The sequence below is a fragment of the Dendrobates tinctorius genome, unplaced genomic scaffold, assembly GCF_039654945.1.
Source record: "Dendrobates tinctorius isolate UK_male_01 unplaced genomic scaffold, ASM3965494v1 ptg000155l, whole genome shotgun sequence".
NCBI lineage: Eukaryota > Metazoa > Chordata > Amphibia > Anura > Dendrobatidae > Dendrobates > Dendrobates tinctorius.
In genome coordinates this window covers 22,959,568-23,190,349 of record NW_027361822.1, presented here as the reverse complement: position 1 = coordinate 23,190,349, position 230,782 = coordinate 22,959,568, and the positions used below count along the sequence as shown (strand labels likewise).

The window sequence follows — 230,782 nt, the reverse complement described above, 5'->3', positions numbered from 1 at the left end:
GCGGATTTGGTCCTGTGGATCCACAGCAGTTTCCATGTGGTTTGCAGTACCAGGTAAACCTATGAAAAACCAAATCCGCCGTGCACATGCTGCGGAAAATTCCGCGCAGATTTCCTGCGGTTTATTTTCCGCAGCATGTTACTTCTTTTTTGCCGAACCGCAGCTGCAGTGTAGGTTCCGGGACATACAAATCAATCAATCAAGCTCTCATCCGCACTGCCAAACCGCACTAGAACCTGCATCAAATCCACTGTACACATGCTAGGAATCCGCAGGAAAAATGCATGTGTTTTACCCTGCGGTTTCTGCCAAGAGATATGGATTCTCTGCAGAAAAAGCCACAGACTAATCTGCAATGTGTGCACACACCCTAACAGATCACCATACAGTATCATGTTATCAGCAGCACATCTACAGTTTACACCCCATTGTCCTCCATATAATATAATCTGCCCCAAAGTCCTCCATATATTAAAATACACTGCTCAGTCCTCCGTATAGTATAATTCACTCATAGTGCTCCATATAGTATAATGCACCGCCATAGTTACCCATGTAGTACAATTCACTACCCATAGCATAATGCACTCCATAGTTCTTCATATTGTTATGGAAATAAATATGTATTTCATCTAGATCTCACTTGCCTGCTATAGGCTATATACTGCTATATACTCATATATACTGCACACAGATACATATTCACAGTTTGAACCTTATAACTAGTTGGTGGAAATAACCTGCTACCCAGTCATCTCATTGTCTTGTGACTTGAGAAATATCTAGCAGACATAGGAAATGAAGAAGCAAGGCCAGATGGTCCAGCCAATATTGGAGACTTGCTGACGAGTGCAAGACTCCGGACAGTAAATCATGTGGTGTCTAAGTAACCCCAGGTCGGACACCCATATATGTTCATGTATTCAAACTGACCAATTAGATAAGAAGTAAAGCCTTTATGTTAATGAGTAACCACTCCTTTATACGAACTGATAAAAGACCATGAATATGAATAAAGTTTCCAGAGTTTTTTTGGAAGGTATTGCTGCTAACCATGTGTGGCGTCTTTCCTTCTTTGAGCACTCAATAAGACTCTGTCTAATCAGGACAGGCCACAGTACACACAGGGGTAAATTCACCCAACCAAAAAATCCACATCAATTGACGCCCAACTCGAGGCCGTGGACGAAAACGCCCGGGGATCCTGCTGACCGGAGAGGACAGAGGTGCCGGCCAAGGTCTTGGCTCATGGGAACGGAGATTTGCGCAACTCCATAAGTAAGGTAAGAAAATCTAGTTATCTTACCTGAATGTTCCCTGTGCCCAGTCCGGGTCAGCAACTCTAGCCGGTCAGTGTGGTCACCAAACCCAGGTAGTGTAAAAAAAAGTCCACGCTCAAATCCAAACCCTGGGATAAGCTAAGTGTCTACTGTGGTCCTGTGTGTCTAAGATCCGGGTGGGAGAGTTGGTGGGAAAATTTGTGGTTGATGGTAGACCGATAACGGGAGTTTGACCCACTCAGATAGGTCCTCACAAATACACCTGGACATGGGGAGGACAGGAGAAGGCTTGCCCAGGGACAGGTGGTGGGGGCCTTACGGAGTTATCACGAGGCAAATCTCACATCAAGCTATCACAACAAACACCCGTGCACAGGAAGGAACAACAGCGCCCACGCCAGGCCACGCGGTGGTGTTAGCTTAGGGGAGATATTGCGAGCCAAACCACTTGACAGGTTGCCACTAACACACCTGGTCACAGGGAAGGACAGGAGAAGCCGGCCCAGGTATCAGGTGGTGGCAACATAGTGGGAGTTATCACATTACTGATACTGACGAGCCAGCCAGGACGTCCGGTACAGCGTGTTAACATTCCCGGGTCACCAGCGCAGTGCACCCAGTGTGGTTGGCAGTTATCGGTTACCAGCAGCTGTTTCACATACGCGTCACAAGACAAGGGCTTTCGATCTATCTCCCCGGACGTTTATATGTGAATTCATTGCAGGTTTCCACGGAGATCTGAAGCAGAAAGAGTTTTGCCTTTTTTTTTATTGCAAACTTCCTCTTTTGCCTGCAGGGTGTGATTTTGGACTCTGCTTTTCCCTATTTTATGTTTTATTTTGCTTTTTTGGTAGAGGCTTTTGTTACTGTAATGTGAGAATTTTCGGGAAAGCTGGGTCTTTTTGAGCATATCAATGTTTGTTTTTTTTGTTTTTTTTTTCCTCTTCATGTCACTGAAAGACACAGGCAGAAAAAAGGGAAGTGCGTGTATCCTGCATCATTGCTGCAGCATTAACCCTTTTATTGTTGGAAGTTGTACTGACTTTTAGATTCTTATAAATATTTGGAGTGTTTTTTCCAAGGTTTATCAACTTCTTGATTGCGTCTTTTGGTTTTCTTTCTTTTTCCCTCCATTTTCCCTGAATTTATTGTTTTTTCTGAGTGGTGCTTTTTAAAGTTGTATTGTAAGGGTTCCAATGGATTGTGATGAATAAGAAAATGCTCACACAAGAATTGAATTTACTAAATTGATTTACTATATAAAGTGATAAGATCAAATAATAAACAATATAAAACTATAAATACATATGCATTAATCAGAAACAGGCATTATTCATACATTACATTATTCAGATAGTCTCATCTCCGTGTCCTCGTGTCCTCTCTGGTCTGTCACATCTTTTTCTCTGTGTCTCTCTACCTCTCTGCTAATCAGTACCCTCCTTTTATATTTAAAAACTTCTCTAAAGCCTTTGATGTCCCAAAGTAAATGTGAGACTGAAACAGTATCTATCCTTGGATGCCAGTGAGACGACCCCCTGAGGCCAAATAGATGAGATTTCACCAGTTGACAATCCATGGGCAAAGTTAACACACCCAATCTAATTATGGCAACGAAGGTCCTTTGTTGGTAGATAAGTGTAAGCCAGTTATTTGTTCTGCTTGGACAATTTGACCATCTGGTTGAAACAAGTTTCAATGACCTTCTAGGAAGGTTCAAAGAGCTGAATATAGTATAACTGATTGAAACTATATCAATAGTTGGTATTAATTAATTGGAGTGTTGAAACCATTAAAAATAAATCATAGTATACATTCCACCCCTTGGTTTCAATCACTTTAATTAATTAACCTGTCACTAAACTATACCATTTATCATTATGTGCATTGCTCCTTTATATATATATATATATATATATATATATATATATATATATATATATATATATTTATTTGCTACCAATAGAAAACCACTTGGTAAAAAATAACATCCTGGGCTTAAAACGGAACAAAAACAACATTGGACCAACAGGTAATGAAATATCAAATGTCTGTAGAAATCTTCTTTCTTCGGATCTTCTTGACCGCAATTTTTAAATGGGTCTCTGTTGCAGGGAAAGCACGGGGATTTTTATGCCCTCATCACTTTGGGGTGACTTCACTACTTTCCCTGGTTAGCAAAAGAACAGACTCGAAAGAGCAATCTGTCCCTGCCCTTCATGACATTAACCCCTCGTTTCTCCAAAGCAATGGGTGAGGGAAGTGCAGGTGTCCATGGCTGAGCATAAGAGTACCTTTCATCTTCTATTGCTGCAGCTGTTCAGGGCCTCACTTTATATGCCATTTGCATCAGCTGGCAGTCATGAGGATTCACCCTGGTTGACGGTTCAGCATCATCTGGGCTCAGTCTCAGCGCTCAATTGGACATCTTCAGTCTACACACAAGACACAGCCTGCACTGAGGGAAAGTGAAGTTCACAATCATACTTGAAAGTTCCAAAGTCTTGGCAGAGCTAACTCAGTCCAGAGCAACAGTCCAAAATAACTCGGTCCTGGTGGCTTGTTTTCCACCCCTTGATCAAATGAATCAAACAAAATTACCGTAGGTTTGTTGGTCCAAATTGTGCCCAGAATGACCTTTGAAATTTTCTACTGAAGCAAATATTTCTACTCTAGATAATAATACTACATAAAATATATATCATATGTGTATGGACTTATACACTGATCAAACACATCAAATTCATGTCAATCACATTTGCATAAAAACAATGATCATAATTACCAGTACAATTATGTTCATGGAGATCACAAAATAATGTTACTACTAATCAGAATTAGTACAATTACATGTTAAGGAAAAACCGAACCCAAACCAATTTGCTATTAACCCAATTCTAGCAAATTATTATTTTTACATAATATACACATTACATCAACACACACTCTGGCTAAACCTAAATGCATTCATTCAGTAAGCAGAAGAGATTCTCATTTATATATAGACAAACACACACTTTGGGTGCCCACACATTTGCATTGCATGACTCAGGTGTAGGTGAACAAAGCTATATGAAGACATTAACAAACTTGCATTCATTGAAATCATTTAACATATATATTCTTCAAAACCCAATTTGCAAGGGAGCTCCCAAAAAATAAAAAAATGTTAAAACTCAAAAAATAAGTCATAAAATATCATCTTATATTAGGTAGATGGACTCCTTTTTTACTACTGCAGGAATGAACTATTTACTGTGCACTGTATTTACATTTTAATTAAATGGCCAAGGTTTCTTCTTTCACTCCTGCAAACAAACAAAAGTTTAATTACACCCCCCACCCCCCAATCCAACATGTAGTTGACTGAAAAGAGGAAAAACAATTCCTTTAAAAACCAAGAATGCTAAACACAGTACAATTAAAATTCAGAAAATGAGCTCATAAAAAATAAAAATATACCAAATAAAAATAAAAATACCACGTGGATTTTTCTTTGGCTGTGAACCAATTTTAATCAAGGGATATCCATGACAAATACACAAAGCACATACAGTGACAAAGACAAACACAGTACAAATAAGTCATCTATTTATCTTGTCAACCCCCCAGTATATTATCAGTCATCTAACTTTAGGTCAGTCTTAAATTCATTGTCTGTACTGTTACTCCCTCTTTGTCTTGTAAGTTTCTCTCACAATGGCTCCCACATACAGAATCATCTTATATCTGCTGTGGTCTTTTGCCTTTTAAAACATCAAGGTCTATTACAAACCCTTAGGTGAGGAATGCACATTTATGCATCACCAAGACCTAACCCAATTCATCATACATCAGCCAGTGCATACGTCACAGTATGCTCACAGGAGTGTTTCTCTAAGAAACTCTAGAATGAAAACAAACATCATTAGACATCAAAAAATGGCAAAACTGTTCAAACAATAATTTTCATATTGTCATGCTGTTTCATTTGGTCTCTCAAGGCTGATTGCAAGCTAATCCTTTGCTCTATAGCTGTATGCAGCTCTAAACGCAAATTGTCTATCTCCTCCTGTAATCTTTGGGACACTTGCACAAAAATCCATCCAACGGCTGCTGCAGCTTTCTGCTCTTTTGCATCATACCTTGAGAGATCAAATTTTGCAGCCACTTCCTGGGGATTTGATAACCGCTGTCCCTCCATATACTTGTTACATTCCTGTGCCATTTCAGTCCACTTTCCTGGTAACACCCATTCTGGCAAAGATCTGACACTACTCTCAACTGCTTTCCTACTCTTCACAAACTTATTCAATTTTGCAAACATTTTTATTCAAAACAATCCCACTTCTGACACCAATTTGTATTGTAAGGGTTCCAATGGATTGTGATGAATAAGAAAATGCTCACACAAGAATTGAATTTACTAAATTGATTTACTATATAAAGTGAGAAGATCAAATAATAAACAATATAAAACTATAAATACATATGCATTAATCAGAAACAGGCATTATTCATACATTACATTATTCAGATAGTCTCATCTCCGTGTCCTCGTGTCCTCTCTGGTCTGTCACATCTTTTTCTCTGTGTCTCTCTACCTCTCTGCTAATCAGTACCCTCCTTTTATATTTAAAAACTTCTCTAAAGCCTTTGATGTCCCAAAGTAAATGTGAGACTGAAACAGTATCTATCCTTGGATGCCAGTGAGACGACCCCCTGAGGCCAAATAGATGAGATTTCACCAGTTGACAATCCATGGGCAAAGTTAACACACCCAATCTAATTATGGCAACAAAGGTCCTTTGTTGGTAGATAAGGCTGGTTTCACATTAGCGCTTTTTAAGCGCACGCACGGCCGGGGGTAGCTCCGCCCCCGAGCCGGCTCTCTGCCCGGCGTGCCCGCCCCTTGCTTGTAGCGCCGCCTCCTAGCGCACAGCGGCGCCTGCGATCGGCGCACCCTATCTTTAGCATAGGGTGCGCAGATCGTGCGCAGGCCGTGCGCTAGTTGCGCTTTGACCTGCGCTGCGCACTTTTGACGGTGCGCCGAGCACGCCGAAATCCGAAAAGTTTGATTTTGGCGCGCACGGCGCACCGTCAAAAGTGCGCAGCGCAGGTCAAAGCGCAACTAGCGCACGGCCTGCGCACGATCTGCGCACCCTATGCTAAAGATAGGGTGCGCCGAACGCAGGCGCCGCTGTGCGCTAGGAGGCGGCGCTACAAGCAAGGGGCGGGCACGCCGGGCAGAGAGCCGGCTCAGGGGCGGAGCTCCCCTCGGCCGTGCGTGCGCTTAAAAAGCGCTAATGTGAAACCAGCCTAAGTGTAAGCCAGTTATTTGTTCTGCTTGGACAATTTGACCATCTGGTTGAAACAAGTTTCAATGACCTTCTAGGAAGGTTCAAAGAGCTGAATATAGTATAACTGATTGAAACTATATCAATAGTTGGTATTAATTAATTGGAGTGTTGAAACCATTAAAAATAAATCATAGTATACAAAAGTTTATATACTTTTTGATTTTATCAATTTTTTGGGTTTCATCCTTTAAAAATCTTTTTAAGGAAAAAAAAAAAGAAAGAAAATCATTTTTCCCTTTTTATCTCTTTTTAGTTTTCTTCCACTTTTTGTGACATTTTATCAGTTTTTTAGGTTTAGTTTTCACTTCTTTCTTTCAGTTTTGTTAAAAAGAGAATTTTTACCTGCGTTGGGTTATTCACTAAATATTCTTGTTTTGTTCCCTTTTAAGCAGGTTAAAAGTGGTTGCAAAGTTTTTAAAGTTTTAATCGCTTTTCTCCAGTCTTTAGAACATACATAGTATGTGGTTTTGCAAGAACAGTTTTTTTCTTTAAGCTGTAGCATGACATGATGTATTGAAAAGAAAAGGGAAGTAGCTAGTAATTGCCGAAAAAGTGTTTTCAGCGGCATTCTAATTTGTGCCATCTGAGAAGGACCACAGGTCTAAGAATGCCTTCTGTGACGGCAGAGGGGGGGAAGCAGTTTACTCCCCCCACCATCTCCTCTTTACCCACTCTTCCCTCCTCCCATTTCTCTCTCCTCCCTCTATCTCCGCTATTCTCACTCCCACCTCCCATCTCTCATCTATTTCTCCTCCTATACCTCATTCTCCCTCGTCATCTCTCTCTCCCCTCCCTATCTTCTTCATCTCCGCCTATCTCTCCTCCTTCTCTCCCTCTCTCTATCATCTCTCCTCCCTCTCCATCTTCATCACCAATGCCCACCTCTCATCGCTCTCTTCTTCCCTCCTCCTCCTCTTGTCTTCCCCACTCTCCTCCACTATCACTCACTTCTCCTCCTATTCCAAATCTTTCCTCACCCACCTCTCAGTTTATCATCACCCGCTGGCCCAGTGCCAGATCCAGACAATGAGGGGTCCCTATATCCACAGGACACCCTCTCTAGAGAGACAGCTATAACACCGGGAGAAGAAAGTGAATAACTCCCCACACATGACAACACAGGTGCCCTCCCGATACAACAGCTAGCAGAAGGGAGGTGTGTGCCATCAGAGACTGCACCTGCTAAGTCTGATATGAAGCTGCAGTCTCAGAAGGGGGGAGTGCTATTCACACACAAGTCAAACACACAATGGCACAGTTCCTCCTCTGATGAACATGAAGAGGAGATTATGCTGCATAGTACTAGGAGAAACTCACAGACACCAAGTAGACAGGGGCAGATAGAGCCAGAACCCTTACACTATGTGCCTTTCACCCCTAGTCAGGTGTTCAGTATTCTAAGAAATCTGCCAGACCCAGTTATGGACCCCATGCCATTTTACAGAAGAATGCAGCAGAGCCAGCAGACATATGCTGCAACCTGGAGTGATCTCTGGTCCATAATGGAGATTAAAGCAGGTGAAACATTCTGCCAATCATGAAGGAACACTTCAAGCTTCCATCAGAATTAGATGTGCATTCCTGGGAATCAGGATCAAAGCTAATTGAACAGCTTAGAGAGTGGGCCAATGCCAGACAAGCACTCAGCCTGCATAACATGAGCCAAGCTGAGACAGAGTCTGTACTGTAGACGAGTTTCATGGCAGAGTGAGGCAAGTATTCCAAATTTTAGGCTTCACTATTCATGATCAGGTACACGGACAGATGTTGACACAGGCCTTTGTGCATGGACTAAGAGAACCAATCAAGAGACTGCTGATAGTGGCCAGGCCTGAGTACAGGACAATAGCAGTAGATGTCCTGCTTACAGTAGCCAGAAGAATTGAGTCCCTCCCAGGAGTACGGAGGACAGGCCCTCCCGTGATGGCCACTGACGTGGAGGAGCAACTATCACACAGAGTTAGGAGAGCTGGCAGGTGTTTCAACTGTGGCAACTTTGGCCATTTCCGTAACCAGTGCACAGCACCCTGGCAACCCAGGTCATCACGCAGAGGAGTAGGCCAAGAAAGAAACACGGAAGACAATGAAGAACCCTGTCCATAGGACAGAGACAAACCAGGTCCGCCAGACGTCATACCCCTGACATGTGAACCCCATTAGCGGACCCAATACCTCAAAACACTGGGGGCTCACATTTTTCCTTGTGGACACTGATGCAGTCAGAAGTGAAAATCCCCGATCCCACCAGTCTATCAGAGCACTCTGTGTCTTATATGGGGACTGCAGGTCAAGACAGACGTTCCCCAGCTCGCAAGCCCCTGAGCATGTGGACACAGCCAGGATACTCTATCCTGTTCCAGTTTATGGTGCAGACCTGCCCACCACACCTGAAGAGCACAGACCTACTGCAGGAACTGAAGGTGACCAAAGTGTCCCATGAAGATGTGACCTTGACTAAACCTGACCTCTTCTTCACCCCAAACCCAAGAAGAATCAATCATGCCCATGTTGGTGGCCCTTCAAGAGCCTCGCTCGAACAACCGGTGCAAGCCTACCCAAGGAGGTGCTGGACATAGCACCCAGAAGCCTATGGCCCAAGGGAGACTTCAAGTTGCGCCAGTGCGGGTGTCACTCAAGTCTGGAACCCCGGACGCTCAGAAGGCCCAGCATCTGCTGCTCATCACCCAGAGCTAAACCGCCTCTGACCAACTGGAGGTCTAAGTGGAACTGCGGTTCAAGAAACGGCCTAAGAACTTTGGCATGGGCCAGGAAAACTCTCAACCCAGAGGGACCATACCCGCTTCGTGAAATGGCTGCACTGCTTCTGGCTACAGCGCCAGAGGATCATCTTGGACAAGATTCTGAAGGTGCTCCCTGAAGTTAATCCAGGCCCTGGACCAGAAGACAGCCACTCAGCTCCTCAAATTGGTTAACAAGATGCTGATCTGAAATCAAGCTGGGTGAAAGGAACTGCTGCTGGCTGGTAAAGAAGACCCCCTGCGAGGGCAAGAAAGCTCAGCCGGACATCACCTCTGACGAAAAGGACCCCAGCAAACGGCTGGTTTTCCTGCCGGCCCTGTGCCAGAAGATGGGAGTCACTCACGACACTGAAGCGCAAGGCCAGATTGTGCCGCCTCACCCACGGGAATCATCATGCAGTCACATCTCCTCTCGATCAAGAGGAAGACTGTGAAAGGAGAACCAGACCAGATTGAATGGTGCATAACCTGAGGGCTGTGAGCGAAGCAACCGTGTTTGAAATCCCAGTTGTGCCAGATCTGCACACTCTGCTGACAAACGTGCCAGCCACAGCAACGGTGCTCACGGCAATGGATCTGCCCGAAGCTCCCCTCAATGTTCCTCCCTCACCTGGACAACCAGTTCCTGAAAACGCACAAGGGGGGTGCGGAACAAATGGACAGTGAGGCCCAAGAGGGCCCGGAATAGCCTTTCACAGCTCGCCAGAGCATTGTCCTCCATCCTCATCAACTGGATTGCGGATCATGCAGAAGTCATCGACACCGCTACCTGCACAGCGCTTTCCATGTCTCCTCTACTCAGCCTGATGGAGCAGCAATGTAAGTTCTGCAAAACAGAGTCCAGTGGTGTCAAAAGCAAGTTCCTGAAGACACCGTATCGCCCGCTAGACAAAACACTTGACAGATGACCGGAGGACCGTGGAGGAGAAGATGGCTCCCTCAACAACTCAGAAGATGCAGGCCTTCCTTAGTCTAGTCTCATACTGCAGAACTTGGATCCCTGGTGCTCCAGACTTAATGCAGCCTCTGTACAATTGCATCAATGCATTGAAACCTTCATCTCGTACAGGAAACTGAAAGACTTCATAGTCTCTGCGCCAACTCTAGGCCTCCCTGACTACGAGAAGCCATCCCGTCCTGACAAAAACGGAAAAAGAAGGACCAAGATGGAGAAGGTCATGCTACTGGCCAGGCTTAAAACAGACCCATGGAGGAAAACCAGAGGCCTCTAGACTACCTCTCAGCCGGCCTGGATCCAGTTGCAAGGGGGGGCCCTCCTGCATGAAAACAATATCTGCAGCACACGCCCTCCTGACAAGGCTGCTCTCCACCACTCTTCAGTGCTCTCAGCCGTTACCTGTCTCTACTCCCACTCCCAAGGGGGGATGCGGATACAGACCCTCAGATGAAAAGTCTGCAAGATACCGTAGATGGCTCCAGTTTTGCAGATGATGAACGAAGCTTCCTCACGGGATGTGCAGTGACCAGCAATCAAGACATCCTATGGTCCAGAAGGTTGTCAGCCCAAGAGCCCAAGAAGCAGAGCTAATAGAGCTGACGAAAGACCTGCCAGATAGCGAAGAACAAAAACTTCCAGGTACTCGCATGACATGGCACCCGACTTCGGACCCATCTGGGCTGCAAGAAACTTCATCACAGCAAGCGGATCGACTGTGAAGCACCATGGAGCCATCAGAGACCTGCTGGATGCTCTTCAACTACTAAAAGTGGTGGCAGTGTTAAAGGTCAAGGCACACGGAAAACTGAACACAGTAGAGACACGGGGCATCAACATGGCAGACGTGGCAGCCAAAAAAGCAGCCGGAGGAAGACAATATGGAAAATGGGAGAGGTCGTAGGGCCGGACGGCTACTACATGATGACTGAAGACGAAAAAACCTGGCAAACAGAAGTCAATGGGAAAACCGTTGAAGATGCCATCTCTGAATTGGAAAGAAGTGCTGCCTCCTTCTCCACCAGCCAACAAGCTGAATTCCTTCCAGGATGAAGACTCTGACGTGGATATGAATTCTGAGGCAGAAGAATGATGCCCACCTTTACCAGAAAGGACGTATTTGATGGAGAACATTCCAGAAGATTGTCCTCCACCACCCTCTCGTGGGGAAGCTTCTTCTCCAGCACAGTCCTACGATCGGCAGTCCACGGCAACACTCCCCGAGACGAGCTGCATGAGTCCGAAGGCATCCCAAGGCAACAACAGTTTGACCTTCCCCCTCATCCCCAGAGAATATCGGCTGGATCTGTACCAATGCAAAGAGTCCCAAGTCCTCCTCTGACACAGTCTAACCCGAGTCTTCATACAAAGGGAGGCACGGACATAGACGAAACCTCAGCTAAAATCCCACAATCAGCTCAGAGAATGTCAATTACCACAACCTAGTCACTAAACCTGACAAAATGACTTCCTGAAACCTGTACAAGAGTAACAGGATCAGACTCGGAAGGAGGAGAAGGAAAGCTGGATGCTGAAGGCCAAAAGCACTGGGCTCCAAGAAACCGTCTACATCAAAACATCTACCTCAAGACAGACCCAGTCTATCTCAAAGTGTGTACCCTATGGTGGTTCAATGGGCACATGGCCCCCACACAGAATTGAAGACACAGATGAATGACCTGATTGGACTCAACTCACACCTTAACAGCAAAGATTCCCAGCAGCTGTTTGGCCTCCGACAAAATTCAACATCGGACAAGCGGGAAAAGTTCCCCCTAGAGTTGAGCGAAACGGGTCGAAAAATTTCAAAAGTCGCCGACTTTTGGCAAAGTCGGGTTTCATGAAACGAAACCCGACCCTAGGATGAGGTCGGCCACGAGGTCGGCGACTTACGCGCCAAAGTCGCGTTTCAAAAGTTTGTTTTGCGCTCTTTTTCAGCCAATCAGGATCCACGGACACTGTGGGCAACGTGATGACATAGGCAGGGGTCACCACCATCTTTCAGAAGGGCATGCAAGTGATTGGCTTGCTTTGGTGGGCGTCACAGGGGTTATAAAAGGGCGTGCACGCCGACCGCCATCTTACTTCTGCCGATCTTAGCATAGGGAGAGGTTGCTGATTCTGTAGGGAGAGCGTTAGGCAGGGAAGAAGAAAAAAAAACTGCTTCTGCTGCTAGCGATTTTGCCTGTACAACACACCAGTCACTGTGTGTGCAGTGCAAGGGGAGGCTATATTGTGGTGGATCAGCGGTGTTGGTTGTTAGGCTGCCTTCTAAGGCTTCCTGACAGCTGCATTGCTGTTTCCCCACTGCTCTGCAAACTGCTTTTTTAAAAGCAATCCCAATTTTTTTTTGTCCTGCTGAGGTACTAAGCGTGCATTTTTTCACACCATACAGCGGTGTATGCTCCTCACACAGTACCGTGTAACGGCTGTTATCACAGCCACAGTGAAGCTATCTGTGTGTCACTGTGGAAGGATAAGTGGAGGACTTGTTCCGTTCTTACAGACCTACACTCTAGGGAGATTCCTATTCTGCCCAATTCTACATACACCTTGTAGTTTGTGATACACTAGCCAATTTCTGCCTGTGACATAGCGCTCTGATATTCAGTGGGCCTCACACAATCCAAAAGTGTCCAGTGTCCACAAGTGTCTGCAGAAATTCAAAATCTCCCTTATCCTGTAGTCACTTTTTTCACACCTGTGCCATCGAGCCTGTGACATAGCGCTCTGATATTCAGTGGGCCTCACACAATCCAAAAGTGTCCAGTGTCCACAAGTGTCTGCAGAAATTCAAAATCTCCCTTATCCTGTAGTCACTTTTTTCACACCTGTGCCATCGAGCCTGTGACATAGCGCTCTGATATTCAGTGGGCCTCACACAATCCAAAAGTGTCCAGTGTCCACAAGTGTCTGCAGAAATTCAAAATCTCCCTTATCCTGTAGTCACTTTTTTCACACCTGTGCCATCGAGCCTGTGACATAGCGCTCTGATATTCAGTGGGCCTCACACAATCCAAAAGTGTCCAGTGTCCACAAGTGTCTGCAGAAATTCAAAATCTCCCTTATCCTGTAGTCACTTTTTTCACACCTGTGCCATCGAGCCTGTGACATAGCGCTCTGATATTCAGTGGGCCTCACACAATCCAAAAGTGTCCAGTGTCCACAAGTGTCTGCAGAAATTCAAAATCTCCCTTATCCTGTAGTCACTTTTTTCACACCTGTGCCATCGAGCCTGTGACATAGCGCTCTGATATTCAGTGGGCCTCACACAATCCAAAAGTGTCCAGTGTCCACAAGTGTCTGCAGAAATTCAAAATCTCCCTTATCCTGTAGTCACTTTTTTCACACCTGTGCCATCGAGCCTGTGACATAGCGCTCTGATATTCAGTGGGCCTCACACAATCCAGGTGTCCAGTGTCCACAAATGTCTGCAGAAATTCAAAATCTCCCTTATCCTGTAGTCACTTTTTTCACACCTGTGCCATCGAGCCTGTGACATAACGCTCTGATATTCAGTGGGCCTCACACAATCCAAAAGTGTCCAGTGGCATCCATTGGGGGAAGAGGGTGCTGCTTCCAATAGCTCAGATGAGGAGCATCCACAGCAGACATCGACAGCAGAAGGGTACCGTATCCCAGGATAACATGTATGGATAGCGTACACATTCAAAATATATGTCTATACATCAGGAGGCAGGCTCAGACGGTGTCAGGCACAGTATGGATTTGACGGCCCAGACTACACAGCGGAGGAGCAGGGAGAGGTAAAGATTGCAAATGCTGGGGCCCTGCCCAAGCAAGGGGGGCCCACTCGTGGGCGTCGGTACTGGCACTGGGCCCCTCATAGTACGGCGGTGTGTCTGACGGCGGGTGTGCACCACCACCGTCAGAGACACTTGATTGCACTATGAGGGACCCTGTGCCAGTGCCCGCGCCCAAGAGTCGGCCTACCCACCTGTCCAGGGCAACGGCACTCGCGCGGTGTCGTGCGCTAGGTGGTGACCCCGGCCATGGGGGGGGCAGCACAGTTAGGGAGTTTTAGAAAGTGGCATATGTTGATGTTGGACATTCAGCTGGGCCTGACACCGTCTGAGCCTGCCTCCTGATGTATAGACATATCTTTTGAATGTGTACGCTATCCATACATGTTATCCGGGGATACGGTACCCTTTCTCACCTTTGTGCAATCACGTGCAAGCCATACTGGGCCTAACACTGTCTGAGCCTGCCTCCTGATGTATAGACATATCTTTTGAATGTGTACGCTATCCATACATGTTATCCGGGGATACGGTACCCTTTCTCACCTTTGTGCAATCACGTGCAAGCCATACTGGGCCTGACACCGTCTGAGCCTGCCTCCTGATGTATAGACATATCTTTTGAATGTGTACGCTATCCATACATGTTATCCTGGGATACGGTACCCTTTCTCACCTTTGTGCAATCACGTGCAAGCCATACTGGGCCTGACTCCTGATGTATAGACATATCTTTTGAATGTGTACGCTATCCATACATGTTATCCGGGGATACGGTACCCTTTCTCACCTTTGTGCAATCACGTGTAATCCATACTGGGCGTGAGAACGGCTGGCGAGCTGTTAAGCAAGCTACAGCACCTGTGGTTTGCACACGTAAGTTTTTCATTTTTTCAGGAATGACGGTTAGGCCTAATTCCGGAACTGCGGTTGACCTGCACTTACTGGGAAATCATCGTTCACGGGTAATAATTGTAATCAGTGATCCCCATCACTAACGTTGTTCAGCGGGTTATCTGCACCTGTAAGCAACAAACGCTGGCCTTTTCAGTGTAGCGCACATGCAGCCACGGACATGTAAGGGCATGACACGCCAGTTATTGGCCAATCTCATGTGCCAGAGCCTCACGTGTCCCTCTAGTAAGCCGGACTCGGACCGCGGGGCATGACGGAGTCTCGTTCGTTAACGGAATTAAGCTTGCAATGTGTGCATCTGTTCTGTAGCTGGCATGGTTGAGGTTTCCCAGGTGGAGTCGAATTTAAAGGTAGGTTCCACTCCTGGTGGTGCCCTTCTGGACATTCCTTTAAGGTTCAGCTTTGCAACCATACTGCCCACGTAAAACAAACACTTTGCCTTCATGAACGCTGTTTGGAGGGTCATGACTCGTGGGAATAACGCCGCCCAATCAGTTAACCTGCTAGAGAGATCCTTCGTTGCTCCCAAGCATGACATCACACTCCCTAGGAGGAAGGTAATGCCACTGTGGCGACCGTACTCCTGGGGGCGACACAAGTGCACTGATGCCCAGCCACTGCTCGATGAATCTGCTGGTACATTGACCCAGACCACTACATTCCCCTCGCACGCTACACAGCCTGAATCTGACCCTGATGAAACTCAGGTTACCCTTCCCATATACAGTTCCATCTTACACGGTGACAAAGAGGAAGCTGCAGATGAAAGTGCAAGTTCGGCCCACCCGCCATCAGACACACCACCGTACTATCAGGGGCCCTGTGCCAGTGCCGTCGCCAACGAGTGGGCCCCCCCTGCTTGCTCAGGATCACAGCACTTGCAAGGTTGAAATACTGTGCAGTGAGATGGAAGATGGGGACGACGAGGAGTCCAGACTAGTACAGGGATTCCCTAGCGAGGAGACTTATTTGTTTTCAATGTTGGGACAGCAATTTTTGGGGAGCACTATACTCTGGAGAATGATAGATGGGGCCCACCATACACTGGAACATTCCAAAGGTGGACATCAGACACTGGAGCAGCATTTACAGGGCCCATTATACACTAGAGCATTAGAAATGGGGCCCATTATGTTTGGAGCATTATTTGGGCCCATAAGACAGTGGAGCTTCATCCATGGGGACCAACATATACTGTAGCATTATGTGGAGCTCATCATATACTGTTTCAAACATTATATGGGACCAATGATTCTGTATGGAGAAATAGATGGGCCTCGTCATGAGATGTAAAAAGTGAAGTATTTTTCATTGTACTATACCGCTATTTCTCTGCCGTATCGGAGCATGATGAGTTGTGGTATGTGTTAAAGGGGCGCTCTTTCGCCCAGGGCACATGAAAACCTGGAGCCAGCCCTACCCCCCACAACTTTAGCCAAATAACCCCCATTTTTCAGTGCATAACTTGTATTATGAAGTTAATTAAGGTTGACAAGCTTAAGTAAGAAGAATTGATGCTTTTGGCATTCAAATGAGCACTGTAGGTGTTTCCTGTCCTCCTCTCACTGCCGACTTTTATTCCCCATTGACTTACATTGGGTTTCGTGTTTCGGGACGACCCCGACATTTCCCTATAATCGGCCGATTTTGCTCGACCCGACTTTTGGAAAAGTCGGGTTTCACGAAACGAAACTCGACCCTAAAAAAACAAAAGTCGCTCAACTCTAGTTCCCCCACATCGTCTGGCCTGAAGACTTCCCAGTAAGGAACCGGTTGGCGAAGACTACCGCAAAGAAGCTACTCTCAAAAATAGTGTGCAGATATGGGGGTTCCAGAAGCAATAGCAAGTGATCAGGGACCCACATACACAGCAAACCTGACACGAGATCTGATCAGCAGTAAGGTCAGACTTAGGCCTACACACTTCCCATCATCCTGCATCATAGACTAGGTGGGACACTTAAGAGCAGCATGCTAAAAAATTTGCCCAAGAGACAGACAAACCCTGGCATTAGACACTCCCGTAGGCTCAGAAAAAGCTGTCACCGATATGAAACTTTATTTGGGTAAAAAAAACAGTTTTAGTTGTATTCTTTACTTAGCAGTTGAAAATGCAATATGATACTTTGTCTGCATGTGTAATTGAATTTATCAAGAATCTTGCTAATGTCCATTCTCGAGTTTTCTCCCTCATTGCCAGGTCCAGATTCGGTGCCTGGTATGCACGCCCTGAAGTCAGGAGACTGCTGAGTGTTGGTGGGAAAAGTCTGTAAAGAGAAGCACTCAATCCCAGATTCGATGGCCCTTCTCCAAGTGCTGACACCACCGACCTGGAGGGAAAACCCCACCTGGATCCACGCATCGCATTGCAGGAAAAGGCCTTCATACCAGAAGATACACCTGAGCTGGAATGATGTTGTGGATGACCTCCCTGACTGAATAAATTACCTACCTGACGGAGAATACACATGCACTGACTGCATAGACTGCTAAGAGACTTTGATTACATTGCACCACACCCCCTTTAGGGACAGATCTCCTGACCGCCCATTTGCGAAAGTCTGTACAGAGGAGGATGTATGCACTAGGCATATGTCAGTCCACTGGCAGCACAAAAGAGCTGCAGCGCTTTGGGCCAGGAGCAGGATTTTAGGGCAAGTGATATCTAAGGGGGGATTGTTATGGAGATATATATGTATATCATCTAGATCTCACTTGCCTGCTATAGGCTATATACTGCTATATACTCATATATACTGCACACAGATACATATTCACAGTTTGAACATTATAACTAGTTGGTGGAAATAACCTGCTACCCAGTCATCTCATTGTCTTGTGACTTGAGAAATATCTAGGAGACATAGGGAATGAGGAAGCAAGGCCAGATGGTCCAGCCGATATTGGAGACTTGCTGACGAGTGCAAGACTCCGGACAGTAAATCATGTGGTGTCTAAGTAACCCCAGGTCGGACACCCATATATGTTCATGTATTCAAACTGACCAATTAGATAAGAAGTAAAGCCTTTATGTTAATGAGTAACCACTCCTTTATACGAACTGATAAAAGACCATGAATAAAGTTTCCAGAGTTTTTTTTGGAAGGTTTTGCTGCTAACCATGTGTGGCGTCTTTCCTTCTTTGAGCGCTCAATAAGACTCTGTCTAATCAGGACAGGCCACAGTACGCACCGGGGTAAATTCACCCAACCAAAAAATCCACATCAATACATCAATATAATGTATTCCCCATAGTCCTCGATACAGTATAATGCAGCCACCCAATAGAGCATAATGCAGTCACCCCACAGAGTATAATGCAGCCTCGCCATACAATATAATGTAACCTCCATAAAATATAATGCACCCCCCTCTTATAGTATAATGCAGCCACCCCTTAGAGAATAATGCAGCTACCCCAGAGTATAATACAGCCACTCCACAGAATATAATGTAACCCCCCATAGAATATAATGCAGCCCCACCCCCCATATATTATAATGCAGCCCCTCCATAGAATATATGGCAACCCCCTCATAGGATATAATGCAGCCCCTTATATAGTAGCCCCTCCATAGAATACAATGTAGCCCTCCTCATATAGTATAATGCAGCCCCCATCGAATATAATAAATATAATACAGCCCCCCATAGAATATAATGTAGCCCCAAATATAATACAGCCCACCTCCCCATAGAATATAATGCAACCCACCATATTATACAACACAGCCTCCCCTATAGAATATAATGTAAAATGTACCCCCATGGTATATAACACAGCCGCATAGTATATAGCCTAGCACCACATGGTATATACCCCAGAACCACATGGTATACAGCCCATCCCACCATGGTATACAGCCCATCCCACCATGGTATACAGCACAGCATGGTATAATACAGCCCACCATGGTATACAGGCTGTATAATACAGCCCACCATGGTATATAGCCCCCCAGAATGGTATAATACAGCCCAGCATGGTATATAGCCCCCCAGAATGGTATAATACAGTCTAGCATGGTATATAGCCCCCCCAGCATGGTAGAATACATCCCACAATGATATAATACAGCCCAGCATGGTATATAGCCCCCCAGAATGGTGTAATACAGCCCAGCATGGTATAATACAGCCCAGCATGGTATAATACAGCCCAGCATGGTACAGTATACAGCCCCCCCAGAATGGTATAATACAGCCCAGCACGGTATAATACAGCCCAGCATGGTATACAGCCCCCCAGAATGGTATAATACAGCCCAGCATGGTATAATACAGCACAGCATGGTATATAGCCCCCCAGAATGGTATAATACAGCCCAGCATGGTATAATACAGCCCAGCATTGTATATAGCCCCCCCAGAATGGTATAATACAGCCCAGCATGGTATAATACAGCTCAGCATGGTATATAGCCCCCCCAGAATGGTATAATACAGCCCAGCATGGTATAATACAGCTCAGCATGGTATATAGCCCCCCCAGAATGGTATAATACAGCCCAGCATGGTATAATACAGCTCAGCATGGTATATAGCCCCCCCAGAATGGTATAATACAGCCCAGCACGGTATAATACAGCCCAGCATGGTATATAGCCCCCCGAGAATAGTGTAATACAGCCCAGCATGGTATATAGCCCCCCCCAGCATGGTATGATACAGCCGAGCATGGTATAATAGAGCCCAGCATGGTATATAGCCCCCCAGAATGGTGTAATACAGTCCAGCATGGTATATAGCCCCCCAGAATGGTATAATACAGCCCAGCATGGTATATAGCCCCTCCAGCATGGTATGATACAGCCCAGCATGGTATATAGTCCCCCCAGAGTGGCCCCACAGTCCAGTACTCACACTGATTTAAAAGAAGCAACAAAAAAAAAACACTCCTCACCTTCTCCTCGTGCCTGCGCTGCTGGCTGCTCCTGTCTCCTCCTGCTCTGTCTGACACAGTGAGAGCGCGATGACATCATCGTGCCCCCGCTGTGTCAGAGGCAGAGCAGGGAATGATGAGAGAGGGAGCGTCAGCTGACGCTCTCTCCTCCATCACTGCCTCCTTCAATGTGGCGGCGGGAGTTGGCGCTGGGGGAAGGCGGGCCCCCCTGCCTCACAGGGGCCCCATAGCGGCTGTGTGATGTACCGCTGGCTGGGGGCCCCTGGAGGAGTGGGCGCCCTAGGCAGCTGCTTGGTCTGCCTGCCCCTAATGCCAGACCTGCATAGGAGATGCTGGGACTACTGTGTTATACATCACATTGGAGATGCTGAGACAGCTGTATATACATCACATAGGAGACTCTGAGACTACTGTATCTATATCACATAGAGGATGCTGAGACATCTGTATATACACCACATAGGAGATGATGGGACTGCTGTACATACATAACATAGGAAACATTGACACTGCTGTATATGCATCACAAGAGACTGTGGGGTCATATAAATTACAGGAGGGGCTGGGGGCATAGACCTCACAGGAGATGCTGGCACATATTCATCACCGAGGAGGCTGGGGGGGAATAAACATCACTGAGGGGATATATACGGTACATGTCTAGGAAGCACAGACAGCACTGGGGGTATATACATAATTGGTGGGGTCACATACATCACTGGGGGCTATATACAGCACTGGGGTTTATATACATCACAGGTGGGGGGATATACAATACTCGAGGGGATATACAGCACTTCTGGGATAAATGCAGCACTGGGGAATATAGATATCACTTAGGGGCACATACAGCTCTGGGATGGATATACAGCACTGGGGAGGGGGGATATACAGCACTGGAGGGGACAGGCATCGCTGGGGAGGCACATAGATCACCGGGTGGGGCTCATATATCACCGGGGGGAGTGGCACTAAGATCACGGGGAGCACAAAGATCACCAAGGGGTGGCACGAAGATCATAGAGGGGGCACAGAAATCACAGGAGGGCACATAGCTGGGGGCACAGAGATCATTGAGGGGCACATAGCTGGAGGGGACAAAGATAAAAGGGGGCACAGAGATCACATGGGAGCACAAATATCACAGGGGGTACATAGGGGGGCACAGATCACAGGGGGCACAAAGCTGGGAGACCTCGGGTAAGCATCAACAGGTGAAAGCCGCAACCCAAGGAGGTGGCACCAGGTGCTACTCCAGGGCTGACCTACAGAGTCACTAGGGCTAGTACGGCCTGAAGGAGGGATGATAAATGCAGGCAGACACTATAGAGACACTGGAACCACGGGTGCAGATAGGACCAGCTGAGGAACTGAAAAGCACTGGCAGGGTCCGAGCTTGACCGGGTGTTAGACAGATGGGCACTGGCAGGTGCAATCTGGATTGGCTGATGGACCGAAGAGCACAGACAGGTACGAGCAGCCAGGTACAGGGTAGACAAGCAGACGTGCAGACCTGGGAAACCTGACAATTAGCAAGCATGCAAGGCAAACTAGCAACATTGCTCAGGCACCTCCATATTGGAGGAACCTTAAATATAAGGTGTTGCTCTAAGCATAGCACCCAGGCCTAGAACTGAACCTTGAGGGACACCAACACATAGGGGGCAAGATGAGGTGGTGGTGTGAGTGGGAGACACTGAATGTCCTGTCTGTGAGGTACAAGGAGATCCAACAAAGGGCCAAGTCTGTAATGCCAAGAGATCAGAAAGGTTGTAGTAAGAGGGAATGGTCCACTATGTCAAAGGCAGATGCCAGGTCCAGGAGGATGACAAATTAGCGTTGCTTTTAGTGGTTAGTAGATCGTTGGTGACTTTAGGCAGGGCAGTTTCAGTGGAAAGGTGCGGCAGGAAGCCATATTGTAAGCGGTCAAAGAGGAAGCAAAAGGAAAAGTGGGAGGACAGTTCAAAATGGACACGTTGTTCCAGTAGTTTTGAGGCACGGGAGAGAAATTAGTTGGGATGATAGCTAGACAACAAAGGACAGGTCAAGGGAGGGTTTTTTGAGGATGGGTGTGATCAAAGTACAGGTGCAACTCACAAATTTAGAATATCATCAAAAAGTTAATTTATTTCAGTTCTTCAATACAAAAAGTGAAACTCATATTAGATAAAGTCATTACAAACAGAGTGATCTATTTCAAGTGTTTATTTATGTTAATGTTGATGATTATGGCTTATAGCCAATGAAAACTCAAAAGTCATTATCTCAGTAAATTAGAACATTTTATAACATCAACTTGAAAAAATGATTTTAAAAACCGAAATGTTGGCTTACTGAAATGTATATTCAGTAAATGCACTAAATACTTGGTCGGGGTTCCTTTGGCATCAATTACTGCATCAATGTGGTGTGGCATGGAGGCGATCAGCCTGTGGCACTGCTGAGGTGTTCTGGAAGCCCAAGTTGCTTTGATAGCAGCCTTCAGCTCATCTGCATTGTGGGGTCTGGTGTCTCTCATCTTCCTCTTTACAATACTCCATAGATACACTATGGGTTTAAGATCAGGTGAGTTTGCTGGCCAATCAACCACAGTGATACTGTTGTTTTTAAACCAGGTATTGGTACTTTTGACAGGTGCCAAGTCTTGCTGGAGAATGAAATTTCCATCTCCAAAACGCTTGTCAGCAGAGGTAAGCATGAAGTGCTCTAAAATTTCCTGGTAGATGGCTGTGCTGACTTTGGTCTTGATAAAACACAGTGGACCTACACCAGCAGATGACATGGCTCCCCAAGCCATCACTGATTGTGAAAACTTCACACTAGAGTTCAAGCAGCTTGGATTATGTGCCTCGCCACTCTTCCTCCAGACTCTGGGACCTTGATTTCCAAGGTCTAGTGTGAAGTATCCACAAACAATGACTTCATTGACTACATCAATGAAGTTTTGTCAAAGCCAAATAGCAGGAATTATTAAAAATAAAGTAGCTTACTTAAGTAGAGATCACCATTCTTATCCCATCCCTAACCCACCTCTTCAACCTATCACTAACTTCTGGTACCTTCCCTTCTGCTTTCAAACATGCCACAATCACGCCTATCCTTAAAAAGCCAACCCTCGATCCAACAGCCACGTCCAGCTATCGCCCAATATCGCTGCTCCCATTCGCTTCTAAACTCCTGGAGCAGCATGCCCACGCTGAACTTTCCTCCCACCTCTTATCTAACTTGCTCTTTGACAATCTACAATCTGGCTTCCGCCCCCACCATTCCACTGAGACAGCCTTGACCAAAATTACCAACGACCTACATACAGCCAAAGCTAACAGACAATACTCTATACTCCTGCTTCTAGACCTGTCCTCTGATTTCGACACAGTTGACCACTGCCTCCTACTACAGATCCTCTCCTCCTTTGGCATCAAAGACCTCATCCTATCCTGGATCTCCTCATACCTTTCCAACGGCACATTCAGCATCTCCCACTCCCACACTACCTCCTCATCCCACCCTCTCTCTGTTGGAGTCCCCCAAGGCTCTGTTCTAGGACCCCTACTCTTCTCAATCTACACACTTGGCCTGGGGCAACTCAAAGTCCCACGGATTCCAGTACCACCTTTATGCCGATGATACTCAGATCTTCCTCTCTGGCCCAGACATCAACTCTCTGCTCTCCAGAATCCCAGAGTGTCTATCAGCCATATCCTCCTTCTCCTCTCGCTTCCTCAAACTCAATGTGGACAAATCTGAACTGATCATCTTTCCCCCATCTCACAGATCTTCCTTACCCAACCTTTCTATAACAGTTGACAGCATCACGCTTTCCCCATACCAGAGGTCCGCTGCCTCGGAGTAACCCTTGACTCTGCCCTGTCCTTCAAACCGCACATCTAAGCTCTCTCCACCTCCTGTCGTCTCCAGCTCAAAAATATTTCCAGAATCCGTCCCTTCCACAACCCTCAATCTACTAAAATGCTTGTGCATGCCCTCATCATCTCCCGCCTCGACTATTGCAACATTCTTTTATGTGGCCTCCCTGCTAACACCCTTGCACCTCTCCAGTCCATCCTCAACTCTGCCGCCCGACTAATTCATCTCTCTCCTCGCTACTCCTCCGCTTCTACCATCTGCAAATCTCTTCACTGGCTTCCATTCCCTCAGTGTATCCAATTCAAATTACTATTACTGACCTACAAGGCCATCTACAACCCGTCTCCTCCATACATCTCTGAACTAATCTCCCGATACCTTCCCTCACGTAATCTCTGGTCCTCCCAAGACCTCCTTCTCTCTTCCACACTTATTCGCTCCTCACCTAACCGCCTGCAAGACTTCTCCCGGATAGCTCCCATCTTATGGAATTCCCTGCCCCAACACGTCCGGCTATCAACCACACTCGGATCCTTCAGACGGAACCTGAAAACTCATCTCTTCAGGAAAGCCTACAGCCTGCAATGATCCCCGCTGCCTCCTCACTACTACTGGAGCTACCGCCTCACCATCACTGGATCTGCTGCAACCCCCAAATCTACTGTGTCCTTCCCCACCATCCTGTAGAATGTAAATCCGAAAGGGCGGGGTCCTCTCTCCACTCTGTATCAGTCTGTCATTGTTAGTTTGTTTACTGTAAGTGATATCTGTAATTTGTATGTAACCCCTTCTCATGTACAGCACCATGGAACCAATGCTGCTTTATAAATAAATAATAATAGCTTTATGTAAAACATGACATGCCAATGTGGCACCCGTGTGTGTAGCGCCACGAAATGCCTGTATGTATGATATACTTATATAGTTATTGCCAGCTATGGTGACGTCTGATTTCTTTGATGGGAAAACTGCATCCACACATTTTACCCAATCCCTTACTGGAAGATTGTACACTTTTGCCTGAACCAGGAAGTGTGCACAATCCCTCAGGGGTGAGGAGGTGCTTTTGCCAGGTTTCCATGTGCAGAGCAGTGAAAATGTAGAACAAGGTAGGAACATGGAGATCCGCAGGCAGAGGAGAAGAGTACGCTCTCCCTGCCAGGATAAGCTGCACAAGGCAGGGTATCTGTCCCTAGAGCACAGAGACTTCCAGGGTCCATGCTAAACTGAAAGACTGATCAGTTTTCATATAACGAGCAGTAGTGTGCTTTTTCAGCAGCACATAGAATTAGGGACACTGTTGCCAGACAAAGTGTTTTCCACAAGATTTGAGCTGCCTGCTCTCTGGAAGGGATCACAGATCCAGCAACTGCTTACCTTGGACCTCTAGGGGCCCAAGAAATCATTTACCAGAGGTACAATTAGCAGCAGAGAAACTGAACACTCACCATGCAGGCCTGACTAAAACCCTGTATGTGAATTGCATGGAAGCGTCTGGAACCGTTTGCAGAACTTCAGTAAAAGGAACAAACTGATTACCCTAACGCTGATTATTCTCTGCTGCACCATTCCTGTTCCAATTCCCCTGGGAGCCAGCTCTGGTTGGGAAGGGATAATCATCTAGCACTGTCCATCATCACCTAACGCACAGGGACCCTCATCAGTGCCCGGCCATACCAGGTCGAACATCCCAACTGGCATTACAAACATTTTTTGCTAGTATTATTCTTAACCCCACAATTGACAAAGATTGGCGAGCGTACCCCGGTTGGACTGGACCAGCACTCAGAACCGCCATGACCCAGTAACATTACCGCAGTGGCACGGCCAGGGCAGAACACCAGCAAGAGACTAAACATGCAGGGTCAAAAATGAGATAAAAGTGCAATGAAAAAACACTAGTGACTTAATTTACTTAATAGGTGAATAGAGCAGAAAATCTGCAATATCAAAAATTCACCCAAACCTCCTGGTGGGTCTATGCTTTAGCTGTTTCACTGAAGTGGACTTCTTCTTCCTGCCACTGTCCTCCATGAGGGTCCTGGTCACTAGTGAGGAGTGGCGATGGGATAGATACAATGACCAGCACACATTCATCTAAGAGCATGCTTTGGGATATAACAGGAAAGATAGAAAACCACTTAAACTATCAGGTTTCTTTTCATAAATGAATAGTACAAGCAAAGATAAGAGACAATGAATGAACACACGAGGACTTAAATGCGTTTTTGAACTACGCTGGGTCAAAAGCGCTGTTATTCCCTGATCCTGGACATGTACCCTAGCTGGTGAGCTGAACTACTACTTTTTTTCTCTAAAATTAAGTGTTACAAAGATCTAAGAATGATGCAGGATTGGCACTTCCAGATCTGTGACTCCATTATCTTGCAGCACAAAGCCAACATTTGAGAGGGACCAGGAGCAATCACTGATGACCAATGGTCAGAGCTATGTTCCTAAGAAAGGTTTGCAGATTGTCACAATTATATTTTATCCATTGGTAATAAATGACCCCTCTGTTTCTTCACAGGGTCGGCATACGTTCAGAGGCCAAAAGTCTGAAGTGCTTAGCGGAAGCTGCTGATCTTATACACATGCTGCCGGATTAGAATTTCTTATTTAGAGTGAAGTTATTACATTTATATAATAATAATCGTCAGGTTTGGTCAGAGATACCAAGGTTTCTTTTATTAGTGAAAACAAAAAGCAAAAAAACACAAATAACCTAAAATAAAAAAGTAAAAAATAAACGGCAATGCATTATTTGCCGTTTATTTTTTACTTTTTTATTTTAGGTTATTTGTTTTTTGCTTTTTGTTTTCTCTGGTTCATGGTCATGTGTTAATATGCACTTACATTGTGCATACACATTTACTTACTTTCTAAGTTCAGACTCCAGTTTTTTATTTATTTCTTTTATTAGTGTATGTAGAAGAACGGATACTGGACACACGGTAAAACTGCGGTAGGAGGTTTATTGTTTCTTGCACATAAATTGATAACATTTAGATGGAGTCAGATGAACCCTCCTACACAACGTGATTAACAAAGTCATTACTACAGGACTGTATGAGAAAGGGATTTCTTCTACAAGAAACACTACAGCCTAAAATGAGAGAATCCGGGCCCCGTGGCTGGATACTCCAGGCCTCCAGCGTGTTAGTTCTAGATGGGGTCTTTGTCTCCGGAGCTTCTCTACTCGGTATAATGAGACTCACTGATCTTATTCATATAAAGAGCGTGTGAGAAAAATAGAAACTGCCTGAATATGAGACCTTGTCTGATCTACATGACCTTGTACAGAGAACTATGGAGATAGCGCTATTCTTGTATAATATGTGATGTTGCTGTAGCCCTAATACTTATGTCCATGAGGCCTCTATACACATAATCTTACACCAGCATTCTATATAGCAAAAAGGGAAATAGGGCATTTTATTTCTGTAAAAAAAAATTTAAAAAATATATCTGATTGCTTCTTGTTTCTTAGAGGAATGTTACTCTGGTCCCTATCTGTAGTAATATTTCTGGTGATGCGCACACCACTACTAAGATGCACCAAATTCATTACATGGCGTCTCTTAATGAATTTCACACATCTTATTGCTGCACCTTCCTCATTAACCCCTTAACAACTGCTGATATGCCTTTTACCGGCGGCAGTTAAGGGCACTTACTCCACAGCGCCACTTTTTAACGGCGCTGAGAAATAAATGTATAGTGCCCCCAGTGTTGGAATTTCTACGGGATCTCGGCTACCGGAGGTAGTTGAGACCCCAGAGAACATGATTCGGGTCAGTTTTTACTGACTCCAGTGCTGCAATCGCCGTTATTCCCCGAATAACGGCGACCGCAAAAAAAATAAAGTCAGATTTACCATTTAATTTCTCTGTCCGCTGATGTGATCGCACATCAGAGGAGAGAGAAATGTGGTTCCCGGTACCTCCGGTGTCCCTGGACCCTCCTGCATCCCTCGGTGATGTCCCCCGGCTGTCGGCATCTTCTTCCGGCCCACCGAGATCTGTCAGCCGGTACCAGTCAACAATAGGAATTTTTCCTATTGGTCCATTTAGATCACTGTAAAAAAATAGTAAGTCAACCTCCTTCATCACCCTCTTAGTTAGATAAAAATAATAAAATAAAATTTATTTATTTTCATTTTTTCCATTAGGGTTATGGTTGGGCTTATAGTTGGGGTTATAGCTTGGGTTAGGGTTGGAGCCAAGGATAGGGTTATAGTTGGGGTTATAGCTAAGGTTAGGGTTTGCTAGGGTTAGGGCTGGGGCTAGTGATGGGGTTAGGCTTGTGGTTAAGGTTATAGTTGGGATTAGGGCTAGAGTTGTGCGGTTTCCACTGTTTAGGTACATCAAGGGGTCTCCAAACATAACATGGTGCCCGCCATTGATTTCAGCCAATTTTGTGTTCAAAAAGTCAAACGGTGCTCCCTCCCTTCTATGCCCTGCCATGCGTCTAAACAGTGACGTTCCCCCACATACGGTGTATAGGCGTACTCAGGAGAAATTACACAACACATTTTGTGGTCCATTTTCTCCTGATACAATTGTAAAAATAATAAAGTTTGGTTCCAAATAAATTTTGTGTGAAAAAAAGTAAAATGTTAATTTTTTCCTTCCACATTACTTTAGTTCTCGTCAAACACCTGAAGGGTTAATAAACTTCTTAAATGTGGTTTAGCGCACATTGAGGGGTGCAATTGTTAAAATGGTGTCACTTTTGGGTATTTTCTGTCATATTGACCCCCCAAACTCACCTCAAATGTGAGGTGGTCCCTAAAAAATGTTTTCGTAAATTTTTTTGGGAAAAATGAGAAATCACTGGTCAAATTTTAACCCTTATAACGACCTAAGAAAAAAATTATGTTTCCAAAATTTTGCTGATGTAAAGTAGACGTGGGAAATGTTATTTATTAACTATTTTGTATGATATGACGCTCTGATTTAAGGGCATAAAAATTATAAGTTTAAAAATTGCAAAATGTTCTAAATTTTTGCCAAATTTCCATTTTTTCATATATAAATGCAAGTCATATCGAACAAATGTTACCACTAACATGAAGTACAATAAGCCACCAAAAAACAAATCTCAGAATCAGTGGGATACGTTGAAGTGTTCCAGAATTGTAAAAATTAGCTGTGTCATTAAGTACCAAATTGGCTCTGTCACTAAGGGGTTAAGACTGATGTATGAAACTACAGTCTTAATAAATCAGGGCCTAAGATTTCGTTTCACAAAGATTTAGTTAACACCAGAGGTATTGTCAAAGATGCATAACAAAAGTGTGTCCGAAGTTTCAGATTAACACATGTTAAATATACATTTTCCTTGGATATATATATTTTTTTTTATTCATGACTTCATAGCAGATGTGATACTCCAAAGAAAATGTCACGATAATAGGTACGGTAACTGAACATTGAACACAGACTTTGTACTGTACGGTTGTGTTACTGATTGGGTTCGGCAGCCTAATAAAGCTTGTTGAAATGCTGCAGCACAGCCAATCAACAAGCTTCAAGGCTGTGGGCACATCCGGCCCTATCAGAGCCATGTCAAGTAATGGCATAGCTATGACTATGACTGGCCTTCGCAACATGTGACCAGGCCTGACAGTGTAAAATAAATAATTTGTACAAAAGGACATTCTGTCCCCCCTATTTTTATAATCAGCCAAGGGAAAACAGACAGGTGTGAGCTGGTCTTAACTCATTGACCACTGACGTCATTACTGCCCCCAATCAGCGACTATCTGTTGAAGACATTACTGAGACACTAAGGGAAAGTCCCTAGGAGGCTAATATTATTGATATATAACCATATCATTTTGATTTATTGAGGTACGTATATATCAGAAGGTAGCACTGAAAGAATAAACTCAGCTACTGATGTATAAGTGGGTGTGGCCAATGTGTCAAGCTGAAAAAGCGCCAATATCCATGGACATTCCCAGCCTGTTAATATCAGCCCGAAACTTTGCCTTTGCTGGTTATTAAAAAAGGGGGAACTGTAAAAAAAAAAAAAAAATGACGTGGGGTCCCACCCTATTTTTAATAACCAGAGAAGACAAAACAGACAGCTGGGGCTAATATTAGCAGACTGGGAAGGTCCATGATTATTGTCCCTTTCCCAGCAAAATAAGAACAGCTCACAGCTGTTAGCTTTCCCTTGGCTGGTTATTAAAAACAGGGGAACCCCACTGCTCTACTCCTCCACTTGGACCTCTGCCTCCTAGTTCATTATGATTTTTTATTATTCTCTGTTATTTTAAGTCATTTTTCTGTCCACATCTGTTTGCAGGGCAATTATCCTGCTATTACTCTCATTTTGCTTCCTTTGGCAGCCCTCTATCCCTTACTACCACCATTTTACAGAACCAAAATTCGGGTCCCTATTGACTTATATAGGGTTTGGGATCAAGTTTGGGTACCCGAACGGAACTTTAGATTAAAGCGATTACTTTCTCATGCCAATTCGGCAGGAGAAAATCGCAGAACGCGATCAATGGTCAATGGATGGGGTTGCAATACTCTTGTCTATGTAGTAAATATATAACAATCTGAAATATTTAATGCTAGTGTTATATTGCTTTTTAGATAAGAGACATCTATTAGTGATTGCATAGATTTTAATTCTAATCAAAGTTCTAACTTGTTTTTCTTTCTAATTTACTTATTTGCCGTTACTTTGTGATTTCTGTTTAAAACTTTTCCCACATTCTAAACATGAATATGGCTTCTCCCTGTGTGAAGTTTCTTATGTTTAACAAGACTTGCATGAACTGCAAAACATTTCCCACATTCTGAACATGAAAAAGGTTTCTGCCCGGTGTGAATTCTCTGATGAACAACTAAATGTGAATTTTGATTAAAACATTTCCCACATTCTGAACATGAATATGGCTTTTCCCCAGTGTGAGTTCTCTGATGAATAACAAGATTTGATTTTTTTGCAAAACCTTTCCCACATTCTGAACATGAAAAAGGTTTTTGCCCTGTGTGAGTTCTTTGATGGACAACTAAATCTGATTTCTGATTAAAACCTTTCCCACATTCTGAGCATGAAAACGGTTTCTCTCCAGTGTGAGTTCTCTGATGTTTAACAAGATTTGATGTTTGTGCATAACATTTCCCACATTCTGGACATGAATATGGCTTCTCCCCTGTGTGAACTCTCTCATGTCTAACAAGCTCCGATTTGTGGTTAAAATATTTCCCACACTCTGCGCAAGAAAATCTTTTCTCCTTTGCGTGAATTTTTTTATGAGGAATAAAAGACGTTTTGAGGGAAAAACATTTTCTATATTTTACACTTGATAATGGCTTCTTTGCTGTAAGAGCAGTCCAGTTTTTTATACCTCTTTTGTGATTTTTAATCTTCTTAATAGTCTTTGATAAATCAGAAATGTGGACTGGTTTAAAAGGATCAGATGATAGATCTTTGCTGTGAAGGGATGATGGAATATCTGGAATAACTGCATTCACTTCAGTTATATCTTGTGTGATCCCAAGGTCATCGGATTTAAAAAATGCATATGTCACTTGTCCCTGTGATCGCCTGCTACAGTCATCTGCAAAGAATAAAAAATCTTTTTTATTAAAATATCCTTAGAAATGCATTTATATAGCATTTCTAAAATATACAATAAAAATGCAAGTTATGTAGACAAAACCAATTGACAACCAAATATTAGACCTCAGAGCACGAACGTATAGATTAAAAACAGATGTGACATGCACAAAAGTAAACAGGTCGGTTGGACAGTGTTCACACCACCCAAAGACTGAAACACAAAGAAAAACACAGTATGACAAACGTGCAAAAATACTCTGCTGTAAAAAATATATAACAGTAGACAGAAAGTGCTAGTAAAAAAATGATAACAAAAACAGGGTAATTAGTTGATACGTTTTTTGTAAAAAATGTATACTTGTATACTAAGCCACTCCACAAATGTCACGGTATACCCATCTCGGAGCAGTCCTATCTAATGTATTTAAAGCCTGATCATGTAAACAGTATCTATATGAGCAGGATTCAGAAAGGCGCTTTCCTGAAGTGGGAACGCTGTGCAAGACGGCTTTTTATGTGCATGTCACACAAGAGAGGGGCGAGACTCTCCCAAACCTTGCATAAGCAAGAAACTAATAGATTAAAAACACATGTGACATGCACAAAAGTGAACAGGTCGGTTGGACAGTGTTCACACCACCCAAAGACTGAAACACAAAGAAAAACAAAGTATGACAAACATGCAAAAATACTCTGCTGTAGAAAATATATAACAGTAGACAGCAAGTGCTAGTAAAAAAATGATAACAAAAACAGGGTATTTATTTGATAAGTTTTTTGCAAAAAAGGCACCTTTCTGAATCCCCTCTTGTGTGACATGCACATAAAAAACCATCCTGCACAGCGTGACCACATCAGGAAAGCACCTTTCTGAATCCTGCTCATATAGGTACTGTTCACATGATCAGGTTTTAAATACATTAGATAGGACTGCTCCGAGATGGGTATACCATGACGTTGGTGAGGTGGCTTAGTATACATTTTATGCAAAAAACGTATCAACTAAATACCGTTTTTGTTATCATTTTTTTACTAGCACTTGCTGTCTACTGTTATATATTTTTACAGCAGAGTTTTTTTGCACGGTTGTCATACTGTGTTTTTTCTTTGTGTTTCATGAACGTATAGATGTTTGACACCATTTGTTCTTTCTGCCTCCAAAATACTGGAATAATACACTACCAAAAAATGTTATGTAGACAATAAAAACTTATCCGATCAGGAAATAAGTCTCGGAAAATTGTAGCACAAAATGATTTTTTTTTAAATTCAGAATATTTTTTTTCGTCATTTAAAAAGGGCAGATGCCACAATTTTTATTTATGTATTAATAATTATCGATTATAAAAATTATTTTATTTTACAAAATGAAATCCACTGCTTTAACAATTTTAAAGGGGCTGCATTTTCATTTGCTCGTGTGTAAGTGTCTGAGCACGACACTCACCTCAAATACGGCAGCCGCTGTACATAGGAGTCTGCAGTCGCTCTCCGGTATTGTGGCTGCCTCCAACTGTGACCCAGGCACCCCCCTGTGGGAGAAGTTTGATGCCATTTCTTTGGAGCCTGCAGTTGTGCAGCCAGGGTAGACACTAGAATGGAGCTGTGCGGAGAAGGTGGGTTGATGTGAGGCTGTGCGGAGAAGGGGGTGATGATGATGATGAGGAGCTGTGCGGAGAATGGGGTGATGATGATGATGAGAGGCTGGGTGGAAAAGAAGGGGGATGATGATGAGGGTCTGTGCGGAGAATGGGGATGATGAGGAGTGGGTGACCAGAGAAGGGAGGTGATGATGAGGGGTTGTGTGGAGAAGGGTATCTAATGTCATCATGTGTGATACACCCCAGAGAGTGTATATAATGCCATCATGCGTGCTACCCAAAGAGCAGTGTATCTAATGGCCATCACATTGCACCGCTGCGCCCATGTAAGTGAAAAGAGCAGTATCCCACATTACACTGCTACTCCCCTGGAAATAAATAGATTTGTGTCACACATTAATCCACTGCTCCCATAAAAGTGGAAGAAGCGGGGTCACATGTTACACCTCTTCACCCCTGGAAGTGGTCGGAGTGATGTCACACATTACACCACTGCTCTCATAAAAGTGGATGGAGTGAGGTCACTCATTATTCCACCGCTCCCTTAGAAATGTGTGACCCTGCTCTGTCCACTTCAATGGTAGAAGTGGTGTAATATGACCCCGCTCCTTCCAATTCTATGGCAACATAGGTGTAATGTGTGACCCTGCTCAGTCTACATCTATGGGAGTAGTAATGTAGTGGACAAACTAGGGTCACACATTACACCATTGCTCCAATAGAAGTGGACGGAGCAATGTCACACATTACATAAATTAGATACTGTGAATCTAATCCCATCCTTTGTGATATACGCCGCTGAGCTCAATATCTAATCGCATCATCGGATAAACTACACTGAACCCTCTATCTACTTGCAGCACATGATACACTCCACGTATCTAACCCCAGCTTATCATATAGTGAACAGCATCAACTATCAGAATAGGTGCTGCCAGCCTGTCTACTTGCAAGTATCACTGGAAGTCACCCAGCACCTCCTCCCTCCCAACTCATCTCAGCTGAAGACTTTGCCTCATTTTTCAAGCAGAAGATTGATAACATCAGAGACAGTTTTGGTCGACAACCCCCAAAGTCCTTTCTCCTAACTGCTCAGCCCTCCTCCTCCAAAACCAACTTCTCCACCATTACAGACGATCGACTCTCCACTCTACTCTCAAGATCACATCTCACCACCTGTGCACTTGACCCGATCCCATCCCACTTCATCCCAAACCTCAAACAGTCTTCATCTCAACCCTAACCCATCTCTTCAACCTATCACTAACAACTGGTGTTTTCCCCTCAAGCTTTAAACATGCCTCAATCACACCTATCCTCAAAAAGCCATCTCTTGACCCATCCTTTGTAACTAGCTATTGCCCTGTATCACTTCTTCCCTATGCCTCAAAACTACTGGGACAATACGTCCATCTTGAACTGTCCTCCCACCTCTCTTCTTGCTCCCTCTTTGACCACTTACAATCTGGCTTCCAGCCACACAACTCCACTGAAACTGCCAATGAACTATTAACCGCCAAGGCCAAGCGACACTACTCTGTCCTCCTCCTCCTGGACCTGTCCTCTGTCTTTGACACAGTGGACCATTCCCTATTACTACAAACCCTCTCATCTCTTGGTATCACAGACTTGGCCCTAACTTGGATCGCGTCATACCTAACAGATCGGACATTCAGCGTCACCCACTCGCACACCATCTCCTCAGCACCCCCATCCGTTGGAGTCCCGCAAGATTCAGTCCTAGGGCCCCTGTTCTTCTCAATTTACACCTTTGGCCTCGGACAGCTCATAGAATCTCATGGCTTTTAGTATCACCTCTATACTGATGACACACAGATCTACATCTCTGGAGCAAATATCACCTCTCTACTAACCAGAATCCCTCAATGTCTGCTATTTCAGCCTTCTTCGCTAGATTTCTAAAACAACATGGAAAAAATAGAATTTATCATCTTTCCACCATCTCACGCGACCCCCCCCATTAAAGTAAACGGCTGCCCACTCTCTCCAGTCCCACAAGCTCGCTGCCTCGGGGTTATCCTTGTCATTGATCTCTCTTTCAAACCAGATATCTAAGCCCTTTCCACTTCCTGCCGAATTCAACTCAAAAATATTTAACGGATCTTTACATTCCTCAACTAAGAATCTGCGAAAACCTTAGTCCATGCCTTCATCATCTCCCGCCTTGACTACTGCAACCTCCTGCTCTCTGGCCTCCCCTCTAACACTCTCGCACCCCTCCAATCTATTAACTCTGCTGGCTGACCAATCCACCTGTCCCCCCCGCTATTCCCCGGCCTCTCCCCTCTGTCAATCCCTGCACTGGCTCCCCATTACCCAAAGACTCCAGTTCAAAACCATAACTATGACATAAAAAGCCATCCACAACCTGAGTCCTCCATACATCTGTGACCACGTCTCCCGGTACTTACCTGCACGCAACCTCCGATCCTCACGAGATTTCCTTCTCTACTCCACTCATCTCCTCTTCCCACAATCGCATACAAGATTTCTCCCGCACATTCCCCATACTCTCTACCACAACATATCAGACTCTCGCTTACCATGGAAACCTTCAAAAAGAACCTGAAGACCTAATCCTTCCGACAAGCCTACAACCTGCAGTAACCACCGATCCACCAAACCGCTGCACGACCAGATCTACCCTTGCCTACTGTATCCTCACCCAATCCTTGTAGATAGTGTGCCCTTATGGCCAGGGTCCTCTCTCTTCCTGCACCAGTCGTGACTTGTATTGTTTAAGATTACTGTACTTGTATTTATTATGTATACCCCCCTCACATGTAAAGCACCATGGAATAAATGGCGCTATAATAATTAATAATAATAATAATAATAATAATAGTAACAAAACGGCTCCTTACTTTGATCATAAACTTCATTTTTTCTTATCCTTTTGTAAATGCCCAGAAGGGGAGGAGAGGAGTGACATCACACCCATGTGAGCAGACCCCGCCCACATTTACTGCAGTCATAATGTGAGCTAGTTTTACACTAGGTTTTCATGGCAAATTTCAGCAGTTGCTCACCCTAGTGTGTAAAACTGGAAAAATCAATTTTTTTAAAAAATTATTTTACTTTATTATAAACAAATGATTTTTTTCTAAAAAAAAATCCTAACATTAAATACTTCACATTTTTTCGATAGCTGAAACTTCTTTTTTAAACTGGCACCTTTAACAGAAAAAACAGGATTTTTAGTTGCTTACCGTAAATCATTGGGGGACACAGAAACCATGGGTGTATGCTGCTGCCACTAGGAGGCTGACACTATGTAGAAAAAAAGTTAGCTCCTCCTTCGCAGTGTACACCCCACCGACAGGAAGTAGGATGTTCAGTTAGTGAGAAAGCAGTAGGAGAAGCAATCTGTGAATGATATAAAAACCACAAAAAAAAAAAAAAAAAAAAAAAACACAATTCCACACTGTAACAATGTTATACAGTAAACGGAGCTGTTCAACTTGGGAGGGTGCTGTGTCCCCCAATGAAGGCTCAGAGAAACAGATTTTACGGTAAGCAACTAAAAATCCTGGTTTCTCTATCGCCTCATAGGGTGACACAGAAACCATGGGACGTCCCAAAGCAGTCCCCAAGGGGAGGGAACAGCAAATAACTCCATCAGGATGAGGAAGTCACTCTCGTCACCTGCAAGGTCTTTTTTACCCCTATCGGCACTTGCCAAAGCTAGGCATGGGCTTGAAAGTCTTATGGACCTGTGGGGGGCATATCATTGCACTGCAAAGGTGCCCGACGAAGGCCCCGAGAGTACCGTCAGGAGGACACACACTGCCCGGGCAGAGTGCTTCGAACTTAAAAGGAACGCAGTCCTTCCTGATCCGGCAACCCTACTAATGCCGCCCAGTTTCCTCAAACAGAAGTCTAACCTGAAGGCCAGAGGAACCCTACACCTCAAGCCTGAGCTTGAGAAGTACCGTTGCCGTGGCCAAGTAGCCTGATGAGAGGGCGTCACGAAGGAAGAGTCCGAGGCGGATGAAAGAAAGAGAATTTAGAATGACCGAGAGTGGATCCTTGATCCACAGGAAGTGCACCACAGCTGCTACAGACTGTGTAAGACCCCAGGAGTGGTTGAGAGTCTGAAGAGAAAGACACCAACTAAAAGGGAAGATGAGCCCGTTCGTGCAAAAGTAGACAACGCCCAAGCCCTGAAGACTCAGGACCTGGATAAGAGCTGCATTGAACCAGGAAAAAATCCTGTGATTCACAGAAGGTAAATGTTGAACGAAGAAATTTCTTTCCTGAAAAAACCAAGGATGGACTCAATCCTAGATCTCCAAATGTCATGCTGAGGAAGAGGCACTGAAGAAACGAGGAGGCCGAGCTTGAGGAAGGGGAGCTCTTGTCCTTCCGGTGAGCTGCCTAATAATTTGGCCTATCGGAGCTATACGGAAAGTTGGTGAGGGACCTTGATGGGCATAATTCCACTCGGGAACAGAAAGCCAAATGGACCCTTAGATGGGAACTATTAGGCGAAAACCCATGTCTCCCTGCAAGAAAAATTTTTGGACAGTAAGGACGGTCAAATCTTCCGACCGGTCACAAGAGAGAATGCTCTGAGTAAACTAAGCACGCGTCTATAGATCTTCGCAACACAAGAGGGTGCTAAGGCAGAACACGCTATTGCAGCGGGTGCTTTGAAGGTTGATCCTGTTAACTACTGTGTTAATTCGACGTCGGTATCCCTGAGGGCAGAACGTCTGGGCGAGGAAAGGTTGTAGCGGAGAACGTAGAACCGGAGGGTTCGTAGTCGCAGAAGTAGTCTAATATGTGAAGCACTCAGGAGTAAAAGATATACCGAGGTGCTCCATTGTTTGGAAAAGGCTGAAGTCCGTTCCATGAGAATATGACAAGCTCTGAGAGCAGGCCCTGAGAACCTGCTAAAGAGCCGAACACTGAAAAAATACTGAATGGATCTAATCGCTGCAATGTAGGCACAGGTTGGCTTTGAAGAGACAACTGATTGCTCGATTAAGCAGGTAGACTGAAGACTACTGGATGACCTTTAGACTGAGATTAAGAGGAAGATAAACCCCACACACACAGGATGAGGGTGAATCTGGAAAAAAGTTAGTCCAGCTTGACTTATAAAAACGAATAGTCGAGCCAGGAAGGTCCACGGCAAAACATGAAGTATGTCAACTGCAAAGAAAGTTGGCTCTAGGAAGACCAAAAAGACCCCAGAAAGACAACAAGGCTGATGAAAAGAAGGTTAATCCTTATGAAGATGTAGACGGCCAAATCCATCCTGGACCCTGTGGAGCAGGGGGGGGGATTGCAGTGTGTAGATCCGCGTGCCTAGTCTAAGACCACACGTGCCTGAAGAACACACTGAAAAAATTACAATTCTAGCTGAAATAAGGAACCTGTTATCACCATACTCATCCTTAGATCCAAGACTGGAGCAGCTGTCTACCCTGGTCGATACTTGCGCAGAATGAGATCCCACTCATGTCTGAGGTGGGATACTTGTCCCAGTTACGGTCAGAAGTCACATCTGTGATCCGCTGGAGGCTTTATCCGGTGTCTGAAAGAAAGAATAGGTAAGATCTGACAAATAAGGAGCTTAGGTATTGTGGTAGCTCGAAGGTCCTTAGGGCTTACTAGAACCTATAATCTACTATTAGCCAAACCTTAATGATAGGCGTAACCCACCGGGCAGTATGCTAGCCTGCGGACGGTACTGTAAAACTGGACAGAAGGTGGGACAAAACTCTTGTGGAGTAACTCACCTCTAGGGTCCAGTATATGCTACAGGAAACCTCGATCATCCGTACCTGACACAAAAGTGTCTGACCTACCTGAAGGTGGAGTATACAGTTATGTTGCTACTGAGATCCGCCCTGTGGTACAGAGATCCACTCCGTTTGGGCATGGTAGCGTTTTACGTTTAACTGTTAACAAACCACAGATGTTATTGAGTAAGAAATAAGCAGCTGAAAGATTAGACTCACATGAAAGAGGTTTGAAATCGCAGCTGCAGCCCGCTGGAGGTATTAAATGCCGTCACCTCATTCAGAGTGGTGATTATACGGGAGTTAGGCAGACGCTGCAAAGGACCCTGAGGAACGTGAGAGAGGACGCTCCTGACTCATCTGACAATGGAACAATAGAACCGGGCCGGTATAGTCGCTGGACCTCGGATACGGTTAAGTTACCGGAAAGATGGCGTATTGACTAAACCTGTCTGGTAGAGGACCATCCAAATGCTCGACATAGGACGCAATGAACTTGAATACGAGGGCGTACGACTCACCTGAATACGGTACTGAACACCAGTACCACTGAAGCAGTCAACCCCAGAACACGTCTCCACAGTAATACGGCCATTTCAAACACTGTACCTGGTAGGTGTTGCGTGTGAAGCCTGGATAGCGGATATAGTATAGCCCTGTGAACAATTCTGCGTGGCGAGAACCTGGAGAAGGATATAGGAGACGGCCGCTTCTGTGTCGCGGTGCGGTCTAGGCCTGGATACCTGACGACATTAGGCAGAATAACGGTTTCTGTGTTGTGGTCTGGGTCTGGATACCTGATGACATTAGGTAGAATAATGGCTTCACGTGTAGTAAGCCGTACCATGTAGTCTGTATTAAAGAATATTCTGACCAGTCAATTCTTTGACAGTAGAAAAGTAGGCATGGAATCAGAGGGAGACTAAACTCTACTCTCTGTTGTGCAACAGGGTTCCAACTACTGGATCTGCGAGTTGTGATCAGCTTCTTTATAAACTGAGCCACCGCAGAAAATTGCCGGGTCACACGGACTCGGCTTCTCTCCAGCTGGAAATCCGGCCCAAACACTGCAGCAGTGAAGGGACAGAAACAGCTCATCATTCTGCTTAGAGCAGCGTGATGCCGTCGACCGGATTGCTTGCGAGCAGGAGATATGGAAGCATTTGCTATGCCGAGGCTCCCGCCTCATAATGTGAGAAGCAATGGTCGAATCCTGCACCGCCGAGAATCAAGGTACAGATCTGCGATAGCAGAAACCACAACCGCCGTGTGACAAAATCAGATCTTCGAGGCAAAACGTGCGAGTGAAAACTTCTACCCGGCAGATGCCATATGGCAAGTTTTATCCTGTCCAATGTACGTGGGCAGGCGTAGAGTGGATCGTGTCACAGAAGACAGCCGCAAGGGGTAACACATACGCCATCGACTGCATGGCTCGTGTGCTATGACACCGGACGTACTCTTCCACTAGAGACTGAGCGGCAGGATATTACTATTACGCCAGTGAATGTTATGCATGACCCCGGACCTGCGAGCGCAAGGTTGATCTCCCATTCGGGTCTCAGCCCAGACTCAAGCTGCTTAGCGGTTGCCACATGACGAATGCGTTGACGCTCAGCCTAGAATGGCCGTTGACTCTAGACTACGATTGCACTAGGGCTGCACGGCTCTAGAGTACTACCGGCTGTAGGTCACTATTACCCCAGTGACCACACGACGCCCAGGTACTATTACGTTAGTGAATGTACGGCTCTGGAGCACTGTTCTGTCGGTGAACGCACGTTTCCAGAGCACCATAACGCCAGTGACTGCCCGGCTATAATACAACTATTGATAGTACGGCTAGGAGTACTTATTACACTAAAGACTGCACTGCTTATATGAGAGACTGCACCGCTATAGCGCAATTCCCATCAGTTTACCTAGGAAGATGGACTCAATGCCCCATCACTGGCCCTGCAGATAGTGAGGCCATGCTTAATTTTAATATAAGTGGAACATGCTCCGCACCGTACCTGTCTAGGCCGAGTGGAGATGGGCAGGAAAAAGCTGGACCTGCCCGGTGAAAACACTAACCGGGTCCCACTCTGGGATTAAACGAAACCCCCTTAAGCGGTGCCGAGAAGCGCGCGCTTTCACTGAGGGAGGAGGAATGAAGGCCCAAGATGACGCAGCCCGAAGACAATAGGCAGGCTAGGGCGAGTGGGTGGGGCCGTGCGCCACCTCAGGGACGCAGAACCTGGAGGGAGCGAGCGGTGGGCGGGCCCAAAACGGGCGGGAGAGAAGCCCGCCCGAGGATAAAGGCGGGGGGCATGGCCGTGACGCCGAACAAGGCCCAAATTAAAGCCGGGGTCTGGAGTAAATGCGGCGGCCGCCGGGGAAAGCGGGGCGGCGCGGAGCCACCGCTGCGACGACCGCTCCCAAAATGGATCCCTGCATGAAGCCCGGCTGCAGAGATGAATAAGAGCAGCCGGGGGGGGGGGGGGGGAGAAACCCTTAGTAAAAAAAAAGCACGGGGAGAGGTGGGGGAAGCCGGTATGGAGGCCTTACACCTAAAGGGAGGCTGCCACAGGGAGCTGGATACTGAAGGAGCCGTGATTTGTCGCCCTTTATTGAGGAGGAAAAATGGGGAAGGAGAGGTACCTCATTGTCCAGGTGAAGTAAAGACTTCCGTGAATTTTCTTAGGACGTCCGCGTCTCCTCCAAACCGAGAGGCTCTGGTGGGCGAGTGGGTGGGAGACGGGGTTCCAGGACCATTCTGGACTGCCTGACATACATTCGTGTTAGGGGGCTCTTGGTCCTGCTGTGGAGAGCAATGAGGATACGGGGTGGCAGTACACGCCGTACTCATAGTCTCTGTGTGGGACTACAGATGTGACTATTCACTCTGTATCCCTCCAGAAAACCTAAAAGGAAACGACGCACACTAAGGTAGATAAGGGTCTAATGAAAGACCCGTGTCCACCTCCTACTGACACTAAGCTAAACTGAACAATCCTACTTCCTGTCGGTGGGGTGTACACTGCGAAGGAAGAGCTAACTTTTTTCTACATAGTGTCAGCCTCCTAGTGGCAGCAGCATACATCCATGGTTTCTGTGTCCCCCTATGAGGCGATAGAGAAATATAGAACTTTTATTTTCTGGCCTCTCAGACTCAACCAATGATGGTTCCAGTATAAATTCTTATACTAAGGACATTTCCTTGAGGCATTTTTAGGTAAAAATATAAGAAATTTATGTATTAATGTTCTTTTTTTGATCACTACATGTTGCGAGGGATTTATAAAACCTCTTGTGGGTGGGCTGCCCATCCTCCATGTGCCCACTGTGGGATAATACCAATCTCCCTAATTTCTTACAGTGACGAACTTTGGATAAAAAAGGGAAAAATTATTGTTGCAGATATTAATACAGGGATTTGTTATACAAGGAGGATTCAGATTTTTTCCTTATTTGCAGATAAGACATTTTCAGTCTTCACCTCGGCTTTTCGTTTTGGGGGAACATATCCTTTCATGGATTATTAATTGTCAAGTGAAATCGGTAAAGGCAGAATTAGTTCCCTATAAAACATTTGATTAATCGACTGTCAGAAGAGAATAAATTCTGGAATCAGATCTTGGATTTCTCTTACACAATGAGAAATAATTGTAAATTCTGCTAATGTTCTTCTCTACGTCACATGAGAGAATGTTCCAATTTATGGTTATTCACAGGCTGCACGGTCCCCGGCTTTTATGTAGATCGGATATATTAAATATTCTAAATGTCCCAAGTGTAACTCAGAGGCGGCAGATCTATCTCATATGTATTGGGACTGCCGAGAAATTAGGGAATTTTGGGAACCGGTTATCACATTTGTTGCTGAGAGGCTGAATATTGTTTTGTCATTTCATTTTTTTTATAGGAGTCAAGATGGATTGTCCTACTAAGGATCTAATTACTTCACGGTTGTTATCTGCAAGGGGAGTGATTTCTAAGGACTGGATAACTTCTAAAAATATATATTTCTAACAACAGCTTGGGCCAAGTTACACATCCCAATATATTAATTACTGGGATAAGATTGATTGAGGGATTTTCTCTTTTCTCTTTTCTGAATGGGGGGGGGTGACGGAAGCATTTAAATAGAAAAGGAGAAAAAATAATTGTATTATATTTCTTGTGTTTGTGTCTACTGTTTATATTTGAGCATATAAATAAAAAGGACTTGGTCTGATGTCTCATCATAAGCAAGGCCCACCATACGGATTATATTTTTCTTCATGATTTTCTGTGTTGTCAGCACATTCTATGTACACTGTCATCTGGCTTTGCAGTTTAGAGATCTGGGAAGGTAAGGGTCAGCACCTTCTAATTCCAGGTAGTAGGGAGCATTCTCTGGGCTCTAAGCTCTGGCCGGGACAGGTCTCACTCCAACAGAAAGACTTCCAATGCCCAAAGTAATGGGGACAGTTTGGGTTTAGCAGGAGATTGGTGACATGGCCGGACTACACTGAAGATAAGATAGTCACAGCCAGTGACTGAGAAGAATCTGTGACTTCTCTGCATTTAGTGATTACTACTCACCTGGGTAGCCATATGTAGGAATCTCCTCTTTACACCACTCATCTCCCCTCATAAATGTCTCTTTAGTATTAATATGGGTCAGATCTTCACCCTGAAACAAATATTGTAAAAGTCACAGACAGATGTAGAAGTCACATCTATGATCAGCTCTAATCCTGCCATCTCCACCGTTGTCATTACACAAGTATAAAACATATAATACTGGTGGATAAAACAAGACTGAGCAAAAGACCTTCACAGCCATCTACACATCATAGGGGAGATCTCATGACACCTTCTCTCCATCTACCTGATGATCCTGAGGAACATTGGGATTTTCTTGCTTACAGTCCTGTGGAAGAAGATGACAGGAACATCTCTCTGGTGTTGTCCTCTTACTGGAGAGATCTGGAGAAAACAAAAATATGGATTGACTTCATTCTTTACATACAGATAATTATAGGCCGAGTGTATTTAGTCCTGTCTATTACCTGGTGATGTGAAGGGCTGGGGGATCTCTATCATGACGTCCTTGTACAGATCTTTGTGTCCTTCTAAATACTCCCACTCCTCCATGGAGAAATAGACAGCGACATCCTGACTCCTTATCGGAACCTGACACATACAAAGATACCGTCACTCCTAGTTCCCTTCATAACGTTATTGTATAATGTCCCAGCATTCCCAGCAGTGTCACCTCTCCAGTCAACAGCTCAATAATCTTGTAGGTGAGTTCTAGTATCTTCTGGCCATTGATATCCTCAGGTATCAGGGGGAGGGGTGGAGGCCCCGTGATTGGGCTCAGGGGTCTTCCCCATCCCTCAGACACAGGGGCCTGACAGCGCTCACTAGAGGTCTTCTTCACTACTGTGTAATCCTGGTTATGGAGAGACACATTAATAAATCTCACTGCAGACATTTCCAGAGTCCTCACCTCTCCAGTTCTGTCCATCTGTTATTCCCATAGATAAGAATGATGTAATGTGACGTCATCAGAATCTCTCACCTCTCCAGTAAGCCGGAAGAGGATCTCTAGGGTGAGGTGTAATATCCTCTCCACCATCTTGTCCCTGTCCCTATCCATCCTTGAAGTCAGGAAAATTCTCTTATGAAGAAGATCTCCACTGAGAGGATCCGATATTATAGAGACCTGAATGGGGAGAAGATGACAATGTAACATCATAAAGAATCCATTGTAATAATACAATTACTGGAGATAATAAGAGGAAGCATATGAGGAGACAGAACATGTAGATGTTGTATTCTTAGATTGGTGTTTGGACCCAGCAGTGGTTTGGACCCAAGCAGTTTCTCCCTTGGAGTCGGCAGCTGAACATTTGTCACAGACTCATCTTCCATAACGCTAATTCTCCTCTCATTTACCGACACTGGAATCGGCATTAGTAATACTGCAGGAGATATTCATTACACGTGACATGAGAAATAACTACTTCATGATGAGGACGACATCTTCATCTTCTAAAACGGCTCTAGAAACATATCTGGCCAGAGTCCGTCACTGACTACAATACCACTAATTTTCTATCGTCTAGTGATGAGCGAGTATACTCGTTGCTCAGGTGTCCTCCGAGTATTTTCACGTGCTCGGAGATTTAGTTTATATCGACACAGCTGCATGATTTGCGGCTTCTGGACATCCTGAATACATGTGAGGAATGCCTGAGCACCCCAAAATACTTGGAGGACATCTGAGCAACGAGTATACTTGCTCATCACTAATCATGTCAGATCTCATGTCTGATTCACATACAGAACCTCGAGTCATTTTTATTTCCAAAAACACAGAGGACAGGAGTTATTTGTAACCTACAGCAAAAGATGTCATCAAGTCTACAAGGACAGTGTTGTGGCATTTTTTGACATGTTATTTTTTCCTGCCATTTTTCCTTTAGGATTCCCTATATCACAAGCAAATCACCATAAAATAAGCTGGTATCAAAATTTTACAATTAATAAAATTGGTAAAAACCATGGAAAAAGCGTAAGAATGACCAGACCAGGGGTACCTCTCTTTTGCCAGGTCCGGAATTGTCGGGGCTGTCACCTTTGTTGTCCAAGGGAAAGCTTAGAAATGCGGACCGACCTTTGCATTCGAAAACAGGGGTGTGTGGCTAAGTTAAAAAGGCAAGAGCGCACAAAAAAGCAGGGAGACTTGGCGGGAACACACAGTGCGCTGGAGGAGAAGTTTGGTGCACCGTCCTCTGAGCACCGTGACAGCACAGGCACGCGCTATAGCGTACCTGCGGCCATGTACAGAGACTGTGACCAGAGACCTGCCGTGTGCCCGTTGGCTCCCGCAACTGAAGGTGCCAGACGCTCCGAGCCAGTAAGTGCCACTTAAAAAGGTATACATCTGTTGAGCTACATTAAGCTCCGGCAGTGTTGGAGACTGCACTTTGCTCCGCACAACGAATCCTGGACCCAGGACCCCATACAAGATGTCAAGGACTCACCGTCACCGCCAGGAACCGGATCATCAACACTTTCAGGACGACACCGGACTCATCATGCGCTAACTGCGCTGGCGCCACCATTTGAACCTAGGACTCTGCAGTCAGGAAGCCGTCGGACGGATAAGTTAACCTTAATGAACAGTTGCTTTACTTATTAGAATTGTTACCTCACATTGCACACCCTTTGTGTGGATATCATCTGCCATACCCTTTTATCCCTGCGTGGAGTACCCCCCCACTGTTCAAGTACAACAATTAACGTTAACCCTTGCTTTGCCTCCTGTCCGTTACTGCAACCTGCTCAAAAAAGCACAAGACACATGGTGCATCTTTTAGACAAAAAACAACTTTTCGGCACCACAATGTTCAAGTTTATTACATGCGCGGTTTTATGGGCATGGCTACATCGACAATCCCGGGTGCTTAATTATTTGCTTCTGCCAAAAATAACCAAAGCATTTAAGAAGGCTGTCAGAGTTAGAGGACTCCCTCGTTCAGCCCAATGCCTCTGTCACTACTCGATTGTGGAGTGCTGCTGGCTTGTTATGGCTATGGAGGCTTAAAAACGGCCTCTGACCTAAGAAAGTCTATTAGGACCTGCCAGAGGCAGAGTGTAAAAAGAAACCTCTTAGGTCCCATACACAGACTAAAATCAGGTAAAACCGGTGACTTGAGCAGTGTCGGTGTCCCTCAGTGAATGGTGCCCTATCTTTTCACATTGTATACAGCAGATTTTCAGTATAACGCAGGAGGGCTAATGACCCTCGGCTGTGAGAGGGAATCGAGTGTCATGCTATTGTGCTCTGATCCTCTCGCATTAGAGAAAAGGAGCACAGGTGCAGAGGAGACGGAGAAAGACGTAGTTACTTACCGGTAACGGGATTTCTCTGAGCCCATGACAGCACCACGGAGAGAGGGGATCCACCCTTCAAGGCCAGGAAACCTACAGATAAAAAGGGCGGTAACTCTCCCTTGCATCAGTTGGTCTACAGAGCACGAGAGGAACTCCAAGTTGTTACAACAATAAACATTTCAATCATAATACTTATAAGGAAAAACACCCTGTGACCTATACATAAATCACACACAAACAGAAAAGAGCGTGCTCATCCACATGTGACAGGAGGGAATATAAGGGTGCTGTCATAGGCTCTGAGAAATCCCGTTACAGGTTAGTAACTAAGTCTTTCTCCTTCCCTCATCACAGCACCACGGAGAGAATTGCAGAGAATTGTATATTATGGAGGAACCACAGCCTGTAGAACCCTTCTCCCAAAGGTGAGATCATGGGAAGAGGCTAGGTTCAGCAGGTAGTGATTGTAAAAGGTAGAAGGAGATGACCAAATGGTAGCTTTACAGATTTGTTCTATAGAAACCTCTCACTTTTCCGCCCAGGAGGTTGCCACTGCTCTCGTGCAATGAGCTCTCAATCCCTCGGGAACGACATTCCCACTGGATGAGTAGTCCAACGAGATCGCATCCCTTATCCACCTTACCAATGTTCTTTTTGAGGCCTTGAGCCCTTTTTTGGGACCCTGAAAACACAGAGACCTATCCTTCCTACACCTGGGGAATGCAGGTTTGTTAGGGAATTCCCACATGTATTCAGGCTGTCCAGCAGCAACAAATCATGCAGCTGAGACGACGAAAACTAAATCTCCGAGCCCGCCAAAATACTCGGAGATCAACCGAGCAACGAGTATACTCACTCATCAGTAATAGGAATGTGTGAGATTATACCAGCAGAATACTACTGTTACATTGTAATTCATGTCTATGTTCTGCTGCTGTGATAATGTCATATCCCTATCAGATGTATCAGAGGAAGAGGAACAAACGCATTGTCATTAGAAAGAGGCACCAAAATAGTCTCAGCGCTGAACGGGTTACTGCCCCCTGTGCCCAGTAATGGGGAATCTCCAGCACCTACCTCCACCTGCAGAGCCGCACTCCACATATATGGCTGCTCTGTGCGCACAGGACCTGGGATGAGGTCACAGGAGGGGAGGAGTCAGGGGTCACATGATCAGGGGCCTCAGTGTATGCAGGACTCTGCTGTGCTGGTTGTCATGGTGCTGGATGAGGGGAAGTTTCTGTGTGGGGTCAGGAGGGGTTTACAGGGGGGATGTAGCAGAGCCGTGTGTGTACGGGGTGTACGGAGCGGAGCCGCGTGTGTACGGGGTGTACGGAGCGGAGCCGCGTGTGTACGGGGTGTACGGAGCGGAGCCGCGTGTGTACGGGGTGTACGGAGCGGAGCCGCGTGTGTACGAGGTGTACGGAGCGGAGCCGCGTGTGTACGAGGTGTACGGAGCGGAGCCGCATGTGTACGGAGCGGAGCCGTGTGTGTACGAGGTGTACGGAGCGGAGCCGCGTGTGTACGAGGTGTACGGAGCGGAGCAGTGTGTGTACGAGTTGTACGGAGCGGAGCCGCGTGTGTACGGAGCAGAGCCGCGTGTGTACGAGGTGTACGGAGCGGAGCCGCGTGTGTACGAGGTGTACGGAGCGGAGCCGCGTGTGTACGAGGTGTACGGAGCGGAGCCGCGTGTGTACGAGGTGTACGGAGCGGAGCCGCGTGTGTACAAGGTGTACGGAGCGGAGCCGCGTGTGTACGAGGTGTACGGAGCGGAGCCGCGTGTGTACGGAGTGGAGCCGCGTGTGTACGAGGTGTACGGAGCGGAGCCGCGTGTGTACGAGGTGTACGGAGCGGAGCCGCGTGTGTACGAGGTGTACGGAGCGGAGCCGCGTGTGTACGAGGTGTACGGAGCGGAGCCGCGTGTGTACGAGGTGTACGGAGCGGAGCCGCGTGTGTACGGAGCGGAGCCGTGTGTGTACGAGGTGCATGGAAAAAGTAACATTGAAACCCTCAAACCAATACATAGACATTTTTGGAGTCATCATGGCTCCTTACAGTTAGAGGCATTGATCATATATTTACTGGTACCCATGGGGGAAGTACAGCCAAATGTCTGTCGCAGAAGGAATGCAAATGGATCTGTACCACTGACCTGAATGATGTCTAGTTTCATACCATTCCTCTAGTTGATTCCCTGACCTCCATTTATTTATTTGATCTGTCTTTAGTATTTTGTGTTTTAGACCACTTAGGCTATGTGCACATGTATTTTTTGATGCTGCAGATTTGCCCCTGATAGCGGTGGCCGCAGCTTATAGCACCAAAAATAGGTGACAGATTCCTTTTAAGCAAGAAATACTGCTCAAAGCCCTGTCCAATGCTTAAATGTGGCATGGTTTAAGAACCATACTATTAGCAATAAGAATTTATATTGTGAAATGTGGTCTCCAGGCTGGAGCACAATACCAACACAATACCACAATAGGACAGCACAGTGGCTCAGTGGTTAGCACTGAAGCCTTGCAGCGCTGGGGTCCTGGGTTCAAATCCCAGACAACATCTGCAAGGAGCTTGTATGTTCTCGTCAAGTTTGCATGGGGTTACTCTGGGTATTCCGGTTTCCTCCCACAAAAATTGGAAGACAAATTTAGATTTTGAGCTCCATTGGTGATAATGTATGTAAAGCACTGCGGAATAAGATAGCTCTGTATAAGCAAAGCAAAATAAAAAAATACCAGCCCCAAATATTTAAAAGAGAAATGTGGCCTGCTTTGTGTTGCACAGCATTAACAGAAAAAATTAGAACCTAGTGTAATGGGGTCTACCTAGCCTCTCTGCTGCCTGAGGCGAACAGCAAAATAATGACCCCCCCGCAGACAAAGTACATTTTCATATCTATCCTGTAAAACGGAGTACAATAGTGGACATTTTGATTTAGATAAATAGAAAAAAAAAAAAAAGGTGTCCAAGCACAAGGATGTCAGCGCCATCACACGCTCATACAAGAACAACACAGAAGTATCCAGAACAAGGGCCATTAATGGCAATAATAGGCCTGGCACAGGGCCGGACTGGGACAAAAATGCAGCCCTGCCACACAAATCCCACCAGCCCACAAACTATAGCACTCATCACCCCGATCAGTGAATTTTTGCTATACTTTGTCGTCCCCTCATCACTCTCTTATAGGAGTTATTTGAAGAGCCACATGTGAATGGCACCACAGTGCGTATGACTGACCACAGCTCCATTTACATGGTGCTCTTCAAAGCTACGTTTCCCAGGATCATGGGGATCCCAGCGGTCAGATCCACAACAAACAGAAAGTCATCCCCTATCCCCACATAATGCTCCATACAGTATTATGGGCCCCATATATTACTGCATACAGTATAATGGACACCATATATTACTTTATACAGTATAATGGGCAACATATAATGCTCCATACAGTATAATGGTCCCCATATATTACTTCATACAGTATAATGGGCCCCATATAATGCTCCATACAGTATAATGGGCCCCATATATTACTGCATACAGTATAATGGGCCCCATATATTACTTCATACAGTGTAATGGGCTCCATATATTACTTCATACAGTGTAATGGGCTCCATATATTACTTCATACAGTATAATGGGCCCCATATACTACTTCATACAGCATAATGGGCCCCATATATTACTTCATACAGTATAATGGGCCCCATATATTACTTCATACAGTGTAATGGGCTCCATATATTACTTCATACAGTGCAATGGGCTCCATATAATGCTCCATACAGTATAATGGGCACCATGTATCACTTCACACAGCATAATGGGCACCATATATTACTTCATACAGTGTAATGGGCCCCATATAATTCTTCTCCCCATACCCTGCTGATCTGGTCTCCTCAGTGTATTCTGATCCTCCGCACTGCTTGGCACAGGGACATCATTACCTTTACGTATATAATTGTCCACTTGGACTGATAGTAATAGTGATTTGTTTGTACCCTGTTGTCTGGCGCTGGCCCACTTTATGGGGGTGATCAGGGCATATGATTATACACCAGTAAATAGTATGAGAGGCTCAATGTGACCAGTGCCACCTCGTTTCCTACCCCTCTTATTCTTGTCCTATTGTTGTAGTTTGTGGCTATTTATGCCCATACCTTTTTGTATGTAATTGAATAATAAAGACTTTTGTAAATTTTTATACTGACTTTGTCAATTTTATGTGCTATTTTCTTTCTTTTGAACTATGTGATCCTGTTCTCCATTTTGTAGGATGATATGTTCACTGTACATCATGTAGGTCATACTGCTACATCTCTATATATATTACATAGGTGATACTGCACAGTATTTCCTATATATTGTATATACAGGAGTATCACCTATATATTGTATATACAGCATTCAGTACACATTATATAGGCGATACTGCAATTACACAAAGCAGTTGCTGTAATAAAGACTGTTGTGTATAATAGCAGTGTCACCTACATGACATATATACAATAGTCACAGTATCACCTATATAATGTATATACACCAATCTATATACATTATATAGGTGACACTGTTGTATATACGTGATTCTGCGACTACACACCGCAGTTGTAGCATAATCTAAATAACGTACATCCAGTAGTCTCAATGTGATATATATTCAGCACATGGGGCGTTTCCTATCAGATTCAGACTGCTGTGCCCCCAGCACAGCCCCCCAGCACAAGCACAGTGCCCACAGCACAGTGCCCACAGCACAGCATGGTGCCCCCAGCACAGCACGGTGCCCCCAGCACAGCCACCAGCACAGCACAGTGCCCCAGCACAAGCAATGCCCCCAGCACAGCAGCACAGCGCCCCCAGCACAAGCACAGTGCCCCAGCACAGTATAGTGCCCCCAGCACAGCACAGTGTCCCAGCACAGCCCCCCTTCCCCAGCACAGCACAGTGCCCCAGCACAGCGCCCCCAGCACAGCACAGTGCCCCAGCACCCCTACCCCAGCACAGAGCCGCCACTGCACCAGCTTGGGATGGGATTTCCTAGAGGCCACCGCACCAGCCTGGAACACCGAACGACCCCTGTGACCACTCCTCCACCTTTGCCGGATCCCTTTCCTGGTAAGCTGAATTTGGACTGTAAGACGGACCCCCATTTGACACATTATTATTTTTTTCCCTATTTTCCTTCTGAAAATTTTGGGGTGCGTCTTATAGTCTGAAAAATACGGTAATTTTTTGTTCAATAAAGATTTTTTTTTTTTTTTAAATATTTGGCATTTGCTTCCGTATGTTTGTAGGTATATGTATATATGCAAATTTTTGGCCACGCCTCTGACCACACCCATTTCACAACTAGTCAAACCCATGTCCATGCCCCAACCACACCTATTTAGCACTGTTGATTACACTGACTGGTACTGAGGGCACGGTGGCTGGTACTGTGGGCACACTGACTGTTACTGAGGAAAAGAAAAAGAACAGAAAGAGAGAAAAAAAAGAAAACAAAGAGAGAAAGAACAGAGAGAGAAAGAAAGAAAGAAAGAAAGAGGGGAAAGAAAGAAAAGAGAAAGAAAAGAGAAAGAAACTGGAAAGAAAGAAAAACCAGAGAGAAAGAAAGAAAGAAAAAAAACAGAGAGAAAGAAAGAACAGAGAAAGAAAGAAAGAAAGAAAGAGGGGAAAGAAAGAAACAGAGAGAAAAAAAGAAAGAGGGGAAAGAAAGAAACAGAGAGAGAAAGAAAGAGGGGAAAGAAAGAACAGACAGAAAGAGGGGAAAGAAAGAACAGACAGAAAGAAAGAAAGAAAGAAAGAGGGGAAAGAAAGAAAGAAAGAGGGGAAAGAAAGAAAGAACAGAGAGAGAAAAAGAAACAGAAAGAAAGGTGAAAGAAAGAACAGAGATAGAGAGAAATAAAGAAACAGAGAGAGAGAAAGAAAACAGAGAGAGAGAAAGAAAGAGGGGACAGAATAAAATAACAGAGAGAAAAGAGGAGAAAGAAAGAACAGAGAGGGAGAAAGGGGAAAGAAAGAATGAGAGAGAAAGAAAGAGAGAGGAAAGAAAAAGAACAGAGAGAAAAAGAAAGAGGGGAAAGAAAGAAAGAAAGAACAGAGAGATAGAGAGAAAGAAAGATGGGAAAGAAAGAACAGAGAGAGAAAAAGAAAGAGGGGAAAGAAAGAGAACAGAGAAAGAAAGAACATAGAGAAAGAAATGAAGAACAGAGAGAGAAAGAAAGATGGGAAAGAAAGAAAGATGGGAAAGAACAGAGAGAGAAAGAACAGAGAGAAAAAGAACAGAGGGAGAAAAAGAACAGAGAGAACACACACTGATCCGCTCCGCACACCACACACACGGCTCCACTCCATAAACCTCATACACATGCGGCTCTGCTCTGTACACCGTGTAGACATATGCCTCCGCTCCGTAAACCTTGTACATACGCGGCTTTGTTCCATACACCTAGCACACATGCGGCTTTGCTCCGTACACACAGGGCTCCGTTTTGTACGCCCCATACACACGCGCTCCGCTCCGTATACCTTGTACACATCTCCGCACACACGCAGCTCCGCTCTGTACACACACGCGGCTCGTCTCCGCACACCTTGGAACACGCGTGGCTCTGCTCCGTACACCTCGCACACGCGGCTCCGCTCCGTACACCCTTTAACCCCCCCCCGACCCCACACAAACTTCCCTCATTCAGCATGATGACAACCACCAAAGCAGAGTCCTGCAAACACCGTACACCTGTACGCACAGGACCTGTGATGAGGTCACAGGAGGAGAGGAGTCAGGGGTCACATGATCAGGGGGCCCTGACTCCTCTCCTCCCGTGATCTCAATTACAGTTAGCCTCTGCACGCTACCCACAGTACCTACATTTTAGCCTCTGCACGCTACAAGCGTGCAGAGGCTAATTTGTAGGTGCTGTGGGTAGCGTGCAGAGGCTAAATTGTAGGTGCTGCGAGTAGCAGAGCGCATATGCCTCCCCCTCAGCACAGCAGCTGCCTGACGCCTGAGGCAGCAGGCTCAACATGCCTCACTATAGGTGTGCTCCTGTTTGTTACTGTGGACGAGCCTTGGATACAGCAAAATCTGAGTACAAAGGAATTATAACCTCAGATTTGGCATATTTTTGGAGCATAGTAGTAGCAGAAAAAATATATTTTTTAACATGAGTATGGAGAACAATATGTGCACCAAAGAATGAAAAGATGACATGTAGCCTGCTTTTAGTAGCACGATCGTAAGAAAACCAATTTTGATTTTATCATGTGTACCCCTGTATAGAAAACAATATCAGCACCCAAAAATGTAAAACTGACATCTAGCCTGCTATATAATGTTAATGTAATTTTTAAACTGTGGATGAGGCCTGTATACAATCGAATATATGCCCAAAACAATTTCAAACTAAGATCTAGCCTGCTGTTACATAATGTATTTGTAACAGAATTTTATATTTTATTTTATCTGCATAATTTCACCACCACAAAATGACAAGGTGGGATATGGCGTGCTGTATCACATTTGTAACAGTTGTAACAGAAAAAAATTGTTTGGTTTAATCTACATGAGCTCTGTAGACAGCTTATTTTCACCTCCACTAAATGACAAGGTGGGATATGGCATGCTGAATCACGATAGACCAATTTCACAGCCACAGAATTACAATGGGGAATATGGTGGGCTGTATCACATTCAGCAACAAAATTTTTTTTAATGTGCATGATCTCTGCAGACGGCTTAATTTCACCACCAAACAATGACAAGGTGGGATATGGCATGCTGAATCACATTAATAAAAGCTAAAAAAAATAAATTTTTTACTGCGCAACAGCTCTACACACAGAACAATCTCACTGCCACAAAATTACAACGAGGGATATAGCATGCTGAATCACGTTAGCAACAGACAAAAAAAAAATTTTTTTTTACTGTGCAACAGCTCTACACAGAGCAATGTCAACACCACAAAATTACAATGTGGGATATGGCGGGCTGTATCCCAGTTAGCAACAGATTTTTTTATTTTTTTATCTGCCTGAGCTACGCAGCAAGTTATATTTCACCGCCATTAAATGACAAGGTAAGATATGGCGTGCTGAATTATGGTGGCAACTGCCAAAACATTTATTTTTTACTGGCCAACAGCTCAAATTACAGAATAATGTCACCACCACTAAATGACAAGGTGGAATATGGCGTTCTGTATCACATTTAGCAAGTAAAAAAATAAGATTTAGAAAGGTCTACTCATACATGGAACACAATAGAAGCAGTGCACAACACACTTATGAAATGTGCCCTGCTGTCTTTGTCTGTGGACCTCAGTAGTGGCAGAAAAAAAAAATCTGATGGAAGGTCAATTTCACAGTCACACAGGGCACTAGCTAAACTATCTGATGTAGAAACAACCGCCTAGCTAACTAGCTAAAATCTATCAACACCCAGTCTGAGCGTCAGGAGCAGCCTCTCTGCGCTGTTATATTGAGAAAATGGAGCTAAAACAAGAGGGCCGCTCTTTATATAGAGAGGGACACGATTTCAGCAGCCAATGGCACAAGCCTTTGGGTTGGGACATTGTGGATGTTTCCTTTGCTCATGTTGGCGATCGGTTTTCAAACATATTCACTCATCTCTAGTTACCACCTGCAGAACCACTCCTTTATAAGGGATGTCTTGCTAATCATCTCTACCTGTTGTCTGTTCCATTTGCACAACAGTAGAAGAAATTGGTTCACAACTGGACAGGTTGAGTTCACAAAAGTGTGATTGTCTTGGAGTTACAGTGTGTTGTTTGAGTGTTCCCTTTATTTTATGAGCAGTGTATATACTGGAATCTGGATCCTTTACCTTTCTTGCTAATTTCCCTGCCTCAAAAATGCAGCTTCTTACAATTCCAGCAATGTAGATGAGATTTATAGAAATCTCCTGCCTTCTGTGCTTTTATTTTCCTCACCATAAACTGATCCACAACATGGTAATTTCTCTTGCGGATTCACTGCTTTTTATGTAGATTTTCCCACAGATTGTTTTATGATGCAGTAAAAAACACACATGAATTCTTAGTGCATTTCTGTGGTGGAAACACAACAAAAACACATGTAATCTGCACATGCCTACATCAATGAAATTTTGTCAAAGCCAAAAAGCTGGCAGTATTAAAAATAACACAGCTCGTGTGTGTAGCACCACAAAATGCCTGCATGTGTGATATACCTATATAGTTATTGCCAGCTATGGTGACGTCTGATTTCTTTGCTGGTAAAAACTGCATCCACACATTTTACTCAATCCTCTACTGGAAGATTGTGTACTTTTGCCGGAACCAGGAAGTGTGCACAATCCCTCAGGGGTGGTGAGGTGCTTCTGAGAGGTTTCCATCTGCAGAGCAGTGAAGATGCAAAACAAGGTAGAAACATGGAGATCGGCAGGCAGAGGAGAGGAGCATGCTCTCCCTGTCAGTGTGGTCATAGCAGGTACGCAGGATGCAGTGACGAGACGTGAGACGGATTGAACTTTATGTAGTAACTTTTATAGATTGATGCCGGTAAGGCTATCCTAAGCAACCAAACAAAATAACAGAAATTGTCCTCGCAGGGACTCAATACAAGCAAACACTGGTTATGAGAACACGACTACTCCGGCAAAGGCCGGTCACTATAGGGCCGCGGTATGGCCGACTACGGGTCCTAAGTTATATTGTGTCACTTATCCATCTGGACATCCCTCGGCGTCCTGGACGATGTTCCTTCGTCGTCGCAGCCGCTGGGCCTAGCTGCTGAGGATCTGGCGTAGTCTTCGGACGTTCCGACGCCCAGGCGAAGCAGGGGCACAACAGGCCCTAGGAGAGTTCCTTGGCGGAGTGTCCCCCAGCAGAGGCAGCGGAATACCGCCCGGGAGTGGGAGAGTCGAGGCCGCAGCCCCCGAACAGGGGAGGGCAGTGGCGGTGCTGAGTGGCGGTTGGTAGGCCACCGTAGGGAACCCACGGCGGGCGACGGCCCGGCCCTTGCCACGGACGGGAGCGGGGCGGTGGCGGCTACCGGCAGCAATGGACAAGCCACAGCCGCGGTCGGGAGTGGAGCGGTAGCAGCTGTGGGCAGCAGCAGGCAGGCCGCAGCCGAGAGCTGGAGCAAGGCGGCAATGGCCGCGGATGGTGGCGGGCAGGCCGCAGCCGCGAGCTACAGTGAGGCAGCAACGGCCGCGGGTGGCTGTGGGCTGGCCGCAGCCGCGGGCTGGAGTGAGGCGGCAACAGCCGCGGGCTGGAGTGAAGCGGCGATCTTCTGTCGGTCGGCTCAGCGCCGTCTCCCTGCAGTCCACCGTGAGTCTCCCTCCTGTTGCTGTCCTCCTCTCTGGTTACTGCTCGTGGTTCTGGCTCCCTGGCGCTTCCACGGTCTCCTGCTCCTTCTCTCCCGTTCTGCTGACTCACTCTGGCGTCCTCCGCCCCTTTTATATTGGCTCCTCCCCCAACCGTCCGGTCAGTCTCAGCGGTCCATCTCCTAACTCTGCAAGCGGAAACAGATCCCCTAGGAACCTAGATGACGGGCCCCTTGGTTCCAGCCCAGACACTCGGCGGGGGCCCTTCCTCCTACACTCCCCCATCCTGTATGCTCACCAGTCCTCGGGCGAGGGCCTTTGTAGGCTCGGGTTGGCCTTTGGAGACGAAAGTTCTCATTGCCATACAAACTGGTCCTGTTCATAACGTTCGGGGGGTTTGCCAGCTGTTGACCCCTCGGAGTGTCTTAGTTCGGTTGTGGTGGAGCTTTCTGGGATGGTGGGCTGGTCGATTCTGGTGGGCTGACTGGGCCCACGGGGATGTCATTTCTTGGAGGGCCCGCGGGTACTGCTGGGAAGTCTTCTTCATCATCCAGGTCCCACACCTTTGGCAGTGGTTCGGGGACCTGAGGAGTAGACTCAGGTCGCATGGGGTCGGTGGATGTACAGGGCCACACCATATTACGGTGCACAGTGCGAGTGGGAAGTGCCCCGTCTTTTTCAGGTTGTACCTCATACACAGGCCCGTCGGAGCTTATTCGTCGCAATACTCGGTAAGGACTTTCTTCCCACCGAGGTTCTAACTTGTTCTGGGGGCGCTGGTCTAGTACGAGTACTCTATCCCCAGTCCGGAGGTCAGTGGGCGGAGGCAGAGTTCCTCCCGGGTGTTCTAGGTCCTGGAGTTTTGTATGGATGATTCGGTGGAGGGTTTGTAGCCGGTGTTGGTGGTTTCGGACCCACAACGATACCCTGGTCCAGGGTTGTGGTTCCTCTGGGTTCAATTCTACCTCTGTGATCCCTTTGCCTTCTCGCCCTAATAGCAGTGAGTAGGGGGTATAGCCGGTAACCTGGTACACCCGGTTATTATAGACCCACACTAGTTCAGGGACTTACTATGGCCAGCGAGCCTTCCGGTCACTCTCCAGGGTACTCAACATTTGAATGTGTCCGATTGAATCGTTCGTAGGCCCCGTTTCCCTGCGGGTGGTATGGCGTGGTCTGGGATTTATTGACACCATAAAGACTATGTAACTGCTCCATGACTTTCCCCAGGAAGCACGCTCCCTTGTCTGAATGTATCCGTTGAGGGCAGCCATACAATTGGATAAAGTTTTTACAGATTGCATAGGCGGCCGACTCCGCAGTTTGATCCCGGGTGGGGGTTACCACGCCAAATTTGGTGAAATGATCCACCATGACGAGACAATGCTCATACCCTTGGTATGCGGGGTCAATGGTCAATTAGTCCATCAAGAGCTCGAGGGGTGCTGATGTCACTATCGTTTGCACCGGGGCCAGTTGTGTGGGTGGTTTAGCTAGTTCGCATAGGCGACAGACCTGGCTAGTTTCATCCACAGCAGCATGCAAGCGCGGATGGTAAACTATCTGCTGCAACCAATGCAAGGTCTTTTGAGCTCCGAAGTGAGCCTGCTTTTCATGGGCTTCCCAAACAAGTTCACTGAGTTGGGCTCCGGTAACGACTACCTGTCAAGTTGTTGCAGACGTCGCCCGTGATACTGCCACACGATACAATAGTCCTTTTTTGATGACTAGTTTCTCCCATTGGCGTAGCATCAGCAACATATCCTGAGTCAAGATCTGTCTCTGAGAGTTGGTGGGTAGTCTGCCGGTGGTTACCCATCGTCGTAAGAACCCAATTTCTTCATCTTCTTGCTGCTGGTGCATCCATCTGTCACATGATTGTTCCCGCATACCCCTTGGGGGTCCGATATGGGATTCTTCCTGTGTGGCAGCCGTGAGCACAGCGGCAGTGAGGGCGAACGGCGTCTCTTCCCCTTCCAATTCGTCGTCTCGACTTTTCCCTGGGGTTGTATGCCGGATCCTGGAGAGGGCGTTAGCGTGTACAATTTCTGCTCCTCTTTTATAGGTGCTCTTATAGTTGAACTTGGCCATCCGGGCCGCCCATCGCTGCTCCAGAGCCCCTAGTTTAGCATTTTCCAAATGGGCTAGCGGGTTGTTGTCGGTTCGCACCACCACTTCGGAGCCCGCCATGTACTCTGCGAACCGCTCCGTCATGGCCCACACTACCGCAAGGAGCTCGAGCTTAAAGGAGCTATAATTGTCAGGGTTACACTCAGAGTCATGAAGTGATCGGCTCCCATAAGCGATCACTCTCTCCCGGCCGTCTTGAACTTGTGACAATACAGCTCCTAGCCCGTGGAGGCTCCCATCGGTGTGCAGTATGAACGGTTGCGAGAAATCTGCATAAGATAACACTGGGGCACCCGAAAGTGCAGCCTTAAGATCTTGGAAAGCTTCCTCTTGCGGTTGTTGCCACTGGATTTTCCGCCCATTCGCCCCGGCAGGAGCCCCCTTTAGCAGTTCCTGCAGGGCTTGGCGTGCTAAATTCTTTACGAAACAACGGTAGTATCCGGCCAATCCCAGGAAGGCCCGCACGTCTTTTACCGTCTCAGGGGTAGGCCATCCCTGGATGGCAGCAACCTTTTCCAGGGACGGTCTAACGCCCTCGGCCGAGACGATATGCCCCAGATATTCGATCTGAGTGCAAAACAGGTGGCATTTCTGGGGCTTTACCTTCAACCCGTACTGCTGCAGCCGATCGAGCACCTGCCCCAACCGCCGCAGGTGGTCCTCAAACGTGGCAGCATAGATGATGATATCGTCCAGGTAAATCAGCGTGGCTTTGAAGTTGAGATCTCCCAGACACCGCTCCTTCACCCGCTGAAAGGTTCCCAGGGCGTTGGCCAGCCCAAACGGCATCCGATTGAACTTAAACAGTCCCATGGGGAGAAAGAACGCCGTCTTGGCCCTGTCTTCCTCCGACATGTACCTGCCAGTACCCACTGGCCAGATCTAAAGTCAAGAAGGACGTTGCTTTCCCCAAGGCGGACAGGGACTCTTCTATGCGGGGCAGCGGGTACGAGTCTTTGATGGTGCAAGCGTTCAGCTTCCGATAGTCCACACATAACCGCAGGGTGACATCCTTTTTGCAGATCAACACAATGGGAGCCACCCAGGGGCTCTGACTTTCTCGTATGACCCCCTTCCGTCCGCAGCATTTGGCCCAGTAAAGTTTTCATGTCCTGGTATAGCTGTGGAGGGATTTGCCTATATCGTTCCTGGATGGGGGCCGTTCCTGCCGTGGGAATTCCATGCGTGATGGCTGTGGTGCATCCAAAATCATCCTTGTGGCTGGCGAATACCTCGTGGTACTGTCCGAGTAGTGTTTCTACCTGGAGAATTTGGGCTGGAGTCAGGCCGGAGAGTTCGGCCCGCATTCTTTCCAGGATGCTTCAGCCCTTTTGATGGGTCGAGGACTCGGCAGTCTGCAGTGTTCGAATAGTCACTGCCCAAGGGTCCTCGGGTTGCACCTTTAATTGGACCGTAGGGGCTGGCAGCATCTCTTCCAAAGGCCTTACCAGCTTGGCCATTTTGGCCCGGGGCTTTAAGATGATGTTTTGGTCTTCTAGGTTGACGCAGCGCACCAGGACGGTCCCACTCCGCACTATGGTCAGGGAGCGGGTCACCAGTATGCCAGGATGCAGGCGTTCCGAGAAGCATGGCTCCACCTGCATCTCCACACCCTCCAAAGGCATCGGGGCCCGGATAGGCAGGGCCACCACTGTCTGCCCGGGAGGCAGCATGAGCGGGGGAGCCGCTGGCGCGATGATTTTGCCCAGTGCCTTGCCCTCCTGCCAGTCCTGGAGAACTCGCGCCTCCCGCACCAACTGCTGGAAGACCTGCCCTTGGGCCGTGCGGGAACCCCACTGCTTCAGGGACTCTTGCTTGGGGTCGTTGAGGAGTAAATTGCCAAACTCTCGCATTATGTTCATACCCAGGATGACTGGATGCTTGTTATTGGTTTCCCCTTGGGTCAGGATCACTGCCCGGCGGCCGAGGGATTTGCCACACAGCGTCATCTGCATTCAAACCACTACGGTAACAGGGACCTGTAGTTGATTGGTGGCTACCAGTCTTATCATGGACCCCCACTGGGGTCTCGCTGCCTCGGGAAAATGCTGCCGAAAATAAGTTGCAGGCATGGTTGTTACTTGCGACCCCATGTCTACTCGGCACCGTATGACACAGCCCTCGACCACTGCCCATACCACTGGACACTTTGCGACCAGATCTTTGGGACTTCCACCACCCCATGTCGTGGCTTCTGGCTCCGAGTGGCGTCCCCCCAGCCCGGAGCCCTCTAGTTTAATCGCCGCCGGGGTGGACATCTCCCACGCCACGAACACTCTCGTGCGAAGTGGCCCAGCTCCCCGCACTCATAGCACCGGGGCTGCGAGGGTCATCCGCTCCGGGCATTGCGGGGCCCCCAGGGCCCGGGATTGAAACTAGGCCGACCAGTCGTGAACTCTGTCCTTTTCACTTCGGCCAACTCGCCCCTGATGTTCTTCAGCTCTTGTTTCATCTCTTCTATCCATTGGGGCTCCCCGACAGTGCTTACGGAGGTCTCCACACTCCGGACCTTCAATGGACAAGCCGAAGTCGCAGTCGGGAGTGGAGCGGTAGCGACTGAGCGGGCAGCAGCGGGCAGGCTGCAGCCGCAAGCTGGAGTGAGGCAGCAATGGCTGCGGGCAGGCCGCAGTCGTGGGCTGGAGGTGGCAACGGCCGCGGGTGGCTGCGGGCAGGCCGCAGCTGCGAGCTAGAGTGAGGTGGCAACGGCCGCAGGCTGGAGTGAAGCGGCGGACTTCTGACGGTCAGAGCCGTCTCCCTGCAGTCCACCATGAGTCTCCCTCCTGTCGCTGTCCTCCTCTCTGGTTACTGCTAGTGGTTCTGGCTCCCTGGCGCTTCCACGGTCTCCTGCTTCTTCTCTCCCATTCTGCTGACTCACTCTGACTGGCGTCCTCCGCCCCTTTTATATAGGCTCCTCCCCCAACCATCCTGTCAGTCTCAGCGGTCCATCTCCTAACTCTGCTCCCCGGAAACAGACCCCCTAGGAACCTAGATAATGGTCCCCTTGGTTCCGGCCCAGACACTCGGCGGGGGCCCTTCCTCCTACATCAGGACAAGCTGCACAAGGCAGGGTATAAGTCCCTAGAGCACAGAGACTTCCAGGGTCTGTGCTAAACTGAAAGACTGATCAGTTTTCATATAACGAGCAGTAGTGTGCTTTTTCCCAAGCACTCAGCAGCACATAGAATCAGGGACACTGCTGCAAGACAGAGTGTTTTCCACAAGATTCGAGCTGCCTGCTCGCTGGAAGGGATCACAGATCCAGCAACTGCTTACCTTGGACCTCTGGGGGCCCAAGAAATCATTTATCAGAGATATATATTTACCAGCAGAGAAACTGAACTCTCACCATGCAGACCTGACTAAAACCCTGTATGTGAATTGTATGGAAGCTTCTGGAACTGTTTGAAGAACTTCAGTAAAAGGTACAAACTAATTATTACCCTAACGTTGATTATTCTCTGCTGCACCATTCCTGCTCCAATTCCCCTGGGCTCTGATTGGGAAGGGATAATCATCTAGCACTGTCCATCATCACCTAACGCACAGGGACCCTCATCAGTGCCCGGCCATACCAGGTCAAACATCCCAATTGGCATTACAAACATTTTTTTATTAGTATTATTATTAACCCCACAATTGACAAAGATTGGCGAGCGCACCCCGGTTGGACTGGACAGCACTCAGAACCGCCATGACCCAGTACCGTTACCGCAGTGGCATGGCCAGGGCAGAACACCAGCAAGAGACTAAACATGCAGGGTCAAAAACAAGATAAAAGTGCAATGAAGAAACACTAGTGACTTAATAGGTGAAGAAATCTGCAATATCAAAAATTCACCTAAGGCTAAGTTCACACGTACCGGAACTCTCGCGGAAATTACCGCGAGAATTCCGGAATTCCAGTCCGTGGGAAAATCGCATTTTAAATTCCCGCGATTTTCCCGCGGAAAAACTAGCATTTTGCAAGCGTATTTAGCTTGCAAAATGCTAGCGTTTTCCAAGCGATCTGTAGCATCGCTTGGAGAACTGATTGACAGGTTGGTCACACTCGTCAAACATAGTGTTTGACAAGTGTGACCAACTTTTTACTACTGAGGCTGCCTATGCCGCATCAGTAGTAAAAGATAGTATGTAAAAAAAAATAAAAAACGGTGTTATTCTTACCTTCCGACGTCCCGCGCAGCCGTTCCCAGTAGTCCTTTGCGAAAATGCCCGCGATGACATCCGTTCTCGCGGGATCGCGACGTCTCGCGGTAATTCGCGATGACGTCGCGTGAGTGACCGCGAGACTTCGCGATCCCGCGAGAACGGACGCCATCGCGGGCATTTTCGCAAAGGACTACTGGGAACGAAAGCGTGAAGAGAAGCGGGAAGACTGCGCGGGACGTCGGAGGGTGAGAATAACAATATTTTTTATTTTTAAATTCTATTTTTTACAGGGATATGGTACCCAAAGCCTGGAGGACAGTCTCCTCTCCTCCGGACCGTGGGTACCATCCGCAAATGTTCTGCTTACTTTCCGCATGGTGTGCACAGCCACATGCGGGAAGTAAGCGGAACAATGCATTCCTATGGGTGCGGGATCGCCGCGATTCCGCAAATTAATGAGCATGCTGCGGTTTTTACCGCGAAGCGATTCCGCCGCGGTAAAAACCGCAGCATTAGCACAGCATTGCGGAATCCCATAGGAATGCATGGGATGCTTATTTTTCGCGTTTTCGCTGCAAAATCGCGCGGTTAAAACCGCTGCGGAAACGCGAAAAAAACGCCACGTGTGAACTCAGCCTAAAGCTCCTGGTGGGTCTATGCTTTAGCTGTTTCACTGACGTGGAGACTTCTTCTTCCTGCCACTGACCTCCATGAGGGTCCTGGTCACTAATGAGGAGTGGCGATGGGATAGATACAATGACCAGCACATATTCATCTAAGAGCATGCTTTGGGATATACAGTAACAGGAAAGATAGAAAACCACTTAAACTATCAGGTTTCTTTTCATAAATGAATAGTACAAGCAAAGATAAGAGACAAGGAATGAACACTCGCGAACTTAAATGCGTTTTTGAACTACGCTGGGTCAAAAGCGCTGTTATTTCCTGATCCTGGACATGTACCCTAGCTGGTGAGCTGAACTACTACTTTTTTTCTCTAAAATTAAGTGTAACAAAGATCTAAGAATGATGCAGGATTGGCACTTCCAGAGCTGTGGCTCCATTATCTTGCAGCACAAAGCTAACATTTGAGAGGGACCAGGAGCAATCACTGATGACCAATGGACAAGCATACTAATGGTCAGAGCTATATTCCTAAGAAAGGTTTGCAGATTGTCACAATTATATTTTATCCATTGGTAATAAATGACCCCTCTGTTTCTCCACAGGGTCGGCATACGTTCAGAGGCCAAAAGTCTGAAGTGCTTAGCGGAAGCTGCTGATCTTATACACATGCTGCCGGATTAGAATTTCTTATTATATAAATGTAATAACTTCACTCTAAATAATAATCGTCAGGTTTGGTCAGAGATACCAAGGTTTCTTTTATTAGTGTATGTAGAAGAACAGACACTGGACACACACGGTAAAACTGCGGTAGAACGTTTATTGTTTCTTGCACATAAATTGATAACATTTAGATGGAGTCAGATGAACCCTCCTACACAACGTGATTAACAAAGTCATTACTACAGGACTGTATGAGAAAGGGATTTATTCGAAAATAAAAGCTAGAGCCTAAAATGAGAGAATCTGGGCCCCGTGGCCGGATACTCCAGGCCTCCAGCATGTTAGTACCGGACGGTGTCTTTGACCCTGGAGCTTCTCTACTCGGTATAATGACACTCACTGATCTTATTCATATAAAGAGCGTGTGAGAAAAATAGAAACTGCCTGAATATGAGACCTTGTCTGATCTATATGACCTTGTACAGAGAACTATGGAGATAGCAATATTCTTCTGTATAATATGTGATGTTGCTGTAGCCCTAATACTTATGTCCATGAGGCATCTATACACAATCTTACACCAGCATTCTAGATTGCAAAAAGGGAAATAGGGCATTTTATTTTTATTTCTGTAAATATATACTGTATATATATATATATATATATCTGATTGCTTCTTGCTTCTTAGAGGAATGTTACTCTGGTCCCTATCTGTAGTAATATTTCTGGTGATGCGCACACCACTACTAAGATGCACTAAATTCTTTACCTGGTGTCTCTTAATGAATTTCACACATCTTATTGCTGCACCTTCCTCCTCAAACCCTTAACAACCGATACGCCTTTTACCGGCGGCAGTTAAAGGCACTTACTCCATAGCGCCGTTTTAAACGGCGCAGAGAAATAAGTGTATAGCGCCCCCCAGCGTTGGAATTTCTACGGGATCTCGGCATCCGGGGGTAGCTGAGACGCCAGAGAACATGATTCGGGCCTGTTTTTACTAACCCCAGTGCTGCGATCGCCGATATTCACCAAATGGCTGCGACCGCAAAAAAAAAAAAAAAGATTTACCATTTAATTTCTCTGTCCGCTGATGTGATCGCACATCAGAGGAGAGAGAAATGGGATCCCCAGGTACCTCCGGTGTCCCTGGACCTGGTGATGTCCCCCGGCCATCGGCGTCTTCTTCTGGGAAGAAAATGGCGGGCGCATGCGCAGCGCGCCTGCCAACCGGCACCCGTCAACAATAGGAAATTTTTCCTATTGGTCAATTTTGATCACTGTAATAGACCCTGTCACAGTGATCAAAATAAAAAAAATAGTAAATCAACCCCCCTTTATCACCCTCTATAAAAGTAAATTAAAAAAATGTATTTATTTCCATTTTTTCTGTTAGGGTTATGGTTGGGCTTAGGCTGGGTTCACACGTACTGGAACTCTCGCGGAAATTACCGCGAGAATTCCGGAATTCCATTCCGCGGGAAAATCGCATTTTAAATTCCCGCGATTTTCCCGTGGAAAAACTAGCATTTTGCAAGCGTAATTAGCTTGCAGAATTGCTAGTGTTTTCCAAGCGATCTGTAGCATCGCTTGGAGAACTGACTGACAGGTTGGTCACACTCGTCAAACATAGTGTTTGACGAGTGTGACCAACTTTTTACTATTGAGGCCGCCTATGCGGCATCAATAGTAAAAAAGATAGGATGTAAAAAATAATAATAAAAAAAAATATATATATATTGTTATTCTTACCTTCTGACGTCCAGCGCAGCCTTCCCGCCTCTATCCACGCTCCCGGTCCCAGTAATCCTTTGCAACAATTACCGAGATGACGTCCGTTCTCACAGGATCGCGACGTCTCGCGGTCATTTGCAATTATGTTGCGCGAATGACCGCGAGACTTCGCGATCCCGCGAGAACGGACGTCATCGCTCGCAAAGGCTTACTGGGACTGGGAGCGTGGAGAGAGGCGGGAAGGCTGCGCGGGACGTCGGAAGGTGAGAATAACAATATTTTTTATTTTAAATTCTATTTTTTACAGGGATATGGTACCCAAAGCCCGGAGGACAGTCTCCTCTCCTCCGGACCGTGGGTACCATCCACAAATGTTCTGCTTACTTTTCGCATGGTGTGCACAGTCACATGTGGAAAGTAAGCAGAACAATGCACTCCTATGGGTGCGGGATCGCCGCGATTCTGCAAAATTAATGAGCATGCTGCGTTTTTTACCGCAAAGCGATTCCGCCACGGTAAAAACCGCAGCATTAGCACAGCATTGCGGAATCCCATAGGAAGCTTATTTTTCGCGGAAAATACGGCAGCGGAAACGCGAAATAAACGGTACGTGTGAACCCAGCCTTATAGTTGGGGTTATAGCTAGGGTTAGGGTTGGGCTAGGGTTAGTGTTGGGGTTATAGCTAGGGTTAAGGTTGGGCTAGGGTTGTGTTGGGATTAGGGTGGTGTTGGGATTAGGGTTGTAGTTAAGGTTATGGTTGGGATTAGGGTTAGGGTACACTTGGCGACGCACCAGCGATCCCAACAACGATTCGACCTGGTAGGGAACGCTGGTGCGTCACTACGAGGTCGCTCGTGAGATGTCAAACCGTCAGATCTCAAAAGCGAAGCATCAGAGATCCAGAACGATACGACAGTCGTTGGGACGCTGCCTCTCAGACCTGTAGTATTGAAGTCGTTCGTTGTTGTCTCTGTCAAACACAGTGATGCATGCTGGCCAGCGGGAGACCAGCGATCAAAAAATGGCCCAGGACATTCGAGCACGATCAGCGACATCGCAGCAGGGGCCTAATCGCCGCTATGTGTCACACGTAGCGAGATCGCTGTTGTGTCACAAAATCGGTGACGCAACAGCGATCTCGCTAGCGATCTCGCTATGTGAGACGGGGGCTTTAGAATTGTGGGTTTTCCACTGTTTATGTACAAACACGACATGGTGCCTGCCATTGATTCCAGCCAATTTTGGGTTCAAAAAGTAAATGGTGCTCCCTCCCTTCTGTGACAACATGCGGGGTATCAGCGTACTCAGGAGAAATTGCACAACAAATTTTGTGGTCCATTTTCTCCTGATACAATTGTGAAAATAAAAAACTTTGGTTCCAAAGTAAATTTTTTGAGGAAAAAAGTAAAATGTCCAATTTTTCCTTCCACATTGCTTTAGTTCTCGGGAAGCACTAGAAGGGATAATAAACTTGTTAGATGTGGTTTTGCACACCTTGAGGGGTGCATTTTTTAAAATGCTGTCACTTTTGGGTATTTTCTGTCATATTGACCCCCAAACTCACTTCAAATGTGAGGTGGTCCCTAAAGAAAAATGTTTTTATAAATTTTTGGTGGAAAAATGATAAATCGCTGGTCAACTTTTAATCCTTATAACGTCTTAACAAAAAAAAATTATGTTTCCAAAATTTTGCTGATGCAAAGTAGACATGTGGGAAATGTTATTTATTAACTACTTTGTGTGATATGACTCTGATTTAAGGGCATAAAAATTTAAAGTTTGAAAATTGCAAAATTTTCAAAATTTATGCCAAATTTCCTTTTTTTCCATAAATAAACGCAAGTCATATCAAAGAAATGTTACCACTAACATGAAGTACAATATGTCACAAAAAAACAATCTCAGAATCAGTGGAATCTGTTGAAGCATTCCAGAGCTATAACCTCATAAAGTGACAGTGGTCAGAATTGTAAAAATTGGCTTTGTCATTAAGTACCAAATTGGCTCTGTCACTAAGGGGTTAAGACTGATTTATGAAACTACTTAATAAATCAGGGCCTAAGATTTTGTTTTACAAAGATTTAATTAACACCAGAGGTATTGTCAAAGATGCATAACAAAAGTGTGTCCTAAGTTTCAGATTAACACATCTGTTAAATATACATTTACAGTGGATATTTTTTTTTCAGGACTCCTTAGCAGATGTGATACTCCAAAGAAAATGTTACGATAATAGGTACGGTACTGAAGCCTGAACACAGACTTTGTACTGTATGGTCGTGATACTGTTTGGGTTTGGCAGCCTAATAAAGCTTGTTGAGACGCTGCAGCACAGCCAATCAACAAGCTTTAAGGCTGTGGGCACATCCGGCCCTATCAGAGCCATGCAAAGTAATGGCATAGCTATGACTCTATGACTGGCCTTCACAACATGTGACCAGGCCTGACAGTGTATAATAAATAATTTTTACAAAACGACATTTGGTCCCCCCTATTTTTATAATCAGCCAAAGAAAAACAGACAGCTGTGAGCTGGTCTTAACACATTGACCGCTGACGTCATTATTGCCCCCAATTAGTGACTATCTGCTGAAGACATTACTGAGACGCTAAGGGAAAGTCCCTAGGACGCTATTATTGATATATAACCGTATCACTTTGATTTATTGGGATACGTATATATCAGATATATAAGTGGGCAGCAGCCAATTTGTTAAGCTGGGAAGTGTCAATATCCATGGACATTCCCAGCCTGTTAATATCAGCTCGAAACTTTGCCTTTGCTGGTAATTAAAAATGAGGGAACCGTAAAAAAATGACGTGGGGTCCCACCCTATTTTTAATAACCAGATAAGACAAAACAGACAGCTGGGGCTGATATTAGCAGGCTGGGAGGTCCATGGTTATTGTACCTTTCCCAGCAAAATAAGAACAGATCACAGCTGTTTGCTTTCCCTTGGCTGGTTATTAAAAACAGGGGAACCCCACTGCTCTACTCCTCCACTTGGACCTCCGCCTCCTAGTTCAAGATTATTATTATTATTTTTTATTATTCTTTGTTATTTTAAGTCATTTTTATATCCACATTTGTTTGCAGGGCAATTATCCTGCTATGACTCATTGTGATTCCTTTGGCAGCCCTCTATCCCTTACTACCACCATTTTGCAGAACCAAAATTCGGGTCCCTATTGACTTATATAGGGTTTGGGTTTGGGATCAAATTTGGGTACCCGAACCAAACTTTAGATTAAAGTGATTATTTTCTCATGCCAATTCGGCAGGAGAAAATCGCAAAATGCGATCAATGGTCAATGGATGGGGTTGAAATACTCTTGTCTATGAAAGTAAATATATAACAATCTGAAATATTTAATGCTAGTGTTATATTGCTTTTTAGATAAGAGACGTCTATTAGTGATTGCATAGATTTTAATTCTAATCAAAGTTCTAACTTGCTTTTCTTTCTAATTTACTTATTTGCCGTTACTTTGTCTGTCTTTGTTATGTGTTGTCTTTTACAGTTTGTAAAAAATATATGGCCTCTCATTATTCTTTGATGGACAACTGAAGGTGATTTCTGTTTAAAACTTTTCCCACATTCTAAACATGAACATGGCTTCTCCCTGTGTGAGTTCTCTGATGTATAACAAGATTAGATTTTTTTGCAAAACATTTCCCACATTCTGAACATGAAAAAGGTTTCTGCCCGGTGTGAATTCTCTGATGAACAACTAAATGTGAATTTTGATTAAAACATTTCCCACATTCTGAACATGAATATGGCTTTTCCCCTGTGTGAGTTCTCTGATGTATAACAAGATTGGATTTTTTTGCAAAATCTTTCCCACATTCTGAACATGAAAAAGGTTTATGCCCTGTGTGAGTTCTTTGATGGACAACTAAATCTGATTTCTGATTAAAACATTTCCCACATTCTGAACATGAAAAAGGTTTCTCTCCAGTGTGAATTCTCTGGTGTTTAACAAGATTTGATGTTTTTGCATAACATTTCCCACATTCTGGACATGAATATGGCTTCTCCCCTGTGTGAACTCTCTCATGTCTAACAAGCTCGGATTTGTGGTTAAAATATTTCCCACACTCTGCGCAAGAAAATCTTTTCTCCTTTGCATGAATTTTTTTATGAGGAATAAAAGACGTTTTGAGGGAACAACATTTTCGATATTTTACACCTGATAATGGCTTCTTTGCTGTAAGAGCAGTCCAGTTTTTAATACCTCTTTTGTGATTTTTAATCTTCTTAATAGTCTGTGACGAATCAGAAGTGTGGACTGGCTTAAAAGAATCAGATGATAGATCTTTGCTGTGAAGGGATGATGGAATATCTGGAATAACTGCATTCACTTCAGTTATATCTTGTGTGATCGCAAGGACATCGGATTTAAAAAATGCAGATGTCACTTGTCCCTGTGATCGCCTGCTACAGTCATCTGCAAAGAATAAAAAATCTTTTTTATTAAAATATCCTTAAAAATACATTTATATAGCATTTCTAAAATATACAATAAAATTGGAAGTTATGTAGACAAAACCAATTGACAACCAAATATTAGACCTCAGAGCATGAACGAATAGAGCATGATGTTCGACACCATTTGTTCTTTCTGCCTCCAAAATACTGGAATAATACACAACCAAAAATGTTATGGAGACAATAAAAACTTATCCGATCCGGAAAGAAGTCTCGGAAAATTGCAGCACAAAATGATTTTTTTTTAATTCAGAATATTTTTTTTCATCATTTAAAAAAGGGAAGATGCCACAATTTTTATTTATTTGTTAATAATTATTGATTATAAAAATTACTTGATTTTACAAAATAAAATCCACTGCTTTAACAATTTTTGATTTATTAATTTTTTCTTCAGTCACTGGGGGCTGCCATTTCATTTGCTTGTGTGTAAGTGTCTGAGCACGACACTCACCTCAAATACGGCAGCCCCTGTACATAGGAGTCTGCAGTCGCTCTCCGGTATTGTGGCTGCCTCCAGCTGTGACCCAGGCACCCCCCTGTAGGAGAAGTTTGATGCCATTTCTTTGGAGCCTGCAGTTGTGCAGCCAAGGTAGAGGCTAGAATGGAGCTGTGTGGCGAAGGAGGGTTGATGTGAGGCTGTGCGGAGAAGGGGGTGATGATGATGATGAGGGGCTGTGCGGAGAAGGGGATGATGATGATGATGAGGAGCTGTGCGAAGAATGGGGTGATGATGATGAGAGGCTGGGTGGAAAAGGAGGGGGATGATGATGAGGTGCTGTGCGGAGAATGGGGATGATGAGGAGTGAGTGACCAGAGAAGAGGGGTGATGATGATGAGGGGTTGTGTGGAGAAGGGTATCTAATGCCATAATGTGTGATACACCCCGGAGAGTATATATAATGCCATCATGCGTGCTACCCAAAGAGGAGTGTATCTAATTGCCATCACATTATACCGCTGCACCCATCTAAGTGAAAAGAGCAGTATCTCACATTACACTGCTGCTCCCCTGGAAATAAATAGATTTGTGTCACACATTAATCCATTGCTCCCATAAAAGTGGAAGACGCGGGGTCACATGTTACACCGCTTCACCCCTGGAAGTGGACGGAGTGATGTCACACATTACACCACTGCTCTCATAAAAGTGGATGGAGTGAGGTCACACATTATACCAGCAGCTACTGGTAAATTTCAAAAATAAAAATAGATACCAGTAAAAGTAAAATTAATTGAGACATCAGTAGGTTAAATGTTTTTGAATATACATATTGAATCAGGAGCCCCATATAATGCTCCATACAGTTCATGATGGCCCCATAAGATGCTCCATACAAAATACACCCCATATAATGCTCCATAAAGGTTAATAATGGCCCCATAAGGTGCTCCATAGAATATGCCCCATACGATGCTCCATAGAATAGGCCCCATATGCTGCCCCCATAAGATGCTGAATAGATTGTGCCCCCATAAAATGCTCTATAGATTATGTCCCCATAAGATGCTCCTTAGATTATGCCCCCATAAGATGCTCCTTAGATTATGCCCCCATAAAATGCTCCATAGAATATGCCCCAATAAGATGCTCCATAGAATAGGCCCCAATAAGATGCTCCATAGAATAGGCCCCCATAAGATGCTCCATAGAATAGGCCCCCATAAGATGCTCCATAGAATAGGCCCCCATAAGATGCTCCATAGAATAGGCCCCCATAAGATGCCCCATAGAATAGGCCCCCATAAGATGCTCCATAGAATAGGCCCCCATAAGATGCTCCATAGAATAGGCCCCCATAAGATGCTCCATAGAATAGCACCATATGCTGCCCCATAAGATGCTCCATAGATTATGCCCCCATAAAATGCTCCATAGATTATGCCCCCATAAGATGCTCCATAGATTATGCCCCCATAAGATGCTCAATAGAATATGCCCCCATAAGATGCTCCATAGAATAGGTCGCACTCATCGAGATGGAAGTTTCACTGATTTATTGACATATCATGAACATGTCAAGTCGGGGGAGTGACATAAGGAGTGCAAGAAAGGCTGACAACGGCCGTTTCGCGCTGCTCGAGCGCTTCAACGGGTCCCATTGAAGCGCTCGAGCAGCGCGAAACGGCCGTTGTCAGCCTTTCTTGCACTCCTTATGTCACTCCCCCGACTTGACATGTTCATGATATGTCAATAAATCAGTGAAACTTCCATCTCGATGAGTGCGACCTCTTCTCTTTGCATGGATTCCCAGGATTGACTGTTTTCAGGTCTGGCACCCGAGATTCCCAGCTGCTGGGCTTCTGTATGCCGCACATCATTTGAAGTCACACGGTAACAGCGGTGCCGTCCGCTTTTTATCTTGAGTTTTGCTCCATAGAATAGCCCCATATGCTGCCCCATAAGATGCTCCATAGATTATGCCCCCATAAAATGCTCCATAGATTATGCCCCCATAAGGTGCTCCATAGATTATGCCCCCATAAGATGCTCCAAAGATTATGCCCCCATAAGATGCTCCATAGAATATGCCCCCATAAGATGCTCCATAGAATATGCCCCCATAAGCTGCTCCATAGAATAGCCCCATATGCTGCCCCATAAGATGCTCCATAGATTATGCCCCCATAAAATGCTCCATAGAATAGGCCCCCTTAAGATGCTCCATAGAATAGGCCCCCATAAGATGCTCCATTGAATAGGCCCCCATAAGATGCTCCATAGAATATGCCTCCATAAGATGCTCCATAGAATATGCCTCCATAAGATGCTCCATAGAATATGGCCCCATAAGATGCCCCATAGAATAGGCCCCCATAAGATGCTTCATAGAATATGCCCCATAAGATGCTCCATAGAATATGCCCCCATAAGATGCTCCATAGAATAGGCCCCCATAAGATGCCCCATAAGATGCTCCATAGAATAGGCCCCCATAAGATGCTTCATAGAATATGCCCCATAAGATGCTCCATAGAATAGGCCCCCATAAGATGCTCCATAGATTATGCCATCATATGCTGCTCCATAGAATATGCCCCATAAGATGCTCCATAGAAAAGGCCCCATATGCTGCCCCATAATATGCTCCATAGATTATGCCCCTAGAAAATGCTCCATAGAGTATACCTTATAAGATGCTCCATAGATTATGCCCCCATAAGATGCTCCATAGAATATGTCCCCATAAGATGCTCCATAGAATAGGCCCCCATAAGATGCCTCATAGAATATGCCCCCATAAGATGCTCCATAGAATAGGCCCCCATAAAATGCTCCATAGAATATGCCCCATAAGATGCTCCATAGAATAGGCCCCCATAAGATGCTCCATAGATTATGCCATCATATGCTGCTCCATAGAATATGCCCCATAAGATGCTCCATAGAAAAGGCCCCATATGCTGCCCCATAATATGCTCCATAGATTATGCCCCTAGAAAATGCTCCATAGAGTATACCTTATAAGATGCTCCATAGATTATGCCCCCATAAGATGCTCCATAGAATATGTCCCCATAAGATGCTCCATAGAATAGGCCCCCATAAGATGCCTCATAGAATAGGCCCCCATAAGATGCTCCATAGAATAGGCCCCCATAAAATGCTCCATAGAATATGCCCCATAAGATGCTCCATAGAATAGGCCCCCATAAGATGCTCCATAGATTATGCCATCATATGCTGCTCCATAGAATATGCCCCATAAGATGCTCCATAATATGCTCCATAGATTATGCCCCTATAAAATGCTCCATAGAGTATGCCTTATAAGATGCTCCATAGATTATGTCCCCATAAGATGCTCCATAGAATATGCCCCCATAAGATGCTCCGTAGACTAGGCCCCCAAAGATGTTCCATAGAATAGGCCCCAATAAGATGCTCCATAGAATATGCCTCCAAAAGATGCTCCATAGAATATGCCCCCATAAGATACTCCATAGAATAGGCCCCCATAAGATGCTCCATAGAATAGGCCCCCATAAGATGCTCCATAGAATAGGCCCCCATAAGATGCCGCATAGAATATGCCCCCATAAGATGCTCCATAGAATATGCCCCATAAGATGCTCCATAGAATAGGCCCCCATAAGATGCTCCATAGAATAGGCCCCCATAAGATGCTCCATAGAATAGGCCCCCATAAGATGCTCCGTAGAATAGGCCCCTGTTATGATAGGGTCACCGAGGAGGAGAGCAAGCCCAAGCTAAGCCACAGAAAACCAGAGAGGTTGGTAACTAAGCGGATTGCAGACCCCTGATCCTATCCACACAACTAGCTAACAACGTCACCGCGCCCTCTGACCTGAACATCACTGACAGAGGAGGATGCGGCGAGCAGCGTGGGAACGGGGACTGGTTAAAATCATATACTCACTCCTCCCTGGCACGTCTCTGCAGCCCCGTTCTCCCACGGCCCCTGTCTTCAGCGGTCACGTGATACCGCTCATTAAAGACATGAATATGCGCATATTCATGTCTTTAATGAGCGGTACCACGTGACCGCTGAAGGCAGGCCCCTGAGACCGTGTGCTTTGCAGGGGGGCTGCAGGCCGGGTATGATCTGACTCCCCCGCCGACCCCCGATGTATATGACTCGTGTATAAGCCGAGGGGGTGGGACTTTCAGCCCAAAAAAATGGGCTGAAAATCTCGGCTTATACGCGAGTATATAAGGTACAAGTAGGATTAGAGGATTCAGATTTCTTTCCTTATTTGCAGATAAGACATTTTCAGTCTTCATCTCGGGTTTTCGTTTTGGGGGAACGTATCCTTTCATAGTCAAGTGAAGTCTGTTAATGCAGAATTAGTTCCATATAAAACATTTGATTAATCGACTGTCAGAAGAGAATAAATTCTGGGAATCAGATCTTGGATTTCTCTTACACAATGAGAAATAATTGTAAGTTCTGCTAATGTTCTTCTCTACATCACATCAGAGAATGTTCCAATTTATGGTTATTCACAGGCTGCACGGTCCCCGGCTTTTATGTAGAAGATCGGATATATTAAATATTCTAAATGTCCCAAGTGTAACTCAGAGGCGGCAGATCTATCTCATATGTATTGGGACTGCCGAGAAATTAGGGAATTTTGGGAACCAGTTATCACATTTGTTGCTGAGAGGCCGAATATTGTTTTGTCATTTCATTTTTTTTTTATAGGAGTCAAGATGGATTGTCCTACTAAGGATCTAATTACTTCACGGTTGTTATCTGCAAGGGAGTAATTTCTAAGGACTGGATAACTTCTAAAAATATATATTTATAACAACAGCTTGGGCCAAGTTACACATCCCAATATATTAATTACTGGGATAAGATTGATTGAGGGATTTTCTCTTCTTCTCTCTCTTCTGAATGGGGGGGGGTGACGGAAGCATTTAAATAGAAAAGGAGAAAAAATAATTGTATTATATTTCTTGTGTTTGTGTCTACTGTTCATATTCGAGCATATAAATAAAAAGGACTTGGTCTGATGTTTCATCATAAGCAAGGCCCACCATACGGATTATATTTTTCTTCACATGATTTTCTATGTTGTCAGCACATTCTATGTACACTGTCATCTGGCTTTGCGGTTTAGAAATCTGGGAAGGTAAGGGTCAGCATCTTCTAATTCCAGGTAGTAGGGAGCTTTCTCCGGACTGTAAGCTCTGGCCGGGACAGGCCTCACTACAACAGGAGTTCCAATGCCCAAAAGTAATGGGGACAATTTGGTTTAGCAAGAGATTGGTGACTGCTCGATTGTGATATGGCCGGACTACACCGAAGATAAGATAGTCACAGCCAGTGACTGAGAAGAATCTGTGACTTCTCTACATTTAGTGGTTACTACTCACCTGGGTCTTTATCTGTAGGAATCTCCTCTTTACACCGCTCATCTCCCATCACAAATGTGTCTGTAGTATTAATATGGATCTGATCTTTACCCTGAAACAAATATTGTAAAAGACACATAGAGAAGTCACATCTAGATCAGCTCTAATCCTGCCATCTCCACCTTTCTCATTACACAAGTATAAATAAATAATACTAGTGGATAAAACAAGACTGAGCACAAGATCTTCACAGCCGTCTACACATCATAGGGGAGATCTCATGACACCTTCCTTCCATCTACCTGATGATCCTGAGGATCATTGGGATCTTCTTGTTTACAGTCCTGTGGAAGAAGAGGACGGAGACATCTCTCTGGTGTTGTCCTCTTACTGTATACAACTGGAGGAAACATATACAGGGACTGAATTCATTCTTTATATACAGATAATTATAGGCCGAGTGTATTTAGTCCTGTCTGTTACCTGGTGATGTGAGGGGCTGGGGAACTTCCATCATGACATCCTTGTACAGATCTTTGTGTCCTTCTAAATACTCTGACTCCTCCATGGAGAAATAGACAGCGACATCCTGGCACCTTATAGGAACCTGACACATACAATGATACAGTCATCCCCCGATACCTTCATAGCCTTACTGTACAATGTCCCAGCATTCCCAGCAGTGTCACCTCTCCAGTCAACAACTCAATAATCTTGTAGGTGAGTTCTAGGATCTTCTGGTCATTGATGTCCTCAGGTATCAGGGGGTTGGATGGAGGCCACGTGATTTGGCTCAGGGGTCTTCCCCATCCCTCAGACACAGGGGCCTGACAGCGCTCACTAGAGGTCTTCTTCACTACTGTGCAATCCTGGTTATGGAGAGACACATGAATAAATCTCACTACAGACATTTCCAGAGTCCTCACCTCTCCAGTTCTGTCCATCGGTTATTCCCATAGATAAGAATGATGTAATGTGACGTCATCAGAATCTCTCACCTCTCCAGTAAGCCGGAAGAGGATCTCTAGGGTGAGGTGTAATATCCTCTCTGCCATCTTGTCCCTATCCATCCTTGAAGAGTCAGTCAGGAAAATTCTCTTATGTAGAAGATCTGCGGTGAGAGGATACGATATTAAAGGGACCTGAATGGGGAGAAGATGACGATGCAACATCATAAAGAATCCAGTGTAATAATACAATTACTGGAGATAATAAGAGGAAACAAAATAGCTGTATAGAAAATATATATATATATATATATATATATATATATATATATATATATAGTCATGGCCAAAAGTTTTGAGAATGACACAAATATTTATTTTTACAAAGTATACTGCTTCATTTTTTCTAATGGCAATTTGCATATACTCCAGAATGTTATATAGGGTGATCAGCATAAGAAGAATTACTTGCAAAGTGAATATTTGCCAAGAAAATTAACTTTATCCCCCAAAACACATTTCAACATCATTGCAGCCCTGCTTTAAAAGGACCAGCTAACATCGTTTCAGTGATTGCTCCATTAACACAGGTGTGGGTGTTGATGAGGACAGGGCTGGAGATCAATCTGTCTTGATTAAGTAAGAATGACACCACTGGACACTTTAAAAGGAGGCTGGAGCTTGGCATCATTGTTTCTCTTCTGTTAACCATGGTTATCTCTAAAGAAACACGTGCAGTCATCATTGCACTGCACAAAAATGGCCTAACAGGGAAGAGTATCGCAGCTAGAAAGATTGCACCTCAGTCAACAATCTATCGCATCATCAAGAACTTCAAGGAGAGAGGTTCCCTTGTTGCCAAAAAGGCTCCAGGACGCCCAAGAAAGACCAGCAAGCGCCAGGACCGTCTCTTAAAAGTGTTTCCGCTGCGGATCGGGCTACCAGCAGTGCAGAGCTTGCTCAGGAATGGCAGCAGGCAGGTGTGAGTGCATCTGCACGCACTGTGAGGCGGAGACTCTTGGAGCAAGGCCTGGTCTCAAGGAGGGCAGCAAAGAAGCCACTTCTCTCCAGAAAAAACATCATGGACAGACTGATATTCTGCAAGAGGTACAGGGAGTGGCTGCTGAGGACTGGGGTAAAGTCATTTTCTCTGATGAATCCCCTTTTTGATTGTTTGGGACATCTGGAAAACGGCTTATTGGGAGAAGACCAGGTGAGCGCTACCACCAGTCTTGTCTCATGCCAACTGTCAAGCATCCTGAAACCATTCATGTGTGGGGTGGCTTCTCAGCCAAGGGAATGGGCTCTCTCTCAGTCTTGCCTAAAAATACAGCCATGAATAAAGAATGGTACCAGAATGTCCTCCAAGAGCAACTTCTCCCAACCGTCCAAGAGCAGTTTGGCGATCAACAATGCCTTTTTCAACATGATGGAGCACCTTGCCATAAAGCAAAGGTGAAAACTAAATGGCTCAGGGAACAAAACATAGAGATTTTGGGACCATGGCCTGGAAACTCCCCAGATCTTAATCCCATTGAGAACTTGTGGTCAATCATCAAGAGACGGGTGGACAAACAAAAACCTTCAAATTCAGACAAAATAAAAGCATTGATTTTGCAAGAATGGACTGCTATCAGTCAGGATTTGATCCAGAAGTTGATTGCGAGCATGCCAGGGAGAATTGCTGAGGTCCTGAAGAAGAAGGGTCAACACTGCAAATATTGACTTGCTGCATTAACTCATTCTGTCAATATAACCTTTTGTTACTCATAATATGATTGCAATTATATTTCTGTATGTGATAAAAACATCTGACAAACACACATAAAAACCAGAGGCCAGCAGATCATGTGAAAATATAATATTTGTGTCATTCTCAAAACTTTTGGCCATGACTGTATATATATATATATATATATATATATATATATATATATATATATATATATATATACACACACACACACATACATACATACATACATACATACATACACACTAATAAATCCTATATATTTTAGACCACACACACAACAAGCAGTTTCTTCCTCGGAGTCGGCAGCTGAACAAGTTTCTCACAGACATCTTCCATAACGCTAATTCTCGTCTCATTTACCGACACTGGAATCGGCATTAGCAATACTGCAGGAGATATTCATTACGTGACAGGAGAAATAACTACTTCATGATGAGGACGACATCTTCATCTTCTACTACAGCTCTATAAACATCTGGCCAGAGTCCGTCACTGACTTCAACACCACTAATTTTCTATCATGTCAAGTGATGAGCAAATATACTTGTTGCTCGAGTTTTCCCGAGAATGCTCGAGTGTCCTTCAAGTATTTTGGCGTGCTCGGAGATTTAGTTTGTATCGACGCAGCTGCATGATTTGCGGCTGCTGGACAGCCTGAATACATGTGAGGAATGCCTGAGCACGACAAAATACTCGAAGGACACTCGAGCATTCTCGGGAAAAATACACCCGAGTATACTCGGGAAAACCCGAGCAACGAGTATACTTGCTCATCACTAATCATGTCAGATCTCATGTCTGATTCACACACAGAACCTTGAGGCATTTTTATTTCCAAAAACACAGAGGACAGGAGTTAATTGTAACCTACAGCAAAAACTGTCATCAAGTCTACAAGGACAGTGTTGTGGCATTTTTTTAAATGTTATTTTTTTCCTGGCATTTTTCCTTTAGGATTCCCTATATCACAAGAAAATCGACATAAAATAAGCTGGTATCAAAATTTTACAAAATAAAATTGGTAAAAACCATGGAAAAAGTGTAAGAAGGACCGGACAGGGGATACCTCTCTTTTGGTGGGTCCGGAACGGTCGGGGCTGTCACCTTTGATGTCCTGGGGAAAGCTTAGCAACCCGGACTGACCCTTGCACTCGACAGCAGGGGGTGTGGCCAAGCTAAAAAGGCAAGAGCGCGCAAAAAAGAAGGGAGACTTGGCGGGAAAACGCAGTGCGCAGCAGGGGATGTTTGGTGCATTGTCCTCTGAGCACCGTTACAGTACAGGCCTGTGCTATAGTCCCTGCGGTCACGTACAGAGACTGTGACTAGAGACCTGCCGTGTGCCCGTTGGTTCCCGCAACTGAAGGTGCCAGACGCTCCGGGCCAGTAAGTGCCGTGCAAGTGCCCCTTAAGAAAGACCGGGTGACTCACTGTGCCCTTTCTCACCTGTCGAGCTACGTTAAGCTCTTGCAGTGTTGAAGACTGCACTTTGCTCCGTACAACAAATCCTGGACCCAGGACCCCGCACAAGATGTCAAGGACTCACCGTCACCGCCAGGAACTGGATCATCAACACTTTCAGGACAACACCGAACTCATCATGCGCTAACTAGGAAGCCATCGTATGGATGTTAACCCTTAATGAACAGTTGCTTTACTTATTACAATTTTTACCTCACCCTCCACAAACTTTGTGCTAATATCATCTGCCATGCCCGTTTATCCCTGTACAATTAAAGTTAACCCTTGCTTTGCCTCCTGTCAGTTACTGCATCTGACAACCTGCTCACAAAAACACAAGACACATTGGTGCATCTTTTAGATACAAAGAAAACTTTTTGGCACCACAATGTTTATGTTTATTACATGCACGGTATGGGCACGGCTGCATCGATAATGCTAGGTGTTTAATTAAATGCTTTTGCCAAAAATAACCAAAGCATTTAAGAAGGCTGTCAGAGTTAGAAGACTCCCTCGCTCAGCCCAATACCCCTTGTGGTGTAGTGTCCACTGTGTCCGCTAGGGGGCGCTGTGTGGGTGTCGCAGGACGGGCGTATAGCCATATCCAGGGTGGTAATAGGAGCAGGATCCTAAATGACCGTTATGTATCCCAAGGTGGGTGGCCTTGGGATGAAGGCTTGATTATGTGTTGATCAGCAGGGCAACTGCTGATGTTCTGTTCCAATGTGTTAGGGAAGCCTTTAGGTGGTTGGTGAGACGGGTGGGACCAACCACCTACAAATCAACCCAGGGGCGTGTGTCTAAAACGCCTATAGTGAACAGTATGTGTGTGAATGGTTGTAGGACCTGCGATGAGGTCATAGCCATGTGATCCGGTGGGCATGGCTACAGACCATATAAGGTGACCAGGGTAGGTCACATGAGTGAATGCCTGGACCCGGTTGGTCCGTATGAAAGGTCACATCTGGCTGATGTGCTGGAAGATGTGGCTGCCTTCCTGAGTGCACGTGTGGACGCTGTGAGTAATGGCGACGTGTGTCTGACAGTTCCCTGGAGGGAATGGATGTCTGCAGTGTGGAGCAGCTAAGAGGTAACCCGGACACGGGAGTGTAACTGAGAGACTGGATAGCCTATTGGCTGGATGAAGCCCAGCCTCTGTGACCAGAGGGCTAAGGGAAGCAGAGCTCCACTGTGAAGATACCCTGTTGTCTGCTGTAAGATTGTTGCTTGCTGCTTTGGTTTATGATGATGAATAAACCTCATGAACTATGTTGATATTTTAAGAAAAACCCGTGCCGGACCTGGTTATTTGGCTGCACAGCGAGTATCCCCAACCCGAATAACAAGCTCTACCTTACACCCTGTCACTAGTCGATTGTGGAGTGCTGCTGGCTTGTTATGGTACCTGGAGGCTTAAAAATGCGCTCTGGGCCTGCAACATATGAAAGTCTATTAGGCCCTGCCAGAGGCAGAGTGTAAGAAGAAACCTCTTAGGCCCCATACACATTTGGCTAAAATCAGGTAAAACCGGTGATTTCAGCAGGATACGCTGCCTAATGTATATAGGGGCCTTCTGAAAGATGATAGGTGAGTGGACCATCAGTTATGTTAAATATCTGAGGCCAACTTTTTGTTCCCCATAGATATTATGCTCTTCCAACCGTACCAGTTCCCAAAAGTTCTTTACCAGCATCCCTAAATGACTATTGTCTTGCAGCCTTAGGCTGGAGTCACACTGCGTTTAGGCAGTCCGTTAACGCTGCCATTGAACCCCATTGTCGGGCGCATCGCGACGCATACCGTAAAGCGGCACGCGTTCGCGATGTGCCGTCATTCATCTGCGCTAGCGGGTATAGCATAACGTGATCGCGTTATACGTGATACGGTACGATACACTTTATTGATCCCGAGGGAAATTATGGTATCACAGCAGCGTTACAACAGCATTACAAACAAAACATTACGAACAGCATTAATACATTACAAATAGCATTACATAGAGTAATTACTAACACAGATCCTGAGCATGACTAACCACAATATGTAAGAAAGAAAGGTACACAAGTCTCTGATTCTTTACATTAGTGCGCCGGCTCTAGGTCATAGCCATCTTTCACCCTTAGTGAATTGTTATACATCCCCATAGCAGTAGGCACAAACGATTTCCTGAATTTCTCCTTCTTGCACCTTAGTAGGATTAGACGGCTGCTGAATGTGCTCTTCTGGTTCAAGAACATCCCGTATAGTGGGTGCGTATTATTGTTCATTATAGCCCTGCACTTTTTTGAATCCTATCTTCCTCTACCTCCTCAAAAGAGTCAAGATGGAGGCCAACAGCCGTGCTTGCCTTCTTGATAAGTTTGTTGAGCTTATTGGCGTCAGCTACTCGCACACTACTGCCCCAGCAAATGATAGCAAAAAAGATGGTGATTGCTACAACGGACTGGTAGAACATTTCCAGCATTTTACTGCACACATTGAACGACCTGAGCTTCCGCAGAAAGTACAGTCTGCTCATTCCCTTCTTGTGAATCTTCTCTGTATGACACCTCCAATCAAGTTTGCTGTCAAGATGAAACCTCAAATATTTGTAGGTCTCAACCATCTCCACCTCCTAGCCAGCAATAGTGATTGCTAAGTAGTCATCTTTTTTCCTTCTATAACTCACCACCATCTCCTTGGTTTTCTATACATTTAGTTAGAGAGAATTAGTCTGGCACCAATCCACAAAGTCAGAAACCACCCTTCTATATTCCTCCTCACCCTGGTCCCCCACAATGCCCCCTACAATCACTGACTCATCTGAGAATTTTTGGAGGTGACAGAAATCGGATTTATACTGAAAGTCAGCTGTATACAATGTGAAGAGGAAGGGCGACAGCACTGTACCCTGAAGGGCTCCCACACTGCTCCGTACACTGCCAGATGCCACCTCCCCCATCCTTACAAACTGCGGCCTGTCCGTCAGGTAGTCGCTTATCCAGTTCACCATCCCCTCATCCACTGTCATATCAGTCAACTTATTTCGTAATAAGAGCGGCTGTAAGGGTCCCGTCACACATAGCGACTCACCAGCGATCTCAACAACAATATCAACGCGTCAGGATCGCTGGTGAGTCGCTACCAGATCGCTGGTGAGCTGTCAAACAGACAGCTTCACCAGCGATCAGCACCAGCGACGCCGAGCGAGCGGCGTCGCTGTGTACTTTAGTTACCAGCGTGCTGATGCAGGGAGCTGGTAACTAAGGTACACATCGGGTTTCTAAGGGACGTGCGTCACTTAGAAACCCGATGTGTACCTTGGTTACCAGCTCCCTGCATCAGCGCGCTGGTAACTAAGGTACACATCGGGTTTCTAGGCGCTGTGCGCCCCTTAGAAACCCTGCATTTACCCTAGTTACCAGCTCCTGCTCGCTGGTCTCCCGCTTGTCACACGCAGCTTTGCGTGCTGGCCAGCGGGAGACCAGCGACCCCAAAAATGTCCAGAGGTTTCCACAGCGATAAGTGATACCCGGCAGGGGGGCCGGTCGCTGATAGGTGTCACACACAGCGATCTCGCTGGAGAGATCGCTGCTGCGTCACAAAACTTGTGACTCAGCAGCGATCTCGCTAGCGAGATCGCTATGTGTGACGGGGGGCTTAAGGTATTGAAAGCACTAGAGAAGTCAAAGAACATGGCGCGTACTGCAGTTCCATCATTGTCCAAGAATTAATGTATTGTATGTAGCAGAGACACTACAGCATCATCCACCTCCAATCTCTGTTGGTACGCAAACTGCAGGGGGTCAGTGTAGGCCCTCACCCTCGGGCGCAAGTAGGTAAGTACTATTCTCTCCAACGACTTCATAGCATGGGATGTTAAGGCCACTGGACGATTGTCATATAGGGAAGTTGGAAAGGTGATCTTGGGAACCAGCACGAGGCAGGTGGTCTTCCACAGCACTGGTATTCTCTGAGATTGTAGGCTCCTGTTAAACAGGAGCTGAAAGACATTACTTAGTTGGTTTGCACACACTTTTAGGACACGCGGACTGAGGCCATCAGGCCCAGCTGCTTTGCCAATGACTAGTTTATGAAACTGTTTCCTCACATCACTTGGGGAGATAGTGAAAGCAGACAGTTTATCACCCAAAGTCAATGCTGCCGATCGTTCCTCAGCTCTGTCCCTCATTCCTGATGACGCAGCACGTGTTGGTAAATCTGTTGAAGAACTCGTTCATTTCATTAGCCATGGGCAAATCCACTTCCCCATGCTCCAGCCTAGCCTTAAACCCAGTTAACTGTTTCATGCTTGACCACACCTCCTTGGAATTATTGCGTGACAGTTTATTTTCTAATTTAATTCGGAACGCCTTACGGGCATTCTTAATTTTCCCCTTTAAGTCCCTTTGTATCAATTTCAGTTTCTTAGTATCCTTCATTTTAAATGCCAGTTTTTTTCTCATTTAGAAAATATTTCAATTCTCTTGTAATCCAAGGCTTGTTATTTGCATAACATTGAATCTTTTTACCTGGTACTAGAGTATCAGTACAAAGATTTATGTAATCAGTTAATCTCCCGACAATTCAGAAAGAGAATTGGAGGGATCCAATGGCTGAATATCCATAAAGACAAAAATGTCCAGGAAGGATGGGAAATCTTGAAAAATGAAATTCTCAAAGCACAATTGTTAACAATTCCGAAAAGAGGGAAGAATAGGAAGCATTTAAGGAAACCAGGATGGATGAACACAGAACTTAAGCACATGCTAAAAAGGAAGAAAAAAAGTTTATAAAATGGAAAGAGGGAGGCATATCTAAAGAAGAATATAATGCTGTCTGCAGAACCTGCCGGGCACAAATCAGATTATCTAAAGCTGACAATGAATTGAGGCTTGCAAGAGATGTCAAAAGCAATAATAAAGGATTTTGGGGATATGTCAAAAGTAAAAGAAAAGTCAAAGATGCTGTAGGATTTTTACAGGATGAAAATGATGAAATGGTAAGACAGGATGTTGAGAAGGCTGAACTTTTAAATTCCTATTTTGCATCTGTTTTCTCTCAGAAAGGAAATGTAACATCAACTGTTCTTCACTGTCCTATTAAGGGAAAAGAAGAATCCAGGATATCTATAAACAGAAAGATAGTGAGGAAACACTTAGCTAACCTAAATTAATTCAAGTCTCCAGGTCCAGATGAATTACACCCCTGAGTACTGAAGGAGATAGCAGAAGAAATTTTTGAACCCCTCTCCATAATCTTTGAAAATTCTTGGAGAACAGGAGAAGTGCCAGAAGACTGGAGGAGAGCAAATGTTGTTCCTATCTTCAAAAAAGGGAAGAAGGTGGACCCAGGCAACTATAGGCCGGCGAGTCTGACTTCTATACCAGGAAAGATCTTTGAACAAATTATTAAACAACATGTATGTCAATACCTGGATAAGAATGAAGTGATTAAACAGAGTCAGCATGGGTTTGTAACTAATAAGTCATGTCAGACTAACTTAATTTCCTTCTATGACGGAATCACTGATTGGGTGGATCAAGGAAATGATGTAGATATAGTATAGCTTGACTTCAGCAAAGCATTTGACAAAGTATCTCATACAATCCTTATTGAAAAAATGACTAAGTATGGAATGGACAAGGCAACTGTTAGGTGGATTCATAACTGGCTTAGTGATCGGACCCAAAGAGTGGTCGTAAATGGCTGCACATCCAGATGGAAGATTGTCTCAAGTGGGGTACCACAGGGCTCTGTCCTGGGCCCTGTATTGTTCAACATCTTTATCAACTATTTAGATGAAGGAATTGAGGGTAAACTGATTAAATTTGCTGATGACACAAAGCTAGGAGGGATAGCTAATACTAGAGAAGAGAGAGAGAGGTTTCAAAAAGATATAAATAAACTGTTGTGAGCTCATCTGTTCATTCATCTTTTGTGTCCGAGGATCTCCCTCTTCTGGTGAAGGAAGGTAGTGAGGCTGATTACCAAACACCTGATCAGGTGGATGGAGACTGGGTAACGGGAACTTCTGACTGGATATAAGGCAGCCGACGCCCTTCTGAGTCGCTGGTGATTTCTCTGCTGGATTCTTGGAGACCAGTCTGATTCCTGCTTCCCAAAGATAAGTTTTTGCTTTGCTACTGAACTTATTAGTTTTGGTTTTGTTTACCTTGTTTTTTGGAGTTCAGCCATCCCCGGCCGGGGGAGTGCTGGATTCTTTTTCCTTGATCAGTGTTCTCTTTTGCTCTGCTTCCAGAATATTCTGAGTGCTGATATAGGGGTTGAAGTCTAGTGACTTCAGGGTCCTTTTTGCTTATCAGTTGTGTTGGTAATATTTTGTAGCAGGGTTTTCTCGGATTGCAGACAGCAGCTTTTCTATCCTGCCCTTTTTAGTTAGCTTGGGCCCCATCGTTTGCTCAACCTATCTTTCTATCTGTGTTAGTGTTTTCATCTTGCTTCACCGTCATTATATGTTGGTGGCTGCCTATTGCTTTGGGGTCTGCACTGGGGCAGTCAGTTTTTCCCTTTTCTCTCTTTAGGCTTATGTAGATCTCCGGCTGTGACAAGGTGTCTAGGATCACCATAGGAACACTCCACGGCTACTGCTAGTTGTGTGATAGGATTAGGGGTCTGCAATCCGCTAGTTTCCAACCTCTCTGTTTTTCTGGGCTGAGCTTGTGATTTGTTTTTTCCTCCTCGGTGACTCAATCATAACATAAACTGGAGAAGTGGGCAGCAACTAACAGAATGGTTTTTAACAGGGAAAAATGCAAAGTATTACATCTGGTCAATAAAAATACAGAATGGGAGGAATAGGGCTAAGCAACAGCACATGTGAAAAAGACTTGGGTGTACTAATAGATCACAGACTGAATATGAGTCAACAGTGTGATGCAGCAGCAAAAAAGGCAAATGCAATTCTAGGATGTATTAACAGAAGCATACAGTCTAGATCACGTGAAGTCATTATTTCCCTCTACTCCTCTTTGGTCAGACCTCATCTGGAATATTGTGTCCAGTTTTGGACACCACATTTTAAAAAAGACATCAACAAACTGGAGCAAGTTCAGAAAAGAGCGACCAGAATGGTGACCGGTCTGCAAACCCTGTCTTATGAGGAAAGGTTGCAGGATTTGGGAATGTTTAGTTTGCAAAAGAGAAGACTGAGAGGAGATTTAATAGCTGTCTACAAATATCTAAAGGGCTGTCACATTGTAGAAGGATCAACTTTATTCTCATTTGCACAAGGAAAGATGAAACTGAATGGGAGGAGACACAGATTAGATATTACAAAAAACTTTTTGACAGTTAGAGTGATCAATGAGTGGAACAAGCTGCCACGAGAAGTGGTGAGTTCTCCTTCAATGGAAGTCTTCAAACAGAGGCTGGACAGACATCTGACTGGGATGATTTAGTGAATCCTGCTTTGAGCAGGGGGTTGGACCAGATGGCTCAGGAGGTCCCTTCCAACTCTACGATTCTATGATTAATAACATTTACATCATCATGCTCTCCTTTGTCCCATATCACCTCCCAGTGTGTAAGGTCAAAGCAGTCTTGCAGGGCCTCGTCAGCTGCAGGAGACCACTTCCTGATTAGTTTTATTGTCGCTGGTTGTCTGCTGACAACAGGTTGATAAGATGGAGACAATAGTATGAGGTTGTGGTCAGATTTCCCCGGGGGGGGAGTAATGCAGATGATGAATAGGCATCTTTAACATTTGCATAGAGGAGATCCAATATACTGCTGTCCCTTGTTGCACATTTAACATATTGATAGAACTTTGGAAGAGCCTTTGAGATCATGACTCTGTTAAAATACCCAGAGATTAATGTTAACGAGTTTGGGTGCTTTGTCTGAAGGCGAGCCAACACCCCCAACAGCACTTCCCTAGCTGCCTCTTGGCTAGAAGATGGAGGTACATACATGACTATTGCAATGCAAATGGAGAATTCTCTTGGTAGATAGTAAGGCATAAGGCAAACTGCTATGAGTTCAATGTTTTGACAGCAGCGACTTTCTTAACAGTTATGTGCCGCTAATTACACCATCTGTTAATGTATAGTATAACCCCCCCCCACCCTTCTTCTTACCACATTTGGCTAAGTGTCTATCAGCCCGAACCATTTGAAACCCTGGAATTGAAACACTTGAATCAGGAATGTCCCCATGTAACCAGGTTTCTGTAAAGCACATAAGACTGCATTTCTTGAACTCCGTCTGGGTTTTACACAGAGCTTGCAGTTCATCCGTCTTATTTCCAAGCGAGCGCACATTGCCCATGATGATTGATGGTGCTGATGGTTTAAACCTTCTTCTCCTGAACTTCAACTTTTTTCCTGCTCTGCAGCCTCTAAAAGGTCTCCACACTTCACGAGGAACATGTGGTATGGACACAGCTGGAGAAGGCTTCAATCTGCTCAGCTCAAGAAGTCCATCTCTTGAATACACAACACGTTTAGTGACGGGTAGAGATGAGCGACTTTTTTTAGGGTCGAGTCGGGTTTCATGAAACCCGACATTCACAAAAGTCGGGTCGAACGAAATCAGCCGACTATAGGGACAAGTCGGAGGCCAACTGAAACATGAAACCCTATGCAAGTCAATTGGAAGCAAAGTCGGCAGGGAGTGGAGGACAGTAAACACACCTACAGTGCCCATTTCAATGCCAAAAACATAAATTCTTATTACTGAAGCTTGTCAACCTTAATTTGCTTCATAATAATAGTTACGCATTGAAAACTGGGGGTTATTTGGCTAAAGTTGTGGGGGGGGGTAGGGCTGGCTCCAGGTTTTCGTGTGTCCTGGGGCAAAGAGTGTCAGTGCGCCCCTTTAACACATACCACAACTCATGATGCTCCGATACGGCACAGAAATATAGGTATAGTAAAATGACAAATACTTCACTGCTTACATGACATGACTGATCTATTTTAAATTGGACAATATCTCAAAGAAAAGACAGTATATTACTCCATATAGTATTATGGCCACCACATTGTGCGCCATACAGAATAATGAGCCCCATATATTTCTCCATACAGAATAATTGGTCGCATATAATGTTCCATACTGTATATGATGAGCTCCACATAATGCTACAGTATATGATGGTCCCTATGGACGATGCTCCAGTGTGTTATGGGTCCAAATAATGCTCCATATATAATGGGCCCCATTTCTAATGCTCCAGTGTATAATGTGCCCCATAGATGCTGCTCCAGTGTCTCATCTGCCCCATTTAGAATGCTCCAGTATACGATGGGCCCCATGGATGATGCTCCAGTGTATGATGGGCCCAAATAATGCTCCATATATAATGGGCCTAATTTCTAATACTCCAGTGTATAATGAGCCCCGTAAATGCTGCTCCAGTGTCTGATGTCCCCCATTTGGAATGCTCCAGTATATGATGGGTCTCATGGATGATGCTCCAGTGTATGATGGGCCTAAATAATGCTCCATATATAATTGGCCCCATTTCTAATGCTCCAGTGTATAGTGTGCCCCATAGATGCGGCTCCAGTGTCTGATATGCCCTAATCTGGAATTCTCCAGTATATGATAGGCCTCATGGATGATGCTCCAGTGTATAATGGGCCCTAATAATGCTCCATATATAATGGGCTCCATTTCTAATGCTCCAGTGTATAATGGGCCCCGTAAATGCTGCTCCAGTGTCTAATGTCCCCAATCTGGAATGCTCCAGTATATGATGGGCCTCATGGATGATGCTCCAGTGTATGATGGGCCCAAATAATGCTCCATACATAATGGGCTCCATTTCTAATGCTCCAGTGTATAATGGGCCCCATAAATGCTGCTTGAGTGTCTGATGTCCCCAATCTGGAATGCTCCAGTATATGATGGGCCTCATGGATGATGCTCCAGTGTATGATGGGCCCAAATAATGCTTCATATATAATGAGCCCCATTTCTAATGCTCCAGTGTATAATGTGCCCCATAGATGCTGCTCCAGTGTCTGATCTGCCCCATTTATCATGCTCCAGTATATGATGGGACTCATGGATGATGCGCCCTAATAATGCTCCATATATAATGGGCCCCATTTTTAATGCTCCATTGTATAATGTGCCCCGTAAATGCTGCTCCAGTGTCTGATGTCCCCAATCTGGAATGCTCCAGTACATGATGGGCCTCATGGATGATGCTCCAGTGTATCATGGGCCCTAATAATGCTCCATATATAATGGGCCCCATTTTTAATGCTCCATTGTATAATGTGCCCCGTAAATGCTGCTCCAGTGTCTGATGTCCCCAATCTGGATTGCTCCAGTATATGATGGGCCTCATGGATGATTCTGCAGTGTATGATGGGCCCAAATAATGCTCCATATATAATGGGCCCCATTTCTAATGCTCCAGTGTATAATGCGCCCCGTAAATGCTGCTCCAGTGTCTGATGTCCCCCATTTGGAATGCTCCAGTATATGATGGCCCCATTTTTAATTAACCCAGGCATGGTATGTGAAAAGAGCTCCATGGAGTAATCTGAAGTGTGTGCTTTTGGTGTGGGTCAAGGACACAAGGAAAGGCGTTGCTCCTGACCAGAAGCCTGCACTGGCGACTCAGTGCATGCATTTTTTTAAACTTCAGAAGAGGAGGCGATAGAGCTGGAGGCTGTTTCAGCAATGTAAGCCTAAAACAGTTCCTGATGTTCCGGCTTTAAAAGCAGTCTACATACTCCCAGAAAAGGGAGCCTTACAGGCCTTCCAGAGCTACACCATGACACAGGCTCAACACCTCCAGCCTTAGCCGCTATTGTGTTTTTGGCACTACCAGCAGATGCACCACTACCACCATCAGTACCAGGTGACCCCCCACGCCCACTTCCACCATACTTCCTCATGTTTTGGAAAATGGACCCAAAATACCAGCAGATATATGGTACTGTATCAGAAGCATACAGTTCTATACAGTCTAGGGATAACAGTAAATCTCCATATATATTTTATGAGTCATACACAGACACTCACAGGCTCAGTATGGATTACACAATAAAATAAAAAGGTGAAAAAGGGTACAGTATCACCAGATACAAGGTATATATAGTGTAAACATTATGAATATGTATATATTTCAGGAGGCAGACACAAACGCTCTCAGGCCCAGTATGGATTACACAAGAATATGAAAAGCTGTAAATGGGTAATGTAACAAGCGTACAGCTGTATACAATGTTGGGGTAATCTTAAAGCTCCAAATATATTTCCGGAGTAACAGACATACGCTCTCAGGCCCAGTATGGATTACACAAGAATATGAAAAGCTGTAAATGGGTAATGTAACAAGCGTACAGCTGTATACAGTGTTGGGGTAATCTTAAAGCTCCAAATATATTTCCGGAGTAACAGACATACGCTCACAGGCTCATTATGGATTACACCAGAATCTAAATAGCAAAAAAGGTTACTGTATCAGAAGCATACAGCTGTATACAGTGTTGGCCAAATTTGAAATCTCGGTATATATTTCCAGAGTCACCCTCAGACGCTCACTCAGTCTGGGTTTGACCATAATAAAAAATGTTGTAAAAAAGGTACTGGATAACAAGATAGCAAGTATATATATTATAGAGTACAATTGAAATCTCCGTATACATAGTCCCGTAGTCACTCTCAGACGCTTACTCAGTATGGATTTGACCGTAATACTAAATGTCGAACAAAGGTACTGTAAAACAAGATACAAGCTGTATCAAGAAGAGGGTAAAAATTGGTATCTCCGATTCACCGTATATATAGAAGGCGTAAACCACACACGCTTACTCACTATGGATGATACCGTAATAAAAAATTTTGAACAAAGGTACTGTATCAGCACATACCAGGTGTATCCAGTCTAGGGGTAATTGTAAATTTCCGTCTATACTTCCGGAGTCAGACACAGACACTCAAAGGCTCACAATGTATTACACCAGAATTTAAAAAGTAGAAAAAGGGAAAGGTATTCGAAGCGTACAACAGTATACAGTGTTTTGGTACTTTTAAATCTTCGTATATATTTCAATCTCAGTAAAGCAGTCCAGACTCTCCGCTACTGGAAACTACATGGATACAGGTACAGACGGAAAGTCGAGTGTTAGCAGAAATTTGGGAATTACTCATCGCGGGAAAACCTCCCGGTAGATGTTGCAGAGGCGATGCAGACCCTCAATTACGGTGTCTGTGGAGACAGCGAAAACGGTTCTTTGTGAAGAAAGGATTGCTTTATCGCAGTACCGTGGATCACATCACTGTTACTCGTCTCCATCAAATTGTGATCACAGGGAGAGATGTAGACATGGTCCTCACTGCCTATCATGATGTGTCTGGTCATTTTGGAGTGCAAAAGACAGAAGCCACAGGCCGTAGGCGATTCTATTGGATTGGCATGAGAGGAGACATTGAAAAATGGTGGAAGGAATGTCACACGTCTATGACTATCACAACTGTGAAAGGTGATCATAAAGCACCACTGCATCCGCTTGTAAGTTGACGTCCATTAGAAATGGTAGCCATTGATCATCTGAAGGTAGAGGCCAGCAGGACAGGCCATAGCTACAACTTAACCATCATCGATCAATACACCAAATTTTTAGTGGCCGTCCCTGTGAAAGATTTAACTGGCCAGACTACACAGCGGTGGAGCAGGGAGAGGTAAGTATTGCAACTTGCAAGTGCTGTGGCCATGACCAAGCAGGGGGGCACACTCGTGGGCGACGGTACTGGCACAGGGCCCCTCATAGTACGCTGGTGTGTCTGATGGCGAGTGGGCCCCCCCACCATCAGAGACACTGTATTGTACTGTGAGGGGCCCTGTGCCCGTGCCGTCGGCCATCAGTGGGCACATCCACCTGTTCAGAGCAATGGCACTTGCCCGGGTGCGCCAGGTGTTGACCCCAGCCCTTGGGGGGAGGGTGGGCAGCCCAGCTAGGGAGGTTTAAAAAATGGCATATGTTGATGTGTAGGCTGGACATTCAGCTGCTGCAAATGGCGGAATTGGGCAAGTCCGAGGAAGAGGACAAAAGCAAGCCAGTTTTCTGGCAAGCTATGTGTCATCAGGGGAAGGCAGGACAAAATCCTTTGAAACCCATGTATGGTTCATTTTAATGAAGGTTAGATCATCAACATTTTGGGTCGACAGACGGGTCTTTTTTCTGTCAGGATTGATCCAGCAGCACTGAAGACTCTTTCAGATAACACACTAGCAGCAGGGCAAGCGAGCTCCTGTAAGGCATAGTGTGCCAATTGAGGCCAGGTGTCCAGTTTAGAGGTCCAATAGTCAAAGGGGAATGACCTGTGAAGGAGAACATCGATATGGGAGTAGTTTGTAACCATAGTTAACAACTGCTGTCTCCTGTCACTTGTAATCGATGCAGTATTAGCAGTCGTGTGAGCGGTACTTGAGAAATCATTCCACAACATGGTCATTAAACCCGTCTCCAATGCCACTTCGGCTGTGTGCACCACGAACACCTCTTCCATTGTGCCCACTACGGCTCGTGGAAGAACCAGCACCGCTTCTGTGTGCTGGGAAAGCCTCAAACAAACGGTTTACCAGAGTTGCTTGTTTGTCAGCCAATATTATCTCTAGGTTCTCCTGTGGCATGATGTTGTGTAATTTGCCTTTGTAGCGTGGATCGAGGATGCTGACCAGCCAGTAGTCATCATCCTTCATCATTTTGGCAATGTGGAGGTCCCTTTTTAGGATCCGCAAGGCATAATCGCACATGTGGGCCAATGTTCCAGATGTCAATGCACTGCCACTGCTGGGTGGAGGAGCACTTTCTGGCAAATCCACATCCTTACAGTCACGCACAAACACTGTACCTGACCTTGGAACGCCAACATTTTCTCTTGCCCCCTGAGAAACATCCTCCTGCCCAAAATAATCATCCCCCTCATCCTCCTTCTCCACCTCGTCCAGGACAGTTCCCTGACCAGACAATGGCTGTCAGCAAGGCTTCCCTCCTCCTCCTCCACTGCAGACGCCAGATTCTTAGTGTGCGTCAAACTTTACATGAGCAGACGCATAAGTGGGAAGTTCATGCTTATGATGGCGTCGTCTGCGCTTACCAGCCGTGTGCATTCCTCAAAACACTGAAGGACTTTACAGAGGTCTTTCAGCTTTGACCACTGCACACCCGACAATTCCATGTCTTCCCTCAAACTGCCTGCCTGTGTATCCTCCCACAAATGCATTACAGCCTGCCTCTGTTCGCACAGCCTCTCAACCATGTGCAGGGTGGAGTTCACCTTGTTGCAAAATCTAAGATTAGGCGGTGCTTGGGGAGGTGGAGCAATCGCTGCAGCTTCTGCATACGAGTGGAGTGGACGTTTGAGCGACAGATGTGCGAGAACAGTCTTCGCACCTTATGGAGCAGGGATGTTAACTCTGGATAATTAGTAAGGAAGCACTGCACCACCAGATTCAAAGTGTGAGCCAGGCAAGGTATGTGTGTGAGTTTTGCACAGGCTATGGCTGCCACAAAATTACGTCCGTTATCACTGACTACCTTGCCTGGCTCAAGATGTAGAGTGCCCAGCCATGACTCAGTTTGTCGCTGCAAGTAGTCGGCCAGTACCTCCGTGGTGTGTCTGTTGTCGCCCAAAGACATCATCTTTAACACAGCCTACTGACGCTTACCACTAGCTGTTCGATAGTGGGACACCTCATGTGCAACACTGCCAACTGCGGATGGAGTGCTCGTGCGACTGCGCTCTGTGGACGAGCTTTTGCTTATGGAGGAGGAGGGTCGAAAGCTTACAGCCAACTGTTTCCTATACCCTGGGCTAGGCAGCACTGTTTCACCGCCGCTGTCCCTTGTGGAGCCTGCATCCACCACATTAAACCAGTGCACAGTGATGGACACGTAATGTACCTGGCCATGCATCTGTTGTGAGGTGCACCTTTCCACTCACTGATTGCTTGAGTGCATGGACAATGCATTCTTTCACATGCAGGTGGAGGGCTGGGATGGCTTTTCGAGAAAAGAAGTGCCGACTGGGTAGGTCATAGCATGGGACTGCACAGGCCATGAGCTCGCCGAAAGCTTCGCTTTCAACCAAACGGTAGGACATCATCTCTAATGAGATTAGCTTGGCAATGTAGGCGTTCAAACACAGTGTACGCGGATGAGAGGATGAGTACTTTCTTGTCCTACTCAGAGTGTCTGGTAGGGTGAGCTGGACTGGAGAGCTGCATATGGGGGAAGTAGCGGTGGACCGGACGGAGTGAGAGGGGGTTGGTGATGGTATTGGAGGTGATGGCCTAGATTCAGTGTTGTGTTGCAAAACCATTGTGATTCCCTGAGTGCTTTGGCCTTGCGACGACACCTCAACATTTAGTGCTGGTGGTGTGCTTAACGGTGGCAGTGGTCTTACAGTGGGGGAAGCGATGGAGCATTGCTGGCTACCTTCAGTCGAAGCAGGTGCACATGTGCTACCTGAGGTTTTGTAGTCCGTCCACGCTTGCAAGTGCATGTTGATTAAATGTCTAAGCATGCAACTGGTATTCAAATTTCTGAGTTGCTTACCTCGGCTAAAGGTCCTTCCACACTTCTTACAGGTAACCTTTGCCTCATCAGTAGGATTTTGGACAAAGAAGTGCCACACTGCACTCTTCCTACTATGGCATACATTTTCTGGCCTTGCACGCTGTGCTAAGTTGACCGTCTGGCCAAGCTGTCCTGCAACTCTCTTAGTTTTTGGTTCACGTTTTTGGACAGCTACGGGCCTGCCAGATAACCGCTGCTGCGATGTCAATGCCTGCTGCGGATCCTTCTCCTTATCTGAACTATTGCCAGCGCGGGTGGCTGTGGTTCTAAACTGTATCGCTTATGGGTAAGCACTTTGTGCCTTTTACTAATTAAATCTACTTTGACCAGTTCCAACTTTGGTAAATTTTTACTTTATACTGGCATGTATTTATAGTACTAATTCCCATGGCGTTAAGTTTCATTGTGAATGGCACTTGGGCATTTTATATGTATATTTAACTGATCATTACCTGATCCTGTTTGTTATACATTTAATGTTGTTTGTGGCATATGTGTTTAATAAAATCTATATATCTTTATACAATTTGGACTGTATACTCCTTATGGTTCTCATGTTTATCAAGTCTTAGTGTGGAGTGTCCTTTTGGGAGCCCTTTTATGACCTAACATGGTTGTAATTCGGACGGGTGTCCCCATTAATATTGTGCCTTGGTTGGTTTGCTATTTTTTAATGCAGCTATCAGGTAGCCTTAAAAGGCAGGCTAATCACCACCAGCGCTGCTGCACACAACAAAAATCCTCCCCTTTCACTGCACACTAACTGTACAGTGAAAAGCGCTATCAGCAGAAGCAATTTTTTTTCTTCTTCCCTGCCTAACGCTCTCCCTTATTCAGAATCAGCAGCAGCACCTCTCCCTATTCTAAGATCGTCAGAAGTAAGATGGCGGTCGCGGCCTTTTATAGCCACTGTGACGCCACACAAAGCCAGCCAATCACTTCAATGCCCTTCTCTAAGATGGTGGTGGCCGCTGTCCATGTCATCGCATTGCCCACAGTGTGCGTCTTCCATCACTGGCTGAGAAAAGGCGCTGGAAGCATTATTTGAAACGCGACTTAGGCACTCGGCTTGGCGACCTCATGGCCGACCTCACGCTATGGCCGGGTTTCGATCGGCGAAACCCGACTTTAGCTAAAGTCGGCGATTTTTGAATTTGACCGACCCGTTTCGCTCAACTCTATTGATGGGCTTAGGGACTGCCAGCAGATCAGTGACCCTGTCCTTCGCTCCAGTCCTCACCGTGACTGATTATGTCCAGTGTCCACCTCTGTACACAGATGGCTGCTTCAGTAACCACCAAGGTAGAAGCTGTGTGTATTGCGGAACTATAGCTGACAGAGACTGTATTAGATTCTTGTCCAAGGGTACTAATAACTGCGCATCACTTGTATCCATTTAGGAGTCGCATGTACCTGTGGGTGATGTATGTAGTAGTGGCAGATCCGGGTGCCGATCCAGAGCTGCATGTCCAAGGGCACCTTCCCACAATGGTCCGTCATGTAGGAACAGTGCGATCCGCAGAGTGTAAAATGTCCGCAGTGTGATCAACTGGGTGTAAAACATCTATAAATCCAAGGTTTAAGTTAGGGGTCCATCAAAGTTCCTAGGGTCCAAAATATCCACAGTGCGATCAACAGGGTGTAAAACATCCATCAATCCAAGGTTAAAGTTAGGGGTCCATCAAAGTTCCCAAGGTCCAAAGAAAGTCCAAAAGAAAGTCCAACAGAAACAAACAATCCGAGTAGCTGCTGCTGCAATGGGCTGCCAGTAACACAGCGCCAGTATTATCTCCTCTTTCTCTCCGTCTTGCAGATAGCAGACAGGCACGTCCACTCTCTCCGGAGTCTAGAGGAGAAAATGCTATACCGTTAACGCTATGCGTTGAACAGGCTGCTTAACGTAATGTGAACTTAGCCTTAACATTGCATGCTATGTCATCCTTGGAAAGATTAGTGATTGTTTACTTGAGTCGAAGGTGAGGGATTTTGCATATATTGGTGGGTGGACAATCCTGTTAGGTCTCTGGTAAATACTGTACAATCAGGGCTGTGGAGTCGGTAAGCCACAGTTGCGACTCCGACTCCTGGATTTTATCAGGCTCCGACTCCGACTCCTTCATAAATGGCCAATTCATAACAACAAATTTACTGTTGTAAAATATTAAACATCGTGCTTATTCAGTTTCTCACCATCATATAAGTAATCAGACCACTTAGAGCAAAAACTACATTTATTAGAATACAATTAGAATATAGCAAATAACTTTTATAAACTTTTTTAAACTGTAAGTAACTATGCAATAAACACTTTTATGCAGTTAATAAGAAGAAATCTATAAATTTGTCCTCAGAAAAAGTATTACCTCTGTCAGATCCTCCTTCATGGATGCCCTCAAATCTGATCTAATTATTTTGAGAGCAGAGAACAACCTCTCTACACTAACTTGTGTTGGTGGCAAAGCAGTAACCACTCGGGCAACATCTCTGACAATGTCAGGATAGAGAGGAATCGCTTGTTGCACTGTTATTTTGGATGAACGGTCAAATTTCTCAATTTCTTTTAGTGCACATGAAAAATTCTGCTGAAATGTACTGGCTGTGTTCCTTGATGGGGATGACTCTTCTTCTATGCGGGAACGCTTTGCACGGTCCTTGTGATCCAAATATTTTTCGAAATTAAATTCTTCATCAGTTGATGATGAGGGTGAAGATGTGGCAGGACGACCAAATTCTTCTTGTTCCTCCTGACTGTTCTGCAACCCTTTCATCCTTACTGCTATTTCAAACAGAGCTTCTTTTCCTTTACTTAGCTGTTGATCATCTAGAAGAATCCGATGCATTGGGTCTACATAAACAGCTGCCAACAGAATGTTATTTTGTAATAGTAGCTCCTCTCTCCATTTCATTGATGTAGCAATGCCACTTGCAATTAACCCTCCTCTTTGGGACAGGCGAAACATCAGGTTCTTCCACTCCTTTAAGAAAATACCTGGAGTTAAGTCCTCTGCTTGTAATTTTTTAGTCACTGTAAATGGGTGCTCTAGCAATTTTTCCAGCTCAGTCACCTGATTCCACTGACTTTCATTTAGCGTCAGTTGAGGGTTAGCCATGTCTACAAGAAAGGTTTTCAGTTCAACCAAGCGCTGAATCATTAAGTAAGTACTGCCCCATCGTGTGGCTTGATCAATAATTGCCCCTTTTCCAGCACGTCTCTTCAAAATTGAGTCAACTTTAGGGGTTCTGGCAACAGTAGCCAATTTTCTCACCTTGCCAATCAGTGCAGCAGCATGTCCTTCTTGCAGACTGTCTCTTATAGCCAGCTGTAGCGTATGCACAACACAGCGCATGTGATGAATGAAAGAACATATTGACACAGTTTCAACAAGATCATCTAAACTATCATGTTGCTGTTCATCTGAAGCAACTTCAGTTTGCTCCTCAGTTACAATACTGTGTTCCTCTATTTCAAACATTTCTGTGTCTGTGGACCCAGAATGTTCTTCTAGCTGCTGGTCACCATCATTACTCTCATTCATTAGCTTAATAGTATTTATCATATTTGAAGCATTGTCAGTTACGACAGAAAGAACTTGCTCTTTTTTAAGTTCATAGTCTTGCAGAACCTTTTCCACCAAGACCTAGAGAAACTCACTGGTGTGATGAGCTTTGGTGTCTTTTACTGCCAATGTCTTGGTAACTATTTCATTTTTGTCACAAACAAATCGGACATTGATGGCAAAATAGTTCACTCTGTGACGTGTGCAGGCATCCATTTTAAGAAACAGAAAGCGTCCCTTGAGATTTTTTTTAAGTTCTTCCTTTTGTTTAAAAGCTTCTTCGATTACTAAATTTCTAATACTCTCTCTCTCCAGAGAAACACCAAGCTTGCGGGCCATTTCCCCATTCAGACACATAAAAGCTGGTCGTGAAAATAATGAAATAGGCACACTATCCTTTACAACAAGCTCTATGATCTGTTTTTTAAATCTATCTACTGTCATTGTCACAGTAACTTTGTCACTGACAAAATATCTTGCAACTGATGGCTGCAAAGTTCTCTGCTCCTTTGTTTGGCTGGAAGAGCTGGGCACTGGTTCATTGGTTTGGATGCAGTCTTTCTCATCCACTGCTTTCAGTACTTCTGGATGAAAGCGCTGTAAATGTCTCTTTAGATTAGAAGCTCTGGTAGGAGCATTTTTATCTTTGCCTGAATATGCACTCATCTTGGCTTCACAGCATTTGTTTGCGTCTGGATCATTTGTCATACACTGACAGACATAATGTTTTCTATCTTGAGTGATGGTGAAATGTTCAAATACAGCTGATTTAATGTGATGCTTCTTTGACATTTTCAGGTTTTTAATTCTGCATTCAAAATCCAAATGACAATTGTTTTTCCTAAAAACAATTGTACAAAATTATTGCCAGGTCGTACAACTGATATAGTGGTCAGTAATACTGTTATTATTCCTCATGTACTCACAGTTAATTGATGCAAAGTTTGTTGAAAGGATAATACTTCTTACAGTCTTCCTCTTCTGAGTAGCAGGCAGCTGTGAGATGCTTGGAAGACGCACACCTAGTATGATCTAGTCTAGAGGAGGAGCTTTACTACTAAGAATTTGCAACACATTTTCACTTTCAGTTTCATACATTGTAAGTAGGGGGGTTGGGGCAGCATGAGGTTAACCAAGTATAAGATTAGATAAGGGCAGTGGAGAACAGTGACACACAAGAAGTAAGAAATGTCTCTATCTCCAGCAGAACTGCTTATCACTGTTGTTCATAGTTTGATAGAACATATATATTTGAGTAACATTTATAAAATTCATATGAAAGTTCAATTATGAAATATTAATACATTTTTTTTTAAAGCTGGAGTCGGAGTCGGTACATTTCTACCGACTCCGACTCCAACCAAAACTAACTCCGACTCCATGACTCCGACTCCACAGCCCTGTGTACAATACATTCACTTTTGGACAATTATGGAACCACTTTACGCGCAATGTTCTTTGACTTCTCTAGTGCGTTCAATACCTTACAGTCACTCTTACTATGCAAAAAGATAACTGATATGAAGGTGGAGGAGGGGATGAGAAATTGGAAAACTGAGTACCTGTCAGACAGGCCACAGTTTGTACAGATGAAAGTGATTGTATCTGGCAGACTATTGAGCAGTGTCGGTGTCCCTCAGAGAATGGTGCCCTATCTTTTCACATTGTATACAGCAGATTTTCAGTATAAAGCTGGAGGGCTAATGACCCTCGGCTGCTACTCTGCTGCGAGTGGGAATCGAGTGTCATGCTTTTGTGCTCTGATCCTCTCGCATTAAAGAATAGGAGCACAGGTTCAGAGTTGACGGAGAAAGACGTAGTTACTAACCGGTAACGGAATTTCTCAGAGCTCATGACAGCACCATGGAGAGAGGGGATCCACCCTTCAAGGACAGGAAACCTACAGATAAAAAGGGCGGTAACTCTCCCTTGCATCAGTTGGTCTACAGAGCACGAGAGGAACTCCAAGTTGTTACAACAATAAACATTTCAATCATAATACTTATAAGGAAAAACACCCTGTGACCTATACATAAATCACACACAAACAGAAAAGAGCTTGCTCATCCACATGTGACAGGAGGGAAAATAAGGGTGCTGTCATAGGCTCTGAGAAATCCTGTTACTGGTTAGTAACTAAGTCTTTCTCCTTCCCTCATCACAGCACCACGGAGAGAATTGCAGAGAATTGTATATTATGGAGGAACCAAAGGTGAGATCATGGGAAGAGGCTAGGTTCAGCAGGTAGTGATTGTAAAAGGTAGAAGAGATGACCAAATGGTAGCTTTACAGATTTGTTCTATAGAAACCTCACTTTTCAGCCCAGGAGGTTGCCACTGCTCTCTTGAATGAGCTCTCAATCCCTCGGGGACAACATTCCTACTGGATGAGTAGTCCAACGAGATCGCATCCCTTATCCACCTTACCAATGTTCTTTTTGAGGCCTTGAGCCCTTTTCTGGGACCCTGAAAACACAAAGAAACCTATCCTTCCTACACCCCTGGGTGACCGCTAGGTATTGAACTGAACACTTTCTTACGTTTAACGTATGGACACTGTCCTCTTTTGCGTTCTTGGGGTTGGAGCAAAAGGATGGGAGAACTACATCTTAGGACCCATGGAAGCGAGACGCTGTAATACTGGTAGATAAAACAACACTAAACACAAGACCTTCACAGCAATTTACACATCATAGGGTAGATCTCATGACACCTTCTCTACATCTACCTGATGATCCCGAGAAACATTAGGATTATCTTGTTTCCAGACCTGTGGAAGATGATGGGGACATCTCTCTGGTGTTGTCCTCATACTGGATAGAACTGGAGGAAACACATACACGGACTCAATTCATTCTTTACATACAGATAATTATAGGTCGTGTGTATTTAGTCCTGTCTATTACCTGGTGATGTGAGGGGCTGGGGAACCTCCATCATAATGTTCTTGTACAGATCTTTGTGTCCTTCTAAATTCTCCCACTCCTCCATGGAAAAATAGACGGTGATATCCTGACACCTTATGGGAATCTGACACATACAAATATACCGTCATCCCTCAATCCCTTCATAGTGTTACTGTATAATGTCCCAGGATTCCCATCAGTGTCACCTCTCCAGTCAGCAGCTCAATCATCTTGTAGGTGAGTTGTAGGATCTTCTGGTCATTGATGTCCTCATGTATCAGGAGGCAAGGTGGAGGAACATTGGTGGGGATGACCTATGGAAGAGAGACGCTACCTTAGGTAAGTAGGTGGGATCAAGTTTCAGAATGACCCTATCCTCTAAAATTTGAGTGAAGGGGGGGCCTTCAGACAGGGCCTGAATTTCGCTCATTCTGCGGGCTGATGTCAATGCCACTAGAACAGTCTTAAGAGATAGAATCTTAAGGGAAGAAGAATTCAAGGGCTCAAAGGATGAACTGGTTAAGGCTGATAGTACTAAATTCAGGTCCAAGGGGTGGTAATCTCTGGCTAGAAATGGGCCTAAATATAGCGGAGGTTCTAATGAATCTAGGTACCCAAGGTCTACCCGCCACATCACGATTACACAAGGCTGCAAATGCAGCCACCTGAACCTTTAAAGGTTCTAGTAGCAAGGCCCTGCTCTGATCCTTTTTGTAAATATTCTAGGATGGCCGTGATTGGAGCCCCATCCTAGACTCTGACCCCTGAGGTGGACATAAGTTTTTTCCAAGTTTTCCAATAGGCTCTAGTAATGACAGTTGATATTTCCTTTTGAGGGACAGAACAGGGACAGAACAGAGGAGTTCTTTCTTTCAGGTCTATTCCATTCTCTCTTAATCAGAGATTGTATGTTCTCATTAACAGGGAATGACCTATGTTTTTTTTCTGTCCAAGCCCACCAAACATTACATCCTGCACTGACTTTTCAGGGAGAGGGTCTATCACTCCCATCGTGGAACTTACAGCCTTAACCAGACTCTGTTTCAGAGTCTGGCCACTGGAAAAACATGGCGCCCTCCTATATCTTCCTCTGACGATGAAGAAGAGTCCGATAAACCAGTACCTATCGGTTCTTCATGTGAACTACTGGTCCCGGTTTCAGAGCACCTCCTCTTGGATTTTTGTTTCTTGACACTATCCCCCTGAGAGAGGAATTTAAAAGTTACTTTCGACCTCCGTGCTGATTACAGATCTTAACTCAGAGGCGAAATTTGGGGGCTCCTCACATAGCATCTGCTCGATGCACGATTGGCAGAGTCTTTTCCGCCAGGTGACGGACAAATCTTCATTACAGATTGGGCAATTCCTGTCTTAGCTAAGAATTTTCCTCCCTAAATAAATGAGAAGAAAAAGGGGAAACCCAATTACAAAGTGAACTTTCACGAAGATCACTTACCAGTCAGACGCAGCCACGGTTACCGGTTTAGGAGGAGAGATCAAATCCAATGGCCGAGATTCATCCACCACGTCGGAGCTCCTGCTCTGCTGGGTAGATCTGCTGCTGGAACGTCCACTGCGTCGCACCTCTTTCTGTCTTTGCCTCCCTGGTTGTTGCTACTTCTGCTGTGGTGGCTCTCCCCCCAGGACCTCCATACCTACAGGGGATTGCCTAAGCTGCTGGGAGCATTACTTAATGTGCTTCACTGCCTTTTAAAGGCAATCAGCCTCGGCGCATCTCTCTGTACGCCTTCCGGCTTCATCTATGTAAGTCACTTCCGGTCATGTGACCCTTTTGGCAGCGTCATCAGAGAGCAACTCCGTCGTGTCTGCGCATGTGCAGAGCTGGACGCCCGGATGCCGGTACCAGAGGCATAGTGCGATGGCAGCGCTCACCCAGCCCCAGTGGTAGTGGCTTCAGGACACCGCATCAGCGAGGCAGGGACACCCCTGCTGCTTGTAGTGGTCTGGCCAGACCTGGACAACTTTCATCTTCTTGCTTTATATCTTCTTTCTTCAGGTACACCAAAACTGAAGGTTCCTCGTCAAGGACAGGAAAGTAACTGTTGCGCGGGATGAGTACCGCCCTTTTTTATCTGTAGGTTTCCTGTCCTTGAAGGGCGGATCCCCTCTCTCTGGTGCTGTCATGGGGGAAGGAGAAATTAATTGATCTGATCGGAATGGAAAATAAAAATACGCACATGAGCACACAATCATAGAATAAGATTGGTCAGAATACAATCCAATTTTTATCGGATTGGTTTCCTCCAATAGTGGGCGAGCCCTTAATCTGATTTTTACCACCTACAAAAGTTCTTGGATGACTCTGTTATAGTCAGATGCATTAGGTGGCCCGGGTTGAGGAGTTATGGATTGATCCCAGGCTAACTACAACTAAACAAAGAAAACTAAGGATCTGGTGGTGAACTATGGCAGGAGAAAGACAGAAGGTTCACCTGTCACTATTGATGGTCAGGAAGTGGACAAGGTAGAGAGTTACAAATATTTGGGGGTCCACTTGGGACAGTAAACTGGACTGGAGGTGCTATATGGAGAAGATTTACAAGGGGATGAGCGAACTACACTTCTGGAAATGTAAGTTGTTTTTAAGGGAATCTGTCACCCCATTTTTGGCCTATGAGATGCGGTCACAGCCATCAGGGGCTTATCTACAGAATTCTGTAATGCTGCAGATAAGCCCCCGATGTAACCTGAAAGATAAGAAAAACAAGTAAGATTATACTCACCCGGGGTCCGGTCCGATGGGTGTTGCGGTCCAGTCGGCGCCTTCCATCTTCTAGCGATGACGTCCTCCTTCTTACTTCTGCAGCGGCTCCTGCGCAGGTGTACTATATCTGCCCTATTGAGGGCAGAGTAAAGTACTGCAGTGCGCAGGCGCTGGGAAAGGTCAGAGAGGTCCGGCGCCTGCACACTGCAGTACTTTACTCTGCCCTCAGCAGGGCAGATAAAGTACGCCTGCTCAGGAGCCGCGGCAGAAGTAAAGCCCCGCAGGGCAGATAAAGTACGCCTGCTCAGGAGCCGCGGCAGAAGTAAAGCCCCCTTCTCACATAGCAATATCACTAAAGCGTCACCGATTTTGTGACGTAACAGCGATATCGCTAGCGATCTCGCTACATGTGACAATTACCTGTGACCGGCCCCCCCGCTGGATATCGCTGATCGCGCTCGAATGTCCTGGGCCATTAATGCCTCGTTGGCATCCTGCTGGCGCCAAAAAGCGATGCAGGCGGAAGTCATCATCATCGCTGCGGTGTGACAGTTAAGAACGACCACCAACGGGCTGCTGTGTCGCTGGTGAGATCTGCCTGTTTGGCAGCTCACTAGCGACCATTTAGCGATGCACCAGCGATCCTGACCAGGTCGTATCGTTGTCGGGATTGCTGGTGCATCGCTAAATGTAACGGGACCCTAAGGAGGAGGACGTCATCGCTAGAAGATGGGAGGCGCCGGACCGGACTGCGACACCCATTGGACCGGACCGTGCCCCCCGGTGAGTATAATCTAACCTGTTTTTCTTATCTTTCAGGTTACATCGGGGGCTTATCTACAGCATTACAGAATGCTGTAGATAAGCCCCTGATGGCGGTGGCCGCATCTCATAGGCCAAAAATGAGGTGACAGATTCCCTTTAATGTGCGCAGCAAAACGTGAAAAATGTTCTACCAGTCCGTAGTGGAAAGCGCCATCTTTTTCGCAATCATATGCTGGGGATGTAGCGTGCGGGTGTCTGATGCTAAGAAGCTTATCAACAAGGCAGGCTCGGCTGTTGGCCGCCATTTTGCCACTTTTGAGGCGGTAGTGAAGCAAAGAATTCAGAAGTGTTTGGCGATAATGAGCAATAACAGACACAGACCTGTGATACGAGCGGTTTATGAGGCAGAGGAGCAGCTTCAGTAACCGTCTGCTCCTACCAAGGTGTAAGAAGGAAAGATACAGGAAACCGATCCTGCAGACTACTGCGGGAATGTACAACCACGACCCAAGAGTCTAATTCTCCAAGTGACCGATGTATTATTTGCATCCCAATGGTATATGGTACTGAGCGGCCATGAATAGGAATGTGTGAGATCATACCTGCAGAATACTACTGTTACACTGTAATTCATGTCTATGTTCTGCTGCTGTGATACTGTCAGTTCCCCCGGGATCAATAAAGCGTCCTATGGTATCAAGAGGAAGAGGAACAAACGCATTGTAGAGAGGGGCAACAACAACAAAAACAACAAAATAGTCTCAGCGCTGAAGGGGTTACTGCCCCCTGCACCCAGTAATGGGGAATCTCCAGCACCTACCTCCACCTGCAGAGCCGCACTCCACATATATGGCTGCTCTGTGCGCACAGGACCTGGGATGAGGTCACAGGAGGGGAGGAGTCAGGGGTCACATGATCAGGGGTCACAGTGTATGCAGGACTCTGCTGTGCTGGTTGTCATGGTGCTGGATGAGGGGAAGTTTCTGTGTGGGGTCAGGAGGGGTTTACAGGGTGGATGTAGCAGAGCCGTGTGTGTACGAGGTGTACGGAGCGGAGCCGCGTCTGTACGAGGTGTACGGAGCGGAGCCGCGTGTGTACGAGGCGTACGGAGCGGAGCCGTGTGTGGGTACGAGGTGTACGGAGCGGAGCCGCGTGTGTACGAGGTGTACGGAGCGGAGCCGTGTGTGTACGAGGTGTACGGAGCGGAGCCGTGTGTGTACGAGGTGTACGGAGCGGAGCCGTGTGTGTACGAGGTGTACGGAGCGGAGCCGCGTGTGTACGAGGTGTACGGAGCGGAGCCGTGTGTGTACGAGGTGTACGGAGCGGAGCCGTGTGTGTACGAGGTGTACGGAGCGGAGCCGTGTGTGTACGAGGTGTACGGAGCGGAGCCGTGTGTGTACGAGGTGTACGGAGCGGAGCCGCGTGTGTACGAGGTGTACGGAGCGGAGCCGCGTGTGTACGAGGTGTACGGAGCAGAGCCGTGTGTGTACGGGGTGTACGGAGCGGAGCCGTGTGTGTACGAGGTGTACGGAGCGGAGCCGTGTGTGTACGAGGTGTACGGAGCGGAGCCGTGTGTGTACGAGGTGTACGGAGCGGAGCCGCGTGTGTACGAGGTGTACGGAGCGGAGCCGCGCGTGTACGAGGTGTACGGAGCGGAGCCGCGCGTGTACGAGGTGTACGGAGTGGAGCTGCGTGTACGAGGTGTACGGAGCGGAGCCGCGTGTGTACGAGGTGTACGGAGCGGAGCCGCGTGTGTGTACGAGCTGTACGGAGCGGAGCCGTGTGTGTGCGAGGTGTACGGAGCGGAGCCGTGTGTGTACATTATATGTATATTGTAAATCCTGGTGATCTTGTACCATTTGCTTGTCATTCACACCTTATGCCTGGGTTCTAGTGTTCTCTGCTATCAGCCTGACATTCCCTGCCTGTTTGCTGTGTTGACTACATCCCCCCATGTCCTCTGCTCCTTGGCTGATTGGCTTCTCTCATTCAGAAGCAGACAGTGAGCCGAGCTCACACTGTCAGGGGCTCTGCCTCTCAATGTCTTGGCTGCTGCAACAGCTGAGTTGTACTGGAAGAAACTTTAAAGAAGAGTGAGGGATTGGGTGGGTGAACTCCCCTCTCCTCCACAGACGGCAGAAGAGCTGTCACATGTCTCCTTGACTGCACTCTTATCGGAGGTCTGTTCTCCCCTCTTCCCTGCTTGCTCCCTATGATCGCGTTTGTACTGTGCATGTTAGGTAGTTTCACATTTGCGTTAGGAGGCGCAACTGACTCTTGCCGTGAAGCTCCGCCCCCTCCCGCGCCTCCTCCGGTCAGCTCCGCCTATGGACGCATGTAGCTGCATGCGACCTGCGTACCCTATCTTTAGCATTGGGTACGCAGACCGTGCGCAGGTATGCTTTTGCCACTGCATGTGTCCTTTTGACGGTGCGGCCACCTGCGCCAAACGCAACGTGTTTGGTGCTCCACGGGGAGCGTCTGCTGCACCTCCTAACGCAAATGTGAAACCAGCCTTACACCTATTTCATTATAGGAATCCGCAGGTGTAAAAACGCAGACGAAATCCGCAGTTGAAACGCAGGCATTTTGACCTGCGGATTCTCAAAAAGAACAAACAAAAATTGGTAATTTAAGGAATCAAATCAAAATCTGTGAACATATATTCCTTTAACCCCTTTCTGCCATATGACGTACTATCCCGTCCATGTGACCTGGGACTTAATTCCCAGTGACGGGATAGTATGTCATAGCAATCAGCGGCGCCCACGTGGTGAGCGCCGCTGATCGCGGCCGGGTGTCAGCTGATTATCACAGCTGACACCCTGCACTATGTGTCAGGGGTGGTCACGGACCGCCCCGACACGTTAACCCCTGGCACACTGCGATCAAACATGATCGCAGTGTACCGGGGGGTTTAGAGAAGTATCGGCAGGGAGGGGCTCCCTCCGTGCTTCCCTGAGACAACCACAGCAGCGCAATGTGTAGCGCTGCTGCGGGGGTCTCCTTCGCTGCGGGGGTCTCCTTCGCTGCAGGTCCCCGAATCCAAAATGGCGGCAGGGACCTTCGAGGGCCTGCAGGGAGCCGGCTTCCTCAGTGCCTGCAAAGCGCAGGCACGAGGAAGCCTTCTGTCACATGACAGTTATGTCCCCCCGGGACATTGTAATAAAGTTAAAAAAAAAGTTAACAATAATTTATAAAAAAATCGCTAAATTAAAAAAATGTTTTGGGAAATAAAAAAAAAAAACAATAAAAGTACACATATTTGGTATCACTGCGTCTGTAACGACCCGCCCTATAAAACTGTCCCATTAGTTAACCCCTTTAGCGAACCCCTTAAAAAATAAAAATAAAAAAGAAACCAAAAAATAAAGCTTTATCATCATACCGCCGAACAAAAAGTGCAATAACGCGCGATCAAAAAGACGCATATAAATATCCATGGTACCGCTGAAAATGTCATCTTGTCACGCAATAAACTAGCCACCACACAGCATCATCAGTGAAAAAATAAAAAAGTTATAGCTCGCAGAATAAAGCGATGCAAAAATAATTATTTTTTACATAAAATTGTTTTCATTGCATAAAAGCTCCAAAACATAAAAAAGACATAAATGAGGTATCGCTGTAACCGTACTGACCCGAAGAATAAAACCACGTTATCAATTTTACCGCACGTGGAACGGTGTAAACGCACACCCCCAAAAGAAATTCATGAAATGCTGGTTTTTGTTCATTCTGCGTCGCAAAAATCAGAATAAAAAGCGATCAAAAAATGTCACGTGCCCGAAAATGGTACCAATAAAAACATCAACTCATCCCGCAAAAAAACAAGATCTCACATGACTCGGTGGGTCAAAATATGGAAAAATTATAGCTCTCAAAATGTGGTGATGGCAAAAACTATTTTTACAATAAAAAGCGTCTTTTAGCGTGCGACAGCTGCCAAAAATAAAAACCACCATAAATAGTAAATCAAACCCCCTTAGTTAGGGAAAAATAGTAAAATTAAAAAAAAATGTATTTATTTCCATTTTCCCATTAGGGCTAGGGCTGGGATTAGGGTTAGGGGTGTGTTGGGGTTAGGGCTGGAGTTAAAATTGGGGGGTTTCCACTCTTTGGGAACATCAGGTGCTCTCCAAACGCAACATGGCGTCTGATCTCAATTCCAGCCAATTCTGTGTTGAAAAAGTCAAACAGCGCTCCTTCCCTTCCAAGCTCTGTTATGCGCCCAAACAGTGTTTTACCCCCACATATGGGGTATCAGCCTACTCAGGACAAATTGAAAAACAACTTTTGGGGTCCAATTTCTCCTGTTACCTTTGGGAAAATAAAAAAAATTGGGGACTAAAAGATCATGTTTGTGGAAAAAATATATTTTTATTTTCACTCCCGGGCATTATAAACGTCTGTGAAGCACTGGGGGGTTCAAAGTGCTCACCACACATCTAGTTAAGTTCCTTAGGGGGTCTAGTTTCCAAAATGGGGTCACTTGTGGGGGGGTTTCCACTGTTTAGGTACATCAGGGGCTCTCCAAAGGCAACATGACACCCACAGACCATTCCATCAAAGTCTGCATTCCAAAACGTCACTACTTCCCTTCCGAGCCCTGACGTGTGCCCATACAGTAGTTTTCTCCCACATATGGGGTATCAGCGTACTCAGGACAAATTGGACAACAACTTTTGGGGTCTAATTTCTCCTGTTACCATTGGGAAAATAAAAAAATTGGGGACTAAAAGATCATGTTTGTGGAAAAAATATGATTTTTTTTATTTTCACGCCCGGGCGTTATAAACTTCTGTGAAGCCCTTGGGGGTTCAAAATTCTCACCACACATCTAGATAAGTTCCTTGGGGGGGTCTAGTTTCCAAAATGGTGTCATTTGTGGGGGGTTTCCACTGTTTTGGTACATCAGGGACTTTCCAAACGCGACATGGTGTCCAATCTCAATTCCAGCCAAAAAAGTCAAATGGCGCTGCTTCCCTTCCGAGCTCTGCCATGCGCCCAAATAGTCGTTTACACCCACATATGGGGTATCAGCGTACTCAGGACAAATTGCACAATAACTTTTAGGGTCCTGTTACCCTTGGGAAAACAAAAATTGGGGGTGAAAAGATCGTTTTTGTGGAAAAAATATGATTTTTTAATTGTACGGCTGTACGTTATAAACGTCTGTGAAGCCCTTGAGGGTTCAAAGTTCTCACCACATATCTAGATAAGTTCCTTGGGGGGTCTAGTTTCCAAAATGGGGTTACTTGTGGGGGGTTTCCACTGTTTAGGTATGTCAGGGCTCGTCAAACGTGACATGGCGTCCAATCTGAATTCCAGCCAATTTTCCATTGAAAAAGTCAAACGGCGCTCCTTCCCTTCTGAGCTCTGCCATGCGTCGAAACAGTGGTTCCCCCCACATATCAGGTATCAGCGTACTCAGGACAAATTGCACAATAACTTTTGCAGTCTAATTTCTACTGTTACCCTTGGAAAAATAAAAAAATTGAACCTGAAGTAATTTTTTTGTGAAACTACTAACACAGGAAAAGAAATATGATGTCATTGGAATCACTGAAACTTGGTGGGACAATACACATGATTGGAATACAAGACTGGAAGGATACAACTTATTTGCAAGAAACAGACTTGATAAACGAGGAGGAGGTGTTGCATTGTACGTTAGAAACGCGTATATCTGCACAGAGATTGAAGCTTCAGAGACTGGTAGTTCTGTGGAAACTGTTTGGGTAATAATACAAGGACAGAACAATGGAAAGGACACCATTGTAGGCATTTACTACAGGCCGCCTGTGCAAGCTGAAGATATGGATGAACTCTTTATGCATCAAATGGCCAAGTTCTCCAAAAAATATGACATAGTTGTCATGGGAGATTTCAACTATCCAGACATTTGTTAGGAATCTCTCTCAGGCAAAACTAACAGGTCAAGGAAATTCTTATCCTCTCTTGCTGAAAACTTTATCTTCCAAAAGGTAGGGGAGAAAACAAGGGGAACTGCTACCTTGGATCTAATCCTCATAAACAGGGAGGAAATGGTTGAGGAGGTAAAAGTGCCTGGGACCCTAGGAGGTAGCGACCATGCTATTTTAGAATTTTGAATAACTAGAGGAGGAAGACCTGTGAAGACTCAGACGTCAAGGTTAGATTTCAGAAAGGCAGATTTTAAGGGATTCAGAAAGAGAATTGGAGGGATCCAATGGCTGGATATCCTTAAAGACAAAAATGTCCAGGAAGGATAGGAAATCTTGAAAAATGAAATTCTCAAAGCACAGTTGTTAACAATTCCGAGAAGAGGGAAGAATAGGAAGCATTTAAGGAAACCAGGATGGATGAACACAGAACTTAAGCACATGCTAAAAAGGAAGAAAAAAATGTTTATAAAATGGAAAGAGGGAGGCATATCTAAAGAAGAATATAATGCTGTTGGCAGAACCTGCAGGGCACAAATCAGATTATCTAAAGCTGAAAAAGAATTGAGGCTTGCAAGAGATGTCAAAAGCAATAATAAAGGATTTTGGGGATATGTCAAAAGTAAAAGAAAAGTCAAAGATGCTATAGGATTTTTACAGGATGAAAATGATGAAATGGCAAGACAGGATGTTGAGAAGGCTGAACTTTTAAATTCCTATTTTGCATCTGTTTTCTCTCAGAAAGGAAATGTAACATCAACTGTTCTTCACTGTCCTATTAAGGGAATAGAAGAATCCAGGATATCTATAAACAGAAAGATAGTGAGGAAACACTTAGCTAACCTAAATGAATTCAAGTCTCCAGGTCCAGATGAATTACACCCCAGAGTACTGAAGGAGATAGCAGAAGAAATTTTTGAACCCCTCTCCATAATCTTTGAAAATTCTTGGAGAACAGGAGAAGTGCCAGAAGACTGGAGAAGAGCAAATGTTGTTCCTATCTTCAAAAAGGGGAAGAAGGTGGACCCAAGCAACTATAGGCCGGTGAGTCTGACTTCTATACCAGGAAAGATCTTTGAACAAATAATTAAACAACATGTATGTCAGTACCTGGATAAGAATGAAGTGATTAAACAGAGTCAGCATGGGTTTGTAACTAATAAGTCATGTAAGACTAACTTAATTTCCTTCTATGACGGAATCACTGATTGGGTGGATCAAGGAAATGCTGTAGATATAGTATATCTTGACTTCAGCAAAGCATTTGACAAAGTCTCTCATACAATCCTTATTGAAAAAATGACTAAGTATGGAATGGACAAGGCAACTGTTAGGTGGATTCATAACTGGCTTAGTGTTCGGACCCAAAGAGTGGTCGTAAATGGCTGCACATCCAGTTGGAAGAATGTCTCAAGTGGGGTACCACAGGGCTCTGTCCTGGGCCCTGTATTGTTCAACATCTTTATCAATGATTTAGATGAAGGAATTGAGGGTAAACTGATTAAATTTGCTGATGACACAAAGCTAGGAGGGATAGCTAATACTAGAGAAGATAGAGAGAGGATTCAAAAAGATAGAAATAAACTGGAGAAGTGGGCAGCAACTAACAGAATGGTTTTTAACAGGGAGAAATGCAAAGTACTACATCTGGGCAATAAAAATGAAAAAAGCATATACAGAATGGGAGGAATAGGGATAAGCAACAGCACATATAAAAAAGACTTGGGTATACTAATAGATCACAGACTGAATATGAGTCAACAGTGTGATGCAGCAGCAAAAAAGGCAAATACAATTCTAGGATGTATTAACAGAATTAAATTAACAGACTAGATCACGTGAAGTCATTATTTCCCTCTACTCCTCTTTGGTCAGACCTCATCTGGAATTTTGTGTCCAGTTTTGGGCACCACATTTTAAAAAAGACATCAACAAACTGGAGCAAGTTCAGAAAAGAGTGACCACAATGGTGACTGGTCTGCAAACCCTGTCTTATGAGGAAAGGTTGCAGGATTTGGGAATGTTTAGTTTGCAAAAGAGAAGACTGAGAGGAGACTTAATAGCTGTCTACAAATATCTAAAGGGCTGTCACATTGTAGAAGGATCAACTTTATTCTCATTTGCACAAGGAAAGACTAGAAGCAATGGGATGAAACTGAATGGGAGGAGACACAGATTAGATATTAGAAAAAACTTTTTGACAGTTAGAGTGAACAATGAGTGGAACAGGCTGCCACGAGAAGTGGTGAGTTCTCCTTCAATGGAAGTCTTCAAACAGAGGCTGGACAGACATCTGACTGGGAGGATTTAGCGAATCCTGCTTTGAGCAGGGGGTTGGACCAGATGGCCCAGGAGGTTCCTTCCAACTCTACGATTCTATGATTCTATGTTCATTTTTTTTAAACATTCAAAAAATTCCTGTGAAGCACCTGAAGGGTTAATAAACTTCTTGAATGTGGTATTGAGCACCTTGAGGGGTGCAGTTTTTAGAATGGTGTCACTTTTGGGTATTTTCTATCATATAGACCCCTCAAAGGGACTTCAAATGTGATGTGGTCCCTAAAAATAAAATGTTGTTGCAAAAATGAGAAATCGCTGGTCAACTTTTAACCCTTATAACTTCCTAACAAAAAAAATTTTGGTTCCAAAATTGTGCTGATGTAACGTAAACATATGTGAAATGTTATTTATTAAGTTTTTTGTGTGCCGTATCTCTGTGATTTAAGGGCATAAAAATTCAAAGTTGGAAAATTGTGACATTTTCACCAAATTTCCATTTTTTTCCCAAATAAACGCAAGTTATTTGAATGAAATTTTACCACTAACATGAAGTACAATATGTCATGAGAAAACAATGTCAGAATCACTGGGATCCATGGAAGCGTTTCAGAGTTATGACCTCATAAAGGGACAGTGGTGAGAATTGTAAAAATTGGCCCGGTCATGAACATGCAAACCACCCTTGGGGGTTAAGAACACTTTTAATATACTTAATTTAAAAACACACCTACCCAGTGAAAGTGGGCCATTGCCCCAATGAAGAAAAAAAGACCAGAAAAAGACTAGGCACCCCTAAAATAGGCCTATCTGTGATCCTGCCTTACTGTGGAGGTTGGCACCCTAAGAGAATACGAAATTTGGCGCCCCCACTCTATGAAGGCTCTCCCTCTTTCCCCTAGCTCACCCTAACTAAAAAGGTGAGAAAACAATGTCAAAATAGGATAGAGGTGAAGGAAGCAGAAAAAAACTGGTCATAAAAAATACCAAAATATACTGTATACAAATATCAAGGCCAAAGGGTTTAGATGATAATCAGTGCACCTAGATCCTAAATAACATATTGAGGCATTACCCATACAAAATAATACAACAATATAAACGAGCTGCACCCAAGTCACTAGCACAATACTGATTGCCCCACAATAAAGTCACAGAATTATATGGGGTTAATTAACGCCATAGGTAAAATCATAGTGACTTAACACTTGCAGGGTATGCCCCAATAGACTGATATGCTGCATAGCACACAGTATAATTGTAATTCGTCCCACAGACGTCACCAAATGATACCAAATTTAATAAATTCAGCTGTTTTGCCCAATATTAAATATACACAGTCATGTTGGGGACTTATCGTTTGCAGGACGTGCCCCAACGCATTTCCCCATGCTGTTAGTTCATCAGGGGGCCATAATAGCAGCAAAGATGCCTTCGTTGAGTGGGGTGCCAAATTTCGCATTCTCTTAGGGTGCTAACCTCCACAGCAAGGCAGGATCACAGATAGACAAACCACAGAGAAAAATTGCACTGCATAAAGTCCAGAAACAATAATGTTATAGCAAAAAGGGAAAATCTTTATTAGAAAACCAGATAGGTAACAAATGGGCTAAAAAGTGACACCTAATGTCTGCAAAAACAGCAGTAGGACAATGAACAGTGACTCCCTCATTAATACCATCACAATTATAAGCATAGCTAATATCAGATATATAAGATGTTATAAGGCTGACATGAAACAATGGCAGACAGTCAGCCTGTAAAAATGTAATCAGGTGAACAAACACCACATTGTATAAATGAATGGTGTAATACCGGGCTGCCATCCATCAGTGGCACTCACAAATTTTATGGCCACATAAGCGGGTAACAAATAGAGAAACACATACCAGGATTATAGAGGGAGACGCCACACTATCCACCGCCGACCCCAACGCGCGTTTCGGAAAATTCCTTCCTCAGGGGGCGTATAGTATTGCTGTTATTAAGGCTACTTATAGGTGCCTGTGTAAAATTGCTGTCAATCAAAGGTGGTGCCATGGTTGCGCCCCCTGTCCCCTTACCGTCACAGAAGCTGACGCTGACACAAACACAGGGCCCCGTGAGTTCAGACGCCAGACCACGGGCGGAAGTGAGGAGGGCGGAAGCAGGGCAAACCCACACATGCGCAGTAACAGATCGGTATACGGCGGCCATCTTGAAAAAGGGCAAAAGTGTGGGGATGCATAAAATTGAATACTAATGTATAAAAACCGCAGAAAAAAAAAGGCACACCATATTTATAGAGAGAAACATATATTGCATATAATGATGATATGTTAATGTAATTTTTATAATTTTTCAATAGCCAAGAAGAAAAGGATGGGAGCGGGGGTAAGAGAAAAAGGGGATGGAACAATTGAATCAAAAAAAGGCTCATTTGGACCCTACATACATCTGTGGGAGGACATACTGACAATTTATACATTATAATGGCCCATAAGATTATCCAAACGTATGTGTACATACAATATATAAGCGCACCCCTAAAATGCCTAAGTATACAGAAATATATCAATAATAACAATAATAGATACTATATGATGTAAAAATAGCCAACAGGGTGCATAATAGTATATAGACAAATGTCAAAAATATCCATATAGGACCACCAAATTAGCATAGTCCATGTATACAGATGGAAACACTCCATCATAGCCGAAATAAAACATTCGACTGAATCCGTCCTTTTTTTTATAAGAATGGTAGCGCCAGACATTTATCAGAATCCACAAATATTTAACAGATCCATCATGGCTGAAAACGAGGATAAGACTTGATCCGTCCTCTTCAAGATAGAACAGGTATCTTCCCAAAATCCCAAATATACGACAACACAGCGAGAAGCAAGAAGCAAGAGATAACGTCACTAAAAATAAAATAACAAGATTAAAATGCAGAAAAAAAAACACGCAGAGTCAGTATCACTGAACGAAAATGCAGCAAACGAGTGACTACAAGAAAGGAGCAAATGATAAATATTCGTTTAGGCCAAGTGGTTGCATGGTCTTAAGTTGCCAAATCCACCTAGTCTCGAGTCTACCTAGCTTCTTGGATAGTCCACCACCCCTGATATCTATCTTGAGGGCATAAATACCCGTACTTTCAGAAGGGTGGCATCACTATTATGGCAATTTTTAAAATGGCGTGGTAGTTTTAAGGCTGGAAGCGTCCGTATGGCCTAGCGCCGCCTGGATCCCCAAAACGTGTTCCCTTACTCGGACTTTCAGCTGATGTGTTGTTAAACCAACATAAATTAAGCCGCAAGGGCAAGTGGCATAATAGACCATGTATCTCGTTGTACACTTTATACGTTGTCTGATCGTAAATGTCTTGCTACCATCCGAATTGGAAAAGGTAACACAGATAGGCCTATTTTAGGGGTGCCTAGTCTTTTTCTGGTCTTTTTTCTTCATTGGGGCAATGGCCCACTTTCACTGGGTAGGTGTGTGTTTTTAAATTAAGTATATTAAAAGTGTTCTTCAAGGAATGCATGACCTGCGGATTCTGCAGATTCCACGCGGAAAAATCCGCACACAAATCTGCAACGTGTGCACATACCCTTAGCGCTGTTTCCCTGCTCCGGGCACGGAAGACTGCTCTCATCGTTCTCCCCTGCTCGTTCTGCGATCAGCATGAGCAGGGAGGAATGTTGGGAGTTATATTCAACTGATAACAGCGAGAGCAGGTGGTGGCTGATGGGAGTATTCATTAGCCACCTGTGCTAAAATTAAAAAAAAACGGCATGAGTTCCCCTGTATTTTTGATAGCCTTCCAGGCAAAACTGATAGCTGCGGGCTGCAACCCTCAGCTGTCAGCATCAACAAGGCTCCATTTTTGAGAACCAGCCTTGCTAAAGCAGACAGCTGGGAGATGGTATTCTCAGGCTGGTAAGGGCCATGAATATTAACCCCCTCCCCCACCTAAACATAGTCCACAGCCGCCCAGAAAAAGCTCATCTATTAGATGCGCCGATTCTGGTGCTTTGCCCTGCTCTTCCCACTTGCCTTATGGTGTTGGCAAGTGGGGTAATATTTGAGGGATTGATGTCACCTTTGTATTGTCTGTTGACATCAAGTCTATAAGACACCTATTCATTACTAATCTTATAGTATGGTAAATAAACACATAGGAGTATAAAGTCCTTTATTTGAAATAAAAACAAAACATTTTTAAATAAAAATGAAAAAGTAACAGACACAGTTATACTCACCTATGCCCCTTCCATTGAAGCCAACGTCTCCTGTAATAAAACAAAAAAAAAAATAAAAAATCCCACACCGTAATCCATATCTGAGGATAAATAGTTTTCAACCTAGACCAGAGGTCTCAAACTGTATTCCTCAAGGGCCGCAAACAGATCATGTTTTCAGGGTTTGCTTGTATTGCACAGGTGATAATTTAATCACCTGAACAGATAATGATTCTAGCACCTTGTGCAATACAAGGAAATCCTGAAAACATGACCTGTTTGTGGCCCTTGAGGAATGCAGTTTGAGACCTCTGATCTAGACGGTACCAAGATGAGACCGTCCAGGCTGAGAACCACTGATGAATGAGCTGCTGCGAGAGCAGCATCAGTGACTAGCGATGACGTCATAGAGGTTACCACGGGTCACTGAGGCTGCATTCCCAGCTGGGTTAAGCTCCGAGTCACTGAGTTCACCGCAGATCACCGTCAGAAGTCTGCGGTAAACTCAGTGACTTTTTTCACAATGCTGAGGTCACCACAGTTTCAGCCCAGCTGGGACTGCAGCCTCAGTGCCCCGTTAGTCACTGATGCTGTGGTCGCAACAGCTCATTTATCAGTGGTTCTCAGCCTGGACTGTCGCATCTTGGCACCATCCAGGTTGAAAACTATTTATCCCCAGACATAGACTACGGCGTGGGACAGAATGTCGGACAAGTGTTGTTTTTTTTATTTTTATTTTATTACAGGAGACGTTGGCTTCAGTAGAATGGGCATTAGGTGAGTATAACAGTTTCTTATTTTTAAATAAAAATGGAAGTGTGTTTTGTGTTTATTTCAAGTAAAAGACTTTATACTTACTGTGTGTTTATTTACTATACAACTATAGGATTAGTAATGGATGTGTCTTATAGACGCCTCTCCATTACTAAGCCGTGGGCTTGATGTCACCAGACAATATAAAGGTGACATCAACCCCACATGCCACCATCACAGGGCAGGTGGGAAAAGTCTGGCACAGTACCAGAATTGGCGCATCTAATAGATTTGCCTTTTCTGGGCAGTTGCAGGCTGCTATTTTTAGGCTAGGGGACAATATCCATGACCCCTTACCAGCCTGAAAATACCAGCCCCCAGCTGTCTGCTGTAGCAAGGCTGGTTGTCAAAAATGGGGGACCCCTCAAGAGACAACCAGTCTTGCTGAAGCTGACAGCTGAGGGTTTGCAGCCAATAACATTTAGTTTTTCCTGGCTGGTTATCAAAAATACTGGGAACCCAAACCGTTTTTTTATATTTATTTATAGTGCAGGTGGTGGGTGATGAATACTCCCATCAGCCACCACCTGCTCTCACTGTTATTAGCGGCAGCAGGTATAGGCTGATGTGAGTAGTCCCATCAGCCACCGCCTGCCTGTTATCAGTTGAATACAACTCTTATTCTCCCCTACTCGTGCTGATCACAGAGCTAGCAGGGGAGAATGATGCAAGCAGTCTTCAGCACCCGGCGCTGGGGAATAGCGCTAAGTGTACTACTGCTTCCCTGGCGCTGGTACATGTCACACTGATGACACACAGATATCATAATTTGTGGAATGTTTTGTGGCCTTTGCTGTTGTTGAACATCAGCATATTTTGCCAACAGACACATGGTCCGTGGAAACACACTGACATGTGCACAGACCCATTCACTTGAATGTGTCTACAGGTGTGTCTCTGGTACTTGTGAAAACTGGCATCACACGTACCAGACACACTGACGTGTGAAAGATGCCTAAGTCGGCAGATGAGAATCCAGTCGGCCAAGGCCATTTCGTGTAAATACAGTACACGCTTTCTCAGGGCGTTAGATGAGGGCTTGAGAAAGTGAGTATTTATGGAAAACAGCGTTATCCGCTGGGTTTTCATCTTCTCGGTTTAGTAATTTCTTGCTTCAATAAAAGGTTGGTACTTTATTTGGTACTAGCTGAAGAGCTCGGCGCTGCCCTGGCATAGTAACTAACTGTGGTTAGTTATAGCAAATTATAATTATCCTCCATCCCATAGTCCCATGCCCATATACCCATCATACATATCCACGATCCCATAGGCCCGTGCCCATATACCAATCATTCATATCCTCCATCCCATAGTCGAGTGCCCATATACCCATCACACATCCTCCATCCCATAGTCCCATGCCCATATACCCATCACACATCCTCCATCCCATAGTCCCATACCCATATACCCATCGCACATATTCGCCATACCAAAGTCGAGTGCCCATATACCCACACATCCTTCATCTCATAGTCCCATGCCCATATACCCATCATACATATCCTCCATCCCATAGTCCCGTTCCCATATACCCATCATACATATCCGCCATCCCATAGTCCTGTGCCCATATACCCATCATACATATCCTCCATCCCATAGTCCAGTGCCCATATACCCATCACACATCCTCCATCCCATAGTCCCGTGCCCATATACCCGTCATACATATCCTCCATCCCATAGTCCCGTGCCCATATACCCATCACACATCCTCCATCCCATAGTCAACCATTATGACATCATAATGAGCGGCAGGGCTTGCAACCTATGATGATATCGGCGCCCCCATGGCAACCATTATGACATCATAATGAGGGGCGGGGCTTGATACACACACTTTTCCCTCATTATGTAGATAGGCGCAAATTTTTTTGGTGAATTGGAGCGCACGGGGTTAAAATTTCACCTCACAACATAGCTTAGGACGCTCTAGGGGTCCAGACGTGTGACTGTGCCAAATTTTGTGGCTGTAGCTGCGACAGTGCGGATGCCAATCCCGGACATACACACACACACACATGCATATACATACATACATACATAAACACACTTGAGCTTTATATATTAGATTGAGTGCCGCTATTTTCTTACCTGGAATACAACTTAGTTCTCACTATGAGCTGAGCAACACTACTTGTGCCTCCTTTTCTACCTGAGTTGGGGACTGTTATAAGATCAGTGGTTGGATGTTTCCCTCACCGTCCTACTAAGTAGCTGTTATCTGGAGCTTGCAGTACCGGTGAGCATTACTCTGTTTTTACCCTTCGCCACAACAGCACCCTCTGGAGAGAGGGATCCGCCCATAGGAACAGAAAACCTACAGAAATGAAAGGGGCGGTCCGCCTCTCCTCAGTTGGTTTCCTGCACCTATGGGAACCGCAGGAAGAATCCCTACAAGAGACTGTTGCCACAAATCATCAGGGAGATGGCTAGGATAATCTTAATAGCACCATTTTGGCTGAAGAGGTCATGGTCCTCATTGCTACAGACCATGTCAGTGTCTGACCCTTGGGCCCTCCCCTCAACCCCCAATCTGCTCCCTCAGGGGCCATTCCTCCATGCTCAAGGGGACAGCCTCCACTTGACGGCTTGGAACTTGAGAGGCAGATACTAAGATCAAGGGGGTTTTTGGATGGGTTAGTCAACACGCTCCTACAAAGCAGAAAGCAATCTACCACCAAGATATGGAAGAAATTCCTAGAGCTCCATACAAACCCTGACTCTAGAGAAGTTCCGATTGCACCCATCCAAGAATTCCTTCAAAAGGGAAGGGATTTAGGGCTATGTTAATACATTAAAAGTCCAGGTATCTGCTCTAGGAGCCCTTTAAGGCTATAACGTCACAGGTAACAGATGGATATCCACATTCATCATGGCCTGTGAACGGATTAACCCTGTCCACATACCTAGAGTTCCCTGCTGGGATTTAAGCCTGGTCCTGGATGCCCTAACAGGACCCCCCTTTGAACCATTAGATTCAGTGTCACCAAAATACCCATCACTAAAAACGGCCCTTTTAGTGGCACTGACGTCGGCAAGGAGAGTCAGCGACATCCAAGCGCTATCCATAGATCCACCCTTCCTATTGACATTCCAGGATAGGTTGATATTAAAGCCAGACCCCTCGTATCTTCCAAAAGTAGCAGGAAGATTTCACAGATCACAAGAAATCCTTGTCCCCTCCTTCCTCAGTGACCCCTCCACTCCAGAAGAAGAAAAATTCCACACCGTAGACGTGAGAAGAGTAGTGTTAAAATACATTGAGAGGTCTAGTAGCTGGAGGCAATGTAGGGCTGTTTATACCCTTCAAGGGCTGAAAGAGGGGGTATGGAGTCACAAGGGGTACCCTGTCCCTATGGATAAGGGACGCGATCTGTCTGGCATACTCCGCAAGAAATGAAAATCCTCCGGAGGGTATCAGGGCACATTCTGCTAGAGCTATGGCATCCTCCTGGGCAGAAAGGGGAGACGTCCCAATCAAGTCTATATGTAAGGCTGCAACTTGGTTGGTTCCATCCACCTTTTATAACCACTACAGGCTCAATCTTTCATCCTCTTCTGACCTAGCTTTAGGTAGAGCTGTCCTCAACATGGTGGTCCCTCCCAGGTGAAGGTCTCTGAAAGTCTCTCCAGTGGGTGCTGTCATGGCGAAGGGTAAAAAGCCGAATTACTTACCGGTAATGCTCTTTTAATGAGTCCACGACAACACCCACTCACTTCCCTCCCTGATATTTATAGAGCACGTACTAATAGAGTACATTTACTTAGATACAGAGTGAATAAGTTAAAACATATCACTGAATCACTAAAACAATATCACTGAAGGAGAGCTTACTCATCTCCTTTCCAAATCACACCTCACCACCTGTGCACTTGACCCCATCCCTTGCCACCTGCTCCCCAACCTCACTAACATGATCATTCCAGCCCTAACCCATCTCTTCAACCTATCCCTATTTCTGGTGCCTTCAAACATGCCACCATAACACCCATCCTCAAAAAATCAAACCTTGATCCAACTGTTATGCCCAGCTATCGCCCCATATCACTGCTCCAGTTTGCTTCCAAACTCCTTGAACAGCATGTCCATACTCAACTTTCCTCCCACCTCTCATCTAACTCTCTCCTTAACATCCTCCAATCTGGATTCCGCCCCCACCACTCCACTGAAACTGCCCTGACCAAAATTACTAATAACTTACAGCCAAAGCTAACATACAGTTCTCCATCTTCCTCCTTCTCGACCTTTCCTCTGCCTTCGACACAGTCGACCACTGTCTACTGCTACAGATTCTTTCTTCCCTTGGCATCAAAGACCTTGCCCTGTCCTGGATTGCCTCATACATTTCTGACCGCACATTCAGCATTTGCCATTCCCACACTACCTCCTCATCCCGCCCTCTTTCTGTTGGAGTCGCCCAAGGCTCTGTCCTGGGGCCCCTACTTTTTTTCCCATTTATACTCTTGGTCTAGGACAACTCAATGTCCCATGGCTTCCAGTACCACCTGTATGCGGACGACACTCAGATCTACCTCTCTGCTGTCCAGAATCCCGGAGTGTCTTCTCAGCCATATCTGTTGTGAGTTCATTTTTCCCTTCACCATTGAGGTCTGATGAACTCCCTCCTCTGGTGAAGGAAGGTAGTGAGGCTGATTACCAAACACATGGGCAGCTAGATGATGACTGGGTGGCTGGAATTGAGGACTGGATATAAGTCTGCCAACGCCCTTCTTCCTGGCTGGTGATTTTCCTGCTGGATTCTTGGAGACCAGTCTGATTCCTGCATCTGTAAGCTAAGTTTTTCTGCTCTGCTTTGTACTCTTCAGTTTTGTTTTTGTTTTGCCTTGTTTTTTGGGAGTTCTGCCATCCCCGGCCAGGGGTGAGCTGAATTCCATTTTTGTCTCAGATCTGTTGATCTTTTGCTCTGTCTACAGAATATACCTGAGTGCTGATATAGTCTTTTGAAGCCTAGCGTCTTCAGGGCCTGTTTTTCCTATCAGTCGGTTGGCTCATTTTGATAGGGGTTTTGCGGATGGCAGACAGCAGCTTTCCTATCCTGTCCTATGTAGTTAGCTTGGGCCCCATCATTTGCTCAACCTATCTATCTGTGTTAGTGTTTTCATCTTGCTTCACCGTCATTATATGTTGGGGGCTGCCTATTGCTTTGGGGTCTGCTCTGGGGCAGTTTAGTTTTTCCCCTTTCTGTCTTTAGGCTATTTAGTTCTCCGGCTGTGATCGAGGGGTCTAGGGCACCGTAGGAACCCCCCACGGCTACTGCTAGTTGTTGTGGATAGGTTCAGGGGTCTGCAATCCGATAGCTGCCAACCTCCCTGGTTTTTCTGGACTTAGCTGGTATTTTGTTTTTTCCTCCTTCGGTGACTCATCATAACACATATCCTCCTTTTTCACCTCTCGCTTCCTAAAACTCAATGTAGACAAAACTGAACTAATTGTCTTTCCTCCATCTCACGTATCTTCCCTACCCGATCTATCTATTATGGTAAACGGCATCACGCTCTCTCATGCACCTGAAATCCGCTGCCTCGGATTAACTCTCGACTCTGCCCTGTCCTTCAAACCACACGTCCAAACTCTTGCCACCTCCTGTCGCCTCAAACTCAAAAATATTTCCAGAATCCGTCCCTTCCTCAGCCCTCAATCTACTAAAACTCTTGTACATGCCCTCATTTTCTCCCACCTTGACTACTGCAACACTCTCCTTTGTGGCCTCCCTGCTAACTCTCTTTCACCACTCCTGTCTGTCCTCAACTCTGCTGCCCGACTAATCCACCTCTCTCCTCGCTACTCCCCTGTCTCTCCCCTCTGCAAATCCCTCCACTGGATCCCAATTCACCAGCGAATCCAGTTCAAACTACTAACACTGACCTACAAAGCCATCCACAACCTGTCCCCTCCCTATATCTCTGAACTAATCTCCCAATATCTTCCCTCACTTAATCTTTGATCCTCTCAAGACATCCTACTCTCCTCCACACTTATTCGTTCCTCACACAAACGCCTCCAAGATTTCTCCCGAATATCCCCTATCCTCTGGAATTCCATGCCTCAACACGTCCGATTATCCACCACCCTCGGATCCTTCAAACGGAACCTGAAAACACATCTTTTCAGGAAAGCTTACAGCCTGCAATAACCATTCTGCCGCCTCACCACCATCCGCGCTGCCGCCTCATACCACCAGAGCTGCTGCACCCCCGACCTTCTGTCTCTTCCCCACTAACCCATAGAATGTAAGTCCGCAAGGACAGGGTTCTCTCCCCTCTGTACCAGTCTGTCATTGTAAATTTGTTTACTGTTAATGATATTTATAACTTTGTATGTAGCCCCTTTCTCATGTACAGCACCATGGAATTAATGGCGCTATATGAATAAATAATAATAACATAAAAGGATAGTGTTTGCCTAATATTTGGCGATCCTCCTGGTACTCTGAAATCCAACTGAGGAGGAGAGGCGGACAGCCTCTTTTATTTCTGTAGGCTTCCTGTTCCTATGGGCGGATCCCTCTCTCCAGTGGGTGCTGTTGTGGACTCATTAAAAGAGCATTACCGGTAAGTAATCCGGCTTATTCACTCTGTAAAGATAATCTTACCCAGCATTTTGGATTGGGAAAAGAGGAGAGAGGCAGACATTTTGTTGTTATATCTCTTAGGGTAAGTTCACACTAGGTGTTTTTTCAGCATTTTTTTCTGCAGCAAAATCTGATCGCTTGGCAGCAAAGAAACTGCAGAAAAAAGCAGGTTTTGCTTGGTTTTTCTTACGTTTTTAGCATGCTAGATTTGTCTCTTGTGCATGATATAGTGCAAAAAAAAAAAAAAAAAAACAAGAGTCCTATTCTACAGAAACAGGTTTTAGCACAAAAAAAGTTGCAAAACCTGTGTTTTCGGTGCGGATTTTCAGTGTTTTTTCACCACCCATTCATGTCAAGGGGTGAAAAACACTAAAACGCTGGAAAAAAAAACATGTAAGAAGTGAATGCTCCATTGTGCAAAAACAATGCAAAGCACAAAATACTGATGACAAAAAAAACAAGCCGTGTGCATCACTTTTATGAAATCTCAGACATAGCTGGTACTGTAAAATGCAGCTGAACATATGCATAAAAAAGTAAAAAAAAAAAAAAAAAAAAGCCGAAAAATCGCCTAGGGTGAATAAAAACTGTAATAAAATATATCAGATTGCGTTTTGTTTCTTACACCACGAATGTTACTCTGATGCCTATCTGGAGTACTATTTTCTAGTGAGGCGCATGACACTAATAAGATGCCCCAAATTAATTAAGTGGCATCTTGATGAATTTCACACATCTTATTGCTGCCCCTTCTTCATTAAGAATGGTGTATGAATCACCAGTCTTAGGCCGGTTTCACATTTGCGCTTTATAGCGCAGCGACGGCCTGTGCACGGCCGCCGCTAAGCCCCGCCCCCTGCCGGCTCCCTGCCCACCCCATCCGGTCATCGCCACCTACTAGCGCACATGGGCGATTGCGATCTGCACACCCCATCTTTAGCATAGGGTGCGCAGATCGTGCGCTGGCCGTGCGCTAGCAGGATTTTGCCGTGTGCTGCGCACTTTTGAAGGTGCGCCCATGTGCGCCGAACGCAGCATGTTGCATTTCGGCTCGCACGGCGCACCTTCAAAAGTGCGCAGCGCACGGCAAAATCCTGCTAGTGCACGGCCAGCGCATGATCTGCGCACCCTATGCTAAAGATAGGGTGCGCAGATCGCAAGCGCCCATGTGCGCTAGTAGGTGGCGATGACCGGATGGGGCGGGCAGGGAGCCGGTAGGGGGCGGGGCTTAGCGGATTGTGCGCAGGCCGTCGCTGCGCTATAAAGCGCAAATGTGAAACCGGCCTTAATGAATCGGGGTCTAACACTTTGTTTTACAAAAATACAAAGGGTAAAATTTTGTAATTGTTCATTGTACATAATATTTAACACTAGAGGTTTTGTCAAAGATGAATAACAATAGGGACCCCGAGTGTCCCAAGTGTCAGATTAACCCATCGTATGTTATCGTTATGCTATAAAGTGTACATTTTGGGGGGGGGGGGGTCAGGTTATTGAGACAAATCAAATCCTATTAAACCTAATAATATGTGCATTGGGGTATCTAAAAAGGGAATTCGATCCTAATGATGGTGAAAAACTGCTATACTTAGCACGGAAAGTGCTTTTATAAATGTGGATCCCATCAGATGTTCATACAAAGAAGGAATGGCTCATAGATATAAATAGTAACTTGCAACATGAAGATGTTTATTACTGTAATATACATAAACTAAAGACATTTGTTCAGACATGGAGATTGTTGATTTACAGAAACTGTGATGAATGGCAGATCACTAAGATTGGGCATTAAGAAAAAAAGAGGAAGAAATGTTGGGTGTTTTTTTTGGGAGAGGAGTATGGGGAAGGGGGGGTCACAATGCTCTTGTCCATATAGTGAATATATAAACACAGGGTGGGTCATTTATATAGATACACCTGGGTAGTTGCTATCACCAACCATTCCCATTTTATTTAGGTGTATCCATATAAATGGCCCACCCTGTGTATAACAATATGAAATATGTAATGCTAATGTTATATTGCTCTTTAGATAAGTGGTGTGTATTATTAATACTGTATGTATTTTAATTCTTAACTGCTTTTCATTCTCATTTGCTTATTTATAGTTACTTTGATTGTCTTTCTTAATGTGTTGTCTTGTGTTATGTATACTGTTTGTCAAAATATATGGTTTCTCCCCTGTGAATTCTCCGGTGTTTAACAAGATGTGATTGAGCTGCAAAATTTTTCCCACATTCTGAACAAGAAAAAGGTTTCTCTCCTGTGTGTGTTCTCTGATGTCTAACAAGATGTGATTTATCTACAAAATATTTCCCACATTGTGAACAAGAAAAAGGTTTCTCCCCTGTGTGAGCTCTCTGATGGACAACTAAATCTGATTTCTGATTGAAACACTTTCCACATTGTGAACATGAAAAAGGTTTCTCCCCTGTGTGAGTTCTCTGATGAACAACTAAATTTGATTTCCTTATAAAACATTTCCCACATTCTGAACATGAAAAAGGTTTCTCCCCTGTGTGAGTTCTCTGGTGTTTAGCAAAAGTTGATCTATCTGCAAAACATTTTCCACATTCTGAACATAAAAAAGGTTTCTCCCCTGTGTGAGTTCTCTGATGAACAACTAAATTTGATTTCCCTACAAAACATTTCCCACATTCTGAACAGGAATATGGCTTCTCCCCTGTGTGAAGTTTCTTATGGATAACTAAAGCTGATTTTAGATTAAAACATTTTCCACATTCTAAACACGAAAAGGCCTTATCTCCTGTGTGTGATTTTTGGTGTATAACAAGATATGATTTATCTGTATAACATTTCCCACATTCTGAACATGAATATGGCTTCTCCCCTGTGTGAACTCTCTCATGTCTAACAAGTTCTGATTTGCGGTTAAAATATTTCCCACACTCTGCACAAGTAAATCTTTTCTCCTTTGTGGGAATTTTTTTCTGAGTACCAAAAGACACTTTGAGGGAAAAACATTTTCTATATTTTGTACTTGAAAATGTCTTCTTTGCTTTAAGAGCAGTTCGATTTTCAATGCCTCTTTTGTGACTTTCATTTTTCTTAATAGTCTGTGATGAATCAGAAGTTAGGACCTGTCTATAAGGATGAGATGATAGCTCTTTGCTGTGAAGGGATGATGGAATATCAGAAGTAATGGCATTCACTTCAGTAATATCTTGTGTGGTATAAAGGCCATCAGATTTAAAAAATGCAGATGTCACTTGTCCTTCTGATCTCCTGGAACAGTCATCTGCCAATAATAAAATTATTTTTTTAATAAAATATCCTTAAAAATATATTTGAATAACATTTCGAAAATACATATAGAAATTACACGTTATGTAGAAAAATTCAACTATTTACTAAGACAAAAGCATTTGACAATCAAACATGAACAAGTAGAGCATGTTTGTTTGTTCTGCCCCCCAGACTGGAATAATACACCAGAAAAAAATATTACGTGGGCCAAAGTGTTACCAATAAAAACTTATCTGATCAGTAAATGGGTCTTGGAAAATGCCAACACTAAGGGAAAAATGTAGTTTTTGCAATAGTAAGACTTTTTTTTATCACTTAATCCCTTAACGACCACCGATACGCCTTTTAAAGGCAGCAGTTAAGGGTACTTAAACCACAGCGCCGCTTATTAACGGCGCTGAGGTTTAAGGTTATAGCGCCCCCCAGTGTCAGAATTTCTCCGGGGTCTAGGCTACCAGACCTCAGAGAACATAATTCGGGTCAGCTTTTACCAACCTTTGTGTTGCGATCGCCGTTATTAACGGTATAAAGGTGACCGCGAAATAAAAAGTCAGATTTTCCATTTAATTTCTCTCTTCTCTGATGTGATCGCACATCAGAGGTGAGAGAAATAGGGTCCCCCGATCACCCCCCGGTACCTCTGGTGTTTGTGCATGCCCCCCTGAAGTCCCTCGGGCCGCCGGCGTCTTCTTCCGGGAGAAAATGGCGGGCGCAGGCGCAGTGCGCCTGCTGAGATCTGCCGGCCAGCACTCCGCAACAGTAGATTTCTCTTATTGATTAATTTTGATCACTGTGATAGGGTTTATCACAGTGATCAAAATAATTAAAATGTTAAATCAAACCCCCCTTTATCACCCCCTTAGGTAAAAATAATAAAATTAAAAAAAGTATTTATTTCCATTTTGCCATTAGGGTTAGAGTTGGGCTAAAGTGAGTTGGGCTAAAGTTAGGGATAGGGTTGGGGCTAAAGTTAGGCTTGGGATTAGGGTTAGGTTTGTGGTTAGGGTTATGATTAGGGGTGTGTTGGGGTTAGGGTTGGAGTTAGAATAGGGGGGGGGGTTCACTGTTTAGGCACATCAGGGGCTCTCCAAACGTGACATGGCGCCGGATATCAATTCCATCCAATTCAGCTTTGGAAAAGTCAAACGGCGCTCCTTCCCTTCCAAGCCCTGCCGTGTGCCCAAACAGTGGTTTACCCCCACCTATGGGGTTTTCTCTTTTTACACTTGTGAAAATAAAAAATATTGGTTTTGAAGTAAAATGTTTGTAAACAAAAGTTAAATGTTAATTTTTTCCTTCCACAATGCTTCAGTTCCTGTGAAGCATGTAAAGGGTTAATAAACTTGTTGAATGTGGTTTTGAGCACCTTGAAGGGTGCAGTTTTTAGAATGGTGTCACTTTTGGGTATTTTCTGTCATATAGACCCCTCAAAGTCACTTCAAACGTGATGTAGTCTGTACAAAAAATGGTTTTGTAAATTCTGTTGTAAAAATGAGAAATCGCTGGTCAACTTTTAATCCTTATAACTTCCTAACGAAAAAAAATTTTGTTTCCAAAACTGTGCTGATGTAAAGTAGACATGTGGGAAATGTTATTTATTACCTATTTTGTGTGACATATCCCTCTCTGATTTAAGGGCATAAAAATAAAAAGTTTGAAAATTGCAAAATTTTCACCATATTTCTATTTTTTCATAAATAAACGCAAGTCATATCGAATAAATTTTACCACTAACATAAAGTACAATATGTCATGACAAATAGTCTTAGAATCAGCGGGATCCGTTGAAGCGTTCCAGAGTTATTAAAACCACATAAATTGAAAGTGATCAGAATTGTAAAAATTGGCTTGGTCATTAAGTAGCAAACTGGCTCTGTCACTAAGGGTTTAAAAAAAAAATTAAAAATGGCAGAATTGCATTTTTTCACAATTTCTTCCCAATTGTTATTTTTTCCACCGTTATTCAGAACATTCTATAGTAAACTGAATGCTGCCATTTAAAACTACAACTTGTCCCACAAAAACACAAGCGCTAAGGCTAGTTTCACACTAGCGTTTATTCCACGCAGCGCACGGCGCCGCTAAGCCCCGCCCCATCCGGTTATCGCCGCCTACTATCGCACATGGACGCTTGCGATCTGCGCACCCTATCTTTAGCATAGTGTGCGCAGATCGTGCGCTGGCCGTGCGCTAGCAGGATTTTGGCATGCGCTGCGTACTTTTGAAGGTGCGCCGTGTGCGCCGAAATGCAACATGCTGCGTTTGGCACACACGGGCGCACCTTCAAAAGTGCGCAGCGCATGCCAAAATCCTACTAGCACACGGCCAGCGCACGGTCTACGCACCCTATGCTAAAGATGCTGACGACACTTTGTTGTTCTTGGCAGAGGCTTCTAATGCTTTGCCAGTGACGACGGAAGTTGTCGAAAGATTTGGGAAATATTTGGGATAAATGGTCAATGGAACAATCTGTCTTACTCCCATTAGATAATAATGATAACCTACCTTCATATTCAGTATTGAGTATTAACATAACGGCACAAACAAAAGACTAAGACAGACAAAACCTCACCCCAATTCTCTTGCAATTTAAGCAAAAAAAGGAAACTTGGTCTAAATTATCACTGTAAGTTTTGGGACGCCCAAACCTAATTACAATGACATGGATGCCTCAGCTATTATACACACTTCTTAATTCTGCTATTTGGAATCCCCAAAGATATTTTTTTCAAACTAGACCTTTGTTAAGGAAATTAATTTTGGGTAGGCAAGCCTCTAGGATTAAACTGGAAACACTCCAAAGAGATAACAGTAATGGAGGATTGGCAGTCCCTAATCTTTGGGTTTATTTTATAGCAGCACAGTTACTGCACACACAAGATTGGGTCGATCCTGGGGGTGGGGGAGCGTCACGCTGAATATTACAATACCATTTTAACTTCATAAGTCAGCTATATGTGACCATCAAATCATATCCACATAAATCTCTAACAATCTAAGTATATACAGTGGCATGTAAAAGTTTGGACACCCATGTTTGAAGATGAAATGATCTCTAAAGGGCCTAAAGTTAAAGATGACAGATTTACTTTGTGTTGTAGGCACAAAAATATATATTGTAATTTCTTACATTTTAAAAATGATAGAAAGGAAAATCAGCTGATGCAAAAGTATGTGCACTCCCTTTTGCAAGTATCACAGCTTGTAAACACTTTTTGTAGCCAGCCAAGAGTTTTTCAATTCTTTTTTTGAGTGATTTTCATCCATTCTGTTAGATTTCTGGGTCGACTTTCATGCACTGCTGTTTTGAGGTCTAGCCACAGATTTTCAATGATGTTCAGATCAGGGGACTGTGGGGGCCATTCCAAAACCTTCAGCTTGTGCCATTTGAGGAAGTCTATCGTGGATTTTGACATGTGTTTAGGATCATTATCCATTTGTAGACGTCATCTTCTTTTCAACTTCAGCTTTTTACAAATGGTGTTATGTTTGCATCAAGAATTTTTTGTTGAAATTTCACTGAATCCATTCTCCCCTTTACATGTGAAATGTTCCCTGTGCCATTTGCTGCAACACAACTCCAAAGCATGATTGATCCATCCCCAAGCTTAATGGTTGACGAAATGTTCTCTTTCTGAAATTCTGTGCCCTTTTTTCTCCACACATACCATTGATTATTGTGGCCAAAGATTTCTATTTTAATCTCATCGGTCCACAGGTTTTGTTTCCAAAATGCATGAAGCTTGTTCAGATATTCTTTTGCATACTTCTGATGCTAAATTTTATGGTGAAGATGCAGGAGAGGTTTTCTTCTAATGACTCTTCCATGAAGGCCATATTTGTGCAGGTGTCTCTGAACAGTAGAACGATGTATGACAATTCCAGAGTCCGCTATATCTTTCTGAAGGTCTTTTGCAGTCACGCAGGAGTTCCTATTTGGCACTCTAGAAATCCTACAAGCAGCTCTCACTGAAATTTTGCTTGGTCTTCCAGACCTTGCCTTGACCACCACTGTTTCTGTTAACTGCCATTTCTTAACTACATTTTGAACTGAGGAAAGAGCAACTAGAAAATGCTTTGCTACCTTCTTATAGCCTTGTCCTGCTTTGTGTGCCTCCACCATTTTTAATTTAAGAGTGCTAGGCAGCTGCTTAGAAGAACCCATGGTTGAAGTTTTTTGGCACAAGGTTAGAGAAGGCTGAGTTTTTATAAAGCTGGGAAATTTGCATTACCTGGCATTTCCTAACAGTGATGGTGAACAAGCCATAACCCTAGGGCCATGTTCACACATTGCGTTTTTTTAAAGAACATTTTGAGCTGTGTTTTACAGTACCAGCAAAGTCTGAGATTTCAAGAATCTCATGCACACAGCTTGTTTTTTTTTGTCCTCAGTATTTCCTGCAATAACTTGGTTTTTGAAAAATGTAGCATGTCACTTCTTTCTGCATTTTTTCTGCATTCTTCACCTATAGAAAGTAACGGATAAGTGCAAAAAACAGCAAACACCGCATGTATCAGGTTTTGCTGTGTTTTTAGTGAAAAAAGCAGGAACAGCAATATTTGAAACCCATTTATTTATTTTGGCTTACAAATACTGAGGTAAAACACTGACCAAATACTGAACGTCTGCAAGTGGCCTTATGGTTTCACATATGTCTTGCATTGGAAGCAAAGCTGAACTTTATAAAAAAAAAACTGAACTTTATCCTACAAAAACTAAGCAAAAACCCAAAGTGTGAACATAGAGTAACAGGCTAATAAAGGTCTGAAACCTTCATCAAAGATATCAGAGCACACAAATCTCCAAGGGTCCCAAACATTTGCATCAGCCCATTTTCTTTTTTAAAAAATTTGGGAATTTTGGGAACCAGTTATCGCATTTGTTGCGGAGAGGCTGAATATTGTTTTGTCATTTAATTTTTGTTACAGGAGTCTAGATGGATTGTCCTACTAAGGATCTAATTACTTCATGATCAATATCTACAAGGGGAATTGTTGTGAGTTCATTTTCCCCTTCACTACTGAGGCCCGAGGAACTCCCTCTTCTGGTGAAGAAAGGTAGTGAGCCTGATTGTCAAACACCTGGGGCTGATGATGATGACTGGCTGAGTGGAGTTAATGACTGGATATAAGGCTGCCGACGCCCTTCTGGCCTGCGGGTGATTTCTCTGTGGACTTCTAGGAAACCAGTCTGATTCCTGCTCATCTAAAGCTAAGATTTCTGCTTTGCCTTTTTGCATTTGTGTTTTATTTTCCTTGCTTTTCTGGATTCTGCCATTCCCTGCTGGGGTGAGCTGAATCTCCTTTTGCCTGTTGCTCTGTCTTCAGAATATTCCTGAGTACTGACATAGCCTTTTTTGAAGCCTAGCGTCTTCAAGGCCTTTTTTACTGTCAGTTTGTTGGCTCTTATTTTCATAGGGTTTTTCACGGATTGCAGACAGCAGCCTTCCTGTCCTTTCCTATCTAAGCAAGCTTGGGCCCCATCTTTGCTCAGTCTATCTTTCTGTCTGTGTTTTGTTCTTTCTTCTTGCTTCACCGTCATTATATGTGGGGGGCTGCCTTTTGCTTTGGGGTCTGCTCTGGGGCAGTTTAGATTTCCCTTTCTGTCTTTAGGCTATGTAGTCCTCCGGCTGTGATCGAGGGGCCTAGGGCATCATAGGAGCCCCCCACGGCTACTGCTAGTTGTGTTGATAGGTTCAGGGGTCTGCAATCCGATAGCTGCCAACTTCTCTGGTTTTCTGGACTTAGCTAGCATTTCTATTTTTGCCTCCTACGGTGACTCAATCATAACAGAATCACCCGCCATACCGCAGGTCCTAGGGTACTCAATTGCAGGAAAGAATTGTATAAAAAAAAAAAAAAAAAGAGGTGTGTATATTTTTTCCTCTATATCTCTGAGGCCGTAGGGGGAATTTTTTGTTCTCCCAATGGAGATAAAGCAATTATCTGATCGTGTGGAGCAGCTCGCTGCGGAAGTGCGGGGAATTTCCGCCTACCTTGCTCATTCACATGCTGCTGAACCAAAGATTCCTACACCTGATGTATTTTTTGGGGATCGGTCTAAATTTTTGAATTTCAAAAATTGTAAATTATTTTTTGCCTTGAAGCCTAACTAGTCAGGGAGCTCCGCGCAGCAGGTTAAAATTGTCATCTCTTTGCTGCGTGGCGATCCCCAGGATTGGGCGTTTTCTTTGAAACCAGATGATCCTATTTTGACTAATGTGAACACATTTTTTCAGGCCTTGGGGTTGTTGTATGACGAACCTAATGCCATTGATCAGGCTGAAAAGACCCTGCTGGCATTGAACCAGGGTCGTGATTCTGCAGAATTGTACTGTCAAAAATTCCGAAAGTGGGCAGTACTTACTACCTGGAATGATAATGCCTTGGCTGCTCTCTTTCGGAAGGGGTTGTCAGAAGTCGTAAAAGATTCTATGGTGGGATTTCCTGTTCCCTCTGGTCTTGACGATTCTATGTCTTTAGCCATTCAGGTTGATCGGCGTTTGAGCGAACGCAGAGCTGCACGAGAGGTGTTGCCACCTGTTGAACAGATGTCTGAACCTATGCAATGTGATAGTTTTTTCCAGAGAGCAGCGTCAGGAGTTCAGAAGGCGTAATAAGTTGTGTTTTTTCTGTGGAGATGCCTCGCATATTATTTCTGTCTGTCCTAAACGCGAGAAACGCCTTGCACACACGTTTTCTGTTGGTGGTGTTAAACCTAAGTTTCTTCTGGCAATTACTCTGATCTGCTCCCTGTCCACATTTTCCGCCAAGGCTTTTGTGGATTCGGGAGCAGCTCTAAACCTAATGGACTTGGATTTTGCTAAACGTTGTGGATTTCCGATGACACCTCTGCAGACGCCTATCCCTTTGAGGGGGATTGATGCTACTCCTTTGGCTAAAAATAAACCTCAGTTTTGGACCCAGGTGGTAATGCGGGTCGCCCCAGACCATCAAGAAAATTGCAGGTTTTTGGTGGTACATAATCTGCATGATACTATTGTTCTGGGGTTTCCCTGGTTACAAATTCATAATCCAGTTTTGGATTGGAAATCTGTGTCTGTGGTGAGTTGGGGTTGTCGGTGTGCCTTTAGTGAGGCTCCGGTGTTTTCCACCTCTCCTCAGTCGCATGATGTTCCTGATTATTTGGCGGACTTTTATGATGTATTTAGTGAGAATGAGTCTGCGTCTCCGCCTCCTCATAGGAGTTATGACTGTGCAATTGAACTGAGCCCGGGGTGTAAATGTCCCAAGGGTCGGCTCTTCAATTTTTCTGTACCCGAGCACGAGGCTATGCGATCCTATATTAAGGAGGCGTTGGAGAAGGGTCATATTAGACCATCCTCGTCACCCTTAGGTGCCGGGTTTTTTTTTGTAGCCAAAAAGGATGGATCATTAAGACCTTGTATTGATTATCGTGCTCTTAACAAAATTACTGTTAAATATCAGTATCCGTTACCCCTGATTTCAGATCTATTCTCTAGAGTTAAAGGTGCTTGCTGGTTTACCAAGCTTGACCTCAGGGGGGCGTATAATCTTATTTGCATTAAGCATGGGGATGAATGGAAGACGGCGTTTAATACTCCGGAGGGACATTTTGAGTACCTGGTGATGCCATTTGGGCTCACTAATGCCCCTTCTGTCTTCCAGTGCTTCATGAACGATATTTTCCGAGATTTTGTCGATAAATTTTTGATTATCTATCTGGATGATATTTTGATCTTCTCCAAGGATTGGGATTCTCATGTGGAACATATTCGGACTGTGTTCCGGATCTTGAGGGAGAATTCCCTGTATGTCAAAGGATCTAAATGCCTTTTTGGAGTACAGATGATTTCTTTTTTGGGATTTATTTTGTCCCGGTCAACTATTGAAATGGACCCGGCCAAGGTACAGGCCATTTACGATTGGGTTCAGCCCACTTCTTTGAAGGCCCTCCAGAAGTTTTTGGGTTTTGCTAATTTTTATCGGAAATTTATAGCAAAATTTTCTAGTATTGCCAAGCCATTGACTGATTTGACTAAGAAGGGTGCTGATGTGTTAAATTGGTCTCTGGAGGCTGTTTCTTCCTTTCAGGAGCTGAAGCGAAGATTCACCTCCGCCCCGGTTTTGCGGCAACCTGATGTCTCACTTCCGTTCCAGGTAGAGGTGGATGCTTCTGAGATTGGTGCAGGAGCTGTTTTGTCCCAAAAGGATCCTGTAACATCTAAAATGAATCCCTGTGCTTTCTTTTCCCGAAAGTTCTCTCCATCTGAACGTAACTATGATGTGGGGAATCGGGAACTGTTAGCCATGAAATGGGCATTTGAGGAGTGGAGACATTGGTTGGAGGGAGCTAAGCATCAAGTCGTGGTCCTCACTGACCACAAGAATTTGATTTACCTAGAGTCGGCTAAGCGCTTGAACCCTAGACAGGCTAGGTGGGCCTTGTTTTTTACACATTTTGATTTTGTGGTTTCTTTTCTTCCTGGAACTAAGAATGTCATGGCTGATGCCCTCTCTAGGAGCTTCTTTGCTGATTCTCCTGTGGTGACCAAGCCTGCTACCATCTTAGGCGAAGGGGTAGTTCTTTCTGCCATCTCGCCCGATTTGAGACGTGCTCTGGAAGAGTTCCAGGAGGACAAACCTGAGCGTTGTCCCAGTGGAAAGTTGTATGTTCCTGACCAGAGAGTGATGTCTGAAGTTCATTGCTCTGCTTTGGCTGGTCATCCAGGTATTTTTGGTACTATAGATCTGGTGAGTCGGTCTTTTTGGTAGCCCTCCTTGTTTCGTGATGTCAGGAATTTTGTGCAGTCCTGTGGGACGTGCTCCCGGTCTAAATCGTGTTCTCGCTCTAGTGGGTTGTTGATGCCTTTGCCTGTCCCCAAGAGGCCATGGACCCATATTTCAATGGATTTCATCTCTGATATGCCAGTCTCTCAAAGGATGACTGTTATTTGGGTGATTTGTGATAGGTTCTCTAAGATGGTTCATCTTGTACCACTCCCTAAGTTGCCGTCTTCCTCTGAATTGGTGCCCCTGTTTTTACAACAGGTGGTTCGCTTGCACGGGATTCCTGAGAACATTGTATCTGACAGAGGAGTCCAGTTTGTGTCTAGATTTTGGAGAACTTTCTGTTCCAAGCTGGGAATTCAGTTGTCCTTCTCCTCTGCTTTTCACCCTCAGACCAATGGGCAGACAGAGAGAACAAACCAGACCTTGGAGTCATATTTGAGATGTTTTATTTCTGCTGATCAGGATGATTGGGTTTCATTTTTGCCCTTGGCCGAATTTGCTTTAAATAATAGAGCTAGTTCTGCCACTTTGATGTCACCTTTTTTTTGTAACTTTGGGTTTCATCCTCGATTTTCTTCAGGGCAGGTGGAGCCCTCTGCCTGCCCGGGTGTTGACACTGTGGTGGAGAGAATGCACCAGATCTGGGACCAAGTGGTGGATAAGTTATCTCTCTCCCAGGAAAAGGCCCAGCGGTTTTCCAACCGACATAGGACCATTGGTCCCCAGTTTAAGGTTGGTGATATGGTGTGGTTATCATCAAAAAATATTGCTATGAAGGTGGCTTCTCCTAAGTTTAAGCCTAGATTTATTGGACCTTACAAGATTTTGGAGATTATTAATCCGGTCTCTTTTCGTTTGGCTCTTCCTGTCACATTTAAAATCCATAATGTGTTCCATAAATCTTTGTTGAAGAGGTTTGTTGAACTTGTTGTTCCAGGGGTTGCACCTCCAGACCCTGTATTGGTTGAAGGTGACATGGAATATGAGGTAGAGAAAGTACTGGATTCCCGTCTAGCTAGACGGAGACTCCAGTATTTGGTTAAGTGGAAGGGTTATGGTCAGGAGGATAATTCCTGGGTCTCTGCCTCTGATATTCATGCCAAAAGATTGGTGCGTGCCTTTCATCGGGCTCACCCTGATCGCCCTGGTGGCGTGGTTGAGGGTTCGGTGACCCCTCCTCAAGGGGGAGGTACTGTTGGGAGTTCATTTTCCCCTTCACTACTGAGACCCGAGGAACTCCCTCTTCTGGTGAAGAAAGGTAGTGAGCCTGATTGTCAAACACCTGGGGCTGATGATGATGACTGGCTGAGTGGAGTTAATGACTGGATATAAGGCTGCCGACGCCCTTCTGGCCTGCGGGTGATTTATATGTGGACTACTAGGAAACCAGTCTGATTCCTGCTCATCTAAAGCTAAGATTTCTGCTTTGCCTTTTTGCATTTGTGTTTTGTTTTCCTTGCTTTTCTGGATTCTGCCATTCCCTGCTGGGGTGAGCTGAATCTCCTTTTGCCTGTTGCTCTGTCTTCAGAATATTCCTGAGTACTGACATAGCCTTTTTTGAAGCCTAGCGTCTTCAGGGCCTTTTTTACTGTCAGCTTGTTGGCTCTTATTTTCATAGGGTTTTTCACGGATTGCAGACAGCAGCCTTCCTGTCCTTTCCTATCTAAGCAAGCTTGGGCCCCATCTTTGCTCAGTCTATCTTTCTGTCTGTGTTTTGTTCTTTCTTCTTGCTTCACCGTCATTATATGTGGGGGGCTGCCTTTTGTTTTGGGGTCTGCTCTGGGGCAGTTTAGATTTCCCTTTCTGTCTTTAGGCTATGTAGTCCTCCGGCTGTGATCGAGGGGCCTAGGGCATCGTAGGAGCCCCCCACGGCTACTGCTAGTTGTGTTGATAGGTTCAGGGGTCTGCAATCCGATAGCTGCCAACTTCTCTGGTTTTCTGGACTTAGCTAGCATTTCTATTTTTGCCTCCTACGGTGACTCAATCATAACAGGGAATTATTTTTAAGGACTGGATAACCTCTAAAATTATATTTATCCAAAAACAGCTTAGGCCAACCTACACGTCCCAATAAATTAATTGCTCGGATAAGTAGAAGTAAATAATTTTGGAAATATGGGCAAGAATTATTGATTGAAGGGTTTTCTCTTCTTTTCTCCCTTCTGAATGAAGGAGGAGGAGGGGCGGGGAAGCATTTAGATCGATAAATAAAGGAGAAAAATAAAGATAATTGTATTATATTTCTTGTGTTTGTGTCTACTGTTTGTATTTGAGCATATAAATAAAAAGGACTTGGTCTGATGTCTCATAATAAAAGCAAGGCCCACCATATGGATTATATTTTTCTTCACATGATTTTCTATGTTATCAGCACATTCTACGTAAGCTGTCATTTGGTTTTGCAGTTTAGAGATCTGGGAAGGTAAGGGTCAGCACCTTCTAATTCCAGGTAGTAGGGAGCTTTCTCCGGGCTGTAAGCTCTGGCCGGGACAGGCCTCACTACAACAGAAGAACTTCCAATATCCAAAGTATTCGGGACAGTTTGGGTTCAGCAGGAGATTGGTGACTGCTTGATTGTGATATTGCCAGATTACACCGAAAATACAGCCGCATCCAGTGACTGAGAAGAATCTGTGACTTCTCTGCATTTAGCGATTACTACTCACCTGGGTAGTCACATGTAGGAATCTCCTCTTTACACCACTCATCATCCCTCACATATGTCTCTGTAGTATTAATATGGGTCAGATCTTCACCCTGGAACAAATATTGTAAAAGTCACAGACAGATGGAGGAGTCACATCTATGATCAGCTCTAATCCTGCCATCTCCACCGTTCTCATTACACAAGTATAAAACATATAATACTGGTGGATAAAACAAGACTGAGCACAAGATCTTCACAGCCGTCTACACATCATAGGGGAGATCTCATGACACCTTCTCTCCATCTACCTGATGATCCTGAGGAACATTGGGATTTTCTTGTTTACAGTCTGGTTCTTGTTTACAGTCTGGTGTTGTCCTCTTACTGGATAGATCTGGAAGAAACACATACAGGGACTGAATTCATTCTTTACATACAGATAATTATAGGCCATGTGTATTTATTTATTTCTACTACCTGGTGGTGTGAAGGGTTGGGAACTCTCCATCATGACGTCCTTGTACAGATCTTTGTGTCCTTCTAAATACTCCCACTCCTCCATGGAGAAATAAACTGTGACATCCTGACACCTTATAGGAACCTGACACATACAATGATAACGTCATACCCCTGATCCCTTCATAGCGCTACTGTATAATGTCCCAGCATTCCCAGCAGCGTCACCTCTCCAGTCAGCAGCTCAATCATCTTGTAGGTGAGTTCTAGGATCTTCTGGTCTTTTATGTCCTCATGTATCAGGGGGTGAAGTGGAGGTCCTGTGATTGGGCTTAGGGGTCTTCCCCATCCCTCAGACACAGAGGCCTCACAGCGCTCACTAGAGGTCTTCTTCACTACTGTGTAATCCTGGTTATGGAGAGACACATTAATAAATCTCTCTACAGACATTTCCAGAGTCCTCACCTCTCCAGTTCTGTCCATCTGTTATTCCCATAGATAAGAATGATGTAATGTGACGTCATCAGAATCTCTCACCTCTCCAGTAAGCCGGAAGAGGATCTCTAGGGTGAGGTGTAATATCCTCTCGGCTCTATTGTCTCTGTCCTCATCCATCCGAGATGGGTAAATCAGGGAAATTCTCTTATATAGAAGATCTCCACTGAGAGGATGCGATATTGTAGGGACCTGAGTGGGGAGAGGATGCAGCCGATGTAACATCAGAAAGATCCCGTGTAATAATACACACACTGGAGACAATAAGGGAACATATGAGGAGATAGAAAGTGTAGCTGTTGTATTGTTAGTTCATATACACTGGAACATTAGTTGAATTGGAGACAGTCAACTAGTTCTATTCATTAGTTATTTTGGTCACTGTTTCAGCCGCTGATTGGATTTAGAGATCCCATGTGACCAGGAAATACAGAGACTGGTGGGGGACCCAGCAGTGGTGGTACATGGGTTGTGGGGGATCATTAATGTGACTAATAATATTTTTACTTTTTTCCAGTCTTCACTTTTTTCTTCTTTACATCTGCTAATAAATCCTATATATTTGAGGTCACAAACATCCAGCAGTTTCTTCCTCGGAGTCGGCAGCTGAATACGTTCCTCATAGACTCATCTTCCATAACGCTAATTCTCGTCTCATTTACCGACACTGGAATCGGCAGTAGCAATACTGCAGGAGATATTCATTACACGTGACATGAGGAATAACTACTTCATGATGAGGACGACATCTTCATCTTCTACTACGGCTCTAGAAACATATCTGGCCAGAGAGTCCGTCACTGACTCCATCCCCACCGGCCGCCTGTATGAATGTTTCCCGTCTTCCCCGGGCTGCAATCTTCTATCACGTTAGATGTCATTCACACACAGAAGCTCAAAACATCTTCCAAAAACATCAGACAGCAATAACTGCTATAAAGTCTACATGGACAGTTTTGTGGCATTTTTTAAATGTTTTTATTTTTCCTCTGGGTATATTTTTCCAGGCTTTTCCCCTCTATTACAGAAAAAACTGGTGTTCAAATTTTTCAAAATAAAATTGTCAGGAACAATTTTTATAAAAACCACAGAAAGAGTACAGGACGCATGATGCTCCTTTTTATCAAATATTAAATATTAGATTAAAAAATTATTTTTTTTTTTCGGCACTACAACGCTCATGTTTGTCACATGCACGGTATGGGCACGGTGGCATAGATAATTCCGGTTATTTAATTAATTGCCTTTGCTGAAAACATCCATAGCATTTAAGAAGATTGTCAGAGTTAGAGGAGTCTCTTGTTCAGACTGATGTCCCCCATCACTACTTGATTGTGGTCGGATGCTGAGTTGCTATGGTACCAGGAGGCTTAAAAATGGCCTCTGGGCCTGCAACATATGAACGTCTATTAGGCCCTGCCAAAGACAAAGTGTAATAAGAAACCTCTTGAGCCCCGTACACAGACTAAAATCAGGTAAAATCGCTGATCCGAGCAGGATCGTCTGCTGCCTAATGTATATGGAGGCCTCCTGACAGATGACAGGCGAGTGACGGATCAGTTATCATAAATTACAGGGGAAGATCCCTTTGTTCTCTCTGGAGATAATCCTCTGCCACAGGAATCTGCCAGCGGCTCTCTCATACAGATCACAGAAAGGGTCGGGCACCCAGAGTGTTCCTGTGTATGGGGGAGTCAGGAGAGATCGCGGTGAGCAGCATGATCGGCTGTCCGACAGCTATCTACTGTGTATGGGGCCATTAGTATCACACGGACAGGCAGGGATAATACCCCGCACTACAGTAGTACAGGGCATCACCGGAGCAATCAGAGGCTTCTATGTTGTGTGATCGCACTAATGAGGGTTGTGGAGAAAAGATTAAAAATAGGTTGTAAGTGAATAAAATACACAAATATCAGAGATTTATCAATAAGAAAAATACATCACTATGGGGAAAACAATCTCCTGCACAATGTTGGGGAAATCCCGGCCACAACGACTTTATTACACTCTATTATCCTATACAACTATCGTGTGGTGATTATCTCATATGTCCCGGGATCAACAGTACAGACGTTAAGAATGAGGCTAAGGGAGTAATTATTAGCTAGTGAGGTGGGGGGTATCAGACTGTGGTGGAACACCATGTACTATCATACTGTGTGTGGGGGGATGGCGGTACTGTGGGAACATTATACTGTGTGTGGGGGGATGGTGGTACTGTGGGAACATTATACTGTGGGGGGATGGCGGTACTGTGGGAACATTATACTGTGTGTGGGGGATGGCGGTACTGTGGGAACATTATACTGTGTGGGGGGGATGGCGGTACTGTGGGAACATTATACTGTGTGTGGGGGATGGCAGTATGGTGGGAACATTATACTGTGGGGGGATGGCGGTACTGTGGGAACATTATACTGTGTGGGGGGATGGCGGTACTGTGGGAACATTATACTGTGTGGGGGGGATGGCGGTACTGGGGGAACATTATACTGTGTGTGAGGGGGATGCCGGTACTGGGGGGAACATTATACTGTGTGTGAGGGGATGGTGGTACTGTGGGAACATTATACTGTGGGGGGATGGCGGTACTGGGGGAACATTATACTGTGTGTGAGGGGATGGCGGTACTGTGGGAACATTATACTGTGTGGGGGGAATGGCGGTACTGGGGGAACATTATACTGTGTGTGAGGGGATGGCGGTACTGGGGGAACATTATACTGTGTGTGAGGGGATGGCAGTACTGGGGGAACATTATACTGTGTGTGAGGGGATGGCAGTACTGGGGGAACATTATAATGTGTGTGGGGGGATGGTGGTACTGTGGGAACATTATACTGTGGGGGGGATGGCGGTACTGGGGGAACATTATACTGTGTGTGAGGGGATGGCGGTACTGGGGGAACATTATACTGTGTGTGGGGGGATGGCGGTACTGTGGGGACATTATACTGTGTGTGAGGGGATGGCGGTACTGGGGGAACATTATACTGTGTGTGGGGGGATGGCGGTACTGTGGGGACATTATACTGTGTGTGGGGGGATGGCGGTACTGTGGGAACATTATACTGTGTGAGGGGGGATGGCGGGACTGTGGGGACATTATACTGTGTGAGGGGATGGCGGTACTGTGTCTGTATGGGGATGGCGGTACTGTGGGAACATTATACTGTGAGGGGGGATGGCGATACTGTGGGAACATTATACAGTGTGAGGGGATGGCGGTACTGGGGGAACATTATACTGTGTGAGCAAAATGTGTTTCCATTTTTCATAGATGGTTCGTATGTATCTATCAGAGGAAATGGAACAAAAACATCATGACAACAGAAAAGCAGTGAAATAGTCTGAAGGGAGTAATTTCTCTGCAGCCAATTATGAGAAATCTCCAGCACCTACCTCCACCTGCAGAGCCGCACTCCACATATATGGCTGCTCTGTGCGCACAGGACCTGGGATGAGGTCACAGGAGGGGAGGAGTCAGGGGTCACATGATCAGGGGCCTCAGTGTATGCAGGACTCTGCTGTGCTGGTTGACATGGTGCTGGATGAGGGGAAGTTTCTGTGTGGGGTCAGGAGGGGTTTACAGGGTGGATGTAGCAGAGCCGCGTGTGTACGAGGTGTACGGAGCGGAGCCGCGTGTGTACGAGGTGTACGGAGCGGAGCCGCGTGTGTACGAGGTGTACGGAGCGGAGCCGCGTGTGTACGAGGTGTACGGAGCGGAGCCGTGTGTGTACGAGGTGTACGGAGCGGAGCCGTGTGTGTACGAGGTGTACGGAGCGGAGCGTGTGTGTACGAGGTGTACGGAGCGGAGCCGTGTGTGTACGAGGTGTACGGAGCGGAGCCGCGTGTGTACGAGGTGTACGGAGCGGAGCCGTGTGTGTACGAGGTGTCTGGAGCAGAGCCGCGTGTGTACGAGGTGTACAGTCATGGCCAAAAGTTTAGAGAATGACACAAATATTATATTTTCACATGATCTGCTGTGTGTTTGTGTGTGTTTGTCAGATGTTTTTAACACATACAGAAATATAATTGCAATCATATTATGAGTAACAAAAGGTTATATTGACAGAATGAGTTAATGCAGCAAGTCAATATTTGCAGTGTTGACCCTTCTTCTTCAGGACCTCAGCAATTCTCCCTGGCATGCTCTCAATCAACTTCTGGATCAAATCCTGACTGATAGCAGTCCATTCTTGCAAAATCAATGCTTTTATTTTGTCTGAATTTGAAGGTTTTTGTTTGTCCACCCGTCTCTTGATGATTGACCACAAGTTCTCAATGGGATTAAGATCTGGGGAGTTTCCAGGCCATGGTCCCAAAATCTCTATGTTTTGTTCCCTGAGTCATTTAGTTATCACCTTTGCTTTATGACAAGGTGCTCCATCATGTTGAAAAAGGCATTGTTGATCGCCAAACTGCTCTTGGACGGTTGGGAGAAGTTGCTCTTGGAGGACATTCTGGTACCATTCTTTATTCATGGCTGTGTTTTTAGGCAAGACTGAGAGAGAGCCCATTCCCTTGGCTGAGAAGCCACCCCACACATGAATGGTTTCAGGATGCTTGACAGTTGGCATGAGACAAGACTGGTGGTAGCGCTCACCTGGTCTTCTCCGAATAAGCCGTTTTCCAGATGTCCCAAACAATCGAAAAGGAGATTCATCAGAGAAAATGACTTTACCCCAGTCCTCAGCAGTCCACTCCCTGTACCTCTTGCAGAATATCAGTCTGTCCATGATGTTTTTTCTGGAGAGAAGTGGCTTCTTTGCTGCCCTCCTTGACACCAGGCCTTGCTCCAAGAGTCTCCACCTCACAGTGCGTGCAGATGCACTCACACCTGCCTGCTGCCATTCCTGAGCAAGCTCTGCACTGCTGGTAGCCCGATCCCGCAGCTGAAACACTTTTAAGAGACGGTCCTGGCTGTAATGTATAATAATTAGATCTGTCTCTTTAAGCAAGCCAGACTTATGGGACTTGGGGGGTGGAGACAAGAGGGATGAGAAGGGAAGTTTCAGTTTCACTTCTGTATAGCATGGTAATGCAACTGTTATGCTGTGTGCTGGAGGACGAAGAATAAAACATATCTAAAGCTTAATACCTTGAATTCTTCATAACGTGTGGATATTACACTGGCACTTGCTGGTCTTTCTTGGGCGCCCTGGAGCCTTTTTGGCAACAAGGGAACCTCTCTCCTTGAAGTTCTTGATGATGCGATAGATTGTTGACTGAGGTGCAATCTTTCTAGCTGCGATACTCTTCCCTGTTAGGCCATTTTTGTGCAGTGCAATGATGACTGCACGTGTTTCTTTAGAGATAACCATAGTTAACAGAAGAGAAACAATGATGCCAAGCACCAGCCTCCTTTTAAAGTGTCCAGTGGTGTCATTCTTACTTAATCATGACAGATTGATCTCCAGCCCTGTCCTCATCAACACCCACACCTGTGTTAATGGAGCAATCACTGAAATGATGTTAGCTGGTCCTTTTAAGGCAGGGCTGCAATGATGTTGAAATGTGTTTTGGGGGATAAAGTTAATTTTCTAGGCAAATATTGACTTTGCAAGTAATTGCTGTTAAGCTGATCACTCTTTATAACATTCTGGAGTATATGCAAATTGTCATTAGAAAAAATGTAGCAGTAGACTTTGTAAAAATTAATATTTGTGTCATTCTCAAAACTTTTTGCCATGACTGTACGGTGCAGAGCCGTGTGTGTACGAGGCGTACAGAGCTTTACCATGTGTGTACGAGGTATATGGAGCGGAGCCGTGTGTGTACGGGGTGTACGGAGAGGAGCCGCGTGTGCACGAGGTGTACGGAGCGGAGCCACGTGTGTACGAGGTGTACGGTGCGGAGCCACGTGTGTACGAGGTGTACGGTGCGGAGCCGTGTGTGTACGAGGTGTACGGAGCTTTACCATGTGTGTACGAGGTATATGGAGCGGAGCCGCTTGTGTACGAGGTGTACGGAGCGGAGCCATGTGTGTACGAGGTGTACGGAGCGGAGCCAGGTGTGTACGAGGTGTACGGAGCGGAGCCACGTGTGTACGAGGTGTACGGAGCGAAGCCGTGTGTGTACATTACAGTGTACCCCCTTGGCACACTCAGTTTCCCTCTTACACATGTCTCTGCCCTAAGCTCAGTCCCAGGGGTCCGACTCTTTCTCAGTTACAGAGTTGGGGTATCTTGGTGGAAGTCTCTCCCAGTCTCTTACTTAGGCCGGGATCACATTACCGTGTGTGATGAGAAAAACTCACACGAATCTCTCCCATCAACAACCAGCGCTGCCGCCAGCACTCAGGACCAGAGCTGCAGCTGCATGAATTTCTATACAGCCGCAGCTCCAGTCCAGAGTGCCGGCGGCAGCACCCGATGTTGATGCGAGAGACTCGTGCAACTTTCTCTCATCACACACGGTAGTGTGATCCTGGCCTTACACAGACTCTCAGTCCCGTTTCCAGCATTATTAGCCCTCCCTATGGCACAATTACCCTGCACCCCTTTTCTACACAGTTTGATGCGTGGGATGTAATGTGTGATTTCTCTGCTTGAAGACAAATAAACCCCACAACTGAGGCCATTGCCATGAGTGACCGGACGTCTACTATATGGCGGCATTACATTGCTGATTGTCCTGATATTTCTTTTTTGGAGACCAACTCAGTTCTGAGGTAAAGTTGAGCCCAAAATGTCTCCTATTTTCTCTACTTCACCTGTGAAAGTTTCCATTCTCTCCATCAGGAAGAATGTTAATGGTGCAGAGCTGAGCTGTTCCTATAATGTCACCTGCACAATCGACCGGTATCATGCACACGTCATATACTAATGTAGGAGAGACGGTGACCACACCTCCTGATGGTGCACAGCTCGGCCGGTATTATGCACACGTCATATAGTAATGTGTGAGAGACGGTGACAACACCTCCTGATGGTGCACAGCCTCGGCTAGTGTCATGAACACGTCATATTCTAAAGTAGGAGAGACGGTGACGACACCTCCTGATGGTGCACAGCCTTGGCCGGTATCATGCACGTCATATTCTAATGTAGGAGAGATGGTGACGACACCTCCTGAGGGTGCACAGCCTTGGCCGGTATCATGCACGTCATATTCTAATGTAGGAGAGACGGTGACGACAACTCCTGATGGTGCACAGCCTCGGCCGGTATCATGCACGTCATATTCTAATGTAGGAGAGACGGTGACGACAACTCCTGATGGTGCACAGCCTCGGCCGGTATCATGCACGTCATATTCTAATGTAGGAGAGACGGTGACAACACCTCCTGATGGTGCACAGCCTCGGCTAGTGTCATGAACACGTCATATTCTAAAGTAGGAGAGACGGTGACGACACCTCCTGATGGTGCACAGCCTCGGCTAGTGTCATGAACACGTCATATTCTAAAGTAGGAGAGACGGTGACAACACCTCCTGATGGTGCACAGCCTCGGCTAGTGTCATGAACACGTCATATTCTAAAGTAGGAGAGACGGTGACGACACCTCCTGATGGTGCACAGCCTTGGCCGGTATCATGCACGTCATATTCTAATGTAGGAGAGACGGTGACAACACCTCCTGATGGTGCACAGCCTCGGCTAGTGTCATGAACACGTCATATTCTAAAGTAGGAGAGACGGTGACGACACCTCCTGATGGTGCACAGCCTTGGCCGGTATCATGCACGTCATATTCTAATGTAGGAGAGACGGTGACGACACCTCCTGATGGTGCACAGTAGTGTAATGACAAAAAAAAATTTTTTATGAAACCATGTGCAATGGAGGAACTTTTATGGGTTATTTAAGAATAAGTATTGCTTTTTTTTGTTTTTTAAAAAAAGTTCCCCCTTTCATTCAAATGAAATAAGGCAAAAATTGTTTTTTCCCCCAAAAAAGGACGATAATAGTAATAACTAAGCAACTTTTATTATTCGTTTTTTAACAAATACGGTATAAAACAGTTAATTATAAGCACAATATGTACAAAAGAAATGTTTAAAAATTATTTTTTCCTATGAATTTTAGATTCAAAAATTCAATTTGTTTCGATTTCGCATATAGTTCCTCCATCAGTTTTACAGCACGTTCAGCATTTTGGTTAGATCTGGGAATGTCAATTAATGACTCCTCGACCAACCAGTGCGCCTTCAAACACTTAATTGCCTTCTTCTTCTGCCTTCGCCGTTTCTCGCTGTTGAACAGAAAACTGAAGTTTCCAAGAATTTGGCAGTTCGTTGGCATCCGCGTGAGATTGGAGAGCTTTTCAACATATGGAATACTTGGATCCCTTTTATGTTGAGAATAGGAGGGCAGATTCCTCGTCCAGATAGACCTGTTTGCCTTTACACTGTTGTTGGAATTTCTAGAAGACATTTTCTGAATGACCTGTCCAGCACTTCTTGATCGTAAAACTTGAAGCTTTGCACTGAAAATGAAAAGATAATACTAAATTACAAAATATTTTAAAATATTCCAGAATGTTCTAGATGTGAATAAAATACCACTTTTTGTTACAACTTAGAAAGATATTTTCTTTATAGATTTAAATTAAAACACGAAAAATCTTTTTTTTGAAAATTTTGAAATGAAAAAGAAGGTGAACTTTTTTGAATATTTTACAAATTTGATGATACTAATGTCATTTGTATGGAATTGTTTCACCAATGTAAGGGGTTTCATTTTTGTTTTGCAAAATTTTTAAAATAGTCATCACCCTAGTGCACAGCCTCGGCCGGTATCATGCACACGTCATATTCTAATGTAGGAGAGACGGTGACAACACCTCCTGATGGTGCACAGCCTCGGCTAGTGTCATGAACACGTCATATTCTAAAGTAGGAGAGACGGTGACGACACCTCCTGATGGTGCACAGCCTCGGCCGGTATCATACACACGTCATATTTTAATATAGGAGAGATGGTGACAACACCTCCTGATGGTGCACAGCCTTGGCCGGTACCATGCACGTCATATTCTAATGTAGGAGAGACGGTGACGACACCTCCTGATGGTGCACAGCCTCGGCTAATGTCATGAACACGTCATATTCTAAAGTAGGAGAGACGGTGATGACACCTCCTGATGGTGTACAGCCTCGACCGGTATCATACACACGTCATATTTTAATGTAGGAGAGATGGTGACAACACCTCCTAATGGTGCACAGCCTTGGCCGGTATCATGCACGTCATATTCTAATGTAGGAGAGACGGTGGCGACACCTCCTGATGGTGCACAGCCTCGGCCGGTATCATGCACACGTCATATTCTAATGTAGGAGAGATGGTGATGACACCTCCTGATGGTGCACAGCCTTGGCTAGTGTCATGAACACGTCATATTCTAAAGTAGGAGAGACGGTGACGACACCTCCTGATGGTGTACAGCCTCGTCCGATATCATACACACGTCATATTTTAATGTAGGAGAGATGGTGACAACACCTCCTGATGGTGCACAGCCTTGGCCGGTATCATGCACGTCATATTCTAATGTAGGAGAGACGGTGACGACACCTCCTGATGGTGCACAGCCTCGGCCGGTATCATGCACACGTCATATTCTAATGTAGGAGAGACTGTGACGACACCTCCTGATGGTGCACATGCACAGCCTCGGCTAGTGTCATGAACACGTCATATTCTAAAGTAGGAGAGATGGTGACGACACCTCCTGATGGTGTACAGCCTCGGCCGGTATCATACACACGTCATATTTTAATGTAGGAGAGATGGTGACAACACCTCCTGATGGTGCACAGCCTTGGCCGTTATCATGCACGTCATATTCTAATGGAGGAGAGATGGTGACGACACCTCCTGATGGTGCACAGCCTCGGCCGGTATCATGCATACGTCATATTCTAATGTAGGAGAGATGGTGACGACACCTCCTGATGGTGCACAGCCTCGGCCGGTATCATACACACATCATATACTAATGTAGGAGAGACGGTGACAACACCTCCTGATGGTGCACACCCTCGGCCGGTATCATGCACACGTCATATAGTAATGTGTGAGAGATGGTTATGACACCTCCTGATGGTGCACAGCCTCAGCCTGTATCATGTACACATCATATTCTAATGTGAGAGAGATGGTAGTGACACCTCTTGATGGTGCACACCCTCGGCCGGTGTCATCCACACGTCATATTCTAATGTAGGAGAGACTGTGACGACACCTCCTGATGGTGCATAGCCTCGGCTAGTGTCAGGAACATGTCATATTCTAATGTAGGAGAGACAGTGATGACACCTCCTGATGGTGCACAGCCTCGGCCGGTATCATGCACGTCATATTCTAATGTAGGAGAGACGGTGACGACACCTCCTGATGGTGCACAGTCTCGGCTGGTATCATGCACGTCATATTCTAATGTAGGAGAGAGGGTGACGACACCTCCTGATGGTGCACAGCCTCGGCCTCTATTATGCACACGTCATATCCTAATGTAGGAGAGACGGTAACGACACCTCCTGATGGTGTACAGCCTCGGCTGGTATCATACACATGTCATATTTTAATGTAGGAGAGAGGGTGACGACACCTCCTGATGGTGCACAGCCTCGGCCGGTATCATGCACGTCAGATTCTAATGTAGGAGAGACGGTGATGACACCTACTAATGGTGCACAGCCTCGGCCTCTATTATGCACACATCATATTCTAATTTAGTTGAGACGGTAACGACACCTCCTGATGGTGCACAGCCTCGGCTGGTATCATACACACGTCATATTTTAATGTAGGAGAGAGGGTGACGACACCTCCTGATGGTGCACAGCCTCGGCCGGTATCATGTACGTCAGATTCTAATGTAGGAGAGACGGTGATGACACCTACTAATGGTGCACAGCCTCGGCCTCTATTATGCACACATCATATTCTAATTTAGGAGAGACGGTAACGACACCTCCTGATGGTGCACAGCCTCGGCTGGTATCATACACACGTCTTTTTTTAATGTAGGAGAGAGGGTGACGACACCTCCTGATGGTGCACAGCCTTGGCCGGTATCATGCACACGCCATATACTAATGTAGGAGAGACGGTGACGACACCTCCTGATGGTATACAGCCTCGGCCAGTATCATGATAATATTTCCTTTGAAATAAATTATAACATGTAGATATTGTACAGTCCATAAACTGTACTCTTTATTGCAAAGTCCATATTTTAATCAAAGTCCATAAATTAAATGTAGCTTTTGACATCTGTGCGGTGTCAATTTGCAAACTGGACATACATTGGATTGCCTAGAATACTTATGGAATTCCTCCACACCAGCCTCATGTGCCCCTTTTTCGAACAGATGTGACATCTTTGGTCAGAAAAGCAAGAGTTTACCTTAACTCTTATAATACTGAAAGAGGCTAAATATAATGTAGCTTTGCGCTAAGGTCTAAATATAGATATTTCAAGACTGACCTGGAGAGTTGTATCAAACTGGTCCTGCTCCGCTCTGAAGATAAGATGTATTTCTGTGTAGAAAAATTCTTGAGTACATTGGTAGTAGATAGTAATCATTAGTCCATAATGAATGTCCCGGAACGTATGCTCACAGAAGTCCGCTCGCCTTTCAGTGTGTAATGTCTTCAGGTAGGGGAGTTTGATAAATTGCTGTAGTTATTATCCCACTGAGTTCAAAGTCCAGTTCCGATCTAGAGATGAGACGACCCTTTGTATGAGATTGTGTTAAAGCTGATAAATAAAATTAGAGCTGTAGTTTCCACCTCGGTATCTGTAATAGAAGCAAAAAAAACTTCAAACTTGCGGTGCCAGAATCCACCAGCGTGCCGGTCGATCAAGCTGATTCAGGCTACCCACAAAGCAAACACTGCCCTATTCTGTAGTGACGTCACCAGTTAGGAAGCTTTAAAACTAATATTATATGTGTTGGTGACAGATGCAGAGTATCTATGTTCTCGGCAACACATAACCATAATGTTCAGATAATCCCTTCAAAAAATCATAGTAATTCAAATTTACACACAGATATTTATGATCAATACCTCTCTCTAAATAGAAGAGACAACACACTGTGGTGTTTCTGCGGCCTGTTCCACACTTCCGCTTTTGACCATCAGTCAAAATCCGCCAGTTTTTGAAAAAAACGGATCAGCCATTTTTTTTGGCGGATCCGTTTTTTTCCCCATTGAGTTGCATTATCGGCGGATCTTGACGGATGGCCATCCGTTGGATCCGTTTTTTTGCGGATCCGCCAAAATGTTTGCGTCCGCCGGCATGCCTGGACGGACCCTGCAACGTTTTTTGGCTGTAGGATCCGCATTTTACAGTGCGCATGCCCGGAGAAAGGAAGTCAGCCGGGGATTTAACCCTGAAATCGTTTCTGGCGGTGGAAAAAAAATTCTCTCTCTCTCTTTCTCTCTCCTCTTCCCGGACTGCGGTTCCTTTAAAATTTTACATTCAACGGATCCGTCAAAAAAACGGTCCGGTGGCATGCGTTTGCATCAGTTACAAACAGATCCACTTTCCACCATTTTTGCGGATTTTAACTGACAAGAAAAAACGGAAGTGTGAAAGAGGTCTAACACTGCGAATCAAATCTAGCGTTTGGGCTATAGATCTTAGATATAGATTATAATATAGAATCTCTTTCTATTAAAAAGTGTCAGTTTATAAAACAAATAGTTGCCACGGAAGACCTAGCATTTCAGCTAACAATCATGCATGTGAAACATAAAAAGGAGCAACAATTAGAAGACCTGCAGGACCTGATATAGTGTCCTTGTACAGTTCACTGGTGGATAAGGGACATCCTTGTACTCCTGGTGTCTGCTGTAGGGATCCTGCATCCAGAAGCAATTAGAAATGAGCGTGGTACAGCAAGATGTTGAGAGTCAGTTTGCTGATATAGCGTCCTTGTTAGGGTACGTGCACACGCTGCGGATTCCGCTGCGTTTCCGCAGCGGTTTTGGCCGCTGCGGACACGCAGCAGTTTTAGCTGCGGTGTACAGTACCATTCTAATGAATGGGAAATAAAAACCGCTGTGCCGACGCTGCGGAAAAATCCGCGCGGATTTGCTGCGGTTTTGAATCCGCAGAAAGAATTGCATGTCAATTCTTTCTGCGGAAACCGCTGCGGGTTCCTATCTCTACCATTGTGGAGATAGTGAATCCGCAGGACCAAACCGCAGGCAAAACCGCAGATAATCCGCAGGTCTTTGGACCTGCGGATTATCTGCGGTTTTTGCAAAATCCGTGCGGATTAATCCGCAGCGGAATCCGCAGCGTGTGCACGTACCCTTATAGTTCACCAATCTCTTTCTATTAAAAAGTGGCAGTTTAGAATGTTACAAATAGTTGTCCCTGCAGACCTAGCATTTCAGCTAGCAATCAGGCATGTGAAACACAAGAAGTAACAAGAAGACCTGCCTGATATAGCCTCCTTGGAGTAGTTCACTGGAGGTTGGGAGTTATCCCTGTACCTCTGAATGCTAATGCGTGTACTGGTGTCCAGTGTAAGGATCTTATTTCCAGAAGCAATTAGAAATTGACGTGTTGCTGCAAGACGCTGTAAGTCCTCTGGTAAGGCGAAATGCACTCGGCCAAATGTTAAGCTATGTGGCATGCGAAAACCATTACAGCATGCTGCAATTGCATCCATTAATCGAATTACACACACCCATATACTGTAAGTCTATAGGTGCATGTGAGACATTGCACTGCACTTGGATATCACCCAAGTGCAGTGCGATTCCCACAGATGCTGGTAACAGAGGATCAGATAACAGAGCACTGTTACTCGGCTCATGGTTGCAGCATAGCTTTAGCCGAGTGTCATTAGCAAATCAGATCCGATGCCTAGCCAGTGATATTATTCACAGGAGCTCTGTATATAGTGTCAGGGTATAGGTAATACAGTGATCACCAGTGATATTATACACATTCGCTCTGTATATAGTGTCAGTGTAAAGGTAATACAGTGATCATCGGTGACATTATACACAGGACCTCTGTATATAGCATATAGTGTACAGGTAAAACAGTTATCAGTGACATTATATACAAGAGTTCTGTAAACAGTATAGAGTGTGCGTGTACATGTAATACACTGACTCACCAGTGACGTTTGTAGTTGAAGTCCTTCAACTTCGCTTTTCTTCTTCAACCAGCACAGACCGCCATCACTTCTTCCAGCCAGGGCTCGTCTCTGCAAAAAATAACACACAGTCATCAATATCTGATCGCTTCCAGAGCACTTCCCCACTTTTTCCCTAACTTCTACACTACGTCAGATGAAGAAGAAAAGCGACATAGTGCTGCCCTGCACAGTAACAGGACCTCCCTTTTGTTTCCTAAAAAGTAAATTATATTACGGTAGTAATAATGTCCCTAATTGAACCCTAAAGAAATTATGTTCCCCACTTGTCACCCTAAACTAGTATAGCATGTTTCTCATTCTGGCCCTCGAACAGTATTTAAGTCCCTCATCCAGCCTGGCCCCCTATATTTTATAATATGCCTCAGCCTGGCCCCCTATGTCCTTTGTACAGCTTGGCCCCCAGATATCCATCAAAGCTCCCAGCTATACATACTGGCCCTCATATGTCCCTTGTCCTGCCCCACCATATATCTCTCCTGGACCCCATATATCCTTCCTGGTCCCTTGTCATGGCTCCCCCATATATCCATCCTGCCACCCTATTGTGCCCCCCATATATCCATCCTGGCCCCCTCCCCATATATCCATCCTGCCCCCCATATATGCATCCTGGCTCCCAATATATCTATCCTGGTCCCTTGTCCTGCCACCTTTATATATCCATCCTGGCCCCCCATATGTATCCATCCTGGTCCTTGTCCTGTCCCCCACACATATCCATCCTGGTCCCCATAAGTATCCATCTGGCCCCTTGTCCTGCCCCCCATATCTCCATCCTGGCCCCCATATGTATCCATCTGGTCTCTTGTCCTGCCCCCCCATAGCTCCATACTGGCCCCCCATATGTATCCATTTGGCCCATTGTCCTGCCTGCCCACCCCATATCTCCATCCTGGCCCCCCATATGTATCCAATGTATCCATCCGGTCCCTTGTCCTGCCCCCCCATATCTCCATCCTGGCCCCCCCCATATGTGTATCCATCCTGGCCCCTTGTCCTGCCCTTGGCCCCCATGTGTATCCATCCGGGCCTCTTGTCCTGCCACTGGTCCCCTCGTATGTGTATCCATCCTGGCCCCTCGTATGTGTAACTGGCCCCTTGTCCTGCCCTTGGCCCCCATGTGTATCCATCCGGGCCTCGTCTTGTCCCTGGTCCCCTCGTATGTGTATCCATCCTGTGTGCGCCCGTCGCATGCGGCGTATGATACTGACGTCAAATGTCAGTCACGACGGGAGCACACTAGCCAATATCCATCTGGACGCGCGCCGCAGTGGTTCAGGTAATGAACATTGCGTGCACTTGCACCTGCACATACGAAGCCTACACTTTTAAAGGGCCCATGCCCCAAAAAATGCAGACTTTGTTTTTCTTTTTCTCCTCCTCTCCTTCCCACAGCCAAGGTCCCACCTGGGATTTCCCCGATACCCCACCAGGCCAGTCTGACCCTGACTCACAGCATCTTGCTGCAGTGCACCCATTTCTAAATACTTCTGGATACAAGATCCCTACAGCAGACACAGTACACAGAGGTACACAGACAACCCCCATCCTCCAGTGAACTATAACAAGGACACTACCAGGAAACTTAAGATCTTCTTTTTGCTACTCCTCTTACACATGCATGTTACATGTAACACTTGCATGATTGTTAGCTGAAATGCTTGGTCTGCGGTGTTAACTATTTTTAGCACTGCAAACTGACTTTTTTTTAACAGAGATTAACCCCTTCACGACCTTTGACGCCACGTAGACGTCATGAAAAGTCATGCCAGAACGACCCATGACGCCTATGTGGCGTCATGACTTTAAAGCCCCCCTGCGGGTCGGGTGACCTAGGTAACTGAAAGGTCACCCGACCCGCAGATACAGGGGGCTTTGCTCTTCACCACAGGGGCGTGGCTTTGCCCCCACGTGGCTACGATCGCTCTGATTGGCTGTTAAAAGTGAAACAGCCAATCAGAGCAATAGTAATATTTCATCAATGAAAATTGATGAAATATTACAATCCAGCCATGGCCGATGCTGCAGTAGCATCGGACATGGCTGGAGACCGTGATCCGACCCCCCCCACGGTTCACGGGGCCGATCGGCCCCCGATACCGACTGACGGCGGCAATGTGCCGCCGCCGTCATCATCGGCTCCCCTCCCCCTTCTCTGTGCTCCCCCCACCTTCTGACCCCCCCGGTAGCTCCGATGTCCCCCTCCACCTCCCGGTGTCCCACGGTACCGGACCATGGGCGCCGCCATCTTGAAAATGGCGGGCGCATGCGCAGTCCGCCCGCCGGCTGCAATTTCCCTTCATTCTATTATGATTACTGTGATAAACTCTCACAGTGATCAAAATAGAATGAAAAGAAAATAAACCCCCCGTTTATCACCCCCATAGGCAGGATCAACTAATAAAATAAAGAAATTATTTTTATTTTTATTTTTCCATTAGGGTTAGGGTTAGGGTTGGAAAGAGGGTTAGGGTTGGAAAGAGGGTTAGGGTTAGGGTTGGAAAGAGGGTTAGGGTTGGAAAGAGGGTTAGGGTTAGGGTTGGAAATAAGGTTAGGGTTGGAAAGAGGGTTAGGGTTGGAAATAGGGTTAGGGTTGGAATTAGGGTTAGGGTTGGAATTAGGGTTAGGGATGGAATTAGGGTTAGAGTGGAATTAGGGTTAGGGTTAGAACTAGGGTTAGGGTTGGAATTAGGGTTACGGATAGGGTTAGGGGTGTGTTGGGGTTAGGGTTATGGTTAGGGTTGGGATTAGGGTTAGGGATGTGTTGGGGTTAGGGTTGTGGTTAGGGGTGTGTTGGGGTTAGGGTTGGAGTTAGAATTATGGGGTTTCCACTGTTTAGGCACATCAGGGGGTCTCTAAACGCGATATGGTGCAACCATAGATACCAGCCAATTTTGCCTTCAAAAAGTCAAACGGTGCTCCCTCCTTTCCAAGCCCCGACGTGTGCCCAAACAGTGGTTTACCCCAACATATGGGGTATCAGCGTACTCAGGAAAAATTGCACAACAACTTTGTTGGTCTAATTTCTCCTGTTACCCTTGGGAAAATAAAAAATTGAGGGCTTTATTTTCACGTCTCTGCGTTATAAATGTCTGTGAAGCACATGGGGGTTCCAAGTGCTCACCAGACATCTAGATAAGTTCCCTGGAAGGTCTAGTTTCCAAAATGGGGTCACTTGTGGGGTTTCTACTGTTTAGGCACATCAGGGGCTCTGCAAATGTAACGACGACTGCAGACCTTTCCATCAAAGTCTGCATTTCAAAATGACACTACTTCCATTCTCAGCCCTTACGTGCGCCCAAACAACGATTTCTCCCCACGTATGGGGTATCAGCGTACTCAGGACAAACTGGACAACAACTTTTGGGGTCCAGTTTCTCCTATTACCCTTGGGAAAATAAAAATTTGCGAGCTAAAAAATGATTTTTTGAGGAAAAAAAATGATTTTTTATTTTCACGGCTCTGCGTTATAAACTTCTGTGAAGCACTTGAGGGTTCAAGGTCCTCGCCATACATCTATATAAGTTCCTTGGGGGGGTCTAGTTTCCAAAATGGGGTCACTTGTGGGGGTTTCCACAGTTTGGGTACATCAGGGGCTCTGCAAATGTAACATGACCCCCGCAGACCATTCCATCAAAGTCAGCATTTCATAATGCCACTACTTCCCTTCCGAGCCACGACGTGTGCCCAAACAGTGGTCCCCACCCACATATGGGGTATCAGCGTACTCAGGACAAACTGGACAACAACTTTTGGGGTCCAGTTTCTCCTATTACCCTTGGGAAAATAAAAATTTGCGAGCTAAAAAATGATTTTTTGAGGAAAAAAAATGATTTTTTATTTTCACGGCTCTGCGTTATAAACTTCTGTGAAGCACTTGAGGGTTCAAGGTCCTCGCCATACATCTATATAAGTTCCTTGGGGGGTCTAGTTTCCAAAATGGGGTCACTTGTGGGGGTTTCCACAGTTTGGGTACATCAGGGGCTCTGCAAATGTAACATGACCCCCGCAGACCATTCCATCAAAGTCAGCATTTCATAATGCCACTACTTCCCTTCCGAGCCACGACGTGTGCCCAAACAGTGGTCCCCACCCACATATGGGGTATCAGCGTACTCAGGACAAACTGGACAACAACTTTTGGGGTCCAGTTTCTCCTATTACCCTTGGGAAAATAAAAATTTGTGAGCTAAAAAATGATTTTTTGAGGAAAAAAAATGATTTTTTATTTTCACGGCTCTGCGTTATAAACTTCTGTGAAGCACTTGAGGGTTCAAGGTCCTCGCCATACATCTATATAAGTTCCTTGGGGGGGTCTAGTTTCCAAAATGGGGTCACTTGTGGGGGTTTCCACAGTTTGGGTACATCAGGGGCTCTGCAAATGTAACATGACCCCCGCAGACCATTCCATCAAAGTCAGCATTTCATAATGCCACTACTTCCCTTCCGAGCCACAACGTGTGCCCAAACAGTGGTCCCCACCCACATATGGGGTATCAGCGTACTCAGGACAAACTGGACAACAACTTTTGGGGTCCAATTTATCCTGATACCCTTGTGGGAAAAAAATTGCTGGCTAAAAATCTTTTTTTTAGCAAAAAAATGATTTTTTTGTTTTCACAGCTCTGCGTTTTAAACTTCTGTGAAGCATTTGGGGGTTCAAAGTGCTCACCACACATCTAGATAAGTTCCTTGGGGGGTCTAGATTCCAAAATGGGGTCATTTGTGGGGAGTTTCCACAGTTTAGGTACATCAGGGGCTCTGCAAATGTAACATGATGCCTGCAGACCATTCCATCAAAGTCTGCATTCCAAAACGTCACTACTTCCCTTCCGAGCCCCGACGTGTGCCCAAACAGTGGCCCCCACCCACATATGGGGTACCAGCGTACTCAGGACAAACTGGACAACAACTTTTGGGGTCCAGTTTCTCCTGGTACCCTTGTGAAAATAAAAAATTGTGCACTAAAAAATAATTTTTTGAGTTAAAAAAAATATTTTTTATTTTCACGGCACTGCGTTATAATCTTTTGTGAAGCACTTGGGAGTTCTAAGTGCTCACTATGCATCTAGAAAAGTTCCTTAGCGGGTCTAGTTTCCAAAATGGGGTTATTTGTGGGGGAGCTCCAATGTTTAGGCACACAGGGGCTCTCCAAACACGACATGGTGTCCGCTAACGATTAGAGGTAATTTTAATTTCAAAAAGTCAAATGGCGCTCCTTCCCTTCTGAACCCTGCCGTGCACCCAAACAGTGGTTTCCCCCCACATATGGGGTATCGGTGTACTCAGAACACATTGCACAACAACTTTTGTGGTCCAATTTCTCCTGTTACCCTTGCAAAAATAAAAAATAGCGTGCTAAAAAATCATTTTTGAGGAAAAAAAATAATTTTTTATTTTCACTGCTCTGCGTTATAAACTTCTGTGAAGCACCTGGAGGTTCAAAGTGCTCACTACACATCTAGGTAAGATCCATAAGGGGTCTAGTTTCCAAAATGGGGTCACTTGTGGGGGTTTTCACTGTTTAGGCACACAGGGGCTCTCCAAACGCGACATGGTGTCCGATAACGATTGGAGCCAATTTTCCATTCAAAAAGCCAAATAGCGCTCCTTCACTTACGGACCCTGTCATGCGCCCAAACAGTGGTTTATGATGACATATGAGGTATCGATGCATTCAGGAGAAATGGCCCAACAAATTTTAGAATCCAATTTATCCTGTTACCCATGTGAAAATGAAAAAACTGAGGCTAAAAGAAAATTTTTGTGAAAAAAAGTACTTTTTTTTTTACCGATCAATTTGTGAAGCACCTGGGGGTTCAAAGTGATCACTATGCATGTAGATAAGTTCCTTGGGGGGTCTAGTTTCCAAAATGGGGTCACTTGTGGGGGAGCTCCAATGTTTGGGCACACAGGGGCTCTCCAAACGCGACATGGTGTCCGCTAAATATTCCAACATGTTTTCCATTCAAAAGTCAAATGGCGCTCCTTCCCTTCTGAGCCCTGCCATGCGCCCAAACAGTGGTTTATGACCACATATGAGGTATCGGTGTACTCAGGAGAAATTGCCCAACAAATTTTATGATCCATTTTATCCTGTTGCCCATGTGAAAATGAAAAAATTGATGCTAAAAGAAAATTTTTGTTGTAAAAATTAAAATGTCCATTTTTTCTTTCCACGTTGCTTTAGTTCTTGCGAAGCACCTGAACGGTTAATAATCTTCTAGAATGTAGTTTTGAGTAGCTTGAGGGGTGCAGTTTTTAGAATGGTGTCACTTTTGGGTATTTTCTGCCATATAGACCCCTCAAAGTGACTTCAAATGTGAGGTGGTCCCTAAAAAAATGGTTTTATAAATTTTGTTGTAAAAATGAGAAATCGCTGGCCAACTTTTAACCCTTAGAACTTCCTAACAAAAAAAATTTGTTTCCAAAATTGTGCTGATGTAAAGTAGACATGTGGGAAATGTTATTTAGTAACCACTTTGTGTCACATATCTCTCTGGTTTAACAGAATAAAAATTCAAAATGTGAAAATTGCGAAATTTTCTAAATTTTTACCAAATTTCTGATTTTTTCACAAATAAACGCAAAAATTATCGACCTAAATTTGCCACTATCATGAAGCCCAATATGTCACGAAAAAACAATCTCAGAATCGCTAGGATCCGTTAAAGTGTTCCTGAGTTATTACCTCATAAAGGGACACTGGTCAGAATTGCAAAAAATGGCCAGGTCATTAAGGTCAAAATAGGCTGGGTCATGAAGGGGTTAATAAAGTATTTATCCTCTATATGTAAGATTTATAGCCCAAACTCTAGATTTGCAGTGTTAGCAGAAACACCACAAATTGTTGAATCTTCTATTTATAGGTAATGATCATAAATACCTGTGTGTAGTCTTTTTTTCTCCACTCCATGTCCGTCCACTAGCTGTTTAGCGCTATAGTATTCAAGTCCACGCTCACTGTCTCAAAACAAACTTACAGTGCTTCTCATCTCTCATATCCTCCCTGTCTCACAACCCTAAACAGCTTTTCAATACTTTCAATTCTCTTCTCCGTCCCCCAGCACCTCCTCCCTCTCCTCTCATTTCTGCTGACGACTTTGCCTCTTTCTTTAAGCAGAAGATCAATAACATCAGAGAAAGCTTTGGCCCGCAGCCCCCAAATGCCCCTCCTCTTTACTGCTCAGCCCTGTTCTTCCAAAACCAGCTTCTCCACCATGACACATCAGCTCTCCACCCTTCTGTCAAGATTACATCTCACCACTTGCACGCTTGACCCACTCCCATCCCACCTCATCCCTAACCTCGCCACAGTCTTCATCAAAACCCTGACACATCTCTATAACCTTTCACTTACAAATGGGGTTTTCCCCTCTTCCTTCAAACATGCCTCAAACACACCCATCCTAAAAAAAAAGCCCTCCCTCGACCCATCCTGTGTCTAGATATCACCCGATATCACTTCTCCCTTATGCCTCAAAACTACTGGAACAGCATGTCCATCTTGAACTGTCCTCACACCTCTCCTCCTTCTCCCTCTTTGACCGGTTACAATCTGGCTTCCAACCGCATTACTCAACTGAAACTGCCCTTACTAAAGTCACCCTATGACCTACTAACCTCCAAGAGCAAGTGAAACTACTCTGTCCTCCTTCTTCTGGATCTGTCTTCTGCCTTTGACACTGTGGACCATTCCCTTTTGTTACAGATTCTCTCATTTCTTGGCATCACAGATTTGGCCCTATCATGGATCTTGTCATATCTAACAGACTGTACATTCAGTGTCTCCCTCTCCCAAATCACCTCCTCACCTCGCCCCCTGTCTGTCGGTGTTCCCCAGCGCTCAGTTGTAGGACCCCTACTCTTCTCCATCTATACCTTCAGCCTGGGACAGCTCATAGAATCACATGGTTTGCAGTATCATCTCTACGACATGCAGATCTGCCTATCTGGACCTGACATCACCTCCTTACTGACCAAAATCCCTCAATGTCTGTCCGCCATTTCATTTTTTTCTGCTCGCTTTCTAAAACTGAACATGAACAAAACAGAATTCATCATCTTTCCCCATCTCATTCTATCCCTCCACCAGACCTATCCATCAATGTCAATAGCTTCTCACTTTCCCCAGTCCCGCATACTTGGTGCCTCGGGGTGATCCACGACTCTGCCCTCTCTTTCAAGCCACATATCCAAGCCCTTGCCTCCTCCTGCCGACTCCAACTCAAAAATATCTCCCGGATCCCTACATTCCTTGACCAAGAAACTGAAAAAACGCTTGTGCACGCCCTTATCATCTCCCATCTCGACTATAGCAACCTCCAACTCTCCGGCCTCCCCGCTAACACTCTTGCACCACTCCAATCTATCCTAAGCTCTGCTGCCCGACTAATCCACCTGTCTCCCCGTTATTCCCCAGCCTCTCCTCTCTGCCCAGCCCTTCACTGGCTTCCTATTGTTCAGAAGCTCCAGTCCAAAATCCTAACTATGACATACAAAGCCATCCACAACCAGTCTCCTCCATACATCTGTGACATGGTCTCCCGGTACTTACCTACACGCAACCTTCGATCCTCTAAAGATTTCCATCTCTACTCTCCTCTTATCTCTTCTTCCCACAACTGCATACAAGACTTCTCCCGTGCTTCCCCCATACTCTGGAACTCTCTACCCCCACACATTAGACTTGCGCCTACCACGGAAACCTTCAAAAGGAACCTGAAGACCCACCTCTTCCGACAAGCCTACAACCTGCAGTGATCCTCAGTCTACTGAACCGCCGCACGACCAGCTCTACTCTCTCCTACTGTATCCTCACCCATCCTCTGTAGACTGTGAGCCCTCACAGGCAGAGTCCTCTCTCCTTCTGAACTTGTGTGTGCCTTGTATTGCTCATGTTTATTGTACTTGTCTATGTATGCTCCTTTTCCACATGTAAAGTGCCATGGAATAAATGGCGCTATAAAAAATGAAATAATAATAAAATAGTATTCAGTTTGTATTTGAACACCTTATTATTTCTAGGGGATTTCATATCTGTCTTACCCTCGTATTACCCTTGTATTACCAAAATAAAAAGTTACACAATTTTGCATGTAATCCTCTCCTTTAGTGTAAAGAATGACTCCTTATTATAATACCTCAGGTTATTATACCCGATAGTCAGACCATTGTAGCCGATTAATATTTCTTCTTTACCAAAATGTGTGAAGAATATATACTGATCAAATGTGATGATGTACATCAGGATCGAAAACACATTTTCCACTTAATACCATGAAATCTAACCCTTTTTTCCATGAGGCCTCTCACTCAGTCACACGATACACACAACATTATGTTATCCTGTATTCTCTCTTAGCAGCTGCTCGTACGTTATCTGTCACATATTCATTCTCACATGGTCACCAATTTTATGCTTACACCATATATCCCCCAAAAGAAGGTGTACATATATTACCCCAAAGTATTCAACCTTGGAAATTTATCAATGAGATCCTTGAATGTATGACTTTCCCACTCACACAGAAAACAGCAGTACTTTGTGTATTCACCCTGGAGACCAAGCAAGAGGGCAACCACCTTTAAGTCACCACAGAGGAGCCACAAAGTTGTTCATAGTTCAGGCACCTTAAGAGCTGTTTCATGTTGTCATAGAATTATTTCATGTGGACTGCATAACCAACTGGAATTGAATGTAGCACATTACCATTATGCAGCAAGATGGCTTTTAGGCTTCTTTTGGACGAATTGAATAAGAGCCTCCATTCCTCTGGATTATTATCTTCAGAGCTTCCATTAAACTGTTGATGTTGTTGCATGCCACAAGATTGCTCTCCATGAAGAAGTATTGGACAAGATCTTTATCATGGCTGCAGAACAAAGAAATCCAAATATCGCCCGCTAGGAGATTCCACTATTGTGAGCTCAGCCTTACTTTTGGGCAGTTCCAAATCTCTAACAAGATCATTCAGTTCACTTTGTGTCATAAAGTGTGGTTCAGTTGAGGTTACCGACAGAAAGTGGATCATGAGAGGAAGACGCTTCATGACATCAAGCGCCCTCTTCTTCCTCGCTGGACTCGGCTGAAAAGGTTTCTGGTGCTTTTGGGACTGGAAGTTCTTCTGTATGTGGCACTGGGCTTATTGCAGATGGAGTGTTTGAATACTCTAAAGTCCACTTCTTCCTTCAAACTTCTTTTCTAGTGGAGAGCACCATGCAGAAATAGCAATTGGTAGTGTGATCGGTTGGCTCTTTCCAGATCATTTGGACTACAAAAGGCACAGATTTTCTCTTGCCATGCAACCAATGGAGAAGATGTGATGCACATCTATTGCAGCATAGGTGTGGAGCCTAACTCTTGTCCTGATCTCATAAACTGCAGCCAAAATACAGGTTATGGGCTTTCTTTATCATTGTATTCAAGTTTCTTTAATGCAAGAACAAGGCATATCTGAAAAACATTCAGTAACTGTATACCTTACACGGAGGCAGGAGAAATTTACTGAACACCCTTATTTCACGTGATGCTAAACTTTTATTTCCAGTAAAAAGAGACATGTGCAAAATATCATAAGGTGCTGGGATGTTTGCTACAATGATACATGGACATTTCAATCCCTCCAGGATCTTTATCACTATGCCTCTGGAAAGGAAAAAGAGAGGGTATGAGCACTATGTATTGCAAAAAAAATTCATATTGCACATTCAATGCCCCAAATGATATAAGCAAAATACATTTAGATATATATTTGATACACTGTCGATTTTGCAAGTTTTCCCACCAACAAGGAATGGAGAAGTTGTACATTTTTATCATACACATTGGAAGTTTTTTACATAATTACTTTGCATTTTATTGCATGAAATAAGTATTTGATACAATAGAAAAACAGAGCTTAATATTTGGTACAGAAACCTTTCTTTGCAACAACAGTGGTCAGATGTTTCCTGTAGTTATTGACCAAGTTTGCACACACTGCAACAGGGATTGTGGCCCACTCCTCCATACAGATCTTCTTCAGATCATTCGGATTTCAGGGAAACATTATCAGCTTGCTCCAAAGGTTTCCTATTGGGTTCAGGTCTGGAGACTGGCTAGGCCACTACAGGACCTTGAATTGCATCTTAAAGAGCCAATCCTTATAGTTGCCCTAGCAGTGTGTTTCATAATCATGCTGGAAGACCCAACCATGACCCATCTTCAATGCTCTTCAAACAAGTATGATATTTCCCCACCAAGCTTCATGATTGGGATGGTGTTCTGAGGGTTGTAAATTGTCCTTCTTTCTTCAAACACGGCGGGCCTGGATATGTGCTCGCATGAGGAGGACTTTGTGTGCCCTGCAAGATTTTAATCCATTACGGGGTAGTGTGTTACTAACGGTAATGTTTGAGACTGTTGTTCCAGCTCTCTTCAGGTCTTGACAAGGTCCTCCCGTGTAGTTCTGGTCTGATTCCTGACCTTTCTCAGAATCATCCTTATATCACAAGGCAAGATCTTGCATGGAGCCCCAGACCCAGGAAGATTAACAGTCCTCTTGTGTTTCTTTTATTTTCTAAGAATTATGCCAACAGCCTTCTTACCAAGCTGCTTGCCTAATGTCCTGCAGCCCATCCAAGCCTTGTGCAGGTCTACAATTGTGTCCCTGGTGTCCTTAGACAGCTCTTTGGTCTTGTTTGAGAGGTTGGAGTGTGATTATGCGGCCAGGTGTCTTTAATACAGGTAACGAGTTCAAACAGGTGCAATTAATACAGGTAATGAGTGCAGAGTAGGAGGCATTTTTAAAGAAAAACTAACAGTTTTGTGAGAGCCAGAATTCTTGCTGGTTGGTAGGTGATCAAATACTTATTTCATGTAATAAAATGCAATTTAATTATTTTAAAATCAAACAATGTGATTTTCTGTGTTTTTTTATTTTTAGATTCTGCCTCACAATTGACGTATACCTATGATAAAAATGACAGACCTCTCCATTCTTTGCAGGTGGGAAAACTTACAAAATCAGCAGTGTATCAAATACTTATTTTCCTTCCTGTACATACAGGTCCAAAGATTATATGGACTTATAGGTATAGGTGCACAAAGTGCCAACCTAAGAGGAAACAGAAGGACATCAATTGATCTGTATGGTAAGGTAGCGGCGTTTCCGGGAGTGAATTTACCGAGACAGTGACCAGGCAAGTTAAGTAACCGACCTTTATTGTCCAAATGCTTCACATATGCAATCATTAAACACAATAAAGTCCAGTGCCGCTGGCACTAGCACCCCCATAAGGTTCTTGGGTGCTATCATGTTTGTCCACATTGCTGGCTCTGGTCTGTGTTAGCTTCACACTGCCAGGCATAAAACCACAGCACCTTCAGCTCTGCTGCATGTGAAAGCCAAACACAAGACTGACACACCCAAACCTTAACTAAACGTTTTTAAGAAAACTTTGATCATGGGCAACTTTTGGAATCCAGACTCCACTACAATCCTACAGATCTCTCCAAAAATAAGGTTTTCCTAAACTGGTTTGGTCAAATAACTCGACCCAATCCACACTTATATTTTGCATGGTAACCACAGCCGTGGCTGAGATTACAATGCACTCCAGCAGTTCAGTATGCTTCTAGGCACATTCTGGGGGATACATAATGGCTTTCGAATACTATTCTCCTCACTTTCTCATAATATGTACATATAGTAGCAAGAGGCAAAGTAGGAGGACAACTCTATAGGCATTCTCCTCATTTGGACAGCAGGGGGATGAAAAAGGTAAGAGTCATTGTGTGTATGGTAGCATCATCTTACGTATTGTTAGGGTGTGACATAAGTACAGGTGCATCTCACAAAATTATAATATCATCAAAAAGTTAATTTATTTCAGTTCTTCAATACAAAAAGTGAAACTCATATATTAGATAGAGTCATTCCAAATAGAGTGATCTATTTCAAGTGTTTATTTCACAGTGGACCTACACCAGCAGATGACATGGCTCCCAAAATCATCACTGATTGTGGATACTTCACACTAGACCTTGGAAAGCAAGGTCCCAGAGTCTGGAGGAAGAGTGGAGAGATAGTCAATCCAAGCTGCTTGAGGTCTAGTGTGAAGTTTCCACAATCAGTGATGGTTTGGGGAGCCATGTCATCTGCTGGTGTAGGTCCACTGTGTTTTATCAAGACCAAAGTCAGCGCAGCCGTCTACCAGGAAATTTTAGAGCACTTCATGCTTCCCTCTGCCGACAAGCTTTCTGGAGATGAAAATTTCGTTCTCCAGCAGGACTTGGCACCTGTTCACACTTCCAAAAGTACCAATACCTGGTTTAAAAACAACAGTATCACAGTGCTTGATTGGCCAACAAACTCGCCTGACCTTAACCCCATAGAGAATCTATGGGGTATTGTCAAGAGGAAGATGAGAGACATCAGATCCAACAATACAGACGGGCTGAAGGCTTCTATCAAAGCAACCTGGGCTTCCATAACACCTCAGCAGTGCCACAGGCTGATCGCCTCCATGCCATGCTGCATTGATGCAGTAATTGATGCCAAAGGAGCACCAGCCAAGTATTGAGTGCAGTAACTGAACACACATTTCAGTAGGCCAACATTTCGGATTTTAAAATCATTTTTTCAAGCTGGTGTTATAAAGTATTCTAATTTACTGAGATAATGACTTTTGGATTTTCATTTGCTGTAAGCCATAATCATCAACATTAACAGAAATAAACTAATAAATTAACTTTTTGATGATATTCTAATTTTGTGAGATGCCTCTGTATGTGTTGCTCAGGTTCAGAAATAAGTAGTACTTATGCTGTTAGAAAGGTATGTGGGTAGGTTTGCCGGCAATGAGATCAACATGTTTGGCTAGATCTGTTCACAAAATGGCAAAAAGGGAGGAATTAAACATACCTAGAGAATTTGCAGTTCAGGAGGAGGGATCCACAGTAAATCCAACCCATGTCCCATGACTAAACCCGACTTTGCTACCTCCAGATGCAGTGCTGAGTGGTGACATCAGTTATGTGACCACTCAGCACAGCAACCGCATCACAATTACAGTAGCAAGGGAATCTGGTTGCTGTGACGAGCGCTGATGTTAGTAAGGTTACCACAGTTCACAGCCGATGAATAGTGGTAATCTTACTGACATCACCTATTGCAGTGTGAGACATTTCTCAGCGCGAGTGCCGGACTAATGAGTGCTGAATTCCCGCTCGCTCATTAGTCCGGCACTCGTGCTGCCTTTGTGAGAACCGGCCACTATGAACTGGTGTGACCTTACTGACGTCACTGCTTGCAGTGTGAGAAATTTTTGGGCGTTCCTCTTTAAGACTAGCGTGTGAAACACCAGTCTTAATGAATCGGGGCATAAGACTTTGTTTTACAAAAATCCAAAGGGTAAAATTTTGCAATTGTTCAATGTACTGTACATAAGATATATTTCACATCAGAGGTATTGTCAAAGACGTGTAATAAGAGGGACCTTGATTGTTCTAAGTGTCAGATTAACCCATGATATGCTATCGTTATGCTATTAAGTGTATATTTAGGGCGGTCAGGTTATTAGAACAACTGAGGAAGACTTATCAAATCCTCTTATACCCAATAATGTGTATTGGGATATAGAAAAGGGAATCACTTTCTAATAATGGTGAAAAACTACAATATTTAGCTTGGAAAGTGCTTTTAAAAAATGGATTCCTTCAGATGTTCCTACAATGAAGGAATTGTTCAAAGATAGGGATGGGAAGATCCGTGGATGCTCGGGTCCATCAGGTTTAGCTGAACTTTATAAAAAAGTTCGGTTCAGGTACAAAAATGGTACCCAAACTCTATCCCCATTCAAATGTATGGGGGGGCCGAACATCCGGCAGTTCCCACGGTGTCATCTGTGTGACAGTGCTGGAAACACCAGCTCTGATGGGCAGTAACCTTACGAATGTTACTGCCGGGCACAGGGCTGCGGTTCCCATGTTGCCACACAAAGAACAGCGTGTGCAGCTGTGACCAGTTCACAGCTGTGCTGCTCTCGCGAGGACCTTCCACCTCGTGATAACATTAGTTACCTCAGCGCTCGCAGTGATAAATTTCTCACGCTGCGAGTGGTGACCTCAATAAGGTTATCTCAGTTCATATCCGCACTACCCTACCCTCGTGAAACCTTTCACTGTGAGCTGAGGTAACTTTCCTGAAGTTATGTCAATGCACAGTAGACAGGCCTCATGTAGCGCAGAGGGACACTTGGCAGTTGCTGCTGGTCCAGTGTATGGAGCAGCATTACTTTGAACAGAGCTCCGAATGGAGCGCCCCACCAGGGCCTAGCGGGGTACTCGGTACCGGTCCCGTTGATCTCAATGGGAGTTGTCACGGAAGCTGTGACCCGGTCCGTGGCAAAAAGGGGGTTGAATGAACAATGAAATAAAGTTTATGAATAGTTCGTGACGCCACCTGTGGTGTTCGGCAAGTGAGGTGTTAGGCCGACGCTGCATGCAGATCCTCTGGGACTGGTGGTGGGTTGCAGCCAAGATGGTGAAGCTCCCCACAGGTGGAGTTGTAGTCCCAGGGCAGTGTAGATCTAGCAATGGAGGAGAGGCACAGGCGGTGTAGAGGCCGGTGCCCAGATGTAGTAGTGCGGGGTGCAGTGATGCAGGAATAAGTGGAGGACACCAGGGCATGTAGTTCCAAAGCTTTACTCACAGTCTGCAGTTCACACAGATGCCTGCCTCCATGCTGTGTCCTCCGAGTCCTGGGCTCAGTCAACCTTGAGGCAAGATAGGATGCTCCCTTCCAACACTCCGCCAACATGTACCTTTCTGAACGTCTCCTCTATAGCGCCTTTAAGTGAAGTACTCCTAGTACTGAGTTACACTGGAGTGCCTCCTGACAGATGTTCCCAAGAACTCCACTTGTACGGCAGACAGCTGTAGCCTGCTTCGGGGACTCCTTACTCCTGAGTCCTGGCTCACTATCCAAGTTGCTGTTGTACCCCCAAGTCTTAGATGGGAGTAGTGCATTTACAGCCCACTACTCCACCGGTGTCTGCTGCAGGACCTTCAGTATCCATACAACCTCGGGGACCGGGCCCCGGCCTTGCGCTTAGAACTTCTAGGCAGGGTTCTTCCTCTAACCCAAGGCCTCTCTGTTCCCTTTTACTCCTTCGTTCCATACTAATCCCTCTCTCTCATAGAAAGTCAGGTTTCAGTCCAATGTCTTTCTCCTTCTTTCCTTTCCTGTGCCAGCTGGCTCAGATCACTGAGGCAGCTGCAGCACTCCTTCCTCCATCCCTCTTCCAGGGATCCTCACTCCTCTCCGTGACTCTCTCTCTCTCTCCCTGACTGACTGAACCTTCCCATTCTTTATGTATTCTAAAGTCCACCCGCCTCCCAGCACGTTTCGTGTTCCAAGCAGGGAACCACTAAAGGTGCTCTGCTACTCTCTAAGCAAGGAGACGCAATATGGCTTTGCTACACTACTTTGTGGTGAGGGGTGCAGGTGTTGGAGCGTGGTTAGGAGTTCCCACCTTACCTGGATGGTGGGGCACCACACCTCAGGAGGAGGTGCAGTACCTCTGTGGCAACTGAAGCCTCAGGGGCGCCACACATACAGTCATGGCCAAAAGTATTGACACCCCTGCAATTCTGTCAGATAATACTCAGTTTCTTCCTGAATATGATTGCAAACACAAATTCTTAGGTATTATTATCTTCATTTAATTTGTCTTAAATGAAAAAACACAAAAAGAATTGTCCTAAAGCCAAATTGGATATAATTCTACACCAAACATAAAAAAGAGGGTGGACAAAAGTATTGGCACTGTTCGAAAAATCATGTGATGCTTCTCTAATTTGTGTAATTAACAGCACCTATAACTTACCTGTGGCACCTAACAGGTGTTGGCAATAACTAAATCACACTTGCAGCCAGTTGACATGGATTAAAGTTGACTCAACCTCTGTCCTGTGTCCTTGTGTGTACCACATTGAGCACGGAGAAAAGAAAGAAGACCAAAGAACTGGGTGAGGACTTGAGAAACCAAATTGTGAGGAAGCATGAGCAATCTCAAGGCTACAAGTCCATCTCCAAAGATCTGAATGTTCCTGTGTCTACCGTGCGCAGTGTCATCAAGAAGTTTAAAGCCCATGGCACTGTGGCTAACCTCCCTAGATGTGGCCGGAAAAGAAAAATTGACAAGAGATTTCAACACAAGATTGTGCGGATGTTGGATAAAGAACCTCGACTAACATCCAAACAAGTTCAAGCTGCCCTGCAGTCCGAGGGTACAACAGTGTCAACCTGTACTATCCGTCGGCATCTGAATGAAAAGGGACTGTATGGTAGGAGACCCAGGAAGACTCCACTTCTTACCCCGAGACATAAAAAAGCCAGGCTGGAGTTTGCCAAAACTTACCTGAAAAAGCCTAAAACATTTTGGAAGAATGTTCTCTGGTCAGATGAGACAAAAGTAGAGCTTTTAGGGCAAAAGCATCAACATAGAGTTTACAGGAGAAAAAAGAGGCATTCAAAGAAAAGTACACGGTCCCTACAGTCAAACATGGCGGAGGTTCCCTGATGTTTTGGGGTTGCTTTGCTGCCTCTGGCACTGGACTGCTTGACCGTGTGCATGGCATTATGAAGTCAGAAGACTACCAACAAATTTTGCAGCATAATTAAGGGCCCAGTGTGAGAAAGCTGGGTCTACCTCAGAGGTCATGGGTCTTCCAGCAGGACAATAACCCAAAACACACTTCAAAAAGCACTAGAAAATGGTTTGAGAGAAAGCACTGGAGACTTCTAAGGTGGCTAGCAATGAGTCCAGACCTGAATCCCATAGAACACCTGTGGAGAGATCTAAAAATGGCAGTTTGGAGAAGGCACCCTTCTAATATCAGGGACCTGGAGTAGTTTGCCAAAGAAGAATGGTCTAAAATTCCAGCAGAGCATTGTAAGAAACTCATTGATGGTTACCGGAAGTGGTTGGTCGCAGTTATTTTGGCTAAAGGTTGTGCAACCAAGTATTAGGCTGAGGGTGCCAATACTTTTGTCCGGCCCATTTTTGGAGTTTTGTGTGAAATGATCAATGTTTTGATTTTTGCTTCATTCTCTTTTGTGTTTTTTCATTTAAGACAAATTAAATGAAGATAATAATACCAAAGAATTTGTGTTTGCAATCATTTTCAGGAAGAAACTGAATATTATCTGACAGAATTGCAGGGGTGTCAATACTTTTGGCCATGACTGTACACTGCATGTAGCCGAGTTGGGAATAGTCGTGGGACCTTACTAGGTGAGGAATACTTTTATTTTTTATTGTATCAAACAAATGAGGGGATTTGTCGGTGACTGTTTTGTTCAATTAAAGGACTTTTCTCTGTGTGTCTTTGCTACTTTTGAGTACGGGTTTAGTAATGGGGGTGTAATTGGGGTGTCTGATAGACACCTCTCCATTACTAACCCTTGGGCTTGATGTCAGCTGTCACTACAAAGCGGACATCAACCCCAAGATATTACTCTGCTTTCCAAACCACATGGGCAAGTGGGAAAAGCAAGGCAAAGCACCAGAATTGGTGCATCTAATGGATGCTCCTTTCCTGGGGTGGCTGCGGTCTATTTTTAGCCTGGTGAGGACCAAATATCTATGAGACTTCCCAGCCTGAGAATACTAGCCCCAGCTGTCTGATTTAGTTTGGGTTGTTATAGAAAATGGGGGAAACTCATGCCTTTTTTAAAAAAATATTTATTTAAATAATTTAAAAAAAACGTATGGAGACCCCTCAATTTTTGATAATCAGCCAAGATAAAGCTGACAGCTGAGGGCTGCTGTCAGTTTTAGCTGCGCTTGTTATCAAAGATTTTTACAATGTGCGCTGCCCAATCACAGCCATGCCAATACTTGACATGGCTGTGATGGGGCTTGAAGTGCCCATGCAGGAAAAGTCTGTTGACTGGCAGTGCTGAAGCCTTTCAACAAACATCATTCGGACTGCAGAACCCGAACAGTAACACAGACTTCCGGGAGAAGCAGGGGCGGACACTGACAGCTTGGGGCCCCTGTGCAAGAAATGTGTCTGGGCCCCCTTCCTTTTATGGTGACAAAGCTACATAAATACAGTACATGTATATATTACATATTCTCCTTTATTATTTATATTGCTGTCCCTTTAACAGTGCCCTCTCTTGTTATGTACTGTACCGTCCCTTACATATTGGACTATATAGAGCACTGTTTTTATTACATACCATCTTGTTAGCTGTATAATGCAATGATCGCTGATGGAGCATGGGAAAGCTTCCTTTCTAATGGAGGAGCTGATGGAGTGATAGTCTGGTCACCGGTTCCTCGATCAACAGTCATTTTATATCTAAAAAGAGAGGGGACTATGTAATAAAAGAGGGTGCTGTGAATAACAAAATTAACATTACACTATGTAAGAGACAGCACTATCCAGAACAGCAGAGGAAGCTATATAAAAAGGGAAGGCACCATAAATAACTAGAGAGGATGGTATGTAATAAGGGAGGTGTTATTCATAATGAAAGGAAACTATGTAACTAAGGATGGTGTTATACAGAATTAGTGAGTACACTATATGCTAAGGGACCTTGTTATACATAAGTACGTATACTATATGCTAAAGGACTGTGTTATACATAAGTGCGTACGCTATATGCTAAGGGACTATGTTATACATAATAAGTGCGTACACTATATACTAAGGGACTGTGTTAGACACAGTGAGTACACTATATGGTAAGGGACTGTGTTAGACATAATAAGCAATAATGTCTTCCTCCACCTCCTCCTGTTCCTAAGGACATTAAAAGTCCCCCTTCCTCCCATCCCAATTCTCCACACCCCTCATTGTCCTCCTTCCCCACATCCCATTATTGCCCTCTCCCCCACCCCATCATTGCCCTCTTCACCACTTCGATCATTGCCTTCTCCCCACCACTAGCTTTGCTTTCTCCCCACCACTCCCATCATTGCCCATTCCACCACCTCCATCATTTCCTCCTCCCCCACCATCCCCATTATTGCCCTTTCCACCACCATCATTGCATTCTCCCCCACCACCCCATTTCTTTTTTCCCCACCACCCTATCATTGCCTACTCCCCTACCACCTCATCATTGCCCTCTCCATCACCCCATCATTGACTTCTCCCCATCACTCCATCATTCCCTTGTCCATCACCCCATCATTGCCTTCTCCATCATCCCCATAATTGCTTTCTTCCCATCACCCCCATCATTACCTTTTCCCTATCACCCCAACATTGCCTTCTCCCCATCACCCCATCATTGCCTTCTCCCCATCATTGCCTTCTCCCCATCACTCACATCATTGCCTTCTCCCCATCACTCATATCATTACCTTCTCCCCATCACTCACCTCATTGCCTTCTCCATCACCCTTATCATTGCCTTCTCCCCATCACTCCCGTCATTGCCTTCTCATCACCCGCATCATTGCCTTCTCCCCATCACCCGCATCATTGCCTTCTCCCCATCACCCCCATCATTGCCTTCTCCCCATCACCCCCATCATTGCCTTCTTCCCATCACCCCCATCATTGCCTTCTCCCCATCATCCCATCATTGCCTTCTCCCCATCACTCCCATCATTACCTTCTCCCCATTCACTCCCATCATTACCTTCTCCCCATTCACTCCCATCATTGCCTTTTCCATCACCCTTATCATTGCCTTCTCCCCATCACGCCAATCATTACCTTCTCCCTATCACTCCAATCAGTGCCTTTTCCCCATCACCCCATGATTGCCTTCTCCCCATCACTCCAATCGTTGCCTTCTCCCCATCACCCCCATCGGGTTGACAGATTACTGGGAGGGGCTGGTGAGGATCCAGCGGTCATGGTGCACATTGGCACAAATGACAAAGTTAGAGGTAGGTGGCAGGTCCTTAAAGATGATTTCAGGGAATTAGGCTGTTTGCTTAAAGCAAGAAACCTCCAAGGTGGTATTTTCGGAAATACTTCCTGTACCACGCCAGAGTGGCAACGGGAGATTTGGGAGGTTAATAAGTGGCTCAGGAATTGGTGTAGGAAGGTGGGGTTTGGGTTCCTGCAGAACTGGGCCGACTTCTCAGTTGGCTACAGGTTCTACGCTAGGGACGGGCTGCACCTCAATGGGGAGGGTGCAGCTGTGCTGGGGGAGAAAATGGCTAGAAGGTTGGAGGAGTGTTTAAACTAGGGACAGGGGGGAGGGTATGCCTTTTATAGGAGGGGAAGACAGTGCAGATAGAGACCTGGGCACAAATAATGAAATTGGGGGTGGGGTTAGAACAGTTAATAATTTAAGAAAGAATAGAGGTACAGAGAGATACATAAAGTGCATGTACACTAATGCCAGAAGCCTCGCCAACAAAATGGAGGAATTGGAGTTAATGTTGTTGGAACATAATTATGACATGGTGGGGATATCTGAGACATGGCTGGACGAGAGCCATGACTGGGCGGTTAACTTACAGGGCTATAGTCTGTTCAGAAATGACCGAACAAATAAGCGAGGGGGAGGCGTGTGTTCATATGTAAAATCATCCTTAAAACCCTTCCTTCGTGATAATATATATGAATCTAATGAAAATGTAGAGTCCCTGTGGGTAGAGATAAGGGGAGGGGGGAAAAATAATAAATTACTGATAGGGGTTTGTTATGTCTCCAAAAATAATGGAAGCAACAGAGAATATCCTCATAAAGCAAATAGATGAAGTTGCGACTCAAGGAGAAGTCATTATTATGGGGGACTTCAACTACCCTGAAATACACTGGGGAACCGAAATCTGCAGTTCCAGCAAAGGTAATAGGTTTTTGACAACTATGAGAGACAATTACCTTTCACAACTGGTTCAGGACCCAACAAGAGGGGGGGGGGGCACTGCTAGACCTAATATTATCCAACAGGCCAGACCACATATCCAATGTAAGGGTTGAGGGTCACTTGGGTAATAGTGATAACAAATTAATAAGTTTTCATGTATCCTTTAATAAGATGTGTAGTAGAGGGGTTACAAGGACACTAAACTTCAGGAAGGCAAATTTCCAATGGATGAGAGATGATCTTGGTGCAATTAACTGGGACGATATCCTGAGACATAAAAATACACAAAGAAAATGGGAGACGTTTATTAGCATCCTGAATAGGACCTGTGCGCAATATATACCGTATGGGAATAAACATGCGAGAAATAGGAGGAAACCACTATGGCTAAATAGAGCTGTAAGGGGCGCAATAAGAGATAAAAATAAAGCATTTAGAGAATTAAAGCAAGTAGGTAGTGATGAGGCATTAACTAAATACAGAAGCTTAAATAAATTCTGTAAAAAGCAAATCAAGACAGCAAAGATTGAGAGAGAGACCTAGGGAACAGTGACCACAATATAATACAATTCCACTTGTCCTTCAGTAAGGTGCCCTGGAAGGGGGTTACGAAAACGCTGAATTTCAGGAAAGCAAAGTTTGATCAGCTTAGAGAGGACCTTCGCTGAATTGATTGGGACAATGTCCTCAAAAATAGGAGCACAGAAAATAAATGGGAAATATTTAAATCAGTTTTACACACCCACTGCGAGCTAGCCATACCGTACAGAAATAAAAGGGCTAGAAACAGGAGAACACCAATGTGGCTAAATAAGGATGTAAGAAGGGCAATAAATAACAAGAACAAGGCATTTAGGAAGCTAAAACAAGAAGGCAATGAAGAAGCATTAAAAAGTTATAGAGAAAAAAATAAAATGTGTAAAAAACAATACATTTAGCAAAAGTGGAAACTGAGAGACTCATTGCTAAGGAAAGTAAAACAAACCCCAAACTATTCTTTAATTATATAAACAGTAAAAAGATTAAAATTGAAGGTGTCGGCCCTTTAAAGAACAATGAGGGTGAAATCAAATGTTTTAAATACTTTTTTCTCAACAGTGTTCACACAGGAAAAGGATTTGCCAGGGGAAATGCAGAGTGATAATGTAAACTCCCCATTAAGTATTACCTGCCTAACTCAGGAAGAAGTGCAGAACCGCCTAAGGCTACTTTCACACATCGGATCCGGCAAATATTTCATAAAACCGGATGTGACGGATCCGTTTTTCTGCCGGATCCGTCTTGTTCTTGACAGACAAAACTGGATCCGTCTCATCCGGTTCATCCGTTTTTCGATCCGTTTTTCGACGGATTACGCCGGATCCGGTTTTTAAAAACACCCCTTGTGGCCTTCCGAACGGGATTGGCTACTGGAAAACTATATATAGCGTGTTCCTACAGCCCTTCTTTGACAGGTTGTAGAGGAGAAAGTGCAGGTTGGAGAGAAGAGCAAGTTACTGGCGAAGATGGATGTTGTCATTGGAAATATTTTGAAGAATTTGGCGGATTTTACAGCGGAGGCGAATCGTTTGAGGGTGATTGTTCTGGAGAAGGAGAGAGCGAGACAGCAGCGCATCAGGCATCGTAGACGACGTTTGTGGATCCACCCCATCACAGCCAAGAGAATGACGCGTGGGGTCTATTCTACACTCTGCATGGACCTTCGACGAAACCCGGATAAATTTTTTGGATATGTTCGGATGAAAATGGAGAATTTTGATTACTTGGTGGAGCGCATTGCACACCTCATAAGAAAAGCGGACACCTATTGCCGCTTCTCTGTTTCACCCGCAGAGCGTCTGATGGTGACTTTAAGGTAAGCCACATTTATTGGATATGCTCGCATCAGAGCACACTTTCACTGCAATCTTGTTGGTGGTAGTTTGCATCTCCAAGTGTTATAGCTGAGTTTTGGTATGTAATGCTGTGATTTTAAACTAATTGATTGTTTTTTAATTTCCCACAGATTTCTTGCAACTGGAGAATCCCTTTCGTCACTGCATTTCCAGTACAGACTCGGGATTTCCACCATATCTGGAATAGTGAAGTACACATGCCGTGCACTGTGGGACTCCTTAGCTGAAGAGTTTTTACCAGAGCCCACAACAGAGAGGTGGATTGAAATTTCAGAAAAGTTTCAACAGATATGTCAGTTTCCCAACTGCTTGGGCGCTGTGGACGGGAAACATATCCGCATTGTAAAGCCAGCCGGATCGGGATATTTCAATTACAAGAAATATTTTTCAATTGTCCTCATGGCCATCGCTGACGCGGAATACAAATTTATTGCTGTGGATATTGGGGCCTATGGCCGCTCCAATGACTCTCAAGTTTTCAAACTGTCTGCCATGGGGCGTAAACTGTATGGAAACACCTTCCAGTTCCCACCCCCTAGACCGCTGCCGCAAACATCTGGTCCACCTATGCCATTTGTCTGTGTAGGGGATGAAGCCTTCCAGCTGTCAGAACACCTTTTGAAACCGTACGGTAGCAGAGGATTGTCAAGAACAAAACGCATTTTTAATTACCGCCTCACAAGAGCAAGAAGAATGGTTGAATGTACCTTTGGTATTCTGACAGCCAAATGGCGGGTCCTATTGACTGCGATCAACCTCAAGACAGAAACTGTGGACGAGGTGATCAAAGCTTGCGTGGTACTCCACAATTTTGTTATCTGCAAGGAACCCATTTCCATTGAGGACACCTCTGAAGAAACCACCTTGCAAGATTACCATGACATTACCACTAGAAGTTCTGTGACGGTTTCAGTAATGAGGGACAATTTTTGACTATACTTTATGTCACCTCAAGGCAGAGTACACTGGCAGGATGACAGAGTGTGAAAGATTTGTGCCCTTAACCAAAATTGTGTACCTTCTGTACCAACAGTATATACCTTTGCCAACCAAAGTTGGCTATCTTGTCATGGTCTTAATATTTTTACCTTTAGGCCACAGGTGTGTACCTGGTTGTGTTTTATGCAAAGTATTTCACCTTTTAACAAAAGTTGTGTACATTGTTAGGAAATCACCAACAATAAACACAACTTTTTAGGTGAAATACTTTGCTTCAAACACAACCAGGAACACAACTGTGGCAAAAAGCTAAAATTTACACACAGTTATATACCTAGTTTTGAATACCATTTTACCTTTTAAATACCCTGTATTTAACCTTTTTGGCCGCAGAAAGAAATGACAGACAACCAGTGTAAAATAATTTAACTTTTATTGAAAAATGTTTTTTTTAGTAAACTGTTTTTAAATTTTAATAAACTTTTTTAATAAAGCTTTGAAACCATAAAACTGGTCATTTTTATTAAAATACACACATATTATAAATCTGTGTAGTGTGGGGTGGAAATACTGCTGGAGGGGCTGCGGGACACTTCGACACTGGGAGTGTGGAGAGAGGACTGGGATCGTGGTGGGGAAGGAACAGTTAGAGGTGAAGGTGTGGAAAAAGCTACAGAATGGGTGGACATGTGGGAGGCAGAAGAGGTGGTGGGCGGTGGAGTGGAGGGTTGGGCAGGGACTGTAGGAGCAGATGATGGTGATGGCAAGTTGTATGGGGAAGGAGTTTGGTATGGGGCAGGAGTTTGGTACGGGGCAGGTTGCTGGAAGTGGGGAGATGTCTGGTACTGGGAAGGTTGCTGGTACTGGGGAGGTTGCTGGTACTGGGGAGGTGGATGGTATGTAATAGGAGGGGGAGGATGGAAAGTGGCTGGAGGGGGTGCAGGTGGAGGAACTACTGGGGTGGGAAGAGGAGGTTGGGAGGTAACGTGCTGGAGAGCACCGTGGAATGAATGCATTACATGCATCTGCTGGGTAGGAGATAGCGTTTCCATGCGCTCCACAACAGACCTGAAAAAGGTGTGGTTTGGCGAAGATCTTGCTTTTGAATGCATGGTTTGCAGAAGTGTCTTCACCTCCAGAATGCTGCAGTTGATCTGCTGAAAGCCTGCGGAGATTTGCTCTGACAAGACTTTTAGACAGTTCTGGAAAGATGCATTCAGATGCAAGAACTCTGGCGCATAAGTCTTTTCCTGACCCCTCTGCCGCTGCCGCCCAGTACCCGCAGGTGTACTAGAGGTGGCAGGGGCAGAAGGGTGGGGTAAAGGGAAAGCGATCTCCTCACCAGCAGCTTCATGTAATGTAGGCGGCCACGATGCTCCTGTGCTGGTGGATGGGACAGAGGGGTCGAATGTGTGGGAAGGCTGTGAAGGTGCAGATGTACCGGGGTGGTCGAAGTGTCCCTCGGTGCCGGACTCCTCAGGGATCGCCTCAGAAGGGTCCAACCGTGCAGGCTCCCGAGTGCTGCTCACCGTGCTGTGGAATAAAGAGAAAAAAAAAAACAATTAAAAAAGTGACATGGCATGGCCCTGGCTGAAAAAAAATTGTTACATCTAAACATTTTTTTTTCACATGTGGTGTGTAATATTTACCTTCTGGTGACCATTGTATCCCGGAGGAACGACAGGGCTTGTGCGTACTTGTACTTGCTCCTGCGTCCTCCAGATCCACTCGGGGCCCGCATCTCTTTATTGAACTCCTTCTTGAAACGATCCCTCACAGACCGCCACCGCTTCACAATTCTGTCCCCTGAAACGAGAAAGGAGTGGTTAGTATACAACATCAGTGTTTCCCAAACTCCAGTCCTCATGGTCCCCAGGGGTCATGTTTTCAGGATTTCCATAGTAAATAGAAATCCTGAACACATGATCCGTGGGGACCACGAGGACTGTTGTTCGGGAAACACTGGTTTACATCAAGCAACCAGTACTGTATATACTTACGCTCTTTAATCTGGGCCCGAGCATCGAGGTCCTCCCAGCGGTCCACAAGGAGCGAACAGATTTCCTCCCAGAGTCGTCGGGTAATGATCAGGTCAGCGTGGCGGCGGTCAGCCATATTCCAGAGCGGCTCCCTTTCTCTGACGAGATCGATGAGGTGGTCCACATCGATTCCTCCATCCTCACCGTCAGAGTCGGGAGCACGCTGTGAAGGCTGTTAAGGAAAAAGACAAAAATAACATAATTAGCCTCCACAAAAGAAATGAAATAAAAAGTGCAAAAAAACAAAGCAAAAATATTTATACTTACACGCTGGTGACCGCCGCGTTGCTGTCGCCGACGACCCTGGGAGGCACTGCGAGGACCTCTTGGCCGAGCACCAGATTGGGAAGACTAGAGAAGAAAACAAAAAATGTTATGTCTTTGGATGTAGGCATTTGTTTGCTGTGTGTGGTCTGCAGAACATTGTTTTCTATGTGTTGTGTGTAGTGTGATGTTGTGTTTCTGCGTTTGATGCCAAAAACTTACCAATTGTGAGCCCACTCCAGGTGTCTGTCCACCCCTTCCTTCTTCTTCTGGGAGCTCCTCTTCATCTTGTGATTCCTGTTTTGAAATAAAAGGCAATGAATAGACATATATTACAGAGATGATGGATTTTGGAAATAAAAACTTACCGTCAAACGCTGACGATGCGAGGGAGGGCTCCCAGAAGATGTGCTGTCCTCTTGCTGGCCAGACTCCATGCCTGTGGGTGGTGTTACAGCTGCTGCCAGTGCTGCTGCTGCTGCATCTCTTGGGCGGCTGTTGAATAAAGAGAAACAAAGGGCCAATGAATATCTTGATATTCCATGGCCCTAGTTTGGAGGAATGGGGGATTTGATAATTACCGTCTCTCATCTGCTGCTGGACTCCCATCCTCAGCATGTTCCATTTGCTGCTCCATTTGGCGTGGTGGTGGTGCTGATGGTGCTGCAGTGGTCTCCTGCCTTCTCCTGCGCCTGGTTGCTGTCTTGGGTGGCATGTTGGGCGTGGCTGAGGGTCCCACTGTCTTGCTTTTATAAATGTGTCTTGTGGGCAGAGCTACTGAGCATGCTCAGACCAAAAAAACCAGATCCGGCTATCGCCGGATCCGGCGCATTGCGGCGCTCATAGGCTTTCATTGTGTGAAAAAGCCGGACGCACCGGAACCGGCGTGTCCGGCTTTTTCGCCGGAGACAAAAAACGTTACAGTAGCCGTATTTTTCAGACGCCGGATTGAGACACATTGCCGGATCCGACGAAAACCGGATGAAACGCATGGCCATCCGGCGCGATCCGGCGCAAATGCAAGTCAATGGGGGGGAAACCGGATCCAGCATTGCATTTCGCCGGATCCGGTTTTTGTCAAAAGCGCCGGATCGCGCCTGACGGCGAAAACCTGATGTGTGAAAGAGGCCTTAGTAAGATTAAAATTGACAAATCACCAGGCCCTGATGGCATTCACCCTCGGGTATTAAGGGAGTTAAGTAATGTGATAGACAGGCCTCTATTCCTTATATTTAAAGACTCTATAGAAACAGGGTCTGTTCCTTTTGATTGGCGGCAAGCAAATGTGGTACCAATATTCAAAAAGGGGTGTAAAAGGGAACCTGGAAACTATAGGCCGGTAAGCTTAACATCTGTTGTGGGTAAAATTTTTGAAGGGATACCATTATGGAATATCTCAATGTTAATATATGTTTAACTCCATATCAACATGGATTTATGAAGGATCGCTCCTGTCAAACTAACCTGATCAGCTTCTATGAGGATGTAAGCTCTCAAATGGACCAAGGAGAATCATTGGATGTCATTTATCTCGACTTCGCTAAAGCATTTGACACTGTCCCACATAAAAGATTGTTAAGTAAGATGAGAAAGATTGGGCTAGGGGAAAATGTGTGTAGATGGGTAGGTAGCTGGCTTAGTGATAGAAAACAAAGAGTGGTTATTAATGGTGCATACTCAGATTGGGCCAGGGTTACTAGTGGGGTACCACAGGGTTCTGTATTGGGCCCCCTATTTAATATATTTATTAATGATCTAGTGGATGGCTTACACAGTAAAATATCAGTATTTGCAGATGATACAAAACTATGTAAGGTAGTTAACACAAAGGAGGACAGTTTGCAACTACAGACAGATTTGAGTAAATTAGAGAATTGGGCTGAAAAATGGCAAATGAGGTTTAAACACAGATAAGTCTAAGGTTATGCACATGGGAAGGAGAAACAGATTTACTTACTAAATGGGAAACTGCTGGGGAAATCAGACATGGAAAAAGACTTGGGCATCTTAGTCAATAAGAAGCTAAATTGGAGTGCCCAGTGTCAGGCAGCTGTCATCAAAGCAAATAGGGTCATGGGATGCATTAGAAGAGGTCTGGGGACATGAGATGAAAACATAATTCTCCCTCTGTACAAATCACTCGTCAGACCACACTTGGAGTATTGTGTGCAATTTTGGACGCCGGTGCTCAAGAAAGACATTACTGAACTTGAAAGGGTTCAAAGGCGGGCTACTAAAATGATAAATGGAGTTGGTTCACTACAATACCCAGAAAGGTTATCAAAATTAGGTCTATTTACTCTAGAAAAGAGAAGACTTAGGGGAGACTTAATATATGTACAAGTATATCAGAGGGCAATACAGAGATCTCTCCAATGAACTGTTTGTACCAAGGACTGTGACAAGAACAAGGGGGCATTCTCTTCGTTTGGAGGAAAGACAATTTCTGCACCAGCATAGAAGAGGGTTCTTCACGGTAAGAGCAGTGAGGCTCTGGAATTCTCTTCCTGAGGAAGTGGTGGTGGCCAACTCACTGAATGAATTTAAGAAAGGAATGGATGCTTTTCTTGTGAGTAACAGTATAGAAGGTTACGAATAACAGAATATTATAGGTAGATGGTTGACGCAGCTTAGGGGAAGGAATTTTTTTCCCTATGGAGAAAATTGGCTTCTACTCTGTGGGTTTTTTGCCTTCCCCAGGATCAACAATGCAGAACAGCTGCACTAAAAATAGGCTGAACTAGATGGACACAAGGTCTTCCTTCAGCCTTCAAAACTATGTTACTATGTATGTTATGCCAGAGAAAGTAAAAATAATTCCAAAATATTCTTTAACTACATAAATAGTAAGAAGCTAAAAAATGATAGTGTTGGCCCCCTTAAAAATAGTCTGGGTGAAATGGTGGATGAGGATGAGGAAAAAGCCAATATGCTAAATGACTTTTTTCAACAGTATTTACACATGAAAATCCCATAACATGATCAGGGATAAAAATTCTCCATTAAATATCACCTGCTTAACCCAGCAGGAAGTACTGCAGCGTCTAAAAATCACTAAAATTGACAAATCCTCGGGCCTGGATGGGATACACCCCCGAGTACTGCAGAAATTAAGTACAGTCATAGATAGACCATTATTTTTAATCTTTAAAGATTCCATAATAACAGGGTCTGTACCACAGGACTGGCATATAGCAAATGTGGTGCCAATATTCAAAAACGGGACAAAAACTGAACTTGGAAATTATAGGCCAGTAAGTTTAACCTCAACTGTGGGTAAAATACTGGAGGGTTTTCTAAGAGATACTATGCTGGAGTATCTGGAGAAGAATAACCTCATGACCCAATATCAACATGGGTTTACAAGGGACCGTTACTGTCAGACTAATCTGATAAGCTTTTATGAAGAGGTAAGTTCCGGACTGGACCAAGAGAATGCAGTGAACATGGTGCACATGGACTTCTCAAAAGCTTTTGATACGGTGCCACACAAAAGGTTGATACATAAAATGAGAACAATGGGGATAGGGTAAAATATGTGTAGGTGGGTTAAGAGCTGGCTCAGGGATAGGAAACAAAGGGTGGTTATTAATGGAGCACACTCGGACTGGGTCACGGTTAGCAGCGGGGTACCACAGGGGTCAGTTTTGGGCCCGCTTCTTTTTAACATATTTATTAATGACCTTGTAGGGGGCATAGAGAGTAGAATTTCAATATTTGCAGATGACACTAAACTCTGCAGGGTAATCAATACAGAGGACAATTTTATATTACAGGAGGATTTATGTAAAATAGAAGCTTGGGCTGATAAATGGCAAATGAGCTTTAGTGGGGATAAATGTAAGGTCATGCACTTGGGTAGAACGAACAAGACGTATAATTATGAGCTTAATTGTAAAACACTGGGCAAAACTGTCACTGATAAAGACCTGGGTGTATGGGTGGACGACAAACTCACATTTAGTGGCCAGTGTCAGGCAGCTGCTGCAAAGGCAAATAAAATAATGGGATGCATTAAAAGAGGCATAGATGCTCATGAGAACATAATTTTACCTCTATACAAGTCACAAGTGCAACCACACTTAGAATACTGTGTACAGTTCTGGTCTCCGGTGTATAAGAAAGACATAGCTGAACTGGAGCGGGTGCAGAGAAGAGCGACCAAGGTTATTAGGGAACTAGGGGGTCTGCAATACCAAGACAGGTTATTACACTTGGGGTTATTTAGTTTGGAAAATCAAAAGCTTAGGGGTGATCTTATTACAATGTATAAATATATGCGGGGACAATACAAAGACCTTTCTAATGATCTTTTTACTCTTAGACCTGTGATGGGGACAAGGGGGCATCCTCTAAGTCTGGAGGAAAGGATTAAGCATACTCACAGACGCGGATTCTTTACTGTAAGAGCAGCGAGACTATGGAACTCTCTGCCATATGATGTTGTAATGAGTGATTCCCTATTAAAATTTAAGAAGGGACTGGATGCCTTTCTTGAAAAGTATAATATTACAGGGTATATACACTAGTTTCCTTAATATTGCGTTGATCCAGGGAGCTAGTCTGATTGCCGTATGTGGAGTCGGGAAGGAACTTTTTTCCCCAATGTGAAGCTATTTGCCACATGGGTTTTTTTTGCCTTCCTCTGGATCAACATGTTAGGGCAAGTTAGGATAGGATATGGGTTGAACTAGATGGAGTTAAAGTCTTCCTTCAACCTTAATAGCTATGTTACTACCCTCTTCTCCACCTACACACACACACAGCATCATTGACTTCTCTGTATATTCCCCTGCAGCGCTACGCATGCAAGCACACACACACACACACACACTAACACTCATCTCTACACACACACATACAAAACACACACAGCATCTCTCACCTGTCCGCATCACCTGCGCCTCCTCGCTCTGGCACAGCCGGCCACTGAATGATGTCTTCCAGCGGCGCTGCTCTCTGTGTCAGAAACAGGAAGCGCGGGTGCCGGGCAGGAAGCAGGACGGATCCTTGCAGCTCCGCTCCTGCTATTTTCTCTTGCAGGCAGCGGAGCTACTGGGATCGCTCCCTGCCCGCCGCACATGAGGGCAATCTGGCCAGGGGCCCCCCGGAGCCTCGGGCCCGGAGAAACGGCCAGATTGCCCTCATTATTAGCCACCCTGCAGGGGCCCCCAGGAGCCTCTGGGCCCCGATGCAGCCGTACCAGTTGAACCGGCGGTATGTCCGCCCATGGGGAGAAGTCCGTGTTCGGGGTCCATGCAATGGCATTAGTTGTCCAGTGCGGACCCTGAACTTTACCGTTCAGGTTCTCCCATCTCTAATCATAGATATAAATAATAACTTGCAACCTGGTCATGTTTATTATTGTAATATACATAAACTAAAAGCATTTGCTCAGACATGAGATTGTGAATTTAAAGAAACTGTAATAAATGGCAGATCTCTAAAATTGGGCATTAGGAAAAAAAGAGGAAGAAATGTTGGGTATTTTTTGGGAGGTGTTGGGGGAAGGGCTTGCAATACTCTTTGTCCATGTAGTGAATATCTAAATATATACCAATGTGAAATAGTCAATGCTAATGTTATATTGCTTTTTAGATAAGGGATGTCTATTAAGAACTACATATTTTAATTCTAATGTAAGTTTAAAATAGCCTTTCCTTTCTCAGTTACTTATTTGTTGTTTCTTTGACTGTCTCTGTTATGTGTTGTCTTGTAACCTTTGTAAAAATACATGGTTTCTCCCAGTGTGAGTTCTCTGGTGTTTAACAAGACTTGATTTCTCTGCAAAACATTTCATACATTCTGAACATGAATATGGCTTCTCCCCTGTGTGAATTCTCTGGTGTTTAACAAGACTTGATTTCTCGGAAAAACATTTCCCACATTCTGAACATAAAAATGGTTTCTCCCCTGTGTGAGTTCTCTGATGTATAACAAAAGATGATTTATCTACAAAACATTTTCCACATTCTGAACATAAAAATGGTTTCTCCCCTGTGTGAGTTCTTTGGTGTCTAACAAGACCTGATTTCTCTGGAAAGCTTTTCCCACATTCTGAACATGAATTAGGCTTCTCCCCTGTGTGAGTTCTCTTGTGTATAAGAAGATGTGATTTATCTGCAAAACATTTGCCACATTCTATACATGAATATGGCTTCTCCCCGGTGTGAGTTCTCTGGTGTACAATAAGACTTAATTTCATTGCAAAACATTTTCCACATTCTAAACATGAAAAAGGTTTCTCCCCTGTGTGAGTTCTCTGATGGGCAACTAAATGTGATTTCTGTTTAAAACATTTCCCACACTCTGAACATGAAAAGGGCTTCTCCCCGGTGTGAGTTCTTTGGTGTAAAACAAGGCTTGATTTCTCTGTAAAACATTTCCCACATTCTAAACATGAAAAAGGTTTCTCCCCTGTGTGAGATCTCTGATGGGCAACTAAATGTGATTTCTGTTTAAAACATTTCCCACACTCTGAACATGAAAAGGGCTTCTCCCCGGTGTGAGTTCTTTGGTGTAAAACAAGGCTTGATTTCTCTGTAAAACATTTCCTACATTCTAAACATGAAAAAGGTTTCTCCCCTGTGTGAGTTCTCTGATGTCCAACTAAATCTGATTTCCGATGAAAACACTTTCCACATTCTAAACATGAAAAGGGCTTCTCACCTTTGCGAGTTCTTTGGTGTAAAACAAGACTTGATTTCTCTGTAAAACATTTTCCACATTCTGAACATGAATATGGCTTCTCCCCTGTGTGAACCCTCTCATGTCTAATAAGTTCTGATTTCTTATTAAAATTTTACCCACACTGTGAACAAGAAAATCTCTCCTTTGTGTGAACTTTTTTAAGAGTAACTAAAGCCATTTTGAGAGAAAAACTATTTCTATTTTCTTCAGTTGATAATGGCTTCTTTGCTTGAAGAACAGTTTTATTTTTAATGCCTCTTTTGTGACTTTTATTTTTCTGAATAACCTGTAATGAATCAGAAGTTTGGATCTGTTTAAAGGGATCAGATGATAGATCTCTGCTGTCAAGGGATGATGTTATATCTGGAGTAATGGCATTCACTTCACTTATGTCTTGTGTTACAGCAAGGTCATCTGATTTAAAAATTCTAGATGTCACTTGTCCCTGTGATCTCCTGGTACAGTCATCTGCAAAGAATAAAAGGATTATTTTTTAATAAAATATCCTCAAAACATATATTTGTATATCACAATTTCTAAAATATAAACTGCAACTGACGTAGACAAAACCAGCTGACAATCAAACATTAGACCTCAGAGCACGAAAGAATAGAGCACGATTGTTTGTTCTGCCTCTCAAACACTGGAATAATACACCAGCAGAAATTATTATGTAGGTCAAAGTGATACCAACAAAAACTTACCCAATAAATGGGTTTCGGAAAATGACAACACTAAGGGAAAATTTGTATTTTTTTTTTGTTGCAATATTCAGAATTTCTTTTCATGACTTTTCACAAACTATTAATGTTTGGTGTCGCTGTAATCAGACTGATATTGTACAACTAGGTCTCCAGCCATTTTTACGACAAAATTAACGCTGTAATAGCAAAACCCAAAAAAACAATGTCAGTATTGCATTTTTTCAACATTTCGACATACTTAGAATATTTTCCCCCTATTTTTCAGCACATGATATGGTAAAAGGAATGGTGTCAAAACTACAACTTGTCGGGGGGCGTCTGGAAGCTGAAGAGAGCACACACATGGAGGTGAGCTCTCCTACAATCCACCGTATATCTGCTCCAACCAGCCTTCTAAGAAGACCTGCAGACATCTGTTAGATACAGTAAACCCTCTGACTGGCGTGGGAGCCCCGGGAGCCGCTCCCGATCGTGTGGAGCCTACCACCAGTGAGAGGCCTGGAAGCACCCCTGCAGACTACGACCCTGCCAGGCTCATAGAGCGGCTCAGGTGCTGCACTTCGGAGGGCCCGCATCAGCACATATACCGGGTGCCCACGTGAGGACCGTGAGGAGAAGGAGCCATCAAGGGATGCCTCTTTCAGAAACCGGACAAACTGTGGGTGAGTGCAGCGGTGGAGGAGCAATGGCCATCTTACCAGTGCCTAAGCTCCTCACTGACATTGCCTGATCCCTAATCAGCCCCTGTACCTGCAGAGGCTAGGCCCGCACACTAAGATAAGCCATAACAGAAGACATCAGCATTTGGGACAATTGAAACTGCTGTCTGAGCAGGGCACACCGGAGGTCCCTTCACCACCTCAATCCCCCTCCTCCCCCTCTCTTCTCCTGTATGTGATTGCACTCACAGCATGGGGCATGCATCCACAGAAAGCCTCTGCGATCACTCCAACTCTCTAGAGGCCCCGTTAACATAACGATGTCCCAGCGATCCCACCAACGATCCGACATGGATGGGATCAAAGGGACATCGTTAGGCTGATCATTGGTGAGCTGTCACATAGACAGCCCCTCCAGCGATCAGGACCAGCGAGCAAGCTGGTTTCCAATTAAAACAACGGGTATCTAAGAGCCGCGCGGCTCTTAGATACCCGCTGTTTACCCTGGAAACCAGCGTGCACGGTTTCCAAGGTAAACAGTGGGTAACCAAGAGCCGCGCAACTCTTAGATACTCGCTGTTTACATTGGAGACCAGCGTCCAGGGTCGCTGATCGCTGGACTCTCGCTGCCACACGCAGCGAAGCGCACTGGCCAGCGGGAGACCAACGATCAAAAAACAGCCCAGGATGTGTGAGCGCGATCAGCGATATCCTGCAGCGGGGCCGGTCACTGATCCATGTCACACAGCGATATTGCTGGCGATATTGCTGGCGAGATCGCTGTGGCGTCACAAAATCAGCGATCTCGCTGGCGATATCGCTGTGTGTGACTGGGCCTTAGCTTTTGCACAGCCTTGTTGTGCTTAGCACCTGCATTAACCCTTTGTAAACTTCTGAATGCATTATAAACTGCAGACAAGAGAATTTTTTTTGCCAGTGTATGTGCTTAGTGCATAACTCTTATTCTTCTGTGTTACACCATTCACACTAGTTTTGGCACACTTGAAGCAAGATTGCCACCTACTGAACACGCTATATGTTCAATTTAGCAACACCCTATATCTGCTGGTTTCTTGAATATAACTCTTAAAGGGTGGGTGCCCCTCCGATCCTGTACTTGATAATGTGACCTAGAAATGCCTTAATCACAGCCACACAGACCCAAATAAGCAGCTAGAAGCAACTCTTATCTGTAACCAGATTGACCCTGCATAACATACCAGTGACCATGACAAGGGGCAGACCACGAAAAACGACCTCCCCTACTAAACTCACAAATTTTTTCCCTTGGTAATCAACACGCACTTCCTCAGCAAGAAGTGAGGCCCCATCCTGTTCCTCAGTGGCTTCCGGAGGGACATCTCGAGGGGACTCTCCTGTAGGAAACGACCATCAGCTAGCAGAAGCCTCTTTAACCAGAAACATGATGGAAGACCTCCTAAGCAGTTTGTGTTCATCCCTAAAAGCAGATATGAAACAGATGGTGGGGGACCTAAGAAAAGAAGTGAGGCCTGTAGCAATATGTTGTATGATGATGTGGTCTCTAGGGGTCTCACTACGTTGATGTGTGTACTATAGAGTTTAAGAACTTGTTGGTTAGCTGTTGTTAACAGACATCTTGTAATGGAGGAATGCTTCGCAAGTCTCATGTAATAAAAAGCTTGGAGATATCCAAGGAGTGTGATCCATGACAGGCAACAAATAACAGAACAAGGCCTTGGGGAGTGCACTACCCATTTAGAAGGGAAAATGGCTGAATTTGCAGCATCTCACAATGCCTTTCAAGAACAAAAAGAGTTGTTGGAACAACTCAGAAGTAAACTTCAGGATCAAGAGGATAGATCCCGCAGAAATAATGTGGGCCTGCGTGGAATCCCGGAATCTGTTAAAAACTCTGACCTTGGGAAATTTTTCCATGAAATGCTCCAAATCATTCTCCCAGATGCGGCGGATTCAAGTTTATTGGTGGACTGCATACACAAGGTTCCTAAGCCCAGGTTTATAGACCAATCAGTTCCAAGGGACACTCTAGCGCGCATCCACTTTTTTACAATGAAGGAGCAATCTCTCCGCTGCATTAGAGGACAACCGAAGCTCCCTGCACCATATCAGGGGATCTCTGTCTTTCAGGACTTATCTGCGGTGACATTGACAAGACGTTTGGAGTTTGCACCATACACAAAGATCCTGAGAGATGTTGGGATCCTCTACAAATGGGTGTTCCCTGTTAAATTATTGGCCTGCAAAGATGGAGAAATCGGGGTGTACCACACTCCCCAACAGGTCGAGAACCAGTTTTGTAGATAGACCATTATGCCGAAGGATTTTGTCTCTCCCCTAGCCCACACCAAAGGTCACAAGAAAATCCTAGTCAAATGGGAAAAGGTGAAATGAGAAACTTGCCCTTGTTTACCTCTTTTTGGGGGTTTGTCATGTTAAGTGATTTTTCCTTGTAATGTCTTAATTGGGAGAACTCCAATTCTCTACAGATATTATACAGGGTACAGATATTGTGCCAGACACCCCCCTGGGCAGCGCGACTCTTCACAGACCGCTACCAGTGTGCGTTGCACAAATCGCACACAGTTACAAGTTTTGTATATGCTTGTTTATGTTTTTATACAGTTGTTTAAAGCTTGTTAACTCTTACACCTCACAGGTCATTGGTCAAACAAATATACATGCATGTGGTGTCTACGTATAGCAGGCGTGGGGAACCTTTTTCGAGCCCGGGCTATTTGGAAATTTCTACCATCATTCGGGTGTCACACAAAAATGATCACCTTGAAAATTACTAATTAATGTGACAGTTGGAGCTGCTTCTCTTTGGTGCAGCTGTGATGTAAGGTGATACTGATCATGTTGCTTCTCACAGCTGCTTTTATAGGTTTGTCGGCCAGGAGAGCAGTCAACTTTTTGTCATAAGTTTTGTAAATCATATACATCACATAGGACACGCTGGGACTACTGTCTATACATCACATAGGAGACACTAGGACTGCTGTATATACATCACATAGGAGACGATGGGACTGCTATCTAAGCATCACATTGGAGACACTGAGACAGCTATATATACACCACATAGGAGATGATGGCACTGCTATATATGCATTACATAGGAGACACTGTGACTACTGTCTATACATCACACAGGAGAAGCTCGGACTGCTGTATAAACATCACATAAGAGACACAGGGACTGCTGTATATACATAACATAGGAAACTCTTAAGGGTGCCTCTTGTGCACCAGAAACGCGTCAGGTGTTCTTTACATTTTAATATGGCATAATAGCCGAATAAAGTTTTCTATTTTTATGGTCAGTGTGCCAAATAATTTTCTCTTCTTTGTGGATTTCTGCTGTGCTCACCAGCGAAATGTGCACCCACCTGTGCAAGATTGGAACCAGCCCTGATCAACTTTCCATTTGGACTTAAAGCCGCAATGCTCCTCTGGGAAATATGCTAGTTATGCAAATTGCCTCTTCAGAGCGGAAGAGGACTAGAACAAGATCACAGGGGGAAACATAGCTGGGGAGAGATCACATGGGGGCATATAGTTGGGGGGGCACATAGCTGGGGCCACAAAGATCACAGAGGGGGCACAGAGATCACATGGGGGCATATAGTTGGGAGGGCACAGACATCAAATTAGGGCACATAGCTGGGGGGAACAGAGATCACAGGGTGGGCACAATGCTGAGGGACACAGATCACCAGCAGAAAGGCACAGAGCTGCGGGAACAGAAAACACCAGCAGACAGACAGGCACAGAGTTGCCGGCACAGAGATCGCTCTGGACTTTAGTGTGCCAGCAGCTCCTCTTCTGGGACAGGATGACAGGAGCGCATTGAGCTCTATGACAGGAGAGCATTGGGCTCTAACCAAGCCCACCAGGATGCTAACCATGCCCACCCGGATGATATCATTAATGTGCAGGCAGCGTTCCGTAATGGACGCTAGGTACCATGCAGTTGATAGTTAAAGGGCCGGCAGCTGGCAGGATACGGCTGCCGCCCAAGGATTGCAGACTCCAGGGACCTGCCCGCAGGCCGCATGAAAAGTCACTGCGGGCCGCATGCAGCCTGCGGGCCGAAGGTTCCCCACTCCTGACGTATGGAAAGGTAGCGTGGAAACACGTCCAGCCGAAATTGAAGAGGTACACATCTTACCGTCATGAGTCTTAAGATTGTCCCTCTGAATGTCAGCGGTTTAACCTCCCCCTTTTAAGAGGTCATTACTGTGGAAGGAGGAGTCTTCCTCAAAATGTGATATGTCTACAGAAGACCCACTTAGCTCCAAAAGATGCCCATAAGCTAGCCATTCGGGACTACCCATTAGTGTTCCAAGCAAATGCACAGACAAATCCGCAGGGGTGATCATTCTAGTTGGACACAATGTGGTATTCGCAGTGGACTCGAAATTCGCAGACCCAAAAAGTAGATTTCTAATTCTCTATTGCTCAATATTTGGCACAAAATAAAGTCTTGCCACGTTATAAAGTCCCAACACTTCCCCCAAGAGATTCTTTAGCAAAGAACTGAAAAGGATCCAACCGATGGTAATGGGTCCTTTAAGCATTTGCGGGGATTTTAACATCCCAATATTGGCAACTCTAGATACTGACTCAGATCGTACATCGCATAGAGAAGAATTGAAATCCCTTATAGCTGAGGAAGGGTTACACAATATATGGCGATACCACCATGTCAGCGAGAGAGACTACTCCTATTTCTTCTCTAGACATTCATCCCTTTCGAGAATTGACTACTTTTTTTTTTTGAACCAAAGATTTTTTATTATATTCAAATGCCGTTTACATTACATGCAGGCAAAAGCCTATGCAAAATCCAGAACATATACAAAAAAAAAAATATACGACATTCGAGTTACCCCCCTCATAAGAAAGCCCCCCCTCCTCCCTCCTCCCTCGCCCCCCCAGCTTAATTGCCATAAGACATTCTCAATAAGGTTGACTCTACTGCAACCACTTAGACCAAAGTTTTTCAAAATGCACCTCTTTGTGTCGTCGTCTATAAACTCTTTCTTCTAACCGAACTACATTGTTCACTCGTACAATAAATTCCCCAACCGTCGGGGGCTCGGCATCGATCCATTTTTGTGCGATCAGTTTACGGGCAACATATAAAAGTTTTGCTATAATTGGCCAATATGCATTTCCCACAGACACTTCCTCCACATACCCCAACACACACGTTATGGGGTCCCTTCCCACTCCACATTGGTATATCTTCTCAATTTGTTCAATAACCTCCCCCCAATATGAGGAGAGTCTTGGGCAGGACCAGAGCATGTGTAACATTCCCGCGGGCTCAACTCTACATCTTGGACATTCCGCATTGTCCCTCAGGCCCATTTTTTCCATAAGTTCCGGGGTTTTATACGTTCTATGTATGATGTACAGCTGCGATATCCTACCCGGTTCACTCAATGAAAGTTTGGGTATATATTCTAATATAGTGTCCCATATTTCATCTTCTATCTGTCCCACTTCCCTCTCCCATTTAGCTTTTGCCTTTAGGGGAAACCTAATCATGTGGGAGTACAATAGGTCCCGGTAAATGGTGGAAATAACTCCCCTCGTACCCCCAGACGCGCACACATAATCCAACACAACATCTTTTTGTACCGTCATATGTGTCATATGTTTCTGTGCCTGGAATGCATGCCTGAGACCGAGGTATCGAAACTCCCCGCTGCTCGAGAGCCCAAACTCCTCTTTTAATACAGAAAATGGCTTGATTTCCGTCCCCTCCAGTAACTGCCACATATATTGCAATCCTTTCCTCTCCCAATCACCAAAATCCTTCAATTTACACAGTTCTGATAGGCTTGCATTATCCCAAATAGGCGTGTATGTCGTCAATTCCCCAATTCCTCTGAGACTCTTAATATTTTGCCATATTTTATGCATTAACCTAAAAGTAGGTAGTCCTTTTCCATGACTCACAAAGCATCCCGCCTCCAGACTCTGTATTAATATTTTTTTATTGGTCAGTTGGGCCAAAATTTTTCCCATAACATTTAAATTTCCCTCCTCTTTCCAACCTCTGAAGTGCTGCCCTTGCGTTGCTATAAAGTATATCCATGGGTTTGGTGCCGCCAGCCCTCCTTCCTCCTTCCCCCTTTGGAGCACTTCCAGTTTAAGTTTTGCTTGTTTTTTCCCCCAAATTAGTTCCCTAAAAATAGTATTAATTTTATAAAATCTTCTCTTTGGGATCCACACCGGGGTATTATGGAGAATATACACCAACTGAGGCATCATTATCATTTTAAGTAAGTTCGTCCTCCCTACTATTGACAATACTAGTTTACACCATGCTGTCATCTTGGCTTTAAGTTTAACTAATAAAGGATCCAGGTTTAATGCGAGAAATCTAGATATAGGCATTGATACCCATATTCCGAGGTATTTAAATTCATTAACTACTTTCAGCTGTCCATCCACCCCACCTATATGTGGACATCCCAATTCCCGGTCAATCCCCATGATACATGATTTGTCCCAATTAATTCTCAATCCGGAAAAGGATCCAAATCTGTCTATAAGGGCCATAACCTTAGTCAACGAATCTCCCCCATCTTGCAGAAAAAGGAGTATGTCATCTGCATATAGGGCAATCTTTTCCTCCAGATTCCCATATCTGAAGCCCTGTATTTCTGTGGAGTTACGAATTTTAATCGCTAATGGCTCCATCGCCACCGCAAATAGCAACGGCGATAAGGGGCATCCCTGACGAGTTCCTCTGAACAACCCAAATGACTCCGAGGTCTCCCCGTTAATCCTAATGTACCCCTTTGGATCCGCGTATAATAATTTAATCCAGGAAATAAATCTATGTCCGAATCCCATTAACTTCAATACTGCCATAGATAATTCCACTCTACCCTATCAAATGCCTTTCGTGCATCCAGCGAGGCCTTTCCCCTACATTATCTGCCGGGAGTTGTATATTAAGAAAGAGTCTACGTAGGTTAATGGCGGTAGATCTATTTTGTAAAAAACCCGATTGGTCTGGATGTATCAATTTTTGAACAACCCCAGACATTCTTATCGCCAACATTTTAGCTAATATTTTAACGTCTGACGTCAATAATGAGATGGGTCTATAGGATTCAACGGATGAGGCATCTTTCCCCTCCTTAGGAATAACCACAATTACGGCCTCCCTCATAGACCTCGGCAAAGCCCCTCCCTCCGCTGCATCTTCAAATACCTCCTTAAGTTTAGGTGCTACGACCTCTATTAGTTCCTTATATGCTTCTCCCGGGATACCGTCAGAGCCAGGTGACCTATTATTTGCCAATGACAGAATAGCCTTCTCCACTTCCTCTACAGTAAATAATTCTTCCAGATTCTGTTTATCAGTATCATCTAACTTAGGTATCTCTATCTCTTGTAAGTATCTATCCATTTCTTGTTCTCTAACCCCCAATTCTAAGGTATAAAATTTTACATAGTATTCCCGGAAACATTCCAATATCCCAGAGGTAGCTTTATGAGTTACCCCATCCTCCTTGACAATTTTATATATCTGTGTGGACCCTTTCTGCGCCGCAGATATCACTGACAGTAAGTGTCCCACCTTTTCCCCTTCGTCATAGAACAGTGCTCTCTGGAATGCCCTTTTCTTGTCTATCCCTTGTAAATATAACTTATTTACTTCTTCTTGTGCTTCTTTTAATGCCTTTTTAGTGGCGATACTGGGCCTACGTATCATTTCCTCCTCTGCCCTGCTCAATCTGTCTGTAGTCTCTTGGTTTACCTGTCTCGTTTGTGTCTTACGTCTCGAAATATCTCGTATGAATAGTCCCCTTAAATATGCTTTCATGGTATCCCACACTATAAGTGAGTCAGCAGAACCTTCATTTAATTGGAAGAATTCAATAAGATCTTTTTTAATAATTTCCATATTAAGACATTTGAGCCATTCCGGATGTATTGTCCCCCCTACTCTCCTCCTTTTTCCCACTCCCAGTCTCAAACTAACTTCAATTGCCTTATGGTCGGAGATAACTCTCTGTAAATATTCCACCGTCCCAACTATTCCGTCCATGCCCCTGTTACCTAATGCTAAGTCTATGCGCGATAAGGCATGATACGAGGACGAATAACACGAAAAGCATTTGTTCCCCTCATTCCGCACTCTCCACAAGTCTATCATACCCATCTCACTAACATATGTCCCGAATGGAGTCATCCTATCCTTACTGGGGTTAATTCCCCCGATTCCCACACGATCCCAATACTCGTTCATGACATTGTTAACGTCCCCTAATATTAACACCGGACATTCCCCTCCCCTCCCCGTCCACTCAAAAATCTCTTGTAGTTTCTTTTTCGAATATGGGGGTGGAATATAAAGTGCCACTATAATCACACATACACCAGAAATTCGGCATCTCAGGGAAACAAACTGCCCATCCCTATCTACGTAAGATTCAATTTCCTCGTAGTGAGCATGAGAATGTATCAGTACAGAGACTCCCCTCGCGTAGGCCGAATACATAGAGTGATAGGCCCGGGTAATCCATTTTTTCTCTAACCATTTTTCTTTTCCTTTAATCAAGTGAGTTTCTAGTAAACACGTAATAGCTGGATTGTACTTTCTAATTTCTGCCATGACTGCCGCTCTTTTACTTGGATCTGAAACCCCCCTCACATTCCAACTTAGAATTCTTGTATCACCACTCATTATGTCCTATGAACATCAGTTGTAGTCGGTCTCTTGTAGTCCCTTTATCACATTGCAGTATGAAAACTCTCCCACAACATATCCCCCCCCCTGATCCCCCCCGCCCCCCCTCTCCCCTCCTTCCCTGTATAACAGATTCTCTCTCTCCAACGAGAGAGGGTGCAACTGGCACCTAGCTACTGTGAGCCCTCGAATAGCCACTGAACCTCCTTCACTTGGGCGTACATCGCTCCCACCGTCACATACAAACATGCCCAATAGGCCACATAACTTTTTCTAACATGGATAATTCAATAAACAAAAAAAAAAAAAAAAAAACCCAGGATCTACGACCCAAAAATAGATCTGAGTACCCAGGTGTCGCGGGGCACAGATTCAAAAATAGAGAAAAAATGTCCGAAAAATTCTTCTTCTTCAGCCTTTTTCTTCTTTCTCAGCCCTTAGTTTGGAGTGGTTGATTTCCATCCACTTGACGGCCTCCTCTGGGGTTGGAAAAAACTGAACAGACCCCAAAGCTGCTACTCTCAGTTTGGCGGGATATAACATAGAGTACTTCACTCCCAGCACTCTCAGTCCTTTCTTGACCTCGCCAAATTTCATCCGCATTTTCTGAACCTCTGCTGAATAGTCCGGATATATTTCAATACGGCGTCCATTAAATATGAGGTCCTCCTTCTTCCTAGCCTCCCGGAGGATAGTCTCTCTATCTCTGCAGTTAAGTATCCTGGCCAACATTGTACGGGGGGCACTACCCGGAGGGAGGGGTCGCAGGGGAACGCGGTGTGCTCTCTCTACCGCAAACACCCTGGAGAGTGTGTCTCTGCCAATTTTAGATAGGATCCATTGCTCAGTAAAGTCAGTGGGGTCGTTACCCTCTACTTTTTCCGGGAATCCCACAAATCTAAGATTGTTTCTCCTAGATCTATTTTCTAGATCATCTTGTTTTAAGTGCACTTCTGAAATCTTTTGCGTGTGCTGGTTCTGAGTTTTCTGCATTTTATTTACAGTGTCCTCAGTGGAGCTCACTCTCTCTTCCACAGCACCCATCCTAGCATCCGCCTTGTTTAGTGCCTCTTTAATTCCAATAATTTCTTCCTTAATATTATCAACCCGGCTGCTCAACTTAGTCAGTGTTTTTTTACAGAACAATACCACCAGAAAGACATCTTTTAAAGTTGGTTCCCCTTCAGGACCCTCCTCGTCAGCTTCACTATCCTCCTCTTCAGATGCACACTCAGAGACAGTGACTCCCCCTCCCCCCTGCTTTCAGCCTCTCCTGCAGCTTCGTTGCTCATTCTCTCTCCCTCCAGCACAGTACCTTCTCCGGTGCCCCCCTCATCTTCCCTTGCAAAGCGCTGCAGCTTCTGGATAATTTGTGACCTTCTGCCATAGTTCTCAGTCAGTCTCTGTGCCTCCTCCACTCTCCCGGCGCCATCTTGTGCAGCCACACTGCCGTCCTCCCCGACCTCTTTCTGCCTCCTCCTCCCCATCTCCGCACTCTTCTTCACTCCCGGTGTCTCCACTCGGCCCTCGGGCACCCACCACAGCAGTAAGTGTGCACGGGTCTCTGTTATGTCGGCCTATTAAGGATTATTCTTCAGAATGACAGTGGAGCTCCTCAGCCTCACGTCCTCTCACATCCGCGCCAGGCCACGCCCCCTAATTGACTACTTTTTAGTAGACAAGAGAGCTCTAGCTATCTGTAAAAATTCTAAAATCGGTTCCATTACGTGGTCAGGCCATGCCCCAATAGAACTGGAAATTCTGGAAACAGGGAATGAAACTCCGACATTGTCTTGGAGGCCAAATACATTTCTATTAAAATCAGAAATTTTTTTGACACCAACGATAATGGAGAAGTTTCGGATGACACTCTTTGGTCTGCCCTCAAAGCATATATGAGGGGGATATGCATAAAATTATCATCTAGGGAGAAAAAGATCAGAGAAGAAAAGGTAAAAACCCATCTGGTGCAAATAGCTAACTTGGAAAGTCAACAAAAAGAGAATAGACAACCCATAATAGGAAATAAACTTTTAGAGGCCAGGAACGAGCTTAGGAAACTATTATTGTTTAAATATGAAAAAAAATCTAAAGAGAATTAAAGCTAATTTCTATGCGCTAGGCAATCGAGCATGTGGTTTTTACTAGCACGCGCAATCAAAAAAATAACAGCTAAAAGTAGGATAGAACACTTAATAGATCCAAGACGCACAAAGATTTGTGACCCCAATAAGATCGCCAACTGCTTTGCGGAATACTACTTTCGTCTATATAATTTACATCTAGACGCTAATCGCCATGGCACATCCTCCCAACAAATTAGCGATTTCTTAAATTTGGTTCGCCTCCCTACTTTTACTGACTCCCAGTTAGAATCACTTAATGCTCTTTTGCAACTTAGTGAAATTGTCACCGGAATTAAAGCTTCTAAATTGCAATCTGCCCCGGGCCCAGATGGTCTCCCAAATGATTACTACAAATTCCTTGCTGACAGAACCTTTAAAGGACCTATCAGAATCATTTAATCTCTCCTCAACATTTCTATTTCCAGTATATACAATTCTAGCCTCCTGCCCCGAGATCCTGACACAAAGCCCATCTTCTGATATCCTACTCTTCATTTTGAGAAAAAAAATGATGCCAGAAAGGTATTATAATCGCCTACAACACATTATGCTCCCTGCTGGACCACACCAAACTTCAATACATTTCTAGATGGGAGAAAGACTTGGGTTTGTCATTTTCACATGAACTATGGCAATTAGCAATAACATGGTCTACTAAATCCTCAGACCCGCATAAACCATTTCGAGATTATCAAAAAAATCCATCTCAGATGGTACTTTAGCACCCAAGCGCATTGCTCACATGTTCCCCACATGTTCTTAACTTTGTTGAAGGGGCTGCGGAGAGGTGGGATCACTCTTACGCGTATGGTGGTCCTGTCCATTAGCATTGCAATATTGGGAAAAAATCTTTGATGCCATTTCATGATACACTGAAACTCATACCCCCCCAACCTGGCCCTAGCTTTGTTAAATATCGGAGTCACGGACCTCACCTACAGCACAAGATGGGTTTGCTCACTAATATTAACAGCAGCCAGACAGGGTTTAGCCTCAAAATGGAAATCCATGTCACTCCCATCAATGGAGGAAATCTGGGCAAAGGCAGACTAAAATTTCATATGAAAGTTTGATAGCTCCAAACTGCCAACGTGCCGATAAAACCCGACAGAGGTTGGGTCGTTGGCAGGATATCAGACATTATAACTTAAACCACATCTAATCATTAGCCATCTGACCTAAACACTAATCCAATGCTTAGAGATCATGACTGTTTCATACACAGCTTTAAACAAAATATCCCTCTTACTTATTGTATTACACTGTATTTGAAACTAAATAATTACCGTATGATCAAAATCAGTTTAATGTTTCATGGACCAATGTATACCTTCCCCTCTTACCCCCCCCCCCCCCCTTAGTTCATATGATCCCTATTTTTTGTACTTGCTTTCCTTGGTTTTTCCTTTTTTCTAGGAACCAAGTCATATGTGATGTACCTATTACTGATTCTATTAACTCTGCGCTGACTGTATGACTTGAATCAGTTTAAAACTTACTGTATATACTCGAATATAAGCCGAGATTTTCAGCCCATTTTTTGGGGCTGAAAGTCCCCCTCTCGGCTTATATTCGAGTCATATACACCAGGGGGTCGGAGGGGGAGGGGGAGCGGGGGTGTCAGGTCATACTTACCCGTCCTGACGTTGTCTCTTGAGCACCCATCTTCTCCGCGCCCTCTCTTCCTGCCTTCAGCGGTCACGTGGTACCACTCATTAAAACCATGAATATGCGCATATTCATGAGTTTTAATGAGCGGTATCACATGACCGCTCAACGCAGGAAGAGAGAGCGCGGAGAAGCTGGGGGCTCAAGAGACAGCGTCAAGACGGGTAAGTATAGCGACTCACCTGTCCTGCGTCCATGGCTGCTTGCTGCTGTCTGTCATCGGTCAGTGATTTCAGACAGCAGAGGGCGCGGTGACGTGGTTAGTGCGCGCCGTGCCCCCTGCAGTCTGAATGTCACTGACCGATGACGTGGCAGATAGCGGTGAGCAGCCATGGACGCAGGACTGGTGAGTATCTCAGGTGCCAGCAGTGGGGAGAGATCTGCTGTGTATCAGTGTATACGGGCTGCTCTATATGGGGAGAGATCTGCTGTATATCAGTGTATACGGGCTGTTCTGTATGGGGAGAGATCTTCTGTATATAAGTGTATACGGGCTGCTCTATATGGGGAGAGATCTGCTGTATATCAGTGTATACGGGCTGTTCTGTATGGGGAGAGATCTGCTGTATATCAGTGTATACGGGCTGCTCTGTATGGGGACAGATCTGCTATGTATCAGTGTATACGGGCTGTTCTGTATGGGGTCAGCATATGGGGGAATAATCTATGGAGCTTCTTCTGGGGACATCATATGGGGGAATAATCTATGGAGCATTTCCCACGCTAGGCTTATACACGAGTCAATAAGTTTTCCCAGTTTTTGTGGCAAAATTAGGGGGGCTTATACTCGGATCGGCTTATACTCGAGTATATACGGTAATAAAAATGTATTGTTTAAAAAAAAATTCTACAACTTGTCCGGAAAAAACAGAAGCCAATTTATGTCGACAAAATATTATGGGTCTTGGAAGAAGCCAAGGAAAACTAAAAAATGCAAACAAGACAAATACTCTGGTTCTAAAAGGGTTAACTACACTTGCTTTTGTAATAAAGGGTAAATTATATTTTCTGGCCTCTAACACTCAACCATCGATGGTTCCAGTACAAGTTCTTATATAATGGACATTTGTAGAATTCTTTACAGAAAATATGTGACCTGTTAGAAGCCATACAGATGAATACCTAATCAGGGCACCACATGAAGACCCCCCCACATTGGTCGCCCCAGAGCACGAGCATATCATTAACTCAAAACTGAAAATAAAGATTAAACAACCACAAGATGGATTTCATCAACCAATCATTGAAATCAGTTTAGCGGCCCAGACCTGACAGTGTCTTTAGGTTACTGTTCACAATCCTGCTGACAGGTTCCCTTTAAGGGCCAAACTTTGGATAAAAAAGGGAATAATTATTGACACAGATATTAACAGAGGGATTTGTTATACAAGTAGGATTAGAGGATTCATATTTCTTTCCTTATTTGCAGATAAGACGTTCCATTCAGTCTTCACCTCTGGTTTCGTTTTGGGGAACATATACTTTCATGAATTATTTATTGTCAAGTGAAATCGGTAAAGGCAGAATTATTTCCCTACAAAACATTTGATTAATCGACTTTCAGAAGAGAATAAATTCTGGAATCAGATCTTAGATTTATCTTACACAATTGGAAATAATTGTAAGTTCTGCTAATGTTCTTCTCTACACAGGTTCTTCTCTTCACAGGTTGCACCGTCCTGGGCTTTTATGCAGAAGATCGGATATACTAAAAATTCTACATGCCTCAAGTGTCTGGGAAATCTGAATCTATCACACAGAAACCCATCCTACACATTCCAAGTCCCTGAGATTCTGGATGCACTAGACACTCAGACACAACTATCTCTGAATCTCACAAACAGTTGCTTGCTTTTTAGCAAAAATCTCTTTCTGCCAGGGGTGTATATAAACCCCATCCGCATTACATTAAGTTGGGTGGAATCTTATGCTGGACACTACGTGTTTGTGTCCTCTATTGATTCTCCGAGCTCATTTATCCCAACACCTCTAACCTGGCTTTGCACATCAACTGTGGTGGGCCCGTGTGAGCCCAAAAGTGTAACTCAGAGGCGGCAGATCTATCTCATATGTATTGGGACTGCTGGGAAATTAGGGAATTTTGAGAACCAGTTATCAAATTTTTTGCTGCGAGGCCGAATATTGTTTTGTCATTTCATTTTTTTTATAGGAGTCAAGATGGATTGTCCTACTAAGGATCTAATTACTTCACGGTCATTATCTGGAAGGGAGTGATATTTAAGGACTGGATAACTTCTAAAAATATATATTTCTAACAACAGCTTGGGCCAAGTTACACGTCACAATAAATTAATTGCTGGAATAAGTAAAAGCAAACAGTTTATGAAACATGGGCAACAATTATTGATTACATTTTTTCACTACTCTGATTGGTGGGTGAGTCTTGGAAGTGTTTAGGAAATGTCACCAGAAAAAAACTGTCAACCTGCAGATCTGGGGTTCATCTGCAGGTAACAGTGTTAGGATGCTGCGCGGCTCCTGCACGCAGTCGAATGCCAGCATTCGGTATTCACTATGGAGGCAGGAGCAGTGCCGATTCAGTCACGCTCTGACTATACAGAGTGGAAACTGTAACTCTGCCCTCAACCTTGACTAACACTGTCTCCTGCCTCCGGTTCCCTTTAAGTAGTAAAAGAAAGGAGAAAAAAAATGATAATTGTATTATATTTCTTATGTTTATGTGTCTACAGTTTATTTTGGAACATATAAATAAAAAAGACTTGGACTGGTGTATCGTCATAAAAGCAAGGCCCACCATACAGATTATATTCTTCACATGATTTTGTATGTTATCAGAAAGTTCTATGTAGGCTGTCATTTGGCTTTGCAGTTTAGAAGAAGGTAAGGGTCAGCATCTTTTAATTCCAGATAGTAGGGTGCATTCTCCGGGCAGTAAGCGTTGGCCAGTACAGGACTCGCTCCAACAGAAGGACTTCCAATGCCCAAAGTAATGGGGACAGTTTGGGTTTAGCAGGAGATTGGTGACTGCTTCATTGTGATATGGCCGGACTACACCGAAGATACAGCCGCATACAGTGACTGAGAAGATTCTGTGACTTCTCTGCATTTAGTGGTTACTACTCACCTGGGTATTCACATGTAGGATTCTCCACTTTACACCACTCACTCTTCACATATGTCTCTGTAGTATTAATATGGGTCAGATCTTCACCCTGAAACAAATATTGTAAAAGTCACAGACAGATGGAGAAGTCACATCTGTGATCAGCTCTAATCCTGCCATCTCCACCGTTCTCATTACACAAGTATAAAACATATAATACTGGTGGATAAAACAAGACTGAGCACAAGATCTTCACAGCCGTCTACACATCATAGGGGAGATCTCATGACACCTTCTCTCCATCTACCTGATGATCCTTAGGAACATTGGGATCTTCTTCTTTACAGTCCTGTGGAAGAAGAGGACGGGGACATCTCTCTGGTGTTGTCCTCTTACTGGCTAAAACTGGAGGAAACACATACAGGGACTGAATTCATTCTTTACATACAGATAATTATAGGCCGTGTGTATTTAGTCCTGTCTATTACCTGGTGATGTGAGGGGCTGGGGAACCTCCATCATGACGTCCTTGTACAGATCTTTATGTCCTTCTAAATACTCCCACTCCTCCATGGAGAAATAGATGGCGACATCCTGACATCTTATAGGAACCTGACACATATAAAGATACCATCATCCCCCCGATCCCTTGATATAGTTATTGTATACAATAATGTTCCAGCATTCCCAGCAGTGTCACCTCTCCAGTCAGCAGCTCAATCATCTTGTAGGTGAGTTCTAGGATCTTCTGGTCATTGATGTCCTCATGTATTAGGGTGTGAAGTGGAGGCATCGTGATTGTGCTCAGGGGTCTTGCCCATCCCTCAGACACAGGGGCCTGATAGCGCTCACTAGAGGTCTTCTTCACTACTGTGTAATCCTGGTTATGGAGAGACACATTAATAAATCTCACTACAGACATTTCCAGAGTCCTCACCTCTCCAGTTCTGTCCATCTGTTATTTCCATAGATAAGAATGATGTAATGTGATGTCATCAGAATCTCTCACCTCTCCAGTAAGCCGGAAGAGGATCTCTAGGGTGAGGTGTAATATCCTCTCCGCCATCTAGTCTCTGTCCATCCTTGATGGGTAAATCAGGAAAATTCTCTTATATAGAAGATCTCCACTGAGAGGATCCAATATTGTAGGAACCTGAATGGGAAGAAGATGATGATGTAACATCACAAAGAATCCAGTGCAATATAATACAATTACTGGAGATAATAAGGGGAACATCTGAGGAGATATAATGTGTAATGTTGTATTTTCTTTTCTTGTATGCACTGAAACATCAGTTGAATTGGGCCCCGCCAGCGAACCCCTGTTCTAACACAGCTTTGCCCATTTTGGACTTGATGGGAAATTGATGTGAAGCCACCCAAACTCCACGCTGTGCAAAAATTTTGCAACTTTTCAAAGCGATGTACTCCAAAATTCTGGCGTAATAGTTTTGAAGAATCGTGGCAATGGTGTTAATTTTTAACAAATGTTAAATATTTGTTGAAAAAAAATTCAGTGCCCAAAAAGTGACATTAACCCCTTCATGACTGAAGGTATTTTCGTTTTTGTGTTTTCGCTTTTTGCTACCCTTCTTCCCAGAGCCATAACTGCTGTAAATGTGGGTGGGATCTGCCCGTACATGGCTGACATTACTCCTCTTCTCCCTTTCTGGGCGTTTGGAAAAGAATAAGGATAATCATGGAGACTCAGCCACTGTCCAAATATTTCTGGACCGAAGTGTTAATAATACAAAGAGAACGTCCAACTGGTGGAGAACGGCTGAACTTGGCGGAGAACGGCCGAACTTGGTGGAGAACGGCCGGACCTGGTGGGGAATGGACGGACCTGGTGGGGAATGGACGGACCTGGTGGGGAATGGACGGACCTGGTGGGGAATGGACGGACCTGGTGGGGAATGGCTAGACCTGGTGGAGAACAGCCAAACCTGGTGGGGAACTGCTGAACCTGATGGAGTATGGCCGTCCGGACCTGAGGGAGAATGGACAAACCTCACGGAGAAGACGAACCTGACAGAGAACGTCCAACTGGTGGAGAACGGCAGAACTTGGTGGAGAACGGCCGGACCTGGTGGAGAACGGCCGGACCTGGTGGAGAACGGCCGGACCTGGTGGAGAACGGCCGGACCTGGTGGGGAATGGACGGACCTGGTGGAGAACGGCCAAACCTGGTGGAGATCGGCCAAACCTGGTGGAGAACGGCCAAACCTGGTGGGGAACTGCTGAACCTGATGGAGTATGGCCGTCCGGACCTGAGGGAGAATGGACAAACCTCACGGAGAAGACGAACCTGACAGAGAACGGCCAACTGGTGGAGAAAGTCCGAACCTGGTGGAGCTTTGTCTGTTATCAGCCGATGTAACTCTGTGTTCTCACTGGGGATGACAGGGCCATATTCACATGGAGCTGAAAGCCCACCCTAAGGAGAATGCTCAGCAATGGCTGCCTGAGGGGGACGGGAGGCCGACTGCATCAGAATATGGGGATTTTACCAAACCCATGTGATCACCTGAGGGAGAACACACATTACATAGGGGTCCAACAGAGCCGGACCACCCAGTATTAGTACTGAAGGGGTTACTGCCCCCTATGCAGCCCAGTAATGGGGAATCTCCAGCACCTACCTCCACCTGCAGAGCCGCACTCCACATATATGGCTGCTCTGTGCGCACAGGACCTGGGATGAGGTCACAGGAGGGGAGGAGTCAGGGGTCACATGATCAGGGGCCTCAGTGTATGCAGGACTGCTGTGCTGGTTGTCATGGTGCTGGATGAGGGGAAGTTTCTGTGTGGGGTCAGGAGGGGTTTACAGAGGGATGTAGCAGAGCCGAGTGTGTACGAGGTGTACGGAGTGGAGCCGTGTGTGTACGAGGTGTACGGAGCGGAGCCGTGTGTGTACGAGGTGTACGGAGCGGAGCCGCGTGTGTACGAGGTGTACGGAGCGGAGCCGTGTGTGTGCGAGGTGTACGGAGCGGAGCCGCGTGTGTACGAGGTGTACGGAGCGGAGCCGCGTGTGTACGAGGTGTACGGAGCGGAGCCCTGTGTGTACGAGGTGTACGGAGCGGAGCCGTGTGTGTACGAGGTGTACGGAGCGGAGCCGCGTGTGTACGAGGTGTACGGAGCGGAGCCGCGTGTGTACGAGGTGTACGGAGCGGAGCCGCGTGTGTACGAGGTGTACGGAGCGGAGCCGCGTGTGTACGAGGTGTACGGAGCGGAGCCGCGTGTGTACAAGGTGTACGGAGCAGAGCCGTGTGTACGAGGTGTACGGAGCGGAGCCGCGTGTGTACGAGGTGTACGGAGCGGAGCCGCGTGTGTACGAGGTGTACGGAGCGGAGCCCTGTGTGTACGAGGTGTACGGAGCGGAGCCGTGTGTGTACGAGGTGTACGGAGCGGAGCCGCGTGTGTACGAGGTGTACGGAGCGGAGCCGCGTGTGTACGAGGTGTACGGAGCGGAGCCGCGTGTGTACGAGGTGTACGGAGCGGAGCCGCGTGTGTACGAGGTGTACGGAGCGGAGCCGCGTGTGTACAAGGTGTACGGAGCAGAGCCGTGTGTACGAGGTGTACGGAGCGGAGCCGTGTGTGTACGAGGTGTACGGAGCAGAGCCGTGTGTGTATGAGGTGTACGGAGCAGAGTCGTGTATATGAGGTGTACAGAGCAGAGTTGCGTGTGTACGAGGTGTACGGAGCAGAGCCGTGTGTACGAGGTGTACGGAGCGGAGCCGCATGTTTACGAGGTGTACGGAGCGGAGCCGTGTGTATACGAGGTGTACGGAGCGGAGCCGCGTGTGTACAAGGTGTACGGAGCAGAGCCGTGTGTACGAGGTGTACGGAGCGGAGCCGTGTGTGTACGAGGTGTACGGAGCAGAGCCACATGTGTACAGAGCAGAGCCACGTGTGTACGACGTGTACTGAGCGGAGCCGCGTGTGTGTACGATGTGTACGGAGCGGAGCCGCGTGTGTACGAATTGTACGGAGCAGAGCCACGTGTACAGAGCAGAGCCGCGTGTGTACGTGGTGTATGGAGTGGAGCTGTGTGTGTACGAATTGTACAGAGCAGAGCCGCATGTGTATGATGTGTTTGGAGGGAGCTGTGTGTGTACGAATTTAATAGAGCAGAGCCACATGTCTACAGAGCGGAGCCTCGTGTGTACGAGGTGTATGGAGCGGAGCTGTGTGTTTATGAGGTGTACGGAGCGGAGCCAAGTTGTGTGTATGAGTGTATTGATTGATGTATTGTCTCCCCTCTTGGCACACCCAGTTTCCCATTTCTCTGCCATGAGCTCAGTCTTGGGGGTCCGGAGCTCTCTCCTACAGATTTGGGATGTATCTGGATGCAGCGATCAGTAGACACCGTGGTATCTCAACAGTTTTCTTTTCATAAATTATTGTTATAATTGGAGAGAAGAAACGCTGTAATATGTTAGCAGAGAAATCTGATTATTTTCCCTCCTGGGACTGATCAGTCGCCCTCAAAGGTAAAATCTTTCTTCAGTGCAGACATATTGTATCATTACTGAGGGAGGAGATAATGATGCTGCTCATATATGTGTATGTACATGTGTGGAGCGGAGCCACATGTGTAAGACACGGAGCTGAGTGCGTACGGCGTGTGTGGAGTCTCGCGCGTATGATGCGTGCGGAGCTGAGCCGCATGTATGCGACATATGCTGAGTGGATCAGCTCGCTTACGACGTGGGCTGAGCGTAGCCGTGCAGGTACAGAGCGGAGCCGTGTGTGTATCGAGTGTGCGGAGTGGAGCAGTGTGTACATTTTTGTGTCCCTCCCCCCCTTGGCATACCCAGTTTACCTTTTACACCCCCATGTCTCTGCCGCACTCTTTCTTGCACAGAATCTCAGTCCCGGGGTCTGGCATTCTCTTAGGCCACATGCACACAGTGAGTATTTGGTGAGTTTTTTACCCCAGTATTTGTAAGCCAAAACAGGAGTGGAACAGTCAGGAAAAGGATAATAGAAACATTTGCACCACTTCTGTATTTTTCACCCACTCCCCGTTTTGGCTTACAAATACTGGGGTAAAAAAGTCACCAAATACTCAGTGTGTGCATGTGGCCTTACAGATTTGGGGCATCTTGGTAGAAGTCTCTCCCCGTCTCTTGCATGGACTCTCAATCCCGGGGTCCAGCGCTCGCTCTCTAAAGCCGGGGTCACACTGGCGAGGAATACGGCCGAGTGAGAGGCGCTAAAAGCACGCATTACACACGGACAAATGATTCTCTATGGGGTCCCTCGCACCAGCCGTATATTTCTCATCCGTATTCTACGGTCTGTGCCAATCACAGCATGCTGCGATTGTCAGCGCACTACAGCCGTAGTACGCCAATGCAAGTCTATGGGTGCGCAAAAAATACGGGCTACACACGGACCACACGTGTGACCTGCGAGCAATACGCAGGTCTTTTGGCTGGTCACAGGAAATGGGCCAATCCATCATCAGGAAGCCTAGACATGCAAATGAGCTCAAAAAGCGCTCCAGACATCCAGGAAGTACGCCTCCACGGAGTACAGCAGCAGCATGGCGTCCACTTACATTTTTTTTTTTTAAATCAGATAGTTTTTATTAAAAGTTTTAGAAATGACAGGCATGTAGAACTTACAACATGTTGTCAAACATTCCCTTCCCCCATAACACCCCCCCCCCTTGTCCGATGGCATATAGACTGGTACATAGCGAGTAAACCAAGTTCCATCATACAACCATATCATATGAGAAATGATGATTAACTACCAACAGGAGACCACCCCCAAGGCCCACTCATTAATCTAGGAGATTCGAGGCAGCCAGGCCAGGAACCCTCAACCATCCCTCCCATATTTTCCCAAAAATATGCGGCACACCCCTCCTGAGGTACACAGACTTTTCCCTGTATAATATTTGATTTAATCTATTAATATATTCTTTTCTTGAGGGAGTTTTGTCAGAGATCCAGTGATAAGCTATCAGCTTTCGGGCCACAAATAGCATTCTGGCCACAGCAATTTTAAGGTATTGATCCCCTCCCACCTCATCAACATAGCCCAAAACACATATCGTGGGGTCCCTGGGAATATCCTGTCCCGTGACCAAATGTATAAGGCCAAGGACCACGATCCAAAATATTTGTAGGCAGGAGCATGTCCACATCATATGCAAAATGTCCGCATTATCCATCGTGCACCTGGGGCATCTCGAATCCCACCGTAACCCTCTACTAAACAACCATTCGGGAGACCTGTATGTCCTATAGAGGATATATAGCTGAGACAGGCGGCCAGGCTCACTAAGAGACAGTCTGGGAATCATCTGTAGAATCGAGTCCCACTGTTCCGTTGATATCATGCCCAGCTGTTGTTCCCACTTTGTCAGTGCACCAATAGGATGCCTTGACAGGACCTGTCCAAGTAAACCACCATACACCATCGAAATCAGTCCCCTGGTGGACCCCTGCATACCAAGCCTATGGATAATGACGTCGTGGTGTATGGTTAGGTCAGCTTTTTTGCCTTGCACCATATACGCGTGACGCAGCTGCAAATATTGATAAAACATAGAACGTTGGAGGGGAAATTCCCGTCCCAATTGCTCAAAAGTCTTAAAAACCCCTCCCTCCACCAGCTGCGACACCCACCATATGCCAATCCGCCTCCAGTGAGCGAAGCCTCTGAGCGTTTTCATGCATGGCAAATGCTGATTGTCCCATATGGGGGAGTACCCTGTAAGACCGCGTATTCCTCTCAGCTGCCTCAGCTTGTCCCATACCCTAACCATCAGAAGTACCGTAGGGAATCTGAGTGCAAGGGATCGAAATCTACCCGACTCCAGACCCGACACCAGTGATCCCCGCCCCACTAGGAATTGAAGGATCTTCTGACCTCCCACCAAATCCACCAACTCGCCCTCCATTCCTCCCGCTACATGCTGGCATTGGGAAGCCAGAAAATAAAGCCATGGGTTGGGCAACGCGAGTCCCCCCTCTTCTTTAGGTTTTTGCAAGTGTTCAAGTTTAATTCTCGCGCCTTTTTTTAGCCAGATGAGCTCTCTAAAAATCATATTAATTTTATGAAACCTGTTCTGGGGAAGCCAGACAGGGGAGTTATGAAGGACATATAGGAGTTGCGGCATAACTACCATCTTCAACAGATTCACTCTTCCCACAACAGAGAGGTGTAGCTTCGCCCAAGCCTTAACCTTCTGTTTGATCCTATCCAACAGCGGAACAAGATTGAGGCTCTCATAGTCTGTCAGCTTATTGGATATTCTTATGCCCAAATATTGGAGGGACGTTGCAACCAGCACACCTACTACACTGCAGGAGCATGAGTCCAGTGGAAGGAGCGCTGACTTCTCCCAGTAAATAACCAGACCCGAGACCTCCACAAACGCCCCAAGAAGTGTCATCGTGTTTTGTAATGATCTGTCCGCATCCGCTAAAAATAACAACAGGTCATCCGCATATAATGCTACCTTCTCCTCATGCTCCCCATGTCCACTTACATTAATGTGGAAATGTTAATAGTCCTGGTGCAGGAGCGTCCCGAACTCTGGGACCAACGTGATGCCCATTATTCCAACCAGGCAAGAAAGGAGGCGTCATGGAGGCGCATCTGTCGCCAGATGTACCATGACTTTGGTGATCGGCCACGTGAGGAGCAGCAGAAAATTCGTAAGTACAAGCCAAAACATGAGTAACCTTAGCGTACAACAAAAAAGGAATATAGAATCAGCACCCCCCTTCCTGTGCTTGTACTTTTTTCCTCATGAGGCCGTTAGATTTGGATGTGACACGTGGATTCACACAGCCATAATTTGGGTTTAGGCCACAAGCTCCTCATCCTCCTAGACAAACTAATTATTAAGTGTAGCTATTTGATACATCAACTAAAGAGACCCTGTGTATCTGCCCAATTAGATATGCCACCATGGGTAGAAAGCACACCCCAGAAGGCCCCATGCCTAGACTACTGGTAGCAAATGTGACCTATCAAATACGTGATTTTGACAATATTTCCTGTCACATTGCAGTGGAAGATGTGATGAGATGCTGGCGAAGTATCCGGGACCAATACCGCCGGGAACACCAGCAGCGGTCCAGGAGTGGGGATGCTGGCTACGTTAAACGAAAATATATCTATTACAACCGCCTCTCCTTCCTCGCCCCAATTCTGGATCTGAGACCGTAAGTAGATATCTCACAACACATTACACAGATACTTTACAGGGCCAAAAATAGTTATTTATTTTTGGCTCTGTTCTATTTCTTCACAGAACTCAGTCCAACCTTACGGACAGAGGCACTGGCTTGAAAACAGACTCCATCATTGATCCTGGGTCTGCAGGGGAAGAGGTGGCTGGCCCATCTTCTCCCCCTACTAGGAGCAGGGGTGAAGACTCGAGTCAGGATGTGCCATTGCCTGCGCCCCAAAGCCCACCACCAGGACCATCATGTGCTGCTGCTGCATCAGCACCAGCAGAGGATCAGGGCAATATCAGCAGCAGCCCAACTGGCCACATCCGGGGCTCCTCTCAGCCTGCTGCCACATCCCGGCGAGGAAGAAGCCGAAGACGGCAAATACCTGCCCCTGATACCCGCACTAATGTGGACACTGGGGTCCTGAATTATTTAGCCAGAGTTAACACTGATGATGGGGAGGAGGCATACTCTCGCAGCCTGGCCAATTATCTCCGTGCCCTTTCCCGTGAGGTCAGGCTCCGTATTAGAGGATGCTTTCAGATCCTGCTTGATGCCTGCACATACCCCAATACGCCCTACGAACTATTTGAATACATTGAGAGGTGGCAGCTTTCACCACGAAATCTCATGTGCCTTAGGCACCCCCCACAAATGCAAGCTCAAGCAGGATCTGAGGATCCTCAAATACGTGGGCCTACACCTCACCCCCTTCCTCCCACTACCCAACCTTCTATTCAGCAGCCACAAATGTCAGCCTCTAGCCAACCCCACCAATATGGCCACTTGTACCCACCCAGTGTTGGAGGCTGGTCCCAACCTGGTTGGGGACGATATGGCTATCTTGGTGGGTATGAGCCACGTGACTACCACAGCCAACAAGATGCCCCTCCCCATCATTACTCTGGCCAGTACCCCCAACATTCCCAGGAGGCAGGACAATTCCCACATCATGGGCAACAGTAAGGCCCCACACAGGACGATGTTGGCCACAGTGTCCAGCAGCACCCACAGGCTGCTCTTCCACGTTCCCCTTCCCCAACCTATGAGGATTTATAAGTCTGATGGCCGTAGATGTCCAGTGCGGTTTCACTGGTGCTCCAAATACAAAGGAAAAAACAGGTGGTCTCCATCAACAAACTTTGTTAAAAAATTTAACATTCAAATTTTTTAACAATGTTTTCCAATCATATTAAGAATTCATCATGACAGGCAAGGCTACCTCACGCCTTTCACACAGATAATACATGTCTGTACAAAAGAGAATATTTAAACGCGCTATACTGTAAAGTCAAAGGATGAAAATACACTACTCACTTGCTAATGCCTAGGAAAGGCATGCTGGCCTTAGTGAAGGAGTCACCTTTTTTGCTAGCAATCTATAGTAACAAATCAAGGCGACCAGCCTTCAGAATATCACGCTCTCTCTATGTCTTAACAAGTGAGTTTTGTTTTTTCATTCTTTCCAGTATAGCATGGTTAAATATTCTCTGTTCTACAGACAGGTAATATCTGTCTGAAAGCCATGAGGTAGCCTTGCCTGTCATGGTGGAATATTTCTATGATTGGAAAACATTCTGAAGAAATGTGAGTGTTATCTTTTAGCATTAATTTTGGTTATGGAGATCACCTATTTTTTTCCTTTGTATTTAAATATTCTCATGCAGCAATGTTGTTATTGCCTAATGTTTTTTGGGGTTATGTTATATATGTTACTTTTCAAAAAAGTTTAATAATGCAAAAAGGGCAATTTTGCCCATTGCCAAACTTTTCATATGGCAATATTATGTTTGCCTTTAAGATAAAAAAGCAAAAAGGCAAAACTAAAAATTTGTCTACTACAGTTAACGTCTCTGTGTGATTTCTCAAAAACCCTGTCAATATACTAACATACACTAACCAATGCAATGTAACAGTCATTGAATCATAAGGGGTTGAGTTATATATATTTAGACACAATTAAAGAAACAAATTATAACATAGACACAGCATGCTCTTGCCAAGAAGTTGCCCCCTCAGGTGAGATAAAGTAATTAGTGAAAATATCACGCACTTTGAGGCCAGAGAGCGGTCTACGTTGAGGGTTCATAGGTGGTCTCACCCTGCGCACATTGTCTGGCCTACGCAGAACACCAGCAGAGGAGGAACAATCATGTATCCTGGTGAAGTTATGAAGAACCACACAGGCTTTCACAACTTCATTAACATTCTGTTCACTCAACTGAATGGCAGACTGGAGTACCCGCCATTTGGCACAAAGACTGCCAAAGGAACACTCCACCAGTCGCCTAGCACGTGATAGTCGCAAGTTAAAAATTCTGCGTCTGTGGTCAAGGTTGCGCCGGGGATATGGCCTCATGACATTGCGCGATAACTGAAACACCTCATCTGCCACAAGGACATAAGGGACTGATTCTTCAGTGGAGCCTGGTAGCTGGTGTGGTGGTGGTAGATCCAACTGGTTGGTGCGTAGCTGCCGAGCCATTATGGAAGTATTGAAGACTCTAGAGTCTCCCATCCTTCCATAGGCCCCAATGTCAACAATTATAAACTTGTATTGAGGGTCTACCAGAGCCAACAATACAACAGAAAAGTATTGTTTATAATTGGAGAATTGGGAGCCAGAGTTTGGCGGCTTACGCACCCGGATATGTTTGCCATCCAGGGCCCCAATACAATTAGGAAACTGGCAGTCCTCCTCAAAGTCCCTTGATATCCTCAACCAGTCTTCCATCCTGGGCTCGGGCATGACCGCTTGATGGAGTCTTGTCTAGATTTCTGTACATGTAGACCTCACTATGCCAGAAATGGTAGATCTTCCAATGAGAAACTCATGGTGGAGGGCGGCATAAGACAGGCCAGTGGACAGGAAGCTGTAGAACAACAGATATTGATAATTTTAGAACGCAGAAATTCCAAAAACATCAGTTACATGCCGACCAAACTTGGTAGGAATTGAGATAGAAATGTCAGAGACACCGCACTACACTTTCTCATAGAGCCAGTGCGCGTGTCCTGGGTACAGAAGCAGTGCTAAGAGTTACCTGGGGAGCAGGGCAGCAGAGGTGACAAAGCGTGCTTCAACTATTAGTGTCAGGGTCCAGTCAGCGCTGGAAAGTAAAGAGGCATGGGACCTGCGGACACTGAAAATGAACAAGCTTGCACGGGACCTATGGTCATGTGACTGGAAGGGGGCGTGGCTTAGCGTCCTGCTTTCAGATATGACAGGACACCATACAACAACTCAGAGTCAGGCAAAACGGAGGTCACAACAGTACGGGCAAACGAAGTACAGGAGGGACAAACAGACGGGAGGTCAGACAAAGCCAAAGGTCATACACAGGATCACAGTACAGTACCAGGGAGGAGACAGAGCGGATAATCAGGGCCAAGCAGAGATCAAAACCAAACAGACATAGGAGGTACCAGGCAGAATCCAAAGCGATATCTAGGAAACAGACCGAGTCATACACAGAGAATCAAGTAACCAGAACACAGCACAGACACACTCAGGGGTCACCACACAATGCCAAGGGCAAGAGTATAACTGACAGGGATGGGAGCGTCCTGAGGCTATAAGAAGCCTCCCCCAGAACCAGGGAGAGGCCACAATCATAGCCCCAGGTGTGCAGGTAAGCCTGCATCGGGATCACAACCTTTAACCCACAGCCTTTCTAGAAAACACTGGTGATTGTCTAAACGCTGTGTCTAATATCATGTCCTCACTATATCTGAAACTGAACCTGTCAAAGACTGAACTCCTGGTGTTTCCTCCCGCTACTAATGTACCTACACCTGACATTGCCATTTCCGTGTGTGGTTCCACTATTACTCCCCAGCAACATGCCCGCTGTCTTGGGGTCATACTTGATTCCGAGCTTTCCTTTGCCCCCCACATTCGATCACTGGCTCGCTCTTGTCATCTGCACCTCAAAAACATTTCTAGAATTCGACCTTTTCTTACTTTTGACTCTGCAAAAACTCTTACTGTTTCTCTTATTCATTCTCGTCTCGACTATTGTAACTCTCTTCTAATCGGTCTCCCTCTTACCAAACTCTCCCCTCTCCAATCTGTCTTGAATGCTGCAGCCAGGATCATATTCCTCACCAATCGTTACACCGATGCCTCTACCTTGTGCCAGTCATTACACTGGCTACCCATCCACTCCAGAATTCAGTATAAACTTATTACCCTCACCCACAAAGCCCTCCATGGCTCACCACCACCCTACATCTCCTCCCTTGTTTCAGTATACCACCCTACCCGCGCCCTCCGTTCTGCTGTTGACCTGAGGTTAGTATCCTCAATAGTCAGAACCTCCCTATCCCGTCTCCAAGACTTTACACGTGCCGCGCCAATTCTTTGGAATGCACTTCCCAGGTCAATACGATTAGTCCCCAATCCCCACAATTTTAAGCGTGTCCTGAAAACGCATTTATTCAGACTGGCCTATCGCCTCAACACATTAACCTAACCTATCCCTGTGTGGCAGAGCCAAAAGTTTTACCATAACCAGGTTCCCAGCATCATGTTCCCACATGCTTTATGCATCCATTAGCCCTCTGTGTCTGTACTGTTACACACTTAACATTATGGCTGGTCCATACAATCAGGGCAACTGTTACCACCCACCTTTCGTGTCTACCTCTTTCCTCATAGACTGTAAGCTTGCGAGCAGGGCCCTCACTCCTCTTGGTATTTGTTATAATCTACTGTATGTGATTATTGTTATGCTGTAATGTCTATTGTCTGTACAAATCCCCTCTGAAATGTAAAGTGCTGCGGAATATGTCGGCGCTATAAAAATAAAATTTATTATTATTATTATTAACCCCAGAAATGCCAGTCATCAGCACTGGTTCCAAACATTAACCCCACGTGTGCGAGTCAAACCCGCACTGAGATCATGACAAGAATAACACACACATATTTGGTTGCACAATGACTAAGCGATATGCAGTACATATTAGAGCTATCATTCTGGTTTGTAAGTTGAACCATATTTTGAGTAAGATGAGGGCATTAAACTTAGTCCAAGAAGGCAAAAAAAAACATACTTTAAGCCCACACATTATGAACATAGAGAATGTGGTTGTGTAGTACATACCATATTGTGAGTAGAAGTCGCTCCTCTGCAGATATAGCTTTGCGCATCCTTGTGTCCTGAAAGGTTATCCCAGGGCGCACTGTCTCCAAGAGTCGATCAAATGTGGAAATGCTCATGCGACAGTATTGGTAAAATTTCAGTGGATGCTCCCGCAGAGAAGAATAGAGGCGGTGAAAATGACCTCTTGTGAGTCGTTGCCTCAAAAGTGGATGTACCCACATGCGTCTCCTCCTCCGCGGATCCACTATCACTGGGTATGGTTGCCCAAAACGCCGTGACAAAAGCCAGTTGAAGAGAACCTGCTCAGTTGTATTGAAACTCAGACCCTCTGCCATATTGCACATACAACACCAACACACCTAGTGAAGGCAAGGTGACAAATGGACAGAATGGAGGCAGCCACCTGTTCCTGAGCCAATAAATAGGGTGGAGGCTAATGATTTAAATTGTTAGCAGGCCTCAAAACCGTTAAATGTCCATTTTGCAAGGCTGCGAGAAAATCTCGCCATACGGATGCTCACATGCGCAAAATACGCGACCGCACCTTGCTTACGGATGACCTACAGACCACTATTTAGAGGTCATTCATCCCTATTACGCCTATAAACTACGGACTGTATTTTGCGTAGGTTAGTGTGACCCCAGCCTTACAGATTTGGTCCAGCTTGGTAGAAGTCTCGGCCGCTTTCTTGCACAGACTCCTTGTTCCTTACATACAGATATAGGGATAATCCGCAGGTTAATAGCCTGTGATCGGTGTCCGGCCGCCGTACTGCTATCATGACTCCCAGGAGATAATGGAGTTTCTTCCTTCCGGGAGCCGTTGGCTTTGTGTCATGCAGGAGCTGGTGCAGGTGCAGTCACCACCCAGTACTGGGACTGACAGTTAGCTTTGTACTGAGGCTCCGCAGAGCCAGCTATCAATCCAAGTGGCATCAGTCATATCCATATAATTATTAACAGTGGAATAATATGATTGATGCTTAGAATAATAAAACAATAACAGATTTTTTTACATTTTATTTTAGTCATTTATATAGTGCTTTACAGACATTATTGGCACTGTCCCCGATGGGGCTCACAATCTAAGTTCCCTATCAGTATGTCTTTGGAGTGTGGGAGGAAACCGGAGAACCTGGAGGAAACCCACGCAAACACGGGGAGAACATACAAACTCCTTGCAGATGTTGTCCTTTTTGGGATTTGAACCCAGGACTGCAAGGCTGCAGTGCTAACCACTGAACCACCGTGCCAGATAATACATTATTAACCATGTCCTCATGTGATAGAACATTAATGGACCAGGCATATATCGAACGAAGAACTGGCGGCAATCCTACCGGGTTCTGTTCACTGGTATTAGTGAAAGGGGCCTCTCAGCTTGTAAGGGTTGTACGCCAGTGTGGTGCCACTTCATTGACTGCGTGGGCCACCTTCTCTCACATCCTGTGCCTCCCTGGGGCCATGAGGACGGGGCTGTCATGTCTGCGGCCGAGGACGCGGCCCAGCAGGCGCCTCCACACCGACGGCGGGCGTCCCCTGGGGACGCAATATGGACCCTCTATACCACAGAGGGGGACCCGAGCCTACCCGAACTAGGGAAGGGCAGCGACTGGGATTCTGTGGCAGCTGAGCATGTGGACAAGGAGAAGACACGTAGGACTTGATGACACCGCACAACTTCAGGTATAAAGAACTTAAAGTTTACTAAAGTAAAGTCCCACAGTACATAGATTAAACAAGGCTATTCCAGGCTCCCGATTCCACACCTCCCAGAAGGGTACCACCCAGTGGACCCCAAGGAACCAATGGATCACCGAGGCACACATAGGTGGGACATCGGGACTCAGACAGGACATAAGGGTACATAAGGATATCAGGACACAGGCTGGACATCAGGACATAAGAGTCACCGGCAGACATCAAACAGGAGTCGTTCAGTTCCGGACATCTGACACTACCTACAGGCACCACTGCAATCATCAAGCTCCAGGCAGCGCTCATCAGGTTCCAGACTGCAGTCGTCAGGCTCCGGGCATTGGATCTAGGAAGGAACTCAAGTGTGATGGTGCTAAAACCGCAGGATTGCTGGTCCTGCATGGAGCTAGCACCGCATGGTAGTCAAAGCACAGGGTAGTAGATGCTCAGCAGAAACACCAGGTACAAAAGACTCAGTCAGTGGGTGTAAGGCTCCAGACACAGAGATTCCAGAAATATAACACAGCAGACACAGTTCAGACAGGGTCAGGTACAGGATCAAGGATTCAGGCCTGGATATACCACCTCCAGGGCAGGGCGCAGGAACAGGACAAAGCAAGAATCAAGGCAGGGACTATGGTACCAAAACATAGACAGGAGAGGTCCAGGGACACAGACACAAAACACACATGGCAAAGTTCAGGAACTCTGAGAGTAGCTCTGGCCCTGCCCATAGGGCAGGGTAAGTTTATATAGGATCTGCCCCTCAGCAATTGGCTAGGGACAGCATTTCAAGAACACACGCAAACCCTGATATAAGCAGGGGAGGTGTGGCCGCGCACGCCCTAAGTACACACAGAAACCATTACAGCACAATCAGTGCAGGAACTGAGGCTTAGAGTACCTGGCAGCATCTGCAAGCCTAGACACATGTGGAAAGTCATGCACCAGCTGCAAATGACCTCGCAACCTGTGGACAGCTTCCACAGCGGCAACCAGGGACCGCTGGATGGTCATGCAGCAGAGCAAAGACTTAACACATGCACGGCTACGAAGCAGAGCAGGGAACTGAGCAGGTAACAGCCAACAGTATCCCAGCTCAATTAGGGGGAAAGGAGCAAAGGGTTAAAGCAAAGACATGCATTGTCACGCCGACAACCAGGTACAGACAGAACTGCGTGACCTGGGCTGTCTGTGTAAAACTGTGTCAAGCTCACCTTACATATCCCTAGGGGGTGCAGAACATAACATTGGTGCAAGTGGGGAGACCTTGCCATGTGATCCCGCTGATGTAAAATTGACGAGGCGAGGTGTGGGTCCTTCACGTTCCTCACAAACGAGCTGCAAAATCTGCGCTCATGTAGAGACCAAAGACAGGATACAGATTCTCAACACACATTAGGAATATAAGATTCCCGGGAAATTCACATGTCTTTGTTCCAATGTGGTGCACTTAATTCTGTGCACTATATGTCCTATTGGGGGTCTCTACGCGGGGAAAAAGAGGACAGAAATTGAGAGCAAGGATGAAGTCTCATCGTCACACGTATGCAGATAAAAAACCCATTTACCAGTGGCCAAACATTTCTGTGGTCCAGAACACAAAATGAACAATATGAAAGTTGTCATATTAACCCCTTAGTGACATAGCCAATTTTGTACTTCATGACCAAGCCAATGTTTACAATTCTGACCACTGTCCCTTTATGAGGTTATAGCTCTGGAACGCTTCTTCAAGATATCCCACTGATTCTGAGAATCTTTTTTTGTGACATATTGTACTTCATGTTAAGCCTGTTTCACACTTCCGTTTTTGACCATCAGTCAAAATCCGCCAGTTTTTGAAAAAAACGGATCCACCATTTTTTTGGCGGATCCGTTTTTTTCCCCATTGAGTTGCATTACCGGCGGATCTTGACGGATGGCTATCCGTTGGATCCGTTTTTTTGCGGATCCACCAAAATGTTTGCGTCCGCTGGTATGCCTGGACGGACCCTGCAACGTTTTTTTTGCTGTAGGATCCGCATTTTACAGTGCGCATGCCCGGAGAAAGGAAGTCAGGGGAATTTAACCCTGAAATCCTTTCTGGCAGTGGAAAAAAAAATTCTCTCTCTCTCTCTCTCTACGTTTCCTTTAAAATTCTTCATTCGGCGGATCCGTCAAAAAACGGATCCGGTGGCATCCGTTCATATGTTAGGAACGGATCCGCTTTTCCGCCTTTTTGGCGGATTTTAACGGACACAAAAAACTGAAGTGTGAAACAGGCCTTAGTGGTAATATTTCTTTGATATGACTTGCATTTATTTATGAAAAAAAAAACAACAGAAATTAGGCAAAAATTTTGCAATTTTCAAACTTTTAATTTTTGTGTCCTTTAATCAGTGACGTATCACACAAAATAGTTAATAAATAACATTTCCCTCATACCTACTTTACATCAGCACAATTTTGGAAACAATTTTTTTTTGCTAGGAAGTTATAAGGGTTAAAAGTTGACCCGCGATTTCTCATTTTTCCAACAAAATTTACAAAACCTTTGTTTAGGGACCACATCACATTTGAAGTGAGTTTGGGGGATCAATATGACAGAAAATACCCAAAAGTGACACCATTTTAAAAACTGCACTCCTCAAGGTGCTCAAAACCATATTCAAGAAGTTTATTAACCCTTTAGGTGCTTCACAGGAATGTGGGGGGAAAAAATGAACATTTTACTTTTTTCACAAAAAATTTTACTTTAGACCCAAACTTTTTTATTTTCACTAGGGTAACAAGAAAATGGAGCACAAAATTTGTTGTGCAATTTCTCCTGAGTACACCAATACACCGTATGTTTGGAAAAAACACTGTTTGGGCGCACGGCAGGGCTCAGAAGGGAGGGAGCACCATTTGACTTTTTGAACCCAAAATTGGCTGGAATCAATGGTGGGTGCCATGTCGCATTTGGAGACCCCCTGATGTAACTAAACAGTGGAGAACCCACAATTCTAACTCCAACCCAAACACAGCCCTACCCCTGGCCCTAATCACAACCCCCCAACACAACAGCCGTAACCCCCCACACCACAACCGTAACCCTAGCCCCAACTCTAATCCTAGCCCCAACCCTAGCTCTAACCCGAGACCCCAGAGATTTTCCAACTATAACCTTATTTCTCAGCGCTGTTGAAAAGCGGCGCTGAGGAATAAGTACCCTTAACTGCCGCCATTAAAAATTGTATCAGGGGTCGTTAAGGGATTAAAAGGTTATTCTAAATATCAAAAACATTGCAGGGTTTGGGAATACAAACTTATTAAAGGCTTTGATCCCATCCACACAGGACTAAATCTATCAGAAGGATTTATGACTCACCACAATATCTGAGGAATCTGCTCCACAAGCAGTGAGGGCACCATTCCTCTGATCTTACTTGGATATTGGGACTATAAAACTTTCACACCACTAGTCTAGTCTAATTAAGGATTCAGTCTCTGAGCTCAGTTTGTTGTTTATTTAAATGTTCATTTATCATACCATGCCACTTTTTTGTTGTTGTTATTGTTTGTTCCTGCATATATTTGTGTTTCTTCAGAAACTTTGTAATACCATGCCTGAGGAAGGGACCTAAGAAGTCCCGAAAGCTTGCTTTATAACATCATTTATTTTATTTTTGTTAGCCATTAAAATGTATCATAACTACAAGATTATCTTGTTTTTCACACTGAGAGTATCAACATTCTTATGTTATAATCTCTCCTTTTCCTCCCATAGCTGTCACTGTGTATTTTAATGTAACAAGGGTTTCCATCTTTATTACTCAGATTTTAATAATTGAATATATTTATTAGACCGATAATAGCACAGTATGTATAACCAGGAGCCAGAATGAATATAGGAATGAATTGTTGTATTATTCAGAGAATGGAAACATTTTCCTTATAGTGAAACCATTTAATCACCATAATTAATGAAGCAATATTCTTGTACTAGATATTACTTTATTAAATAATGATTTGTTTCCCCAAGTGAGATATTAAAATGAATAAAAATTATGAAAAATAAGAATAAAATAAAAATAAGGCTTTTATATGTGTTGGTGGCAAATGCAGAATAGCTAAATTCTCAGTAACACATAACCTTAAGGGGGGTGTTCAATACTAGGACAACTCCATTTTTAACTAAATGTTTGGCCCCAATATAAAAAAACATATATTCACCTCCAGTGCAGAAGGTGTTCCAGTGGACTTGGCACTCACTGTCCCGGTGCTGTGGTGCGGTGGAATGACAGGTGATGCCCAGCGCCGAATCAGTGCTGATGACGTTTGGGACCCGGAGACTCTGCCACTAGAGATGAGCGACTTTGCCTTTTTTCGGGTCGAGTCGGGTTTCATGAAACTCGACTTTCGCAAAAGTCGGGTCGGCCAACTATAGGGAAAAGTCGGATGCCGACTGAAACACGAAACCCAATGCAAGTCAATGGGGAAGCCAAGTCAGCAGGGAGTGGAAGACAGTAAACACACTTACAGTGCCCATTTCAATGCCAAAAACATCAATTCTTATAACTGAAGCTTGTCAACCTTAATTTACTTCCTAATAATAGTTATGCATTGAAAACTGGGGGTTATTTGGCTAAAGTTGTGGGGGGGGGGTTGGGCTGGCTCCAGGTTTTCGTGTGCCCTGGGCCAAAGAGTGTCAGTGCAACCCCTTTAACACATACCACAACTCATGATGCTCCGATACGCCACAGAAATATAGGTATAGTACAATGACACATACTTCACTGCTTACATGACATGACTGCTCTATTTTAAATTGTACAATAGCTCAAAAATAGGACAGTATATTACTCCATACAGTGTTATGGCCACCACATTGTGCGCCATACAGAATAATGAGCCCCATATATTTCTCCATACCAAATAATTAGTCACATATAATGTTCCATACAGTATCTGATGAGCTCCACATAATGCTCCATATATAATGGGCCCCATTTGTAATGCTCCAGTGTCTGATCTGCCCCATTAACAATGCTCCAGTACATGATGGGCCTCATGGATGATGCTCCAGTGTATCATGGGCCCTAATAACGCTCCATATATAATGGGCCCCATTTGTAATGCTCCAGTGTATAATGGGCCCCTTAGATGCTGCTCCAGTGTCTGATCTGCCCCATTTACAATGCTCCAGTACATGATGAGCCTCATGGATGATGCTCCAGTGTATGATGGGCTCCAATAATGCTCCATATATAATGGGCCCCATTTGTAATGCTCCAGTGTATAATGGGCCCCTTAGATGCTGCTCCAGTGTCTGATCTGCCCCATTTACAATGCTCCAGTACATCATGGGCCCTATTTTTAATTAACCCAGGCATGGTATGTGAAAAGAGCTCCATGGAGTAATCTGAAGTGTGTGCTTCCATATCCTTCGCTTTTGGTGTGGGTGAAGGACACAAGGAAAGGGGTTTCTCCTGACCAGAAGCCTGCAGTTCTGACTCAGTGCTTGCATTTTTTACAACTTCAGAAGAGGAGGCGATAGAGCTGGAGGCTGTTTCAGCAATGTAAGCCACAAACAGTTCCTGATACTCCGGCTTTAAAAGCAGTCTACCTACTCCCAGAAAAGGGAGCCTTACAGGCCTTTCAGAGCTACACCATGATGCTGGCTCAACACCTCCTGCCTTAGCTGCTATTGTGTTTTTGGCACTACCAGCAGATGCACCACCACTAACATCAGTACCAGGTGGCCCTCCACACCCACATCGGCGTCCTCTTCCACCATACTTCCTCATGTTTTTGAAAATGGACCCAAAATACCAGCAGATATATGGTACTGTATCAGAAGCTTACAGCTCTATACAGTCTATGGATAACAGTAAATCTCCGTATATATTTCATGAGGCATACACAGACGCTCACAGGCTCAGTATGGATTACCCAATAAAATAACAAGTTGAAAAAGGGTACAGTATCACCAGATACAAGGTATATATAGTATAGTGTAAAAATTCTGATTCTCCATATACATTTCAGGAGGCAGACACAAACGCTCTCAGGCCCAGTATGGATTACACGAGAATATGAAAAGCTGTAAATGGGTTATGTAACACAAGCGTACAGCTGTATACAGTGTTGGGGTAATCTTAAAGTTCCAAATATATTGCCGGTGTAACAGACAGACGTTTACAGGCTCATTATGGATTACACCAGAATCTAAATAGCTAAAAAGGTTACTACATCAGAAGCGTTCTGCTGTATACAGTGTTGGCCAAATTGAAAATATCGGTATATATTTCTGTAGTCACCCTCAGACGCTCACTCAGTTTGATTTTGACCATAATAAAAAATGTAAAAAAGGTCCTGGATAACAAGATAGCAAGTATATATTTTTTAGGGTACAATTGAAATCTCCGTATAAATAGTCCCGTAGTCACTCTCAGACGCTTACAGAGTTTGGTTTTTACCGTAATGCTAAATGTCGAACAAAGGTACTGTATAACAAGATACAAGCTGTATCGAGTATAGTGTAAAAATTTGTTTCTCCGATTCACCGTATATATAGAAGGCATAACCCACACATGCTCACTCACTATGGATGATGTAGGGAAGTTGGACTGACAGACAAACCAGCCTGTAGTGAGAAACAGAGGTGTAGCGCAGTGTAGGTGTGAAACCGCTAAGATAAAGAGAAAGGGTGCAGTGTTTTAGCTTGCCCATTGGAGGGCTGTGGAGAGTGTAGGAGTGGGACTGAATAACTGCCATTGGTCAGAGAAACTGTTAGGTGATGGTGGGCGGAGTTACCAGAAATGGAAGTATAAAACGCTGAGGGAAGGTTCTGGAAGAGTCAGTGAAGGGAGCACAGTAAAGAGGAAGTGCTGCTAAGGAAATAGAGACAGTGAAAAGGCCCCAGAGAGGACTGACAGTTGAGGCGGTCACGGGGGGGTGGCCCAGAGAACGGTAGCCGCAAAGACTGGGGCTATCATACGGACGGTGTGCTCAGACTGGTGCAGCGCTGTGGTGGTTGGGCCTAGGCCAGCCACAGTGGAAGAGCCATAGAGGACGCCACGATTATAGTTACAAAGGAAGTGAAGGTACTCGGGCCTGTGTACAGAGAAATGTGAAACGGCTGTGGTGAATTGCTGTTGTCGACAGAAGGATGGGCACTAAAAACAGACCTGTTCAATACAAACTCTGCCTCAGTCTCGTGTTTGTCTGCGGCAAGAAGAGGGTCCCCCCCACAGTTGGTTATCCTACAGATGATACCTTAATACAAATTTTTGAAACAAGGTACTGTATCAGCATATACCAGGTGTGTCCAGTCTAGGGTTAAATTTCCGTCTATACTTAAGGAGTCAGACACAGACACTCACAGGCTCACTATGTATTACACTAGAATTTAAAAAGTAGAAAAAGGGAAAGGTAGTCGAAGCGCACAACAGTATACAGTGTTGTGGTACTTTTAAATTTCGTATATATCTCAGTTAGCCAGTCCAGACTCTCCGCTACTGGAAACTACATGGATACAAGTACAGACGGAAAGTCGAGTGTTAGCAGAAATTTTGGAATTACTCATCGCGGGAAAACCTCCCGGTAGATGTTGCAGAGGCGATGCAGACCCTCAATTACTGTGTCTGTGGAGAAAGCGAAAAACTTTCTTTGTGAAGAAAGGATTGCTTTATCACAGTGGATCACATCACCGTTACTCGTCTCCATCAAATTGTGATCACAGGGAGAGATGTACCCATGGTCCTAACTGCCTATCATGATGTGTCTGGTCATTTTGGAGTGCAAAAGACAAGCCACAGGCCGTAGGCGATTCTATTGGATTGGCATGAGAGAAGACATTGAAAAATGGTGGCAGGAATGTCACACGTCTGTGACTATCACAACTGTGAAAGGTGATCATAAACCACCACTGCATCCGCTTGTAAGTTGACGTCCATTTCAAATGGTAGCCATTGATCATCTGAAGGTAGAGGCCAGCAGGACAGGCCATAGCTACATCTTAACCATCATTGATCAATACACCAAATTTCTAGTGGCCATCCCTGTGAAGGATTTAACTGCACAGACTACACAGCGGTGGAGCAGGGAGAGGTAAGTATTGCAACTTAATAGTGCTGTGGCCATGACCAAGCAGGGGGGCACAATCGTGGTCGACGGTACTGGCACAGGGCCCCTCATAGTACGCTGGTGTGTCTGACGGCGAGTGGGCCCTCCCACGTCTGAGACACTATTGTACTGTGAGGGGCCCTGTGCCATTGCCGTCGGCCATCAGTGGGCCCATCCACCTGTTCAGAGCAACAGCACTTGCCCAGGTGCACCAGGTCTTGACCCCAGCCGTTAGGGGAGGTGTGGGCAGCCCGGTTATGGAGGTTTAAAAATTGGCATATGTAGATGTGTTGGCTGGACATTCAGCTGCTGCAAAGGGCGTAATTGGGCAAGTCTGAGGAAGAGGAGGAAAAAACCGAGGCACTTTTCTGGTAACCTATGTGTCATCAGGGGAAGGTGGGACAAAATCCTTTGAAACCCATGCATGGTTCATTTTAATGAAGGTTAGATCATCAACATTTTGGGTCGACAGACGGGTCCTTTTTTCTTTCAGGATTGATCCAGCAGCACTGAAGACTCTTTCAGATAACACACTAGCAGCAGAGCAAGCGAGCTCCTGTAAGGCATATTGTGCCAATTCAGGCCAGGCGTCCAGTTTAGAGGGCCAATAGTCAAAGGGGAATGAATGACCTGTGTGGGAAAACATCGATATGGGAGGAAAAGTAGTTTGCAACCATAGTTGACAACTGCTGCTTCCTGTCACTTTTAATCGATGCAGTATTAACAGTCGTGTGAGCGGAACTTGAGAAATCATTCCACAACATGGTCATTGAACCCCTGTCTCCAACGCCACTTCTGCTGTGTGCACCACGAACACCTCTTCCATTGTGCCCACTGCGGCTCGTGGGAGAACCAGCACCGCTGCTGTGTGCTGGGAAAGCCTCAAACAAACAGTTTACCAGAGTTGCTTGTTTGTTTGCCAATATCTCTAGGTTCTCATGTGGCATGATGTTGTGTAATTTGCCTTTGTAGCGTGGATCGAGGATGCTGGCCAGCCAGTAGTCGTCATCCCTCATCATTTTGGCAATGCGGCGGTCCCTTTTTAGGATCCGCAAGGCATAATCGCACATGTGGGCCAATGTTTCAGGTGTCAATGATGCACTGCCCGTGGTGGGTGGAGGAGCAGTTTCTGGCAAATCCACATCCCTACAGTCACACACAAACACTGTCCCTGACCTTGGAACGCCAAGAGATGGTACTGTATGAGGA

At 45.0% G+C, this 230,782-nt stretch overlaps 2 protein-coding genes across 2 annotated transcripts; both read right to left on the bottom strand.

The window, feature by feature from the left end:
* Nucleotides 1–26,737: 26,737 nt before the first annotated feature.
* LOC141051187 (uncharacterized) lies at nt 26,738–207,553 on the bottom strand. Its single transcript, XM_073548051.1, is given in 33 exon segments — nt 26,738–30,537; nt 30,540–31,367; nt 43,311–43,401; nt 43,600–43,697; nt 43,781–43,904; nt 43,987–44,166; nt 44,296–44,439; nt 60,519–60,725; nt 69,718–69,866; nt 69,869–70,696; nt 76,583–76,673; nt 76,864–76,961; nt 77,045–77,168; nt 77,251–77,430; nt 77,560–77,703; nt 106,822–106,907; nt 107,040–107,103; nt 128,211–129,322; nt 140,772–140,862; nt 141,061–141,146; nt 141,230–141,353; nt 141,437–141,616; nt 141,746–141,895; nt 145,109–145,135; nt 153,148–153,200; nt 187,704–187,777; nt 188,492–188,561; nt 188,564–189,976; nt 206,494–206,581; nt 206,780–206,877; nt 206,961–207,084; nt 207,173–207,352; nt 207,482–207,553. Coding segments are annotated over 33 exon segments (7,446 nt in total). The 3' UTR covers nt 26,738–30,469.
* Nucleotides 181,009–187,219, bottom strand: LOC141051104 (uncharacterized). Its single transcript, XM_073547982.1, has 2 exons — nt 182,165–187,219; nt 181,009–182,048 (listed from the first exon to the last, which is right to left on the bottom strand). Exons 1-2 carry the CDS (start codon nt 182,380–182,382, stop codon nt 181,055–181,057), a joined length of 1,212 nt encoding a protein of 403 aa, XP_073404083.1. The 5' UTR covers nt 182,383–187,219; the 3' UTR covers nt 181,009–181,054.
* Nucleotides 207,554–230,782: the final 23,229 nt, after the last annotated feature.

Coding starts and splice junctions, on each gene's coding strand:
- LOC141051104 (XM_073547982.1), bottom strand. CDS start 182,382: ATGAGGACTGGAGTTTGGGAAACACTGATGTTGTATACTAACCACTCC. Junction 182,049..182,164: donor GATACAATGGTCACCAGAAG/GTAAATATTACA, acceptor TTTATTCCACAG/CACGGTGAGCAGCACTCGGG.